The sequence below is a fragment of the Schistocerca cancellata genome, chromosome 1, assembly GCF_023864275.1.
Source record: "Schistocerca cancellata isolate TAMUIC-IGC-003103 chromosome 1, iqSchCanc2.1, whole genome shotgun sequence".
NCBI lineage: Eukaryota > Metazoa > Arthropoda > Insecta > Orthoptera > Acrididae > Schistocerca > Schistocerca cancellata.
This window is the reverse complement of record NC_064626.1, coordinates 409,688,577-409,933,926: the sequence shown is the minus strand read 5'-3', so window position 1 is coordinate 409,933,926 and position 245,350 is coordinate 409,688,577. Positions and strand designations below refer to the sequence as shown.

Here is a 245,350-nt window from a genome sequence, read left to right as displayed (position 1 = left end):
TATGGGGAAGAGTGCTTCCGTCGGAATCCGAATTGGAAATCCGGCAAAAGTCGCTTGTTGGTGATGTGGCCTCGTATGGGAATAAGTGGTCTCATATGGGAATAAGCAGTAGGTGCTCATAGATCTCTCTGAGAGTTGGCAAGAGGCTAATCGGCCTGTAATGCTGTGGGAATGAAGGGACTTTCCTTGGTTTGTGTATCGCGACCAATTCCGCGTGTTTCCACTATGCTGGGAACTCACGAGTATGAGTAATCTCATTGAAGACATTCGCGAGGTGTTCGATAGCCAAGGGCGGGAGGTTTTTAACTGGCTGGTGGGTGACACTGTAATGTCCTGGCGCCTTTTTTGTAGGGAGGGACCTAATTACTTTTGCCACATCTTTGGGGGCGAAAAGTGGGGGTTCGTCTTCTGGGTCCTCCTCAGCATTGAGGAAGACAGCCAGTTGACGACAGACTACCACTTCATGTTCTTCCTCCTGGGGTTTTGCCGCTTGAAACTGCTTCTCGAAAGTGTCGGCGAGGGCGTTGGCCTTTTCAGCATGGCTGTAGGCCAGACCCCCCCCCTCATCATGCAGTGACGGCAACCTAGCACATCTTTTGGTAAATTGTTTGGTTGCTTGCCATAGTGTGTGATCGTCTACTTTGAGGGCTGTGAGGCGGTTTTGCCATTGCTGGTTTCTGTGCTCATTGAGCGCTACATTCAGCTCTTTCTGTAGACGACTCATCAGCCTCCTCGTGACCTGATTCCTGGTGATCTTCCACTCTTTTGCCACTCTGTTCCTGTGACGGTTTTGGGCTAGTAAATGTTCCGGGAGTTGTACTTGCAGGGGCAGGCCATCCCTTTGTGGGGGAGTGGCATCTTCCACTGCCTACAAGATTGTTCCTGTTAGGTCTTATAGCGATTGTTCTACTGTTTCGGCAGTAGGTGGCGGAGCGCGAGCGATATCGGAGGCGACAGTTTCTTGGTATCGCTCCCAGTCTGTACGTTTGTAGGACATCTGGTACTGTGGGAGTGCTACCCATCCTCCCACATCGACCTCTAGAATCACTGGGTTGTGATCAGAGGACATTCATTTGACTGTCCTTGCGGCCACAAACCCCGTGATCCTCCTAGTGAGAGCTATGTCTAAAAAGTCAGGCCTACCTCAATTTTTTGGAAAATGTGTGGGGTCAACCAGACCCATGTTTCGAAGTGGTGGTCGCGCGCTAGTCGTTGCAGTTTGGCGTCTGCTCTGGAGGTTACTCTAGAGTTCCAATCGGGGTGTTTGGCATTGAAGTCGCCCCCCATTATGAGTTTGCCTTCAATTTGCTCCCAGGCTGTGCTGAGATGGTAGCCACTGTCATGGTTGATTAGATTGTCGTGTAATTGTATTTCTATGGACTCTTTAATTACTGAGTCCCAAAATCCGTTAGTACTGCATTTATCACAGATTGTAAAACCCTTGGTGGGTTATGGTCCACACCATGTGAAAAACCCGGCTGAGTTTGTGAAGGTACTACAGGGCATGCAGCTGGAAAATGAAGACCTATTAGTCAGCTTCAATATGACATGCTTATTCACACGAGTACCAATAGAGACTCCCTGCCTTTGCTTGAGGAGGATATCATCAAGCTCTTTCGCCATGTGCTAATCATCACCTATTTCAAATGTGGTGGGACGTTCTACGAAGAGATAGATGGTGTAGCTATGGACTCCCCCTTAGCACCAGGCATAGCCGACTTATAAATGGAGCACTTCGAAAAGCTAGGTACTGGACACTGCTAAACATAAGCCAAAAGCCTTCTACAGGTACATTGATGATACTTTTGTAGTTTGGCCACATGGCAGAGACAAACTGCTAGATTTCCATCAATACCTCAATGATATTCATGGAAATGTCAAATTTACCATGAAGATAGAAGAGAACAGAAGCTTATCCTTTCTGGATAACCTGATCACAAGAAACATGGACGGCACGTTGTGACACACAGTGTACGGAAAGAAAACACACACAGACCTCTATCTTAATGCCAACAGCTGCCACCATCCTGCACAACTCAATTCTGTACTCAACACCATAGTGCACTGGGCCAGGTTCATCTGCGATAAGGCAAGTTTGCCAGGAGAATTGCAGCACCTCAAGGACACCTTCAAGAAAAATGGATACAGTGAGACACAAATAAGGAGAGCTCTGAAGAGCGACCACAAGAAGAGAGAAGAGAGACTGGATGAAGTCGAAGCAATGGACTGTGCGTTCTTGCCATATGCGGGTCCTCCAACAGCCAAGATCGCGAGAATTCTCAAGAAACACAAAGTGAAGACCACTTTCCGTGCAGCGGGAAAAATCAAAGACCTTTTCAGTTCAACCAAGGATCCACTAGACCTGATGTCACCTGGTGTGTACAAGATCAGATGCGAATGTGGGATGAACACTATAGGACAGACATAGCATTGCATCTTATTGCACCACAATGAACACATCAGGCATGTACGCTTGGGTCAGTCCAACAAATCTGCTGTGGCAGACCATAGTATTGACGAGAAGTATACTTTCGATTTTAAGGGCACAAAGAAAACATGCAGTACAAACGGATTTTTGGACTCAGTAATCAAAGAGTCCATAGAAATACGGTTACACGACAACCTAATCAACCGTGACAGTGGCTACCATCTCAGCACAGCCTGGGAGCAAATTGAAGGCAAATTCATAATGGGGGGCCACGGACACAGTAGACAGAGATGGATGCCAGGACACGAACTCCGCACGAACTCCCACTACCGGCCGCTCCAGGTGCATCGGGCGATTCCACGGGCGCGTGATTGGCCAGCGACGGGAAGCAGAGAGCGGGCCAGCAGAGATATCAGCCTGTGACCGACAATATCCCGACACTTCGCCTAAAGATGATGGAGATGCATTCCATTGAAACGTTGCTATGAGACGACGACGCTGCTTGGCTGACAACCCATGAAGACTTCACATATACGATAACTCACATTTATATGTAGTTTTATAATCAGTTTTAAATATTATTGTCATACACAGATAACTACAATACGAAAAAGTAAGAATATCATCTCAAATATGCAGATTCTTAGATAGACGCATAACCAGTCAACTAGAATGTCAAGGACCTCTTTCAACAACTTTCAGTCTGTGTGGTATAGGCCTTTTCCTCAGCTGGTCTTTACTTCTCGTGTCATAAGAATGGTCTTCTGAATTTTTATGTATTGTGTTTCATAAGTGAAGATATTGTTCTGCATGTGTACAGAGATGAAAAAGATAATACTTTTAGAATTTGGAAGGTAGTTTTGTATGGATCACTTTGTTTTTTATTCAGAATAGTCCTAATGGCGCTTATTAAATACAAAAGTTCTTTTTGCATGCATACTGCTGGAGTTTACTCACATAGTAATTCCATTCTGTAAGTATCATTCAAATAGAAAACAATACATTGTACATAAAAGTTGTTTGTTAGCACCAAATGCAATTTGTTTCGTAATAGATGTTACAGTGCTTCATTTACAGCACACATTGTCTGTATGTTGTCAGCGTTGGGGTGGACTATCAAATTCTGAAAAATGTTATGCATATAATTTTTTACTGTGGATATGTATATATATATTCAGCTCTTTATTCAGAAAGTAAGTAATTTCGAAGTGCTTTTCTATGTTTGCTTGCAAGTTTATGCATTTATTGTAGGCCTGGTTAGTATCTTGCGGACAACCCATTTTATTTTCATGTGCAGCAGCACCTCTTCCTTATATTTTGATACACAGAAATAATTAAACAGGCCATATTCTCTTATTGTTAGAGTGCAAATTTCGTTTATCCTATGTTCTCTAATATATAATACTATTTGCCTCTGTTTCACTCAGGAGAACTTCTGCTTCTGATAGTTTTTTAACTATCTATTGCTTCTTTATTGCAAGAATTTAATGTTATTTTCCTGTTTATTATTGCTCAGTTGTTGAAACTCTGTTGTAGTTGGAGACTGACATGGTCACAAGTTGTTTTCATTATTTATTTCGCTTGATTATTTTCTGTAAAATGAAACAAAGTCTATTTTGTCGTTTTACAAGCAGTTTAATGTATTTTTAATATTCTACATCTTTTTCAATTTTAAGTGACTTGCTGTAATTGGGGACTGAGGTGGACAAAAATTGTCTTCCAGAAAACAAAGCAATACATTGACTATTTTTTTGTGGATTTATATACAGTTTGCTACTTTTTTAAATATTCTGTACCTTTTCACATTTTAACTGAATTCCTGTGATTGTTACTCAAGAAAATATTCATTTTGCATATGAATGTTTTATTATCATTTTGTTTCACAACTAAAACTTGTGACATCAGGCAAATAACTTATACATACACAGAATATTAGATCTTCATCATGTATAATCATCACATTCTGTGTTGAGAAATCGTTCAAGCTACAGTTTTTCAAAGCATCTGATAGGATATTATAGGAAACGAAAAAAATACCCTTTAACTGCAAATCATTTCATATAACTTCAGTTCCTTTTATGAAAAGGCTTAAACAAAAGCTCTGTATCTCCTTTTGTAAAGTGTGCAACTGATTTTGGTGCCAAATGTAACAGAGAGGTTGATACAATAGTCCTAGTTAACAAAGTAGCTATTTTCAAGTCCCAGGAGAAAGATCCGATGAAAAAGTTTGATGTCGCTTCCTAATAGGATATGTTGAAGCTTTATTCAGAGTATGAGTATTCCTTATGCATACATCATAATGGTCTTACCAACATTTATGACCATAGCACTGAGTGTAGCAGCTGCAAATACAATTTCATTAAATTAAAAATGATAGAAAACTAATTAGACTTGATTATTGATGAAAGCATACTGTCATAAATAGAGCACCTCAGAACAACAAACAATGAGTTTAGTAACAAAATTAATGATCTTCGCTCAGACAAGGACAGGGACAGTAAAATGATAATTTAAACACAGTTACTAGAATAGAATACTCTTCCCTTAAAGCTGTGATAAATTACATGTACTTTTCAGACAAATGTATCAAATTTAACATTATTATATTTTAATTGTTAAAGGACTACACCATTTAACAATACTGTAATTTGAATTCAGTTTATATTATTAATTATAGTTGCATTTTCATTTTGTTTCAAAGTAATAACAAATGTATGACATGTAGTGTGCAGCTGATGAAACCTATTCTGTACTTCACACAAAACCAATAAACAATAGGCATAAATTTTGCTTGCATTACAGTTTTACTGGAAATATGTTCATTTTGGAATTTACTTTTGCAGTGATACGATTAATGTGCTCTGTGCACTTTTCATCACTATAGTTGAAGAAAGTTTTTTTTTTCAAGAATACACCGTTTTTATTCCATTTAGTTACAAGATTATAAAATCTGTTATATTTCTGTATAAAAAATGTGACAAGAAGTTACTTTTATAGAGAAAAAAATCATAGAGGGATGAAAAATATAAGTTATGAGGGAGGGTAGTTGTAACTTTGGCTATTTTTCCATAGGTGCAGGGTCACATTGGTGCTGTCCTGGTTCACAGCATGTATGTACTTGGTTGCAGCCAGCTTCTCTTCCTACACTTTTCTAAATCTGCGGTTCTTGCCTAACCCCACACTCTGAAATCACCAAACGTTCATAAATAAAAAGCCAAATATTTGTGACAAGGAAGGATACAAATGTTAATGCTCCTCATTTCGCTCGCAGCAATTTGAGCTGTCTCCTTATGTTCCTCTCTAACCCCACACTCGAAAAGCGGCTGATATTCGTAAATAAAGAGTAAAATGTTTGTGGGAAGGAATAATATGAATTTTATTGCTGATCGTCTCAGTTGTACACAGGTTCCTGCCTAACCACACACTTGGAGACAGTCACAGATTCGTAAATAAACAATGAAATATTTTTGACAAGAAAAATATGAATGTTAATACTCCTCTTCTCACTCACATTAATTTAAACTGTCCTCTCACGTTCCTGTCTAACCACTCACATGGAAATAGCTAAATATTTTTTTCATCCTTTGCTCTCGTATCAGACAATGTAGATAAGTTCGAATATAGCAGAACATACTTGTATTACTTTCAGAAGAGAGTCTCAGAACATGTTAACAAAACTAACACGAGAAAAATATTTGCTTGTGACAGGATACAAACCCACAACTTTCGCCTCTACACACCACGAAGTTATCTATTACTCTAGCACTTAATCACGTGATATTTATCTACTGTCTTGGTTATCATTTTCTCTTTGAAGACTTATATCGTTGATGTGTTATTAAGTGACATTTGATGATAATGTTTTAACCTGTTTCAAATCTGATTTCACCTTTATGAAATATTCCCTGCTCCCTTGGCTGTTGAAGTTATACGCTGTTACCAAATATTATAACAAGGTCTCCTGACCAATGCGGGGACTTTTTACATTGCTTAATACTGTATATTCCATATACTGCCTTGAATCCCCTAAATTGTTTAAATAAACAATATTCCACAATTTGTCTAAATTGTTTAAACAATATTCCATACATAGAAATCGATTTCTGGACAAGTTCTTTAACAAAAAAAGCTATATTTCATACACTGCCATAAATAATTAAACAATAGTTCATGTATTGTCTAAACTGTTTAAACAATATTCGAAACACTGCAATTGAATTCCCTCCAAATGACTGATCAACTGAGTCTTTTTCCCACCAATATCCGGAAAGGAGGGTGGGAGGGGAGGGTTCTTACCAGAGAGGGAGAGGTTAATTAACTGATCAATTTAATGAATTAGTCAATCAAATTGATAAGAATGAGAGGGGCTATTCCAATAATTCTGACCTGAAAGGGTACCTGTAGAAGCGAGTGGGAGGGGTAATCAGTTGGAGGTTTCCTCAGGGGGGAGGGGAGTGGGAGAGGGCGGGGGAACAATAGGTTAAGGACCAGTCAATCAAAGGAGAACATTAGGTCAATGACCTGTCAATCAAAGGAGAACAATAGGTTTGCCCATGATTGCATATCTGCCCCTGATGTAGGCAACCCGCACTAAAAAAACGCACCAGAATGAACTTTGTCCTACTACTTATGTCTAGTCGTCAGGAAGGATAGATTTGACGTGGTGAACTGTAATTTCAATGCTCTGAGGAGTATATCCAAACGTATTGGATGATAGATTAATTTTGTAAACAGCTGAACTACATAGCAATACAAGAGTTCAACTGGACCTGGTACAGTGAACAAACAGGATGGACAATATGGCTGTAACAAAAGTACCGCCATCAGCAGCCCTAAGTGTATACTAACATGTCCCTTGTTGTACTATTGACAGTGATGTTGATTACAGTACAGCAACCCGTATCGGTAGTGTCTTTCCAACCCTTTCGCCTGTGGGAGCATTATTGATTACCACATAGTACCGCATGCCTGTGCTTTGTAACACTGGTTTGAGAGAGTCTTGGCAGGGTGGATCACCTTCCGGAACTGCTGACATGAAAACTTAAATATCAGATAATTTTAGAGAACTGAAGGGAATCGTGTCACATAGCTGTTGTGAGTTAAGACGTACCATAATATTTTCGGATGTTGTACACATGTAAACGATAACTGCACTGCTTGTCTGAAATGTGTATACATGTAGAAATTGACTGTGCATCCTGTCGTGAGGGAGGTAAGAATTTGACATCGAAAACTGCGATAGCCATAAGCGGAATGAAGGATTTTTTTGTGTGGAAAGTTATCTGAGCTATGGATGTTGAGATCGCCCCAGAACCTCTGCCATCAAGGGGAGACATTTCCACTACATTGCTCGGTGTCAGACTGCAGCAGCAATCCTATTTAATTGTAGTTACACTGATAAATATGTTCCTAGTTCCCAATATTCTAGTGAGTCTGGAGACTTTTTTTTAAAGCAATCTTTATTCATCAAAACCAATATTATACATAATGACCCACCACCTAAAACATTAGTGGGTCCTAGTTACATACAAAGTACTGATTACCAAGCAACATTTACTATTCTTTTATCTTCTTAATATTAGTACTAACTACAGGATGGAAAGTTAGCTACTCTATGGGCAAGCCTACTATTTAACCTACTATACTATCTACTCTGCTAAGCTACATCCTGCAGCGTTACAAGTGTGCCAGCAGAATACAAACCTACTATCTCTTGGCCGTGCCCACTGAGCTAATCCCAGTGGACATGCCCATGGCACTGGGCTGGCCTTAACTGGAAATCGCTGCAGGTCTTTCAAGAGTATCCTAAGAGCTATATTCTACTAATGAATTCTAACTACTGGGTAATAATTAGTGTGTGGTGTCTAAGTTGGGTAAGTTCACACCCTCCCTCTAATCCAGGACGTGGTGGATCCCAATCGTCACAGCAGTCAGCCAGTTCATGCCCCAGCGGAATGGGATAGATGTGTAATGTCGTTTTATTGGAAGTCATTTATCTCCCTTTGGTATTCTCACAGGACCTTGACAGATACCTCGCTGGCAAGTCTGCCGATGATGATAAAGGTAACCGGATTCCTGATCAAGTGAAAAGTGTCTGTGTTTGGTAGTTGGTTCCTTAAATCCGTGGCAACATCATCAAACATGGAGTAATCGTAGACCACGTGGTCCGGTGTACCTATCCTGGCATCACAGTCACACGAGGGAGTCGCCCTTTTCCTGAACCGGCAAAGATATGACGGATATGGACCATGCTCAGTGAGGAAGTGCAGCAGTCCCTTACTAGGTTGCAAATATTTCATTTGTAGACGTTCCTGGATGTTTGGAAGTAACTGGTAGGTTTTACTGCCTGTCTCGTCCCGATCCCAGAACTCTTACCATAATTCCTTCCCCCTTCTTCTAATCGATGGTTTATCCCCTACTGACACCCCAAAGTTGCCCTGAGGTTTTTTCAATCTGTCCCCTTTTTGCCCAATACCATGCAGCCTGCTCCCTGACTTTTTCATCTAGGGGGCACAGCCCCATGAGAGTCAGCAGTGCTCCCCCTATGGATGTGCGGTAGGCTCCAATCGAATGCAATAGCACGTTGCGCTGCACCCTCCTCAAAGCCACAGCAGGAACGATCCTCGTGAGCCTGTGAGCCCAGACTCCGGACCCGTAGCCCACGATGGAAGCGAGGATGGTGTTATGGTACAATTTAATAAGTTGTGGAGGAAGATGGAATCGCCTATGCCCAATCATAATGCGATTGTTCAGGACCTCTAACGACCTGTGTGTTGCCACTTCAATATGCCGGGCGAAGCTCAATTTCTCATCCAGAGTAACTCCCAGGTATCATGCCTCTCGATGGCATGTGACCAGTGTACCCTCTATCCTAATGGTTGGGTTTCTTGCCAATTGGCCTTTTAAGAGCAAATAAGTTGACTTATTTGGTGCAACTTTAAGTTTGGTCCTGTGGTACCATTGTGATAATATGGTCATAGTTCTTTCGATTTTAGGTTCAAGTTCCTCTCGACCACGGCCGCCAATCGACAGGAGGATGTCGTAGGCGTAGGCTATCACCTCTAGCACATCAGCACTGTTCTCCAAGTTGTCGAGGAGAGGCTCCATATTAATACCCCAAAAGAGTGGCCCCAGGACAGAGCCCTGTGTACACCCATTCATTATCCTCTTGCCCACTCTCGCGGTAGGGGATGATGGCCAGACCTCTCTATCCATGCAATAGCTTCTAAGACATCCATATAGTGGCCCTGGACACTCTTTCTCCTGCGAGTGGGAGAAGAGCTCAGACCACCACAGGTTGTTGAAGGCACCAATGATATCTACCATGATGCCAACTATGTACTTGTGTGGGGATGACCCGCAGACCTCAGCCACGATTGCGTCAGACACAGATCGCCCTGGCTTGAAGCCGAATTGCCTACTGCTCATCCCACAGAGCACCCGGTGTGCCAGCAGCCTGTCAGCTAGCAACTGCTCCAACAATTCCCCAAGCAGATCCAATAGACATATCAGTCTGTAGGACTTGACTTCTTTAGGATCTTTATCCTGCCCTTTCTTGATAATTACTACGTTGGTTTATTTCCAGATGGAGGGAAACGTTCTGAGGCTCAGGGCCTCATTGTATATTCTTGCTAGAGGTGTTACCAGTTGAGAAGCGAGGTATCGCACCACCTCCGCTATGATGCCATCTGGTCCTGGGGCTTTACGTCTTAATGTACATCGCCACCTCGTTCTCAGAGAATGGGTACACGACATTGTTATTTTGATATTCTTCCCGAAAAGCCTGCCTAATTAGGCCTTGTTCTTCAGTATCCTCCTCTTCCTTGTCGTTCGAGAGTAGGGACCGGAGGAGCACCTCGGCAGTTTCCTGCCAAGACCCTGTCATCCGGTTCCCATCCCTAACAGTTGAAAGTACCATTGGCGACCATATCTTTCCCCTAACTATTTTGTAGGGTATGCCCCAGGAGTCAATAGCCAGTTGGCTTTGGACATATTTTTCGGAGCTTTGGAGTCTGATGTTTTTGAGTTCTCTTTGGAGTTCTTCCTTAGCGTCCCTGTAAATTTGCAGCCATCGCTGTTTCTCTTCCCAGACGACACTTCGCTGGTAGTACCTCCTTGCCTTCCTGACAGACTGACGCATCTGCCCTAGTTCAGCGGACCATGCTGACGGAGAGGCCGCCGCGGCCCCCCTCCTGGTTGGTACTGCTGCCTTCACTGCTCTAGTGATCGCTCCGACTAGCTCTTCGGCATGCTTATCGTCGTCTTCATCACCATCTGGCCATGTCGGGATGACAAACTCTCTTGCTAGGCGCTCCCAGTTAGTTTTGTTGTAGATGAACTGAACTTCCCACCCTATGTCCCAGTGACACTCTCTGTCAGTAAGTGTGAAGGTGATTAGTTTATGATCACTGTTAGTGACTTGGTCTCTTACTATCCAGTTTTGCAGGTGGCAGGCAATATTTGGTGACACTAACGTTATGTCTATGTTTGTGCCTTCGCCTCCCCCACCAATATAGGTAGGGGGATTTCCAGCTGCCAGCCGGAGTGGCCGAGCAGTTCTAGGCGCTACAGTCTGGAACCGAGCGACCGCTACGGTCGCAGGTTCGAATCCTGCCTCGGGCATGGATGTGTGTGATGTCCTTAGGTTAGCTAGGTTTAAATAGTTCTAAGTTCTAGGGGACTGATAACCTCAGAAGTTAAGTCCCATAGCGCTCACAGCCATTTGAACCATTTCCAGCTCTGTTGGCAACAAGGTACTGCAGAGACGTGATCGTTTCCTTCATTTTCTCCCCTCTTCCATCCCGAGTGCCACTGTGCCACAGGGGGAATTTGGCATTTACGTCTGCCACCACCACTATCCTTCGACCTCGCAGCGCCATGGTTATTTGTACAAGTTGGTTGAGGTACACTTCTGTATCATCACCATACTGGAAGTACATGTTCACCAGGTGTATGACTCCCACGGGCGTCTGGACTACAGCAACAGTACAATGACCGTCTGAGAGATGTGCAAGCACCATGTCTCTTAAGGGTTTCTTTGTTATGATGATGGTGGCCTTTAGATCATTGCCAAAGCTTACTATTTGCCAGTTTACTGCAGTGAAAGCTATATTTCCCGCAAGAGAGTATGGCTCCTGTAGACAGAGTACGTCAAGACTCATCTTCTCCACCACCCTCCGGAGCTCCTGCATGACCAGTCTACTGTTATGTGCGTTCAGTTGCCCCAGCTGAATCGTAGCAGTTATGGAAAATACGTATGAACGTATGAATCTGGGAAGGTCTTCCTCCAGTCATATGCGTTAGCTAGGACAGCCTGATTGTAGAGTTCATCAAGGTCAAATTTTTCGTTCCTTCTTTGAAATACCTTTTCGACGAGATTACGCAGGGTGCCAAAGTCGGTGGGGAGATTCATGGTCTTTAATTGTATTCTATCAACAGCCACCATGGCCGAGAAGGTGACCTTACGTCCGTACTGATGCCCTACCCGCACTATGTGCCTTAGTGCTGTGGTCAGGACAGCCAGCTCCTCCAGATGAGATGATTATAAAGCATATTCTAAATTGGGATAAATTCTTATGGGGTCAACCTCCAGACGTTTGACCAAGGGCTGATTTGGGATAGCTGTGGCATTTGTGCTACTAACTGCATTCACTTGCACTGGTTCTTCAGGTGTGGAGCTACTTTTCACAGATATTAGTTTGCCAAACACAGCAGGACACCTAGCTTGCAGTGCCCGATCTTCTAGCAGTCTCAGGTTCTAGGGGGAGGTAGAGGGGAGGCCACCTGTTCCCAGGGATCTGTCTGGACGCACACGTCCGCCATTACCTTTCTCCGCGTTTTACCTTCTGCAACAAAAGTTAAGAATTGTTTGAATTTAACAGCTCTTGCCGCATCCCTGCGCCTCTTATCCGGGGACTTTCTTTTTGGCATCCTGCACATTAATGTGGCTTCAGCCATAATCGGTTCTTGAAATCAATCTTTGCTCCATCATCCTGTAAGTTGGACAATTTCTCCCAGTGGCGTTGCATGTCTTCTAGCCTCTTTTAACGCAAGGAATGCAAATTCCGGATCTCATGCAGTTTTTCTTGACATGGTCCTCTGCTCCACATCTGGAGCAAGCCGGCTTCCAATCACAGTATTTGTGAATATGATCCAGGTCTCCACAGTTATGACAGCGAGGCACCACCAACTAATCCCGCACGTTAACGGCTTGGAATCTGACATATATCCTGCCCATGGATGTGAGCTTTTTCCACATAGATCCCGATACCTCTGAAACATGATTTACAACACTTCTCTCTCTCGGACCTGTCCTAAATCTTAGTCTAAATTCGCTTTTGAATTCCTCATCAGCCATATAATCAAAATTTTGCCTTTTTATTGTTTCGCAGAGTTCGTTGCTATCCATTGTGACAGGTAAATCGTACATAATCACAAGTGGGTTCCTCTTTCTGGAAGTTTCGCACTTAACTGCTTTGCATAAGATCTGGTTGTTCAAAATTTTATTCCTACCTTCTTCTCCGATAACAAGGTTCCTAGTTGTCTTTACCTTGTTTACCTTTATTTTCTCCTTAATTGGATTGACCATTGTAGTGAAAATTTCCTGCACTTTCTTCCTGTCCTGACCGGGCAGAGGTCTTAGGAAGACCACTGTGTCCGGTTTCTGTGACACTTTCGCGATGGTCTCTCTCGTGGTTTGAGTCTTGGGTGCAGCCTCAGCTACACCTGCCCATGTCTTGATCAGTTGTCTTCGTAGTCTAAAATTCTCTCTTTGAAGTTCTACAACTCGCCCCTCAAGCCTCGCGTGAGCAATAGCCCAGGAGGCAAGTTCGTTTTTCAGTGCTAATATCGCAGTTTGGCTAATCTTGCCATTTTTGACGTTGGACCACAATAACTGTGTGATTCTAGTATGCCTATCGCTAACGCTCTCCTTGATCTGCTCCATGTCCCCCGATGGGTCGGGAGCAGGAGGCATTGAAGCCCTCGCAGACACACACGAGTCGCTTGTCTCTACATCAGCGATGATTAGACTAGCGAAAAAAGGGGACTGTGAGCCCGTCTCTAACCTCGGACCGGCTCCTCTGGCATGGGGGGGACTAACTGCAGCTCACCCACCAACCTCGTCCCTAGGTCAAGGGCACCCCTGAGCTACTGGGTTCAGCACACCGTTGCCAATGTACTGGTACCCTTCAGTGGCCCCGTCATCGACGATTTCACTCAATGTTCACCGGCAAGTGCACCCTGCACTCTGGAAAAGCGGATGCACTCCTCGTCCTTCGCCGCCTACTTGCCCGAGCTTCCACCTAACGGCCAAGGACCCGCTCCTGCTCAGGTGGCGGGCCGGACCCAATCGTTCGACGATCTGGACGCAGCTAACCTGGCCCAGGCGATATCACCGCCTCCTGGGTTTGACAGAACACGCCCCAGTTACCCACGGGCGCGACGAAGCACCCTTGCAGACTCGCGCCGAGGTCCCACGCCGACAAATGAGGTCCCCGGCATGCAGAGCACCTGCTGGTCTGTGCTCTGCACGAAGAGAGGGAGGGAAGAGGCAACAGTCCAGCGCAGAGGGGTCGCGCACGAAGTGAGTCATTTCCCTGCAACCAAACAGCCCCACCCAACCCTCCCCCCAGGGACAGATCTTCTGTCCCAGGACACATCTCCCCCTGTGCCATGCACCCTTCGCTTTCACCTTGGGTTGGGGGCGTTTAACGTCGTACCTTGACGGGAGTTTAACGTCCTTCCTTGACAAATGACAATCCTCACCGTTCCACACGCCGACAAATGAGGTCCCCGGCATGCAGAGCACCTGCTGGTCTGTGCTCTGCACGAAGAGAGGGAGGGAAGAGGCAACAGTCCAGCGCAGAGGGGTCGCGCACGAAGTGAGTCATGTCCCCTGCAACCAAACAGCCCCACCCAACCCTCCCCCCAGGGACAGTTCTTCTGTCCCAGGACACATCTCCCCCTGTGCCATGCACCCTTCGCTTTCACCTTGGGTTGGGGGCGTTTAACGTCGTACCTTGACGGGAGTTTAACGTCCTTCCTTGACAAATGACAATCCTCACCGTTCCACAGCCCGGAGATGTTATGAAATTGTGATGATGTGATGATTGTGATGTTATGGCCCAGGTCTTATGTTGCGGAATTTGACATCATCGAGATGGTGCGGCACTCAGGGCCTCCACACATACTGGGGGATCATGGCCGACCATGTCTCACCCACTGCTTTTGATAATTCACGGTGAACCAGTGTGATTAAGTGAGGATTGCACCCAGTTAAGGGATAGCCTTTTAACGTTATGCATGGATGGCCCTTCCCGTGTTAGCTTCACCTCATCTGAGGGGGTTATATAGCGCCGGGGCCTCGTCAAGGCCATGGGATAGGACATTACGGTCCCTACCCCACTCAGGTTCCTTTGAGCCTCAAGAGCGCTTCAGAGCAATCTGAAGATTTCCGGGTATCAGAGCGTCTCCTGGCGGTTTTAACCCAGTTACAGAAGGCAAAACACCTGCCCCAGGTGGCGTCATGCAGACCGCTTTCCCGTGCGTGAGTCTGAAGATTGTGATAGAAAACGTAGCATCGCCCACCGTTTGTACACCATTTCAGATAGTCTGAGGAACCTTCTCTCTTATGACAATTTGGCTCGCGGCTTTCTGTGGAGGGGTGAATAGTGAACTGATACCCAGTTTACGTTGAATTGACTTCAGGACGACATGTGTCCCGTGTATACTCTGCATTTGAGAAGATTCAATACTACGAGTGTTTGCGTTGGGAATATTGATAGCATTCGAACTGCTACCACTCTGGTACTCCTGGGATGGGAGGTTGTTCACAGCCGGCTGGCCTCTCTGGCTGTCACACGCTTCCAGGGCTGTGGTCATGAGTCGCGTTTATGGCGGCAGTTTCCTCTGTCGGTGCTGCACTGTGGCATGGTGAGTACGTGACATGTATTGACGACCTGTGGACCACTTTTGCAGGTTAGTGGACCACTGTTAGTTCAATATGGCAATCTGTACAAAACATTTTTGCCACTGAAAGTCTCATCTGCAGGAAAAAATTGCGGGCAGTGCACCCACACTGGAAGCAGTAGCACTTTGGCGGGTAAATTCCATAAGAGCCAATCAGAATGCTCCATTCATTCACAAGACATCCTTTGTGCTGGGACATAAGAGCCTCTACAGACTGGTTCGAACAAGATGGGGGCAAGGTAACTACGGAAACTCTTCCTTGTTGAAGTGTTCAAAGACAAGTTGAAGCAGACCATCCATCTCTGGCGTGATGCTGTCCCTCATCTGCCATTGTTGCATTAGGACATCTCCAGACCATCAGCTATAGACAACGAAAATTCCAGCCATTTTTCTCTTCTGTAGGACATTGCTTCGAATTCTGTGTACGTAATTGTTCTGATTTTCCCGTCTGTGCTCAGACAGTGCTCTCTTTCCACACAACAAGAATACTTTCATGATTAATGGTGTTTTTGCAAGCATACACAGTCCTGATGAAGGCTTTTAGCTGTAAGAACATCTGCTAACGTTAACCGAGATCTATGTTGAATGCAGGAAGTTACGATTTCTGAGAAGGGACTGATATGTAATAAAAGGGTTGTTCCGTTATGATCGCTAGGAAGAATGCAAACTATGTTATTCTGGGATATTTTCGTAAACACTTTCTGAAAGCATTGCAACAGATTTCTATATTGAATTCACAGGAAGACTTGGTTGTTATTTACATATATATGAGACATTAGTATAAGACTGACAACCTTTTAGCTACAGCTGTGTGGGTGAGCCGCTCTGCAAACATCTCGCTTGGCTCTGGAGCCGCAGGTATGAAGGCTATGCATCAGCTGTGGGATTTTCTCAGGTGTCAAGTATGAAAGGGATCCAGCCCACTCAAGCTCACAGGCTCTGATGAACACCTGCACATGGCTTGGCAGCTAACTGTCACATTGTCGCTTTGTGGGGTCCACCAGCTGGTGCCCCCCAATTCATGGCAGTGTGTGTGGTGGTGTTCTGTGCGGCATGCTTCGTGATCGAACGATTTTTAACTGTAAATTATGTCTGAGAGGTGTTTCGTGACAGTATTCCTTGTGCGATCTGAATGAAAAAAAGGCGTTCGACTTATTTACTTCTTAAAAGACCTGCCCTTTAGAAACAGCAGACAATGATTTTTTTTTAGAAATAAACAATATACCCTTGAATTTCCCTTCATGAGAACCTTACTCTCCGCCATGGAGCCACCAATTTCCTGGTATGGGTGGGTAGGGAGAGGGGTGGGTGAGGGATGGGGGGTATACCAGAGAAGGAGGGGTTGACTAACTGATCAATATAATTAATTAGTCAATTAAATTTATAAGGGTGGGAAGGGGCTATTCGAGTAAATCAGACCTAAAAGTATACCTGTATCTGCGATGGGGAGGCTTTGGGTTGGACATTTCCTGAGGGAATAGGGAGGAGGAGGAGGAGGAGGGTGGAGTAGGGGAGCAATAGGTTAAGAACCTGTCAATCAAAGGAGAACAACAGGTTTGCGCTGAGTGCATACCTGCCCCTGATGTAGGTTTAGCGGTTCATGTCACGCGAGAATAAAAGATTCGTGGTCGAACAAAATATTATGCGTACTTGCGCCCAACTGACTGTGAGAAAGCAGTATAATCGCTGACACTCTCTCTATTCCTTGAACTAAGGGAGTTTTGGTTCAATGTTAACTATTGTGAAAAGATATACTCTAGCTTCCGTTCTTAATGAGAAAGGACGAATGTATTACGGCTTAGAGAGAAGGCATTGTTGTGAGGCCGCCATCTTTAATTGAACGTCCTTTTCTGATTTTGTGCGAGAATAATAAGACAATAAACCAATTTCTTAGCAGCATAAACAAGGTGTGTATTGCATAAATTGTTCTCCGTCTTATGGTTTCACATTTTCAAATATTTGTGCATGTTTACGAGACATTTCTTTGGGCTGTGGAAGCTCGAACGTGCAAACTCTATACAGTCATTAATTTAAAGACTTTTAAACCAATCCATTTCAATGGGCAGTCTTCCATAGAAAGGACAATTGGACCATAGTAAATGTAGACTAAGATTCCTGCAGATTCAGCACACAGTTTGATGACTGGCAAAATCATTGAGTGCAGCATACAGTCTACATGCAGCAGCAGATCTCTGGTCTACCATCTGCAATCCCCTGAACATAAATGTTGTCTAGTGAGATCTGTTTAGTTATTTGTTCACTTCCAAGACCTTAACTGTTTTCATAGAGAGACCAAGTACTAAAAAAATAAATCCTTGAGTCAGTAATAGTAATAATTAAATCAAAGTAGTAATTAATTTAATAATAATAATAATAGGCCTCCAGTATGTTCTGCCAGTCGTAAAAGTCGACGAAAAGAACAAACCACTAATAGGGTTAACCCCCCTTTTAGTGTGATTAGTTGGTTCAGGACAGAACTAATGAAGCCTCGGACAAGTGCTGTCATGGTCGGGGGCGACGCTTGAACCCTATGGTAACGACACTGCTAGCCACACGGAAAATGATTTAAATCCAAATAGAGGTGTTTTGCAGGATATGCTTCCTGCAACCACTCTAGAAGAAAAACAAAGACAGAGGATGAGATTGTCAGATGAAGTTAACTGACACCTCATGTTCTGTTATTACGAAGCAACAAACTTAGGAACCAACACAACTGGATACAGATCACAAGTATACACAACATTTATTACCAGATACCCAGAATTAAAATTTTTAACAGAACAACGACTAGCTGATCAGATTCGTGTAATAATAAAAAATAACAGGATACCCCAGTCAGAATTAGAAAACATCAAACAACAAGTACAACAAATACTGGAACAAAATAATGTGCAATCAGAAGAAGAAGAAAATACAGTAATGGACTCAAACATCCCAGAGCAAACAAACAAAGAACAACATGCGTCAATTAAACAATCAGAGGAAAACGAAATCTTAAGACAGCCACCAGAACTAACACAAACAGAACATGAGGTGATACACATGTTAGATATAGAAGAAAAATTTCAGTTGACATATATAGAATACAAAGACACAAATATAGACATTAGACCATTCTTGCATAGACCACCAAATAACCCACAAGTTGAAACAACAATAACAACTATCAACACAATCATACACAACAAAATAAATGAAAATACAACTGTGGAAGAGTTACAACTACTGGTTTATGTAGGAGCACTCACTACACTAAATATACACACTAGGCAGAGATCAGAACCAACCAACACACAGAAGAAACCAACAAAACCAGCATGGTAACACAAGCTACAGATCAGAATAGAAAAACTGAGAAAAGACATTGGACAGCTAACACAATTTATAAGAAATGAAATATCAGACAAAAAACGAAAAAGGTTAGGTAAAATCTCACAACAATAAGCAATAGAGCAATTAGATGAAAAGAAGCAGAAATTACAAGCATTGGCCAAACGACTTAGAAGATACAAAAAAAGTGAAAATAGAAGGAAACAAAACCAAACATTCAACACAAACCAAAATAAATTTAACCAGACAATAGATAACACACACATTAAAATGGACGATCCACCAAACATAACAGACATGGAACACTTCTGGAGCAACATATGGTCAAACCCGGTACAACATGACAGACATGCACGGTGGATACAAGCAGAAACAGACTCATACAAGATGATACCACAAATGCCTGAAGTGATAATTTTGCAACATGAAGTCACCCGAGCAATTAATTCTACGCACACTTGGAAAGCCCCCGGAAATGATAAAATAGCAAATTTCTGGCTAAAGGAGTTCACCTCAACACATTCACATCTAGCTAAACTATTTAACAATTACATTGCAGACCCATACACAGTCCCTGATACACTTACACAAGGAATAACTTATCTGAAACCTAAAGATCAAGCAGACACAGCAAATCCAGCAAAATATCGCCCCATAACATGCCTACCAACAATCTACAAAATATTAACTTCAGTCATTACACAGAAATTAATGACACATACAACACCGAACAAAATTATAAACGAAGAACAAAAAGGCTGTTGCAAAGGAGCACGAGGATGTAAAGAGCAACTGATAATAGATACAGAGGTGACTTATCAAGCTAAAACTAAACAAAGGTCGCTGCACTATGCATACATTGACTAGCAAAAAGCTGTTGCTGTGTACCCTACTCATGGTTACTACAGATACTGGAAATATACAAAGTAGATCCTAAATTAATACAGTTCCTAAACATAGTAATGAAAAATTGGAAAACCACACTTAATATCCAAACAAATTCAGATAATATCACATCACGGCCAATACAGATTAAGCGTGGAATATACCAAGGAGACTCATTAAGTCCTTTCTGGTTCTGCCTTGTTCTGAACCCACTATCCAACATGCTAAATAATACAAATTATGGATATAATATTACTGGAACATACCCACACAAAATCACACATTTGCTATACATGGATGATCTAAAACTACTGGCAGCAACAAATCAACAACTCAACCAATTACTAAAGATAACAGAAGTATTCAGCAATGATATAAATATGGCTTTTGGAACAGACAAATGTAAGAAAAATAGCGTAGTCAAGGGAAAACACACTAAACAAGAAGATTACATATTGGATAACCACAGCGACTGCATAGAAGCGATAGAAAAAACAGATGCCTATAAATATCTAGGATACAGACAAAAAATAGGAATAGATAATACAAATACTAAAGAAGAACTAAAAGAAAAATATAGAGAAAGACTAACAAAAATACTGAAAACAGAATTGACAGCAAGAAACAAGACAAAGGTTATAAATACTTATGCTATACCATTATTGACCTACTCATTTGGAGTAGTGAAATGGAGTAACACAGACCTAGAAGCACTCAATACACTTACACGATCACAATGCCACAAATATAGAATACATCACATACATTCAGCAACAGAAAGATTCACATTAAGCAGAAAGGAAGGAGGAAGGGGATTTATCGACATAAGAAAACCTACATTATGGACAGGTAGACAATTTAAGAAAATCCTTTATAGAATGAGCAGAAACTAGCAAAATACACAAAGCAATCACTCATATAAATACATCGGCTACACCATTGCAATTTCATAACCACTTCTACATCCCTTTAGATCACATAACATCAACAGATACGAAGAAAGTAAAATGGAAAAAGAAAACGCTACATGGTAAGCAACCGTATCATCTAACACAGCCACACATCGATCAAGAGGCATCCAATGCATGGCTAAGAAACGGGAATATATACAGTGAGACAGAAGGATTCATGATTGCAATACAGATCAAACAATAAACACCAGACATTACAACAAACATATTATTAAAGATCCCAATACCACAACAGATAAATGCAGACTTTGCAAACAACAAATAGAAATAGTAGACCACATCACAAGCGGATGTACAATACTAGCAAATACAGAATACCCAGAAGACATGACAATGTAGCAAAAATAATACATCAACAGCTTGCCATACAACATAAACTAATAAAACAACACGTTCCCACATACAAGTATGCACCACAAAATGTACTGGAGAATGATGAATACAAATTATACTGGAACAGAACGATTATAACAGATAAAACAACACCACATAACAAACCATTACATCATACTCACCAATAAAAAGAAGAAATTAACACAACTAATCGAAATATCCATACCCAATACAACAAATATACAGAAGAAAACAGGAGAAAAAATTGAAAAATACATCCAACTGGCTGAGGAAGTCAAGGACATGTGGCATCAGGATAAAGTTGACATTATACCAATTATACTATCAACTACAGGAGTCATACCACACAATATCCACCAGTACATCAACGCAATACAGCTACATCCAAATGTATGTATACAACTACAGACATCTGTAATTATTGATACATGCTCAATTACCCGAAAGTTCCTAAATGCAATGTAACATATACCGTACAGTTAAAAGGAAGTCACGCTTGATCAAGGTCTGCGTCACTTTCCATTTTTAACCAGATGTAACGTCTGAGAAAGGAAATAATAATAATAATGGTAAATGCATTTTATTGAAGTTACGTTTTGTCTCTGAAAGGAAATTTTGAACACAGGTCTCCACACAATAACTGGGCTCACGGTGAAATAATGACTCCTCTCATGAATCATTACAACTTATTAAATTTATAACAATTTAACTTTCATATTAGAAGGAGTTACAATGGCCCCCTTTGTGACAGGACGTCTAGAAGTGGTGTGAGAACTGAAAAATTACTGAATTTTGACTTGTGGTAACTTTCTTTTTCTGAGTGACAAGAAGTAATCATGACAAAGATAAACTTGAAAGCTAATCAGATTAAATGACAAAAGTATTAATATATGTGTCTTAGGTTAAGTTTCTTTCATTTGTGCATACATTACTATTATAATAGACTAATGAATGTGTGATTTGTTTCATGTCCTCCCACTACCAATATTTTTGGTTGGAGCAGGCAATACTCTTTGACTTTTCCCATCATCACTTCTCATCGAAAGGCAAGATCAAAAAAAGACTTTGGCAGTTCTCTTTCTGTGCGTTATCATAACAATTTTTAACTGACAGAATTTGTAGAACTGTAGAGTTTCATTGGTTGAGGACAATAATTTCCTAGTAGTTTGAAGTAGAATAGTATTTATTTATTTGAGATGTACATGTGAGTTTCTATGAACATATTTTCAAAGTGAATAATTTGTTTGTTAGAGATTATTGCATTGCATGTGTCTAAAGTTTACCTAAGGTGTCCAGTGCTTCTGTGCAAATATATGGTGTATTCTTTTTAATATTTGTGTGTATGTGTAATCGTGAAAGCCCATAGCAGTACAAAATGGAACAACAAAAGGATTAAGACAATTTCGAGACAGAATCGACTCAGAATGTGGTAGCTATACATGGAGATGCAAGCCCTGCATTATCGGATCAGTCAGATATGTCCATCATGGACAGACTTCCGACTGAAGTGAAGACTTCAATCGAAACAGAAAATGTACCGATGAGGGCAGTAGAAAACACTATCGCCTGAATGCTAATAGATTTTCAAAAATTAATGGTGTAAGGTATGAAGAAGATGGAAGAAAATAACAGAAAAGAATTTAAAGAAGTATTGTCACAAATAAAGAATTTGGAAGAAGCTAATAGAAGAGAACTGAAAGAGGTATTTTCACATCTGTAGAGTTTGAAGGAAGAAATAAAGGAAGAATTAAAGATTGTATCAAATGAAGTTCAAATCTTAAAGACTCAACAAGAAGATTTTGTCACACAAACGCAATCTTTATCAATAAATAATGAAACTATTACGAAAGAAGTCCAAGACTTGTACAAAACCGTTGCTGAAGCGAAACAGGAGCAAGAACAGCTACCTGTGAAGGATATACATCAGATGAGAAAAGAAATTAATGATATCACAGAAAAACAACAATAAGTACATGAAAAATTAGATACTTTGTCAACAGTAGTAACCGAAATTGCTTCAGGGTGTGAGAAATTAATTGCACACAAAATCAATGATAAACATACTGCTTATGAATAAAAATTAGGACAGTGGATACAAGACAAAAAAGTTTCAGTAGGCACTGTAGTTGAAAAGAAAATAGAGGAAGGAATTAATTCTGGTATGGTCTATATCCCTCAGATCCAAAGAATAGCAACTAAAGGAATGGAAACAACGCAAAACAAATTTTTGGGTGAGCTTAACACTGTGAAAAACGACTTTTCGCACATGTCAGATGAGTTGAAGGAGATGGTCACGTGGAAAAACGACTTTTCGTACATGTCAGATGAGTTGAAGGAGATGGTCACGTGTCATCTATGAATAATAGGCAAGAAGATGTATCGAAAATCCTTGGACAAATGTCACCACCAGCCCAGAAAGTAACAACAAATCCGCTTGCATTCAGGAAGTCAGCAGAAAACGAGCACTTAATTTTGGACAAACTGCAACATATGATGAAGAGAGTAGGCCTACATGTAGTGAAGAAAAGCTACTAAAATACCATCAATTCCAAACATTATGTCCAGAAGAGAAGAGAATACATCTGGTGGTGTTCATTAGGACTTTTACTGACTTGTTAAGAAGAGGTTGGAGCGAGTACCGAAAGACGCAGCATGTAGCAGGATATATGCACAGAGAAAGCAAAATGTGGGTTCTTGATGCCATAAAAACATGCACTATGTATGAACAGTTCGAGCGAGCATTCCTGTCGAAGTATTGGTCGTGGTGCACAAGAGAGGCTAATGAAAGAAGTACTAAACCCAGAACCATTTACAGCGACGTCTGGAGGATTGTGTAAATATTTCGAAAAATATCTGAACAAAGCAAAGTACTGGGATAATCCGATGAGGAACGAAGATATCACCAAGATATTAAAATCAAAATTACCCACCACCACCAGAGAAAAGCTCATGACAATCCCAGAATATGACACTGAAGAATTTTTGGCAACATTGGACACATATGACATAATCCAAGAGGACGACAAAAAGCGTGCAGAGAATAATGGACAGACGACACGGAAGTATGTCAACGGCTTTAGACAAATGATCGGCGCGCAGTCTGTGGGAACAAATGAGGTGCGAGTGCAGCCACAGATGATAATGAATGGAAATAACCAAATACAATATGCCAGGGGGGCGCAGAAAGCTATGCGCAGAAAGCAACGTGTTTTCTCAACTGTGCGCATGACGTCACGGTGGAAGCAGCTTTGCCAAACAGTACACAGTTCGAATTGTGTGTGATTGTTTTTCTTGTGTTGTTTTGTGTTTGAAGGGGTATTTTGATTGAGTTCTTTCTTCTGAGGTACTCAGTCAACAGCGGAAACATTCGGAATTGGGGAGTGTTAACGGTTTTTGCTGTAATTGATATTTGATTCGGAACTGAAATAGTTAGCGATAGTGGACAGCGGGATCAACATTGTGTTCGCCAGCTCTATAAGCTCTATAATTTATGGTTCCTCCTGTGAAATTCTTATTGGAGAATCTACAAGTGAGTGAGAAAATTAAGTTTTACAATGCCAGGCTGTGCTGTTACGAGCTGTTTTTCCTACAACCGGAGCACAAAGGGAACTGACGTAATGTATCACAGTTTCCCGCGTAATGAAACATTACAAAAACTATGGTTGTAGAAATGTTGTAGGAAAGACAGTGTAAATGTTGTGCGTGCACGAATATGTTCTCGCCATTTCGCAGAAACAGATTACTTAAGGGATTTACAGTCTGAATTGCTTAATTTGTCCCGAAAAAGAATGCTCAAGCCAGATGCAGTTCCTTCGTGCAATTTGCCGTGCAGTAGTGCGACTGTCAATGTATCACCCACAACAGAAGACAGAACCAAACGGTATAAGAAACGAGAACTACATAAGAGATCTCTGGAAACTCTGGAAAAGCTGTCACCAAATAAGAAACATCATAATAAGAGCACATTTACAGATGACAGTTTTTTTTCAGACACAGATAAAGTTACTTTGATGAATACTATAGCGGATTTAGAAAGAAGGAATGCTATTCTTACAAACAAGTGTGTGCAACTTCGAGCTCTTAAGTAAATTAATTTCAATATGATTAAATGAACAGTTTCTGATTTATTTGAGCCGATGTTTCGAATTTCAAGTGTGTGTCAGTGTGGTTGTGATCTGATATTTTACCGATGTGTGAGGCATAAGCTGCGAAAGAATATAATTCATCAGTTTTAACTGTAATATTTTAGCAGCAGAAAAGCAGTTTAGACATCTCAATTCTGGTATAAACAAAATCTTCCGCCAAGAACTTGACATAAACGCGCGTGCCGTGTCGTCTGCTTGTGAGCGCTTGCTTCCACGCTGACGTCACTAGGCCAGCCAATGGTAGAGCAGAGCGCTTACTGCCCAACCTTATTATTTAGTAACCTTGCAATATGGTTACAAGCCAAATTATAGGCAGAACCGAGGTAGAAACGGAAGACCTGACATGAGATATGGGCCATGTTATGTATGGTACAGTGGAAATCAAACCTGGAACAATAACCAAGTAAACGTACAGGAACCAAGTACCAGAATGCGAATTCGACAGACTGGCGTCAGAATACGCCTGTAATAACAGAAACGCGCGAAGATATAAACAGTAATACCAACAAAAATCAGGAAAACGCCTAAGATCCTACACCAGCCCCAGTGTTGGGGTCAGAAAGAATTGGAGGGGCAGTGGTAGCAACTTGGGCTCTGCTACGGCACAACGGCGGGCATTTATTAAGAGATGAGTTACCCTCAGACCAGACAAGGTGTGAAGTTGAGGAGAGGCTGTCTCTAGTATAAGCAGTTATGGGCAGAATTGAAAATTGTGAAGTAAAGATCAGTAAATGCAGTTTCAGCCAGTTTGTTTGACAAACTGAGCCAGGAAGCAAAGTTTCCGGTATATACAGTTAGTAATTGCAAGCTCATAGGTGCTTTTGGACCCAAGTCCAATCTCATTAGGAGGCAGGCGCCTGTAATTGTTTATCTGGGGAACTGAGCCTATAAGGGCGCATTTCTAATTGCTGAGGGATTAATTGTGCACTGCATCCTACGCTGAATTGTTTTAGGAAACACTCGCAAACATAGATTTTGCACCTGGTATTTTGAGAATGGAGAGTATAGCATGAGATACTGAGGTACCGCTTTTGCAGACAGGAAATATACATGGAAATATTGTGAGGGAGCTCAAATACAGCTGGTAACAAGCTACAGATCCAAGCATGTCCAGAAGAAGAAAAAGTAACAGATGTGAATGAGTTATTTAACCACTTACAACAAAAAATTAATGAATCGCCCCAGATGAGTCCTGAACAGATACACCAACTGAACAGATTATTGTCTAGATCTATCAATGTTTTTAAGGAAAGACCCAGCGGAGTAAGTGGCTATGGAAGTAAATTAGATGTCAAACTGCACAACACATGCTGCCAAAGTTATTACCCTGTCCCATGGAGGCTACAAGGAGCTGTATCTCAAAGGTCAAGAGATACAAACAATGTTAAAGTGGGATATGATTGAACATTCCACAAGTCCATATTGTAGCCCTCTTTTGATAGTTCCCAAATTGGGAGCAAAAGTTTGTCTTCCACTGGGTGCACGTGTAATCAGTACTACAGTAGCACCAGTGTGAATGCATCTGGAGAGTAACGACAAATTAATTCAACAGTTCAAAGTGGTAACTTATTTTATCAACATTAACTTACAGGCCTCATACTGGCAAATAAAACTTCATGAAAGCTTGAGGAAGTACACTGCATCCATTTATGCCAGATGAAGTTATCAATTTAAAGTTTTGCCCATTGGACTCAATGTAAGTGCAGGAGTCTTTATTGGAGCTTTTGATTATGTCCTAGGACCTGAACTGAGAAGCAACCTAACTTTGTTTGTTGATGACATTTTAACTGCTATAAGATCATGGGATGAGCATATAAAAACTTTGGAAAGATTACTCATAAAATTCGAAGAATCAGGAATCCTCTAGAACATCGCCCTTGTATAGACCCTCTATATACTCCTTCCACCTTTCTGCTTTCCCTTCTTTGCTTAGAACTGGGTTTCCATCTGAGTTCTTGATGTTCATACAAGTGGTTCTCCAAAGGTCTCTTTAATTTTCCTGTAGGCAGTATCTATCTTACCCCTAGTGAGATAAGCCGCTATATCCTTACATTTGTCCTCTATCCATCCCTGCTTAGCCATTTTGCGCTTCCTGTCGATCTCATTTTCAGGGCGTTTGTATTCTTTTTGCCTGCTTCATTTACTGCATTTTTATATTTTCTCCTTTCATCAATTAAATTCAATATTTCTTCTGTTACCCAAGGATTTCTACTAGCCCTCATCTTTTTACCTACTTGATCCTCTGCTGCCTTCCCAACATCATCCCTCAAACTACCCATTCTTCTTCTACTGTATTTCTTTCCCTCATTCCTGTCAATTGTTCCCTTATGCTGTCCCTGAAACTCTGTACAAACTCTGGTTCTTTCAGTTTATCCGGGTCCCATCTCCTTAAATTCCCACCTTTTTGCAGTTTCTTCAGTTTTAATCTGCAGGACATAACCAATAGATTGTGGTCAGAGTCCACATCTACCCCCTGGAAATTTCTTACAATTTAAAACCTGGTTCCTAAATCTCTGTCTTACCATTATACACTCCTCGAAATTGAAATAAGAACACCGTGAATTCATTGTCCCAGGAAGGGGAAACTTTATTGACACATTCCTGGGGTCAGATACATCACATGATCACACTGACAGAACCACAGGCACATAGACACAGGCAACAGAGCATGCACAATGTCGGCACTAGTACAGTGTATATCCACCTTTCGCAGCAATGCAGGCTGCTATTCTCCCATGGAGACGATCGTAGAGATGCTGGATGTAGTCCTGTGGAACGGCTTGCCATACCATTTCCACCTGGCGCCTCAGTTGGACCAGCGTTCGTGCTGGACGTGCAGACCGCGTGAGACGACACTTCATCCAGTCCCAAACATGCTCAATGGGGGACAGATCCGGAGATCTTGCTGGCCAGGGTAGTTGACTTACACCTTCTAGAGCACGTTGGGTGGCACGGGATACATGCGGACGTGCATTGTCCTGTTGGAACAGCAAGTTTCCTTGCCGGTCTAGGAATGGTAGAACGATGGGTTCGATGACGGTTTGGATGTACCGTGCACTATTCAGCGTCCCCTCGACGATCACCAGTGGTGTACGGCCAGTGTAGGAGATCGCTCCCCACACCATGATGCCGGGTGTTGGCCCTGTGTGCCTCGGTTGTATGCAGTCCAGATTGTGGCGCTCACCTGCACGGCGCCAAACACGCATACGACCATCATTGGCACCAAGGCAGAAGCGACTCTCATCGCTGAAGACGACACGTCTCCACTCGTCCCTCCATTCACGCCTGTCGCGACACCACTGGAGGCGGGCTGCACGATGTTGGGGCGTGAGCGGAAGACGGCCTAACGGTGTGCGGGACCGTAGCCCAGCTTCATGGAGACGGTTGCGAATGGTCCTCGCCGATACCCCAGGAGCAACAGTGTCCCTAATTTGCTGGGAAGTGGCAGTGCGGTCCCCTACGGCACTGCATAGGATCCTACGGTCTTGGCGTGCATCCGTGCGTCGCTGCGGTCCGGTCCCAGGTCGACGGGCACGTGCACCTTCCGCCGACCACTGGCGACAACATCGATGTACTGTGGAGACCTCACGCCCCACGTGTTGAGCAATTCGGCGGTACGTCCACCTGGCCTCCCGCATGCCCACTATACGCCCTCGCTCAAAGTCCGTCAACTGCACATACGGTTCACGTCCACGCTGTCGCGGCATGCTACCAGTGTTAAAGACTGCGATGGAGCTCCGTATGCCCGGCAAACTGGCTGACACTGACGGCGGCGGTGCACAAATGCTGCGCAGCTAGCGCCATTCGACGGCCAACACCGCGGTTCCTGGTGTGTCCGCTGTGCCGTGCGTGTGATCATTGCTTGTACAGCCCTCTCGCAGTGTCCGGAGCAAGTATGGTGGGTCTGACACACCGGTGTCAATGTGTTCTTTTTTCCATTTCCAGGAGTGTATAATCTATCTGAAAGCTGTCTGTATCTCCAGGCTTCTTCCATGTATACAACCTTCTTTTAAGATTCTTGAACCAAGTGTTAGCTATGATTAAGTTGTGCTCTGTGCAAAATTCTACCAGGCGGCTTCCTCTTTCATTTCTTAGCCCCAACCCATATTCACCTGCTACGTTTCCTTCTCTCCCTTTTCCTACTACCGACTTCCCGTCACCCATGACTATTAAATTTTCGTCACCCTTCACTATCTGAATAATTTCTTTTATTTCATCATACATTTTTTTCAATTTCTTCGTCATCTGCAGAGCTAGTTGGCATATAAACTTGTACTACTGTAGTAGGTGTGGGCTTCGTATCTATTTTGGCCACAATAATGCGTTCACTATGCTGTTTGTAGTAGCTCACCCGCTTTCCTATTTTCCTATTCATTATTAAACCTACTCCTGCATTACCCCTATCTGATTTTGTGTTTATAACCCTGTAGTCACCTGACCAAAAGTCTTGTTCCTCCTGCCACCGAACTTCACTAATTCCCACTTTATCTAACTTTAACCTATCCATTTCTCTTTTTAAATTTTCTAACCTACCTGCTCGATTAAGGGATCTGACATTCCACACTCCAATCCGTAGAACGCCAGTTTTCTTTCTCCTGATAACAATGTCCTCCTGAGTAGTTCCCTCCCAGAGATCCGAATGGGGGACTATTTTACCTCCGGAATATTTTACCCAAGAGGACGTCATCATCATTTAACCATACAGTAAAGCTGCATGCCCTCAGGAAAAATTACGGCCGTAGTTTCCCCTTGCTTTCAGCCGTTCGCAGTACCAGCACAGCAAGGCCGTTTTGGTTAGTGTTACAAGGCCAGATCAGTCAATCATCCAGACTGTTGCCAACAGATACCCCTCCATTGTGGTTGCACCTACGGTACGGCTATCTGTATCGCTGAGGCTAGCAAGCCTCCCCACCAACGGCAAGGTCCATGGTTCATGGAGGGGAAAAATAAGGTACAGATTGAGATTGCTCAAGCTTTCTCTTGAGAATTAGGACCTGTAACGTATTCTGTATAATTACAATTTTTAGAAGGGTAGAGAGGAGAGGAGTAATGTGGAATAATGTGAGTTGGCAAGGGTATAGTACACTGGATATTATGAATTAATGAAGAACAAAAGTTTGTAAGTGAACATTAAACTGGAGACAATGTACGAGACAGTGACCATGTGAGTAAACACGAGTGACTCTATGTGGAGCCTTAGTATGAAAATATAAATCCATTCAAGTGACGGCAAGAAACTTCAATTTGAAGTATTGTGCATTCTTGGTGGATGAAACCGTGATGGTAGTGAACATAGTAGATGGAATTATACAAGGAACTTCAGATGGAAGTCTTGTTAGTGCTCTCAGAATAACAGAACCTCACTGGTGAAGGAAAGAATTACTGGAACTACAAAAGAATGACAGTGATTATTTTCTTTTCCAATAAAATCATCATGGATGACAGTTGTTGGCAAGGTGTATTATTTCATTCAATTCTGAGGAAGATGCGAATCTGTGAAACGATATCATGAATAGCAATTGATCAAACAACACATGAAAAAAAAGAGGACTCAGATGAAAATATCAGTGTGAAATTTTGGCAAGGAGTATTATTGTGTTCAGTTCTGATGAAAATGCGAATAATCAATAACATCATCATGGATGACAGTTGTTGACATGGTGAATTATTGAGTTACTGTGAACTGAAATGTGACCTTTTGGTAGCAGCAATAACAACATCATGGACAACAATAGTTGACTTGGTGTATTATGGTTCACATATAAATCCGAAAGTGATGCTGTAATCTTTCTAATTGGAAGCATTCTACATGTAAACTATACCATATCAAAAGTGCTGCATCGTTGCTAATGATGTGATTAATCTGTTCTTTTTAGCGAGTATAGCTTTGGTAAAACATTCATGACCATTGACTTACGTTTCATGTAATCGTGATGAGGGCAGTACTTGAGGTCGACATAATGGTTTCGAGAGAAGTCTACTGTTACCCACACATTCCATTCTCCTGCTGAGGGTTGTACATCTTCCTGCCTCTCCAACCACCTTCTGCTCCTGTAACCTCACAGCTCCACCACAAAGAACCTCCTCTCCAACCATCTCTTCTCTAACAAGATTGTGCAAAAAAAAATTGTTTCTCGTTTGTGCATTCACAAAATGAACATTCAGTTTTCAATAGTAACATTCAGATATTAAGTTAATTTCAATGAGTTACTTGTAAATTCAAAACACATGTCAATTTTTGTACAACTGATGTATGTAAATTTTGTGAAGTTCTGTGAGATTTTTGTGAAATGTAGAAATGTAGGCAAGCTTAACTAAACACCGCGCCCTGCGTTTTCCCAGGTTTTCGTGGGGCCAGGAGCGTGAACGAGGCGGCGAAAATTGCGAATGTCCCAGGCTACATGAACTGATTCAACATACAGAGGCAATTTATTATAGCCTAACCTTGTTCCCCAGTAGCATGCCAGCTAAGCTACTTGTCTTAAGATCATATAGTAACTGCAGTGTCCCTTCCAAAATTAAGAAACTTTTTTGACCAGGAGCATTCCAGCAGTTTGTGTCATGTGTGAGTAAAAGATAGAAGGCCAAACAAGATATTATTTGAAGTGTAGTCTCGCTCAATTGACTGTGAGAAAGCAGCATTATCGGTAATGCTCCCTCTATTCCTTGAACTGAGAGGGCTTTGGTTCAATGTTAATTATTGTGAAAAGATATAGTCTAGCTTCTGATCTTAGTGAGTATGGACGAATGTGTTACGGCTTAAGAGAGAAGGCATTGTTGTGAGAACGCCATCTTTAATTGAAAGGTCATTTCTGATTTTGTGTGAGAATAGTAAGCCAATAAACCAATTTCTTAGCAGCATAAACAAAATGTGTATTGCATAAATTGTTCTCCATCTTATGGTTTCACATTTTCAAATAATTGTGCATGCCTACGAGACATTTCTTTGGACTGTGGAAGCTCGAACCTGCAAACTCTATATGGTCATTAATTTAAAGACATTTAAACAAACCCACTTCGATGGACAATCTTCCACAGAAAGGAGAATTGGACCATAGTTAACATAGACTAAGATTCCTACTGATTCAACACACAGTTCGACACCCGGCGGAGACTTCGAGTACAGCTTACAGTCAGTGTGCAGCAGCAGATCTCTAGTCTACCATGGACAGTCCCCTGAACATAAACGTTGTCTAGTGAGATCTGTTTGCTTATTTGTTCATTTCAAAGACTTAAACTCTTTTCTTAGAGAGACCAAATACTAGAGAACTAATTCCTTGATCAGACACCATTTCCCTTACCAGCAGACAATAACGTCCTTATATGCTGATCTTCTGTTTCCTGGACTGTGGAGACATCAGACTACGTTACTTAAAGTAGCGAATTCTTTTGTCTAGGTAAATGACTTGATTAATGATGGGAACAATGGGAAACTATGGACCAGTAACAAGCAGACAACAGTAACTTGTCCAGTTCCTAGAGAGAGTGGTAAATGGAAAAACAGATTAATTCTGAGAACTGAGAACGAGTGCAGTTAGCCATGAGGAGTCACATAATATGAGCACACAGACAGGTGCAGCATGATAAAGCTTGCCACTCCAACATCAGTGGGGGGACAGTAATTGTGGACCAAATTGCCATGGATATCCTACCACACAACGTCTTGACTAAAGCTAACTGAATTTACACACAGTTGCTTACAAGATGATGGAAGCCAAAATATATCAAAAATGGCGAAAACTACAGCGCTAATGCTAGTCACGAAATGGGCTGACTAAGAGCTGCAATGAAATGAGACAGAGACAGCGTCTCTCAATAGTTTTGCAATTTCCGTCTCCTCTGATAGAAAAAGGTCTCTTTAGTCAACTTGACTGGGGGAGGCACTGCGTTTTCCAAGGGTGCCACTCAGTCATCTGACTCTCAGGTTGGTGACCCTGAGGTGGCGCCAGTTTTCTCACTGTGTGGCAGGGTCAGTATTCCTACACGCCGACATTTTTGTGGCTTGAATTTCAAAGTAATGGCCCTGGAACTTCTGCCGATTTTCTCCACCTTGTTTATTTTAGGAATTAAGTGATTGGTTATCTTGAAAACTGACCAACTCCCACCATTCAACAGTCTTCTACCCACAGAAGCTATGGGTGGTTTCAGTTGGCTGTGGAAAATTTATTTTGATTCACAAATAGACATGCTAATTTCTTTAATTGATTTATAGGCCCATGCCCATTGCCAATGAACTCATAAGGGGACTGGACTGGACACATACTGGAATTTCTCATCATTCTCTATATGTCTCAGAAAGGTTTCACAATTACACCGTATTAGTCTTATTTTGTATATGTCCCACACACCTGAGCAATATTCTAAGATGTTGAAAAATGATTGTGAATCGTCTCCTTTGTAGACTGATTGCATTTCCCTAGTATTTTGCCACTAAACAGAAGTCTGCCACCTGTTTTACATATTGGTAATCCTATGTTATCGTTCCATTTCATATCCCTACAAAGTGCTACAATCAAAAACACTTGGAATGTAGGAAAACAGAAAATATTAGTAAAGCATGTATCCAGTTTCCCACTGTGTCATTGTTACAGCTAACATACCAATTGGATGAATCATGGATGAGGGTGCAAAAGTTAAATACATTGAGAAAGAATGCCAGTGCCATGATGATTTGATTGACTAGGAGACTGAAAGAACACTAATAAATTTTGGTTTGAAAAGTAATTATGAAGGGTTATCAGGAACTGAGCACCATCACTGGTAGGGACTGGATGATAGCCTGACCAAGACCTATACAGGAAGAGAGAAAAGTGACACAACTGAAGAATTTACAAGTTCTACTTCAGATGCTACGCAGCTACAATTTGTGGGTGAAATGTTTATACATTCCATTCACTTTGATTTTTTAAAATTGTTTAATTTCCTTTCATTTCACTGTAAAATAAAAGTTTTATACTGATTTGGACACCAACAAAATGTCTTATGCCTGTAGCACTGTAGTATAGAGTGTTCTGTCAGTGCTCATTCTCTCATGCACCCACACGTTTCAATAACCAGATATCAACATGCTCACATATAAATCGTAATGAGTCACATAATGAATAGCATATTATAGCCTAATTGCCTAAACGACTGTCAATGGCACTTTGGGAGTCTCGTTCAGCAAATGTTTGAATCACAGCATCAAGGTTGAATTGTCTCACCAAATTGGATTCAACTGCCAAAACTGTGAGACACTGTTGATGCAAAGTTAATCTGAGACAATTTTTGACTTGAGCCACAACGCTGAATCAACTCTCTGCAGTCTCTAGGTCACTGGAAGATTGTAAAAGATGTGCATAGTTACGTGTACATCTGGAAATAAGCTTGAAACTTTAAGCTTGTACATCTTATTCAAAATTCTATGGTTCCAAAGTAATGTATTCGAGTCAGAAGTTAGAACTATTTTCTAATATTTAACTTCTTCTAAATCTATTATGACGTGATTATGAAATTTCCTCGTAAATAACCTGCATGCTTCAGCGACCTGGTTATCAGACATCTTTGATTATTTCCATAAAACCCCAAATATTTTGCCTAAAATCTTCAGTGTTCCATATCGCTTTTCCAAGTTAGACATTAGATTGACAATAATGATGTAAAAAATTAATCTTGAATAATTCTTATGTTTTCACATTTGTCACTTCATTTCTGGTTTCATCATGAAATGGTTTCCTCTCCTTAGAGCGCACCTTTATAAATTCAGGGCTAATATTACTTACACTGGCAACAACTTTGGATTCAGGGAGAATGATGTCCGAATTTTAACCCAAATGTTTTAAGTCGTTTAATAAGCTGTCAAAGTGTCTTAAGCTGGGTTCACACAAGCGACAAAAGTATCGCCACAACTAGTGGCATACTGCAGTTCCTTGTGTGAACTCCGAGTTTTCAGTGGCGCAACTTAAGAGACGCAACTTTCTTCATACCACAAAAAGTTCAGTTTGGTTGTACTTCGTTGCGTCACTTTCCTTCCTCCACTGCTCCCTCGTGATAGTATTTCGAAACACGAGCATATTGTGGCAGTTATTGTGGGGTTGTTGCTGCTGTATTGCATTCAGTTTCAGTGTGTTATCATTTTATTATTAAAAAAATGAAAACAGTGGTCGCCAAATACACGTGCGCAGCTTCTGGAACTGCAAGAACAGCAACCTATGATTTATTTTGTGCATCAGTCATTAAGTGAGTGAGTGGGTCTGTGTGTGTGTGTGTGTGTGTGTGTGTGTGTGTGTGTGCAATATTTTCAAATCAATGACGTATCCCATAATATTAAAAGATTTTTAAATGATTAAAATTAATACATGTAACCAAAAAAGCGAGTTGAATAACCTTTGTGACTTGTGGGGTGAAACATTGAACAAATTGCGGATTTATACCCCAGAAATAGCTCCCGAGTGTGATGTGACAGCTGTTATACTAAAAATTAGTTATTCGAAATGCCTATATCAACGAATACAATAAAATTCTAATATCTTGAATGGATGGCATGTCTGTAGGTAATATTTACATGCCATCGGCTAGTTAGTTTGCACTGAAGACAGTAGTTTCACCTCAGAGTGTTATTTCTTTCATCATTGTGTTTGTGTCCCATGATTTATCCCTGTGCGAAATTATTTTCAGATCCAACATCTCGGTTTTGTCTTCCGTCACTCAGTAAACAGGGGGAGTCACTAACTATTGCCACCAAAAATAACTCTGAAGTATGACAGAAGCTGAAAATTTTGTGGGACAAAAGTTGCATGGAACAATGGGAGCCATAATACGATGTTGGTTTTTTGTTGCTAGGTGGGGTCGCATCAGAAATATGAAGGTCAACTTTGTTTTTTTTTTTTTTAATGGGATGCTGTAGTTTGGTTCTTATTTTCTGACAGCGGCTATCGAGACGAATCCAGTGGTGTGTAACAGTAAGGTCTTTGAAGGTCAACGAAGGTCACAAAGGTGGCATGAACGTCCATTTACAGAAAGTGTTCGTAGTGATGACCATTGGTATCTATGTAGTGCTGCAATCTTGTTATCATAGATTGAGTGGTATCCTTCATCATTTCGGCACTCATCAAAGCACATGCTCTGACAGTTCTCTCTCGTATAGCGTGCAAGTAGTAAATATTCATATCTTTGATGCGACCCCACCTAGCAAGAAAAAATCAACGTCATATTATGGCCCCTGTTGTCCCATGCAACTTTTGTTGAACAAAGTTTTCAGCTACTATCATTCTTTCGGAGCTATTCTCGATGGCAATAGTTAGCGACTCACCTTGTATATTCAAATGTCATACATTGGCAAATGTAATCAGCTTCCTCATTCACTGCCTCATGCTAGTGCTTTTACTGTATATCTCTTTAATCTAAATTGAAAGTTCACAGTAGCAATATGTCACATTAACTGTGACTCTTGCATGTCTTCAGAGTCATGCGTTTGCGATTTTCCAAATACATTGGATGGTTGATCAAAGAAACAACAAACAGAATTACTAAGCTGTTCATAAAAATGGTTTGAGTTTAAAGTAAATCTAACTACAGCAAAACGGAAATATTTTTCTGTATGCTGCACTATTTTAGACACTGCTACAGATGGGTGAAGCAGACCACCTCTATACACCTTCATAGTAAAGGCCACTGGGTTTGTCACAGGAGTCTTGCAGTAAGTGTGATCATTTGAGTACATGTAAGGAATGGTAATAATTTGTTTACACTCAGCACAACTTAACACTTTCATAATCTTTCGACACTACATGCCCTGATATATAATAAATAATATTCTCCTGGTATTCACTGAGTAGTTTAATAAAGTAACCAGTATCTCCACTATCATCAGTGGATTTCCGCTTTGCTTCTTATGGCATATGAATTCATGAACTCTGAGAGAGTTCATTTTCTCACTGTCCTCTACATTACTCTTGTTACTCGCAGCAACATTGTTCTTGAGCAACATTGTTCTCAGAGCAAACAGGAACTGTAATGTGATGGGATTATTGTTCCAACCAAACCTAGATCTGATGCAACAAAAAGGAGTTCTAGACAATCCTGTGAGAGTTTGTATGTTAAAAATACTTTACAGTTTCAGTATCCCAAAACAGAAACTCCTGGGAGAGGCTTCTTACACAATGTATGCACATTAAAAGTCCCAGCACATAAGTTTTTCGTGGATGTACTAATGCACACACATCATCAATTCTTAATATTTGAAGGATGTTTTCTGTGCGACAAATAAATTCAGTAAAATAATTTACATTTTCGGTTCTCAGTGCAGTGGTTGTTTAAAGCCCTTAGCATGAATATTCCTAGAGTTGTACATATCAAACAGTTAATCAATAACTCTGACGAATTCTACAGTGGCAGAGGTATCCTGAAAATCTGGTTGCTGGGAACGCCCTAGGAATTCAATGATGTCAGCAACACTGGAGCTCATTTCCTGGGCTGCTGAAGAGGTATTCATTTTCTCATTATAGAAATTCACATGTGAACCAGAGAGTGAATTGGCAAATTTTAAAGATTCATGTTCTTGCAGATAATGTAACGTCAATATTAAGTCACACTTCACATCTCCACAGTTAACTATTTTTTCTTCAGATAAAGTATTATAAACTAATTTCAGCATATGGCATGGACCAAAAATTTCCTGAACATTACTGTCATTGGTAGGATGCTTGAAGTAAGGAGAAAAATTTTCCAGATTCAATGAGCACCCAAGATTTTTCAGTGACTGAATGTTGACAGCAACACCATCACATGTCACTGACCTCACAAGAAGACCTACAGAAAACAGTTTCAGTGTACAAAATCTCACAATTTCAGTAATTAGATGTGATGACAGTTTTATTCACAAAGAAATATGCAACTGGACATTTAAACTTTTCAGTATATAACATTATCTGAAAAACTAAAGCATCTATATTCACAATGTTGCCCAAACCAACAAAGCCTGTATACACTTTCTTGTCGTTGTTCCATACAAGCTGCTTCCTAATTGACGTACAATCAAAAATAAGTACATACTCTTTAAGATATTGTTTGCCACAGGTATTACGTTTTAGACTGCAAAACTAAAATTAAAAAAAAACTCTTAAAGTTTCGCCTTTCTATTCTGTAGAAGAATATCTGTCACTGTAATGCATAAAAGATGGTGGTTAGGAATTACTAACTCACATCTGTATACTTTTTCTTATTTTTGTACAAAAGATACAAACTTAGAAATTTTCAGAATGTGACTAAATGTGCAAATTAATTTGCGATGTTAATGCAAAATCACTTGTTCCTCATAATTACGATCTATCGTGAAAAATGATCCATGGAACGTGTAACTTACTAACTAACATCGACTGAGAAAGCTAATTTTCAGGGAAATAACGGTCAGTGGCCAATTTTGATCAGAAAACATACATATAAAAGATTTGGTCTTATCACCTCTAAGTAAGTGAGAATTCATCTCCCACACAAATTTTTACTAAATGGTGAGCAAAACTTGTCCTTTTCTTTCAGTTTCAGGATTTATAATTGACAGGTTTGTGGCGAAGGTGGGTGATCGGCATATATGATAAAGTTTCTTGCATCCAGTCAGGTGCGGAAGTACTTTACAGCAGCATACATGGCTAATAACTTGCGATCATATGTACTCCATCTTTGCTGCGCTGCCGTCATTTTACGTGTAAAGAACGCAAAAGGCTGCCATGTGTCGCCGACAAATTGTTGAAGTGCTGCTCCGACTGTTGTTTAACTGATATCTACAGCCAATGCCATGGGCACGTCTGTGGTAGGGTGTGCCAGGTGCGCAGCATTGGCAAGAGTCTTCTTGGGTGCCTCTAATATATAGCTCACTGTTGGTGTCCAATTGCAATAATGCTTTGCGCTTCGCCTTGGGATCGAACAGTGCAGTCGTGAGTGGTTCCTTCACTTCAGCAGCATGTGGTAGTTGGCACCAGTAAAAACTGAGCACGGCAAGAAATCTGAACAACTGGTTTGCTGTAGCCAGTAATGGCATGTTTGCTAAAGCCTCGACTTTATCTGGTAATGGGCAAGAGCCTTCTGATGAAATATGATGTCCCAAGAAAGTCATCTCTGGTTTACCAAACACACACTATTACTCCTTTAGGACGATACCATAAATAGCGAGATGTTGTTGGTTGGTTGTAATCTTTCAAGTGTGACACTGGGTAATGATGTGGTATAGTCCTAGTGTTCAAAGCGTGGTTGTCCGCGCATGACCACCATGCATCGTTCTTTTTGGGGACCGGGTGCAGTGAACTTGACCTTGCACTGCTGGATGAACAATTATCCCTTCTACCAGCATAGTGTCATACTCAGCCTTCACTCTGGCATATCTGTCTGGGACCAATCGCCTGGACTTACACAAAATGGCATTCGTGCTGCGGGCCCCTGGAGGCCTGGTCGATATCAGGAACTGGTCAAGTAGCTTGGCGAACTCACCTGCCATCGATGGACGACTTGACACCACCGTTGTCCACGCGACGTCGATATCCGATCGCTGACAACCTGGTGACTGCATTCTGTGGCCAGGCATTGGCAATGTCAGGCAGCAGGTGGTAGTGAGCTAGAAGATCCGCCTCGATGATCGGTTCCACACGTCGATGACGACGAAAATTTTCATGTTGTTGCACGACACAGTCCCAGGTGTAACTGTACATACTGTGTGCCGTATGTTCAAATATCGGAATCGTTGGCCGCTGTCAGCGTGAAGGTGGTGATCAGGCGATACATATGTGCCTTGTCGTGTGGCAGAAAATTAAATCTCAGTCTGTATCTATAAAAAATCTGCGTCCCAACTTTTTGTCGGTGAGATACAGGAGGGTAGAGGGACAGAGAGGCGCGTCGACTTCTGCTTAGTGTTTAACATTTCCGTGTTTACATGGCGCATTAGACATATGGGCTTGATCCCGGAATCTCTGATGGTACCAGTAATTTAGCCAGCTGGAATATGTAATGCAGTTCTCGACCGACAGTGGGTCTGCTCTTCCATAGCATGAAAATGAAGCAAGATTATACAGCACATGTTTGTGCCCACTGACAATGTTCTGAAGGTCACTGAGAGATTCACCCACATCCACATGGACATAGTGAGACCCTTGCCACCATTAGAAGCACAGCGATACCTGTTAACACTTATCGACAGATTCACGCTTTGGCCTGAAGAAATCATGGTGGTCAGTACCTCTGCTAAGACACTGGCAGCATCATTTATGGCACAATGGGCCACGCCATTTGGTTGTCCTCTACATATAACACAGATGGAGGCCGCCAGTTTGAAACTGAACTTTTCACGCAGATAGGAAAATTACGTGGCGCAACACACCATCTGACCACAAACTACCACCCAGCTTGCAATGGGATAATGGAGCACTGGCGCCACTCCTTGAAAGCAGCACTCATGTGCCACGATATGAATTGTAACATGGCCTTACTCCTCCCATGTGATGCGTCGCCAGCCGAGCTCTTGTATGGAGAGACACTTCGTCTACCAGAGGAAATTATGCAGTCAAGAGCGGCTTTGGGAGACCTTTCACCTCAACCACAATTAATAACTCGACTCAGAGAATACATCGCTCAAATGTGACCTCAACCAGCGTCACTACATGGTCCACGTCCTTCATTAGTGCATAAAGAATTAACAAACAGCACTCATGTCATGCTTCGACGAGATGGAGTTAAAGCACCTCTCACACTGTCTTATACCGGACCTCATAGTGTCCTCACCTGCATGGATAAAACAATGGACATTCTGCTAAGAGCAAACGCAGCACCGTCTCCATCTATTGTGTCAAGCCCGCGTTTGTGTTTGATGACTCGTTTGAAGCAACCCCGCCTTCTTCGACCAACCAATCGTATTCCCCGCCTTCTTCGATCTAACCGCCGTCTGATGAACCGCCGGTGCCTGAGCTGCCGCGCCAAACGCGGTCGGGCCTGCACGTGCATTTTCCGTCACGATTTCTCAACGGCGTCAGGGCTTATGGAAACAGACGACGCTAAGCTTCTCCGCGAGGAGCTGTGTGGAGACAGCGGAGATTGCGAGTCCCGCAGCGCAATTGCCGAGTTACGTCAACGAAGTTCGCAATCTCGCCACTTGGGGCGCTTATGTGCACGCTTATTCCATGCCTCAGAACAGACGCTATTGAACTCTTTAGTTTTTAATATAATTATTCCGTAGTTATCTATCACAGCGAAAAGTTTACTTTTCCGATAAATGCTCCTGTTTTCAACGTACATGACTTTCCTTTACGTAGTTGAGAGTGGAGAGTCTTTTTAAATACGGAAGAAAGAATAATGCTCACATTTGACGCGAGCTGTACGCCCACATATAACATGCAATTTAGTGACCGTCTTACAGCTCTATAAAATTAGCTTCATGGTTACAAAATTGTTCCCATGATTTGGTTGAAAGCACTATATAGTTATATAACGAATAATCGATATCATGAGCTCGATCCCTCAATCTATCGATTCCGGTTCGTAAATTCGAATCGTAGCAGCAATGTTGTAAATGTAAATTAAATTGTGTATTTTGTTTGAAAAGTGAGGATATTGATATTAGTGATGCAGCCCGAAACTGAAAACGAAGAATGTGTTATATTTCAGCAATTGGACCTATTTTCTCAAGGGTTTCCTGTTATGGAAGAAATTCGGCGGCAGGGTAAATTATGCGACGTGACGTTAAAGGTAGCGTAATTGTTTTGATGAGTAAACGGATGACAACTAGTGGGAAAAATTGCTGCCGAAAAGCCATGGAAGTAGATAGATCCTAATAGTTATATTCTACAAATACAGGCGCACTTCACCCTTGCTGCTTTCGCATAAAAGGATCCACATTGTTTGATGACTTCAATGGTTAAGGGGAAAATATGTCAACAAATCAGTCTTTAATGAACCATTACAACTGACTTTACATATGTAAGCATCAGTACACTGTTTTTATGCCATGCATTTCCCAATTTCTATACTTGATTTTTTTCTGTTGAGGGAAAGACAGGAAAATCATAACTTTTCTTGCAGTGAGATTTTCATAATTGTAGCCTCTGCACGCACACTGCATAAAAACCTGGTAACTGATGGCGTGGTTATTTGTCACCCTTTCTGTTCTCAATTTCCTGTGTTCTGAAACCTGTCAAAATTTAGCACAGATTTTCATGACAACTGCTTTAATATTCATGAAACCTCAGAAGCTGCTGATTCGTGTGGTTTCTATTATTTTACCTTGTATTCATATTAATAGAAAATAATGTGTTTTATATTAAGCTAATAATAATCTGACACCACCACTACCACTCATCGTATACAAATCAACAAATTTTCACTGCAGGTGAAAAGTGTAAGCTTTATGCCTGCTTTATCAAATGTTTAAAATACCTACTATGGAATGATGTACATTTTTTTTCTTACTGTGTCGAATCCTAAATTGCATCTATTGACTAGAATTACGTGTCTTTCAGATATTCTTTTGTTTTTAAGTGCTGGTTTGCTGTGTCAGACTTTTAATGCTATTTGATAAATGACAAAAGAAGAACAGCCTTTAATAAGGAAAATGTCACAGAATTTCTTGACAGTTATCAATTAGCTTAGTGAGACAATATACAATCTGCATATTTTTGGGTTCTTTACTTGCTGCAGTGAATGGCACAGCTGAATGTGAACCAAGAAAACCAGAAAAAAATCAAACTGTTTTCAACTGTCATGAGACGTCTGCACCAGAAAAGCAAGCACAAGTGAAGGAAGCTTCACACTTGAAGATGTCTGCCTTAAAAAACTGGGATAATAAAAAAGGTAGAAATCATCAACGTTTACTAGGACACAGGGAAAGAAACTGAGTTGAACAGGAAACTTTCAAATGTTGGAGCAAAGTGGGCAAGTTTACAGAAAGTGCAATCTGAGAGAACTTATGTGAATTAAGTGTGAGGCTGGAAGAAAAGTTATATTTGATGAATCTTCTGGCTGATGTTATTTTAGATGATGAGTCTGATTGTGAGAAGAAATGTTATGGTACATTTTTTTTGCTGTAATATAATGTTTGCTATACTGACAGGTGTGACATTAGGGTGGAATTCCAGAGCCAACAAATCTGTTGGAACTTCTCTAGCCATATTCACAACTACAGCCTTAGGCCTATATATAAAATTTCATTCAGTTACAGAGGGGAAAATGTAAAATTAAACCAGAACATAGATCATTACTTCTAAGACAGTATTCTTTGGCTTTTGGTGTACATGCTAAATTGATTAAAGAAATTCTGTTTACATTGTTTTGAATTTTACATCACTAATTTTTCTACATGTATCCACACACATATTGTATGGGCATATTATACCAATTTTATATGGTTGCTGACTTTTTTTAGTAGTGGATATTCTTTTGAAAAACTCCGCACACTAAGGGTATGCCTCAACAGAAGCATGTGCCAACTGTAACATGTTTCATAGGAATAAATTATTATAGTCTGAAATTTTTTAAAATCTGCCCCCGGATATCAGCTGAGTGACAATGTTTTCTAGCAGAGAGATCCCATGGTGACTCGTGTTACATTTTGAAATCTGTGTTTTATTATGTTGACTTTTTATGAATCTATAAACCCATATTTTCTTTTGTAAATCATCATCATCATATATTGTGCTATTGAGGCAAAGGTCTTAAGCAGAGAAGAGCATTAAAATTACAGAAAAAGAATGTAATTTATGTTGTGACTTATGTTACAAATTTGATAAAATCTATTCCTAATTTAAATTTTAGGTCAAAGGTGCCCTCAAACATTAGGAGTATGTATCTGGTTTTTATCACAGAAAATGCATATTAGGTTGGCATTCAAATGACACAGTTACAGATTTCTAAAAGTATTTATATCACTTTGAAATATTGTAATACATTGAGGGGGGGGGGGGGGGGGGGGGGGGGGGAAGCATGTGATCAATGTTACATGCATGAGTCATGTTAATTGCTACTTATTGTTGGAAAAACTTTTTTCCTGCAAGCAGAGAAAAGAAAATATGACATTATGTACCAAGTAAGAGGAACTTAAAATCAACATTTCACTTTTTAAACACAACAAAAAATTATAGGAATGACATCTGGAAAATAAACTGTAAATTCAGGTAAAAGTCAGAGAATTGAAAATACCCTCTTGCATTGACAACATTAGGTGAATTAATTTTCTGTATAATTTTGTCCTCTGTGTACAGTACTTCATCACATTTTGCAGGTCATTTCCAGTAGTAACCAGCAAGCTCCATTGCACTGATTAGGTAAGAATTTTCAAAAAGTGCATTTACATCCCCAGCATTGAATTTAGAGTCATATTGTACATTGTACCAGTCTCCAATTTTCACACTTTTTATAGTTTCTTGAGTATAATGATCTGCAGCAGAGAAATTCTTTGGAGACAGCAAATATGTACTCCTTCCTTGTAATGAAAGCATTGAGTGCTTTTTATATTTGCTACTGAATATGCTGAAGAAAATTTTTGAACCAGATTAAGTTTCACATTGATTCCTTGATTTTTTTTCATTTATTTACTGCATTCCACACTTGCCGTTCTGCAACTGCACGAATTCCATCTAGGACTCCGTTACCATGGAACATGGCAAATAACTTCCAGTAGATTTCCACGTTATGCAATGATTGAAACTGAGATACAGCAGCAGTAATATATTTGTTTTAAAATTGTGAGGAGGGTCTATCTGATCAGATTGTGAAACTACCTTCACATTTTCAGGTATAGCTGACAGTACTTTGCTAATGAATGCAATAGCAGTATCCTTGGAATGGGTTAAGTTGTCTGAAAGAAAACAGTTGGATGGTGAGAACATGAATGTTACATTGACACTGTGAAAATACTAACTTCTGTCCAATGTGCACTTTGCACCTCATCTTGATAAAACACAGGTGTAATTTTCAACAAAATGAATGTGTAGCAGTGCAGAGCCCTTGGAACCTTGGCTCAGAACCATTTCTTTTTATAATGCAGATTTAGCTGTCTTTGTATAACAATGAAGAGGAAACTGAGGAATTGTAGAAACTATGTATTTCACTTATCAGCTGTGGAGCCTTCTTCTTGGTTTTTAATAATTTTAGAACCATTTTCTTCTATCTTCCAAACATACCATAATAAATTCACAATTTCTTGCGCATCAATTTGTAGGCTTTGTTGAAACCTCTTACATTCTGACGTGTTACATTCATTCTGCCAACAAAAGCGCACTTCGTGGCTGACATATGATGGTTGATACAAATGTGATGCCATAAGCTGGAATGTTATCATGTGTCTTTGAAGGCTGCTGATGGCATGTATGAAATTTTAATGATATTTCACATACATACGTTATGAGATAGTTAGCTGCTTAATCGAACATGTGGTGGGCGTACTTGTGCTAGCTTAGATTGGAGCTTCAGGGTGTTCCTTTTTTAAAGACTCACATGTTTCCATGATGGACATGACTAACTGATGAATATGAACTGTCTTTTTCTCAATATTTTCTCTAATTACTATTGTGTCCTTCCTGCTCGATGACTGTTGGCTTAACATTGTGACGACAATAGGAACCAACTATCAAGTCTCTAGTTTCAGAACTAAGATCTCAGTTTTGTGGATTACTCCCATGACTGGGTCTTTTGGACTTTCCACTTGATGAATTTCCACATAAGTTACTGAACAATTTACAGACAACTACGACTTTACGTCGTGGTGAAGATGAAGATGGCAAGAATTGATTGGTTTGCACCATAGCTTTATCCAGAGAAGGTTGCTGATCTTGCATCTTATGTTGCCCATGTTTTCTAACTCTCTCCCAAGTTTGAGCTCTTCTTTCTTCAAATAACAGTCGTTGCTTATGTTGACTCAATAGTAGGAACTTTTCTTTCTGCTCCTTTTTCTAGCTTTGTCCAGATACTGCTTCTTAGTTTCTTAATATTTGCCTTCACTGTTTAACATTTCCCTCCTTCTGCTCTGTCTTTGCTGCTATTAAGGGCATCCTCTTCTTCTAACCTTAAAATAATACATCTGTGACTCAGATGATGTAACACATTTAACTTTCTGTTTTTACAATATTGGTTGAGATTGGGAAATCTTTAGTAGTGATATTAGTTACACATTCACACAAAGAAGTAAATTATTGAACAAGATAAAGTTAACTGTAACATCCCTCTTGATGTAAAAACTTAATTACATGAAAGTGTTTCATGCTACATGAAAGTTCATGATGTTGTATTATATTATTTATCCTAACCGTTAATTTACCAGATTCATTATTGTACTCTTTATGCAATACATTTGGGTATGTAACTTTAATATAAATACTGATATGCTAATTCTTACCTGCCAATTAATTGATGTGAATGAACAAAATCTCCAATAATTCACACTCTCATCACGTGAAAAACATATGGCCTTATAAAAATGGCTACAAGTTATGGAGGGAAAGCAGTAATGGGCCATAACCCATTGTTGCCATACAGTAAAAAGTCCAGCCTTTTCAAACAATGTATAAAAGTACCAAATTTTAAACTTTTAAAAATCCTAAGTGTGTACTACTTTACATGGAATATCCAAGCAATGTTTAGAGTTTCCTACTCATCCTAACTGAGAAATTGCTTTGTGGGAATGCTGTTCTCAGCAAATTTCGTTCGTAAAATCTTCTCAGGATCAGTCGCAGGGCAGCAGTGTATTCTGACAATGTTCCAATAAAATAATAATTTTGGTCACTCTCCTAGAGCTTCTGCTGAAGGACCTTTTCAGGAGTGTGGAATAGGTCCAGGAGTAATTAGGTATAGGCTACACATACTTCCTACCTGCTGCTTCTACCAGATTATTTCATGAGCACTGTGTGTTTAGTTTTTTTGTCTTTTTATTTATATGTTTTTATTCCCCCCCCCCCCCCCCCCCCCCCCAGTATTGTAAAATGCATTTTATTAAGCTAATAAGAAGAAACTGAATGATGAACATTACATTACATTACCTTGCAGGTCATCCTTTCTCTTGTTCTTGTCAGTGTTTTCTGTATGTTCCTTTCTTTGTCAGTTCTGCAGAGAACCTCCTCATTACTTATAATCTTATCAGTACATCTGATTTCCAACATTCTTCTGTAGCACCACATCTCAGACACTTCAATTCTTTTCCATTCTGGTTTTCCCATTGCCCACGATTCACTACTATATATTCTGTGCTCCAAAACTACAGCCTGAGAAATTTCTTCCTCAAATTAAGGGATATGTTTGATACCAGTAGACTTCTCTTGGCCAGGAAAGCCCCTTTTTCCAGTTGGCTAGTATGCTTCTTATGTCCTCCATAATGTGTTATTTTTCTTCCAAAGTAGAAGAAGTCATTTACTTCATCTACTTTGTGAACACCAGTTCTAATTTCTGTGGCTTCATGTTACTTGTGTCTTTTCCCAGTTTACTCTCAGTCCATATTCTGTACTCAGTTCGTTTAACACATCCAGTAGTTCTTCTTCACTTCCACTCTGGATAGCAATGTCTTCAGCAAATCTTGTCATTGATATCCTTTCACCTTGAATTTTAATCTCACTTTTGATCCTCTTTTTTATTTCCACTATTGCTTCTGCGAGGTATGTGTTAAACATAAGGGGTGAAAGACTACAACCCTATCTTATACCCTATGGAACAGTCATTAGTGGGCAACCTCAGGGGGAAACTGCTGTATGTCAATCATGCAAGTGGGACTCTGTTAGAGTGGACTGCTCATGGGTTCAAGATGGAACCTCAAAATTTTCTCTTCCACCTCCCAGCGGAATGAGGGCTGCTGGTAGGTACCAACACCCCATTGCTCAAGAGGCATTTTGTGATGAGGCCTCCAGATCCTGGACTTGTTCAGAGTAGTTCCATTTTTAGTAACAATGCATGCTGCAAGTCAGAACGCGTTTTTAAAGAAGAGAAGAAAGCTTTGTGAAAGTTTCCCCTTTCTACATTTAAAAGGGGTTAGAGGGTATAGCAAGACCATTAAAATATTAAAATTTGTTATCAGATACGCAGTGGGACACTATTCATAGAAACCTCTCTTTCTCAACAAGCAACAGACCTGCAGAAAGTGAAAAGCCTTGGAGAACATTAAAACTGAGCTCCACACCATCGTGAACTGCAACAAAAATGTCGTAATATATGGGAATCTGGTGGACATTTCCAAAGATGAGCTGAAAATTGAATGGACTCAAGGAGGTACTGTTGATGTGCAGAATATCATGAAAAGGGTAGAAGGTGATCTGATCAAATATAATCAGACAATGGAAAATCCAGGATGGAATGTAACAATATTATGAAAAGGAAAGTAGCGACTCACCATATAGCGGAGATGCTGAGTTGCAGATAGGCACAACAAAAAGACTGTCACACACTTTCACACAAATGCAACTCACACACACATGACTGCAGTCTCAAGAGTGTGGCTACAGTTGCCTGAGACTGCAGTCGTGTATGTGTGTGAGTTGCGTTTGCGTGTGTGTGTGTGTGTGTGTGTGTGTGTGTGTGTGTGTGTGTGTGTGCGTGTGCTATATGGTGAGTGGCAGTTTTCCTTTTCATAATATTGTTACTGATCAAATATAAGCCACTCATCCTCACTTTCAATAGCACAAAGCTCTCAGAAGTATGTCAGGGCAGGATTTCTTCATTTTAACGTTCAGTCTTATGTCCCCAACCCAATGTACTGTTTGAAACACCAGCACTTTGGACACACTAGTTTTGGATGTAAGGGGGAAGCCACTTGGGGTAAATGTGGTAAGGCCACCCACAAAGGAGTCGTTTGTTCTCCTCCTTCAAAGTGTGTAAATTTCTCTGGGGATCACCTCATTTGGAGTAGGGACTGAAGCATATATTTTGAAGAATGAGAGATAAAAGAGGTTAAACTTATGAAGTACATATTGTATGATGTGGCCAAAAAGATTTACAAGGCCATGCTGCCCACAATCCCCATGCCACGTTTGCTGCCTCCAAGGGGTAATTACTGTGTTTGTCAATAATGCCCATTACTCATCTGCACCCCCCCCCCCCCACCCCTTCGGCTACTGACATTCAAAATGTTGCAGTTGAAATTCATGTGTGTCAGAGGACCACTGTTTGCTCACTGTATTCACCTCCATCTCTCGCAGATCATGTAGAACAACTCCCCCAACCGTTTCTCCTGCTGGGAGACCTCAGTGCCTATCATGTATTGTGGGACTTGACCTCTTCTTGCCCTCAGGGTCGGGTTTTGTAGCCTGAACACAGCACTTCCACACATTTATGTGCTGCGGCTGGGTCATCCTCAGCCAACAAGCCCTCTTTCTGCTCTCCAGCCCTGGTGAACTCTGTTTAGTGGGAAGTCGCTGATGACCTTCATTCTGGTGACCTACATCCCACTCTGGATTCACCTACTGGATGGAACTCTCCCAGAAAGGACACAGCCACAATGGATGCTCAGCAGAGAAAGCTGGATGCTGTTCAGCCAGCTGACTGTGTTTGACAGCATGCAGCTTTCTCTGCTGAGCATCCATTGTGGCTGTGTCCTTTCTGGGAGAGTTCCATCCAGTTGTCAGAGTGGGATGTAGGTCACCAGAATGAAGGTCATCAGCTGTTCAGCCAGCTAGCTGTGTTTGACAGCATCCAGGAGAGGGTGGACCACATCACACGAGTTAATCCACCATCACACTGACTTCATGAGGTCATCTTCAGAGGCATTCTGTCCCTTGGTGGACTGATTGAGTGATGTTGACTAATCCAGATCGAATGTACGGCTCTGCAAAGGTTTAAAGGATTGCCACAGGTTCTAGAAATCAGGAAATTTCAAACATGTCAGGGAAATTTGAAAAAAAAAAAAAAAAAACACTGGAAAAATCTTGATTTTTGTCTCATTAGATGAAATGATTTGTTTACTGATGTGTCATGCATGGTCACTGGCTGGATCAAACTGTACATGCACAGCTTCTGTACTCCTTCATTACTACTACTTCTCCCCTTCCTACCACTCCCATCAGCTTGCTGTCAGTGCTGCCACCACGTCTTGCCTCTAGCCTAGCAGCTGCGAACGAGAGGCTGGGAGGTGTGAGGAGTCATTTGTTTGGATCTGATTCTCAGAGACTGTAGACAGAGCAGCTGGAGACAGCAGTTGTGTGTGTGAGATGTGTCTGAGTGATAGTGTGAATGTGTGTATGCTCTTGCTTTCTGATAAAAGCTATGGGTAAAAATTTAGTTGTAAGAATGATTGTTTTTTCTGCGTGCCGGTCTGTGGGTCAGTGGTCATCTTTACAGTGAGTTGCTACCTATCTTCATTATTATTGATTCTCAGAGTATTTGAAGAAGTTATCCGTTGTTGAATGGTTTGATCAACATGGTGTCGTTTCAACAACATGCTGTCTGTGACTCATGAATAGCTGGCCACACAAGTGGATTTCTGCGATGGGCCAAAACCGCAGGCAGTTTCTGCGGGTACCTCTAATGAATCGGGCCTGCGAGTCTGAAGCCCTTCTGTTCCCACTAATGTGCAAGTCCTGCCCATTAATCTAGTCTCACCGATCTGCCCACAGGCTGGATCTGTTTGTGTGTGGTGTAATTCAGCAGATTCTTGTGGGTCATCCATGGACCCAGAACGCGTTGCTCCTCAATGGGACAGAGGCCATGAACAATGGATTTCATCACAATACCTGTGAAATGATAGGTATAACACAGTGGGTAATAACCGAGAATAACAAACATAGTAGAACCAACATTTTATTGGTGGTCACCTACGGTGTCTGGTTACACAATTCTTTCGTGCCTTATACACTTCTTTCAGGAGGCCTACATTTTTCTGAGGTTTATTTCTGAAATCAGTGAAGGTACTTTAAATCTGTCCTGCGACTCCAGGGTAATGCGTATACCAAATGTGTTTTGTTTTATTGAAATAAAATAACATCAGTGGTCTTAATGAAACACATACACCATTTGGCTTGCTTTCTCCATCTAAAAACAGTTCATTACAAAAGGTGTTGATGTTAATACTTCAAACTTTTGCGCACATCAGGAAATGCCGTCTGCATGCAAGGTTTTTTTAGGTATTTCTTTGTTTGCACTATTGTTTTTTTTGTACCATAGCTGCAAAGATGGATTGTCAACTTACGTCTTACCTTATCCTGGAGACCTCAAAATTTGTCAGGGAAAAATGCTAAAACTTACCTGGAAATCAGAGAAATATAAGGGAATTTCACTTGGGGAAACTAGTGGCAATCCTGTTTAAGTGCTGTCCAATGATAGGAAACCTTGCAGCTTTTCCGTTGGCAAGGCCAAGGCTACAACACATCATCAAGAAGATCAGAAACGGTCGTGACAAGCATTCCTGGCCTCTGTCAGTCGTTCCGCTTGTTCAACAACAGTGTGGGAAGATGTCAAGAGGATTTCCGGTAAAGGCAGTCGATTACCTATGGTGGCATCGTTGAAACAGGTGTGTCTCCAAACACCTGGAGACATTGCAAGGACAATGGCAGAGCATTTTGAATTGACTGCCACCACTGCCAGCCAAGTATCTAGTGGTTGGTTGTTACTGTACCACCATGGAGGGGATCAAGTTGGACTTCCAGTCCATGAGTTTTGAGCCGTATAGCTACCCCTTCTCCATGTGGACCTGTATTGGCACTGTCTGATGTTCATGTTACAGCATCCAATCTCGGTCAAATCCAGTACAGCATGGTGCAGCACTTGCAACCAGTGTCAAAGGAAACCCTTTTACAGTGTTTTAATTCAATATAGCTAATAGACCAGTTTTCCGACTCTTGGTGACTTAGTAAGCATCTCACTTTTTTTATTGATTGTTGTTATTATTATTATTATTATTGTTACTATTACTGTTACTATTAAATCCTTCTGAAAAATATGCATGTGCTGAAATGGTGTGTTGTCTGCTTGAATTTCAGGTTGATTCACAGTCCTACAGTGCCCACCGAATTGTTCTTGCGGCTACAATTCCCTATTTCAATGCGATGTTTACACATGATATGGTGGAAAGCAAGCAAAGAGAAATAACTATTCAAGGAATTGACTCATCGTAAGGCAACATTAAACTACAAAATTTTTGAAGTTTTTTACAGCATATGTTATGTATTTTTGTAATGTTGTTGTAAGATTACTGATTCATCATATGCAATATCTCGCCTAGCTTATAACCATGTACAAGGTTTTTGTGTTGGTCTGAGTTCATACTGATTTCAAGTGCCCTTCTTTAGCTGCAGAAGTTCCCTTAACTTAAGCACAAAAATAAAGATGGGCCATTATTCAAAAGTTTGGTGATGAGTAGTATGTACAGAGTGCGTTCCATAAGTAATTCGATCAGTTTTTTTCTGACACAATGGTCCACCACAGTGTGTTGTAACCAGCTGGGCTAAGTGGAGGGGGAGTTAGCTTCAAAACACTCTTTGGCTTATTCGGCTGTGAGCTGCTGGAGAGTCAGGACATGCGTTTCTGTCAACCCCCTTTTGAGTTTATGTAACACGGCACAATGGATCATTCTGTAGAGCAATGGTACGCTATCAAATTTTGAGTTAAACTTGGGAATTCCACCACCGAAACATTTCCATTACTTCAGCATGCCTTTGGGAATGATTGCTTGTCCAAATTACAAGTTTTACGATGGCACAAGTCATTCATGGAGGGCCGAGAGGATATCACCAACGAACCTCGCAGTGGACGGCCATCAACCGCACGAGTCGACGAAAATGTGACGCATGTGCGCGATTGTTTGAACTCTGACAGACGGCTGATCCTTCAATTGATAGCACAAACTCTAAACATGTCGAAAACAACCATTTTCCGCATTGTGACCAAAGATTTGAACATGAGAAAAGTGTGTGCCAAAATCATCCCAAAAGTGTTGACCGGCGAACACAAGCACATACGAGTGCTTCGGTGTCGAGAAATGCTATGCTGGAATGCCTCCCTCCCTCCCTCCCTCCCTGGGATTGTCCTGTGTATCTAGAAGAGTGGGCTGTCCGAGAGATTCGGGTAAAGGAAAAAGTGCCTTACCCAGTAGCTCGCAAGTTACTGGCTAGTCACAAACCCTGTGTTCTCCCTTCTGGTACCTAGAGGTCTGGTCTTGTTATCCCTCGCTCCATGAAGGACATGGCTACGCAGACACACAACCTAAAATTCACCTCTGAGGTTGTCAAATTGCCCAGTGTCAATGTAGCATCACCATTCTCGCATCCAGCTGTGCAACAAGCTATCAAACTCCCACTTCAAGGGGCGCAGCCACCAGGTACACAACTGGTAGACCGGAAAGGACAGAAGGAGTACTCCCATGAAGACTTCCCCCATCCCTCAAGCCAAACACCACCCGAGTCTTCCTCTAACTGGTTGGCCTCAAAAAAGCCCACCAAAGGCAAACAGTCTTGTCCTTTGCCAACACAGAGATCCTCATCGTCAGCGTCACCACGTGGTACCCTAACCTGGCCGGCCTCTGTATAGTCGGTGCGCACCACCAACCGTTTTTCAGTGTTGGACTCCACAGACTGACCGTACAAGCATGCCGATGCTTCTGTGGACCCCATGGAGCAGGATCCTCCTGCTCCTGTGCCCTGTAGTAGCATCTCTACACCGGCTGTCACTCGGCGGCCGCCGAGTTGACACCTTTACATTTCTTCCTCATCATTACTGTCCTCCAATGGAACATTGACGGCTTTCGGTCCCACAAAGAGGATTTACAGCTCCTTTTAGCATCACAGCATCCCTTTGTACTCTGCCTTCAGGAAACAAAATTGGACCTTCATGATTGCTTTGAGCTTTTACATTACTTCCCAATTCGTTTTGACCTTCACCCTGAGGTCGGCATTCCATCTCATGGGGGCATCGTGCTGCTCACACAGGATGACATCCAAAGTCAGCCCATCACCCTGACTACCAATCTTCAAGCTGTTGCAGCTCACCTTTCCCTTCCCCACCTGACTTTTTCCCTCTGTACCATTTATGTCCCTCGATCATTCATTGTCACCCGGGCAGACTTCTTTCAGCTTATAGGGCAGCTGCCTTCCCCATTTTTGCTACTAGGTGACTTTAAAGTGCATAATCCCATTTGGGGTTCTCACAGGACCTGTCAGAGAGGTGCCCTCTTGGCTGACCTTCTTAACCAGTTTAACCTCTCCTGCCTTAAGACTGGAGCACCCACTTTCCTTTCTGATTCCTCGCACACTTAGTCCCATGTGGACCCATTCTTTTGCACCGTCCAGCTTGCCCATCATCTTGAGTGGTCCGTTCTTTCTGACACCTACTTGTGCGGCCATTTCCTGTGTTCTATCCATTTGCTGGCTCCTACCCCTTACCTGTTCATGCCCAAATGGCAGCTTACTAAGGCTGATCGGCAGCTTTACTCCTCCCTGGAGACCTTCGAAGAACAAGATTTCCTCAGTTGTGATGACCAGGTGGACTATCTCACCAATGTTATCCTTACTGCTGCAGAATATTCCATTCCTTGCACTTCCACTTTACCACGTCGTTTCCCCATCCCTTGGTGGACTGAGGCATGCCGCAATGCCATTCGCGCAAGGAGACGTGCTCTCCGCATTTTTAACAGTCATCCTACGGTGGCAAACTGCATTCATTATAAACAGATGCGAGCAAAGCATCGCCGTGTTCTTTGGGATAGCAAACAAGCTTTCAGGATTTCATTCACAAGTTCTTTTAACAGTTCTACCCCTTCCTCTGACGTGTGGGCCAACCTCCGATGGCTGTCTGGTACCAAGATCCATTCCCCCGTTTCCGGCCTCAGTAGCTGACGATGTTATCGTGGACCCTGTTGCTATCTCCAACACCTTGGGCCACCATTATGCGGAAATTTCGAGCTCTTCCCACTATCACCCTACTTTCCTCCATCGGAAACGAGTGGAGGAGGCTCGGGCGATACCTTTCTCTTCTCAGAATCGTGAGTGCTACAATGCCGCTTTTACTATGAGGGAGCTCGATCATGCTCTCAGTTCATCCCGATCCTCCACCCCAGGGCTTGACACCATCCACATTCAGATGTTCCAGCACCTTTCTCTTGCGGGCAAGCACTTTCTGCTTGACATGTACAACCGCATCTGGGCATAGGGCACATTTCCCCGGATGCTGGCGTGAAGCCCCCTTTATACCTATATATAGGCCCGGTAAGGACAAAAATCTTCCTTCTAGCTACTGCTCCATCTGTCTTACCAGCTACATTTGCAAGTTGATGGCATGCATGATTCATGCCCGGCTGGTATGGTGGCTCAAGTCTCGAGAATTTAATGACGAATGCACAGTGAGGATTTTGAGCGGTGTTCTGCAGTTGACCATCTCATTTCTTTGTTGACCCATGTCATGAATGGTTTTTTGCGGCTTTATGTTTCGATTTGGGGAAGGCCTGTGACACCCACTGGAGAACTGGTACCCTCCGTACTCTTTACACATGGGTCTTCCGTGGCCGTTTGCCCTTTTTCCTTCAGGCATTTTTACAAGATCGAGTTTTCAAGGTATTTGGGGTTCTGCCTTGCCGGACATCTTTATCCAGGAAAACGGGGTGCCTCAGGGTTCCGTCCTGAGTGCCGTCCTCTTTGCTATCACCATTAACCCTATCATGGCCTGTCTCCCACCAGGCTTCATTTTTGTTGATGATTTTGCCATCTATTGCAGTTCTCCATGGACCTGTCTCACTGCGCAGCGTCTTCAGCAGTGTCTTGATCGTCTTTACTCCTGAGCATCGACAATGGATTTTGGTTTTCCACTGACAAAACTGCCTGTGTGAATTTCTGGTGACACAAGTGGTTTCTTCCACCATCTTTACATCTTGGGCTTGTTGCCCTTCTGTTCATTGAAACTATGAAATTCCTGGGACTCATGCTTGATAGGAAACACTCTTGCTCTTCCCATGTGTCTTACCTGGCAGCCTGTTGTACATGGTTCTTCAGTGTCCTACGTATCCTCAATGGTACTTTCCAGATTGCTGATCAAACCACCCCCCTTCATTTGTGCTGGTCCATTGTCTGTTTGAAACTAAACTATGGGTGCTTTGTTTATGTATCTGCACACCCATCCCTCTTATGCCGTCTCAACACTAATCCACCATCATGGCATTTGTTTGCCCATGGGCGCCTTTTACATCAGCCTAAGTGAGAGTCTGTATGCTGAAGCTGCTGAACTACCACTGTCCTACTACTGTGACTTTCTCCTCAGCAGGAATGCACACCGTTTGTCTGCCATGCGTGGCCACCGATTGTATGCCTTCTTCTTTGAAGATTCCTTTGATCATCAGTATGGGGCTCATCCTTCTTATCTGTTACCTCCTGGAGTCTGCTTTCAGCACTTGCTACAGCGGCTTAACTTTGCACTACCTGCATCTTTCCCTGTGGGTGTGAACTCTTTGCCACCTTGGCTTCGTGAAGTGGCCCATGCTAACCTTGGCCTTCATTCACTTCTTAAGGACACTACTTCAGCCTTGGTCTATCACCTTCAGTTTCACAACCTTCGCATGGAACTTCAAAATAATACCTTTGTATACATTGATGGCTCTTGTACTGACCTTGGGGTCGGGTTCTTTCATCATTGGCACCCATGTCTTTAGATATAGGTTTCCGGCACACTCCTCAGTATTTACATCTGAGCTCTTCACCCTGTATCAGGCCACAGAGTACATTCAGCGATGCAGCCTTTTCAGTCGTGTCCTCTGCTCAGACTCGGTGCCTTACACAGTCTATGTGCACTATACACTGCCCATCCCTTAGTGCAGCGGGTCCAGGAAAACTGTCAACTGCTCACTCTTGGTGGAGCAGTGTGATGTTTCTGTGGGTTCCTGGTCATGTCAGTCTGCCAAGAAACGAGGCTGCTGACACTGCTGTCAAAGCTGCAGTCTAGTACCTCAGCCCCCGAGTACCTATATTCCTTCGGATGATCTCTCTGTTGCCATCTGCCAAGAGATGGTGTTCCTTTAGCATCGCCAATGGTCCTCCCTTTATGGGAATAAGCTCTGGCTTATCAAGCCTCCGCCAGTGGCGTGCAAGACTTCCTCTTGGTCCCTCCCGCCGGGAGGAGGTTATTGTAACTCGGCTGCGTATTGGGTACTGCCTATTTAGCCATCGTCATTTGCTATGTGGTGCTACCACACCACTTTGTACACATTGCACCCAAGTATTAACTGTCTGCCACTTCCTGATGGAATCTCCATTTTTTGACCTTTTACGTTCCTGTTTGGCTTTACCGTCTGAGTTATTGGCCGTTTTAGCGAATGACACGTGGGCTGTTGACTGCGTTTTACTTTTTATCTGCCAAAGCAATGACTGGGGTTTACTTTTTATCTGCCAAAGCAATATGGCGAAGGCCATATAAGTTTTATTTTTGGACCTCCGTTTTTTATGGTGTCTTTTTTAGCCCATTTCCACATGCCTGTTTTTAGCTGTCTTCTGTTATGTCAGTTAGGATTGATGTATAGTCATTTTTTAATTCCTCTCTTTCTTAGAGTTCTATGGTTTTGACTTGGGCACGTATGACTGCAGTTGTTTTTGCACTCCAAAACAAAACAAACTAACACCATCCTCTCTGGGGCTCTTCTAAAACCAGACTTAGAGGTGTGCCCTCTTGGTTGACATTCTCAATCAACTCAACCTCATCTACCCTAACAGTGGAGCACCCATGTTCCTTTCAGACTCCACGCACACCTATTACCATTTAGACCTCCCGTTCGGCACTCCCCAGCTTGCTTGTCGTCTTCAGTGGTCTGTTGTCTCCGACACATACTTGAGTGACCCTTTTCCATGTACTGTCCATTTGTTGACTCCTATCCCACCTTCATGTAAAACCCAACTGGCAGCTTTCTAAGGCTGACTGGAGGCTTTAGTGCTCCCGGGTGACCTTTGCTGAACAACATTTGCCCAGTTGTGATGAACAGGTAGAATACCTTCCAAACATTATTCTTACCACTGCAGAACATTCCATTCCTCGCACTTCATTTTTAGTGCACCGTGTATCTGTCCCTTGGTGGGCTGAGGCATGCTGTGATGCAATTCATGAGTGGAGGCGTGCTCTCCGCAGTTTTAACCGTCATCCTACGATGGCGAACTGTATTTTTATGAACAGTCACGGCTCAGCTTCTCTGCTATATGGTGAGTAGCAACTTTCCTTCTCTGCTGTACATTTACATTTTTCACTGAATGCATTGCTACTGCACAAAAACTTGGAAGAGATAGTTCAAATCCCTGTCTGCCATTCATATTTATGTTTCTCTCTAGTCCCCTAAAATCACTCCAGATTTTGCTAATGCTTGGCTTCCGCCATTTCTGGTATCACATTTGAAGTTTCCCCACATCCTTTTCCTCATTTAACTTCTTCCTCCATTAGTCATTCAAATTTAGGTACAGTTGAACGTCGTAAGCAATGTGAAGGTGATTCTGCTGTGTTCAGTCACCTCATATTTATTCTTGTTCCCCCATTTTAGAAATTCCTTTAGTGCTGCTGAGAATAATGTTGGTGCTGTGGGATCTCTTGCCTGACCTCTCTTCCCTATCTTAATATTCCACTATCATCCTTTTAAGGCTCATAGAAGCTGTTGCATTCATGTATACATCATTAATGGAGTACTGCCCTGATGACTTATCTTAGAAAGGGCAAAGAAAGGCAAACCCCCAGCTACGGTATTAGTAGACTTAGAAGAAGTTTCTACAATGTTGACTGAAATATACTTCTTGGAATTATAAAGTTATTGGGGATAAAACACAAGAAGCAAAAGATCAGATAGAATGTGCACAAAAACCAGAATCCAATAGAGGCAAAACAATATGCGATACAACGTGTTGCAGTGGAGAGCACATGATGCAACTGTTAGCTGTGTAACACTTGTGTTCCTGCAGAAATGATACAATAAGGAGTGAGACACAGAAGACACCAGTAGCCATGCATGTGGTACGTTGCTGCCAGCCTCATTGTGGACAACTTCAAAATATGTCGAGTTAAAAGAGACTGGAAAGAAGTATGACTGTCCTTCCAGCGTTGAAAATGAATTCAATGTGTTAGCTCCGTTTTAATACACAGCATTGTTTGACCTAAAATGCACCAAATGTAAACAGGCCAGCGGCTGCATTCTTATTGCAGACTTTTCAAAATAGGCACCTTGTTTTATTTAATTTCGAAGTAGCACAAGAACCATGGACAATGGCAAAAAGAAAAGCAGTTCATTATCGAGCTGTGATATCAGATGATAAGATGCAAAAACAATTTTTTTTTTTAACTGAGTAATTTCTTCATAATCGAATTCCATAACAATAGTTGTTAATTTTTTTATATGAAAAATAAAAGTTTTTCTGAGAATCTAATTGCAAAGAAGGCAGTAACATTAATTTATCTACCTCTTTACTTATTTTTACCAATGTGAATTGGTTCAGTGTTGTATTGTTAGTTGTATAGCATATCATATCGCCTCAGTGTGATCTGGCCTAAGAAAGGGTGTCAGTAAATGAGAAGGGAGTGATAAGTTTGTAGCATATGCACCATGTTGTTCATTCTGTGCTCTGAGATACCAGTAACAGAAACAAAGGAGAAATTGAAAAAAAAAGGAGAATTACAGTCCAGGGAGAAGAAATAAAAACACAACGGTTTTCTGACGATGTAGTAATTGTGTCAGAGATGCAAAGGACTTGGTAAAGCAGTTTAATGAAGTGGGTAGTATCTTAGAAACAGGTTATAAGATGAATCTAAATTAAAATAAAGTAAATGTAATTGAGTGCAGTCAAATTAAATCAGATGATGATGAGAGAATAAGAATAGAAAATGATATGTTGAGAGTAGTAGAAAACTTAGACCACTTGAGTAGCAAAATAACTGATGACAGTTAAGCTAAGCAAGTAATCAGTTATAAACCCGTAAGAAAGAGAGAAGTAGAGTGACTGAGAAACAGAATGCTGTAGTGAAGCTGTAGACCTATTCCATGAAGTTAAGAAGAGCAGAAGAAGAAGAAATTGATTACAGCAGAAGTAAAAAGTACGTAATTGTAGACTCAGAATAACAATAAATTTTTCCATAAAAAATCTAAATATGTTAATGTCGAATAAAAATTTAAGTTTTAGGAAGTCTTTTCTGAAAGTATTTGTCGGGAATGAGGTCTTGTTCAGAAGTGAAACACGGACAATAAACAATACAGACAAGCCAATAATACATATTTTTGAAGTGCCACTGAACAATGCTGAAGATTAGATGGGTGAATAGAGTAACTGAAGAGGTATCTAATTGCATTGGACCAAGCAAGGTGGTACCCATATGTAGGGTTTCCGTGATGTGATTTCCCAAAACTGTTCCAGGCAAATACCAGGAAGGTTCCTTTGAAAGGGCACCATGATTTCTTTCCAATCCTTGAAATGATCCAAGGTTTTGCTCCGTCTCTAATGACCTTGATGTTGACATGTTGTTAAACTTGAATCTTCCTTCCTTCTTTCTTTAATCACTTGGGGGATAAAAGAGCTTTATGGCACAACTAGGCTATAAGAAATGAGGGATAAAATAAACAATGGAAAATCTGGGAGAAACGTAATGACTAGGGGCACAAAATGAAACTGTGGGGTATTCTGTGACGTGTCATATTGTTACTAGAAAAGGAAGACAGGTTGAAAAGACACATCACCAAGCTACAAAGGAATAGTTGATTTGATAGTTGAAAATAGGGGGAAAATTGTAAAGGGAGACAAAGTGTTGAATACAATAAGCAGGTTGAAATGGATGTAGGCTGGAGAGCTGCACCAAAGCCTTGTTCAGACTAATGACTGCAACAGTAACAAACTGAAGCACTGCTTCGTGTAGTGTCTTTATGAAATAATTACAAATTACATTATAATCAAAATGAAAACTGACAATTAGGGCTTATAGTGGTCAAATCAGAGGATCAGTGTTATATGATACATGAGAGAATGTTGTATCTGTGACTCTTTGAATTACAAGCACTAAGAGCTATTACAAATAAATGAAAAAGAGCATTCCTCTTACTCTTAATCATCAAAGAAATTGCAGGGAGAGACATCATGGCTAAGGATGCATCAAATGGAACAATGGGGTATTCTGTGGTACGTCCTATCCTAATGCTGTGACTGACAACAATGCCTCTGTATCTGAGGAGAATGTGGAATTTGAATCATATACAGTTTTGTGAATTAAACATCTCACTATCGTTTTGGCAGCCTTTCATGTAAATTGATTTGATGTAATGTGAGTAGATACTCAGAACTAAGGATAAGCAATGATGGCAATTCATAAATGCTGATTTACACTGAAGTGCCAAAGAAACTGGTATGGGCACGCATATTCAAATACAGAAACATGTAAACAGGCAGAATATGATGCAGCGGTTGGCAATGCCTATATAAGACAACAAGTGTCAGGCACAGTTATTAGATTGGTTACTGCTACTACAATGGTAGATTATCAAGATTTGAGCGAGTTTGAATGTGGTTTTATACTCAGCGCACAAGCAGTGGGACACATCATCTCTGAGGTAGTGATAAAGTGGGAATTTTCCCTTATGACCACTTCACAAGTATACCGTGAATGTCAAGAATCCAGTAAAACATAAAATCTCTGACATCGCTGCGGCTGGAAAAAGATCCTGCAAGAACGGAACCAATGACGATGGAAGAGAACCTTTCAACATAACGGAAATGCAACTCTTCCACAAATTGCTGCAGACTTCAATGTTAGACCATCAACAAGTGTCAGCATGTGAGCCATTCAACAAACCATCATCAATATGGGCTTTTGTAGCCAAAGGCCCACTCGTGTACTCTTGATGACTGCACGACACAAAGCTTTACACCCCGCCTGGGCCTGTCAACACCAACATTGGACTGTTGATGACTGGAAACGTGTTGCTTGGTCGGACAAGTCTCATTTCAAATTGTATCAAGAGGATGGACATGTATGGATATGGACCCTGTGTGTCAAGAGGGGACTGTTCGAGCTGGTGGAAGCTCTGTAATGGTGTGGGGCGTGTGCAGTTGGAGTGTTATGGGATCCCTGACAGGTGACACGTACGTAAGCATCCTGTCTGATCATCTGCATCCATTCATGTCCATTGTGCATTCCGATGCACTTGGGCAATTCCAGAAGGACAGTGTGACACCCCCCAAGTCCTGAACTGCTACAGAGTGGCTCCAGGAACACTCTTCTGAGTTTAAACATCTCCGCTGTCCTCTAGACACCCCAGATATGAACATTATTGAGCATATCTGGAATGCCTTGCAATGTGCTGTTCAGAAGAGTTCTCCACCTCCTCGTACTCTTGCAGATTTATGGGCAGCCCTGCAGGATTCATGCCTTCAGTTCCCTCCAATATTACTTCAGACGTTAGTCTTGTCCGTGTTTGCAGCACTTGTGCATGCTTGCAAGGTCCCTATATGATAGTAAGCAGTTGTACCAGTTTCTTTGGCTTTTCAGTGTAGATTTCATTATCAGCACTTAAACACTGATGGCCAGTAATAATCAAACACCAAACATTGACGCTTTTAATGCTGATGTTACATGATTAATTTATAGAGTGGCGTAAAAAGCAATATACAAATACATGTAATATTATATGTATTAATCGAATTGAACAATAATCAGTATTTCATATCCCACATCTTTTCATCTACGGACTATAAAAGTAACATTTTTGACTATAGTTTCCCCTTCAGTCGATTGTGTTGTGGACAGGGTGCTTATCCTGCTTTTGAAAACACTCAGAGAAGCTGACAGTGTGGCTGTACAGCTCTAATATTTATGTACAAGTTATTGTAGCTTTGCAAATTATTCTTTTCTTTTGCTATTTTATAATGTTCAGTCCATCAAGCAAAGTTGGTTTTTCGTTTTCCCGTAATATATCACCTTGTTGCCTACACTACTTAATGCCATGAAAATGTGGACTGAATGAACAATGAAAGGCATCAGCCAATGTTCCTGCCTAAGTTCATTCAAAAATGTCAAGCCCTTCCGCTTTTCCTCTGACCATGTTCTACAAGTTGCACTGTAAGCTTTTTCTAAAGATGCGTCCTTGCGCTTAGCTGGAAAATGTCTGATATGAGGTTTGACACAGGAAGAGGACTTGATGGGTGCAGATCGATGCATTTACCTACTGACTGCATCCAAATTGGACAAAGTTGAGTTTACAATGATTCTGCATCAGTTAATTGCATTTCTTATAACATTTGTTCCTCTTGTTTTTCATGAGGTTCCACTGGAGCTCTGCCATTTCTGCCTCCCAGTATAACACAGGGACAGGCATGTAGAAAATTGCTCATCTACTGCCTCTGAGCTGATCAGTTTTGATGAAACTTTTCATAATGTAAGGACACAATTGAAAGTCAAGAAACAATCATGTATTGTTCTGCAATAAGAAATAGTCTTGTTGTAATGCAAACATTCTAGTTTGTTTTATATCAAGGCATATATTAGGCCAGTGCTATAGTCACATCGCAGTTAGTTTTGTGACTTAATGCTTTGCCACACAGGACACGGTGTGTGTCTGCCTGCCGTGATACATTTGTACAATGCATCACTGCATTACCCCTGTCACACGTGGGGCGGTATGTCGCAGTGAAATGGCTTTGATTGCGGCGGTAGACGACATGTTTGTACAAAATCACAAAGTATCGTGCGGTCCAGGCAGTTTACATCAGCTCGACAAGGGGTTTTTTCAAGTGGGAGATGAAACAGAATGGTTCATAGAAAATGTGAGAAAGTACACATACTTGTACAACACACCAGTTCTACAAAAATGTAGTGAAAACAGCAGAAATATGGGCTGTGATTGCAGAGGAGCTGAATGTTACTAGTAAGTACGAATATGTTTTTATTTCACAAAATTATTTTATTGTGTAGTTATTATTTATTATTAGGTATCCCATACAAGTATTACAAATAATGTCTGTTGAAGTTATGTCCGACTGACAAAATAACCAGTAAAAGTTCCGCAGACGTGAATTGCAGCATGGGTTGACCTCGGATTGGTAGCATATGTTGGCAACAGCATTTGCATAGGCTGTATGACTTCTTCACTTTGATCATTAGCTGAATGTTCACTTTCGCTCTTCATTGTATTGAAGTTATGAAACAGCAAGCTGCTTTAACTCTGCAGTCTGCTACTGACTTATCTGTATCTATGGTTCTCAGAAATACATGCCATTTCATAGCTAATATACTGAATGCGTTTTCAACGACACGACATGCTCAAGAGAGCTGTGTACTGAATTTTTTTTTTTTTTCTGGGATCAGAGATAATTCTGGCTTTTGGATATGGTCTCGTTAGGTGTGTTTGAAGTGCAAAGCCTTCGTCACCAACGATAATATGAGGAATGGGGACGTGTGCCAAGCAGAGTGATTGGAGGTAGAACTGTTCTTCCAGCAATATATTGTTGGTAGAATGCTGAATTTTCAAAAATAGTACTGTCGCTATTTCGTCCATAACTTCACATGTCAACGACTGTAAACTTGTAGATTGGGTCCACCAATGCTAAATGAGTGAAAAATGGTTTTTATAATAATATTTCTGAGATCCATTATCCTTCGGACATTTTAATTTGATGTGTTTGCCATCTGTGCTTCGAAAAGAGTTTGGAAAAGCCCATCATGCTGATTCCGCATCTGTGACATGGGAGGAGACAAACAGATTGGCCATAAAATATTCCATATTTCTCTACAAACTTCACTCACTATCTTGGAAACAGTTGGAACGTCGCAAGTGGAAAGAAAAAGTGATGGTCTGGACACTGTTGCCTGTAACCAAATACCTGCAAAGATATTAAAACATTTTTAAAGTTAAATCTGTGAAATCTGGTTTTTGGCTTCATGTTTAGGAATAAAGAAATATGTGTTAGGGAATGAAAGATTGTATGGAAATATCACCACTTAACCTCACAGGCAGGGCGATGGATTGTAAAATCTGTGTATTAATTTCCATCCTTTTTTTTTTCAATCTTTATTATTGTAATTGTACATATCACTTGTTTCTGACCCATGCAATGGCTTAATAATAATAATCATATAATTTACATTCAGATTTGTTTTAGATGATGAAGCCAAATTGAAATGGAAAAATTTATGAGACAGTTATTTGAGACACAATAAAAGCTTAAAAGGTGTAACGGGACAGGTCAGAAAGTATCACAAGTGGCCAAGGACTGAACATATGCAATTTTTGAAAGATACGCTTTGATCCCATTCTACAATCAGCAATATACCAAATGTCGATATTGAAGATTCTCGATCACTTGATAATGAAATTCCTGGATCTGAAAGTGAAAGTGAGCTATGTAAAATGCAATTGGCTCCACCCTCCCCCCAAATTCCACCCCTGACTCCTGGGAAAAAAATGAAAGCTGGATCTACAGCCCCAGATGATCCATCCCAAAACTCTGCAGTTGACAAAGTCATAGTTTGATGGCATAGATCACTTGTTTCTCAGTTGTGCTGACATGTTCAGAAAATTCCAGCCAACAACACAAGCAATGCTGAAGATGGTGCTACCTACACTCTTCCCAAGGGCAGGAAGGAGAGAGCTTGACACACCAGTTCACTCACCTGGAGTATCCACACTCCACTCTCCCTTGCAGTTTGATAATTCTTCCTGTTCCTCAACGAACAATAACATGACATTTGGCTCAGTAGATACCTCACCAGTTAATCACAGTATGAATCCCATTGCCTCATCAACCAATGATTTGTTTGAAAATGTACATCACGTCTATGACAATTACAGGTCCCATTATCAGTCACATTAGGTAATAGTATTTGTAGATAAATAACTACACTTTGTAATGTATATTACTTATTATTAAGTTTGTAATGTTACTTGACATATTGAAATAGATTACTGTTCATACAGCATTGGTGAAAGTATATTTATGATTAACTTACCTCAAAGAAATGGCTAATCTTTCCCCAGTTTCAGTATGTCTTCGTCTGTTTGTGGTCATCTTCTCAATGTTCTGTTGCGGTAAGTCATGTAGTTTCTTGAAACTTTGTCTTGACAAACAGTAATATATTAAACTGATTAGCTCAGAGGCAGTAGATGAGCAATTTTCTACATGCCTGTCCCTGTGTTATACTGGGAGGCAGAAATGGCAGAGCTCCAGTGGAACCTCATGAAAAACAAGAGGAACAAATGTTATAAGAAATGCAATTAACTAATGCAGAATCATTGTAAACTCAACTTTGTCCAATTTGGATGCAGTCAGTAGGTAAATGCATCGATCTGCATCATCAAGTCCTCTTCCTGTGTGTCACACCTCATATCAGACATTTTCCAGCTAAGCGCAAGGACGCATCTTAAGAAAAAGCTTGCAGTGCAACTTATCGAACATGGTCAGGGGAAAAGCAGAAGGGCTTAATATTTTTGAATGAACTTAGGCAGGAACATTGGCTGATGCCTTTCACTGTTCATTCAGTCCACATTTTCATGGCATTAAGCAGTGTAGGCAACAAGGTGATATATTATGGGAAAACGGAAAACCAAATTTTTTTCTTTATGGATGGTGTGGCGGAGACTAGAGATGGGCAAACTTGTTCATCCTTGGGAACTAGTTCACTGGTGATCGCCCTTTTTTGGGAACTGTTCATTTTTACTTGTTCACCGTTCATTTGTGCATGGTATAAGGTTGTTATGAAAAATTGAAAATTAGTGACATAGGTGACTGAAGGATGGAATATGCCAAGAGGGGCACTTGCCTCCCACCTGGAGTACAGAGTTTTTATTCATTACAGAACTCTCACACACTTGTAGAAGCAATTTCTGTGATTCTGCAAAACCTCTCATTTAGCCAACTGTAGTGTTATGTGACTGATTGTAGTGAAATAATATAAGGTGGCGCACGAAAAACTGGCCCCGAGTACAGACTGCTTGCCCATTACGCATAATTTTTTGACCGCTATGAGCAGAATAGATAAACATGTAATAATTAGGCAGTGAAGAAATAAAAAATAAGCTAATGCAAACAACTACTTCAAAGCAATAGATGACTATTGGTGGGTGACAGTGTGTAGTCTAGTACTCATGCCGGTTTTTCGTGTGCCACCCTGTACCACTGAAATAATACTGTAGAAGTTATCATATTCTCTTTACAAAATTTGAGACCAGACACACGATTATCGAGTGGGGGCTTCATTTGGTTTTAAGTTGGTCTGCCTTCTATAACAATGAACATGCTGTTTTACCTTGGATCAAAAGGGATGGAAAATGGCCACTCATGTGTGGCGTGTCTACTTCCTTTCCAATTGTAATAACAAAAAAACTTGGCTTTTTATAACTATGTCTTCTGCTGTTTATCGAAGTAATGAAGTGAGCTGACATGCCATTTTGTTACCTGAAAAGATGGATGTATTACATACACCATAATATTTACATAATTTACATAATTATAAAATACATTTTAATTACCTGTCGTGGATGCTGAATACAATACAGAAATAACCAAAAGTCCAGAGTTCAAGAAAGTTTTGAAGCAGATCTAGAATGGGCATGCACAGTGAATGAAACAAACTACTCGATACTGAACTAATTAGGAGCAGTTGCCAGTGGAACTGCGACAAGTGGCCACACAAAGATGGACGAGTCCGGCCGAGGGAGACCGAGACTTAGACAGATGGGAACGGGACCGAGGCTGGAACGAGGCCAACCAACATGCCATTGAGGGAACAAGATCGACCGTTTCCCTTTCCTGGGTACTATAAGTAGAAACCCGTGACCAAAGTGAACTATGAAAGACGTTTCTTAGAATTCGTTCCTCGCTCCTTCCATTCATCTTGGTGAACCGTTCTTTTGGACCTGTTAGTTTGTGAATGACCCATCTCAAGCAGAGACACGTCGCTTTGTGATCGGCACCATGTCCATTTGTCACCACAAGTGGCGCTCCAAAGGGACACGTGACTCAAATGTCAAGTGGCCCACTGCTGTTTTCATTAATTTGTAGACATTTGATGTGCCTCTTAAAAAGTTGTTTTATATACACTCCTGGAAATTGAAATAAGAACACCGTGAATTCATTGTCCCAGGAAGGGGAAACTTTATTGACACATTCCTGGGGTCAGATACATCACATGATCACACTGACAAAACCACAGGCACATAGACACAGGCAACAGAGCATGCACAATGTCGGCACTAGTACAGTGTATATCCACCTTTCGCAGCTATGCAGGCTGCTATTCTCCCATGGAGACGATCGTAGAGATGCTGGATGTAGTCCTGTGGAACGGCTTGTCATGCCATTTCCACCTGGCGCCTCAGTTGGACCAGCGTTCGTGCTGGACGTGCAGATCGCGTGAGACGACGCTTCATCCAGTCCCAAACATGCTCAATGGGGGACAGATCCGGAGATCTTGCTGGCCAGGGTAGTTGACTTACACCTTCTAGAGCACGTTGGGTGGCACGGGATACATGCGGACGTGCATTGTCCTGTTGGAACAGCAAGTTCCCTTGTCGGTCTAGGAATGGTAGAACGATAGGTTCGATGACGGTTTGGATGTACCATGCACTATTCAGTGTCCCCTTGACGATCACCAGTGGTGTACGGCCAGTGTAGGAGATCGCTCCCCACACCATGATGCCGGGTGTTGGCCCTGTGTGCCTCGGTCGTATGCAGTCCTGATTGTGGCGCTCACCTGCACGGCGCCAAACACGCATACGACCATCATTGGCACCAAGGCAGAAGCGACTCTCATCGCTGAAGACGACACGTCTCCATTCGTCCCTCCATTCACGCCTGTCGCGACACCACTGGAGGCGGGCTGCACGATGTTGGGGCGTGAGCGGAAGACGGCCTAACGGTGTGCGGGACCGTAGCCCAGCTTCATGGAGAAGGTTGCGAATGGTCCTCGCCGATACCCCAGGAGCAACAGTGTCCCTAATTTGCTGGGAAGTGGCGGTGCGGTCCCCTACGGCACTGCGTAGGATCCTACGGTCTTGGCGTGCATCCGTGTGTCGCTGCGGTCCGGTCCCAGGTCGACGGGCACGTGCACCTTCCGCCGACCACTGGCGACAACATCGATGTACTGTGGAGACCTCACGCCCCACGTGTTGAGCAATTCGGCGGTACGTCAACCCGGCCTCCCGCATGCCCACTATACGCCCTCGCTCAAAGTCCGTCAACTGCACATACGGTTCACGTCCACGCTGTCGCGGCATGCTACCAGTGTTAAAGACTGCGATGGAGCTCCGTATGCCACGGCAAACTGGCTGACACTGACGGCGGCGGTGCACAAATGCTGCGCAGCTAGCGCCATTCGACGGCCAACACCGAGGTTCCTGGTGTGTCCGTTGTGCCGTGCGTGTGATCATTGCTTGTACAGCCCTCTCGCAGTGTCCGGAGCAAGTATGGTGGGTCTGACACACCGGTGTCAATGTGTTCTTTTTTCCATTTCCAGGAGTGTAGATGAAGCAAAGCTACATCCATCTCAAGCCACTATTTTGGGATTTGCTTGTGTTCTGCCGTATACAGTCGTTCTCCTTCAATTTTGAGGAACTTATTCAAGAAAAGAAATTGATTTTTCAATATTTTGTAGTCTGACATCACAGCTTGGTAGTAAACTGGTTTTATTTTCTTAATTGTCCACAGTTATTGTAATATTATGAAAAGTTTGCAGTGAAGTTGTTTATATGTACTTGTGGTGGGTATTAAGACGTGGTTGCCGCATACAAAATACAGCGAACATATTGAAATTGTTTTTAGTGGTGGAAGGAGAGCAATCTCTCTTCTCAGTCCTGAGTAAATAGGTGGTACACACCGTTTTGACATTTGGCCTCAGTGAACTATGACATGCAACAATCCTTGTTAGAGCTGCGCACTAAGCAGATTTGTGGTTCGTGTTTCTCTTTTGAGCATGGTTTATGAAGTCAGTTACCTAAGTTAATATTGCATTATGAGTTATTTTCATTTTAAAGCTAGAGGTAGACAATCACAGGTCCAGTGGCAGAGTTACTATAGACTGTATACATAAATTTATCTTGTTTACACTAACAGTTTCATTCATGAAACATTCAATAACTATTTTCTTTTGGATATTGTTGAACAAATGTTGTGTGTCCCAGCAAGCAATGAATGAGAAATGGGATTTTGCTGTTGATATAAGTAAAACATTGTGTTCTGGATGCTTTATGCTTACCCGTTTATCTATCTGTTTTTTTACTTACCCTTCCCCTCTTAATGCTGTCAGGTTATATGAAGTAAAACTCCATTTCACATATTTTTGCAATAATTATTACATAACTGTTTGTGTTATCTTTGAAAAAAACATATTTTTTTTTTTTTTTTTCCCTGGACAAACAATGTTGAAACTGTGCGGTTACAATTGTGTCTGCTGAAACCCACTGGTTTTTATGTGCAGAAATAGAAACCTTATATTGCAAAAATACAACAACACAAATCACTACATACAATGTTTACTGCAATACAAATCTGCACAACCAGCAGAAGATGTGGAAAACTTTTGACACCATTCCTCTCGCCATTATGCTAAACATGTACACTCAGCATTACATTTTCTGTCCTCATCAATGGGTTTTGCCAGACAGACGTGCATATTCAGTGTTCACTAGGTACTTGCTCATATAAACGCTGTTTTTCAGCTGGGATATACTGCCACATGTGAAGTACAGCTTTCTGCTTGGTACTTTTAACTGACAGAATTTTATCACACAAGTTAGGAAAACCTTTAATGTTATCTAGCAAAACATTTCTTTTCCCAGCATCTCTCAGCTTCTTTGCAATGATTTGACAAATCCCCAGTTGCTGGATGTTATGACTTTTCCTTGATATTAGTGTAGTAGTGTTGTCAGATGGAATATGTAGCCAGCTATGCTCAGTTATTTCGACTGAACTTCTGTGCAACTCAAGGTCTTTTGTGCTAAGATCCCTGAAATCCTTTGGGTCCACCTTGCACAGAAGGAGTCTGTTGTCCTTGGTATTGGCAATGATTTGAATCCAGTTTACTGGGTGAAAAGGTATTTTGTTCTTCTCTGTAAGGGCAAAATCTCTATTACAGTAGGAAACAATGCCCTATAATGAGTAATTTCTGCTTAACAGCAGCGAAATATTTATGGATAGTTAGATTTTGGAGAAGTCACAATATTTTGAACATCTCTCACAAAATCAGCAATGTTTAGACTTACATTCAAATGAAAATCATATGAAAAATGGAAACAAGACACAAAGGAATTACAGACATTGGCTGGGAGTATGATTTAACTCAGTGAGGAAAGTTGAAAATTTGCGCCAGACCTGGATTCAAACCCGGTCTCCTGCTCTCTAGGCAGATGCTCTGATCACCAAGTCATCCAGACACAGTGGTTATCACAACTCCACAGACCACCCTAGCATGTCTCCCGTCTGACCCAAATTTTCAGCTTATCCACACACTACAGATCTAGTGTCCCTTGCCCGTTATACTCATTACTCATGGCATTTCGCCAGTTTCCATAAGAGTTCAAGCCTGGTGTACATCTGCATTGAAGAGATCATTGGCTGTTCTCACTTTAATTATATACACTGATAAGTCCTGCTCAATGTGATGTTGGATGCCACCTGGTATTGTTGTGGGTATGTGATGCGTCAACAAAAGTATATGAGGGGAGCAGACACGGATGGGAATCACCCTAATGAAGATATGGGCTGCAGATGGGGAAATCCATTGAGATAAGCATCTTTGAGAAAGGACAGATTATTATCTGCAGATTATTAACTGCAAAAAGGTGGGAATTTAAGGAGATGGGACCTGGATAAACTGAAAGAACCGGAGGTTGTACAGAGTTTCAGGGAGAGCATAAGGGAACAATTGACAGGAATGGGGGAAAGAAATACAGTAGAAGAAGAATGGGTAGTTTGAGGGATGAAGTAATGAAGGCAGCAGAGGATCAAGTAGGTAAAACGACGAGGGCTAGTAGAAATCCTTGGGCAACAGAAGAAATATTGAATTTAATTGATGAAAGGAGAAAATATAAAAATGCAATAAATGAAGCAGGCAAAAAGGAATACAAATGTCTCAAAAATGAGATCGACAGGAAGTGCAAAATGGCTAAGCAGCGATGGCTAGAGGACAAATGTAAGGATGTAGAGGCTTATCTCACTAGGGGTAAGATAGATACTGCCTACAGGAAAATTAAAGAGACCTTTGGAGATTATAGAACCACTTGTATGAACATCAAGAGCTCAGATGGAAACCCAGTTCTAAGCAAAGAAGGGAAAGCAGAAAGGTGGAAGGAGTATATAGAGGGTCTATACAAGGGCGATGCACTTGAGGACAATAGTATGGAAATGGAAGAGGATGTAGATGAAGATGAAATTGGAGATATGATACTGCGTGAAGAGTTTGACAGAGCACTGAAAGACCTGAGTCGAAACAAGCCCCCCGGAGTAGACAACATTCCATTGGAACTACTGATGGCCTTGGGAGAGCCAGTCCTGACAAAACTCTACCATCTGGTGAGCAAGATGTATGAAACAGGCGAAATACCCTCAGACTTCAAGAAGAATATAATAATTCCAATCCCAAAGAAAGCAGGTGTTGACAGATGTGAAAATTACCGAACAATCAGTTTAATAAGCCACAGCTGCAAAATACTAACACGAATTCTTTACAGACGAATGGAAAAACTAGTAGAAGCCGACCTCGGGGAAGATCAGTTTGGATTCCATAGAAATACTGGAACACGTGAGGCAATACTGACCTTATGACTTATCTTAGAAGAAAGATTAAGGAAAGGCAAACCTACGTTTCTAGCATTTGTAGACTTAGAGAAAGCTTTTGACAATGTTGACTGGAATACTCTCTCTGTCAAATTCTAAAGGTGGCAGGGGTAAAATACAGGGAGCGAAAGGCTATTTACAATTTGTACAGAAACCAGATGGCAGTTATAAGAGTCAAGGGACATGAAAGGGAAGCAGTGGTTGGGAAGGGAGTAAGACAGGGTTGTAGCCTCTCCCCGATGTTATTCAATCGGTATATTGAGCAAGCAGTAAAGGAAACAAAAGAAAATTTCGGAGTAGGTATTAAAATCCATGGAGAAGAAATAAAAACGTTGAGGTTCGCCGATGACATTGTAATTCTGCCAGAGACAGCAAAGGACTTGGAAGAGCAGTTGAACGGAATGGATGGTGTCTTGAAGGGAGGATATAAGATGAACATCAACAAAAGCAAAACGAGGATAATGGAATGTAGTCGAATTGAGTCGGGTGATGTTGAGGGTATTAGATTAGGAAATGAGACACTTAAAGTAGTAAAGGAGTTTTGCTATTTGGGGAGCAAAATAACTGATGATGGTCGAAGTAGAGAGGGTATAAGATGTAGACTGGCAATGGCAAGGAAAGTGTTTCTGAAGAAGAGAAATTTGTTAACATCGAGTATAGATTTAAGTGTCAGGAAGTCTTTTCTGAAAGTATTTGTATGGAAGTGAAACATGGACGGTAAATAGTTTGGACAAGAAGAGAATAGAAGTGTTGTGGCGTAGCAAAACAGCCACGCCACTTTGAGGTAGCCGAAAGGCACGCGTACACACACGCCGGCTGGCGTGAGTTCTGGAACAGGATACTTGATGAATGCTATAGAGAAAAATATGCAGCTCCTTGAATACTTAACTTTAATTCATCCTTGTGGTACATCGCTATTGACGATACAAATGAGACTATCTCCAGATACGGTTAATTACAATCACTGTAAGGCTAATGGCGCCTTGCTAGGTCGTAGCCATGGACTTAGCTGAAGGCTATTCTAACTGTCTCTCGGCAAATGAGAGCAAGGCTTCGTCAGTGTAGTCGCTAGCAAAGTCGTCGTGCAACTGGGGCGAGTGCTAGTCCGTCTTTCTAGACCTGCCATGTGGTGGCGCTAGGTCTGCAAGTGCTGACAGTGGCGACACGCGGGTCCGACACGTACTAATGGACCGCGGCCGATTTAAGCTACCACCTAGCAAGTGTGGTGTCTGGCGGTGACACCACATTAAGCTTTCGAAATGTGGTGCTACAGAAGAATGCTGAAGATTAGATGGGTAGATCACATAACTAATGAGGATGTATTGAATAGGATTGGGGAGAAGAGAAGTTTGTGGCACAACTTGACTAGAAGAAGGGATCGGTTGGTAGGACATGTTCTGAGGCATCAAGGGATCACCAATTTAGCATTGGAGGGCAGCGTGGAGGGTAAAAATCGTAGGGGGAGACCAAGAGATGAATACACTAAGCAGATTCAGAAGGATGTATGTTGCAGTAAGTACTGGGAGATGAAGTAGCTTGCACAGGATAGAGTAGCATGGAGAGCTGCATCAAACCAGTCTCAGGACTGAAGACCACAACAACAACAACAAGAGATTATTATTATGCAGAGCTTGTGAATGAGTGTCTTGAGAATGGCGAAGTTGGTCAAATGTTAATGTGCTAACATCTTGAGCATGTATGGAAAGAGGTAGAAGGACAGTGAAACTACCACTGGGTACTAAATGGTTGGACGTCCTCAACTCTTCATAGAATGTGGGGTTGGGAGGTTTGTCTGCTCTGTAAAGTAGGATGGATGGTGATCTTTGGCAAGTAAGCTGAAAGAGAACAATGCCGGTGCACACGCAAGTGTTTCAGAGCACACCGTTCATTGTACATTGTTGAATGTAGTGCTCCACAATAGACCATCCCTACGTGTTCACATATTGACCTAATGACATCCCAATTATGATTGCAATGGGCACAGGATCATTGGGATTCGACTGTCGATCATTGGAAATGTGTCGGCTCTTCAGGTGATCACAGTTTTGCTGCATTAGGTCCCTGGTTGTCTCCACAAATGCCATCGTCAAGATGAACGGTGGCTTGAAACGTGCAGCGTGCCAAGGATGCCAGCTGGTGGGAGCAGGATTACGCTATGGGAGACATTCTGCTCTGGTTGTGTGGGACTTGTGGTGGTAATCGAAGACACGGTGACAGCTGTGAACCACATGCATCTCTTCATGGATGTTGTCTTCCTCAACGATTATTTTATCTTTCACCAGTATAATTGTCCATCTCTCGGAGCCAGAATCATGCTACAGTGTTTTGAGCAGCATTGTAGTGAACTCATGTTTATGTCTCGGCAACTAGATTAGCCTGATGTAAATCGTATGTAACCCATCTGGAGCGCTATCGGACACTATCACCACATACACACATCTTCGGCCTGTTATTTATGCGAACTACACAACTTGTGCCAGGATGAGATTTTCCCTCTGCAGCAGTGTGTGCGCTGATATGAAACTTACTGACAGATTAAAACTGTGTACCGGACCAAGACTCGAACTGGGGACCTTTACACAACTTGTGCAAAGACATCTAATGCCACATACCTCCACAAACCTACCAACAAACTGTCGTCTCTCTGATCTGCAGACTCGGTGATGTATTTAATTCCAAAGATGGACAAACAAGTTGTGAAGCAGGTGGTCATAATGTTTTGGCTCATCAGTGTCTATGTGGTGTTAGTTCTTTCGGACATCTCCAAAAGAAAAGACACGACATATATGTAAAAATGGGAATTATGGTCAAAACATTCAATTTCATTGCTTTTTTCTGCAAACTATCCTTCACTTTGTGTAACGCAATACTGAAACTCTTCTGAGACATTCTGTAAAAATGCTGGAAATGTTCGGGATACATGTTCTTTCATTATGTTGAATGTCACCTATTTCTTTTTGAAACGTAACAAATGTATCCAATATCTTCTTTGCTGCTCAACATCTAAGAGTTATAAAAGATCCATTGCATCTTTGCTTGATGAAAATGACATATTCTGACCCATTCATAGCATGACTGCCCCACGTCTCTCTGACAGTGCCATTTCAGTATGTGAATTTCTCATGTCCCATGTGTGCCACGTCCCTGACTTGACACTGCCAGTGTCTCCACCAGGCCATTTCCGTGTGTATTGGACATTAAGCATTCATGTTGTTTGCAGAACTGTAAATCTCTATTTCTTCCCTTCCTTTTCCAGTAGCTAGAATGTTATTACAATCTACGATGTGCCTGCTGTGTGGAGCAGTTTCAATGAAAGACACAGGTTGTAAGGGCTAACAGTTAGAGCTAACATTGACTACCAGCTGTCACTACAGGGAGTTGCAACAAAATAGTACCTTAAATGAGAGTGTTCCTAATCTGATAGAAAGTGATTTATTGACATAAGGTCCTGCATGATGATTTCTTCCCTTAACTACTATTACTACCTGTTGCTTATCTAGATAAGCCACTTGTGAAGACTCACATATTATAGAAATATCTTGGTGACTAAAAGTCATCATTGGCTGCATTGTACTTACACAGCCAGTGTTGACTTTTAGTCATAATGAAGTTGCTGAGATTCATGTGGGCTGCACTGCATGTATAAAACATTCAAATGTTTTTAACAAAGAAACTGAACAGAGAGTTCTTTTCATTGTAAATGGTATTGTGTTGTTCCTGTCCGATAATTTATATGAGCTTCTTACAATGTAATGATACAGTATGTTAAGTTAGTGTTCAAAATCTTTGACGTATGTGTGATGACATTATCACTGATCCTCTATTTTGACCAATATACATCCTTAATTGTCAGTTCCCATTTTGATTATAGTGTAATTTGTAATTACTTCCTAACACACATACAGTGTTTCAATCTGTTGTTGTTGCAGATATTAGTCTCAGATGGGTTTGGTGCAGCTCTCCACCCCCTGCCTACATTTGAACCTGCTTACTGTATTTTTTCACATTAAAGAGGGCTTTGACCTCTGATTTTTTACGTGGTGAAATGACCTTTCTTTTACCCATTTTTGAAGGTTACAATTAGTAAAATCTGTCTGTTAAACAATCCGTTGTGAAGTCGATATTACGAAATTGATAATCAAAGCTTACTCGCGAGAACGCCACTGAACAGGTCCTTTCCTGTATGCTGTACTCTGCACATTGATACCTACGATAAGTCAACAATCCAGTGTCACGTCACAACGATAGATACAAAATTCAACAACTTAATAAGTGACCTGAATAACTGTCAAAAATTTTCTGATTAATCGCATTAAATATAGTACTCAACATGTAGTTGTTACCATGAACCATGGACGTTGGTGGGGAGGCTTGCGTGCCTCAATGATACAGATAGCCGTACTGTAGGTGCAACCACAATGGAGGGGTATCTGTTCAGAGACCAGAAAAATGGGTGGTTCCTGAGACAGCAGCCTTTTCAGTAGTTGCATGGGCAACAGTCTGGATGATTGACTGATCTGGCCTTGTAACACTAACCAAAACGGCCTTGCTGTGCTGGTACTTTGAATGGCTGAAAGCAAAGGGAAACTACAGCCATAATTTTTCCCAAGGGTATGCAACTTTACTGTATGGTTAAATGACGATGACGTCCTCTTGGTTAAAATATTCCGGAGGTAAAATAGTCCCCCATTTGGATCTCTGGGTGGGGACTACTCAAGAGGACGTTGTTATCAGGAGAAAGAAAACTGCCATTCTAGGGGTCGGAGCATGGAATATCAGATTCCTTAATTGGGTAGGTGGGCTAGAAAATTTAAAAAGGCGAATACAGGGTTACAAATACAATATCAAATAGGGGTAATGCAGGAGTAGGTTTAATAATAATAATAATAAAAAGGGAATGCGGGTAAGCTACTATAAACAGCGTAGTGAACACATTATTGTGGCCAAGATAGATATGAAGCCCAGGCCTGCCACAGTAGTACAAGTTTATATGCCAACTAGCTCCCCAGATGATGAAAAGATTGATGAAATATATAATGAGATAAAAGAAATGATTCAGATAGTGAAGGGAGACAAAAATTTAATAGTCATGGGTCACTGGAATTCGATAGTAGGAAAAGAAAGAGAAGGAAACGTAGTAGGTGAATATGGAATGGGGATAAAGAATGAAAGAGGAAGCCTCCTGGTAGAATTCTGCACAGAGCATAACTTCATCATAGCTAAGACTTAGCTGAAGAATCATAAAAGAAGGTTGTATACATGGAAGAAGCCTGGAGATACTGAAAGGCTTCAGATAGATTATATAATGGTAAGACAGAGATTTAGGAACCTGGTTTTAAATTGAAAGACATTTCCAGGGGCAGATGTGGTCTCTGACAACAATCTATTGGTTATGAACTGTAGATTAAAACTAAAGAAACTGACAGAACCAGAGATTGTAGAGTGTTTCAGGGAGAGCATTAGGGAACGATTGACAAGAATGGGGGAAAGAAATACAGTAGAAGAAGATTGGGTAGCTTTGAGAGATGAAGTAGTGAAGGCAGCAGAGGATCAAGTAGGTAAAAAGATGATGGCTAATAGAAATCCTTGGGTAACAGAAGAGATACTGAATTTAATTGATGAAAGGAGAGAATACAAAAATGCAGTAAAGGAAGCAGGCAAAAAGGAATACAATTGTCTCAAAAATGAGATCAACAGGAAGTGCAAAATGGCTAAGCAGGGATGTCTAGAGGACAATGTAAGGATGTAGAGGCGTATATCACTAGGGGTAAGACAGATACTGCCTACAGGAAAATTAAAGAGATATTTGGAGAAAAGAGAACCACTTGCATGAATATCAAGAGCTCAGATGGAAACCCAGTTCAAAGCAAAGAAGGGAAAGCAGAAAGGTGGAAGGAGTATATAGAGGGTCTATACAAGGGCGATGTTCTAGAGGACAATATTATGGAAATAGAAGAGAATGTAGATGAAGATGAAATCGGAGATATGATACTACATGAAGAGTTTGACAGAGCACTGAAAGACCTAAGTCAAAACAAGACCTGGGAGTAGACAACAGTGCATTAGAACTGCTGACAGCCTTGGAAGAGCCATCCCTGACAAAACTCTACCATCTGGTGAGCAAGATGTATGAGACAGGTGAAATACCCTCTGACTTCAAGAAGAATATAATAATTTCAATCCCAAAGAAAGCAGGTGTTGACAGATGTGAAAATTACCGAACAATCAGTTTAATAAGCCACAGCTGCAAAATACTAACACGAATTCTTTACAGACGAATGGAAAAACTGGTAGAAGCCAACCTCGGGGAAGATCAGTTTGGATTTCGTAGAAATGTTGGAACATGTGATGCAGTACTGACCCTACAACTTATCTTAGAAAATAGATTAAGGAAAGGCGAACCTACGTTTCTAGCATTTATAGACTTAGAGAAAACTTTTGACAATGTTGACTGGAATACTCTCTTTCAAATTCTGAAGGTGGCAGGGGTAAAATACAGGGTGCAAAAGGCTATTTACAATTTGTACAGAAACCAGATGGTAGTTATAAGAGTCAAGGGGCATGAAAGGGAAGCAGTGGTTGGTAAGAGAGTGAGACAGTGTTGTCAGTGCTGTAGCCTCTCCCCGATGTTATTCAATCTGTATATTGAGCAAGCAGTAAAGGAAACAAAAGAAAAATTCGGAGTAGGAATTAAAATCCAGGGAGAAGAAATAATAACCTTGAGGTTTGCCGATGACATTGTAATTCTGTCAGATACAGCAAAGGACCTGGAAGAGAAGCTGAACGGAATGGACAGTGTCTTGAAAGGAGGATATAAGATGAACATCAACAAAAGCAAAACAAGGATAACGGAATGTAGTCAAATTAAATCGGGTGATGCTGAGGGTATTAGATTAGGAAATGAGACACTTAAAGTAGTAAAGGAGTTTTGCTATTTGGGGAGCAAAATAACTGATGACGGTTGAAGTAGAAAGGATATAAAATGTAGACTGGCAATGGCAAGGAAAGCGTTTCTGAAGAAGAGAAATTTGTTAATATGAGTATAGATTTAAGAGTCAGGAAGTCTTTTCTGAAAGTATTTGTATGGAATATAGCCATGTATGGAAGTGAAATGTGGACGATAAATAGTTTAGACAAAAAGAGAATAGAAGCTTTTGAAATGTGGTGCTACAGAAGAATGCTGAAGATTAGATGGGTAGATCACATAACTAATGAGGAAGTATTGAATAGGATTGTGGAGAAGAGAAGTTTGTGGCACAACTCGACCAGAAGAAGGGATCGGTTGGTAAGACATGTTCTGAGGCATCAGGGGATCACCAATTTAGTATTGGAGGGCAGCGCGGAGTGTAAAAATCGTAGAGGGAGACCAAGAGATGAATACACTAAACAGATTCAGAAGGATGTAGGTTGCCAAAGGTACTGGGAGATGATGAAGCTTGCACAGGTTAGAGTAGCATGGAGAGCTGCATTAAACCAGTCTCTGGACTGAAGACCACAACAACAACAACATTAAAAATGTGCAGTGCGTCTAATAATTTGGCCAGGGATTGTAGTAGCATTTTTCATTTGGTTAAAGACTACGATCTGGTGGATACATTTTATGCATAACCCCAAACATTGGTCTGCAATTTATCAACAATGTTTTTATGTCATACATTACCATACACTCAGCTCATAGAAGTATTTATTAACTGGAAACATTATGATGTCAAAAGGCATATTAAATTTACATTTACATGTACTGAATGTTGTACACTAAGGTTGTGAAATACTTGAAGTGAAGTGACACCTTTAAATGCTACTTGTATATGTACAAATAACAAATGAATCTCTGTTGTTGGTATCCTGTTAATGTGGACTAGCCGTTCTATGGCAAGAAAATGAATATAAGTTTGCAGAGGGTCTGATTGTATTACTGTCTGAATAGTCAGAATTCACTACGTAGCAGAAGTGTTGGAATGAAAGTGTTATAATCTGCTGGGGATGACAGTACTTCCATTTGACTATCAAGATATGTTCAAAGCAATTAACAAGTCTCATTTGATGGCATGACATAACAACTTTTCTGTGTACTATGGCATATATTTGAAAAAAAGGAAAATTGGTTACAAGTGTTACACCCCATCAGCTAGGAATTCATCATAGATGGAACGTTAACATGTCTTGGACAAGAATGAGGGAGTGGATTGGTTGTGACCGCAGCGAAGGAACTGCCAAAGGCCTTGCCACAGAAGTAACACTGGTTCCTTTCAGATCACCAAAGATAAGCGCTGTAAGGCTTGGCTGGTAGTTGGATGGGTCACCATTTGGGTCTGCCAAGTGCTGTTGGCAAGTGGGGTGCACTTGGCTCTTGCGAGGCCAATTGAGGAGCTACTCGATTGAGAAGTGTCACTCGTCACAAAAACTAACAACAGCTGGGAGAGTGGGTGCTGACCATATGCCACTCCATATCCTTATCAGATGATGCCTAAGGTCTGAGGATGACATGGCATATGATCGGTACCGTTGGGCCTTCAAAGTCTGCTGAGATGTTGTTTCTTTTGTTTTAATGAATTAAGTATCAGCGAACTTACGTGCAACGATTTATGAAAAATGATAGGGTGACACTATGGGAGTTAGAACCTACCTGCTCTTAAGTATGACTTAACTGCTGTAACATCAGGCCTGGTGATCCGTTGGTATAGAAGGTTCCTGGAAACCACGCACCACAGATTTTTTTCAGCCAGCCCTTAACCTAGCCTTCCCCTCACAGCTATGCGAAGATTCACTAGAAATAACAAGTGGATCAGATTTCATGTCACTCTGTATGTCTCTTTTCGCCAGGGGATGGCTGCAGTATGTCAGGGTCACAAAAGTTCTTCCCCCACCCCCTCTCCCTCCCCCCACCGCTCTCCCTCCCCCGCCCCTCTCCCTCCCCCTGCGCTCTCCCTCCCCCTGCACTCTCCCTCCCCCTGCACTCTCCCTCCCCCTGCGCTCTCCCTCCCCCTGCACTCTCCCTCCCCCTGCACTCTCCCTCCCCCTGCACTCTCCCTCCCCCTGCACTCTCCCTCCCCCTGCACTCTCCCTCCCTTGCCCCTCTCCCTTCTCCCTGCCCCTCCCCTTGGCCCTCTGCCTGGACCTCTCCCTCTCCCTCTGCTTCGCCCTCCCGCTCCCTCTCCCCTTCCCCCTCCCTGTCTATCCTCTCCCTATCCCCTCACCCTCTGCCTCTCCCCCTCCTACCTCCCTGTGCATACATGTGTTATCGATTTTTTCTTATGCTTGAAATGTGTTCTTCTATCAGCGTGATTGCTTATAAAAGAATTGACAGTATTTAACTATTAATAATAGTTCCCTCTTTCAGGGCACTCGAGGCACTGGTTAATTTTGCATATAGTGGAAGAGTTGTCATTGACAGCAACAATGTGCAGTCTTTAATGGTTGGTGCATCTTTCCTTGCCCTACACAAAGTCAGAGATGCATGTGCTGACTTCTTAAAACGGCGGTAAGTATTTATGTGAATGTTTGTTCATGTGGCGTACCTGTAGAAATAAGAAAATGGCAATACAGATATTATCAATTCTGAAAATTGCTTTACAGCTCATTTTTTTCTTTCTTCAAGTAAATTTGTATTGTATTCCATTAGAGCACCTATAAAGCAACATGTAGAATACTGGGTAAATAAGATGGCACCTGACCATTTCTCTGTGTTCTTGCGAATCTAATTCCTGTTTCATAACTTTTATAGAAAATCCATTCATACAAATCTATACTGGGAAGCTGTCCACCACTGTTCTTTGGTCTGGCACACACTTCCTGAAAACTTGAAAATTCAGTGTGAAATTTTGCACTGAATATTGAAACATAATATAGAAATGGCTTCAACCCTCCACAGATGTGTCAAGAAATCTCTGAATGACTTATAGAAAGAACGCACCCTTGACCATCAAAAGGTGCATCAAAGATCAAAAGGTGCAAACCTGACTTTGCCAGCAAATTACTCAATATGTTGTTTGTGATAAGTAGCTGGTAAGTTCAAATTTGTGATAACGTGATTAATAAAGAAGAAATCAAGATTGAATTCTTTCAAGGAGTACTAGGAAACAAAACAGTTGGAAGAGCATATGTAAATTTAGATATTAATGAATGTAGATGAGGAACTGCTGATTCTTTAGCTACAAGAAGTGTTTGAACAGGCACAGAAATAAAAGGGAATATATTTCATAACTTTGAACTGAAACTTTAGGTAATATATTGACTTCTTGAAAAGTTCAGGGGAATGCCTCTAGGTATAATTGTCAGTGACAGCTGATGTTTTACATACAAACTCTAACCATTCTAGAAGCACAATGATTATACCTTGTGAGTTTCTCAAACATACTTCATAAATTCCTTGCCTGACTTTCATTTTGGGTTGTGCACAGTATCACTTTTTATCTGTAAAAGAATGAAAAGGAAATTGTTGACAAGCATTTAAAAAAGAAACATTAGCTACAAAACCCCTTTTTGAGATATGCGTGTTGTCGGAAAAATATATGAAGGGAAACTACTCCATTTGTGCTGTTGTGTAAGGGAAATGGAAAAATCTTTTATTGTAAAGAAACTGATGTATTGCATGCAGTACAAAAATCTCTTTTGAGTGTGTGTAACTTTTTTACTGCACATTCCACGAAACAATTTCAATGGCTGTTACATCTAGAGAAGAGTATGTGGACAAGTTTAATCAGTAAGCATCAAAGAATGGGCTGTTACTGTCTCCTGGAAATGCTGTTGTTGTGAAATTGTTTGCTTTGCTTTGGCAGAAAAGTTTTACCTAGTCACCAAATCATGATTTCATTTCCAAATTACAGGAGATAAGTGTTGTTATTGTCAGTTGTAGTCTGTAAGAAAAGCTGTTGTCTGTTTAAATCTAATAGACTACTGGTTGCAGATAATTTCACCCTTCAGACAGATGTTTCAATAAGATAGACTTTTAAACGGTGGAACAGACATCAGTAACTAACATCCAAACTCTAACTACTCAAATACTAAACATTAAACTAAACATTAGCAATGCATTTTGTTTGGATTATTGAAGCCTGCTAAGCAGGTAAGGTGACAAGAATTTTTAACTTCAAGGAGAGGAAAAGCCAAAGGGTGTGGGAGATGTTAAAAGAGAGAGATAAATGTTACCTTGCATTAGTCTTCTTCCATCGATCCTGAGGAAAGGGATCTCTGGGCTGTGAAAAAGAAATCACATTAAGTGACATTAAACCTGGTCGGCAGCTGGCTGCCTCAGAGGGTAAGTCAGCACTGATTGTAACATGGAGCAAATAACATGGCCACTACTCTGTCTGGCTATCTGCAGAAAGTGCAACATTGTATACTGTGGTAGTTCCTGGAGAAATCCCTTTCCCCTTCTTGAGTTTTCGTGCTATGTCTATGCCCCTGTTCTAGTGGTAAACAGCGTATCATCCGAGTGGAATGTCTTGCGGTCAGAACAGCTAGGTACCGAATTTTTTAGAGCACCTTTTGTCTGAGTGCTGTGAAGCCCTGAGTGTAGTGGTTTGCATAGCTACAATATATTTCACTTTCTGTCACACCGGTAATAACAGCTTGGTCCTATAACATTTTTGCCACAGATTTCTTAGCAGATGATCCGCTTTGAATGGCACATGTCAGACCTCTCTGGGATCCAAGAGCTGGCACCCAGCAGCGGGTGAGGTAAGGGCACCGAGCGCCCCAGCCCTATATCCAAAGTGTCATCTACTACTCATCACTTTGGAAAGTATAAAATGCTGTACTGTTGTTAAGTGGTGCTCCACAAAGAATATACATGATCTGCGTTTCACTGTCAGTGGGAACAGAGGCAGACAGCCTGTTGTTATATGTTGAGTATTCTATTACATTAATACGCAAGACATGAGTAGGGCTAAAAACTAATTTTATAATTTGTGATCCAATCAGAATATCTGATTGTGTCGCTAATGTTATTATTAATGCTTCATATCTTGTTGCCTTTCAGTTTAGAAATGATTCTTCATGCAATTTTTCTTCAGGAATTCGTAAGTTTTTGTCAAGTCACGACGAGTAACTGCGATGTAATAGATTTTCCTGTCATTTGATTTCTTGTAGTAAATGTACATGATATATAGTGTGAATACTTTGCTGTGCATTTTCTATAGCAACACAAGCATGCTGCACATTTTGATGTCCACATATGGATTCGTGGAAGTTGCTAATGGCGATGTCCCCAAACGTCTACTACTATGGTGCCTAATTGCTGTTGCAGAGATTTAGCACAGAGGAACTACATCCACTTTGTAACTATTCCCCTGACATACGGATCCTATGTGATGAAAAAAACTCAAATTTGTGTCATTGGCGGTCGAGTCAAAGTTCTTTGGAGATGTTTGCATGGGAAGAAGCTTGGTATTCACATTGCAGACATCTATGACCATTAATTAACCCAGTTTATTGAATCGGGCTTGTGAGAAGAATTAATATGTAAAGGTTGTCTTCAAATTTCGTTAAAGGATTCCTTGTACTAATTTGCAGCTCCGTTAAATAAAATGGATAGCACGAACCTAGAGTGCACTGGTCTGCATTGTGACTGGAACTGAAAACTCACACCGCCCTTGCATCATAAAACACATGTAGTACCACTGAGCTGACGAGATGCTGCTGGGAGCTGGTCTGTCTCACCACAATAATGGTTGCTGAGCCTTGTAATGCAACGTAATAGATAAGGACAGTTGTTACTTTTGTGAAGCGTGGCATTCATGGATTGCAAAAATTAAATTGTCTCACATGAGGGTTATGCAGTGTAAATCATTGAAGTGGTAAGGGAACACCAAGTGATTTTAGCAGAACAATTCAGAACCCCATGCAAAGTAAATGCACTGTCACAGGGTTGCCAAATATTTGAAAGTGTGCTGCCAAGTCTTACCAGTGCTAGGGGCAGCTATGTAGCAAAATGCTTGTGCTCATCTTATACAGTCTCTCAGAGGGGAGATGCGAGTGTATTTGGTTACGCTGCATTATCTTCTGATACTTTCAGGTCCATCTGTATGTAAGGCATTCAATTATAGTTAATTTAGTGTTCTTCATTTTTCAAGCCATCCGTTATGGATGGGGGTTGTTAATGCCGGTGTTGTATAATTTCAGCACAGTGGTAGCAAAGCAAGTGGTATTAGGTTCTACTTGTGCAGTATATTGCATGTGGAATATTGAGGTGCATAATTTTCCTTCTTAATTACAATTTCCCGAAAATACAAACAAATACAACCCCACTTAGACAGCTTCCAACAAAAACTTATTTCAGTGGAATAAAAGGTAATTGGAAATCAACCTTCCCCCACATGCCATGAAACAGTAAGATCTAAAACACTTTGCACCTCAAAATTGATTGTGTCTACGTGCAGTTTTAATTTCACAACTAGCACAAGAAAGCAGAAGCTTGTTGGTGGAGATGGAAGAAAGAAGAAATGAAGTTAACTAATTATTCAATGCCATGCAGTAATGAATTCATTTGAGAATTTAGAAGATAAGAAACTGAGAATTATGTTTATTAATACTGAAACTAAACTGTAGATGTGGGCAATGTGAAATTCTGTGCTTTCCTATGTTTTTCACCTTGAGATCTATAAATATAATGCATTTAACTAGCCTATTCACTGTTTTGTAACATTCCTTTCTTGTCTGGTCTCTAAATGACTAAAAGAATTCAGACCCATGTCACTGAAGGTTCCTTTGTATCTTTCTAGTGGCATTTTTTTGTGTGTCGTTGTGTGGTACCCGCAAAACAGACCACTATGCCTGCTCCCACGAGTATTGGATTGAGGGTACCAGAAGGTTTACAAAGTGTATTCGAAATTGAATGTCAGAAGTGGGACACAGACTTGTAAACTCAGAATTTCCATGTTAGTTTACATAGCTGTGTAGATAAAAGCAAGAAGAAACTCTAATTTATCCATTAGTACAATTCATTAAAACAGTAGCAGAACAGTATTGTGAGACATAATCTTCCATTTACAGTTGTAACACTATAACCAGCAGCTGAGCAAATGTTAAACCATGATTGTGGTCACAAATTTCTAGCTATCTGTACCAGTGGCAGGGTCCATACTACATATTCAATTGTTGAGTATACTGTGACATAAATTTATCTGTCTTCACGGTGTTAAATCAACAGAAATTGTTGCAGGGTTCTGCCTGCATCACCGGCCTCCCATTGTCATTATTGGGCTTTTCCTGCTGCCCTGGAAATGAGATGCCATTGTAAATGAGCTTCTTCTGCATGATGAAACATCCAGCATTCCATTCCTCTTGACTGACTGGTCATGTGCATTGGTACCAAGTAGGGATAGGAATGCTTTTGTGAGTGAATAAATAACAGTAATAATATTAACAATAACAGTCTAATAATGAATGGAATTTATTGCATTACAGGAGGAGGCTGGAGATTAAAAATAAATAAAAATAGGCTGATTGTCCAGTTGGCACAAGGCAAAGGATTTTCCTCGCATTTTATTACTGAATTCCATTCTGGTTATTTGCAGAGAAAAAAGAAAAAAAAAATTGAAGCGATACACATTGGTAGCCCAACAAGATCTGAATCAGCAAACTACCCTTCTCTTAGGTCATGAGATCAGCATGACACCATGGAGGGGAAAGCGGGGAATGGAAAATGAGGGGAGCAATGAAGGGGAAAAGACCAGTTGGTGTGTTGGCAGAGTGTGACACACAATGATGGTTAGGGGACACAAAGTAAGAGGATGTGATAGGACAGAGGGGGCGGAAACTGTTTGACAGAGGGTGTAGGGACAGTAGGTTACTGTAGTTTGAGGCCAGAATGATTCAGGGAGCAAAAAATGTGTTGTAAGGATAACTCCCATCTATGCATTTCAGGAAAGGTGTGGATAGAGGAGAGAATCCAGATGGATGAGTTTTGAGGCAGCCGTTGAACTCAGGCATGTTGTGATCAGCTGCATGTCGTGTCACAGAATGATCCACTGTACCCTTGGCCACTGTTCGCCAGTGGCCACTCGTCCTGGTGCATTACTGGTTGGTGGCCATACCAGTACAAAAGCCTGTGAAATGACTTCAGCAGAACTGGTATGTGACATGGCTCCTTTCTCAGTTCGCTCAATCTCTTATAGGGAAGGATGAGTGTGTGGCAAGACTGGGAAAGGAAGTGCTGCATGGGTGGATTGGGCAGGTCTTACACCTGGGTCTTCAATGGGGAAACGATCCCTGTGGCAAGGGGCTGAGATTGGTAGTGGTGTGGGGATCGACCAGAATATCGTGTAGTCAGGTGGGCGACAGAACACCACTTTTGGAGGGGTGTGATGGATCTTTGGTAGGATGTCCCTAATTCCAGAGTTGATGATATATAATCAAAGTTCCTGAGTTCGAGTCTCGGTCCAGCACACAGTTTTATCCTGTCAGGAAGTTTCATAGATAATCAAAACCCTGACAAAAGATGTAGTTCAGTTATTCCAGTACAGGTTGGTATCAGGTGATGAAGGGGTGCTCATTTATAGCTGGTTCTTGGGGATGGTGGGAGGATTGGGGGTGTGTGGGGGATATGGCCCAGGAAATCTATTGGCAGACTAGATCTGGAGGATAGTGCTTGTCTGCGAAGGCCTTGTGAGACCTTCAGCATTCTGGACGAGGATGTGTCTGTCACTGCAGATATGCCATCCCTTGGTGTAAAGGCTGTATGTGAGGGGTTTTTGGTGTGGAAGTGATGGAAACTGTCAAAATGCAGGTACTGTTGTTGGTTGGTGCTCTTAATGGGGACAGAGGTGTGGATAGAGCATTCAGACAGGAGGTTGGATTGAGGAGGACCAGCTGAACCAGAGGGGAGAGAAGGCATTGAGGTTGTGAAGGAAAGAGGATAGGGCATCTTGGTCCTGAGTCCAGGTTACGAATGTACACTATGTGATCAAAAGTATCCGAACACTGCCAAAAACATACGTTTTTCATATTAGGTGCGTTGTGCTGCCACCTACTGCCAGGTAATCTATATCAGCGACCTCAGTAGTCATTAGACATTGTGAGAGAGCAGAATGGGACTAAACTAAACTAAACTCCGTGGGACTCACAGACTTCGAATGTGGTCAGGTGATCAGGTGTCACTTGTTTCATACGTCTGTACATGAGATTTCCACATTCCTAACATCCCTAGGTCCACTGTTTCCGATGTGATAGTGAAGTGGGAATGTGAAGGGACCCGTACAGCACAAAAGCGTACAGGCCAACTTCATCTGTTGATTGACACGAGACAGCCGACAGTTGAAGAGGGTCGTAATGTGTAATAGGCACACAGCTATCCAGACCTTTACACAGGAATTCCAAACTGCACCAGGATCCAAGTCCTATGACAATTAGGCAGGAGGTAAGAAAACTTGGATTTCATGGTCGAGCGGCTACTCATAAGCTACACATCACGCCGGTAAATGCCAAATGATTCCTTGGTTGGTGTAAGCAGTGTAAACATTGGACGATTGAACAGTGGAAAAACGTTGTGTGGAGTGATGAAACACGGTACCCAATGGGGCTATCCGATGGTAGGATGTGGGTGTGGCGAACGCCCGGTGAACGTCATCTGCCAGTGTGTGCAGTGCCAACAGTAAAATTAAGAGGCAATGGTGGTATGGTGTGGTTGTGTTTTTCATGGAGGGGGCTTGCAGCCCTTGTTCTTCCGCGTGACACTATCACAGCACGGCCCTACATTGATGTTTTAAGCACCTTTTTGTTTCCCCACTGTTGAAGAGCAATTCGGGGATGGCAGTTGCATCTTTCGACGCAATTAAGCTCCTGTTAGTAATGCACGGCCTGTAGCGAAGTGGTTACATGACAATAACATCCTTGTAATGGACTGGCCCGCACAGATTTCTGACCTGAATCCTGTAGAACACCTGTGGGATGTTTTGGAATGCCGAATTCATTCCAGGCCTCACTGACCGACATCAGTACCTCTCCTCAGTGCAGCACTCGGTGAAGAATGTGCTACCATTCCCCAAAAAACTTTCCAGCACCTGATTTGAACGTATGCCTGCGAGATTGGAAGCTGTCATCAAGGCAAAGGGTGGGCCAACACCGTATTGAATTCCATCATTATTCATGGAGGGCGCCATGAACTAGTGAGTCATTTTCAGCCAGGTGTCCGGATACTTTTGATCATGTGGTGTATCTTAAGTGAACATGAACCAGACCAGGGGTTTGGGGTTTTGGAAGGCCAGGAAGATTTCCTCTATACAGATCATAAACAGTCATGTCATTTACCCACTCTATTGCAGTTATTGCACAGGTTTTTGTGTTGTTATCACCACCAACCAGCTCTCCACCATGATGAATGGTCACTGCCAAACGGTGGCTAAGAGCAAGGTGGACCAACCTGTGGCTCAACATGCAACTGAATATAATATTTGATTTCAGTGGCTGTTAAACAACCTGGGCTATCTGCAACCTCCTCTCCATCATCAGCTTTTCTAACTGCACAGCCAGGAGTTATCCTTATAACACATTCACCACTCCTGACATCATCCTGGCCTCAACTTTTGGTACACCCTCACCCAACAGGTTCACCCTCTGTGTCCTGTCATCTCCCTCATTGTGTGCTGCTCTCTGCCATTGCCTTCACCAGTCTGTTCCCCTTCCATGCTCATCTCCTTTTCTGCTCCCTGTTCCTCCCTCCCCACTCCCTCCCCCACAGTCTCATGACTCTGCACCTGCCAGCCATGTTCTGCCAGCCATGTTCTGCCAGACTGTGCTAACTGCTCCCCCCCCCCCCCCCCACACACCTATACCCTAGCTGCCCTTCCCCCTTTGCCATCCCCTTCCAGATTTCTGCTTCCATACAATGTGACGCAGTTGCTTTCTGGCAGAGTGGCCAGAGATAGCAGTTAAGTGTTCCCGTGGTGTGTTTGCTTTTAGAAATATGTGTTTTTCTGAAAAAGTCTTTGGCTGAAAGCTCAATGTGTAACAGTCTTTTCATTGTGCCCGTCTACAACTCAATGTGTCATGTTTACGGTGAGTAGTAATCTTATTCATAATATTGTTTATATTCTATCCTGGATTTCCATTATTTAGACTAATAAATTAAGGATGCTTATTGCATTAGAAAAGAAGGTAGACAAATAAAAATGAATCAGCTGATTGTCCAGCTGGCACATTGCAAAGGTTTTCTTAGCTTTTTGTCACTTAATTCCATTCTGGCTATTTGCAGAGAAAAATAGAAAAAATCTGAAGTGATGAACATTGGCAGCCCAATGATATATAAACCGACAACTTCCCTTGCTTTACATTACGGACAAGCATGGGCTATTAAGCAAACGGGACACTGTTTTGTTTACCTCTCGCCATTGAACAGGTGGTAGTTAACACAGTTCACAATATGAAATACAAACCAGCTGAAATTTAAGTGTAGAATTATCTCTGTAAGGCCGAAGAATTAAATTTATGAACTGAACGACTATTCAGATTATTTCATCAGTATGAAAAGAGAACATTACAAAAATTTTGCAGGATCACTCAGTACTAGTCCAAAAGTGAGTGAATGATCACAAGGTGCCAAACATTGTCAGCAAAACTGCCAAGTGTCAGCTACACTAGCAATACGAAAAACTTCATGGACAGCTCACAGTGCCCTAACTGCAATCCACAACCTACTCCAAACAGCCCTGTGTGGGCTGATCTAAGGGATGGCTTCAGACAGACAGTACATTATGCCACTGAAAAAATACAAAGGAGTTGCACAGTTATCCTGTTTGGCTTGTGATGAAAGCTTTTTTGAACAAAACAAAAAAAACCTGCAAAATGATATTTTCAGGAAGCTGTAAGGTACTGCGCACTATTGACCTCAAACTATCTATCTCTATGTACAGTCTTGTGTCACGCACAACTGAGATACCAGGAATACAGCCAAAATTAGGAGATACTATGGATAAAAGACTAATACATCAGTTACACAGAGTAATAAATCAAATTGTGGGTTCACGAGGAAATAATTAAATGCATGATAATTGAAGCAGAAACAAAACGGAAGAAACAGGCAAATCTGCAGTGGTGCACATTCATACACTTTTCATTTCTGGATCTGCTTAATGCAGTGCATAGTCACAGGCCTGTTCATTGCTTCTGTGATTTATCCTGTATTGTTTCATATTGATATAATGAAAAAAATGGATTCTTGTCACTGACAGTTGCTTCGAATTTGTTAAGAGACTTGCTCATGTTTTGTTGGTGATGTAAGTTTGTATTCGTGAAGCAAATGACTACGGCTGATCCTGTGAGGTTGCCATTAGATATACAACATGGAGGGTCAAGATTCGTCACTTACTTATGGCAGTTAGCAGCTCCGTTTAAGTAGTAGTGAAAGGAGGTGATAAGATACAGCTTTTGTAGCAAAAATGAAACTGATTTCGAAATCAGCAACTGTTTTAGAAAGTGTGCACTTTACAACTACGTAGACAAGGCACTGCTGCAGTAAATACTCTGTCATTACCAACATAGTTGAGGTAGCTAGCTCGCTACATGAAAGGTGAGGGTGGAGGTATCTCATATATGAAACATCCTTTTGGAATCAAGAAAGTTTATTATACTAACCCAACGTGTTTCCTTAACTGGGAATTACTGAGAATATTCTATCGAGTTGATGAGAAAAAGTCAAGAGAATGAGCAGTATCAATCAGTCCCACACTCACAAATCACTCTTATGAAAACAGAATCAGCAAGCAATGTGTATGATGTTGCAAAGTCTTGACTATGCTGGAGGCAAGAAGAATGCATTTTCATAGATGGAATCATACATGATCAGATCTGGTGGGGTGTATTTTTCCCTCTTCTCCTGCTGATGTATATTTTATAGGGTTTGTGGTGGGTCTTATACCAGCACTAGCGGGAAGTTACATCCCTGGCCGATATAACTGGGCAATATTTTGCCGACTCTAATACACCACCAGATGAAATTAGTATTAACTTTATCCTCTCTTCTCAGATTAGTTTGTTGGTGGTCTGGATCCTTCCGTGCCACCTCTCTGTTAATCCATTTGCGGTGAAGATTCCTGAAATGCTTCCGCAAGTTGTCTTTATTGTGCTACTAAATAAATAGCCACACTTCTCACAAACAGGGATATATTTGCCCAACATTTTCACTATTTCTTTTAACAACACAACAAACAATTGCTACAGTAATACCACTCTCTTGAGTACGTTCAAAAACATCCATACATGCGTTCTTTAGGACTTGAGAGAGCAAACAAAACACATATAAAAAAACTACTGCTGTTCAAATGTTCATTACGCCCTTGCTGGTGCGTTGTTTACTCCATGGCTCTCATATTCAGGCACATGCTGCACCATGGCCCAAATGACTCCCGGATGACCAGTGGTTGCAATACCTTTTTTACTGGTCCCCTTCTCACTGGATCCACCACTGCTCCACATTAACTGCATACAAGAAAGAAAAACACACAGTTTTCCTTTCCCACTATGTTTATCCTTATTCAACTTACTCACGAGCATCTCTTGTCGACGGGTTTCCAATGGTGTGTTGGAATGTTAACAAATATCTTGAAACACTACATATCCTGCCACTCAGACAAGAGATCTTGTGTTAAAGTCTCTAGCTACACAAACAATTTTTTTTAACAATTCTATTATTATTTTTATTATTATCCTATTCTTACATCTTAAAGCTGCCTTTATATAATCTCTCCAATGTAACTTTTTATAATCGATAATGATCACTCGTGACTACGTCCACTTAATTACTTAACTACTCTGTACCTGTTTGGCAGATTCATTCATTTTTTTCACACTTGTAATATTATTTCTCATGTCTTATTATTTTCTTTAATACTATGGCTAGCTTTTCGAGATCACCCGAAGTATCTGAGGAACGAGCATGGCAATACAAACATGTTACTTGTCACTATTGTTGTTCTTAAGTTCCTTTTAATTTGTGATCCTCTTGACCTCATAATCAATTAACCATTTTCGTTTTTGATTTAAGACAATTTTACGTTCTATCTACTGAAGACTTGTGAGACATTTATTCTGATACTTAGACATCATAGCAAAGCAATATTAACCTTCTTTACACAGATAGCTCATCTTTCATTATTATACTGATTATAAACTTTCTGAGTTTCCATTATATTAATATCTAACTCTTCTCTTTTTAGATAACTTAACTCCTCTAATATCCCACCTTCTAAGAGTACGGGCTCGTATTGCAAAGCCTTTGCGTGCAATAATGTGGAGGTATAAATTGTCTCCACCACTGCACTGAAATCCTTTCACCTCTCTACTATAAACCATTCGGAAAAACCTCTTGTTATTTATTACCAATTTTAAGAATAATCTATGAATTATCCTTTGAACAAAACTTATTCCCCCTTCCACCAAAGACCACTTCTGCGTCTCAGTACAGTAAAATATATGTGCTTCATTCAGTGTGGTAGTGCCCCATATTAATTCCTATTCTACTATGGTACAGGTTAATCCCCTTCTTGGTGCCCCTGCCCGCACTGTATAGGTTAGTCTTTCTTAGGTCCGACTATCTGCCTTTTATTTATCATTCCTAATTAGAGAGTACGATGCACGTTTCAGATATACTTACATCTTCCATTACTGTTTCTTCTACTTTCTTCCATAATACTTTGAGGTTCTCTTTTGATTTCCATGTCTGCACTCTATTTCAGTTGTTAGGTCTTTTGATCACTACCTTCTCCATATCTTAACTCATTTATTGACAACACTGCATGTCTAAGTATTCTTAATTGCACTGTATTCTTTCTTTTGTTCTCTCTTTTCTTAAAACTCGAGCTCCAGCTAGATTACCACTTCAAAAACTTACTGTTTCTACTGCCATCTTCTATTAATCCATTTTCTGTACCTGTACCCTATCTTTCTATTTGTCATCCTGTTATTATAGTCATGTCAAATACTATTTAGTACTTGGTTGCTTGTCCTCTCTCCTCTCCTAATTTATGACGTGACTAAATAGATAGATATATAAAACCTTTCTCGTGACCAGTATGTGGGTCACTTAAATAGTATGCTTTCAGGTGTGGACTATCCACGATCTTAAATGGTCCTGCATATTTTGGAAAAAATTTCTGCTTTTCCATTTTAGATTTGAACTATGATGTTCTTCTTTTACCAACACAAGATCATTTATTTCAAATGTTGGGTTTATTGTTGACGTATTATAATTTTGTAATCTTTTATTATCTTATCTACACAATTGATTTTGTACTACTTTGTCTAAGTTAGCACATTCTTCCTGTTCTACCTCTGGCCATTTGAAGAATTTTAATAGTGGTTCCCCTATAAATTTTCTTCGTAGTATTTTTATGGTAGACAATCCTGTAGACATATGGGGTAGTTAATTCAAAACCATTTGAAATTCTGGCACTAATTTTGTCCAAGTTGTATGTCTCAGTGAACAGTAAGTTCTGCATAAACGTTCTATCTCCTTCATAACTCTTTCACACAGGTTTGATTTTGGATTATATTTTGATATTGTGACATGCCTTACATTCTCCTAAGCTAGAAACTCTTTAAATGATTGACTCACAAACTGTGAACAATTATCTGTTAATAATCTCTTAGGTTTTCCTACCTTTACAAAATATTTATGCATACAGTTTATAACTATCTCTGTGTTAGCTTGTTTAATTAGATATAATGTAATATATTTAGACCAACACTCTAATAGAATGTAAATATATCTGACACCTCCGTGACTTGATGGTAATGGTCAATAAAAATCTGAAGCTGTTAAATCATGTAAAGCTCTAGGTATTTTAGGATACATTGTGTAATGTGTTCCTTTATTATTTTCCTTCACCTTTTGACAGACTTGATGTGTATGTAGTAATCTGACAACTTTCTTACCTAGGTGTTTAAAATGGTAAAACTTTTATCATATGTTTCATACACTTCCTTATACCAAAATGCCCATAACCAGAACTGTGTGGTGGTTGTAGAACAGCCAAATCTGGCGCTGAAGTTGAAGTCTACGTCTGCTCTCGTGCTGTGCGCTGCCGCTGACTGGAAAATACAGCACTCTGTACGCGCACAACTGCTTGCCACTCTGCGTTGATAACTCTCGCTGGATCAACGTCTGCCATATGTGTCATCCCATCGAAACCATTTTTTCAAGTTTTGAACTAATTCTGTGCACTCACTGCTTGTAGTATGGGTGCACTTTCTGCTGCCACTGCCTTCTTCTTCTGTTTCAGATATCCAACAGTAAATTATAGTTTCCATTCATTGTGTGTTTACTAATATTTCTCAGACAATTCATTCAAAAAAAGCTCTGAATTATTTCTGATTTCTTGTTACGTGCATTATAAGGCACTGTTGTTGATTGCTGGTTGTCAGGGGCAACTTCTTTGTCTTCTATTCTTTGGAGTTGTAATTCTGACTCAAATCAATTTTCTACACTTACTTGCTGCTGCAGTCTCTGTTCATGTTTTCCAAGGTCGCCACATGGGGTGTATTTTTCCCTCTTCTCCTGCTGATGTATATTTTGTAGGGTTTGTGGTATATTTTGTAGGGTTTGTGGTGACTCTTATACCAGCACTAGCGGGAAGTTGCATCCCTGGCCGATATAACTTGGCAGTATTTTGCCAACCCTAATACACTGCCAGATAAAAGTAGTATTACCTTTATCTTCTCTTCTCAGAGGAGTTTTTTTGGTGGTCCAGATCTTTCCTTGCCACCTCTCTGTCAATCCAACTGCGGTGAAGATTCCTGGAATGCTTCCGTAAGTTCGCTCTACTGCGCTACTAAGTAAATAGCCACACTTCTCACATACAGGGGTATATTTCTTTTAACAACACAACAAACAATTGCTACGGTAATACTACTCTCTTGAGTACATTCAAAAACATCCGTACATGCGTACTTTAGGACCTGAGAGGACAGGTAAAAAAAACTAGTGCTGTTCAAATGTTCATTACGCCTTACTGGAGTGTTGTTTACTCCATGGCTCTCGTATTCAGGCACATGCTGCACCATGACCCAAATGACTCCCACAATCAGTGGTTGCAATACCGTTTTTACTGGTCCCCTTCTCCCCATCTCCATCACTGCTCCACATTCACTGCATACAAGAAAGGAAAACACACAGTTTTCCTTTCCACTACATTTATCCTTATTCAACTTACTCACGAGCATCTCTTGTTGACAGCTTTCCAATGGTGTGTTGGGATGTTTACAAATATCCCGAAAGACTACACTGGACATCCACTGTAGCACAATGTCTTGCACTATATTGGATGTTCGAATCCAATCACGCTCGATTGCATCTATGCAAATCAATTCTTCTAGCACTGAAGTAGCCAAGACTTTGCCGTGTCATAGGCATTGTTTGCCAACTCCGTTGTCATAACAGTGATTTGAGGGTGTGGGAGTGATTGATCCTACTAAATTCGCTTGGCTTCTCCTTGTAAGCTCAATAAAATTTTCTCAATAATTCCCACCAAAGCTATCACACTGTGTTAGTAAAGTAAACTTTTATAATTCTAAAAAGGTCATATTGGGCATAAACTACACCTACTCTCACCTTTCACATTGCAAGCTATTTACCTCAGATACAATTTTTATGGCAATCTGAGAGTATTTGCTGCAGAATTGCCTTGTCCAGATAGTTGTAGAGTGCTTACTTTCTAAAATGGTAGCTGATTTCTAAACCAGTTCCAACTTTGTTACAAAAGCTGTACCTTATCACTTCCTGTCGCTAGTACTTTAAGTGAGCTGGTAGCTGTCAAAGTAAGCAGTGAATCTTAAACCTCCTTGTCATATGTCTCCTGCCAACCTTGCAGAAATAGCCATAGTCACCTGCTTCACCAAATACCAAACTACATCATCAGCAAAACAAGAGAAAGTCTCTGATCAGACTCAAAGCAGCTGTCAGTGAGAGGAATCTATATTTTCTATTTTTTGTTTATCATCTCCGTATCAAACAAGACATGATGATGAATCGTGGAAGCAATGAATGAGCAAGTTACTGTGTATTGCATATGGTAGAAGGCACATCATTTTAGAAGACAAAAATAAAATTTGATGATTTTTGTGAGTGAGGTGGTCCAAAAATGTGCCTTTTGATGTGTAATATCCTAATTTATAAGGTTTTTCTTAATTGATAAACATTTAGCTTGGTAAATTTGCACTTGATTATAATGCATATTTAAATTTTCAAGATAAGGGCTTAATTTAATATAAACTAAAGCAAAATTCGCTAAAAAATGGTAACAAACTCAAACAATTTTCCTTATCTTCTGTCTTTATTGTCAAACACATTGTAAAAATGTAAAAAGCTTCAGTCAACAATATTCATCAAATCTTGCTTCAATTCATTCCTAGAAATCATTCTTCTGTGTGCTTCCTGGCTTTTAATATATCCTTCTCATTTCTCAGGAGTACACACTTAGCTGGTAGCCTTTGTTCCTTGTTGCACACACCTCTTTATGGACTGTCCATGAAGTGGCTGCTTTTGAATGGGGTACTGACTCTTGAACTAACCTTTTTTTTTTAACAAGAAAGTGAAGGTTCTTATACTTTCTCTGACCAGTCTAGTCAATAAGTTCCAAAAGTGAAGTTTTGTATGGTTTTACTATAGGTATCTTCCTAAGGTGAACATATAGGTCTTCTGATGTATCATTATCTTCATTCCTCAATTCAGTTATCCTCTGGATCCTAGGGTCTCTTTCTTCTTGGTCTTCTGTGCATAAAAGTGTCTGAAGCACCATTTCACTACATGCGAACCATTATGAATGTTGGGTTGTTTGCAAAACTATATCTGCTACTGCCTTCTGGGATTTCAGGAGCTTCAGTTGATACAGAATGCTTTGAGTTCCTTCCCTTCAACAGAAGTTCGATATGATCATAAACCGTCAGGGATAGTAAACAGCAACAGTGTATTCCACAAGCAGTTGTAATGTCATGAAGTTGTTGCCTTTAAGGTCATGTTTTCAAAGCCGTGTGTGACAAGTCCTATTTGCAGTTGTTAACCACTGAGAGCAGCTTACAGAACCAATCTCTAATACTGTCATTTAGTTGGAAGTGCACCTTTCCTTGGGGCCTGAGTTGTCACCTAACCATAAGCCTGATATGTAGAGAGGTCCTTGAAAACAGTGTCGCTTATTGGAACCAGAAGCTCTGGAAAGGAAATTCTGAGAAACGAGAGATTGATTTCAAATTCTGCTGCACTATCAAGCACATTGCCAAACTTACCACTCCACTTGCTGTGAGACAAAGTTTTCCATCTAGCAGTTTGATTAAGTAGCTCGAAAAAGAGCACGAACCAACCAGATGAGTTTATGATTCAGTTTGTCTCAACCCAATGCATGACTACTCCTTTGCAACCAGTGTCTAAATTCATTCAGTCGCCACCAATATTCTGCAAACTTTTACCAACACTGTTTTTTCTTTAAAAATTCCACAAGATGGTTATCAGTAACTTCAGCAGGTTTCCTTTCTTTTAAATCGTTCTCTGAAGTAAAATTGCAAAGACACCCCTCGAGTAAAATAGTGAAGATACCTTCCACCTGGCTGACTGTAAACTGTGTAATGTTCTTGTTTCACAGTACTTGGAAACTGATAACTTGTAACAGAACTTCAGTGGAATCTTGGCGTCCATCAAAGAAGATACATTCAATCTTAGCTATCCTGCATTGGTCGTGAAATTATTCATCAAGTAATTATGATACTCTCTTGGGCCCATTTTACTTTATTGTGACCAACTACAAGCCTCCTGTCACCTTCAGTAATTAATCCAGCATCCAGTATGTAGCTGTTGTAATGGCAGCTGTAGCACATAGAATGAAATCATAACTAATACTTCGCAATGCATTGTTGCACAGTTATAATGTGTTATACTAACTTATACTTCAAACAGAGGGTACATCAGAATCATCACGATATCTGCCAAGGGTCTTCAGAATCTTCATTTTTAACATCAGCTGCCTCTTCACCTTTTTTTGGAGAAAAGAATTTCATCTAACTTTAATGTTAAGCATACCTTCATTTTCTGCTTATATTAAAAAATTCTTCTTAATTCATTTTGTTGCCTCTTCTGCTTTTTAATTTGTCTTCTGTGCTGGGGTAGATCTGGTAACCCCATGCGATGCCGTCCAACAGACCCATCTTTCTCTCTTTGACCTATAATAAACACCAGTTCTTTGACAGGGATCGTCATGTCCTTAGAACAATAGCAAGAGATGTGCACCCCATGTTTAAAGTTAGCATCGCCTGGACATTGACCCTCAAGTTCTGAACATAGCTTAATCTCACACTTGCAAATAAGGATGTCAAGGTGCTTGTGTAAATTGCTGTGAAAGTCTCTTTCACTTACACATTTCCTCTGCCCAAGTGATTTGTTTTGGCCTTTTCCAAGTTTTCTTCTCCCCTCTTCAGGACTGTGACTCTAGAATTTAAACTGGGCACCACAAAAACAATCTGCCAGCCGCCACTTTTCAAGCATGTGTGGTTAAATATACTTTACAAGAGAGGCTGCTGGGTGATTTCTGACATTTGGTCCACTCTGCTCTCTTAGCGGAAGCGCATATCTTAGAGCATCATGCAGAGTTGGGAGCTCAGAAAGCAACATTTCTTGACCAGTTCCAATGAAGCTACTCATATGGATGGTAGTTGCCAGCCTTGTCTTCTTTCTACTAACCATGGCTACGAATTTTCAGATTTGAAAGTGGAAGAAACTATTTGTGCTTGTAAAGAAAAAACAAGAAATATCATGATTTGTGTGATTTTAAGAAAAAGGTGCTCTGCTGCAAATGAGGATATTACAGATTTTTTTTAGTGAATTCTTATCCTTAGAGCAGAATTACAGACAGAAATAATGATAAAAAGGCACTTTGGAAAGAAGACAGTTTGACTGAATTTTACATGAAATGTCAAAATGTCACAAAATTGAAGTAATTATTTACCAAGCAAAACAAGTAACTCACATTTCCTTTAAATATAATTGGGAATTGCTAAACAAAACACAACTTTATGACCCCTCTCATTTTTTGAAAAACGAAGTAAAAATATTTGACATGCCCTAGTATGGTAGATCTGGAAGTGAAAAATGTATGGAAGTAAACAAGTGCATGTTTGCCTATTTCTTCTGTTTTGTTTCTGATTCAGTAGTGACACATTTAATTTTTCCCTGTGTTTGATTTATTACTCTGTGTCGTTGATACATTAGTCTATTATCTGTAAGATCTCCACATTTTGGTGGTATTCTAGTTGTGTATGACACAATACAGGACATAGATACAATCTGGTTGAGGTCAATGATGCATAGTATCTTAGTGATTCTTGTCATGTTGGACAGTGTCATTTTGCACAGATTTTTACTTTTGTTAAAATAATCATCTGATGCAAATCAGACAGCATAAATGTGCTACTCACTTGTATTATGGGATTGAAGCCATCCCTAAGACTGGCATGTGGTACTGACCTCTGCTTATACGTTCAGTGAAATGAAATGCTCTGAAAAATTCTCACTGTAGGTGTCACACTGTGTTAGTAAAGTAAATTTTCTTCTTTCAAAAAAGGTCTTTTGTGCATGAACTACATCTACCGGTGGCTGGTTGTGGAGCAGGCAGTGGATAGCAGTGAGAAAATTCTTTGAGTTGTCCATGAAATTCTTCACATTGCTAGTGCAGTTGAGACTTCACAGTACTTCTAACAATGTTTTACATCTCTTGAATATTCACTTACTTTTATGGTTGGTGCTGAGTGATCATGCTACATTCTCATAATGTTCTGTTTTCATGTTGATGTATGAATCTGAGTAGTCATAGAGTTTATATGACAACAAGATTTTAAGTTTTTCTTTTTAATACTAGGAAGGTAATTGTGATCTTAAATTTCAACTGGTTTTGTGTTCCATATTGTGAACTGTCTGCATTAACTAACATCAGAGCAATGTTATAGGGCTAAACGAAACAATATTTGCTCCTTGGTGCCACACTAATCTCGTGATCTAAGGTAAGGGTAGTCGCTGGTTCAGATCTCATTGGGCTATTGATGTGTATCGCTTCAGTTTCTCTCTCTCTCTCTCTCTCTCTCTCTCTCTGTCTCTCTCCCCCCCCCCCCCTCTCTCTCTTTCTTTCTCTCTCTCTCTCTTCAAGTAATCAGAATGGAATTCAGTAACAAAATGCTAAGAAAACTTTTGCATTGTGCCAACTGAACGATCAGCCTATTTTTATTTATTTTTAATCTTCAGCCTCCTTCTGTAATGCAATAAATTTCATTAATTATTAGTTTCTTATTGTTAATATTATTATTGTTACCGATTCACTTGCATAAACTTTCCTTTCCCTATTTGGTTCCGGTGCACGTGTCCAGTCCATCTGGAAGAATGTAATGTTGGATATTTTGCCAAGCAGGATACACACATTTACCTTGGTATGTCGTTTCCAGGGCAGCAGGAAAAGCCCAATTACAAAAGAAGACAATGGGAGAGCTGTGGAACAGTTTCTGTTGATTTATCACCAGAAGGACTGGTAAATTTGTGTCACGGTATATTAGACAACAATCAAATATGTAGTATGGACCTTGTCACTGGTACAGAACAATTTGAATTTCTGACCACAACCATGGTCTACCATTTGCTCACCTGCCAGTACAGTATTATAACTTTAAATGGAAGATTATGTCTGACAATTTTGTTCTGCTGCTGTTTGAACGAGTTATACCAACAGATAAATTAGAGTTTCTTCTTGCTGTTATTCACATGGCTACGGAAACTGACATGGAAATTCCAGGTCTACAAGTCTATGTTCCACTTGTGACAATCAATTTCGAATACAATTTGTCTGCTCATGGGAGCAGACATAGTGGTCTGTTTTGCGAAGACCAAACGACGACATACAAGAAAAGTCACTGGAAAGATTAAAAGGGACATTCAGTGACATTTATCTGAATTCTTTTAATCACATAGGGACAAAACAAAAAGGGAACATTACAAATGCAGTGAACAGACTAATTAATACGCATTATATTTATGGATCTCATAGTAAAAAAACATATGAAGGCACAGAATTGCACATGGCCCGCATTTACAGTTAAGTTTCAGTGTTAATGAAGATAATTCTCAGTTTCTTCTCTTCTGAATCCTCAAATGAATTCACTGCTGTGTGGTATCAAATAAGCAGTGAACTGTGGTACTTCCTGCTTTCATCCCCACCACCATACTTATGCAGTCTCGTGCTGGTCATGAAATTTTTTGTATGTGCACAAGACATTACTGAGACACAGTTGATTTTGAGGTGCTGTAACACACCCCATAAAAAGAGTGAGAAGCTAATATGTTTTAGAATTTTTAAGAATTGAAAAAAATTGCTTAGCTAGCATTTTTCTGAAAACTAATTGTTTGGACATTGGGAAGTATCACAGTGAAAACCACAGAAATTAAATATGAAAAGCACAATTGAGTATAGTAATAACAGTGCACTACAACTTCTATTGCAAATTGTCTGATATAATCAAATGGATTACTTCTATCTTACTGATTCAGTTATCGGCGAGAGCGGCAACCAGGTGCACCTTGGAAATATTGTGTGCAGATGACAGTTTGATCCAGCTGAAGACCCGACAAGAACTTCATGCCTAAATTGCTGCAGGCAAATTCTGGGATGATTCCTTTGAAAAGCATGACCACTTTCCTTCCCCATCCTTGACACTATCCGAACTTGTGCTCCGTCTTTAATTACCTTTATGTCGATGGAACATTAAACGCAATCTTCCTTCCTTCCTTTTCATAGGCATTTGCTGGTACCAGTGTTAGCAGCTTCCTTCCATTCTGTGTGGCTTCAGAAATGGGCAATTTTGTTGGTTTAATTTTAATTCAGTACCTTTAATTTCACTTTCAGTCAAAGTTAAGTTCTTTATGAATCCATATGTGGACCTCAAAATGTGGAGCGACAGTAAAACTCATTGCACCGCAGTTACTTACAGTTACTTGACAAAAACATATGAATTCCCGAAGAAAGATTGCGTGAAGAATAGTTTTAAAATGAAGAGAAAGAAGGTGTAAAGTATTATTAACAACACTAAATTGTGTAATGAGATATTTGGATTGTATCACAAACTTTAATTTTGTGCCATACTTGTGTCTTGCATATTAGTGTAATAGAACGCTCGACATATAAAAACGGGTTGTCTGCCTCCATGCTGTTGAGTGTGAAATGCAAATCATAGGTATTCTTTGTGTAGGGTCACAAAACAACAGTAAACCATTTTATAGTCTCCAAAGCATGTGGTATTCAAAGACAGGCAGACTACCTAGAAATTTATTGCAAAAATGTTGTAGGAGCGAACTATTATTATCGGTGTGCTAGAAAGTGAAATATATTGTAGATGCGCAACCATTACAGTCAGGGCTTCAGCATTCAGAGGAAAGGCATTGTAAAAAATGAGTAATGGGCGATTTCGACAGCGAGACGTTGCATTCAGGTAACATGCTGTTTACTGTAAGAGCATGGGCATAGAGGTAGCATGACAGTTCAAAAGTAAGACTAGGCTTCTACTAGGAACTGCTGTGGCCTAGAATATTGCCGGTTTGTGCAGATAGCTGGACTTACAGTTTTGTCAGCATGGCCACATTATTTGTCCCATGTCACAGTCAATGCGGTTTTGGACTCCGAGGTAGCCGACCGCTTACTAAGTTTTATGTCAAAGAGTGTACATGGTATTGTTTTAAAAATTATGATAACACTTAATATCCTGGAAATAACCTAAAGGTAAAACTAAAAATGTTCTGTGGTGCTCAGCTACAGTAATGACTTTGGAACCATTTGCCACTCAAAATTATTCCCAGTGTCTTTGGTAAACTTCATGGTACAAGGTGGTTATATTTAATATTGCCCTGAAACTTTCATGGCAGATAAGTTTCAAAAATTTCTTCAAAACTTGTGAATTGAAAGCAGAATTTTATTTTTATTGTGCCTTTCACATGAATTTGAAAGTTGGACTCTTTAAATTTTCACTAAACAGTATTTGTGTTACTTCGCAGCTGAATATTGCCAGTTATAATTATACACACAAGAAAACACTATCAAAATGCAGGAGGCATGATTTTTGCCAGTGATATACTGACCTCCTCTTGCAAGACCTCGAAGAAAAGGCTGCTTTTATTTTCTGTACGACTTTTTACTTTCTATCATTTGTCTTGTGTATGTATATGGTGATTTTTCTTGAGTTCCTAAATTCACCATTGTGGTTTTTAGAAAAAATAAAATAAATTTTTACTGTTCATTTTTTGTAATACATATGTTCCTTCTGATTGAATCCACCTATTTTTAAATAGTTTTACAGTGTGAACAGACTGGTTTATACTATATCTGATCAGGCTGAAAACCTTTATGATCTGTAGATATGTTACACACTCTTGTGATTCTATCTTGGCAGATTTTGCTGTATTAATTCTACCTTATAGTCTGCAAACTCTTGGGAATGATGATGATCAGCACAGGAAGCTTCCTTTCAGAAAATTAAAGATTTAAGTGCAGCAATATCACAATGGGCAAGCAGTGAACATTGTGGAATAAATTTGAAGGGGGCGTGAGGGGTATGTGTGCAACTGCTGACCTGGAAGTACAACTTTGAGAAGATGTGCTTTAGATAATGATCATCAGATTGTATTCAATAACACTTGTATTCTCACATGAACAAACAAATTATGTGCTATCTTGATTCAAAATCTAATAACTACACTGTGTAACAATTACAGGATTACTTTTTCAAAGCCCTATAAATGCCTCCAATTCCAAATTTGCCTCAAAGACGCCTACAATCTTGCACTGTAATGGTGCAAAAGCACGGTGCTCTGCATCACCCTCGGGCTTGACAAGTCTTCAAACAGCAAAGTGTTGTTACATGTGAAAAAAGGCCAGAGCTCAGAAGTTCGTGTAATGTGTAATGCGGGTTGATGATGTCACATTGCCACTAAATTTCACCACACTTCTGCCCAGTGCCACTGTGAACGTGTCACATGATGGGAAGATCATCACAGATCCACCTTTCCCATATTTCACCACTTCGTTTGGTGCATGTGTGATGGAGGTCAAAACTGTGACATTGTGGGGCTGCATTCCCATTGAAAATTATCACACCTCATTGGAGTGCTGTCATGTACTGGTTGGAATCACTAGTGCCATTCAAAACCATTTGATGAAATTTGAATGTGATCCAAGGCAGCAGGGGGTCCTTATGGTTTTTCATAGCTCCGCTTCATGCTCTCATGTGGCGTGATAATGGAGGGGTGCGACATTGACACATGCAAAAATAAAATAGCAAAGGATACCTCTAAGATTCCAAGCTTCAGCAAAACCCTTGGTGGCACCTGCCTACATTTCTTTAGAATTTTAAAAATATGTCTTTACAGAGAGAACCTGTTAAGTTGCCCTAAATGCCTCCCAGTGGGCAACCACTTGACACACCTCTGAGGCCATCTGCCTGCTTGCAAGCGCCTAGGATATTTCACAGGCTTTCACATGAAAGTCACATTTTTAAGAGACTCATTAAATGTGAACGGGTGCCACCATGGATCTTAGAGGGAACCTTCGGTGTTTCATTCAAGGATGTGTTGATGTCGCACCCCTCCATGATCATGCCACAAGAGAGAATGAAACAGAAGCACTGAAACAGCATAAGGACCCTTTGCTGCTTCAGATCATGTTTGAATTTCATGAAATGGTCTTGAATGGTCCCTAGTGGTTCCATCCTGTACACCAGAGCAAAAATTTTGGTTACACTGCACTCCAAAGGGTCTCGATAGCATTCACTGTGGTTGCAACCGCATGATGTCCATCAAGAAGGTATGAATTGCCCAGGAGGTGTCAACAGTGGCAAAAGTTGTCAAGGACATTGTCCTTTTGCTCATCACATTGCGAACTGTCGTTTTCGGCTGTGGAATGTGTGGGAATCAACATCCCAAGGTAATGAGATGGTTTCATTGGCACCATTTATACCACTCCCCGAGGCCTTTTCATTTTGATTCTGAGTGGCAGTGTACCTGAAATGATTTCCATGACCACCCATAAGAAAACCACATTCTTTTAATACTTTGCATCACAATTCTCATCTCCATCAGACAGGCATTAAAAGAAGGAATGAGAGATGGGTAAGAGGGTCTGTAAAGATATTCCTAATGTGTGACAAGTCCACAGTTGCATTGGGCAGAATTGTGGTGACATTTGGTCCCAATGTGACGTCATGAACCTGCTTTACACACCTAACTTCTGAAATCTAGCCTTTTTTCTGCATGTGTCAACACCTTGTTGTTTGAAGCATCATCGAGCCCGACAGTGATTTCACAGGGTTCCATGCTTTTGCACCATTACAGAGGACAGTTGTAGGCACCTTTGAGCCAAATTTTAAACTTATGCTTCGGAATGGGAGACAATTGTGGGGTTTCAAAAAAGTGATCCTTTGATTATTTGTAGATCTGTGTAGCATGTCTTATCCTCTCACTATTCTTTCCCTCCCCCTATCCCCCCCCTCCTCCCCTCCCTGGGGAACATGTCTGGGGTCTTTTTGGGAATGTTCTGCATTCTCTGTAGCTGAAATAAGAACAGTATCACCAGTGTTATTCATTCCTTCTTCCTTTCTTCTTCCTTCTTGTGCACTCCTGAAGGCCAGCCCACCCGTCTGATGCATAACAGATGACTGGGTAATGCGTAATTCTCAGCCGTGGGTTGACAGGTAGGGTTTGCATGTGCCCACTGGTATAGGCCAGGTCCAGGGAGGGGTGAGTGCCCGAGCTGCTACCTTCCCAAATTGCCGATTGGTCCCTCTGTCAGGTGCTCGGGAGGTGTGACCTGAGGTGTGAACAGTCACCTAAGGCTAGTGCGCCTCCTTGTGAAGGGAGCTCTTAGTTGAAAGGAGCGCACCATCGGAGATGCTGGAAATCATGGGGGATTTTCTCACAAAGAGCCAATCATCGTTTTCACAGTCCACGTCTAACAAACCTAAATGGAATGAAGCTCCCAACTCAGAGACCCTCCCAGCTGCATCACAGTTCTTCGTGCTTCTGACCAAGATCAAAGCAGGCTATGAAGTTATCACATTCCGACCGTACATTCTGAACCTAATGCACTGCTACCAGTGGCATCATTTCAACCATGCTTAAATGTCATGTTGACACTCGGCAAAATGTGTAATCTGTGGTAGGAATGCATACGAGGGTGATTGTCCGCCTCCTTCTCCCCGCTGTATCAACTGCAATGGCAGCCATGCCGCCTACTCTGAAGATTGTCGCATGTATCTCGATGAGCGGGCTATACAGGAGAGCTGGGTAAAGGAAAAGCACCTTACCCAGCCACTCGCAAGTTATTGGCTAATCATAAACTCTGTGTTCTACCATCTGGCACTTACTGTAATGTCCTTGCTACATCCCTCTCCATGAAGGACTTGGCCACGCAGACATACCACCTCAAATTCAGCTCTGCGGTTGTGAAATCGCCCAGTGTCATGGTAGCATCATTCAGCTGTCCAACAAACCATCAGACTCTTGCCTCACAGGGCGATGTCATCAGCTACACAACTGGCAGGCTGGAAAGGACAAAAGGAATACTCCCAAGAAGACTTTCTACGTCCCTCCAGCCAACCGACACCTGAGTCTGCTAACCAGAAAGGCTCGAAGAAGTCAAAGGCAAACAGTCTTCTCCTTTGCTAACTCGAAGATCCTCTTCGACTGTGTCGCCACGTGATACCTTCTCCCAGCTGGCCTCTGTGTCGCCGGAGCGCTCCACAAACCATTTTTCTGCATTGGACTCCGCAGGCCGACAGCAAAAGAAAGTGGACATTTCTGTGGACCTCAAGGAGCAGGATTGTGCTGCCTCTGTGCCCTACAGCAGTGTGTCTTTGCAGGCTGGCACTCAGCAGCTGCCGAGGTGATACTCCTTCATTTTTTCCACATCATGACCCCCATCCAATGGAATATTCATAGCCTCCGATCCAACAAAGAGGATTTATGGCTGCTTTTATAATCACAGCATCCAGTTGTTCTCTGCCTTCAAGAAACAAAATTGTGTCCTCGTGACTACTTTGAGCTTTCATGTTTCTTCCTGTTCCATTTTGACATTCCCCCTCGAGGTCGGCTTTCCGTCTCACTCCTACCCCACCTACTTTCACATCCAAATGGCCCTTACTAAGGCCAACTGGAGGCCTTACTCCTCCCTGGCGACCTTCGACAAACAAGATTTCTGCAGTTGTGATGACCACGTGGAATATCTTACAAATGTTATCTTTACCACTGCTGAATGTTCCATTCCTTGCACTTCCTCTTTACCAATCCGTGTCCCGGTCCCTTGGTGGATTGAGGCATGCCACAATGCAGTTCACGTGTGGAGACGTGCTCGCTGCATTTTTAACCATCATGCTACAATGGCAAACTGCATTCATTATAAGCAGGTGCGTGCACAGTGTCGTCACTTTCTTTGTAATAGCAGAAATGCTATCTGGATTTCATTTACTAGTTCTTTTAAGAGTTCCATTCCCTCTTCCGTCGTTTGGGCCAACCTCTGATGGCTCTCTGGGACCGAGCTCCATTCCCCCATTTTCCAGCCGGACAGTAGCATACAGTTTCATCATGGACCCTATTGCTATCTCCAACATCTTGGGCTGCCATTTTGTGGAGATTTCAAGCTCCTCCCACTGTCACCCTGCCTTCCTCTATCGGAAATGAGCGGAGGAGGTTCGCGCGACACCCTTCTCTTTTCAGAATCATGAGTGCTATGATGCTGCCTTTACCATGAGGGAACTAGATCATGCTCTCACTTCATCCCAATCCTCCACCCCAGGGCCAGACGCTGTTCGTTCGGATGTTGCAGCACCTTTCTCTTGTGGGCAAGCACTTCCTGCTTAATAAATACAACTGCATCTGGGCAGAGGACACATTTCGCAAACGCTGACATGAAGCCATTGTCATACCCATACCTAAGCCCGGTAAGGATAAACATCTTCCTTGTAGCTAACGCCCCATTTCTCTCACCAGCTGTGTTTGCAAGATTACGGAACGTATGATTCATGCCCCGATGGTATGGTGGCTCGAGTCTCACCATTTACTAACCACAGCATAATGTGGATATCAAGCACACCATTCTGCAGTTGACCATCTCATCACTTTGTCCACCCATGTCATGAGTGGTTTCCTTTGGAAATCTCAGACTGTTTCCAGGTTTCTCAATTTGGAGAAAGCCTATGACACCTGCTGGAGGACTGGTATTGTCCATACTCTCTACACGTGGGGCTTCCATGGTCGCCTGCCCCTTTTCCTTCAGGAATTTTTAAAAGACTGAGTTTTCGGGGTGCGTGTGCGTTCTGCTTTGTCGGACACCTTTATCCAGGAAAATGGTGTGCCTCAGGGTTCTTTTCTGAGCGTCGTTCTCTTTTCTATCACCATTAATCCTATAATGGCCCGTCTTCCGCCATGCATCTCCAACTCCCTTTCTGTTGACGATTTTGCCATCTGTTGTAAGTCTCCACCGACTTGTCTCTTTGAGTAGCATCTTCAGCAGTGTCTTTACTCAAAGAGCATCAACAATGGCTTTCGTCTTTCTTCTGGCAAAAGTTTTTATATGAATTTCTGCTGGCACAATTCGTTTCTTCCACAGTCTTTACATCTTGGGCCTGTTGCTCTTCCATTTGTCGAAACTACGAATTTCCTGGGGCTCATGCTCAATAGGAAACTTTCTTGGTTCTCCCACATGTCTTTCGTGGCTTACTGTTTATGCAGTCCCTCAGTGTTCCATATGCCCTCAATGGTACTTCCTGGAGTGCAGATCGAACCATCTTTCTCCGTTTGTACCAGTCCCTTACTTGCTTGAAACTAGACTATAGGTGTTTCGTTTTTGCATCTGCAAATCTCTCTCTCTTATGCTGTCTCAGTACTGTCCACCATCATGGCATCCGTTTGGCCTCTGGTGCCTTTTACACTAGCCCGGTTGAGAGTCTGTGTGCAGAAGCTGCTGAACTACTGCTGTGACTTTCTCCTCAGCAGGTGGCCACCCATCCTGTGCCTCCTTCTTTGATGACTCCTTTGATTGCCATACGGGCGCATCCCTCTTCTGTGTTACTTCATGGAGTTCACTTTCGGCTCCTGTACCAGCAGCTTAACTTCATAATCCCTGCAACTTTCCAACTGGGTGTGAACCCTTCAACGCCTCAGCTTCATGCAGCAGTCTTTGTCCACCTTGGCCTTCATTCGCTTCCTAAGGACACTACTCCAGCCTCGTTCTCTTCAGTTTCAGGCTCTTCACATAGGGCTTCGCAGTAGTATCTTTGTATACACTGATGCTTCTCGGACTGACCATGGTGTCACATGTGCCTTCATCATTGGCACCAATGTTTTTCGATATTGGCTTTGGAACACTGCTCAGTATTTACAATAGAGCTCTTCATCCTGTATCAGACCATGCAGTACATCCGGCTACACATGCTTTTCAATTGCATCATCTGCTCCGACTCTCTCAGCGTGCTTCATTGTCTCTGTGTGCTATCACAATCCATCCCCTAGTGCAATGGGTCCTGGGAAGCTGTCACTTGCTCACTCTTGATGGAACCAATATGATGTTTATGTGGGTTCCTGGTCACATCAGTCTGACATGAAATGAGGCTGATGACACTGCTGCCAAGGCTGCAGTCATTGTACCTCAGCCTGCTAGTTATTACATTCCCTCTGATGATCTCAGTGTTGCTGTTTGTCAGCAGATGGTGTCACTTTGGCATCACCACTGGTCCTCCCTTTATGGGAACAAGCTCCAGTTTATTAAGCCTCTCCCAGCAGCTTGGACGACCTCCACTCGGCCCTCTTGCCGCAAGGAGGTCATTTTAACTAGGTTGTGTATTGGGCACTGCCTTTTTAGCCATTACCATTTGTTAAGTGGTGTTTCCCCATCACTTTGTGCACATTGCACCCAACTTTTAACTGTCCACCATTATCCGACAGAATGCCCCCCCCCCCCCTTTTTTTTTTTTTTTTTTGCAAGTTGTCGACCGTGTTTTACTTTTTATCCGTCATAGAAAAATGGCGAAGGCCATTTAATTTTTAGTTCAGGATCTCTGTTTCTCTATGACCTATTTTACAGACCTTTCTCCACGTCCCTGTTTTTAGCTGTCTTATCTTCTGTCAGTTGGGATTAAGGTTTAGTCATTTTTAACTCCTCTCTTTGTCTTCATGTTTCTACAGTTTTGACAAGGGCGCATAACCAGTTGGTATTATAATCCCTATCCACTCCGCCAGACAGCACTCCTCTCTTTCCCCATCCATACACTGCTATCTGCTATCCCTTCTTCACCCCTCCCCCTCATCCCACCCCTCTCTCCAATTGCTACTTCAACCCACGTGATGGTGGCATTCTGGCCTGAGCTGCCATAATTGGCATTCAAGTGTGCATGAAGTGTACTTACTTGTGTGAATGAATGGTCTGGTTTCTCTTTTTCTGATGAAGGCTGTGCTCGAAAACTTACATGTAAGTGTCTTTTTGTTGTGCCTGTATGCAACTTAATGTGTCTTCTAGACAGTAAGTAACAATCTGACGTTTCCTGCATTGTTGATATTCCTAACTGGAGTTTACATTTTTTGATTATAGCTATAATTACTTTACTCCATTGAAGTGTACCTTCACAGGTAGCTTTTTAATTTTCCAGGCTGTAGCAGATTCATATTACTGTATTGTGTTTCTTGGTTTTAAATCATTGTATTGTATTCCATGTTAAATAAAAATTTACAGATTTGGACTCCTTTTCACATCTTAAAGAATCTTCTCTGTTGGATGCAAAAAATAAAATCCCTTTAATGTTAGAGTTGCAGCAACTGTATGCAGTGGCTGTAACATTGGACGGTGGTATACAGAATCCAACAGAATACTTGCCAGTGTTGTAACTGCCTGTTTCACTGTTGTTAATTTGTGCTTTATGTGACTCCATTCACAAAACTTCAGATTTTGTTTTAAAGCTGTGCCTCTAAGTTAGGATTGAATGTACTATCTCTAAACTTTTTTTATTAAACATTCAACTACTTGGTTCTGTATCAGTGGAAGTCTGAAAACTTTCTGTCATTATTTAGTTTCCAGCTATTGCCAACTTATGCAGACTGTAGTTGTCTAATAGAATTCTAATAGTCATTAAGAAGTCAAGCCAGAGCAACCTATCCCAGTTAGGTGACAAAATTATTATCCTGTCTTTGGTTAAAATTATAAAGAAAAACAAATTTGTATTAAAGGAATTAAAACTAGCTGCTACTACATATTTCATTAATTTTGAATACAGCTCAAATTTTGTACTGTATTGGCTGGGTAATAAAGTAATGGGAACATTGACCTGTACTTCCCGTGGTGTGAGAGCAACAGTATTTATTTTGTTGTTCTTATTTTAAATTACAGTTTATTTGATTTCTTCACAGAGAAACCACACCCAGAGAGACAAATAATATTTTTTGAAGACACACGTAAATGTGTGTACTTTGCTTGCATGAAATAACTTTTTTAAAATTTATCAGTGTTGTTGTTCTAAATAATTTAGAAATAAAGTTGACCACTCACAAATAGCAGAAGTGTTGAGTTGTCAACAAGGACACACACAAAAAAAGAAAGAAAACTTGCTAGATCTGTGTGTGTGTGTGTGTGTGTGTTTGGGCACGCGCATGCGCACGTTTATGTACATGTGTGTAGTCCAACTTGGCGAAGGATTTATTTCAAAAGCTAGCAGGTTTTCTTCCTCTTCTGTGTGTGTCTGTCAATGACTCCACACATCTGCTACATGGTGAGTGGTCTCCTTTACCCCTAAAATATTTGTATTCCACCAGAACTTTCGTACTATGTTGTTGATTTATAATTGTTTCATTAAATGCATCTGCAGCTCAATAAGTTCCACCTGTAACTTCTCTGCCACATGAACTTCATCAGCATCCACCAAACAAGCAAATATAGAGAATGTGAAAGGAATAAGTCTGCATCAATTGAAGCAGCCTTGGGTGTTCTTGAATTTAGCATGTTAATATTCAGTCCAAAGTATTGTCCAAAAATATTCCTGGCCTGAGAAACAAGAGTACCAAAGTGGCACCTTGATTAACATTTTTTAGTTGAAAACTTTGTACAACTCTGTAATGGTTGCTTTTATGTAATTTCAAAGATGGTAATTTTCTTATAAATTCTATCATTTGGAAATATGTGCCCCAAATCCTTTTGCTGAAGTTGTCACATTTTTTGAATTGAAACTTTGTGTTTGGAAATGTGTGCCCCAAATCCTGTTACTGTAGCTATTTCATTCAATTAAATTGAGAAGACAATTTGAATAGTCAAGGTGGATACACCTTTCTGCAAGAATCCTTGCTATATCTATTTCACTCACTGTTTTTAGTCATAAAATCTGTGTAATATAAACAGTGGCTGGAGTAAATATAGATTGTTCTCCCACAGTTCAGTTGTGTTGCTGGAGCTCCTTGTTCGTCACCTCAGCTGCCCTATTTGTCTCCCCAACAATCAGCATGGAGTGAGAACAAGTGAACAGAACCTAGTTTCTTGTTGTACAACAAAGTGATCTATGGAATATATGAAAATTCTAATAAACAGTATCAGAGCTTTATAAGGGTGGAGTCCCAGTATGAGTTTTCTTAAGACCATCTCTCACAAAGGACTGCTAGATTAGTTGTTGTAACAGTATGCATTAAAGTGGAACAGTAATCTATTTGTAGATGCAAAAATACCACATTTATCAAACAGATGTAATTGATTAGATAAAAAATAAATTACTCACCAAGCGACAACAGCAAAACACACATATAAAGAAGGATTTCGCTTATGCAGGCTTTTGGAGCCAGTGGCTCCATCTTCTGGTAGAAGGGTTGAAGGGGAATGAAGAGGGGTGAAGAGAAAGGAACTGGAGAGGTTTAGGAAAAGGAGTAGAGTTTGGAAAAGTCATCCTGAACCTTGGATCATGGGAGACTTACCCGAAAGGATGAGATGGAAAGACTGACTGTTGGGAGTTTAAAGATTAAAGACAGGGTAATATGCAAGACAGAGATTACTGCTAAAACATTATGCATGAGTTAATAAGAGTGAGAAGCTAAGTGCATGGTACAGCACGGATGTTGGAGGGGGACGGTGAAAAATAGACATGTCAGAAAATGAAAGATGTAGAAAACTAAAATTGAGTGAGTTATGAGAGACTGGTGTCAATGGGAAGAATTCAGATGGTGCGGATGGTAAAACAGGCACTGGGCTCCCGACTATCATGTTGTAGAGCATGCTCTACAATAGGATATTGTGTGTTGTGTATACACTCACTTTCTACACCTATTCATCCTAACTGATAATTTAGTGTGGGTCATGCCAATGTAAAAGGCTCAACAGTGTTTACATAATAGCTGTTATATTACTTGTCATTGCCCATGTGGCTCCCTTTGATAGTATATGTGTTGCTAGTTACAGGGCTGGTGTAGGTGGTGGTAGGAGGATGCATAAGGTAAGTTTTGCAGCACAGACAATAACGGGTAGGCGTCATAGGTTAGCGAGATAGATGCAGAAGGAGCATAGCATCTTGACAAGAATATTGCGAAGATTTGGATGTGATTTTAGGAAATCATGGCCTTGTCGAAGTAGCTGATTAATACATTCAAGACCAGGATAATACTGAATGACAAGTGGTGTGCTCTGAAGTTGTTTTTTGAAGAGATTGGCAGTACCAGGATTGTATGTGATGGCCCAGGATATCTGCTTTTGAACTAGGCTGGTGAGGTAATTACGTCCAGTGAAAGCTGTGGTGAGAATGGTGGTGTGTTGCTGTAAAGTGTCTTCATCTGAACAAATATGTTTGCCTTGAATGACAAGGCTGCATGGGAGGGAATGTTTGACGTGGAAAGAATGACAACTGTTAAAATGTAGGTCCTGTTCTTTGCACGTAGATGTAATGTGCCCAGAAATTTGTAGCTGGTTTTCTGTGAGGAAGAGATCGACATCGAGGAACACTTTCCTTGATGTTGATCTCATCCTCATAGAAAACCAGGATTAGGAATAGGACCATGTGAAATTTAATTAGGACAAGGAACTTAGAAATCCCAGGAATTTTAATAGGTCAGCCTCTCCATGAGTCCATATGGTAAAGATGTCATCAATGTATCAAAACTAGACTAGGGTCTGAAAGCTTACGGATCCCCAGAAAGCCCCCTCCAAGTGATCCCTGAAAAGATTATCATAGGAAGGAGGCATCCTGGTTCCCATGGCTGTACCCCTGATCTGTTTGTATGTCTGCCCCTCGAAGGTGAAGTAGTTGTTGGTTGGATTAAAGGTGATTAAGGTGAGAAGGAAGGATGTCATAGGTTTGGAATCACATGGGTACTTGCTGAGGAGGAAATATTCAGCAGCAGAAAGAGCATGTATATGGCGGGTTGTTGGTATGGAGCACTGGTTCCCAATCCTTCTTTGACCATTACCCCTGAGTGCAATCAGACATTACTGAATACTCCGCCCCCCCTCCCCCCACCCCCTCTCCCATCGTCTGTTACCCCCTCCCCAACGTTATCACCAACTTTAGCTCTTAAACAAACTGTAGAATGGAAGACTTTTCTTGAAACATGGTATTTAGTTTGTGTGTTGTGTGTGGGGAGGAGGGGGGTGTTGAATGACGAAGGAATTCGTGGTGCATTGCACGTAATATCTATGACTCTATCTCAGATAAGAAAGATAACAATCAACATTGATTGTCGGCACTTGTTATAAAACATACTTCCCCTGCATTACTCTCCTCCATTGTGGCACTTGCAACTTCATTTAAAATCAACCAGGTTAAAATGTGTACTATTCATAAATTACTTGATTGCTGCACTCTGTACTTCTGAATTGGCAGAAATTGGAAGACTTCAGGATGTTAATGCTTTGTATCTGACCACAGCCACTAATAGTAGTAGTAGTAGTAATAATAATAATAATACTGTGAACAGTCTTATGTAGTTACTGCTGTATTGTGCTGTCAATTAATTCATTTATCTGCCTCAAAGCAAGTAGTGGAACAATTTCTGGAATACTACAAGTACCATCTACAACTTGTAGAAGACATTTTCTTGAGGTATTTAGCATTTTTTACATGTATTATGTCTCATGTTTATCATCAGCAAAGTACAGGACAAAGTACAACTTATGTGTAGTGGGTGGACTATGTGAGGGACCTTTAACCTCTGTCACATTGTAATTGTAGTAATTGAGAAAAAGTAATTATTGATAACTTACATTATCAATATTAGAGTCTTGAAAAATTGTGATAATAGTAATGGATCTTTTGAAAATAATTTTGTTTTGTGACTGAAACAGAATCAGATCATTTAGTTTGGTTTTTACCCCTCAGAAAATTTCATTTTACCCCTCAGCAGAAAATTTCATTTTACCCCTCATGGGTAAATACACCCAGGTTGGAAACCACTGGCATAAAGGGAGAGGGCATCAATAGTGACAAGCAAGGTGTGTGGTGAAAGTGTTACATACAGTGCACTTGGCTTTTCACTCTTATTAACTCATCCACAATGTTTTAGTAGTAATCTCTGGCTTAAATATTACCCTGACTTCCACATTTAAGCTCTCAGGTTTTTAAATGTCATGTGGTGCAATCCCCAGCAATCAGTCTTTCCTTCTCATCCTGTCCGGTAAGTCTTCCCTGGCCCAGGGTTCTTTTTGAGTTTTCCGTTTTCCGAACTCTACCCCTTTTCCTAAACCTCTCCAGTTCCTTTCCCTTCACACCTCTTCCTTCCCCTTCAACCTTTCTGCTGGAAGAAGGAGCCATTGGCTCTGAAAGCTTGCATAAGTAAAACCTGTTTTTATTTGTGTGTTTCCTTGCTGCCATGGTGAGTAGATTTTCTATCTATCCAATTACATTACATTGTCAAAAATTGGTTATTTTCATTGTCACACATTTATCAACCATAAGGATAAAGAACATGCAGTCCTTTGGTAATACTTTATTGTACTAAACAGATGTTCAGTATTTGTCTATATGACAAAATGATCCATGATAAGTTTGAAAATGAGTTTTAGACTCTAGAAACTGCTCATGGGAAAAATATCCAAGTGGTGGTTGTGGAAAAATGATTATATTTCTTACAGAATTATTTCTGCCATTGTACCCTCATAAGCATTATTATGGTAAACTAAACCTTGCGTCTGTAGTTTTGTTGATCTTTCATGAACCATTCATATAGATTTCCTCCATGAACCAACCACTGCAGTGATTTCTATTTACATGCTTCTGTAGGGAGATTAGTGCGTCTTCAACAAGTAGGGCTGAGGATTTTTTCTGAGTGAGTTAAGCTTTTCTTCCTAATCCTATAGCTTCTGCTTCACAGATAGTTACTATAAAGCACTCCACGCAGATGTGTTGTAGAGGAAACATGGTGTACTGATATAAATTCTCCCACTGTACTATTCTGATTGCAGATGGTTCATAGGAGGAATAATCTGTTTACCCCTCTAAATGTTAGTGCAATATTCATTATGCACAATGTTGATTGAGGCAAGTACATGGAGTGTTCAGTAATTAATGGAACACACTTTTTTCTCAGCCGGTTTCACTTGGAAAAATGTGGAACTTGTTGTGGGACATTGTGGAATATTCTCTCTTCAGCCCCAATAGTTTCATGAAGTTCTGATAGGTGGGAATGCTAAATGTAGTCCCAAAAATGGTATCTGTAATGGAGGTACATTCCATGCAGAGTGCTATCATTCAACTTCTTTTGGCGTAAAACCAGAGCAATGCAGATACTCATAGCTGCTTGCAGAATGTCTGTGGAGACCTGGCAATTGGTAAAAAAAAAACAATGAGCCGTTGGGGAGGCGTCTGCATCATTGCAACGAATTGTGCAAACCCATCCAGTCTCCTGTATGCCGATTGGCTGCACACAGCTATGATTCCTGAAATGTTAGAACATTCAGACACTCTTATTCGAGGTGATCAACAGTTCACAATCTCAAATATTCTGACTTCCACCTGTTCCGCCCAGTGAATGATGCTCTCCATGTGAAGCAGGACGTGGATGATGGGGAGGTTACTGATACAGCAGGACATTGGCTCTGATGTCAACCAGTAGAGTGATACCATGCAGGTATACAGGCTGTCCAAGTAAAGTAGCATAAGGCTGTCACAGTGAATAGAGACCGTTGTAAAATAGGGTTTTGTAGCCAAAAGAGGGGATAGTAGTATGGTGTATTGGGATCCTGAATAAAACCAACCTGTTCTCAGAAAAAAAGGGTCGTATTACTTATTGAATGCTGGGTAACTTATTTCTTGTAACGTCTCCTACCGCAATTTTTTGAGCATTTCTGTGTTGCTCTCACACTGACTGAATGGATTTCTGATTAATTGTGTAGCTTCCCTTTCAATCTTTTTCATCCATTCTGTTAATCCAATGTGATACGTATCCAAGATTGATATACTGTACTCAAGAATTGCACGAGTGAGGGTTCTATAAGCATATTCTCTAATGCGGAAGTAGGAGTCTTCCAGTAAACCTGAGCCTGTGATCGTCCTCCCTTACATAGATTAATGTGGTTGTTCCGCCTTAAACAGCTCCAGACAGAAACTCCCAGATACTTGAAGGTTATGATTAATTTCAGTGACTGAAACTTCCTGGCAGATTAAAACTGTCTGTTGGATTGAGACTTGAACTCGGGACCTTTGCCTTTCGTGGGCATGTGCTCTACTGACTGATCTGCCCAAGCATGACTCATGACCCATACTCACAGCTTCACTTCTGCCAGTACCTCTTCACCTACCTTCCAAACTTCACAGAAACTCTCATGTGAACTTTGTAAGACTAGCACTCCAGGAAAAAAGGGTATTGTGGAGACATGGCTTAGCCACAGCCTGGGGATGTTTCCAGAATGAAATTTTACTCTACAGTGGAGTGAGAACTAAGTATGGGTCATGAGTCAGTAGAACACTTACCTGCGAAAGGCAAAAGTACCTAATTCGATTCTCAGTCCGGCACACAGTTTTAATCTGCCAGGAAGTTTCATTTAGCACACACTCAACTGCAGAGTGGAAATATTCTGGAAACATCCCCCAGGATGTCGCTAAGCCATGTTTCTGCAATATCCTTTCTTCCAGGAGTTCTAGACTTGCAAGGTTCACAGCAGAACTTCTGGGGTACTGGTGGAAGTAAAGCGTCAAGAATGGGTCGTGAGTCGTGCTTGGGTAGCATAGTCAATAGAGCACTTGCCCGCAAAAGGCAAAGGTCCTGATTTCGAGTATCGGTCTGGCACACAGTTTTAATCAGCCAGAAAGTTTAATATCAGCACACGCTCAACCCCAGAGTGAAAATTTCATTCTATAATGACTGTTTGTCAGTAATGTAATCAAGCATTAAACACTCATATGGGTTCTGTCATCTTTGGGCACTAAAGCTTTAGCATCCAGAGATGGCACTGGTCGTCTCAGTTTGCTAAAGCCTTAGTGCCTGAGACAACAGTGCCAATATGAAATGTGTGTGTTTTGTCCATATCTGATGAAGGATTTAGTTTGATAGTTAAATGATGTTTAACACTCAATAGTCAGTGTGCCCATCTGCTGTACAGTACCTCCTCCATGTGCTGAATAGTGCTCCATCCTTTTCATGTTGTTATACCATCCTGGCTTTTCCATTGTTTGCTTGTTCTCACTTTTCAAACCTGTGGTTTATCAGCATTGATCAGTTATACTGTAATATCCATGTAGTTGCTGATTTCAGTTTCTAAATTAATTGAATCAAAACATTTCTGCCTGCTTGTTGTCAACAGAACCAACATGCTTTCCTTTTTGCAGACTGCTTCACTAACTGCACAAAACAATTATCGGAAATGCATGCTGTTACTGTTAATGAGTGACAGCAACTCTGGAATCTGAACCGTTGGTTACTCCACTTCGTAATAGCTACAGATGACCTGCATATTGCTGCTACTATGCATGAGGAAAAGCATTCTCTCTTTGCAACATCCCTCTCCCCATTACTGTGTTGTTTGCCTAGTTTATTTCCTCCAATTTCCACATTCCTGTCTGTATTGACAATTAAGAGGAAAATTAAAAGTAATACACGTACTTTAGCAAATAAAACAAAAAATTAAATTGAGTGGGTATATTTTCATTTGCTAAGCTGCAGTAAATATATGCATGAACCAAAATATTTACTTTCAAGTAACTTTCTATCAAACTACCTGAAAGATTAAAACTGTGTCCCGAACCGAGACTCGAACTCGGGACCTTTGCCTTTCACTGGCAAGTGCTCTACTAACTGAGCTACCCAAGCACGACTCACGACCCATCCTCACAGCCTCAATTCTGACAGTACCTCGTCTCCTGCCTTCCAAACTTCACAGAAGCTCTTCTGCAAACCTTGCAGAACTAGCATTCCTGGAAGAAAGGATATTGCATAGACGTGGCTTAGCCACAGCCTAGGGTATGTTTCCAGAACGAGATTTTCACTGTGCAGCGGAGTGTGCTCTGATATGAAACTTCCTGATAGATTAAAACTGTGTGCCGGACCGAGACTTGAACTTTCTATAGTAGCTAATCGGACGTATAAGGAATCTCTTTCTCTAATTCTCTTTCTAAACTCATCTAAGGTTCTTCTCACTGTACACTCAATCCTGACTAAAGGGATATGAAAGAGACTGTCTTAACAACTGCCTAGGACCATTCCATAATGAGTGGCTGTGTCCTAATCTGGCACATAGTTTGTAATCTCTCAGAAAAATTCCTTATTTTGCAACAATGTACGAAGTGATTATAATTAAAGTTAAACTTTCAAACCACTGTAGAAATAACACCACTGGTCATAATGATGTCAAATTGCAACAGAATATTATCAGGGAAGGGGGAAAATGTGCGGCAGAAGAAAAATAAATAGTTACAAAATGTAGCAATAGATGGCACTGTAAGCATCATAATTTAATAGTGGTCAAATACAAATGACAAATGAATCATACAACAGTGCCTAAGGTGTAAATTTGATGTTAAACAATATGTACTACTCAGTATGCATGGGTGAACAGGTGTGATACTGGTAGTTATGTAAGCTCATCAACCATGGCAAGGTCATATCACGTCGGATGGGCAAAATCGGTTTTTAATTGTCCTGAGGCAAAAAACCTCATAAAAAGCATCAATCATCAGTTGTTAATTGTCCTGAGGCCAGAAACTGCATAAAAATCATAAATAAAAATCAAATCGGATTATTAATTTGCATGCGACTGGCACAAAACGTGTTCAGTATGCTGTCCACTGTTTTCTGCAACAGGTTGAAATCAAGGAACAGCATCTTCCACAACTGATCGAAGTGTTTCTGGGGTCATGTTCAGAATGGGTTGTGCAATACGTGCCTTCAATGCAGCTAAGTTTGCAATCAGAACTCTGAACACAGCACCTTTCAGATAATCCCACTGCCAGAAGTCACACGGATTAAGATCAGGTGATCGGGACGGCTAGGCTGTAGAGAAATGGCTGCTGATAATTCTAGCATTTCTGGAATGCCGCTTCATCAGCTGCATAGCTGGATTTGCAATGTGTGGAGGTGCGCCATCTTGTGGAAGAATGATCCCATCCACACTGTTGGAGAGCTGGAATGACTTGGTTGCGCAAAAGACACTCACAGCACTTAACCGGTGAAGGTACAGGTAACAGGACCGGAAGCACCTTTCTCTTCAAAAAAGTATGGCCCTATAGTAAATGAAGCTGTTAACCCGCAACACACAGTGACCTTTTCAGGATGAAGTGGTGCTGGTTGATTTGCATGTGGATTTTCCGTTGTCCATACTTGACAGTTTTGTGTATTAACCTATCCTGTCAGATGGAAGTGGGCTTCATCTGTCCACAAAATCTTCCACGGCCAATTGTTGTCCACTTCCATGTGAGCAAGAAATTCTAAAGCAAAGGTCTCTCTTGCTGGCAGGTCAACAGGAAGGAACTCGTGCACATGGGTAATTTTGAATGGATAGCAAAGAAGGATGCTTCGTAGGATTTTACGGACCATGCTCATGGGTATGTCCAATGTTCAGGAAATTCTCCATGCACTACACGCTTGCACACCACCACTTGTCTCCTCCTGCATTGCTGTGGCCACTGCCTCCACTGATGTCGAATTAATTCTTTACCTCACTCTACCGGGTTGCACACCCAAAGAACCCATCTTTTCAAATTTGAATCATTTTCTCCAGACCCATGGCAGTTATTGGACCATCCAACACCTTTTTTCAAGCCCTTTGGTGCCCGGAACTTCTGCAGAGCGATGTGTGCAGAGTCTTCTTTCTTGTAATACAGATTTACATGCAAAGCGCAATCCTGCATTGAAACAGTCATGGCAAATGTCACTGACACAGGAGGAGGAAAAGCCGTTGTTTATAAATATACCTGTTGATGAGACAGGAGACACCATCCAAAATGGCGAATGTGAGGGAAAAAAAATGTGAAAATTAATTCTCACCCATAATAATCTAACATTTAAAAAGAAAATTTAGTAACTGAGAGAGAACGTATGTTTTTGTAACACTGTTTCAGCATACTGATAAATGAACTGTGTTGGTCTGAATATAAACCACACTTTTCCCTATATTTTGCCATGGACAAATAGGATGTAACTTATTTGCCTGACCAAAAAAATACTGAATTTTTTTTTCCTGCATAGTAGAAACTTCAGTTTTAGTGCTCATTCATTAATTCAGACTAGAGCTACAGTGTGATTAGAGTTTTGAAATTGCTTTGTATTGAGGAACAGAGTAACCGTCTTAAGTTGTTGTTTAATTTAGGTAGTGACCATTATCATGCTTACAGCTCCAGTATTTCACAAAACAAGATGGGTACAGTATTCCTCCAACTAAAGAGTAAAATTAGTCTTTACCAGTGAATAATAATGATGAAAGGAAACTACAACAAACTTCAGAATTCAGCACAGTTATAATGCAGATTTCAAACCCCTCAGCTATTCATTATGTGAGGAGCACATGTAATACAGGAGCTTGCAGAAGCTATGAATTGGATTGTCTAATGTGTCTGTGCGGCACTGGATTGCTTTGCAGAATAAGCTGCAAACTGTTGTTTTATCAAGAAAATCCTGCATATGGCCAAAACCTGGGAAGTATCCTGAACTTGAAACTAAGGTTCTTTCCTTTGTTCAAGATAAAACAAAAGATTGAATACTAGTGCCAATAATAATTTTGGTCATTGGAATTGTGAATGCATTAAAATACAACAACAATATAAGGAAAAGATAGTGTGCTACTTACTTTAAAGATGACACGTCAAGTTGCAGTCAAGCACAATATAAAGACATTTACACATTAGCTTTCACCTAAAGCCTTAATCAGAAAAGCAAAACACACACACACACACACACACACACACACACACACACGCGCGCGCGATAGCCATTTCTGGCAGCTCGTATCAGAATGGGCATTCCGGTCCGAACTGCTGGATATGGTGGTCATGTGTGCAGAAAGTGTACTTGCTTGTATGAATAAATATGAATGTGTGTGTGTGTTTCCTTTTCTGACGAAGGCTTTTGCCAAAAGCTTATGTGTGTCTTTTCATTGTGCCTGTTTGCAACTTCATGTGCCACCTTAACAGCATAGCAATCTACCTTTTCCTTATATTGTTGATATTCCAACTTGAAGATTCCATTGTTAAACATACTAGAGACAGAATTCCATGGAAATATTGGTTTGTGCTGCAGGTTTATATGCAGAAGTGCCACCTCTATCTGACTATGTACTTCACTACCCGGAGGTTTTACTGAGAAACTCCAGAGGCACACAGTCCATATGCGGCAGTGACACTCTTACCCTCTTATACCAATTTGGTATTGCTGATGAAATGCCTGCCTTTCGGGACATGCCGAGTAACAAACAGTAGGCCATAAAGGGGCAAAAAGTAACATTAAGAACAACTGGAAACAAAAAAATAAAGAATTACTCTGCTCTTAGCAGTTACAATTGAGGGAGAAAAGTTTCCTCTCCCTTCTCCCTTCACCCATATTTTTCTGGAATGTGAAACTTTTCTCAAAGAAAATTTCACTGAGTGGTCCGTGATTGTTACAAAGCAAAAGGTTAGATGAGAACAGCTACTAAGTGTTGCTTGGAATCAGACCTGGTGCCCCCCCCCCCCCCCCCCCCCTCATTAAGAGAGCAGTTCTAGTCCATCTGAAGTGAAGAGTACAGTTGCTACATTGAAGTTATCCTAGTCGTTATGCCTGAAGGCATGGCTTCAGGGGCTTTTTGTTGTGGTAAACAAGCCATTTAAAGACCATCTTCGAAAACACTATTCTGGTGGGTTTTTAGAAAGGGCATGCAATCACTCCATTTGGCAAGATTAGCACTTTAACATAAAGTTTTGAGTTAACTAGTTCTTATTATTTTGACGGAAACTTAAAACCCTAAGTATACTCAGGAAACTGAAGAACAGACGTTGCAAAAGTAAAACCTTGTTTAAATTTGTTTCAGCATGGATAGTTAAATTTTCAATCACTAGAGAGCATCCAGTTGTACATTTGCTGTCGCATTTTGGTTGAGGCAGTTGCCTGTAGTTTTTGCCTTTACTGCGTTCAGCTGCAGATACGCAGTAGTAAAATGTGCACTTTCTGCCTCTGTCCTACATTACGGTCTAGGTAATGTTTCTGGGAATGGATGACTGTCCTGATCCTAATTTTGACATTGAATTTAGTGGCTGAGAAAGTGAAGAAGAATTTGATGATGTTACTTTATCATAGACTGGAAAGTGACGACAACTCATCATGTGACTGACAAGTGCTGTGTTCCAGCCAGCTTCAAGTTTTCCATTCACAGGAAACCATTGTGAAATACATGGTTCAACTTCAAATCTACACAAAAACTAAAAAATTAATTTTTGGGAAACTTAAGTCAAAGTCCAGGCATGAATATAGTTAGGCTTTAGAAGGTATGTGTCATTAATATATATAGATGCGCGCGCACACACACACACACACACACACACACACACACACACACACACTAAGGAGATAGGTAAGTGCCTGTGTTAGGAGATAGGTAAGTGCCAGTGTTAGGAGATATGTAAGTGCCTGTGTTATTTGGACTGTGGTGACTACAACCATTATGATTTCAAAATATATTTGCAGTTGCAAATATGGACAACCGTCAGCTGTATAATGGAGTGATGACAATGAAATTTTGTGCTGGGTAAGGACTTGAACCCAGATTTCCCACTTATCAAGAGTTTGGCTATCCAAGCATGACTCACGGACTCAAATTTCCGTATGTCATCAATCATGTGTATACATCCTGTACTTGTGCATCAGTTATGTATATTCCTGTATGGGGGTGGCATTTTACTTGAAAGTCACTTGCCCGGTGTCAGAGCATAAATATGATACTGCAGTTCCTGTGTTATTCGGAATTACATGCAGTGTACCTTCGGACAGACATGTGGTCTGGCACAAATTTTCGTTCTCGTCATTCAGTTGTACAGCTGATGATTGTCCATATTCACAACTGCAAATAAGTTTCACAGCGGCTGCAGTCGTCGCAGTGCCTGTTCCTTTGGACATGCATATCCGAAGATACATTGCATTGTAATTCCGAATAACACAGGCACTACAATGTTGTACTTAACTGCCAACACCGGGTGAGCAACTTTCAAGTAAAATGTCTTCCTTGTACCGGAATATACATAATGGATGTATTAGTACAGGTTGTATACACATAGTTGATGACATTTGGAAGTTTGGGTCTGGCTAATGAGTTGTGCTTGGCGAGCCAAATGGTAAAGTGGCCACTTGCAGTAAGTAGGAAATCTGGGTTGCAATCCTGGTCTGGCACAAATTCTCATTTTCATCATTCCATTATACAGTTGCAAATACATTTCAGTATGTTACGGGGTTAAAAGCCATTAGTTAGCCTCGTGTGAGTGGATTCTTACCAGGTGCACAATATCACCAGATTCTGTCATCAGAGGATTCAAGAAGTGCCGAATGTCCAATCCCCTGTGGTGACAGTTTAGTTTGCCAGGAGAGTGGCAGTGATGAGAGAAATTCAGTAACCTCTTCTAAAACAGTGACTACAGTGCAAGTATCTCTTTGTAATTTATCTGCGTTACCACATTAAAAAAATAAAATAAAAAAATAAAAAAAACTGATTAAGAGTGACCATATTGTGTACAATTTTTGTAAATGAGTGATGGGACAAATTATTCTCCACTGAGTTTCTTTCTACCTCATCCTCAAAATTAAGGGTGCAGCTCATATTTGGGCCAATACAGTAGACCTAGATATTAAGGGGTGATTCTTTTTCAGTATAAAAGTGGACTTGCTGAAAAGATACACATTTAGAAGATATGTGACTATGTTTTGTTGTTATTGTTCTTAGCAGAAATGCTGTAAATTGGAGAAACTAATCAAAACATTTCACTCTCTCCTCAAAGAACTTAAGTTTACTATGGAACATGAAGAACTTACTGTGGCTACATTGTTTACAGTATGCTACACTGACCTAACACATAAAACATGTTACATTTTGGACCATGCTGTAGAGAGTGCATGCATTACCATTAACAGACCACTTGTCGATAAGAAGTAAATGTTGTCAAAGACTAATTGTTACACAACATAAATTGCTAATCTATTGAAATCAACTCAGAAAAATGTCAGATACGGCTTAGTAATCCGCATTCACACCATTTTCAGATGTTATTCCTCAAAAAGTTTCTAATTCTCTCTGAATATGAAAAGTGCATTTTTTTCCTCCATCAGCAATCGACTACATATGATTTTTGAAGTTTTCTTTGCATGGCTGACCTTACAGTATGTTTCTGGGTTTCCAGTTTTGTCAACAGTTTCATTCTTGTGCACATTATTTAAATGTTCGACTTAAGTTATACTACTGCTTGGAGCATCTGTAGAAGATGATATAAGAGAGTCAGCATTATCTTATTGGGGGGGGGGGGGGGGGGGGGGGGGGGGGGGAAGGTAACTGCCACGTTAGCTGAAAATTCAGAAACATACCATTGACGCATTATCTTGAAGAACGCACGTTTGAATTGCACACTTGTAACTGACCATAACAACATGTACTTGGTAAACTGCAGGTAGTGTTGTAAATACTCCATCAGTCAAACTAGAACTTTAGGCTTAAAGATAAAGAAACTTCTGCCACAGCTTAACATACAAATACTTGAGTCATGCTTCAAATAGAAAAAGAATGGGAAATTTGAATTCTTAGTTCTTAATTCTTAGTTATTAGGTGAAGGAGTAAAAAATTACAGTTCCTCTTATTAATTAAAACTACCTTCAGTGTACAATAGAATACATGATTCCAACAACTGAAAAACAATGATCCAGTGATCACTACTGAAAAAATAGAGGAAAATGAAAATGTAAACACAGCTGAACATATATTTGATTACTAGTCATGTTGATCAAGGCATGAATAAAAGACAGGAAACAGAGATGAAGTGCAAGGGAATCATCGCAACAGGATTTCAGCTAGTACATATTGCACAGCAGAGAAAAATTATTAAAGACACATAATAGCTACAGAAGAGAGAACAATAGGTATAGTTTTAATTGATAAACTATTATATGGCTCCATCTCATGAAAGAACACGGTATACCAGTTTTCAGGAACGGTCTCGATGAAGACATTGACAGTCATTTGTGGGTGGAGAGTAAAGGCTTACCGACAGCTTACAATTGACCATTGTAGAATTTTAGTCACTTATAGATAAAAATCAAATGAGAGTGATATGGGTTCTCCAGTTACATGTTTACATTTCAAAACTATGGAAAAAATTAATTATGCTGAAAATGAACACAGTTCTGATGTAGAAATATTTTCAAATTATTGAGTTCGTGAAATACATCCTTTCTTTCACACGATGCACAATATTGCACAACGGTGGATCCTGGCTTGTGCTTTTTTTAAGAAGGGTATAGAATCAATATATTTTGTGGTTTCAGTACTATATTCGAGGCCAGCAACATGTTCAAAATATCATATATCATGTTCTTTCCAATATTTTTGGCAAACAAACGGGTAGTTGATACTCAGCATATAGCGGAAATGCTGAGTCGCAGATAGACACAACAAAAAGACAAAAAGACTGTCAGAAAGTGAGCCTTCGGCCAACAAGGCCTCTTTTTTTTTTTTTAAAAAAAAAAAAAAGGGCCACCACGCACGCACGCGCGCGCGCGCGCGCACACACACACACACACACACACACACACACACACACACACACACACACACACACGGGCACACAGCTATTTCTGAAGCAAGCCTCATTGGCTGAATCTCACTTTCTGACAGTCATTTTGGTGTGCCTATTTACGACTCAGCATCTCTACTTTATGGTGAGTAGCAACTATCCTTTTCATAACATTGTTACATTCCATCCTGGATTTTCCATTGTTTGGCAATCAAAAGCTATAAAAACAATTCCATTAACAATATCAAAGCAATTTTTGACTAAGATAATCAGTTAAAAGGCTCTCATGTCAAAATCCACTTTTCTTCTTCTCCATCTCTACTACTTTAGAATTTACACAAGATAAAAGTTGCCTGGAAATGTTCTCCCATAAAAAGAGTATTTGATTTTTGTTGTGTGCTGATTTTTCTTTCTGATCCTGAATAAATCAGTATTATCATTTTCTTTTTATAATATTACTGGTGTTTCTCTTCTCATTGGTGGTAAGTGCATGTTTGTGTTCTGGTAGTTATAAGGGGCAATCAAAATGTTTCTGTTCCGGGGCCGTACAGTCCAGAATTGGTACACCAATCAGGCAAAATTGCTGTGAGTGTTGAGGCAATCATTAAGCCGACACACTAGGTTGAAGATACTCGTTTGGTAAAACACCGTGTCCTGTGGCGTGAAGAAGTTCGTAACTGCCTGCTGCACATTCTCGTCCGACAAGAATTGTCAACCCTTCAAGGCCTATTTTAAGAGACCGAAGGTGTGATAACCACATGGGGAGAGATCAGGACTATAGGGTGGTTGTTCAAGTGTTCCCACTTGAGATGACGTAACTTCTGTGTTGAGACGTTAGCGATATGGGGTCATGCATTATCGTGAAGCTGCAGCACACAGAACTTGGTACACCATTCCACCATGGTGGTTTTCAACAGGCATGTTGCATGATGCAGATTCTTAATTCTCTGATGGAGGTCTACCTGTGTCTGTCTTCTGTTAGCGAACAAAAGAATGACAGCACGTTGGTCTTGTTTGGATGTGTTTGGTAATTATGTCGCCATAGTTCACTTTTCCGCATTTATCGCACACATTTTGGAAAGGCACAAATGGCACACTAATCCCTTGTTTACATGTCGGGGCTTATATACCTGAATTGGACTTGGATTAAGTTGCATATACACTTCAGCAACACTCTCAAACAGAAAATTTTTGTTTGACCCTGATATGTGACATTACAAATGCTACTCAGTGCAGTAATTAATTTAAGACTTAATAATACCAAGTTTTTTACTTTGTGTAAGAGACATGCATTGTCTGATTGAAAGTTTCCAAAAAGGTGTTAATGATAGTTGTATCCACATTTTGCCTTTATGATGGCTTTAACTCTGCTGGGGTCTCTTTCAATAAAGCGTGTGGATGTCTGGAGTAATTACAGCCTGTTCTTTCTTAAGAGTCGAAACCAGAGAAAGTACTGATGTTGGATGCCAGGGTCTGGAGCAAAATCTTCATTCTAACTCATCCCAAAGGTGTTCCATTGAGTTCAGGTCAGGAGTCTGGGCTGGCCAATCCATTTCAGGAATGTTATTGTCCACAACCATTGCCTCACAGATGCTTCTTTATGGCTGGATGTAGTCATGCTGATACGAACAATTATCATCTCTGAACTGTTCGTCTGCTGTATGCATTGCGCAAGGTTGTAAAATGTATTCAAATCCTTCCGCATTGAAAAGTGTATTTGTAAGCAAAATAAAGGACCACAACCTGATAACAAAAAACACCTCCATATCGCAACACAGCATCCTCCGTACATCATTAATTGCACTACACATGATGGCAGGTAATGTTCTCCAGACTCTTGTCAAATCCTTCGATTGGTTTGCCACAGGTTATAGCATGATTCATCACTTGTTTCCAGTCACTCAGAGTCTAGTGGTGTTACTCTTTATGCTATCCTAAGTGTTGCTTTGCACTGACTATAAAAATGTGTGGCTTTTGAGGAGCCGCTTGACCATTGAATCCCCCCCCCCCCCTCGTCCCACAGTCAAAGTACCAACTGAACTGCGGCTATCTCTTTGGAACTTGCATGTTATTATTCCATCCACTAATTTCTCGCAATTTTTTGCAACCACTCTCTGCAATGCTCAATTGTACCTTGTCCGTTAGAACGTAAGGTCTCTCTGGGCTTGGTTTAGCTGTAATTGTTCCTTCATATTTCCACTTCACAATCACGTTGCCAAAACTTGAATAGGGCAGCATTGGAAGGGTTGAACTGTCCCTGTTGGATTTGTTACTCAGGTGACATCCAATGAATAGTACACATTATGCACCACCACCCTTTATACTGGCATTCTATCTTGTGTGACATGTCCTCCTCAATTCCTTTTTTCCCAGGGTTGATTGAATACTTTGGATGAGAAAGTTTGCTTTTCCATACTGAATTTGTTTAGTTATAACAGCAACAATAAATCACATTGTGTTAATTTTGATGTAGCCTGTCTTGTCAGATCCTCAGAATTTATATGCTAAAAAAATAAATGCACAGTTTAAAGTGGGCAAACTTTCTGTTATGTGTAAAATCAAAATAATGCATTAGTCTGATCATGAGAAGTTAATGCCTATTGGTCCCAAATATAATATTGGGAAACCATGCAATTTTAGAGGAATTTTTTTGATGATATGGATGAGGCTACAAGATTGTAAAAATAGTATTCACTGAACAATGATTGTACAAATGATAGAAATGAAGAGTTAAGAGCTATTTTCTCAAATAACTATAATTTATATTTATCAGTAATGTGATCATTGATTTGTATTTCGACAGGTTTCATCCAAATAATGTTCTGGGTATAAGATCATTTGCAGACACATTATGCTGCTCGCCACTTGTTGAAGCTGCAGACAAGTATGTGCAACAGTATTTCAATGATGTTTCTTTGTGTGATGAATTTCTATCGTTATCACAGAATGAACTGATTGATATTGTTAGAAGAGATGAACTACATGTTATTTCAGAGGAACAGGTAAATCATTTTTGCCACGTCTCCTTGTAGTTACGCTTCAATCTTTGTTGTAATTCATGTTTCTGAATTTGTGCTGTTCATGCAACACTTATTATTTTGTTTGTTGTTTCACTCAATATTGTGTGTATGTATAAAGCAGAATCCCAGATTAAAATGTCAGTTTGCACCAACCTGTTTCCACAGGTCTTTGAGGCTGTTATGAGGTGGGTTAAGAGAGATCCTGAAGGCCGCAAGAAAAATTTGCCACAACTTCTTGCCAAAGTTCGTTTACCTCTTTTGCCTCCACACTACTTGGCTGACCGGGTGGCCACAGAAGAATTAATCAGATCGTCTCATGAATGTCGGTATGTGACAGTTTGTTTTAGACTACTCGTTAATGGGGACATTGTATATCCTATGCCACCAATGTTAAATTATCGAATTTTGTGACCCATTATCTTGGAAACTTTCTACGACACTAACTTACAATTTTCCATAATTATTGAATGCACCTTTGTAGATACACTGAACTAGAATTATTACTAACATTGTATTGTGGGGCATGTTATCTTTTTTTTTCCAACACTCAATTTTTTGACAGAATTTTGTAAATAATTGAACATAAAAACAAAACAACTCAGGATATTTTGATTATTCTAGTTCCATATGCATTGAATCTCACACTTGGCAGGCGGTGAAAATTTCATGTCTCTACCATCAGTACTTGTTTAGAAAACGGGTCATTTATTGCAAAAAATGTAGTTCAGAGATATTGAGGTTCAAAACTTTTTTATTACAAATTCTTGTACAGACCTACATTTCTGTGTCTTTTATGCACTAGAATTGCCCTGGCCCATAGTCTGTCTCCTTCAGTGTCACAACAGCCCAGTGCTTGCCTCCTCCTTTTCTTTCTTGCTTCTTTTATCACTTGCTGAGCAGCTAACTCTGCTTCACGTACACAAAGCTAATTCAGTTTCCGCAGTCCCTAAACTGTGTTCTGTCCAAATCTTACCCCTAACTTCTCCAGAACCTTAAATCTTTCATAGTTCCCACCATTAAAAGTTATTACAACATCAGACACTGCTAACTTTAGAGTCATAAGGTGAACAAATACATTTTTAGGCACAAGGCACCACACAACATTATTGAAGGACTCATTCACATTCTGAGTCTTCCTATGTAAACACTTCTTTAGTAGCTCAGGAACTGCCAAATCCCTGTAAATAGGTTTGATTGCTTCCATTACTGCCAAAGGAAGAGAATGTTTATGAGTAAATTGATGCAGGGTGCCACAAAATCCAGTTTGCCTATATTTACACCAAGTGTTTGTTGGAGGTGGACACAAAACATGACATGGCTTTTCATCAGCTGGTATTTGATGAAAGAAAGTGCTCCACACAGCTCTTTTAATCTTCTCTAAATTCTCAGTTATTTTTATGCTTAGTCATTTTATTTACATATAAAAAGCAATAGAAGTTAACTTACTACAAAAATAGGTGATAAGCATACTGCTTTCAGCTAAAACCAGTATCAGAAACAAATGACTGATTTGTTTATTTGTAATGCCAACTTCTGAGATGTAGCAGTAGGCACAAAACAAAGCAGTTCACAGCTTTCTGGAGTGTGTAGTTCCTAAGATATGACTGCTCAACTTTGGCAGTATATGTATAGCCACGAAATTTGACAGTCACACATCAACATTCGAAATATTATTTGAAGGTCTCACAATTGACTGATTTTAATGTATTATATACCGAAATCTTCAGGAAAGTCCAAAGTACATTGTGGAGTAGAAAACAGAAAATGTCAGATTTCAACGAATTTCATGTACAATGTCCCTTAATACTTAAAATTAGGACACTCAAATGGTGAAAATTTTTGTAGGCCTACCTTTGATATTATAGTGCAGTATTGTGAGTGAAATAAAGAGAATGGAGTCCGGAAATGTAACCACTAACTGTTGTGGGGTTTTAAGCAGAAGATAGTTAACTAAACAATAAATGTGACGTGGTTGCTCAGCTTGTGAAATTGGATTCTTCTTCAGAGCACATATATGTACACAATTACAATGCGATTAGTATGATAATGTAGCTGTACATGTCTCTCTCCTTGGTCTACTGCTTATACTGTTACTTGGATCAGGCTTGTAGTTAATCATCATTACCTTCATATAACAATTCTGTCCTAGATTTTCCATTGTGTGATTATGTTCATATGCAATCAATGTGATATGCTGCCTACTCAATTTTTATGCCATTGTGTATTTTAGGAGTAGTTTTTGCTATTACAGTTACTATTAAACTTAATGATGACCAAAAATATACAGACTGGGTGTTGAACAAGTGTTCACTGATGTATATGCACATGGTGTTTGCAGTTGTTGGCCAACATTGTATCAAATAATTATTTTTGCAGAATCTTTGAATTACTGGTAAAGCATGTCTAGTATTTTAGAATGATTCCTGAGGAAAGAGCTGCAGTGATTTATAATAAATTTAGTTATTGTGCTGGAAACTTGAATTCTTAATGTGGATATCTGCTTCATTACTACTTTATCCGTGCAGATATGTTTTATGTAAAGTTAGCTTAACACTCACTGCTTCACTTGCATAGACTGTATGGTCTGCACGGATTGTTCACAAATTGCAAAACCCTCTAAACGTTTCACGCTATTAATGCCATAGAACCATGGTCTTTCCTTAATGTACTTCTGACCATAAAGCAATTCTGGTAGCTGGAGTCCAATGTTTCTGTTAATCATGTCTTTTGGGTACATATGGAGACATTTCTATAGTAAATTTCATGTCCTAACACTCATTTCTTTATATCTAACTCAGGAGTGAAATACCTATTTTCATAGATTTAGATTTAAAATTTTTTAGTATAACAAAATATTTTCGTAAAATTTTTCATCCCCCCATTTCACCACATTAGGGGTTGAATTTCCAAAAACTTCTAACAGAGAAGCGAAATACAGATCTTTGTGGGTGGAGCATTGAAGGTGCTTTTATAATGAAATAATTTCTTAAAACTTTTCATCCCCTGTTTCGTCCCCTTTAGAGGGTGAATTTTCAAAAATACTGTAACACATATTTTTGTTTTTTATTTCCAACCAAGATGTTAAATACCAATTTCCAAATATATAGCTATAAAATGTGTTAGTATTTCTTTAATAATTGTTTATTTTCAAAAAAATTTTGACCCATTAATTTACCCCCTTAATGGCTGAATTTCCATAAATTCTTGAAACACACGTTTTTTATTTCTCACTGGAAGGCCAAGTACCAGTTTTCGTAGTTCTGGCTCCAAAATTGCTTTAATAGCGACATATTTTCGAAAAGTCTTTCATTCCCTATTTCACCCCCCTAGGAGTGGGATTATGAACAGTCCCTTCGTAAATGATAAGATCGACGCCCTTTCTGAATTTCATGTTTCTCCCCATTGAGGTTTGACCAGGCTGATGATGAGTCATTGAATCACTTTGACCATATTCCACCCCCTTTAGGCCTTGAATTTCCAAAAACTGTGAAACCTGTGTTTTTTCATTTCTAACCGAGAAACCAAACACCAGCTTTCAAAGATTTAGCTTTGAAAATGCTTTCACAAAGAAATGTTTTCATAAAACATTTAACTCTCTATTTCACCATGTCAAGGGTTGAATTTCCAAAAAGAGTGAAATAAGTTTTTTTTGTTGTTTCCAACTGAGAAGCCAACTTCCAATTTTCATGGATTTAGATTTAGACATGCTTTCAAATGAAATATTTTTATAAAACATTTCATCCCCTACTTTACCCTCTTAAAGGTTGAATTTCCAAAAATACTGAAACGTATTTTTTTTTTTTTTTATTTGTAACAGAGAAGTCAAATACCAATTTTGCTAGATGTAGTTTTTAAAATATATTATTACTTCTTCCATAATAATTTATTTCCAATAATAACTTTCACCTCTCTTTAACCTCGTAGGCTGAAACACACATTTCTTTATTTATGACCGAGAAGCCAATTACCAATTTTCATAGGTCTAGCTACAAAATTGCTTTAATGATGACGGAATTTCGAAAACTCCCTTATGCAGTAACGCTTACATTATAAGATCAACACCCTCCCTAGATATCAAGTTTCTATACTTAGCAGTTTGGGCTGGGTAGTGATGAGTCAGTCAGTCAGTCAGTCAGTCGGTCAGGTCACTGACTTGTATACACATTATATAGATTTGAGCATCTTTCTATAATTTCTTCATTGTTGAGAACATAAACTCCATTTCAGTTCAGCAAGGAGTATTTAAAGTCGGAAAAGATGTAAAAATGCTATCACGTAATATGGTCTCTTTGCATTCTTATTGATTGTCCATATATCATATGGACTGTTATGACAAGCATGATAAAATATTAACATTCTTTAAGGATGAAGAGCCTTTGCTGCCTCCTGTACTTTCTTAATTATATCACTGCTGGTGCCAAAGATTTTTTGCATCAAGTACAATGTTTCAGGAAGTTGGCCTTATTGTGTACTGTTTTCAACAATGAGAATTACTTATTATAGAGATCTACTTACCAGGAACTAGCAAACCTTGGGAGGAGACTGACTGACTTCCCTGTCTCCCTCCCCCTTCTTTCTTTCATTTGTAAGATAAAGGAACCTTTGATTGGGAAATCTTGAATTTTTTTCACTTTTCATTTTTTAGTATAGCTGGTACTTTGTGGAAAATATTTATTTTTTTCTTTCTTTGTGAAACTGTACTTTTGTTATCATGATAATTTTCTTTATGTATGTAATTAATTACTACTTCATTTGATAGATACTTCTCAAAATGACCTGGGTCAATTGATCTCATTTCATTATTGATAATTATATGCATAATTTAAGTGTACTAACTAGAGTCAAGAAAATTCATAGCGTTTTTTATGTCTGTGTCTATTCTCACTCTTACAGTGATCTTCTGGATGAAGCAAGAGATTATCATCTTATGCCTGAGAGGAGATCTCTTCTGCAAAGTTTTAGAATAAAGCCACGTTGCTGCAACTATGTTATGGGCCACATATTTGCTGTTGGTGGTTTAACAAAAACAGGTAGGTTGACAGGAATGTATAGGGTTTTTGAAAAGTCATCATATCATTGATGTGAAACCTGTGCAGTTGAAAAGCTTACTAAACTGACTTTGAATGCACTAGCTCAAAGTATTGGCAGCTCACAGATTTGAGAGGAGGACCAGAACTTAACAGTAAATGATCCAGTTTAGGAAATGTGTGCGACCTTTGAGTCCCTGTTTTGATTGCCATTAGTATTACAGTTTAAATACTGTGCCTTATCAACATTATCATAGCATTGAAAGTCTCTTCGGGTTTGCTGTCAGATCCTAAAATCAACTTGAGTCAAGTTGATTTTAGGATCCGACAGCAAACCCGAAGAGACTTTCAAGACTTATTACGCCGGGAAAGCCTACATAATCATTATCATAGCATTGTCTGTGCGTGTACAGTATTTTATGTGTAGCTGTACAATCTAGAATTAAGTAACAAATGCATTCTGTTGTAGGGGATTCTCTAAGCACTGTTGAAGTATTTGATCCAATTGTTGGCCGTTGGCAGCTAGCTGAAGCCATGAGTATGTTGCGTAGTAGAGTGGGTGTTGCTGTGATGCGCAACAGGCTTTATGCGTTTGGTGGGTACAATGGCAGTGAACGATTATCCACTGTTGAAGTATTTGATCCGCAGAAACGTGTCTGGAATAAAGTTTCACCAATGCACTGCAGACGAAGGTAAGAGACCATAAACTATTATTTTATGAACCTTCACAGTATGAAAATTGGTTAAAATTTGTTTCTCTGGAAACGCAATTTAAGCAACATAACAATTTATTGCTGGATGCTGTCGAGTTCAATAATGTCGGAGTGATGACTGTAGATAACATGCATGCTCTTGAAATGCAATAAAATCCAGGTTTTTCACTCTCGCATAGGTTACTGTGGCTCCTATACTGCAAGATGTCCAAGATGCTGTTTGTGTTACTACGTTTCACGTGCCCTGATGTTGCATAAAATCCGACACATTTTGTCATGTAGCACAAACTCTAACCAATAGACAGCCCAAGTTGTTCTTTATGTATAACAAAAGGCTACGTGCTTAGACATATGTGAGTGATCATGTGTCCTCCTCTTATGGTTTCTGCTTGAGTGAAGATGGTAAGCATAAGGAATATGACAGTCATATAGCAAAGTTGAAGTACAGAGTGGTCCTTCAGTGGATATAAAACCACACTCCTAAAACAAGCACACAGGTGACTAAACAAATTTAAAATCAGATAGTATGAGGTGACTATATTATTGCAGATAGTTATATTACTGGCAGTCATTTTGGAAGTTGCCGTCTTGGATGGAACTCATAATTTCCTATGGAAAGGGAACCACGTTATGTATCAAAGAAATAAATACTTGAGGTAAACATTGGTGTCTCTTCTTTCATTTTCAGATAATTACACATTTTGTACCGAACAAGGCAAATGCTAGTAATTGCACATAAAGGCTACAGTATGTACTCGATGTGTTGTCCAGTATGTTGTACGGCTATTTATAATTGATTCACTCACTCCTAATAGATTTTCACAAACACATGTAGTGGAATGGGACCATAAGCATCAACAATCTGTAGGTGTCGATGTACAGCTGACAACAATTTTCTGTGCGATGCAGTGAGTACTGGACTCTGGATCGTACTGAATGATGCTATAACACTTGATGATGTTGGTTCATCTGTGGCTGTTTCTGATCGTCCAGCTTTCACTTTGCCTGAAACAGAGCCAGCTTCAGAAACTTTTGAGAGAAGATTGTCTGTCTGTAGCATTGACTGAATTCCTTATGATAAAATGAGTGTTCCTCTCTCCAAATGTCAGGATGATCTCAGTGTGTTAAGCTTGTGTTAATGCTGTCAGCCTTACATCACATGTAAGAAAGAAACATCAGTCATAACTTGAAAAAGAATAAAGCTATGCTCAAACAAAAGACTGTTGTTTTCCTCGTGTAATTCTCTATCTGGTGTACCAAGTCACCCATCTAAAATCGCAGCTTCCGAAATTGCTGCTACTTTGATAATAGAACCTCACATGCTTTGCTGCCTCTCCCATCTTATACTACTTGACTTTAAATTTGTTTATATACCTTTTCCTGTTTTAGAAAGATGGTGTCACACCTACTGACCACCCTGTAGAGCGTAATGGTGAGAGATTAGAAAGCATCTCTTCCTTTATGCAATGATATATCTCTCAAGGAATCTGAAATTAATAGTGAGAGTGAGAAAGTATCTCTTCTTTAAGCAGTTACATGCAGCTGAAAAGTTTATCAAGATGGAGATGGTGATCTTAATTAAGGTCTTATACTCTTTCTATGATTACAAGGATTCATATTTCTTCATAGTTCTCAGCCAACCACGTAACTTGAATATTTTGATCTTTTGTCTGTGGATGACTTCGTTCGTAAAACTATGACTGCATCAAATGTGTACATAGCAGAGATGATGACTGAAATGACAAAACAGTCATGGAAAGATGTTTCACTAAAGAAATGAAGCCATTTCTTGGTGTAATGCTGTATATGGCCCTGAATTTAAAGGTGAATTTGCACCAAAGACTGGCTAGACCAAACTCAGTTCTTCAAAAATGTTTTCTTTTTCTTTGAATTTCCCAGGTGTTTTTGGATGCTGGGTTGGTGATTATAACTAAAGTGTAGCTACTCACAGAATTCCAGCATGGGATGTAGTTATCATATGGTAGCAAAACGTTTTAGATATGCTAATACATTAATGCGGAATACCTTTATGGTGAAAAAAATTAGTTCCAATTTTTACCACCAGATACAAACCTGACACTGTACAGCATCTTATCAATGCCTCAGGTGCTCGTATGAAACCAACTGTGTGTAAGTGGTGGTTAATAATAAAAACAACATTACGCCTTTCTCACTTGTTTGACCTTTTCTGCCCCTGTCCCATTTCTAATCCAGTACATATGGAAAGATTTTTATATGTCTGTCTTGCATTTGCATTGCCAAATTTGCACCTGGTGACCAAAATTGGAATTAATTTTTTTCCAACATAAATCGGGTCCACATTAATGCATTAGAATATCTACCAAGTTTTGCTGTCACACAGTAATTACAGCCCTCACTGGACCTCTGTGGGTAGTTGCACATCAATTATAATCACTTGATACTTTCACCTGTTGCCTATCAAAGTAATATGAGTACCAAAAGCACCAAAGTGGAGTTTGTTAGTAAATGTATTGATAACAAATGGGAAGAACTCCACACACTATGTAGAAATGTCAATGTAAACGAGAGTACAGTGGGTTTCAAAGTGGAATTCACTTTATGTGCAACAACCCAAAAGTATCTATGAAGTGAAATATATATATATAAAAAAAAAATCTCTCTGATTCACAAAACGGTTACTTTTTATCTGACATTCCATATTATGACAAAAGGACAATGGAAAGTTTTATATTTCCTAATTTGCCATTTACATCTAAAATACTGTTTCATTTAGCACAAGCCCTGCAAGCACACACTGTTGATTCAGGCTGTCACATGTACCATGACTGACTCTGTATGAACTTTCTCAGAAATTGTGTAAAATGGAAATGCTTACACCAGGGACAGTTATGGCACATCAAAAGGGTTTTCTAACTGATTTGAAAGAGAAGAAACTTCAACAGCATAAATTAAGTGGCTGTCAAGATTTGCAAATAATGTGTTTATTTTTCCATAACAAGAGCTCAGTGACAATGCCGAGTACATTCTTTGGTTCTCAATCACAGCTGATTTCTGGTTATAGAAACAAACAGCCTGTTCAGTGTGAAAAAATGAACAGTTGTTCTCAAAGTACACGTAGTTTGTAGGAGGAGTGGCCAGAGCTGATCAGTACTGTTGCTATGGATTCGCAAGGTGGTCATATAAATTGTTGGAAAAGCTATGCCTGTAGCTTATAACTGTTACAGTTGTGAACAACTGCCTCCTTTACTTGTTTGGTGAGGAGAGTGGTGAAAAATAATGGCCATGTCTTTTTTATAAGAGAAATCTCATCACTCTACTTGGGGATAATGTTAGGAACAGAAGTTCAAGAATGAGTGGAAGATCGTCATCTTCTGATCCTAAGGAAATTCTGAATGGGAAGATACATTTTGTATTTCCAAATCAAAAGAAATCATTGAAGGATTGTGTGATTTGTTGCAGAAGAAATGTGGGTGTATAAGATTAAGCGAGCACTTCATTTTGGAAATTGCTTCAAGAAGTCCCATGCAGAAAAAAATTAAAAAGAAAAGAACAAACAGTTATTATTACATAAAATTTCATGCGGTTAGCAGAAAAATAGAAGTGGAAAAGATTTTCTTTTACTCATTTCTATAGCCCCCGAAAAGTAATTTGAAAATTATTGTTGGTATCATGGAGGAGAAGTAGTTTTAGCATTGTCTTCATTGATTAGATCTTGCAGGTCTGTATTTTTAATAGATTTTACAAACTATTTAGTTTAATGCTTCTCATGTAGGTTTATGCTTAGAGTCATTGCAAACTGTGATTTTGAACCCCCCCCCCCCCCCCCTCCCTTCTTTTACTGCTGCGCTTTTTTATATCACAAAACTGAAATAAAAATAAACACTTGGTTAAAATGTTTTTACTCATTAATACCCAGATGTTTTCTATGATGTCATTTGCTTCAAAGACTAATAACGACTGTACTTAACAGTATAGCCAGTTCTTCATAGTCCGTGTTCTTGGATGACACCCTGGTACCCAAAAAGAAGATTAGGATCATTTGAGACAGAACACAAGTGTGGATTGGAGGGTAGTGGGTAAGAAATTGGCTACGTCCTTTACAGAGAAACCACCCTGACATTCATCTTAACTGCTCTATGGAAACCATAAAAATTTGATCCTTGGTGAACATAATGGATCATTTGGTAACTGTCTGAAATAAGAGTACCAGTGGCTTAACAATTGTGCCACCTCACTTGGTTGAACATTCTGTACCATGTATCTACTTGTGGTTAAATTATATTCATCCACTTTTGTTAGATGCTGATGGTGGCAGCAAACAAACAGATGATGAATATGACCATTATCGTTTTTGTGATACCCATGTCCAGTTCTGGACAATCATAAACTGTTATTTGTCACTCATTTCACATGTAGTTGACTGAAGAATTCTTTCATATTTTGGCATTTGGGACATATAATTTGTATCATGTCTAACAGCATCCACATCACGTAGACATCGTAATTCTCATGTTAGTTATATTGCCCTTGAAGAACCATATATTTAAATTCATCTTTTATATTTAAGCTTATCTTTCTTTTAGTTTTTTGTAAACAATATATTTTATAATGTGTGAATAGAAATTTAAAAATTACTACTCCTTGTTTTACATACAGTGCTGTTGGTGCAGCTGCATTGAATGACTGCTTATATGTTTGTGGAGGCTATGATGGTGTTACTTCACTGAATACTGTGGAGTGTTATTCCCCAGACAAAGATGAGTGGACGATGGTGCCAAATATGATCAGACATCGCAGCGCTGGCGGTGTAGTTGCATTTGAGGGCTATATATATGCTCTTGGTGGTCATGATGGTCTCTCAATATTTGATTCGGTAAGCTATTATGAATCTGTATCTTTCCCTTTTCCGTTTCAAATTTGGTGTCTCCCTCATCATTCCTGCAGGCTTCTGTTGAGGTATTTCTGTTTATCTCGCATTTTCAGTTGTCGTTATATAAAATACGTATGGAACAATGGCCAGTTTTTATCTTCAGAAAATGCAGTTCATAGTACAGCAAAGAGAAGAACTGAAAGTAAAAAGTAATAATCCTGTCTTTCAGAACAATACATTTCTTACTGAATACAACTGAAATTTATTTGATATAATTAAAAGAAATATGAAACAGTGGAAACTTTAAGATGGAATAACAATAATATGGAATATATAGATTGAAACTTCCTGGCAGATTAAAACTGTGTGCCGGACCGAGACTTGAACTCGGGACCTTTGCCTTTCGCAGGCAAGTGCTCTACCAACTGAGCTACCCAAGCACGACTCACGCCCCGTCCTCACAGCTTTACTTCTGCCAGTACATCGTCTCCTACCTTCCAAACTTTACAGAAGCTCTCCTGCGAACCTTGCAGAAGTAGCACTCCTGAAAGAAAGGATATAGCGGAGACATGGCTTAGCCACAGCCTGGGGGATGTTTCCAGAATGAGATTTTCACTCTGCAGTGGAGTGTGCGCTGATATGAAAGTTTGGAATGTAGAAGATGATGTACTGGCAGAAGTAGAGCTGAGAGGAAGGGTCGTGACTCATGCTTGGGTAGCTCAGTTGGTAGAGCACTTGCCCGCGAAAGGCAAAGGTCCCGAGTTCGAGTCTCGGTCCGGCACACAATTTCAATTTGCCAGGAAGTTTCATATCAGCGCACACTCCGCTGCAGAGTGAAAATCTCATTCTGGAATATATAGATTGCTACTAAGTTCTTCTCCAGAAGCAGAACTTTCACAAATCCATACAACAAAAACTTGCATGCAAATGGCCTTTGTCACCTCGCAGTCAGGCCCAGTCATAGTTAGGCCTCAGCATACAGTGACAGTGGCAATGAATAAAGAAGAATGTTGTCCAAAAGCTGAAAATATTTCTTGTCAGTCTCTCTCTCTCTCTCTCTCTCTCTCTCTCTCTCTCTCTCTCTCTCTCTCTCTCTCTCTTTTATTTTTCTTTTCATTGTGCCTGCTTGTGACTAAGTGCCTCATCTACATGATGAGTAGTATATTGTTGTTAAAAGAAGTATGAGTATTACAATATCACTTCATTTACTCACCAAGTGGCAGCAGAACACACACAAAATTGGCAAGCTTTCGGAGCCAGTGGCTCCTCCTCCATTCAGAAGAGTGGAAGGGGGAGGAAAGAGGGCTGAAGGAAAATGATTGGAGTGGTCTAGAAAAAGGGGTAGATTTCGGGAAAGTTACCCAGAACCGCAGGTCAGGGAAGACTTATCGCATGGGAGGAGAAGGAAAGACTGATTGTCGGGGACTGCATCAGACAGATTTGAAAACCTGAGAGCTTAAAGATGGAAGACAGGGTAATATGCAGACAGAGAGTACTGCTTAATCATCATGCATGAGTTAATAAGAGTGAAAAGCTAACAGCATTGTACGTAACAGAGGTGGGAGGGGGTGGTGAAAAATAGACAGGTACGGCAACAAAAGATATAGAAAACTAAAATGGAGTGAAGCAAAGAGTAGTTACTGTGAAGAAATGCTGAGATGGAGAAATTTACATAAATTAAGGCCAGGTGTGTGGCGAGAACCAAAGACATGTTATAGTGCTAGTTCTTACCTGTGGAGTTGTGAGAAACTGGTGTCTGGGGGGAAGAATCCAGATGGCACATATGACAAAACAGGCACCGAGGCCACAATTATCATGTTGTAAAGCATGCTCTGCAACATGATATTGCGAGTTGCCCGTATACACTGTCTGCCTATGCCCATTAATCCTAATTGATAATCTGGTGATAGTCACGTTAGGCCTTCTGAATCAGCATGACTACCATGTTTAAGCAGTAATCTCTGTTTGCATATTACTCTGTCTTCCACCTTTAAGCTCTCAGGGTTTTGAAGTCTCGTCCGATGTAGTCCCCAACAATCAGTTATTCGTTCTCATCCTGTGTGGTAAGTCTCCGCTGATATGCAGTTCTGGGTGACTTTCCTGAAATCTACCCCTTTTCCTATACCTCTCCAGTCCTTTTCCTTAACCCCTCTTCCTTCCCCTTCAACCCTTCTGCCGGGAGGAAGAGCCACTGACTCTGAAAGCTTGCCAATTGCAATTGTCTTTTACGTATGTGTTCTGCTGCTGCTTGGTGAGTAGAATTTTATCTATCTATTTAAATTATTTTGTCAATAAGTGATTGTTTTTATTGTAATGTCACTTTATTGTATGTTATGAACTTCCACTTCAATTAAATTCTGGCTTGAACACTAATAATGAAATAGTTTATTATCCTGCTTTGAAAGTATGTAATACATATTCATTGCCTTTTAGAATATTCTAAGTATGTAAACTAAAAGAAGCATTTGTGAAGTTTCATTTTTCCTTGTGTGTTTTACATATATCTGTTTCTTAATTACTAGTTTAAATGCTTAATTATGTGCTTTGGAATATGAAATTGAGTGAAATTGGTTCATCATTGTCAGTATGGACACATTTCATCATCATCAGCCATTTGACATTCCTCCTGCAATCCTTTTGATGCCTCGTGGTTTTCATCTGTATCCACATTACTCCTACATTTTCCTCTTAATATGATCTACCCATCTATCATTTGGTGATTATCTCAGTTCTCTCTTATCCATGGGAATGCAGCGAAGATCCTTCTTCGTCTGTCTACCACCTGTTTGTATGGCTGGATGACCTGCCATCTCCATTATGATTCTGAATTACATCTTCTTCTCAAGTCTATCCTTTGATTTGTTTGTCTGTTTTCTTGTCTCTGCTACTAATTCTTGATCACCTTCTCTCTGTTCCTCACTGAAAAACCCTCAGTCTTGCAATGGTTTTGGCATTGAAAATTAGTGTGTTATGGCGGTATGTCAAAAGTGGCAATATTTACTCTTTTGAAAACTCTATTTAGTTTCTCAAAAGCCCTCCAGGTTATTTTTACTCTCCTGTTTATTTTATATCATCATGAAAATAAATAGAAACATTGGGCCTATTCATACATTAGTATTGGTCAATTCAAAATAAGTTATCCCAAATTCTGAATCAGCTGAAAACAAGAAATCTTTGAAAACTAACTATAGGCATTGAATGTGTAAATTTGGAAACTTCAGTTAATAACTATTCAGAAACAACTGTGTTCCATCATTTTTGTGGATATGGACCTGGGGCACCACTATATCTTCATCCAGTATTTTGGCTGAGAACCTTTCATTCATGTCAAGGTGGTTTGTCTAAAGGTCCCTACAGACAGCACAGTTTATGAAAACTGATATTATTGTGCTGACATCAGATTGATTGCCCAGAAGTTATTTTTTCATCATTAGTGTATTGTTTCTTAGCCTCAAATCAAACAATGGAAAATCCGGGCTGGACTGTTACAACATTATGAGAAGGAAGGTTGCTACTCACCGTATAGCGGAGATGCTGTGTTGCAGATAGGCACAACAAAAAGATTTCACAATTAAAGCTTTCAGCCATTGGCCTTGGTAAACAAAACACACACACACACACACACACACACACACACACACACACACACACACACACACACTCACTCTCTCTCTCTCTCTCTCTCTCTCTCTCTCTCTCTCTCTCTCTCTCTCTCACGCATATGCAACTCGCACACACGACTGCAGTCTCAGGTAACTGACACCGTGTGTGTGTGTGTGTGTGTGTGTGTGTGTGTGTATCTTTTTTTATTGTTGATGAAGGCCAATGGCCAAAAGCTTTAATTCTGAAAGCTGTTTTGTTGTGCCTATCTGCGACTCAGCATCTCCACTGTATGGCAACTTTCCTTCTCATAATATTGTTCCTTAGTCTTACATGCTTGAATTAAAACAGGTTACGATAATACGCTTTAGTTTTTGTTAGCTACATTGATGATGAGATATATCATCTTTGTCATTAGGCTGAACATGTCAGAAATTTATTAAAAGTGTTAAATTCTTTCATTGCACCAGTGTGAACTAATTTCATATGATACCTGTGTTATTTCACATACAAATTTTTCTTGCGTTTATGCCTTGAAGTGAGTTTTAGGTAGATTGGGAAGTAAGTTCTCACTTTTTTATGATTCTTTTTGTATGAAGGTGCAATGTTTCCTCCCCCTCTCCTCCCCCTTCTTCCCTCCAGTGTCTCTAAACTTGCTGTAAGATCCATTTTTCAGTCAATATTCTACAGAGTTTTTAGCTTCATTTTGTGCCTGTTATGATACAGAGGATTGACCTGTTCCCAAAGGCTATTCCTGTTCATTGACTTATTTAAGCAAAATGAGAGGAACTATAAAAGTTTGCAAAATATCCACGTGACAAGAACGTGTCAACTAGTGGCTCATGCAGTAGTGGGTAGGAGGAAGCAAAAGGCAAAGCTGTTTACCTGCCCTTGCCTCACTGCACATAGGCATTCTTTTGAGGCACTGGCACTATGTGTGCAAAGACCAACAGAGAGAAGTGGCGAGAAGTTGGGCCAATAGACTTTGTCAAGAGGTCCAACCATCCTGACCATCTGCTATCAGAACCCCCAATTATTTTGTCAGTTGACAAGTTTATGCATGGCACAGCAATGGGACCTGACACCTTTGTATATCGTCTGGGCTCCGAGTTCATACGTGGATCATTCCAGCAACTGGCAGAGAATGGTGAGAATACCAGCCTTGTTCATGGAGTTTCATTGAGGCTCACAAACTGTGTTATAGTCCCCAGGGAAGATCGTAGTCCCCTTATAGAGAACTGAGTGGAGGGCTTGAATCAGAAACTGCGAAGGTTCTCTGACAAGCCAGGCAGCGACTTACTGGACTTGCACCATAGGGTTGCGAATTGTAGTGCCTCGGTAAATGGGTCAGATGTGCACTGAACATCAGAGGCTGCTACACAGGTAGCTGACTATAAATGGGGTGCCCACCAGGATTTTTTAGATTAGGTGACTCTCCATGCTGTCCAGATAATGGTAGCTGTAGGAGACTGGAAGTATCAGTGTAAGTCCCATAGAAAAGCCCCCTATGGGCGAGGGTATTAAAATCCTAGTGGTTATCTGTTGAGACATTCGCAACAAAGTGCCAGAGTTTGAAGTGCTCCTAAAAAGCAGTGAAACTCGCATAATATTACATACAGAAAGCTGGTTAAAAACCAAAGTTAACAGCAGTGAGTTTTTCGGGAAAATTTATCTGTGTATTGAAAGGATAAACAAGTGGGAAATGGAGGTGGTATATTTGTCACAGTAAACAAGACATTCAGATACACTGGGATAGAAATTGAAGCTGCGTAGAAGATTGGTTCGGACAAGATTTATAGAAACCTCCAGTTCACTAGTACGTAAGTTTCCCAGTCATACTATATTCATAAGAGGAGACTTTAATAGTCCAGCAGTCAATCAGGATAGTTACCAGTTTTGTTGATGGTGGACACGACAAGGCAACCTTATGAAACATTACTAAATGCCTTCTCTGAAAACTACGTATAATAGTTAGTTCAGAACTCCACTCACGATGGGAATATATTAGATCTAATTGCAGCAAATTGGTGTGACCTCTATGAGGATGTTGACATCAAAACTGGTTTTAGTGACCATTAGGCAATTGTAGCAACAATATTTACCAGAGGGCAAGTGGCATCTAAAACAAGTAGAGAGATTTATATGTTCAGTAAACAAGATAAAAGAAGCAGTAATGTTACATTTCAGCGACGAACAAAGAAACAGACTACTACATAATAAGTGTAAAACACAGCAAAGGGGTACAGATAAAGAAATGTTGAATGAAATGCATTTGACAGTCAAAAGAGCAATGCGTGAAGCCTTCAGTGACTACTGTAGCAGAATATTGTTGAAAGATCTTTCACAAAACCCAGTTCTTATTGTATGTAAAGACTGCCAGTTAAAAAGTTAGTTTTCAGTGACTCTTGGATGAGACATGAACTGGAATTTAGGGTAGGAAAACAAAAAAAAATAAGTGCTTAACTCCTTTTTCAAATATCCCTTTACAAAGGAAAACGTAGAAGTGTTATGACAATTTGAATCTTGTACCACGGAAAAAAATTTGTTGAATAGATATTAATGTCAGTACCATTGAGAGACAGCTGAGATCATTAAAATTGAACACAGCTTCAGGGCCCGATGGAATCCCTATCAGATTCTATACTGAATGTGTAGCTTAATTAACCCCTCTTTTAACTATAAGGGGCAGTCAAATGAAAATGAGGCAGACAGGAAAAATAAATAAATAAGTATATTGTTTATTATTTCAAAAGTAATCACCGTAACTGTCAATACATATATCCCACTTGAGACAAGTCAGTGCCTTCGGGGAAAACTGGTTGTGCTTACCTGCGCAACAATGATTGTATCCAGGTGTGTGCCTCTTCATCCGAAGCAGATTGATGGCCAGTAATGACTTTCTTCATGGCTCCAGAAACATGGAAGTCACATGGGGAGAGATTGGAGTTTTAGGAAATATGTGTAAGGGCTTGCCAATGAAACTTCTGCAGTGTAGTCCAAAAAACCTTCCCCTCAGGGACTCATAATTCATTTGCTGATGACAGACTTGGTGACCCTAGGGTTCCTGAGCTGGGGACTGGTAAGTGCCATCAGCTCGCTCTCTCCATAATCTCTGGGCATGATTTAGTGATCACCGTGCGGCGCCGCAGTGGAATGCTGTGTATTTTAGAGAATGGGGGTCTTGGCTTTACCACCTGGACCGTGAGGAAGGTGCAAACCTCTATTTAAAAAAAAAAAAAAAAAAAAAAAAAACTCAAAATGTGCTACGTGCTGATGGGGTGAACGGCTGTTGAGGTAAAACAGTCTCTAGTGGGCAACCTCTGGGGCACCTGTCGTCTCTCAGGTTTGCTCAGGCATGCAGGGCTCTGACTGGGTCAGTGGTTGTTTCCCTAGCATCTCGTGGGATCCCTCTGTAACGGTTTCATTGAACTACTACTGATGGGTCAGGTGTACCGTCAGGTCGTAACTACACCCACTCATCAAAGAGAGCTTGTTTGGCCAGTCCTCCTGAAAAGAAATCTTAGAATAATAGTAACAGCATTAGTGTGCCATGACACTTTCATTGTAATCAAGCAAACAGAGGGAACATTTGAGAAGATACTCCTTTCTTTATTCACAAGGCATTGGAAGATATTTCTGGGCCTCTGAATAAAAAGTGTCAGATGACTTCATAATGAGCCATATCTAATTGAAACTGCTAATTCAGTCAAAATAGCTAAGGTCTTGGGATATAAAGCCTTACCCGACTATCCAGTCAAGTCTGAGTTGCATAACACCCTTAACTTTAGTAAGGGTGTGGTTACCTGCTCCAATCTAATGGAGATGGACCCCGCGGAGTCCATAAAGAATGAATGGGTGTTACGGAAAAGCAGAACTATATGAGGAGAGTCAATGGTAAATTGGAAAAGTCGGCAGCATTTATTCTAATGTTTAGTACCCTGGAATTACCTGAACATATCTTTGCAGGTTATATCTGTCTTAAGGTTCACCTGTTTGTCCATAACTCAGTGTGATGCTACAGATGTCAAAGATTTGGCCATACCACTATGGGATTTAATGGTAGGGCTACGTGTGGCAATTGTGGAGGCTCAGCTCCTGAATCAGGAAATCCTTGTAAACTTCCTCCGGAATGTGTAAACCACTCTGGGGATAACCCAGTGTGGAGCAGAAAGTGTGAGGTGTACACTGAGGAAAGGAAAATTCAGGAGTTGAAAGTCAAGAGATGCATACCCTAAGTTGAAGCTAAAAAAGCTTTCAAAGCTATGCAACTGCCGGTTTTTGCAACTTCTCTTGCAACAGCCCTCAAGACATCAATTGCTAAGTGTGAGCCTCCACACAAACTCCCAGATCACAGATTCAAGTACGAGCACATGCACTTGTCAGTGTATCTGTGGGGGAACACTACGCTTAAAGCTGAAGCCATTCAGAAGCTGTCAGCAGTGGGCTTACCACCTAAGCCACATGCTACTACTCACCATCTGAAGTCAACTAAGCTGTCCCCGCAACCCAGACAACCACCTCCTCCCATCAGTAAAGAGAAACGTCATTCGAACAGTAGTTCCAAGTCCAAGAAAGCGGTAGTTAATCCTTCGGATTGGATAGCTCTCTTACTCTCTGATGGGGACTATGCTCTTGAGGGTATAGTCTTACAATCGGAGGAATCGAAGAGAAGGGAACCGGCTAATGTTCCCACTGACGTCCCCGGTAAATCACCACCTCCAAGGGTAGAAATAAAAGAGCAAGCATTGCTAAACAATGGCTTCCACAGGGTATTCTGTGTTACAGTGGAATTTGAATGGACATCGCTCACATTTGGAAGGAGAAACCATTCTGCATCTGCTTACAAGAAACACATTTTAAAGTCACCGACACATATGCATTATGAGGTTACCACCCATACAGGAAGGACGAAACTACTGGAGACAAGGCTAAAGATGGAGTGGCTGTTTTCGTTGATGACAGATGCCACTCTCCTCCTGTCCCTCTTACCATGACCATGCAAGCAATTGGCATGAAAGTTCTCATGCCATTTAATATCACAGTGTATTCTTTGTACATTCCCCCTAATGATGCTTTGGATGCAGACACACTGGCAAAAGTCTTCTGCGTACTCCCACTCCCATTCCTCCTTGTGGGGGACTTCAATGCACACAATGTGCTGTGGGGCTCAGCGACCATTTGCTCCAAGGGTCAGCTGATTGAGTGACTCGACCATTCTGAGAATATCTACCTTCTGAACGCAGGTCAGCTGATGCACTTCTCCACAGCTACGGGGTCTTTTTCAGCCATTGACCTTTGTTTTTGTTCTCCAGCTATTGCAGACTCAGTACAGTGGGAAGTAGCTAGAGATTTACCTTCTAGTGATCACTTCCCAGTGCGAATCCGTCTGCCAACTAGGAAGGTGGCAGACAGGAGACCACGCTGATGGATGGTACAAATGGGAAATTGGTTACAGTACAATTGACAGGCCATTTTTAAACAAAAGGATTGTGCACAGGAGACGGTGGCCCATATCACTTGTCACATCCAATGGGCTGCCACAGAGTCCATCTGCCAGTCTAGTAAACACCTTGGTGCACAAGCCCTCAGGGACTCAGCATTGATTTGCTGGATATGGGCTTGGTGACCCCAGGGTTCCTGAGCTGGGGACTGGTAAGCACTGCCAATCCCCTCTCAGCATGAGCTCTGGGTATGCTTCAGCGACCACCACACAGCGTGGTGGTGGAATGTGTGTCTCAGGGTGTGGGTATCTTGGCTTGATCACCTGGATCGCAAGGACAAGATAAACCTCTATAAAAAAAACCTCAATCTCAAGGTGTGCTGCACGTTGATGGGATGCATGGCTGTGAGGTGGAACAGTTGTTAGCGAGCAACCTCTGGGGAACCTGCCGTACCTCAGTTGTATATGGCTTACTCAGGCATGTGGGGCTCTGAGTGGACCCTTACTTTGCTAGCTGCTTGTGAGACTGAGATGGAACCCTCGAAATCATCATCTTCTCCTTCCAGCGGGAAGGGTGTACCACCTTGGAGTACTCACAGCCATTCATCCAAAAGAATGAGAGAGGCTAGTCCTCTTCATAATAAGAATACTTTGGACTGCAGTAACAGGGTTCATAGAGTTGTAAATAACTGTGTGTTTCTGGTGATGAAGAGGAAAGAGGGGACATTTGAAAAAGTGTCCCCCTTTTATATCCATAAGGGTTTGGAAACCTTGCTGGAACATTAAAATATGTAAAACAATTGCATAATGGCTCATTGTTGGTCAAAACTAACAGGTCAAAGCAGGTAGATCATCTTAAGAAATTGCAGAAACTGGGTGTTTTGATTTGATTTTGACAGGGAACCTAAAACATCTTAGGTCTAATCCGCCACTGCCCGCACAAAAACCGAGTTTATTGAGCAGCATCACTCCCTGTATATCTAGTAAAACCAACCAATGTCCATAAATAGTGCAAGGAGTCCCTTTACCAGTTTTTTGTTAGACACAATTTCTTCAGGTCCTTGTCTCGAAGATTCTGTATCTTTTGCTCTCCAATGCCATGTGTCCGAATATTTGGTGTGATGCACTTTCTTCACCCTCATCACAATTCCTACATTGAGGGTCATATTCCATTATACTCATTGTGTGTAGGTATTCTTTGAAAGTCCCATGGCTGGTCATCAGATCAGTCATGAGTTTGATCTCTTTCCTGTTCAATCCCAGGATTACAGAGCTTCTTTTCAAGCATGTCTTGGGCATCATTACCTTACCATGTTTTTGTTATGGTCCTTGGTCCAATATTCTACATGCTGTTTCCTGAGCCAGTTCCGTACTTCTGGTTTGATAATAGCCTTGGTGATTGTCAGGACAAGCTCCGGTCCAGTAAATGGAGTCGTTGCCCCCATCCTGGCAAATCTGTCGGCTTGTTCATTGTCACAGATCCCCGAGTGGCCAGGGACCCACACTAGGTTTGCCCTAGTGCTTCCCCCTAGCTCCACCAGAGCCCTGTGGCATTCTGCAACATTCTTAGATCTCTTTGCAGGAGCTGCCAGTGATTTCAGGGCTGCCTGGCTGTCTCAATAGGTTCAGATGTTATGGTCCTTGTAGCACCTACACATATTCTCCTCCACACATGCTCTGTTTGTGGTAATTTCAGTTTGGAATACCGAGCCTTGGTCTGATTTCGAGCCATTGGTGAACCAAACAGTGTCCCCCATACGGTGTCGAACTGTTTTTCCCACTGCTCCCTGCTTCCAATTATTATATATTGTAAGGCTTGTTGAAGCAGTTGGGAGTTATTATATAATTGGCCGGCATTTCCCCAGCCATTCCTATATTTACCTCACTCACTGTCTTTGTGTGTGATTCTGGATATCCCGAAGAGATCCAGTTTTAATTCTGTATGACCCAGCTGCTGCCTTCATCTTGACCCAGAGGTGTAGTGGAGGCACGTCCAGCATAGCATCAATCCCAGCGTTTGGTGTGCTGCTAATTCCACCTGTTATGGCTAAGGAGGCCAGTCTCTGCACCTTAGCAAGCTCCTTAGCTGCAACCCGCTGTTCTACCTTCGTCCAACACACTACAGCCCCATAGGAAATCCTACGTGTAACCACTGTGGTGTATATCCAGTGCGTATCCTCCTTGTGCCATATTTCTAACTGTGTCTGACAAGGTCATGTGCGTATCCTTTTCAGAAGCATTGTCTGGAATTTAGTTCCTCAATAAGTTCGTTCACCACTAGATTCACAATAAAGGCGACAGAACTACTCCTTGTAGGCAACCTTTAGTGGTGTTAATGGTAGCCTCTACCTTCCTTCCACTAAGTATGCCCTGGTCCACCTACATATAGTGGTCCCTATCATGTACCTCTGCTGCCCTTACCATGGAATTGAAAGTCGTGTTACTGAAGGCCTGCTCGGTATTCAGGAAGATGCAGAGGGCTATTTCTTGGAAATGAAGTGCTTTCTCCACCCTCCCAATAAGTTGACGGAGAGCTGCCTCACATGATTTACCTGGTTGATATGCATGTTAGTTTGAATGTAGAGGGGCCCTAATTAGCCTCCTCTCCCCAACGTATACATTAACCAGTTTGTCCAATGTTTTTAGAATGGAGGAGGACAGACTGATTGGTCTCATATCCTTGGCCTTGGTATGATCAATTCTCCCTGGCTTTGGAATGAAGACAACCTTCACTGCCCTCCAAGCATTGGGAATGATTCCTACTGCTAGGATAACCTTGAATAACCTGCATTAGACTCTTATGAGATTCTCTCCTGCCTGTTGCAGGAGAGCTGGATAGAGTCCATCTGGGCCAGTTGATTTGAACGGTTGGAATGTTCCCACCATCCATTGGCTTTTATTGAAGTCCACACACTCCTTGACCGACTCCCAATTCTCTCTTCAAGTGCCTGAGAACCATTCTGTCTCCAGGATCACATTCTGGTCTGTGTTGTCTGGTAGAGAGTATTGGTAAAAGTGAGTTTTGAGGAGCAGTTCCAGCATCTCATGTGCTGTCTTTGTATTTATCCCATCCTTCTTCCTCAACGTGCCTCCTAGATTGGTTGATACTCCAGTGAGGATTGTGTGAAATCTGGCTTGAGCAGCACTTCCTCACAGAATGCCTTCCAGGATGCCTCTTTTGCGTGTGTGATTGCAAGGTTGTAGTTGACAAGGGCCTCACAATATTTTGCCCATTGTCCTTTATGTCTCGTGAGGTTAAACAGTCTTCATACCTGTTTTCTTTGTGTTTTCAAGTTATTATTCCTCCTGTTTGTGCACTTCTTGGTGATTGTGCAGTTGTCCTGATATAAGGTCTCTATGGCAGAGATAACAGCCTCTGCTACTTTCTCAAACTCTACTGGATTCCTTATCGAGGTTTTAATTTCCGATAAGCCCAAGTCAAGGCCCCTCCTATATGTCTCCCAGTTTGTTTTCCTGGGATTCCTATAGGTCATGGTCTGTCTTATTCCTATTTCAACCTTGAATTTGATGTACATGTGGTCTAATGAGAATGGCTCTAATGCCACGTGCCATTGTTTGACATAGCTGCCCATTGTCATTGAACCAAAGGTTATGTCAGTTACAACTTCCCTTCTGCTATTCCTGAATGTAAGTTCATTGCCCCTATTCAGGACTTCCAAGTTGTTAGCTAAAAGAAATTGAAGAACATACTCACCTCTACTGTTGATGTCCTTGCTGCTCCACACTGGGTTGTGTGCATTGGCGTCACATCCCATCAACAGTTGGTCACCTTGCCGATGGCAAGCTTCTACCAGTCTCCTTACCTCCAAGGAGGAGGAAAGCTGTCTTCGTAAGGAAGTTATGCTGAGGTCAAATCAATTTCCCTCACGATATCTTCCTCACATTGCTGAATTCTAATGTTCACTAGGTCTCTGGAGCAGAAATCCATCATTGGCATAAAAGAAATTCCATTTCTTACATAGATGCGTGTTCTGAAGTTTCTAGATTTCTAGTGTAAATCAGCTTACCTCTAGTGCCACAGAGGCCCAATACTCCCAATTATATAATTAGGGTTCTTGTATCAGGGCCACGTCCACTTCCTGCCTCCCCAGGCAGTGTCTCAGGGCAGCAGAGGCCCCTTTACTGTGCTGCAGATTAATCTGCAGCACCTCCAGTCTCCGTCTTTCTGTCATCATTGCCTTTGAGGTCTTTGATAACCCTGACAGTGACTGCGACAACTGTAGAAACAATATCAGGTCTTGCTCTTGCATCGCTTTCAGTGACTTCTCTCTGACCTCCACCACCAGGGTTTGTCCTACTGGTACAACCTTCTGGTTGATCACTCTCCAGTCTTCTGTTGAGATGTTTGGGTTCTGGGCCCCTATTTTCTCAAACAGAGTCTGAGGGGAGACATAATTAAGGATCCATATTGGTACCTTTGTGTCTTAAGAAGCTCCGCTGCCATCTTGACCAGCAGCTTCACATCTTTCCACGAGGATATCATCGGCACCTTGTCCTTAAGCCATTCCACCGTGTGCACCCCTCCCCGTCACAGACAAAAATGAGGGCACCACAATCTGGATAGACCCTCCTGAAGTTGGGTCCTGGACCAGTGTCCCCCCTCAATCTTTCCAGAGGGCCATCTGTACATGTTCCTCCTGCTGCGAGATGATGGCTACTAGTGGACAGCCTTCCTGGATAACTGCCATCTTAAAAACTGAGACTGCAGTACTATAGGTCTGTTTCCCTATTTCTTGCCATGGTTTTTCCTGGGCTCGCTTATTCAGGGAGGAGGGAGTCTTAGATTCCTACCTTATCCTCTTGCTGCCTGTCTTCGACACGTTGTGGGGGGTCTGCATATTGCCTTCAACCTGAGACAGTTTTTTCTTGGCGGTCTTAGGTTCAAGCCCCCTTTAATTCCCTCCACTTGTCTTTAGGTAGCCATTCTTTGCCTTCCATTTTTCTCTGTTCCCTGAGTAGTTTCCTCCTCTGGGCCCCAGACAAGGCTTTAATCTTGATCTGGTCCAACTTCTCAGTTACAGTTCCCACTTCTGGCTGAGGTGCAGACCCTGATTCAGTAGTGGGAATGCTTTCCATCGGCCCTGACCCCAATGTTTAGGTGTCTGAGGTCTCAGTTTGCCCCTCAGTTTGTTTTAATTTATTTTCTTTAGTTGTGTCCATATTGGTCCCACAAGATTTGGGGATCTACACAGTCCACACCACAAATACTGCGCACGTTGTAAGGCTACTTACTCAGGGAGGTAGCCCGGTATCCCTGAGGCTCAGTTTGTGAGACATCTTCCCATGTGCCACGCACCCCTCAGCATGGATCGTACCACACCTTGGGTTGGGAAACGGTATTGGGTAAGGTCAGAGTTGGTAGGGAAGATGGCATGTTGTGGGACACTCTTAGTCTGATCCATCAGCTGTGGCCTTTCTGGCAGTTGGTCCTCTACCTTCGGTATAGCCCTCAGCTTCACGCAGATACGCAAGCCTCTCCACCCGCACAGACAGTGCTTCGTCAAGGTGATGTCCCCTCAGAGAGGAGAAACTGGGTGACAATGACATCATCGTTGAGATGCACACCTCTCTCAATTCCAGTAAGGGTGTTGTCACATGCTGAGATATCATGGACATGGACATAGCAGAACTGAAGCAAGAATGGGCATCCCAGGGAATAGCCAATGTGGAGCAACGAACGTTCAGAAATAATGGAGCAACTGAAAGACTGTCACTTTCATTGTCACATTCAATTCTCTGACACTGCCTGAAGATCTTATTGCGGGATCCCTTCGACTTAATTTTCGGCCTTACATTCCAAACCCTATATGGAGCTATAAATGCCAGCATTTCGGCCATACAACCATGAGTTGTGGAGGTGAAGCCATCTGCGGGAACTGCGGAAAAGCCACTCATGACACTGGGACTGACTGCCTGTCTCCGGCGGTCTGCAACAACTGCTCTGGGAACCATCCAATCTGGAACCGAGACTGCCTTGGTTTTGCTGAAGAACGCAAAATACACGAAATAAAAGTTACCAAGCAGATCCCCTATTCCAAAGCCAAAAAAGAATCTAAGGAGACAAAATCCTGTCTTTGCCACCTCATATTCTTCTGTGGTGCAAAAACCTATTCCCAAGGCAGACACTGTGACACAGACAGTGCCTAGTGTGCTTGTATCCACCACAAGCACCTGCACTTGCACGTGTACATGTAAGGGAAAAAGAGTAAGGACAAAGCAATCCAGGCAGCTGCACCAGGAAAGACTAACAACAGTTCCGTAGTGAGCATTCAGAAGGTACAAGAAAAGCAGAGTGCCTCTCAATGCCCCCTTTCCCTTCCATCCTCAAAGGTACTGGGTGCAGGAAAAGGCTCACGACATTCGGGTCAAAGCTCTACCGAGTACCGTCAGACATCATTCTTTACCTTGTGATTGATGAGGAGGATATCATGGAGTTAGATGCCTTGGATACAGGCAGTCCCTCCCATCCCCCTTGCTCATCAAGTGCTTCACCTCCCCAGTGCAAAGAAGGAGTAAATTAAAACTGCACCAATGACATGGCTTCCATACTACAGTGGAACATAAATAGATTCAGGACTCATGTGGAGGAACTGAAACTCCTAGCACAAGCATACCCTTTGTGCTTTTGCTTGCAAGAAACACATTTTAAAGATACAGGTGTCCCTGTGCTGCAGGGATATATGCTATACTGCAAGGATGACCTATCGGGAAAGGGCCAAAGGAGCTGTCACAGTGTTTGTCACTAATGCACACCAATTCTCTGTTCTCCTCTTGGCTATTGACCTGCAAGCAGTTGCAGTTCAAATTCATAAGTGTCAAAGAATCACTGTTTGCTCACTGTATTTACCTCCACAAGATGCAGTAGACTCTGAGGCTCTCATGGATCTTATCGCACAACTCCCGTGACCATTCCTCCTCCAGGGAGACTTCAATGCCCATCATGTCCTGTGGTGCTCGGCTCGACCAACACTTGCCCTTGGGGTTAGGTTTTGGAGGGCCTCATGATGTCTCACAAGCTGTACATCCTCAACACGGGTATTCACACACATTTCTCCACTGCTACTGGGTCATTCTTAGCCATCGACCTCTCTTTTTGTTCTCCCACCTTCACTGACTGTTCAGTGGGAGGTCATTGATGACCTTCATTCCAGTGATCATTTCCCAATCTGCCTTCATCTACTAAATGGCTCACCACCTGAAGTTAAGCCACCAAAATGGATGGATGGTCAGCAGGGCTAACTGGATGCGTTTCAGCCAGCTGGCTGTGTTCAAACACTGCGACAGCATCCAAGGGTGGCTGAACCACATCACATGAGTGATCTGTCGTGCCGCTGACCTCTCCATCCCACAGTCCTCAGATCATCTTAGGAGGCAACCAGTACCTTGGTGGACAGATGAGTGCCGTTCCACGACCCGGGGAGAGGTGTGTGGCTCTTCAAGGCTTTAAATATCAACTGACAGCAGTCAATCTTAGGGCCTTTCAAGTCACGAGGGCCAAGGCTTGACGCATCATTAGGGAGAGTAAGAAAGGTCATGGCAAGCGTTCCTGGACTCCGTCAATCGTTCCTCTTCTTCTATAATAGTATGGGAAGCCATCCGGAGGATTTGCAGTAAATGCAGCTGTTTACTGATAGTAGCAGTGCTGAAACGCAGGTGCCACGAAACAACACCTAGGGACATTGCTCAGACATTGGCCGAATATTTTGCACAAATTACTGCCAATGGAAGCCAGGCTCCGGTGTTTCGTCGCTATTGTACGACTGTAGAGAGGAAAAAGTTGGACTTCAGGTCCAACAGTTCTGAGGCCTACAACTCCCCCTTTCTCCATGTGGGAGCTTGAATCAGCACTGAATGAGATTCGTGACACTGCACCCAGTCATGACTAAATCCGGTAGTGCATGCTTCGACATTTGCCAGCATGCATCAAAGGAAATCCTCCTCGAATGTTTTAATCTAATATGGCAGACAGGCAACTTCCCCAACTCACAAAGGGAGGCAGTTCTGATCCCTCTCCTCAAATCTGGGAAGAACTGCACCTGTCCCAGTAGTTATCAGAGTATTGCCTTATAAGCTGTGTAGGAAAGACCCTGGAGCGAATGGTTAACCATCGTTTGGTCTGGTTGTTAGAGACCAGGCAACTCCTTAGCCACTGTCACTGTGGATTCCGAAGATTTCGGTCTACTGTCAACAATCTGATCCTCCTAGAGGCTTTCCTCCACAGGCGTCACTGTATCAGCATATTCTTTGATAAAAGTACGGCATACAATACTACTTGGAGACACTATATTCTGGCACAACTGCATCAATTTGGCTTTCGTGGCCACCTCCCCTTCTTCATACAGTCTTTCCTGTCTCAGTGGTTTTTAGGTCCCTAGTTGGTGACATGCTGTCTGATCGATTTGAGCAGGAGAATGGTGTTCCTCAGGGCAGTGTTTTAAGTGTTACCCTCTTTACCATAGCCATCAATAATATCACGTCTACAATAAGGAGTCCTGTACAGTGCTCCTTATTTGTAGACGCTTTTGCTGTTTTCTATTCCTCCTCCAGTGTTGCAATAGCAAGTTGTCAGTTGCAACTTCCAGTGTGGGCTGTGAAGATAGGTTTCAAGCTGTGTGTAGATAAGTGGATGGGTGTTCATTTTAATCATTCTTGTCATCTTTTTAATTTGCCTGCCTTGAATATGGGTTACACATCCTACATTTTAGAGACACAGTGTGCTTTCTGGGCCTCATTTTTGACTCCCGATTGTCGTGGTTACCACACCTGCGAGACCTGTAAGCCAGAACCCTGAAGGCAATGAACATCATCAAGTGCGTTAGCCACAGGTTTTTGGGAGTAGACATGACACATCTTCAGTTTTATCAGGCTTTATGCATTCATGGGGTTGCATGATGTATGGGTCAGTTAGGCTCTCATACTTGCGGATCATTGATGCTGTCCATCATGAGGGGATTCAGCTGGCCACAGGGGCTTATTGGACCAGTCCCATACCTAGCATCCGTGCTGAGGCAGGAGAACTGCCACTTACCATCCAGCGCGAGCTCCTCATTGGTCATGTGTGGAAGTTTCTTGCAGCTCCAACTTCACCCGCACACCATACTGTTGTTCGCCCACCTCTGGAACGTTTTTTTCCCAACTGTCCACGAGCCACAATGTCATTTGTGATCCGTGTGCAGTGTGTGCTAGAGCCACTCGGTGTGAAGCCTTTACGACCCCAAATCTGTTGTTTTAACCGTCTGCCACTCTGGTTCCTGGAAAGGCCCAGAGTGATTTTATATTTGGTGCGGCACAGGAGAGAGAGCACTCCTGCTTCTGTTTTCAATGCGATATGCTCTGATATTTTGTCTGAGTACCATGACAATGTAGCTGTTTTTATGGATAGGTCTAAGCAGGGTCTCTCTGTTGCTTGCTCTGTCATATACCCAGATCGTGTCCTCAAGGTCACACTGCCTCCAGAATTTACCGTCTTCAACACAGAATTATATGTGATCTTGCAAACACTGGAGCAGATGGGACATTCTCCAGGTGTTAGATTTCTCACCTGCTGAGATTCCCTGAGTGCCCTTTACTCTCTCCAATGTTTGTATGTTTGTACCGAGCAGATATAGTAACCTAGAATATGCAGGATGCCCTCCTACAACTACAACGACTGCTGGGTACCTGGACAAATTGGAATTGTGGGAATGAAAGGGCGGATCGAGCAGCCAAGGAGGCGTGCTGTGATCCTCTGGTATTTCGGTGTGATATCCCCCTTCATGCTATCACCTTGCTGTCGAGATACAAAGTCATGTGTCGATGGGAAGACAAGTGGCTGGCAGTGACCAATAACAAGCTCTGTGTCATCAGGCCCACAACTCGACCGTGGAGTACTTTCTTCCAGCCACGTCGGCAGGATGCGGTCCTTCGTACTCATCTTCGCATATGTCACAGCCCTGTGACCCAGGGATTCTTATACCAGTGAGAGGACCCTCCAACGTGTGGTGCTTATGGCGTACAGATGAAGGTGTGCCATATTTTATTGGACTGCATTTTATTTGCCAACCAGCAGACTGTGGCAGATTTGCCAGCAGATCTGCCGTCTATTTTATGTAATGATCAAACAAATGTGTTTAGGATTTTAAAGTTTTGCGAATTGTCCAACAATTTTAACAAGATTTTAGGGAGATGGTCTTAATGTGTCAAAGAGTGGTTGGCTCACCCTAGTTTTTTGTAAGAGGTCAGCCAGCACATTTCCCTGCGCTTTTCTTTTAGTTCTCCTGTGTTTTGTTTTCTCTTTGTTTTAATTTTTTGATTAGCTCTCTTCCCTGGTAATTGGTTTTAGTGCATGTGATACAGAGTGACCGTGTGGTCATTTCGAGGTCATGCTTGTACAACACCTTTAGTTCATCTCCACATTTGTTTGCTTTCATAAGTGTAAGGGTGCTGATGACCCGCCGTGAGGTGCCCATTAGATCAAAATACACACACACACACTGCACTGCGCAAGTTTGGGAATCGATAAGATGGATTTCTGACAAGGGTAGTACATGTCCCCTTACAGCCTTACCAAGTAATGGGGTCTTAGTGGACACACCAGGAGACATGGCTCAGCTTCTAGTGGAACACTTCTTTACTTTTACTACGTCATTGAGACAAGCCCCTGCTTTTAAGGTGTCCGTAGGTCTACAGAAATGAGAAAGCTCAATTTCTTCTTGCATAATGAGGAAGTCTCAAACATTCTGTTCACCATGTCAGCTTTGTCTGAAGCCAGAGACGCTGCTCCAGGAGCTGATGAGTGAGATCCATTATGCCATGCTTGACCATCTTTGCCCCGCAGCGAAAGGACAGCTCCTCTCATGTTTCAATCAAATCTTGTTTGATGGACAGTACCCCTTGATTTGGAAGGAGACAATATGAATTCCATTCTGGAAAGCAGACAAGGACACCCCTAACAGTTACCAGAGTGTAGCCCTTACCTGTTGTATGAATAAGACCCTTAAAAACATAGTCAACCACCATCTCATCCGCTTGCTCGAATCCCAAGTTCACCTGAGCCGCTCCCAGTGCGGTTTTAGGTGCTACAGTTCCACCCTTGACAACTTAACTGTACTGGAGATAGCGATACGGGAGTCCTTCTTATGCCGAAACCATTTGGATTGTGTGTTTTTGGCCCTCAAAAAAGCGTGTGATTTCTTGGAGATACAACATCCTTCTTCAACTTCATGAATGAGGACTACATGGATACTTGTCATTTCTTATCCAATCCTTTCTTGAGGACCAGTGTTTTCGATATCGTGTTGGCAATGCCATGTCTGACCTATTTTCAAGAGAATGGGGTCCCTCAAGGCAGTGTCCTCAGTGTCACATTGTTTGCCATAGCTATCAGTGGCATTTCCTCTGCAGTCAGGAGCCCTGTCAAATGCTCTTTGTTTGTGGATGACTTCGCAATTTTCTACTCTTCCTCTGATTTTATGATGATGGCAAGGCAGCTACAGCTGACCATTAGGAGGCTGGAAACCTGGGCCAGGACAACTGGTTTTCAGTTCTCACCCGAGAAGACTACATGTGCCAATTCTAACCATGCTTGTTGAAGTTTTAACCGAACAGCACTCACAATGGGGGACAATATTTTACATTTTCAAGATACTGTGTGCTTTTGGGTTTATTATTTGACTCAAAATTAAATTGGCTCCCACATGAAAGATCTACGAACAAAGGGCTTCCAGTCATTGAATATTTTGAAATGCCTTCGTGAAAACACATGAGGAGCTGACAGGTCCCACCTCTTGCAGTTTTATAGGGCATTTGTTCAGTCATGTTTAGATTATGGCAGCATGGTTCATGGATCAGCTCGTCCTTCCTACTTCAAGGTGATAGATGCTGTCCACCATGAGGGCATTCGGATATCGACTGGAATCTTCGGACCAGCCCATTTCAGAGCCTGTGGGCAGAGGCTGGTAAACCACCACTCTGGATTCGGTGATATACCGTATTTACTCGAATCTAAGCCGCACTTTTTTTCCGGTTTTCGTAATCCAAAAAACCGCCTGCAGCTTAGAATCGAGTGCAAAGCAAGCGGAAGTTATGAAAAATGTTGGTACGTGCCGCCACAACTAACTTCTGCCGTCGAATATATGTAGCGCGACACAGACATGCTTTGTAAGCACAAAGATAAATACTGGCGCCAAAACCTCTGCGTCAGTAAGTAAATTTTTAAAAAAAGTGGAAGACGAGTTTTTTTTTCCGCCGCGAGTTTCGACCACTGCATTTTCATACATTATCCAATGAAGTAAATACAAATTCTGTATTGTTCATCTTCGAATGTAGCACAATTTCAGTGTACTACGAAAATCTGACTGGCAAGACTGTTTGGGATGTTTGTCAATATGGCCAACTCCACGTTCTGAATTTTTTCCTATCTGTGAGAAGAGATGGTTGCTAATAGGAACCTGATGAAATTTGAATCACATACAGTATTCTCTTCACCATAAGAATAATACGAATATAAACATTTTGCCATGTATTCTTTCGTGGTTGCTGCTATCTCATTTAAATCCTGTCTGCCTAATAAACTACAAAACTAGAGTGAGACAACAGCAAACGCGGAAGAATATACGTATCATGTCATGTTTATATTCGTATTATTCTTATGCCTAATAATGATACAGTCTGAAATGAAGCACGGCAAGTGACTAGATTTTTAAATCTAAGATGACTCTAATTTCTGTGCAGAATTTGATGTAATAAAGAAGCGACCGCAAAGATTTTCAAACGGAGAAAAATTTTCGCCTAACTCTCGTTCAGAACATGTTCTATCATACGCAGTCTATTATTTGATTATTGTTGATCATTATCAAAGAAAGCAGCAGTGTAAGTAACAACAAATAGCAGTCTCTTGCCATTGTTTCGCTATTGAGACGATTCCTCTCTTTTTTGTTTTAATTGTACGCGGCGGTAGCGCGCACAAAAGCAAGCCATGCCGCGAGCCGCGACAGGCCGTAAACACGCACTATCAGAATGCGACAAACAATGCATGACACAGTGCAGTAATGCATTTTCAGCTGAGTGATGCAAACACCTATAACAAAGAAAACGGCACTTATCAGATCAAAGCAAAATAGGCAATCGATTCAAACCAGACGAAGCACGTTAAAAAGGAAGAGTACCCGTATAAATACGGACGGAGTGCCTGACGCATAGCAATGGCTACGTGATAAAGCTTAACTGCTAAGCTTACGACTCGAACCAAACTACTGTAGCTGTATTGTCATTCATTCGACCTAAATTGTGTCTCATATTACAATGGACCAACTTTGTTTCGATTTGGAGGTGTGGCCTAAAACTTTTCTCTCCCCTTGAATTTCGAGTCTCAAATTTCAGGTGCGGCTTAGATTCGGGAAATTTTTTTTTCCTTGATTTCGAGTCTCATTTTTCAGGTGCGGCTTAGATTCGAGTGCGGCTTAGATTCGAGTAAATACGGTATCCTGTTGGCTTGATACGTGCTGAAAATCTCTCTGTCGGCTCAGTCATTGACATTTAGTTCAATAGCCCAACCCACCGTTGAACGGCAGTTCAGGAATCGGCCCCTTGCAACCAAGCCATTTGGAATACATGCTACAGACTGTCTCAAGCTTCTGGATCAATCAGGCATCAAAATACACAACCAGGGATGGAACATGTTGCTGCCATGGTGTCTTCAGAGGACCAAAGCACTTTCAAGCTTGTACTCCAGAAAACTTGTACTCCAGATTTTGTTTTTACAACTTCATTTTTGTCCATTTTAAGGATGTACCACAGTTTTATCTTTGTTTATACAACTGGGTCCCAGCAAGAAAATGTCCTCGGTTGTTCTGCTGTTTTCCCTGATAGGATTTTTAAAGTGTGTCTTCCACAACACAATGATGTGAAATTATATGGCATTCTGATGGCACTGGAGAGGGTTCACAGATATGACCGTACAAGGTTTCGTGTCTTGTCCCGCTTAGTGCACTGCAAGCACTTCACCAAATGTATCCAGTAGACTCACTGATTCAGCTCATACACAATTCCTTACAGCAGCTCCAACATTGGCAAGAGGTGGTCTTTTGCTGGGTACCTGGCCACATTGGGATACAGGGCAACAATACGGCCGACAAAACCGGCAAGGAAGCATGTTGGGATGGTGCTGTCCATCAGTGTCCCATCCTGTTGCACGCCATCATCTCATTTTCTGACATACACATTATGGGTCAGTGTGAGAATGAATGGCTGCAGGTGACAGAAAAGAAACTGCAGTCGCTCAAATTGACCACTGAGGCTTGGCAGACTTCATGAAAGCCTCACTGCTGACAGGAAGTTCCACTTACCAGACTGTACATCAGGCGTAGCCCTTTAACACATGGCTTCCTCCTACAGTGGGAGAATCCACGACTCTGTGAAATTTGTGATGTGCCACTTTCAGTTCAGCATATTGTGACTACGTGTGTCCTATACACTGATATTAGGGCAACCCTCAATCTCGATAGACATCTGCCCACCATCCCTGCACATGCTGATTCCAGTGCTACAAGACTGGTGAAATATTGTGACCTGTAAGGCCTCATCCCTAACTTGGTGGAGCAGGGAGGCTGACTTTAATGCATTATAAACTGCGCTCCATGTGGGGATGTCCTTCATCCCCAGCTATGAGATTAGCATGCTGACTTTTCGTCAGAGTGCTGATGATCATGATGTCGAGTGTCCCTCACCTGAAATCATCATCATCATCATCCAAACAACCTTGGCAACATGTGGGTGGGCATTATCCTGCAACAGAGCTGTCCCAGAGCTGTCAAAAGCAGCTTTGGATTTTTTCGCTAGGGGTGAATCCTTGTGCTTCCATTTTTGGTGCTGATGCTTCCTTTTTAGATCACAATGATGACAACATGTTTCATCTCCAATGACAATGCGGGACAGAAAATGATAGTCTTCATCATGATACCTCTCCAGGTGCTGCAGTGATGTCGACATTCTGTTCAGTGTCTGCTCCTCCATCAATTTGTGGGGAACCTACTATGCACAGATTTTCTGGAACTTCAGATTCTCTGTCATGATGACATGAGCAGCATGAGACTGGTGCCTAATATGAGCCAAATGTCTTCCACTAAAGACCAGTTCTGATCGCAGCATCCATTACAATAATTACAGAAGGGGTAATGACAACAAGGCATATTATGTTCACCATATAAAGCAGATATTCAGGCGAGAATTTCAACCCCTGACATGTCTTCCACAGTTAAAAACTACACTTCGCTTCACTGTTCCTCTTTCCCAACCTCCAGAGTCTAGTTGAACGCACACATGACTCGCTGACCTCTCGTCGAGCAAATCTAACAGACAAATGGTGTAGCGGTGAACGTTCACACTTTCCTTCCTGACTCCCAATTGAGGGCATTTCTATACAAACACTACCTGTTTTATCAATGTCCACACCATGTTTATTACACACTGAAGAACCAATGAAACTATACAACTGCCTAAAATTGTGCAGAGCCCCTGCGAGCACTCAGAAGTGCCGCAACAATACTTAGCACAGACTCAACTAATGTCTGAAGTAGTGCTGGAGGGAATTGACACCATGAATCCTGCAGAACTGTAAGTCCATAAGAGTACGAGGGGGTGGAGATCTCTTCTGAACAGCACGTTTCGAGGCATCCCAGATCTGCTCAATAATGTTCATGTCTGGGGAGTTTGGTGACCAGCAGAAGCGTTTAAACTCAGAAGAGTGTTCCTGGAGCCACTCTGTAGCAATTCTGGAAATGTGGGGTGTCACATTGTCCTGCTGGAATTGCACAAGTCTGTCAGAATGCACAATGGACATAAATGGATGCAGGTGATCAGTCAGGATGCTTACGTACATATCACCTGTCAGAGTTGTTTCTAGATATGTCAGGAGTCCCATATCACTCCAACTGCACATGCCCCACACCATTACAGAGCCTTCACCAGCTTGAATAGTCCCCTGCTGACATTGCAGGGTCTGCGGATCCATGAGGTTGTCTCCATATCTTTACACGCCCATCCACGCGATACAATTTGAAGCGAGACTTGTCCAACAAGGCAATATGTTTCCAGTCATCAACAATCCAGTGTCGGTGTTGAAGGGCCCAGGCGAGGCGTAAAGCTTTGTGTCATGCAGTCATCAAGGAACATGAGTGGGCCTTCAGCTCCAAAAGCCCTTATCAAAGATGTTTTGTCGAATGGTTCGCACACTGGCACTTGTTAATGGCCCAGCTTTGTAATTTGGAATTGCCCTTCTGTCACGTTGAACAATTCTCTTCAGTTGTTGTTGGTCCTGTTCTTACAGGATCTTTTTCTGGCTGCAGCAATGTTGGAGAATTGATGTTTTATTGGATTCCTGATATTCATGGAACACTTGTGAAATGGTTGTATGGGAAATCTCCACTTCATCACTACCTCGGAGATGCAGTGTCCCATCGCTCGCACGGCAACTATAACACCATGTGCAAACTGATTTAAATCTTGACAACCTGCCATTGTAGCAGCAGTAACCAATCTTAATAACTGCACCAGACCTTGTCGTCTTATATAGGCATTGTTGACCACAGCACCATATTCTGCCTGTTTACAAATAACTGTATTTGAAAATGCATGCCTGTATCAGTTTCTTTGGCGCTTCAGTGTATATCTCTCTTTGAACAAAAAACTGTGTCCGGTAGTTGGAAGAAGTGCAGTTCATACCTTTCTACAAGAAGTGATCCACAAAACTACCATCCAATATCTTTGACGTCCATGTATTGCAGTGTCTTGGAACATATTCTGAGCTCAAACATAATGGGGTGTTTCAAACAGAATGACCTCCTCCAAGCTAATCAGCACGACTTCTGAAAACATCGACCATGTGAACCACAACTCTCACTTTTCTTGCATGATATACTGATAGCTGAGTATTGAGGCAGTCATATAGATGCAATATGTCTTGGTTTCTGAAAAGCATACAAACAATACAACACCTAAGCTTAATATTTGGGGGTGTGGGGGGGGGGGTTATCAAGCGAAATTCGTGAGTAAATTGAGGATTGTTTTGGTAGGGAGGATTCTGCAATTTACTGTGGAGGCAGAATCATCAACAGTGTGGAAGCAACTTTGGGTATGCTACAGGGAAGTGTGTTGGGACCTGCTATTCATGTTGTATACTAAAGATCTTGCAGGCAATATTTATGGTAACCAAAGACTTCTCACAGATGGAGTTATCTATACTGAAGTACTGTCTGAAAAAATCTGCACAGATATTTAATCAGATCTTGATAAGATTTCAAAGTGGTGCAAAGATTGATAACTTGCTTTAAGTGTTCAGAAATGCACTTCACTAAATGAGAAAATGTAATATCCCATGATTGCAATGTCAGTGAGTCACAGTTGGAATCGGTCAACTCGTACAAATATCTAGTAGTATTAATTGATATGGATATGAAATTGAATGGTCACATGATCTCAGTTGGAGGTAAATCAGGTGGCAGACTGCGGTTTGTTGGTAGAATATTAGGGAAATGCAATCAGTCTACAAAGGAGACCGCATAAAAGACACTTGTGTGACCCATTCAAGAATATTGCGCAAGTGTGTGGGTACCATACCAAATACAACTAACAGGGGATATTGAATGGATACAAAGGATTGGTATCTCAAATGTCCCAGGTTTGTTTAACACATGGGAGAGTTTCACAAAGTTTCTGAAAGAGCTGAAGAACTTGCAGACATATGAAGAAAGATGCAAACTATCCCAAGAAAACCCATTTAGAAAGTTTGCAGAACCAACTTTAAGGGATGAATCTAGGAATGTGTTACAATTTCCTATGTAATGCTCGCATAGAGATCTTGAAGACATGATTAGACTAATTACAGCTCACACAGATGCAGTGCACTTATCGTTCTTCCTGTGCTCCTTACTTGAGTGGAATGGGAAGAAACCCTGACAATTGGTATAACTGGATGTACGCTCTTTCATGCAGTTCACAGTAGTTTACAGAACAGGGATGTAGCTGTAGATTGGTCTATATATTGGGTCTGAGAAATAGTACAGGCTGTAGATGCCATAATCATCTGGAAGGTTCTCAGACAAATACGTAAAGAGGAAATGGTGATGTCTAAGACTCATATCTGCTGGAATCATCTGTCCTCTGTGGATTTTTCATGAATCACATGAAACAACTGAGTTATGGGCTTCAGACAGTAACACATTTCGAGATATGTGACAGACAGAAATTCCTTGGCATTGTTTGTACATGTAAATTTTAGCTATAGCAGTAGCACTGCACAGATGCAAAATTCAGTTTCATATAAATTGCAGATGAACTAATACTCCATACTTTGGCAATGGATGCAAAGTACCAGACTTGTTCTGGTGTGTAAATCACATTTTTTCGGTAACAATCTATGTCATAATTTTGTCTGTAACACGATTACAGCTATCCTCTTCTACGGAAATCCAGAGTTTGAAAACTGCCTTGTACAATTTGTTCTTTTTCAGCTTACTAGAAGGCACCAAGAATTCTTCGTCTTGTTTTAGAGAGTACTGTTATGCTCTAATATTGAGAAAAAGGCACTGGATTGCTTTTGATGACCCATGGTGCTGGAGAGAGAGAGAGAGAGAGAGAGAGAGAGAGAGAGAGAGAATTATACATCTATGTATATACTTCTTAATCCACTGTGCAGCACATAGTGGAAGGTACCTTGTACCATTTCCAGGCATTCCATTACCTGAACCTCTCGCGAATGGTGCAAGGGAAATTTTATTGCATGTGTACCTCTGTCTGAGCCTTAATCTCCCTTATTTTGTCCTTGCAATTCTTATGTGAGGTGAATGTTGGAGGCAGTAGAATTGCTCTGTAGTCTTTTGCAAATGCTGGTTATCTACACTAATTCAGCAGCGTTTCATGAAAAGGTCTTTCCTCCAAGGATTCCCATATAAGCTCATGAGTCAGTTCAGGAACACTCTCTTAGTGATAGACCTAACCAAGTGGGTCTGTGAATTGATTTGATGCTTTCCTTCAGTCCTACTTGATGGGGATCCCACATTCGATATTCAAGAGTTGGCTGCACAAGCATTATGTAAGTAGTGTCCTTTACAGGTGCACTTACTTTACAAAAGCACTCCTAATAAGCCATAACTAGCCATTAATCCTCCCAGCACTGACCTGATGTGTGTGTTTCTTTTTATTATTTGCCAATATTTCATGTAGGTAATTAATTGAAGTGATGAGTCAAACAGCATAACTTTTATGCTGTATTTGAACAATACAGGAATGTTTTCTTTACACATCTACATCAACTTACATTTACTGTCAGTTAAAGCAAACTGCCATTCATTGCACCAAATAGAAATAATGTTGAAGTCATCTTGAAATCCTTTAGAGCCACTCAACAACAATGCTTTCCTGTTCACAACAGTGCTGATAGTAAACAGTCTGAGACTGTTGCCCATCTTGTCCAAGAGATCATTTATGTATATAGAGAACAGGAGCAATCATATCACACTTACTTAAAGGCACTTCTGACTACATTTGTGTCTTATGAACATTTACAGTCTACAACAACATTCTGTGATTTAACACTCAGAAAGTCACTGAGCCAACCACAGTTTTGAGATTTCTTGATTTGTAGGAGACTGCCCAACATTGAGGAGTCGTCTGAATTTTTCAGTGCTCAAATAAGGAGAGGAAGGGTAGTCAGGGAGATGAAACTGCCCAGATACTTCAAAAGTTACATTTATAAAAAGAAAACTTGAGGCTTTATTCTCATTGAAGAAAGTGAGCTGCCAAACAGATCACCTCTGCAGACACTCCTGAACTACATCATAGACTAAAAAGAGCAATAATTAGATCTACTCACTTACTGACTTTCTTTATTTGTCAATAATTTGTCAATAAATTTAATTGCAATATGCTATCAGTATAAGCAGCCGTATTCAGTTCTCTCCTATCCATGTAAAAATCATGTCACCATTGTATCAGTTTTTTTGTAGTATTTGCTCTGTTTATTTAGATTCTCTGCTAGTATAATTTTATCCATTTCAGTCTTCGTTTAGTAGATTACTTTGAAACTATAATGGTTTGAAAAAAAGTTGTACTACTTTTTCGACAGAGCTTTTTAACCCTTTCTATATTTTCAGCAGAGTCTTAAGGTTAAGAATATGACAGTGATGTTTTAACTACTTTCTCATAAGATGCATTACAATGAGTTTCACGTATGAGTAAGCCACTTGCAAAATCTGCTATTTGACAGAAAATTTGATTTCAGGATTTTCATCCTGCATCCTCCTTTACTTTATGAACACAGAGTTCATTATAATCTGAGTTTCCCAACACACTACAAGTGTTCTACATAAAGCAAATAAAAATGCACTGGGTTGCAAAGTGTGCTTTGTTCATCAGCCGTGCACTTGCAAAGCCAGCTATAGTCCTGTGGTGGTGCAAAAGCTGTTATATCCAATGCAGCTGGTATGGCCGCCATCATTGAGTTTACAGATGCAAAATTAGTTAAATTTTCCAACCTCTGTGTTGATTTTTTTCTCTCGGAATAAAAATTAATGTTTATGCTGCAGTCAGGAAGGAAAGTAAGCAATGACTGAAGATGATATTTTTCTTTATACTGTGAAAGAAACTGCTTTGCTGCTTCTTATTAGTTTTCTGCTGAACCTGCCAATACAACCATTCTACTCTGCTATTTATATTATTTTATTTGCTTAAGATATGTTGAGTGATAGAATGGAAAGCAACTTGCTGGAAGCAGAAGAACTTAAAAGAAGAAGAAAACCAGTATTCGAAAGGGTGCAGTCAGATTGCTTCAGGAATATATCACAGACTATGCAACTAGGTTTTAGAGGATCTTTCAACGGTACTTTTATTTTCTGATGTTTATGGTTTGTGGTGGTCAGAGGAAGAATAAAGGAGTGTTGGGAATGTTGTCTCACTGGATGCTTTTTGAAGCTCTTCAAAATGTTATTAAAACTGTTGAGATGTAGTTCCCCATTGTTGGACACTCATTCATTCCACCTGACAGCATTTATGGTAAACCAGAGAGAGATTGCCTGCATCTCGTGGTCGTGCGGTAGCGTTCTCGCTTCCCACGCCCGGGTTCCCGGGTTCGATTCCCGGCGGGGTCAGGGATTTTCTCTGCCTCGTGATGGCTGGGTGTTGTGTGATGTCCTTAGGTTAGTTAGGTTTAAGTAGTTCTAAGTTCTAGGGGACTGATGACCATAGATGTTAAGTCCCATAGTGCTCGGAGCCATTTGAACCAGAGAGAGAGTTCTGACATGGGATGTGATTGAGAGCCCAGAAGAGTGCACAAATCTGATAGGAAGATATGCTTTGGTAATCCACTTGGGACAAAGCTTTGCAGTTGAGAACTGGAATCCCATTCTGATGGTATCCTCAAACAGCCAGGCCAAGAGCATTTCATATTCCAGAAGTCAAAAAACATTACAGCCGGGTGTAGCAAGAACAATGTGATTTTACTTCATGGTGATCCATTTTACAACATTAACATAAGTGAACCTAAGAGGTGTGCAAGAAGGCATAAAACTTAAGCCAGAGCAGCTACATTGAAGAAATTAAAAAAGGGGTTCAAATGAAGGCACTAAAACCGAAGGACATCAGGTAACTTTTATGTCTCCACTTTGGTTAGCAATATTTTGATGTAATAGTATTGTTTGATTTTTCAACTAGTACTTATGAACTGCTGGTAGTTTACCTATATAAGAATGTTAAACCAATGGGAACATTTCATTAAAATAATAATAATTTTTAAAGAGGTTAGTATCTTTATTAACTCACTTCTGTCCTTTCCAAATTCTTTTCATAAAAACAGCAGATTTTACAAACTCACAGAAAAACAGAGAGGCTATCTATTGTCTTGCAAAACTCACCAAACACATTACGCAGTTGCAAAACCCGCACTGTGTTCAAGAAGTATTTAAATAGCTGATTACCAGGGTACATATGATTAAGGTCTACTGTATACATTTGTTAAGCTATTTTTTCTGAATTTTTTTTATAAAAAGGAATCAACTATGTCATGTTTCTGATAGTTTGTGCAGATTTTTGATCAATACCCACAATTTTCTTTTAGTTCATGTACGGTGGAATTTTGATTTTATGTTCTCCAATATTACATTTTTCACAATTGTACACCATAAATTTGTAGCTCCTGTGAAAATCCCGTAAGATCAATGCTAAAATTTCACAATTTTACATTCCTTCCTAGTAAGGCTGACCTTGTGTCCTCGTAGTCTTTTGCGACAGCATACATGAATAAAACGTTCTCGGTTTTCCAGCCGCGTCAATTCAAATAAAATGCTCGAGCTTTTGATGGCCATCTCCGCCATCATCATCAGGAGTCCACTGACTGAACTCCTGATGACGATGGCGGAGATGGCCCTCGAAAGCTCGAGCATTTTATTTGAATTGACGTGGCTGGAAAACCGAGAACGTTTTATTCAAGGCTGACCTTGGTTCTACTTCTTATTTGATGTCTCAATTTCTATTGATATTTGATGTGACTGAACGAGTTATAAGTGGCACAAAGGGTAGACAGTTTGCACAATGGGTGTAGGCATAGTTAAAGGAATATTTTAGGCCTTTGGGGAGAGAGGAGTTTGAGAGAGGAAGTACTTATATAATCCACGATCGTAGTTGCGATCACAACTTGTAGCGTTTAGCGTCACCATGCAATTATGATTCAACTACTGCTAGGTTGCAGCAGCAATGGAAAAACAGGACGTTTGAGGATAAGTGTTCCAGATTGAGCCAGTATGTGACAGAGGGGGCCCAGCTGCCATCTTTTCTTGTACCACTTATAACTCAGTCTCATCTTTTTACATGTATTCCCGATGTATTGAATTCAGCAACAGTATTGATTGCCAATATTTTAAATTGAAACACTGAATCTTTAGGAATATGCTCATTCAGAATGAAGAAAACGTTGGCCGTTTCCGGCTAGTTGGCTGTTATTGATTGGTGACTTATATCACGCAACGACCAGTGCAGCCATCACACCACACTAAAACACATAACAAGTTTACAGGCCTTATCCTACAAAAAATTCGAAATTCCTGAAGTACTCAAAATGAGCACAGAAGCTATAAATAGAAGTTGGTGCTAGAATTTCATTCTTTTCCTCGTAAGTAGTGATTTTACCACCACTCATAACGTCAACTGACATAACCAGATCACAAATCCATAAACAAACACGGAAGAAATTTCAAGATTTTACATCACATAATAGACCCATCAGGAAAAAATTTTGGGTTTTGCTATTAGTAATACTGTAGTGTATGTAATTAAAAAGACTATCACTTTTACTAATGATGTATGAGGTAACTGAGCCATTTCGCAATGCACTACTGCCACAAATTACACCTTAAAACACACAACTTTGAGGGCTCTTTCATTTCATGTTCGCCTAAAAAATAGCTAAAATTTATAGCCTTTGTGAAAAACAGTGAAAACTGCCAGATTACATCATCTAAGATGTTTGTTTTCCACCTGCAGCCAATATCTGCATAGCATGGTGAAGCCATGCTAATGCAGTGGCTTCTAGCATACAGAGTGATAAACAGAACCTTATTTGGTAGCTTGTTCCAAAGTACGGCTGATGTAATTGGTGTATAGCAAATTGAGTGACCGCAGCTTCCACGTAGGTTTAATTTATACCTTGTACACCCTTCACTACTGTGTGTTAATTTTACTTACAGCAGTTCTGCTCAGAGCCTGTCAATAGAATTTGGAACATATCATGCCTCTTGATGTGTCGACAGAAGTGCCGACACAGTGTTATTCTGAGGGGGCCGATATGCACGCTATAAGCTCACCCAGAATATCGTGAAGTCTGAAACAGGACGCTCAATGAATGCTAATAAGAAAAGAACGTAATGTCTGTTTACTTAACTTTAATCCATCCTTTTGGTATACATCGTTCTTGTTGAGACATGCTTTAGACGATAATTATCAATTGCTACGTAAGGCTAATGGCGCCTTGCTAGGCCGTAGTCATGGACTTAGCTGAAGGCTATTCTAACTGTCTCTCGGCAAATGAGAGTAAGGCTTCGTCAGTGTAGTCGCTAGCAAAGTCGTCGTACAACTGGGGCGAGTGCTAGTCCGTCTTTCTAGACCTGCCATGTGGTGGCGCTAGGTCTGCAAGTACTGACAGTGGCGACACGCGGGTCCGACATGTACTAATGGACCGCGGCCGATTTAAGCTACCACCTAGCAAGTGTGGTGTCTGGCGGTGACACCACACCTCTACTGAATGCAGCCAAAGTAGGCTGCTCCATTTGCTATGTGCTCCACCACAATTAACAGGATGTTTTCAGTGAACAGTTGTGTGATTGCTTGTTCATCTTTGTTGCAGTCCTCAATGGTGTTTAATGCATTTTGATGGCAGACAGAGTGTTAGAAATGTAACACTGAAGTCACAAGAGGCTCAACTTTATTTTGTATTCATCGGTATAAATAAGTACCTCATGTGAAGGATAACTTGCACATGTATACACGCTTTCATGAAACCTGCTGTGTTTACATTACAGCAAGCAACAAGTTCAAAGTGCAAATGGCACACATTGGCAATACTGCAGGAGGCTCAACTTTGACTACTCAGCACAATGAACAAGGAAAAATTGACAAGCAATACATAATAGGTCACTGTGCTCGCATCACCAGAGAGTATGGTGTACTGCCATTGGCTACAGAAAGACAACCCTGCCCCACCACACACACACACACACACACACACACACACACACACACACACACACACACACGTTAAACCCTGTTTCTGTTGGAAACATTGCTTCCTGCAGGGTTTCACATCTGTTTCAGATTATCTCTGTTTGTGTGTCTACAGGGGCAGCAAACATTTCTCAGTGTATTTGCATCATCTGCAACGCTACTTGTTGAATTGTTTTCAGATTGTCTGCCACATCATGTCTAGAGATGAGGAAACTGTAATATGTGCTGCATTATTAATACTTGAAGGTTCACACAAACAAAATGAAAGATGTCATTGTTCTTTCATTTTTTTTTATTTATTGTGACTTGTGGCCTGAAGACCATAAGTATCTCTCAGAGTTTTGTAGTTGTACAGAATAAGGTTGCGTTTTTCAAAGAGTTTATTTAAAACTACTGAATTATTTTGATGGAGAGTTTGTATAGCAGTTGGTAATGGTTGATAACATCAGATTAGTTACATGAAATCGATTTGTCGGTTTGCATAGTCATTATCTTTGATGATGAGCAAAAACAAACTCTAGAGAAACTTGCTACATATGGGAACTGAATATGGGAGACAGCTCTAGTTTCTGTAATTTCACTCAGATATCATCTAACAATTGTGAATTTCTGGCAAATATGGTATCACCATTTCTTAAAAAAACCTAGAAATTTCAGGAAAGCAGTTACAACCAGACTTGCTATTTGTTGTAGTTTTTTTGCAGTGGAGGATTTATTCCAGAGCCTTGAGTATTTACTTCACATTTTGAAGCATGCTACGACAAATTACCCTATTTTCTTTTCTACGTCTTTTTCAGTATTCTGCCAAACATAGCAGCAGTTTTCTGCAGAGCATTTTGTGTTTTATTACTATTCTTGTTCTGCTTGCTTCATATATTCCATAAGCAGCCGTCAGCCTGGTACAAAAATTACAACTCGACAGTCTGCTGCCTTTTCCACTGCCTTCCCTCCCCCCAACCCCACAGAGAAACTTAATACAACAGGGGAAAACAAAACACCCAACAACTCTATACAATAGATGTCACAGTGTGTCATATAAACATACACTTGCGCCATGCAGTGGTGATATGCGGTAGCTGGTCTGAAACATTGCTTCCTTTGATCTATACTGACACTGCTGTGAATAGATGTTTCCATGTATCAGAACATATTTTGAAAGATCTTTCCAAATGGTGTCCACATAAAATAGCCAGAAACATGTTTCGAGCTTGGTGCTTATGCAGCTTTAGATTCTGACAATTTTCACTATATTTCGTAGTTTTTGATTTAAATCACCATTTTCATCAATTTTTACTTTTTTCCTAGGTGAGCGCAAAATAAAGATCTGACGTTTAACTTGTGGTCGTATCATCTTGGGAAAAACATGATTACCTTGTACCCACATACCAATCTCAATTTTTTTGACAACTTTTTGCTTTCTGTTATACATCTTCGATTTTTTAAGAACTGATGAAATTCATTACTCACAGTAGACTCTCTAAAAGCAATATTTAACAATGCAAACTCCTGATTCAAGTATCAACAATATAAGAAAAAGATAGATTGCTACTAATCATAAAGGTGATATGTTGAGTTTCTGACAAGCACAATGAAAAACCAGTTACATGTTTAGCTTTCAGCCAAAGACTTCTTTCAGAAGAGGAAGCACAAAACACGCGCACAGCCACACACACACACACACACACACACACACACACACACACACACACACTCATTCATTCACAGAAGCAAGCACACCTCAGACACATGTGTTTGTCCAGTGGTCATGTATGCATGTGCTCGCTTGAGTGAATGAATGAATGAATATATGTGTGTGTGTGTGTGTGTGTGTGTGTGTGTGTGTGTGTTATAATACTTTGCTGTACTTTATTCCATTCTTATAGAGAAAATAATGCAAATTCTCTGATCTATTTTTAAACCAAATAAATAATCACTGATATTGCCAAAACATATGCAGCCTTTTTGACAGCTGACAACAGACTAAATATTCATTGTGGCTTACACTGTACAGATACTTTTCAGACATCTTTATCAATACAAAAATGATAAAAATGTATGGAAATGATAGATTGTTACTCATCATACAATGGAGATGTTGAGTTGCAGACATGTCACACACACGTGTTTGTATGTTGTCTTTCAGAAGGCCTTTTGGCCAAAAGCTTACTGTTTAGCAGTCTTTTTGTTCTGCCAGTGTGCAACTCAGTTCTCCACTGTATGGTGAGTCTATCTGTTTCATAATATATTTATTATTCCATCCTGTATTTTCCATTATTTGATAAAAAATGTATGATTCCCACTAATACAAGATTCAAAATTACAGAATTCCCATCACTTTTTGAACACACCTCATATGTGCAATATCATGAGAAGCCTCAAACTTCTGTGCCAGGAGATATCTGTTGTATCAAGTAGAAAAAATCTGTTAGTTAAAGCCACTCAGAAATTTCTTAGTTATTACTATTATTTTGTAACATCCCAGTATCAACAATATAAATTTGAGCAGTGATCAAGCATTAGGACTAACACTCACAACACTAAAATTGTGAAATGTAGCCAGGTGGCAATCAACAGGAATATTAGAACCAATGCTGTTTCATAAAAGTTCTTCAAACTTGTCCAATTGCTGTGAAACTAAAATTCTTACGGTGTTGATCATAGCCTTTCAGCATAATGGCATCAGGTGATAAAGGCTTCTGTTGAAGACACTGTTAAGCAGATCTCTTCTTGGCTATGTAGCCATTACTCAAAATTTTTATTTCTTCATTTATATCTACATACATACTTCCCAAGCCACCATATAGTGTATTGACAGATTAGCCTACCCTGTACCATGAACTAGTCATTCCTTTTCCTGTTCCACTCACAAATGGAGGGAGAGAAAAATGACTGGCTATATGCTGCCGTATGAGTCCTAATTTCTCTTATATCGTCATTGTGGTCCTTATGTGAAATGTACACTGATGGCAGCCACAAATACTGGTTCTGTAAGTCTTCTCAGTATTGCACTAGTCATGTGCTGGGCGAACCTACAGGTAACAAATCTAACAGCATGCCTCTTGAACTGTTTACATGTCTTCCTTTAATCCAACCTAGGGGGCTGAGCAAGTGATTGGCAGTAAACCCAAGCTAAGTACAGGACCAGTGCTGACAAGTAATCTCTGTAAAACCAAATTGGGATTCCATCCAGACCCGGCATTGTATTTGTTTTTAATCTTTTCAGTTCCTTCTCAAAGCCATGAATGCCTGCTACTGTGTCCTCATACAGGAATCTGTGTGACTACCAAACAGTTGTATGTCCTTACGATTCTTCTGTGTGTGTGTGTGTGTGTGTGTGTGTGTGTGTGTGTGGTTTTTTTAAATGTGAAGTTTAAAACTTAAAACTTTAATTTTCCTCTTGCTCTCTTCTTTCAATTTTCCCCTTGTTTTCTTCTTTTGCTGTAGCAGTCTCATTGATGAGTGACTGAATAGAAGCTTTTGACCCACTTGGTGATTTTACATAGAACCAGACTTTTCTCAGACTGTTGACAAGGTCTTTCACTAAGATATGGTGGAAGTTGTTACATGCTTCACACACCCATTGTTCTATAGATGCCTGAATCTCTAATAAGTTTTGCCAGTCAACATATCCACTTTTTTTCTTTTTCTTTTTATAACCGAGAGTGAAACAATCTGCTCCCTCTGTGTTTTCTGAATCTTGTTATTAAACCATGGTGGGTTTTTCCCATCCTTAGTCCCCTTACTTCTCAAGTACCTCTCCAAAGTGTGGTTTATATTCAGTTTAAACTTATCCCATAATTCCTCTGTATCTGTTGTATTGGAACTAAATGATGTCCATTCATGGTCTTAGTAGGAGGCTTATCTTCTTTTAGCAACATAAAAACTCTCCAAGCCCCCATGATGGATTTATTAACTGTGGTAACCATTGGTGCTGTATCATCATGATATTGTATTTGAACATAAATTTCATTGTTGTTGTCTCAGATTAATAATTGATAATATACTTGCTGGCTGGATTTGAGTTTAATGTAAGCTGATTTCTCTGGTTGATCTGGCTCATTTATGGAAAACTGAGATGGGCAGTTTGGAATTCCTCAACCAACACATTTTATTTTTGGGTTTGCTTGGTAGTTATTTAATAATTTAACATAGTGTGATGGTTAACATAGTGTGTATATTTTGTGGTGGGTTAATTAGTCGGCAACATTGTATTTAGACAACATTAAAAGTCAAAATGGCAGTTATCATCAGTTGGCAGTAGTGGTCTTCTTGTTTGTAGCAAAACTTTTAGTTGAACTGTTCTCTGTATTCTTGAGGCAGTGCTTGCAAACAAGTTTATTGCTGCACAGTAAACTAGTTTTATGTGTACTGGCACTATGACATTTTTATATCTTTGTAGATGTTTGTTTTGTTATACAGTCCAGTATTCTTCATTTACTTAAGTGCCAGTAACAGAATAAATTTTTTGACACTGTAGGTTTTGCACCTTTTCACTTGAAGACTCCATCTTACTGTATCTGGACTGGAAAGTTCAAGTAGGTAGGTCGGTCAGCCTTCTGTTTCCATTAGAAGTTTGTGATACATTTAGATACAAAAATAGTCAGTAGTTATATTGTTAGTGTGCGTCAGAAGGATAAGAAATTCAGAGAAGAAGAAAATTGTTTAAAATCTGCTATCGTATGACAGCACATGAATAAAGAATATAAATTTTTAATAGTGAAGAATGTATGAAATTGGCTTTAGACTGATATGACAAAAATCATGGTATAGCAATACGCACATATACAGATGGTGGCAATATTGTGTACAGAAGGTATAAAAGGGCAGTGCATTGGCGGAGCTGTCAGCTATACTTGGTGATTCATGTGGAAAGATTTCTATTGTGATTATGGCCGCATGATGGAAATTAACAGACTTTGAATGCAGAATGGTAGTTGGAGATAGATGCATGGGATATTCCATTTTGGAAATCGTTAAGGAATTCAATATTCTGAGATGCATAGTGTCAAGAGTGTGCCAAGAATACCAAATTTTAGGCATTGCTTCTCACCACAGATGACACAGTGGCTGACGGCCTTCACTTAATGAACGAGAGCAGCAGCATTTGTGTAGAGTTGTCAGTGCTAACAGATAAGCAACACTTTGTGAAATAACTGCAGAAATCAATGTGGCACTAACAATGAATGTATTTGTTAGGACAGTGTGGCAAAATTCTGCAATAATGGGCTATGGCAGCAGATAACCAACATGAGTGTCTTTGCTAACAGCAAGACATTGTGCGCAGTGCCACTCCTGAGCTCGTGACAATATCGTTTGGCACATAATGACTCTAAAACGTGGCCTGGTCAGATGAATCCCAATTTCAGTTGGTAAGAGCTGGTAGTAGGGTTAAAGTGTGGCACAGACCCTTCAAAGCCATGGACCCAAGTTATCAACAAGGCACTGTGCAACCTGGTGGTGGCTCCATAATGGTGTGGGCTGTGTTCACATGGAATGGACTGAGATCTCTGATCCAGCTGAACCAATTATTGACTGAAAATGGTTATGTTTGGCTACTTGGAGACCATTTTCAGCCACTCATGGAAATGCACCATGTTAGCAGTCCACAGTTGGTCGCTATTAGTTGGAAGAACATTCTGAACGGTTCGAGCAAATGATTTGGATACCTAGATTGCCTGAAACGAACCCCATCGAACATTTATGGTATGTAATCTTGAGTGCAGTCCGTGAACAAAATCCTGCACTGCCAGCACTTTTGCAATTACGGACGTCTATAGAGGAAACATGGCTCAGTATTTTTGCAGAGGACCTCCAACAACTTGGTGAGTCGGTGCCATGTTAAGTTGCTGCACTACGCTGGGTGAACGAGGTCCAACACAATATTAGGAGGTATCCCGTGACTTTTGTCATCTCAGTGTATATTTAGCAAGATGTAAATAGATTTTATTTTATGGGAGACTGCTGAAACTGTTAGAAGGGTACGGAAAGGTATGAAAGATAGCAATTGAATTTAAAGTAACAGGAATATTGTTAGCTTTTACAAGGAAAGCAGGAAACATAAATTATGAGTGATGGCTACTGCTAAATCTACAGAGCAACAACCAACTGATTTTGCCAACTTAGTTATTATGGAAACTACAATAAACCACCAACACTAACACACTCTTCAAAACAATAGGGATACCTCCTGCAGAGCAAGCAAATAATTACTCGATTCCTACAATCAGAGTGCCCTTCGACTCTGTACCTGTACAAATGTCCCACGTCGAAGTCGGCTGCTAGCAGCTGGTAGATAGCATACCATGCCGGAAGCAACGTAGCGCAATTGTTGTGGAAGAGAGGATGGTCAAGGTGGCACACTGCTGGACCAGCCAATCTTCTCCATACTCGGCAAGTCAAGACCTGCCTGTTGAATGGCTGGGCGCTGGCTTATCTAGCCCTGGGTGGTAAGATATTTCTGGGACTACTTGCATACGCATGATCACCAGCAAATAGTTTTTTGATTGTCACGCCCCCTTCCTCTGCTGCTGGTTGCTGCCCTCTGAAGGATGTTGACTCCACCTACATGTTCAGTGTCAACTGTGGTACTTGCTTGTAAACATTTTTGCATTTGCCAGACTTCGCACCGAAGTCGGCAACCCACATCGCTGGTCTGTCTGCTGTGTTGCCGCTGCAGTAGGTGTCTGTGGTGACTGCAGCAGATACACTCTTTTCTGTGTAACAAGGGGGAAAAGTTTGACCCTGACCTGTTATATTATGGGAGAACATTTTACTGAACTTGTGGTGCAATAATTGTCATTTCCTTTGGGTGAGGTGTAAGGGGATCTTTTTAAAAACAACTGCTACACAACTGAAGGTAAAGCTGTTCTTTTGCTGAAACTTGATTTGAACGGGACAGTACTTTATTATGTATAGTCCTGTTGCCTCTGAGATACTTGTGCCTTCTTCTGACTTTGCAACAGTTTATCATGCATTCCATACCACAGTGAAATTTTGCCATTTTCATATTAGCTATTCGTAGCCAAAGATGAAAGAAGAAATAAGTATAAAAAAAAAATCCCAGGACTGGCATGGATTCAAACCCTGGACCTTCAGTTTTGAAGTGTAGATCTTATCACATTGACTTGTGAGCCACACCTCTTGCTTTTATATGAACATATTTTGTCATCACAAGTGCTGTAGTATACTCAGAGAAAGAGCTTCTTTAAGTAGAACATAGAGTACACCACAACAAATAGTGTAAAGTCTTCTGAAATTTTCCCGGCATATTTCTTCTTCTAGTAATTTCCAGGTATGCAGCCGGGTCCCGTCGACATTCTGCCACGATATTTCGGCCCAGAGACGTCCGGCCATCATCAGGTGAGTACACAACTACTGAAGAGCCCAGGTGCAGTCGCGGTATTTATGCCGAATCTCGCGCTTGCGAAATGTACTGGCATCCTACAGCGCATGTGTCAGGTGTTGACATGCGTGGCATAGCCGAGTTGTACGTGCTGCCCTCGGTGGTGAAAATAAAAGATCATTTAGTCATTGAGTATCGAATGACACTGTCGATTCCGCTGTGCCTGTATAATTTTAATAACAGGATTCCAATTTTTATCCAGCTGAAAGCCGTTGTCACGATTTATAAGATTATTGGCAAGACGTATTTCCACTGATTCCTTGATTACGGAATCCCAAAATCCGGAAACCGGAGCTAAAATTTTTGTTCCATTGTATTCCATTGAATGTCCCAATGAAATACAGTGCTCTGCTACTGCCGATTTTGACGGTTGCTGCAGACGGGTGTATCTTTCATGTTCTGTACATCGTTCATGTACAGTTCTTGTCATGTGGCCAATATATGCTGAGCCACATTCACAGGGAATTTTGTAGACACCTGCTTTCTTCAGTTGTAAATCGTCTTTAACGGATCCAACCAGGACCCGGTTCTTTGCTAGTGGACGGACGATAACCTCGATTTTATTTTTTCTTCAGTAATCTGCCTGTTTTCGATGACACATTCCCGGAGTTTGGAAGGAACGCAGTTGATTTAAAGTCGTCAGCGTCCTCAGTGCATTGCTTCTTGTTATGCCAGTTGCGCATGGCCTTCCTTATTTGGCGTGAAGTGTAGCCATTCTCTTTAAAAACCTTCCCCAAGTGTTCTAATTCTGCGTGGACGTTTTCATCATCCGATATTACATGCGCTCGATGTATTAAGGTACTGAGAACACCGGCTGTTTGTGCTGGGTGATGGCAGCTTGACGCCTGGAGATACAGATCTGTGTGAGTCGGTTTCCTGTACACAGAATGTCCTAATGACCCATCATTTTTACAGCGTACTAGCACATCTAGAAATGGTAAAGTGCCATCTTTTTCAATCTCCATCGTGAATTTGATGTTCTCATGTAATGAGTTTAAGTGATGAAGCAATTTCTCCAGTTCCTGTCTGCCATGAGGCCATACAACAAAAGTATCATCTACGTACCGCCAGAAGACCGTAGGCTTTAAAACAGCAGACTCAAGTGCTTTCTCCTCAAACTCCTCCATAAAGAGATTAACTACCACAGGGGACAAAGGGCTCCCCATGGCAATGCCGTCTGTTTGTTCAAAGAATTCGTCATTGAATAAAAAGTACGTTGAGGAGAGTATATGTTCAAACAAGGCCGTCATTTCTGCACTGAATAATTTACCAATAAGCTGTAACGATTCCATTAAAGGGACTTTGGTAAAAAGTGAGACCACATCAAAGCTGACTAATAAATCCGAGCTGCTAAGCTTAACTTCCTTTAAGCGACTGACAAAATCCTCGGAATTACGTATATGGTGGCAATACTTACCCACATACGGCTTTAGTAGTGAGGCCAGATATTTTGCTGTAGAATAGGTTGCAGCACCAACTCTTTTTTTTTTTTTTCAGGGAGACAAGAGCACCAATATTACTCACTATTAATCGTAGTGGGGCACCATCCTTGTATATCTTAGGAAGACCATAGAGTCTTGGTGGTACTGCATTGTGTGATCTCAATCTCTTGATAACTTGTTCAGGTAGAGAACAGTCGTTCAAAATGGTAGCAGTTTTCCTTGATATTCGGCTTGTTGGGTCCTTTTCAATTCTGCGGTACATAGAATCATTTAGCTGACAATATATCTTCTCGTTGTAGGCTTCTCTTGTCAGAAGAACTGTGGCGTTACCCTTATCCGCAGGCAGTACGTCTGTGCTAGTATCTTCTCTGAGGCTGCGGAGAGCAGCTCTTTCAGCTGGCGAGATGTTACCCCGTTGTGGCGCACATTTCAGCAACGTTCGGCAAGATTCACGTCGAATTTCGTCTGCTGAATCCACAGGGAGACGTCTAATGGAACTCATGAAATCCGTTAAAGGCAGTGAAGCAGGTGTAGGAGCGAAGTTTAAACCTTTCGCAAGCACTGACATCGTCGCATCGTCAAAAAATTTCTCCGGCTCTGGAGCTAAAATCCCATGGTGAACCTCACGTATCGCAGAACTGAAAAGCACATGTAATATCAGATGATGAAAATGTCCTCGCAGAATTAGAACACTTGGGGAAGGTTTTTAAAGAGAATGGCTACACTTCACGCCAAATAAGGAAGGCCATGCACAACTGGCATAACAAGAAGCAACGCACTGAGGACGCTGATGATGACTTTAAATCAACTGCATTCCTTCCAAACTCCGGGAATGTGTCGTCGAAAATAGGCAGATTACTGAACAAAAATAAAATCGAGGTTATCGTCCGTCCACCAGCAAAGAACCGGGTCCTGGTTGGATCCGTTAAAGACGATTTACAACTGAAGAAAGCAGGTGTCTACAAAATTCCCTGTGAATGTGGCTCTGCATATATTGGCCAGACGACAAGAACTGTCCATGAACGATGTACAGAACATGAATGATACACCCGTCTGCAGCAACCGTCAAAATCGGCAGTAGCAGAGCACTGTATTTCATTGGGACATTCAATGGAATACAATGGAACAAAAATTTTAGCTCCGGTTTCCAGATTTTGGGATTCCGTAATCAAGGAATCAGTGGAAATGCGTCTTGCCGATAATCTTATAAATCGTGACAACGGCTTTCAGCTGGATAAAAATTGGAATCCTGTTATTAAAATTATACAGGCACAGCGGAATCGACAGTGTCATTCGATACTCAATGACTAAATGATCTTTTATTTTCACCACCGAGGGCAGCACGTACAACTCGGCTATGCCACGCATGTCAACACCTGACACATGCGCTGTAGGATGCCAGTACATTTCGCAAGCGCGAGATTCGGCATAAATACCGCGACTGCACCTGGGCTCTTCAGTAGTTGTGTACTCACCTGATGATGGCCGGACGTCTCTGGGCCGAAATATCGTGGCAAAATGTCGATGGGATCCGGCTGCATACCCGGAAATTATTAGAAGAGTGTAAAGTCTGTTCACCCATTTCTCTCAGATGAACATGAATATTTCTACTTTTATTCAATGATACATATTTAAGCACATTTTGCATTAATTGGCCAACTCTCCTCTGGTCAAATGACCACCTGTTCCATTTGCTGGCTCCAATCTCTAACTCATCCCTTTCTAAGTTAATTGCAGTGATAACCAGAGAGGGCATACTATGTGGGAAGTCCAACTTACTCACTGAATAACAGATCTGCTGACCAACTGTAATACAGTTAAATGTGGCAGCTCTACATCCTATAAAAATATTTTCACTTTTTGCATATCAAACCATTTTCCCTTAATGACTCCCACATGTACTTTTGTTTTGTTCTCTAGTTTCCAGGTATCCTTATTCCTCTTCCTTGAAACTGTCACTTCTGATTGGGCAGTGTCATGTCATTCACTGATCACAATGAAAAATTGATCTGCGCATGATGTGAGCCTGTGAAGTCTGAATTGTTTTAACATGACACATCTGGAGAGTGAAGTAATTCTCAGTTTCAGGTGTTTAAAATGGTAATTCTTTTATTACTTCAGTGATCCCATAGATGAACAGTAACTACTGTTGTCATCTGGCTGCTATTGAGCATTTCTATATGAACACAGGTGGAGAGGTACGATCCACGAACTGGGCAGTGGACTTCTGTTTTACCAATGCTTACCAGGCGTTGTCGGCTTGGAGTAGCAACACTAAATGGAAAGCTTTATGTGTGCGGTGGCTATGATGGCTCAACATTTCTGCAGTCAGTGGAAATGTATGATCCCATTTTGAATCAGTAAGTGAACTAAACATATTTCTTTAAATATATCATACATAATGTGTTAAATGGCTGCAATATATTTAATATGAGGTATTATAGAAATATATGTAGTGTTTAGAAGTTAAATGAATAGTAGTTTGCTTTATTTGTAGTCACTATTGAAAAAGCAGTAGTTTTGGCTGCTATCGTAAGTCACTGTTTTACCTTTGCTTATCAGTCTCTTTCACTGTTGGACTTCATATTTATTTATTTATTTACTAGCTTTTTACCTGCAGTTTTTCTCACCTTTATAAATATAAATTGCACTATCATATGCCTGATCTCTCCCCTAATCTAAATTCCTCCTCCTATTTATCTCTCCCCTCTTCCATCTGATTCAACATTCTCTGTCCCTCTTCCACCTGCCTCCTCACACACTCTTCCTTTTTCACCTGCCCTCTACCAGCCTCCTACACCTCCTCATCCCCCCCCCTTTCACAGTCTATCTTCTCTCTCTCTCTCTCTCTCTCTCTCTCTCTCTCTCTCTCTCTGTGTGTGTGTTTTCTCCTCCCATTTCCCTCTATCTCTCTCTGTTTTCTCCTCCCATTTCCCTCTATCTCTCTCTGTTTTCTCCTCCCATTTCCCTCTATCTCCTCCACCCACTCTCTGACCATCTCCTCCCCCCGCTCTCTGACCACCTCCTCTCCCCGCTCTCTGACCATCTCCTCCCCCCGCTCTCTGACCACCTCCTCTCCCCGCTCTCTCTCACCATCCCACCACCTCTCCCTGTACATCTCCTCGTCTAACCTCTCCCCATCCATCTTGTCCTCCTCCTCTCTGTCCATCCTATTCTTCCTCCTCCCTGTCCATGTTCTCCCCCTCCCCTCCCCTCTCTCTGTTCATCCCCCATCTCATCCTCTTTCTTTGTGTTCATCCCCTCTATTCTCTTTGTCCACCTTCTGCCCTCTCTGTTCCATCACCTCCTCCTCTCCCCGTACTCTGTCCATCTCATCCTCCATCATTTACTGTTCGTCTCCTAACCCTTCTCTATGCTCATCCATCCTTGTCCACAATTATAGCCACTAGAATACATTCTGATTTTACCTGCATAACACCAGAGTTGTTCAGGGTAGCCTCCCAAGTTGTGCAGGGCAGCCTAGATGTCATGCATTACCAACCCTTCTCACACCTATCCCCCACCCCCATGGGAGCTAGGTGGTTATTACCGTCACAGTGCTTTTTTTCAGATAATAAGCATTACATGTACCAAGTTTAATTGAAAATGATAAAGTGGTTCAGGAGTAGGGGTTGAATGTACCCACACCCATACATATATCCATTGTTGTGTATAAAACTAGCCTTTTAGTGTGTCTTTGCCAGCATATGAACACATCACATGTATTGCACACATCCTTCTTCTTCTGCCCCATCTCTCTTTCAGTCTCCTTCTTCCCACATTTCCCTGTCCATTTCCTTTCTCTCTATGCCTGTCCATCTTCTCTCTGTTCATCTTCTTCATCTTCCTGTTTTTGTCCATCTCCTCCTCCCCTTCTCTCTGTCCGTCTCCTCCATTCCATTCCATCTTTCTGTCCACCACCTCCACCTCCTCTTACCCCTCTCTCTACCCATCTGCTCACATTGCCTCTGTCCATCTCCTTTGCCTCTATCTACGTCCATGTCCTCCTTCCCTATTTCTATGTCCATCTCCCTCTTTCTGACCAATTCCTCCTCTCCTATTCCTTGCACATGTCCTCCTCCCCTCTCTCTGGCCTCCTCCTTCTCCCCACTCTCATGATCTCTTCTCCCCTTTCCATCATTCCCCCCTCCCTCTCATTATCTCTTCCCCATCTCCTCTCCTTTTCCATCTCCTCTCCCCCTCCCCCTCCCACCCCCATCCACCTCCTCTCACTCTCCCTCTCCATCTCCTCCCCCTTTCCCTGTCCATTTCCTTCTCCTCTCCTTCTCCTCTCCATCTCCTCCCCCTTTCCCTGTCCATTTCCTTCTCCTCTCCTTCTTCGTTTTCCTCCTGTGTACTAATCATTTCCATGTTCCACTGCTGCCTGCACCTCTTCCCCCTCTATCTGGTTCTCCCCCTCTTTCTGACCATTCTCCTCCTCCCCATCCCCTCTGTCCACCTGCTCCTCCTCACTCTCTCTGTCCATTTCCTCCTCCTCAACTGTGTCTGTCCATATCCACCTCCTGCTCCCCCTCTTAGTCCATGTCCTCCTCCCAATTTCTCTGTCCATTTCCTATGTTACCCAGTTTTCACTCCCACCCCCACCCCAATATATCAGCAATAAATGAATAGTGGAAAAGGAAAAGATTCTAATTGCCAAATCTCATATTTGTCAGGAGAATAAAAAATCAGTGCATCTCTTTGTACATAATATATTTGTATCCAATAAATGGAAAAGGTATTATGAAACCACGGAATTATGCTGTCCACCTCATCGCTGCAGAAATAATGAAGCAAATGAGAAAATAAATAATTGATTAAGAATGTTGCAAATGCCATGTCAGGAAACTGACTGGTTGTAAGTGCAAACAAATAAAGTATTCTTTTTCCCCCAGTGCCTCTAACACAGATGCAAGATGTTTTGTTTGTGATAATACAAGTACAGAAATACAGCAACAATATTTTAACAAGTAGAACTATAGCCAACAAAAAACCATTTCACATTTCTTTTAAATTTGTGACAAGAAAATAACTTACTCAAACAATGGAAAATCTATGGTGGAATGTAACAATATTATGAAAAGGATAATTGCTACTCACTAGCAGTCTGTGGCAACTGAAGCCACACGTTATCTGTCTGTAGTCGTGTGCGTGAGAGTTGCGTTTGCATGTCTGCGTGTCTGTCTGTTTGTGTGTGTGTGTGTGTGTGTGTGTGTGTGTGTTTGTTTGACAAAGGCCTTGTGGGCTGAAAGATTATTTTGTGACAGTCTTTTTGTTGTGCCTATCTGCGGCTCAGCATCTCCACTATTTGGTGAGTAACAAGTATCCTTTTCATAATATTGTTGAAAATAACTTATTTAAATTCAAGAATAAGTCTCTCAGTATCGATTTTCCTTTCTTACACAACTCCATTCCTGAGATGCTGCAAAATTTACTGTTTAACTGCTCCTGCTTCTGAGGAAGAAATGGCAACATTGTAAGTGGGTTTTTCTGTTTTGCAACTTATAAGTGTGGCTGGTCTTTCAGATGAAGTGCAGCATGACATACATCTGCCACGAATATGTTCACATTTTTCTGTTGTTATCTTTCAGAATAAGAATTTTTATGTAGCTATTTAAAGTGACAAGTATGAGACACTTTGGTCATACTGCGTTTGGAGCTCTTATACACCTGCTTTGACAACAGTCTTTTACAGGATCTTTATTATCAAATATGCCAGCTGTATACATTGGAATTGCATGAAAGAGGTTGATAGATTTAATGGACTCAATAGTCTTGTGCAAATCTTGTGTGGAACAAAGACCTTGCTTACTATTTTCAGTTCTCTATAATATCAAAATTTTCCGTAGCCGCTCGAAAAGCTGTGCCCACTTACCAAAAACTTGTATGTTATCTCTTAAAACCATCCAAGGTGAAATAGAGGAAAACTTGCTGCATGGGACTTGAAACTACATTGGAAACCACTGCTTAGTACAAAAAGCATGCACCGGTAGTAATGAACATTTGAAAACTGTTCTCCATGATTTGTCATTTGGAACAAGTCCATAGATGTAACAGAGTACCCAGAACACAATAGCAATGAAAACACACTTTACAAGAAAAATGGCACTTAGATCATTTTCCATTTTCGCTCTTCAGATGCTTGAAGAGAGTACAGATGATTATTATAAATATTTGCTCATATAGAATAATGATAAGTCATATGTAGAATACTTTATAAAAGTACTATTTTTGCAAACACTTTTCCATTGTTGTAATTTTTGGATGAATAAAGACATAATACTTAAATTCGAAACATGTATAATAAAAATTACAGTCATAGAAATATATAGTGGTCCTTCATAATGAGTGAATAACACATGTATAATAAAAATTACAGCCATAGAAATACGTAGTGGTCTTTCTTAATGAATGAATAACTGATATAAATACAGCGTCCATTGTGCACTTAGTTATTTAAGTTCTCTGACAATCTTTCATGATTTTTCTAACTGTGCATCAATATGATGATGGAAAATTATTGCTAGACTACAAACAGTGATGACTAACAATTTCTGTTGCTTGAGTTTAGGCACGCAATAGTGCAGTTAATGGTGACCAGAAACAGACAGCCATTCAGCAGATGGAAGAGGTGTGTGAGTAGGTACATAAACTGTGAGTGTTCATTTGGAAAGGGTGAGGGAGAAGCTTCACAGTAAGGTTTTATTCTACCGCTTATGGCTTGTTATGTCTTGCATCAAACTGACAACAGAAATAATGGATTTTGCAGTCCATGTGTAAATTAGCATTATTTTAAGGAAGAATTTCTGACTGAAATTGTAGTCTCACTGTAATATGTGTGTTTCTAGTTCTGCTGCCTCCCTAGTAAGTAAGTGATGCCCATTTTAATAGCTACAGTAGCAAGGACAACACACAAAACATTGCCTTCAAAAATACCATTGTCCAATGAATATCTGTGTGAGTGGAGACTGCTATCTCTAAATCTGAGATATCAATCACTTTAGAACAATACAGTATAAAGAGTAGAAAACTGTGGAAATCTCATTCATATAACTTACAGAGCAAGAGGCTGTTGCAGCATCAATAGATTACAATTTAAAAAATGTTACTGTAAAATGCTGACTAGAACAATTCTCCTGAACCATCATTGGCACAAGAAGTTGTAGAGTGTAAAATGACATCTTCTGAATTCATATTGATAGTAACTAAAAAAACTTTCTAGATCCCAGAGTACCCTACAAACAGAGGATCAGGGTTTAACATCCCGTTGAGAATGAGGTCATTAGGATAGATTACAAGCTCAGATTGTTTCAAGGATGGGGAAGGAAATCGGTTGAGTCCTTTCAAATGCACCATCCCAGCCTTTGCCTGGAGCAACTTAGGGAAATTATGAAAAACCTAAATCAGAGTGTTTGGACCTGGATTTGAACCATCATCTTCTTCGACTAGAATGTACTGTGCTAACCTTTGCACCACCTCGCTCGGTACCCTACAGATAGTGTGGATCATGATCTCTATGGATTTGCCTATTCATCTGGCGAGGTTCACTTACAAAAGAGCAAGATTAGGGTTAAATGTTCTGGTAATGAAGTCATTAGAGATTGAGCACAAGCTGGGATTGGGGAAGGAAATCACAATGTCCGCTGAAAGAAAACGTCTCAACATTTGCCTTACTTGATTTTGGGACATCATGGAAAAACTAAATCTGGATGACTGGACATTGGATTAAACATAGTTCACCACGTCTTTGAGACACTGCATTTGAGTAAGATCATGATGATCTCCTTCCAGTAGTCATAATTTATCTGTCAAACTATATTCTGTTCAAATTTGGAAAGATGTCTTTCTCAGAACCAGGATTTAGGTGTTCTAACATACTATACTGCAATCTGATCCATTGCTATTCTATGAATTACCGGTAATACCAATAAAGTTGTGCAAGGTGTATATGACCCGGGACAACTGGGAGATCTGGGAAAAACCCAGGAATTATTTCATGCGGGAAAAAACATGTGAATTTTTTAGAATTACAGGAATTTTGCATTGTTTTAGTTTTCATTTAAATTTTTGTAATTTTGACTGGTAAGAACCAATACTCTAACAAAGGATATTACTGTATCTCGCTACTGCAGAATAATACTGCAGCAATAAAACTTGAAGAAGAGAGGGAGGGGAAAAACCTCAAGTTACAATGCGCTGTATACAACAACAAAACACAGTGCTCATACAAGTGCCTGCCAACAACAAAATGTGACTCTGATGAGCATGACGTCACTACAGTTTACATTAGATTTGTATGAGCAGTTGCGAGCGAGCTCATCCATATGTGCAGTTGAGTCGCATATGAGTAGTACCTTGTTCCACATCTGGCTATAGAAGTGGGGCTGTTCGCTGTATAAGCAGTAACAGCAACCAACCAGATGCTACCTGGAAAAAGTTTACTGGCATATCTGCCAGATTCACACCTCGCGACAGGCCTGGGTCTAGGCGGGGGAGGGGGGGGGGGGGGGGGGATTCATGAGTAAAAAAAGCCTTGTTTCACAAAGTGCCAAGCACACAGCGCACGTTACTCTATTGATGATTCATATGGTTTTGAAATGCATCCATATTGGTATTTGAACATTTTTGATCACATTCTAAGTTGGTTTCTAAATGAATCATTAGTTGATTGTTGAATCCGTGCCTTCTAGAAATCTAGCTAGAAATAAACTTTCCTGCAGACAAAAGGAGACGTGGCTATATAAGCTGAGCGGAATAAAGCTGAATGGGTGAATGCCAATCACTGTTTGTTTTATGTGGTTAACTGGGTTTTTGAATCATCACCATTGTTATAATTACCAATGAAATACATAGATTCAGACTACCAGAGTGGAAATAAGTGATCAAAAGAAACAACAGGTAAGAAAGATTACGTATTATCTTCTCGGTGTATCCAAGAAAATGAAATTTTGACAGATAATTTTTGGCCAGACCGCTACACTAGTAAGGATCAGTTGTTCAGTCCCCAGCTAGCAGCCGCTGAAGTTCTATTCTGGGAGTAGTGTGGAAAATATGTTGTATGAACACATAATAACGCCTAACCGGAGAATAAACACGGGATAACTAAGCCGGTGATTGTGGCAGGGTTGCTGGAATTAACCGAAGAATAAGTTTTGATACTGGCAAGAATAGTTACAGAATTAGTGATGACAAGATTGTTTATTAGGATGAGGAAGGAGAAGAAACGGGGTCATCACACAAATTATGTAAGAATATGATGATTCCAAATTTATAAAATAATTTCGTACTACTACTTTTTGACCTCATGCTTGAGAAGCTGGAGCGTATGAATGAAATGTGAAACTATTTCCTAACATAAAGCTTTTTGCTTGTAATAGGCCTAATATCCATTTGATATTGGTACTTCATGAATTATATTCTGTCATGTTATAAAAATGATCATTTGTGTCAAAATAGTCTCATTTATGTGGTGTGTGTTAAAGTGCTGCAATATTAGCCAGGCCTATTTCATTTATCTAGCAGACAGTGGCAAAATACACCTAATCAGATCGAGAAATCACACCAGTCTTGGGTACTATTTGTATTAACAGACTTTTCAGTATTTGAAGAAGACATTTTGTTTTTTCATGTAGCAGAACGTTTGACGAACTTTAATGAGGTAATGCAGAAAGGAAGGCACGCCATGTAAAGCTGTAGCAAGTTTAGAGAGAAAACAATGCTAGGACATGAGTATTGAAGAATTATGTACTATTTTGTCGTTACTGGTTTTATGTATCCTGTATGTAATTTTATGTCACACGAAACAGCAACTTATTATCTAATAGGCAGTAAAGAGTCCAAATTTCCTGAAGAGTTCTTGTTCTTTCGGTTACAAATAATCCCATCCAGTATTAATCATGAGATTTTTTTGAAGAGGAGCAGTCCTGCCAACTGGGAGCAGGAGAGGTACCACAGGACATTTTAATTTCCACTGTCCTGAATATAGTTTGATGGCATCCATTACAAAATATATACTTAGAATTCCACAGAGTGAAATAGTGACGTGCAATAGAAGAAGGCTGTGTGAAGAGGCATGGCAGTGCACCATTGCATGCTGAAGACCAAGTAACATGCCTTAAATTTTCTTGAACACATATGTGTTATGTATAAAACTCTTCAGAAAGATGTTTACTACAAAATAAACATATTTTTGAAATTTTTTACATCCTACTTCAAATGCTCACGGGAGTGTGTGTGTGTGTGTGTGTGTGTAGGGGGGGGGGGGGGTCGACTATCTAGTATTACCCTGGTTCGGAAATATCGTCGATCCAGGGCTGATGCACATGGCAGTCTCAGTTGTAGTGGGGAAGTGGGTAGTCTCCATGTGACACGTGTTTATGTTTAGTGATTTTGCTGGTTCCTCTTCGTTTACAGTTCTCACATCAAATGAAACAAAAAAGGTTTCTGTGCCTCGGAGCTATCAAGTGAATTAAAATATGTTATTAGTTTCAGATTTTATTTCCACCCCTCTGACAGTTAAGCATTAATTGCCTTGCAGAACAATGAAGTTATTTTTGTCAGTTTGGTAAAGAAATTGGGCTATTATTAATCTTTTCCACTGAGGCAGACAATTTATCTGAAACGGAGTGTTTAATTCCACACGGTTGGCTAGTTTCAACTGTGCGCTGCATTTCAAGTGCACATTTTCATCTTCTAACATGTGTGGCATCATGCCATAATAAAGAACCAAACATGAGATAATACAGTACTGGTACTCCAAAAAATTTACATCCGAATCTGGACATACAAATGTGCACTTTAAGCCAAATTATGCATTTTGGTATGGTTCACGAAATTCCGATGCTCTTGGGGTTTCCTCTAATGCCTTTTTTTCTTTTATGACTTAATGTAATATCTTTTAATGTTTAACACGTGCGGACATATGGACTTCCTGCGTCGTCATATCGGTGCGAGCGTGACGATGCCTGTTATCTACCGCTCTCTGGCAACTACTGAAACGAACCTATTTCTAATAGGTCGCGGAAAAGTATTGCGAATGGTGGTTTGAAAAGTATTACTTTCAAAGTAAATTTCCTTTCATACAAGATGAACTATGTGCAAGAATGTACGATGAATTTCTTAAATCACAGTGTCTGACTCTCATTTAAAAATCAACTCCTTGAGGATGGCCATTTAGGAGAATTTCGAGCCCATAAGATCAGACATTTATGTCGTTATTAAAAATTTTACCGACACATTTGTATGATGTATCTTAAAGTGTAACATGTGCAAAAAAGATCGACATTATATGTGAAAGCTTAGCTTCTCCTGCAGCTTATTAATCTTAGAGACCAATATTACATGTTAAAGCTTTGCTTTCCTTGTAGCAACACTGTGTTTTTGTATTTATGTGTTCGTGCTACTTAACAGTAATGTTGCTATTGGCTGACCACATCACACGTCATAGGCTCTAAATATCTGCTGTCATTGTCTGATGAGATCACATGACATAAGGTATGACTGGCGTACAAAAGAGCAGCGCAATCTTGATTTCAATACTTCGGAAAGTAACATGCCGTGTTTCGCAGAATTCAAATTTATACTTTCATAATATGAAAATATGCTGCATACGTGGGTGTTTTTTTAATAAAGTGCAGGGAAATTCTACGCCGGTGTATAAAACCATAACCATTCAAAGGATTGATAAGTTTTACAATTCCGAGGAAAAGTACACTGTCACTTAACATGGAAAAAGTGTATTTTCACCCAGGGGAAAGTTTATTTTTAACCAGGAAATCCAGGATTTTTTTTTCCTTTGTCTGCTTGTACACCTTGTTGTGCCACACACACACACACACTTATGAGCCTTTGAACTAAAGACATGTACCAAGTGGTGTGCAGCAACCCACTTTTGCCCTGAAGATGGCAGCAGTGTATGGTGGGATGTGACACTAAAACCACTGTGGAGCAATCTTCATCCATGACCACTGACTGTTGTTTGTAATTCGAGAACATTGGTAAGACCGGTGCTTAGGTGTGCATATATCACTCTGTCTAGTGTCAGATGTGCTCAGCAGGCTAGAGATTTTCCTCAAACCGTTCTGACATTAGAATTGAGATGGTGGTGTACCGTGTGCAGGACACCGGTGGCAAACAGATGTACTTGACTGAACAGTAGGTCTTTGTTTCATCCACCAATGGGAGATGATGGCAGTTGTAGCAGGAGCCCCACTTCATGTGGTGTTAATAAATTGCGAATGGAATACCGTTACTGTCTGTCTTCGATGCCATGTTATCAAGCTGTAAGAGTCATTTTATGTGGTTTTCAGTGTCATAGGCCTCCATCATCAGTATGTGCACAAAATGTACCACAATTCATATGGCAGTCTTATGTATTTTCAGTCGTTTGACTATTTGGTGTTTCAGCAGCAGTGCTAATCTCATTGTCCTATAAAAGCCACTGACAGAAGTAACAAGGTTGCTGGCTTCTGTACAGCATATTGAGGAAGTGGCTCTTAATGATATGGCTAATCACTAGATATTGTTGTCATGGTCTAAATTGGCAAATAATTTGCTTCAGTATGGCTCACCTGCCCACTGTTACAATGTTTAATAGTTGTCAGATACTACGGACATCAACATGTGGCCCTTGGCAGCTGGCTCCAATGGCAGTAGTTACCCTCTAAGTGAGGTACTCATTGTACACCACTGACACAATGGGAATGAGTGTCCACGTTGACCACCCAATGTGCAGAATGAAATGCACCAATATTGCATGTTCTTCACATCCTATAATTGATTACTGTTCTAGTGACCACTTACAAAGTCTGATGCCATTAGAGTTGTCTAACACACTGAACTGTTACATTTGTCTTGATGACATTACAGCAGTGTCCCTCACACAACAGCTAAATCTAATTCAGTTGCATCTATCACACACTATTCTTAGCTCAAATGGAATAAACTGTTATAAAAGAAAAAAAAGTTGACAGTTGTAGTAAAAAAAGATAATATTCTGAATGATCACAGCAAGTTTTTAGCAAACCAGCACCAACATACACAATCTTGAGAGAGAGAGAGAGAGAGAGAGAGCAATATTCTAAGAGGTTAAATACCAAACATAAAATCATTATTGGAAAACTGAGGGCTCTGTAAAAAATAAACTAAAAGATGAGGTAGTACTAATGTAAATGTGAGCTCAAATTTTCAGAACATAATCGCAATCTTTTTAACATGCAACTCGCCGCTCACTCCAAGAAGCTCCCTTAACTGTAACTCTCTCCGTTGCTGTGATTCGCTCATACCTACCCAGCCACTCCCACTTGCCCATCCTCACTCACTCATTCAACCCAACTCATTGTCATTTTCTCTTTGTGTGTGTCTGTCACTGTCTTATGTCTCTCAGTCACAATCTCCTTCATTCTGACCTACTACTACTAGTACTACTGCTACTGTCTCTTCTCACTGTCGCCCCTGTCTCCCCTTGCTTTCTCATACTGCTACTATCTCATTCACTCCTTCCCATGCTGCATTATCTTCTCATTGTCACTAACTCTCTCTTCCTTATTGTCATTGTCATAGACTCAGTCTCTCATTATCGCTGGGTTTCACCCACTTCCACTTTCTCCTTCTATTTATTTCTCTCTCATTGTTATTGTCTTCTTTGCTCTTTTCCTAGCACTGTTCAGTCACTGTCAGCTATGTTCCACTGCCACTGTGTCCCTCTCCTCCTATCATACTGCCCATGTCTCTTTCACTCTTTCTATATCATAACCACTGTTCTACTAACTTCCATGCTGGAATATCAGCTGTGTAAGGAAAACATAGATTGCCACTTACAGTAAAGATGATAAGTTAAAATGGAGACTGGCACAACTAAAAGACACACACACACACACACACACATTAGCTTTCAGTCACAACCTTCGTCAGAAAAAGTCTCTCTCTCTCTCTCTCTCTCTCTCTCTCTCTCTCTCTCTCTCGCTTTCTCTTCACAAGCAAGCACGCCACATGTGAACACATGACTGCCATTGGCATTCTGATCCAAGCTGCCAGAGATGGCAGTAATGTGTGCGTGAGGTGTGCTTGCTTGTGCGAGTACATGTGTGTGGGTGTCTTTTTCTGATGAGGGCTATGGACGAAAGATGACATGTAAGTGTCCTCTAGTTGTGCCTTTCTCAACGTAACATGTCATATTTATGGTAAGAGTAATTTATCTTTGCCTTACATTGTTGATCTTCCAGTACTTATTACTTGACTATCTCTTCCCCACTGCCACTGTCTCCTCTCTGAGCACAAAAATGTCTCCTCCTCTCTGAGCAGAAAAAAAAGCATGAATATGTTTGCATGCTAAATTTTTGGAAATATTTTTAAAGATGCTAAAAATGGTAGAATATGCAGTACCCCACTTTCCAGTCAGTCTTTTTAAACAAGAGCATATTAGTCTTTTTTGTGCTCCAATAGGAGCATTTTTCTGTTGGTTCCCTTCTTTTCCCTGCCATAGCAGGGCATGTCATTCATATGGATAGAACTTCAAGGATTATTAAATTTTTGATAGTTTACTTATATAAATTGAAATAACGCAAAACTACTTTTACACCTCAGTCTGGATTTTACAGGCACAAAAATTTTGCTTGTGTTTCAGTACTACAGTAAGTCCTTCTCAGAATCCTTTGGATGGCAGTGGAGACATTTTACAGAATATTTCTCCGTGCTATGTCACCTCATAAACTTTATTTTCACCTCACATCAGAGTTTACATGTACAAGCAGAATAACTTTAAACCTCTGTAGCTTGGAAACGGATAAAGATATCAAGAAAATATTAAAGGTTGTTCGAAATCAGAGATCTTGGGAATGTATTGGAAAAGTTTCAGCCATTTGCTGCACATAGCCATCTTGAAATCCACAACTTGGTGTGGGTATGAAAAAATGGTAGAAAAAGGTTTTTTGGGTTTCCAAGGAACTGCACATGAACCAATAACGATTTTTGAAAAATGGGAAGATGGAACTTCTACTTAAATGCCCAGAGAACATACTGTTCAAATCTGAGCAGTTTGCTCTCGTTATTTATTGTTTCAATTTCGCCTCTCACTGGATTTTATGTGCGTATTTTAGATGTACATGTAAGGTAGCTTTGAACCTCTGTATCTTGGAACTGGATAAAGATATCAAGAAAATTTTCAAGGATGTTCGAGATTGGGATCTTGGGAATATATCACAAAAATTTCAGCCATTTGCTGTGCATAGGTATCAAGGAATCTGCAGTTTGATTTTGGTAGATTTCTTTCCCCCCAGAGGGTTGGGGGGGTGGGGAGGGTTGAGGAAAACCACCCATGAACTACTGGTACCTCCATAAGCCACTTAAGGCCCACCGTAGGTCACATCGAATGCAAAAATAACCAACTGATTTCCTTCATTTGCCTAAGCAGAAGGAAATGTATAATATTCATACTTTTATCCTGTACTGTAGGACAGTGACCTAAAATGAGCCTTCTGTTGGATATACAAATGACCCCTAGCCCAAGGACCATCCAAAACACTTGACCCTAACTTTCTGTCATCGGCAGAACCGGAGGTATGAGTCCCAAAAGAATCCTCTTTTTATGGGCAGCATTTTGGAATAAATTAGTTAGCGCTAGCTGTTGTGTGCATAGCAATAAGAAGTTTACAATACTCGAAAATAAAAGATGGAAACTAACAAAAATGAGGAAAGGCAACACACACACACACACACACACACACACACACACACAACTTACACTCCATTTCCATTGCACCCACCAGCAGCACGTAATGACATTGATGTATGTGTTCTTTTTGTCAAGTGGATATGCTTCAAGTAGAAAAAGAGCAGTAACTGAAAAGCAAGTGAAGTGTATGGTGTTTCATATGATCTATATGCCACACATTAATCGTGTGTGTGATAAGTGATTACTGTTATAACTTCAAGTTGAACAAATATATTTCAAGCAAGACACAATACATGAAAGTCACAGATCAAGTTAACAGAGTAAGACGTGTGTACACTTTAACAGTCAAATCATAACTGAGTCCGAGTCTAGCGGCCGCTGCTGGCTCACCGCTTAGGTGGCGCTGCTGCTGCTGCATGGCTGGCTGACAGCGTCGCATGTAGAGGACACGCGTAACTGCGCGGCGGCACTTTGAAAGATCAGCAAGTCACAACCCTTTTCCCCCCTTTGAAGTTTTTGCACAGATCTTGATGGAGGTGGCCTGTAGATTGCTAACGTCCATAGGTGTTGTTTGACTGGCCGTAAAGTGTCGAGGAGGAGGCTTCTCGTATGGACTAGAAACTGCTGGGAAGCAGCGTCGAGAGAAAGTTGATGATATGCTTCTGACAGGTCAAGTTTAGAAAAATACTGGCCTCCAGCAAGTTTAGTGAACAATTCTTCAAGTTGAGGCATAGGGTAAGTGTCGATAAGGCATTGAGCATTTACAGTGGCTTTGAAATCGCCACAGAGACCAATATCACCATTTGGCTTAGCAACGACGACGACGACACGAGAGGACCACTCACTGGAAGTGACAGGAAGCAAGATCCCTGAAGCAGTGAGACGATCCAGCTCCCATTTGACCTGGTCACGAAGGGCCACAGGAATGGGTCAAGCCCGAAAAAACTTAGGCTGAGCAGTGGGTTTGAGTGTGATATGAGCTTCAAAGTCGTTTGCATGGCCTAACCCAGGAAAAAAAGGGACGAAAATGTCATTGACAAGGAATCCAATTGAGCATAAGGAATAGCATCAGAGACGATATTGACAGATTCATCTATGGAGAACCCAAAAACGCGAAAGGCATCGAAACCAAAAAGATTCTCCATGTTACTATGGTCGACCACAAATATGGGAACAGTGCGAACGACAGATTTGTAAGATACCCCAGCATCAAATTGTCCCAACTGAGAAATCTTCTGTTTATTGTAAGTCTGTAATTGCCTAGTGACGGGTGACAAGATTGGAGAACTCAACTGAAGATACATCTGAGAATTGATGATAGTGGAAGCAGAACCAGTATCCACCTGCATGTGATCATCTCAACCAAGTATTTGGACAGTGAGGAATAACTTCCCTGAAAGGGAAGAAGTATAATTGACAGAAAACACAGACTCAGAATCAGTGTCATGTTCATGAAGATCATGTATGCGGTCGGATTTGCAAATGGATGACACATGACCCTTCTCCCCCCCCCTCCCCCATTTGTGACACACGGCCCAACATTGTGGACAATCTACTCGTGAATGTTTTGTAAAACACCGCGGACATGAAGGAAGTCGCTGTGGGTTTTGCTGCAGTTTCTTAGAGGTTTGCTTATGGTTAGGAGTGTACTGCGGTCACATTGGCCGGCGGGGACACGCCACACGCTTTGTCAACATCGCACACAGGTTGTATTTCCCGACGTCGCCCCATGCCTCTGTTTGCGCTCCAGCGGCGCGAGAAATTTCAAAAGGCTGAGCGATGGAGAGGACTTCATCTAGAGTCGGATTTGCCAACTGAAGGGCACATTGCCTAACTTCTTTGTTGGGCGCCGATCGGATAATAGCATCCCGTACCATGGAATCGGTGTAGGATTCTTTGTGAACTTCAGTAACAAATTGACACTTTCTACTGAGGCCGTGAAGTTCAGAAGCCCAAGCACAATAGGATTGATTTGGTTGTTTTTGACAACGATAAAAAGGCAACACCAGAGGCTACCACATGCATTTGCTTTTGAAAATAGACAGACAGAAGTGAGCACATTTCAGCAAAGGACAAAGACGCATGATCTTTCAAAGGAGCTAATTGCGACAACAACCGATACATTTGAGGTGAAATCCATGAAGGGAACAGAGACTTACATGTTTGTTCGTCCACAACATGAAATGCCAGACAGTGCTGTCAAAGATGTTTTTTGTACTCAGACAAGTCTTCCGCCATCTCGTCGTAAGGAGGAAAAGGAGGTAGAGAGAACGACAAGAGACGCCCCGCATTTGATGCCGCGACGAAATCACAAATACCATTTGTGAGAAGCGTTTGCTGTTCTATGAGACCTTGCAATAGTTGCTCTAAAGTAGCCATGGAAACATGTGGGTCAACGATGGAAAAGAAAAATCACTACCTCGTTGATAATTGTTATAACTTCAAGTTGAACAAATATATTTCAAGGAAGACGCAATACATGAAATTCACAGATCAAGTAAACAGAGTAAGACGTGTGTACACTTTAACAGTCAAATTATAACTGAGTCCGAGTCTAGCGGCCACTGCATGGCTGGCCGCTTAGGTGGCGCTGCTGTTGCAGATGGCTGGCAGACAGCGCCACATGTAGAGGACGCGCGTAACTGCACGGCGGCACTTTGAAAGATCGGCAAGTCACAACAATTACATTTACTCTGTTACTGAAAAAGCGTCTGCAGAATGCTACCTTTAGAAAGTATTAAGTCTACCGAAAAGTAGCATTCCAGAACATCAGATGAGAAAGGAGAGGTGAAAGAAATACCAATTAAAAATCTTGAAACTTGTTTGTCAATGAGACTTTTAAACGCATAATAAATGGCAAAATCACAGAAATGTTTTTCAGAGATGTTATTTCCTATTCTTCCTATAAAAATCATTTAAAAAGACTTAGAAAGGGTAATTTCCATGGTGTTAACTAATGCAGTGTAAACAACTAATGTAGTTTCTTATCTTCTCATAGCAGTACCTATTTGTGTATCGATAATGAGTTGTTATATTTTCAAGAATCAACAAAATTTACAATAGTAAAGAGTTTGTAGCCTTCCCCTGATACTTCATTTGCTGTCTTTGCAAAGTGTGCTAGTAATATGGGATTGTTTCTGTTAATGGTGCATGGAATTATGGATTTTTGTGCTAAGTTCCTATGTAACCAAACTTCTGGGGTCATTGGTCCCTAGGCTTACACACTACTTAATCTAACTTAAACTAAGGACAACAAACACACCCATGCCCAAGGGGAGACTCGAACCTCCAACAGAGAGGAGGAGGGAGGGGGGGAGAGGGAGCTGCACAAACCGTGCAGTTTCCCCGCACAGCTGTTAATGGTGCAATTTTAGTGTAGTGTGGTATGCTTTTGTTGTTGAAAGGAATATTTACTTACTGAATTTGATCTGCGTTGCTGGAGAGAAAGTCACATAATAAAACTACATGTATGTAGACATGAAATGTGTTCATCATTGATTACATTATTGATTTCATTTTAATACAGTAATCTCTTGTCTGCCATGTTATTTTGATGTCATGGAGACTGATTTGCTTTGAAGAAACCATTCTTGTGTTATGTTGAAACATGCTTTTTTTTTGTAGGTGGAAGTTTGTTGCACCAATGAATGTAATGCGTAGTCGAGTTGCGTTGGTTGCGAACATGGGTAAGCTGTGGGCAATTGGAGGATACGACGGTGTTTCAAATTTATCTACAGTTGAAGTCTATGACCCAAATACAGATTCATGGTCATTTGTAGCATCAATGTGTGCCCATGAAGGAGGAGTCGGTGTGGGTGTCATACCTATATGTAAAGACTGACAACTGAGTGTCAAAATTATACAGTTAATTTGTTGAAATGTTTATTGTGGATGGTGATTGTGGCTTGGCTGACTTTTATTTCTTCACACACGTTTCATAACTGTTTTTTTGTAAATAATTTATGTTCTTGTTGCGTTTTATTTTTTGTTCTATATTTAAAGAAATGTCATTCTTGATCTGATATGGATATTTGCTTTCACAGCGAACGATCTCAGATTTCAAAACTGTTAAGAAATATATCTGAAATAATAGTCCAGCGATAAAATGAATATGATTATTGTCATATTTAATTGGTTGCAAATTCTACGTGTGGATTAAAAGAGTGTGATTATATTGCACGTTTGATATGCCAAGAGAATGAATGTGAAACAATTAAAAATTGAGATTATTTTTAAATGTTTGTTGTTATTCTTATTGCCATGCAAAGTTTGCATTTTTAATGATCATATTATTATCTACTTAATATTTTCTTCTTTTAAGTGGTACTGTGATAAAACTGTAAAAACCACTCTAATAGTAAATTTTAGCAGTTTTTTTAACTGCTACACTAATAGTACTAAAGGAGGTCTTGATTATGGGATTATAGTTTGCAGAATTAAATTCATTAAAATGATTTAATTTCTTTGTAATGGTAAGCTATAGGGTAATGTTGTAAATTATGCTACTATTCACTGCTAATATGGAACTCAGACTTTCCTAACTTAGTTTTCTGGAAGAGTATGCTGTTGCGTGGCATCATTTCCCATGTATTGACATAAGACCTGCAGATTCAAGCTGTGGCCAGAAGAAAATTTTGGCTCTTGTTCTTTACTAAAATTGATTACCTTCTGCTGTTTGCAGTTCCACCATTTACAAGCAAACATACAAACAATTATGAAAAATAAAATTATGCCATTATCTGTTGTTTGTAATTTTCGTTAATGGGATTAAGCCAAACTAACTATACAAGCAGTGTGATACAGCTGTCTTATAACAGTCAGTCTGTCTGGTAGTAACAGAAGCACTGTGTTGATAATAAGCTGTGGTTCTGAGATAAACTGTTCTCTCTCATGAATTTAGTCATCATCAACACTAATACTGGCCATTTATGAACCTCTCAAATTCAGAATTTCCTCAGCTATCTCATTACGCTTACAATCACAGAAATTTCACTACCCCAATTACATTCACTTACCACAGCACATCTTAAGGAGTATGTTAAGAGAAATCTGTCACAATTATTGATAACATTAATTAATACCCTCCTCCAACCTCTCCCTCTCAGTGGGAGTGTCTGTGTGCAACTGTATATGCCCAAATTTCTCTCTTTTTACTGCTTTTTGTATTATGATTTGTTTTATTCTTCCTTTGGAGTTTATTGAACATTTCTGTAATATTTTTGTACCCTTACATTAAATTGACCACCAGTTGTACAGGCTCATCGTTGAACTTTTAGTTTTTGTACTCATCTTGTTCATTACGGCTGGTAAGTGATGCTAAAGTAGAGGCTTCTCAATTTTCTTTAAAGCTTCGTACATACAAAAGCTTCTTCTCCTTAGTACACACCAAATGAAACAATCCTTTTAACTACTTCTCTACTGCTGGGTTCACATGGCCAGGGTTTTTCAATCGTCATGCACATAAATTTGAAGAATTGTGGCTCAACTTTGATGCCCTGCATAAGCAATGAAGAAATATTTTATTACCTTCCAGTAATATTAAGAATGAATTGCCAGTTAGTGCTCCAAGAACTAATTTTTCACAAATAATTCTGAGTATCACAACAGTTTCCGTAAGTGACCACTTCTTAATTATAACCTTGTTTCATGAATGATGGCGGTTCACATAGGTCAAGGCACAGATGAGTATTCCAGTGTTGTCAGTTCCAAATAGCATTTGCAGTACTCGCATACACGTGCTTTGTACTTGAAGAAAGCATGAATCTTGCAAATTACGTCTCTCACTTGCTCATGCAGACTTTCTCACTTATGCAGACTTTCTCACTTATGCAGACTTTCTCACTTATGCAGACTTTCTCACTTATGCAGACTTTCTCACTTATGCAGACTTTCTCACTTATGCAGACTTTCTCACCTATGCAGACTTTCTCACTTATGCAGACTTTCTCACTTATGCAGACTTTCTCACTTATGCAGACTTTCTCACTTATGCAGACTTTCTCACTTATGCAGACTTTCTCACTTGTCGCCAACATCTGCAATGACAGCTCGCAACAAATGGAATAAAAATTCACTAAACAATACACTACGATAACATTTGATGCTTGCATTGCTTAGACATTCACAGCAGAGTGCTCAGAACAACGCTGTATGTTCATTGGCTGTTGGAGAATACATGAATGAGATGTGCAGAAATAGCCTAAACTCGACTGCCATCATTTGTAATGCCATCTGTAGTTTCATCATTTGCAAACAGTGTTGAAAAACTAAATAAAAGTGGTTCTGCAAACACACCAGAGGTGTGTTGAATTTCTGATGTTGATTCCATAATAATGGGCTATATCTGAGAAAAGTAATCTTTTCAGTTGCATATTCCTCTGAATATTTTTGAGCACGTAATTATATTAAATATTAAAGTTTCAAGGTCAGAAGAAATCTGGATGTCAAGGGGTACAGCACCTATAATACTGCTCTTATCTGTAACCTTTCACATGTTGTGTTTTTATTATGCAACATGGAGCCATTTGGATTGAAGTGTATAGTGTGTTCACAAGGAGATGAATGAATTATGAGGGGGAGGGGTGGTGAGAGAGGGGTCATGGGAAGCAAGCCCCACCCACCAACTCCCAGCAATTGGCTGACAAGGGAGAGGGGTTGGTTGGCGGGAACAAGCTGCACTTACATTTCAAAGTGCTAACACTACACTTCTGCTCATGTGTCAGTTTATGCTCCAAGCGGTTGGACAGAAGCTCTTTATTTTTGCTCTTCTGTCCCTTCCCCTTTTCAGAGGAGTGGAAAGAGTATCTGGTGCTGCTCATGATGGGCCAGGAACCACTAATCACTCATTAAAAAATCTATTAATTTGTATGTAATACAACACAGCACAACAATCACTTTGCAAGGTTCTGTATTAGATTGCTGTGGCTGGACACGAAACATGAGCGGGCCAAACTCAACCGATTTCTGCCAATTCAGAAGTGGGTAGTCCTCGTTCATCTCTTTGTGAGCAAACTGTATCATTAAACTATGCCCAGCTCTGAATTCTGCAAGTCATTTTGAAATGTATGACTGAGAAATAACTCCACTGTTCCTGTGTTTAGAGTCATGTGTCAATTCCTGTTGTAATGCTTGTATGATTGAACTATAATTTAACTATCCCCTTGTGTTCATTATTTGCATGTATGGTGTGATGGCAGTTGGCAGCTGAGTAGCCTTACGTTACTTATAAATTATTGATTGTTAGAATTTTTAAGGTAACATAATGTGATATTTAATTTTAATTTTCTGGTTCGCGTATTGTCATGATTTTGAAGCGTTTGCACTTATTGCAGTTTTCTCTGTACACCATCTCTGATATACTGCAGTAACTGCACTCCTTTGTTTTTTTTTTTTTTTACTGACTTTTATCTTGAACTCCAGACACTGGAAGGGATAAGAAGATCACATTTTGTTGCTCTTTCCTTCCGTTCCCTTCCTTAACATACCTGAAATTTTTGAAAATATTGTGCCTCTTCTTGAGTCACTGACTGTCACAGTCATAAAGCATCATTTTATGTAACTTGCTATAGATACCCATAAGTGCAGAGCACTGAGCCTGTATTCTCTCACTTTGGGCTGGAATTACTGAGGCATAAATGGAAAACTGGTAAGTGCTTGATTCTATCACTCGATACAGCACGTGTTGGGCAACCTTTTGCTGGCAGTTTATTGCTCCATCTTCAAGAGAAACTGTGCTCTCCATTTCTTGTTATGGCAATTAGAGCATTCTGCATCTGCTCTTTTCTTTAACCAGTGACATTTCTTGACTAGCATTGTAGTGCTTCCTTTATAACATGGTTAATATGTAAAGGAACTGGCAGTGATTCAGGCCTTAAAAAATTGGAGGAGTTGGTATGAGATAGAGCTGATGTGATGTCATTATAATTTTTTCATTTGTCTTACCTAGAATTATTGGTAGGAAGAGGATTTGTTATTTCTAAGAATGTCCACTATTGTGATTCAGGAGGGTAGTTTAGCAATGTAATGTTGAGACTCTTTGTATGATTTCCTGTAATGTTAAGAACATGGCTGTGAGTAGCTGCTTCAGTAATTTTTAGTTAGTGCACATTATTTACCCTGTACATGAAGCAGATGTGAACTAAAAGATCATTTCTTTGAAAGGATGCAAGTGTTTCAATACTGTATTATATGAATGGTTCTTAAAAAGTGCAATCTGTTTTTACCACTTTTGATGTTAAATATTGGAGTACAAATTTGTTTTATCCTGTTCATCAAGAAGCATACTAAATATTGTAAGAAAATTATTTACCTTAGAACTGAAAAAAATGCTTTCTGTTGTAAAAACAAGAACAACAAGAAAGAATATGAAAGAGGAAACATTGAAAGACAAATCAAATGTATTGTAAGCTGTCAGAATTGTAAATATATTTATGTAAATAAAAATATTAAATGAATTTTATTTTCTCCTGTTAATAATTGCTTTCATATGAAAGTTACACTGTTTGCCACCTTGAAGCACTCACATCTAGTAGTAGTAGTTGTAGTTGTAGCTCACTCATATTTCGTTTTTACACATTTCAGTGGTTGTAGAAAATAAATTCAGTATGATTTGTTGATATAGGCAAGTTGATGACATGGAAGATATCAGTTGGGGGGCTGGCAGTGGGGGAAGGATTTATGATGCTCTGGGAAGCAGTTGTCTTGGCTGTAAGATGGGATGCTCCAGGAGATAAGTTGGAGGTGTTAGTATAACACAACAGAGGTGGATGTGGTTGGTACTTCAAAGACTACCACAATGGGACCATCAGGATGATTGTCTTTTCTGTATTTTAGACAACCGCTAGAACATATGTGTAGGGTTCTGTAGATCAAGTAGTTCTGTTGAAGCAGAAGTGAAACCTTGTGAGAGGGCTTAGGGTATTTTGCAATTCATTCTTAATTTAAAGAATTTGAATTATGAGGATCAGTTTTGTATAATATATCATAGTGGTCAAGGATCGATGTAGTTCCTCTGTCATGTACTCCTTTCCTAAGGAGGAGAAGAACACTGATGGTGATGATGATGATGATGATGATGATGATAGAGCTGTCTGTATCCATATCATGGCTATACTTGACTCTGCAAGGTTAAGGACTGAGGTTTCAGATATGACTCGGAGGAAGGTTTGGGAGATCATGCTGTAAGGTGCAAGAGTTCTTGGAATATCTAACAAGAATGTCTTTAGGAGAAAGGAGAAGTTTCTTCATGTGGTTGACCTGGAACTTTTCATTTGTAGGTTTAAAATAGATTATGAAGGTAATCTCCATTTGAGAAACTGGATCCATGAAATGATATCTCTAAGTAGGATAATGTGGTTTGTAATGTATGGGGGGAAGAGGGGGGTTAACTAGTAGTTACATGGCTAGACAGTGAAGTGAGAGGTATTGTGAATGATGGTTGCAGGAAAGGAAGAAGATCCCTGTGGCGGTTGCACCAGTATGGTGAATAGCTTCCGCAAATGATGTTTGGCTTTTTATTCAGTTTGGTTGGTTTAAAAGAGGGGGGGAAGGGAACAAACTGGTAGGTCATCGGCCCTTGTTTTGAATAAAACAATGCCACATGGGTGAGAATAAAAAAATTAGACTTACAAAACAAAATGGAATAAAGAAAAAACCACAAGAATGACGGAAGGGCATCAAACACTTAAATGGACAAAAGAGGACAAGAGAAAGAAATGCAAGAAACAGGTAGAAGATATTAAATGACAAAGCAGATTACCATGGCTGGCTGAACATGAGAATAAAATGGAGAAGCCAGCCACTCTGCACCACATTAAAACCTCCACCCTAAAAGAACTAGGGTGGAGGACACAGAGGGACAAAGGACATGTTTTAAAACTTAGATCAAATGATAAAATCCACCCTCACGAATAAAACATAAAACTAAATCAGCCAATGAGGCGTTGTCAGATAAAATTAGCAGCAACGAGTCTGGCAACCCAAGATTTCGTCACAGGGGACTCAAAGTGGGACAGTGCACCAGAATATGGGCCACTGTCAACCGGGCGCACCGACACTGAGGCGGGTCTTAACGGCACAGGAGGTAGCCATGGGTTGCCCAAGTGTGGCCAATGCGGAGCCAGCAGAGAAACACAGAACCCCTGCGAGAGGCCCGCATGGAGGACTTTCACACTTTTGGAGTCTCCTTAATGGCACGCAGATTGTTGTACATACAGAGACTATGCCATTCTGTCTCCCAAAGCCAAAAAACCTTGCGGCGTAAAAACGAACGCAGGTCAGTTATTGGAATGCCGATCTCCATAAATGGTTTCTGTGTAGCCTGTTTGGCCAGCCTGTCAGCAAGTTTGTTGCCTGGGATTCCAACACGACCTCAGATCCAGACAAACATCACTGGACCATTCCAGGGCGTAGATGGACTCCTGGATGGTCGCTACCAAAGGATGACGAGGGTAGCACTGGTTGATAGCTTATGTGCTGCTCAAGGAGTCAGTAGACAGAGCATGAATGGATGTGCTCAAGAGTGCGAGATATAGCCACCAGCTCTGCAGTGAAAACATTGCAGCCATTGGGCAAGGAATGTAGTTCAATATGTCCTCCATCGACATACGCGAAGTCAACGTGACCATCAGCCATCGAGCCGTCGGTGTAAACCACTTCATGGCCTCGGTAGATGTCAAGAATCGAGAGGAATTGGCAGCGGAGAGCTGCGGGGTTAACTGAGTCCTTAGGGCCATGTGGAAGGTCCAGGCAAAGCCACAGCCTAGGTGTACACCATGGAGGTGTCCTTGAATGGACCTCTAGTATAGGTGGTAAAGGCAAGGACTCCAGTTCGGATAGAAGGGATCAGATGTGAACTGCAATTGTAAGCCATGACACAGGCCGTTGATGCAGGAGATGAACCGCCGTGGGTGGAAAAAGGAGACGGTAATTCAGATGTGCAATGTAACTGGCGAGTAGTTGTGCATGCTTAACCTTCAATGGAGCGATTCCAGCCTCCACCAGGACGCTTGTCACTGGACTCATCCTAAAAGCTCCTGTCACTAGCCGAACGCCACGGTGGTCCACTGGGTCCAGTAAACGCAGTACTGAGGGCGCCGCCGAACCATAAACCACAAGTAAAGCTGCAGCAGCTTAGAGTGATCTGCACCTCAGTTGGTGTTGCTCATGCAGCAGAGGGCATTGAGATGCTGCCAGCACTTCTGCATAAGCTGACGAAGGTGAGGAAGCCAAGTCAATCGGGTATCAAAAACCAGTCCTAAGAATTGAAATGTCTCAGTGGCTCTGGTTCCAGATGAGCAGTACAATGCCGACAGAAGTGCATAACACACAACTTTGCAACCGAAAACTGGAAACCGTGGGCTAGAGCCCATGATTGCGCCTTTTGGTTGGCTCCCTGTAGGCGCCGCTCAGCAACACCAGTACTTGTGGAGCAGAACGAAATGCAGAAGTCATCTGCATGTAGAGAAGGTGAGACAGATGGCTCTACAGCTGCTGCTAGACTGTTAATGGCCACTAAAATTAGAGATACACGATGTCCCGCAGTCAATTCAGACAAGTTTTGTCAGTTTTACATTTTTCCGACAACAATAATAAACCGGATAATGCCACCTGGCTTTTCAAAGTTCAATTCGTAATTGATTATTTTTCCAAAAGTTTAAAGAAACTTTGATTAAAAGTTAAAACATCTCATTTGATGAAGGAATGAAACTGTGACGTGGATGATTAAATTTTAAGGTTTACAATCCATTGAAAATTATGAAATATGGCATACTCATTCGGATGCTGTGTGATTTGAGCACGGGATACATTTTCGCTCACAAGATACATTCCGGCCCGGACAGCCTTTAGCAAACAGTGATGGAACTATTGACATCTTCTTATCACCTCTACATGGATACTTATTATAACAGTGTGAACTTGCATAAAAGTTACTTGAAAAGAAAATGCAAGTTTGTGGGATGATACAATAAAATAGAGGATTTCTGGAAAAATTAAAGTGCGCAAAAGTCAATGTGTTTGAAGCTTGTCATCAACGGAAAGGTGAAGTATTCGTACAGGTATGGAGAGCTTCAAAAACTAAAATGATATGAATGATCTCTACAATACATAATGCCACTTTGACTGACACTCAAAGAAAACTTAGAAAAACCAATTACACAATAAAAAAAACCTGAATGTGTATTAGACTACAACAAATACATGAAAGGAGTGGATCGGGCAGACCAATATTTGAGTTGTTATCCTATATACAGAAAAACTACAAAATGGCCAAAAAAGGTTTGCATGTACCTCTTTAATTGTGCATTATTTAATGCATTCCATACAAGTCAGTATTTCAATACAGAACATAAGAGTCTCCGATTTCATGATTTTTTATTGAAAGTCTTATTCGTGGATAAAATACCACGTATTGAGCAAAACTTGGAGGTTGCCACTACATCACGTACATCTTATCACAGACTTTCCAGTCACATGAGGCAACATCAACTAACACTTATTTCCAAAACAAATAAATGGGAAAAAAAAACAAATGTGCAAGTCTTGTGGAGTTGCTTTACATCTTGGAGACTATTTTTCTGCGTATCATATGAAGGAGAAATACTAAGTACCAAAGACAATGCAAATAAGCAAATACATGAAACAAACAAATTTTGTATTTATTTACGTATGTGTATATATGAAATTTCATGAAAGTAGGGGAACAAGGTTCAGAACTGATGAGAACTAATGATGAGATTAGTGGAACTTCACAATTTATTATTTCCCGATACTGTCAAGAACGGCTGGTGACAAGGCAAGTAATCCGACTTACCACTGCCAGTGCCAAGCGAATGGATTTGTACAAGACATGCGGATGACAATGTCTTAAGTACCATACATGCACAAAGAAAAGGTTGATTTCTAGTTTAGCTTTCGGACAAAGATCGAATTCAAAGAGGACTATCCAGTAAAGAAGGGGGCAAAGAGAGATAAGCTCTCACATTTAATACTGTATCTGGATGCCTCTTTGCAAAACAGCAGTCAATCAAGGCAGATTGGACAAATGCATAACCCAAAAATACGGTAGCTCATTTATGTCAACTTAGGGGTAGGTCACATATGCTTACACATGTACCCTACAACTGTTCTAGCTGCAATAACAGGCTTTATTCATGATTGTGCAGTTATACTGGTCGTAACTCAGGATCATTTGCATATTAAATAACAGTTAAATGTCTGTGAATTAGGAGGCTCAGTGATGGTTGGCAACACAAAAATCTATGGATAAATTAAAATCCATTATTTATTCTTATTCATTCAAATACTACTTGAAATGGTGGCCCCTCAGTGATTCAAAGAGTGCATAAGTACTGTGTGCTATCTAAGTACATGAAATATTTCACGTGGAATAAACCTCTATTTAAATAAATAAATAAATAAGCAAGATATGCTACATGCTCATGGATTTGGGTGGCTGTTTAAGTGAAACAGCAGTTATTACCTGGAAATCATTGGGTCATTTGCTGTACCCTAGGGAAGCAGGGCTCTGAATATATTTTTACATCCCTAGGTGCTTAGGTAAACACTATGACATCTTTTAATTCTCAAAAAAGTCACCCCCATTGGTCCAGGTGGTTCATTAAGCAACAAAAACACTCAGTCAACAGATAGAGTACTGGAGGTTTGTCCTCCTAGTAGGCATCCAGAAAAATGAATAGGAGTGTATCATAACAGGGCATGCCCAGCATGTCAAAAAGTTTTTGTGATCTTAAGAAGGTACTTTTGAGAAGATGTCACTCTTGTATATTCAAAAATGACTCATAAAGGCTTGAAGGGTTCCCTAAAATATTTTAAGAGACTGTGTAATTTTTCTTAACTAATTTCACAACCATTCCTACTTGGAGATTTCAGTGCACATGATGTGCCATGGGGATTAACAGCAACACGCCATGGAGATCAAGTCCTTCAAAACCTCATTGTGTCAGAAGACCTACCTCTTCTAGATATTGGTACTAACATGTGTTTTAGACTGTGACAGGATCATTCTGCACCATATACTTCACTTTCTGCTCCCCTGCTCTCGCAGGTGCTACTCAGTGGGAAGTGGCTGGCGACTTGCATTCAGGTGGATCCACCTCTCAGGCAGAGCAATCCCTGAAAGAAAGCTCAATGATAGATTCTCAGCAAACTAAACTGGATTCTGTACAACTGACTGACTGTTTTTGAGCACCAAGACTGGGTGGATTACATTACAAGTGTGACCCACCTTGCTGCTGATGAATGTGTTCCAGAGCCCTCTGACCAGCTTCAGAGGCAACATTTCCCATCGTGGAAGACAAATGTTACTTCACAGTTAGGTTCAGATGTATGGTTTTGTCACAGTTCATAGGTCAATCACCTGTGGAGAACCTTGGAGCAATTCAGGTTGTGAGGCCAAATGCATGGGTAATAATCAAAGAGAACAAGAAAAGTTCATGGCCAAGTATTTCTGAATTCAATAAACTGTACCACTAGCTCTTCAGAGACATTAAAAACTGTATGGAGGATATTTGGTAAAGATGTCATGGCACCAGTACCTAGTGTGCTTCAGGGGATTTCCAGTCTGCACCTAGACACATCGAACAGGCAATAGCAGAGTGCTTCAGTTCAGACACTGTCACTGAAAAATGTTGCAATCTACTGTTGGCCTCTCAATCAGCAGCATTCCATACCATTGCTCATCATTCAACAAAATGAATGTTTGAAAATATACCATGAGCAATTGGGTCATTTGGAAGTCACATTAAGCAGGACTTGCTGCACCTCAACTAAACCAATTAACAATTCTTAATCGAGGATGATGTAATTCACCACTCGGTTAATGAGAAGATGTAGAATTACTTTAGATTTATCAGGATACATTGAGATCTACATTTTGAAATCCATGTTTTACAGGGTACATTGAGAATTGTTGGTTGAACTACACTTTTAAGTCCATGTTATCCAGAATTTTATCCAAGGGCTGCAATTATGTTGTAGTTTACACTCAAGGGCTTAAGCAGGGAGACTCCATCGGCTGCATGGTGATACCTCCTGAATATAATTGCACTAATTCCTTACCTATTGATTTCACAGTGTTCTGTGTTGAACTATGAGGGTAGGCTGAAAAGTAATGCACACATGCTTGTAAAATGGAAACATATTCTATTGCTATGTCAACATGAGTTAAACAGCATACTGGGATTGACTTTTTAACTGCTGAAAAAGTGACTCCTAGTGAGATTCATAGTCGTTTAAAGCCTGTTTGTGGTGATGATGCCTTTTATAGGTCAACTGTAAATCAAGGGGTAATAAAATTTTGTGGTTGCGAGCCTAGAAAAGCCAAACACAGTGAAAATTTGATTGCTGCCACAGATGATAAACATCATGAATTCATTGACAATTTGATTCAAAATGAAAGGTGAATCACTCAGAAGCATATCACAGATCATATTGAAATATTCAAGGAACGTGCCCAATTCATTATTGAACAATAATCTTGCAATGTGACAATACTTATCCATACATCTTGCGCACAACTAAAAAGCCTCTGCAAAACCTGAAGTCTGAAGCCATTCTGCACCCTCCTTACTCCCCCAGCCTCTCATCTTACCATTTTCATTTTTCCTCTGCTGCAAGTGACCTCAGGGTAATCACTACACCTTAGATGATGAGATGAAGGCACCTGTCACATCCTGGATTGGAGAAAAGTTGGAAGAATTTTTCAGTGATGGAATAAAAAAAAAACTTGATACACGTTGGGAGAAATGTGTTACTTTTAATAGTAATAAATGATCTTGCTACCAAATTCCTCGTATGCTCTTGACTTCCTAATTGCCCTTCAGGCCATCCATTGCATGTACCCAGCAGACAAATAAGTTCAGATGATCCACAGCTCCCTTTTCCTTCTGCACGGGTAGGGAATGGTGGTATTCTGCTATGTCCCAGGGCACATAGGAAATCAAGGCAATGAAACAGCTACAGGCAACTGCATAGCTATTGCAGTTTCTCTATGTGATGATGTCCCTATACATGCAGTTACATCCCAGTTGAGATACAGGGTCATGTGTCAGTTGGAGGAGGACTGACTAGGGTTAAGTAATACCAACTGCTGTTGGTAAAAACAAATAATATAGTCATGGCATTTCTGCTTCCTCCTGCTGAGGTGCTAAGAAGTAATTTTAATCTGCCTCCAGAGAGACCACTGTCATATTAAAAGAAAGTATTTTATATCAAGACATGAAGGTTACATGCACCTGGCATACCAACTGAATTGCTGTCTATTTTAGGAGACATGTGGTACAGGTTTTAAGGTCATGTGCATTGTCTGACCACCAACATTGGCCAATAGGTAGAAGATATTAATTTCTTTTTAACGTGTCTACATCTAAATTTGTCTCAGTGATTTGACAGACACAGTTCCCTAGTACACTATTGTAGCTACTGTATAGTTCCAGGATGCGTATTGTAACAATATGTTTTGCAAAATAGCCGTAGACTGAGAGCTATGTATTTTGTGCTCCTCTGTGATATGCGAGAGCAAGTGAGTGAGAAGAGATGAGAGTGGATAAGTCCCAACAGTTGTTCAGAGTCGTATCGCATGTAGAAAGTTTATGTATTGGCTCATGGCCAAATTCTGTCAGTGAAACAACAGCAAACTATTCCAAGTCCTGAGCCGATCAAAAAATCTTAAAAGTATGATTTTTGTTACTGTCAACAAGGGTTTACAAGAAACTGTGCCAGTCACTTATCTTTCACAATGCAACTGGGAAATTTCAGGGTCTAAACACTATGGCTATGCTCACCAACCTGTACCTCACCTTACACAAAATGATGACTGCAATGACCACACCCTCCACATTTACAATTCTCAGCTACTACCAGTTGAGCTAAGCAGTGGGCATTGCCTTAAAAGACCCCCAATTCGTACTGTTCTTACATTGCTAACTGCAGTAGAACTGGTTATCAAGTTTTGATATGACACATCTTAACTTCTACCTGTGCCAAATCTGTGTATATATTTGTGGCAAATGAACTGGCATATATTCTAAACATGCAATATACATAAAAATAATCTTACTCTCACTCATCATAAAGAGCAAACAAATTATAATGTAAATAAATAAATATAGTGCACAAAATTTCATTAGTGTGTGTAAAAATTTTTTAAAAGTGAAATTATTATTTATGCCTGTAGCTCCATTTTAAGTGGTCTTTGACCTTAAACTAAACAATATTTTTATCATAAATTAGAACTTGAGATTAAACATAACAAACATACAATCACATTATAAATAGGGTGGCTCAGGAGGAATGGTCAATATTCAGGGATTTGACAGGAATGATCATTCAAAGCAGTAACAGTCTAGTAAACATGGGCTAACCTTAAGAGCTGTGAGCATTCTTCACCTTCAATACTGTCTTATCCGTGAATACTGACCATTCCTCCTGGGATACCCTGTATAATGTATCATCCGTGAATACTGACCATTCCTCCTGGGATACCCTGTATAATGTATCATGGATATGTGCACAAAGTAAAAATAGCAGTAATGATTTACCATTCAGTGGCATCTAGAGGAGATTTGTAGCCTGCATTCTAGAGTTGGTTGCTCGTGCTGTTCGATCACCAGGTGATCTTTTTGGATTATGGCCAAAGAAATCAAGTAAACATACAGAATGAGGCAGCAAAGGCAGGCCATTGCAAATATATCTATCAAGATGCAGTCATCACAAATTTGTAGTGGATAACAGGGCCGGCTTCTGAGGTAGCGCTGCTGTGCCTTGGCACCACTTGTATGAAAAAGAAAGAAAGAGAAATCTATGCAAATTGCATATAAAATATTGTTTTGGTGTATGTATTCTCTGAGTTGAAGAGGCATGTTTTGCCATGCACATGCACGAGGTAGTTTTCTGAAGCTTGGAGCCAACTGCTGACTGGCACCGTCTACCCTCACAAGCACTGTGTGAAAGGCTCGGCCATTGGTTTCTACATGCTTCTTAAGATGGAGGTGGAGTCACAGCTGCTCTGACTCAGAGCTTTACGTTCCTTCCGCCAGAAGCAGTAAATTTCAGAACCTGTCGAAGCACAATCTGCCATCTAACCATGTTAGAATACATCGGGGCTCAAATGTTTTGCAATCCAGTGTTACACCTTTCTGCAAGTTAATGCTAATACTTAATTAAATCGAATACAGAAATGATATGCTTAAATAGAGCTATAAACAGCTATGTGTAGTTTGAATATAATTATGCCCTTAGATTTTGAAACTAACAAGCATTATTTTAATATTTGCATATTTCGCAAAAGCAGGGCTATTGGTACAGAACAAAAATAACTAACGTATTCACCACCTCTTGGGTATCTGTTTTCCAAACAACAGTGTAGTATTTCTGTTTATACTCGTTATGTTCGTGTAATACAGTTCTGTACAAATACATTGTAGTAATTGTATGGTCAGACAACTGACTGTATGTCGCTGCGTGCACAGTGTTACCTGTGAGAGAAAGTTCAGTTGACTGTGAAAGTAGCAGACATGAACAAAATAAGAGAGATATTGAAAACGCCATTTAGTGACAGGACTCTCACTGAAAATGTTCAAGATAAAAACCCTAGGTAGGCCATTCACGAATCAGAATGTGCAGCAGCACACAAAAAGTCGATACTGTAAGTTCAATCTGAAAATTTATCAAAAGAAAAAATGAATTTGTGGCTGTGAAGAAAAAAATGCAGTTTTTTTTGTTTTCCTTGTGTGTTATTTGGAGGAGATGTTCATTGGTGTCAGACCTGAATAACTGATATTAGGCATATATGGACTAAACTGAAGGTACATGAAATGTCAAAGCAACACATGAATAATGTATCGAATCTTTCATTTCTAGGCAAAGCCAACATTCAGCAGAAATTAGATTCACAATATAGACAAACAATTGACAGCCACAACAGACATATAGAAAAAAGTAGATATTCAGTTAATTTAATTGTAAACTGTATTCGGTTCTGTGGTGCTTTGGAACTGGTTCTCAGGGGCGACGATGAAACTGATGCCTCTCAAAATAAGGCAGTTTTTCATGAGCTACCTCAGTTCAGTGCAGCACTGGATAAAGATCTTAAAGTTCATCTCAGTCAAACATCAGTGTTCAAAGGCATTTCTAAGACTGTTCAGTACGAAGTACCGCAAAGCATGTTGGAAGTGTACCATGATGAAGCTCATAAAAAAATAAAATGTGCCAATAAGTTGCAATAATCATGGATGAAACGACAGATGTATCCTGCAAATTTCTGTTCGTTATTGTATTTGCATTATGTTGTTGATGGAAAACACATTGAAAGATTTTGGAACTTCATCAATCCAGAAATTCAGAATGCTTATACTATATATGAGCGTATTCTGAAAGAAATTGAACCATTAATTGGCAGTGTCCAAGCAGCAAAGCTGATAGCTCAGATTTACAACAGTGCAAATGTTATGAGTGGCAAGTTGAATGGCGTTCAGAAATTAATTAAAGACAAACACCCAAATGTAAAACTACATCCATTGTTATTTGCATCAGTTCAACCTTACTATGTCTACGCCAGCCTCTGTTAATAGCAAAGCTCGCATCCTCTTTGCACAGCTTTCAGGTATTTCTTCTTTCTTTTCTAAATCACCACAGAGATCAGAACTGGTGTACAGCATTACTAATAAAAAGTGGTGTACAGCATTATTCAAAAAGCTTGCCCCATGTGTGTGTGTGTCACAAGAAGGAATTACCATTTGTGAATAGTAAAGGATGTACATGAAAACAGGGAAAATCCTATTTCTGTTATGGAAGTCACTGAAACATGTTAGAGCATAAAACCATCTTCTACTATTGAGAAAGCTGGTTCATACAAAGGCTGCAAAATAATGGATTAATTTTCTGACTACTACTTTCCTATAAGATAATGCCTCATGCAGACGTACTTTTGACTCAGCTTCAGAAGAAGATAACAGAACTGACCAAAGCAAAACAAGACATACAGAACTTTGAAGTGGTAATTCCATCGTGAATGAGATTAGTTTCGAAAATGAAACAATGCCCACCAAGAAGCCACGAATTATTGATGAGTCACTGGACACCTCATTGCAGCCAACTTATTTGATATAAATCAATTTGACAAATACATCCCAAATTTTCCAGACAAATACCTTGTAATTACGGAGACATATACATTTCTGGAAAAAAGAAAGTTGAAGGGTGAGTTTCAAGTCTTCTCTGCTAGGCCAGAGTTGTGAACAATTTCTGGCACAGTTCATTTCTTTCACTGATTCTAGAGGATGAGCTTTGTGACACATTCAAAGAGTCTGTTAAAGTTTTGAAACTGCTAATCACGAGGCCTATCTCGACATGAGAAGCTGAGCGGTGCTTTTTGATGCTCAAGAGAATTAAAACGTTTCTATGAAACACCATGAAAGAAGAACAACTGAGTGTCTTAGGGATGCTATCCTATGAAAAGTCATTTGGATATAAAATTGAAGCTTTCAATTCAAGCGTGATAGATTTATTTGCCACTCATACGCAACCATACTTCAAAACACCCCCTACTTACGACTGCCACGTAAAAGTGTCCGCACATATCCTGTAAGCAGTGAAGAATTCTGCTGTCAATATGTGTTTGCGTGCTTACATTTGTATGTGCGAGAGAGATTTTGAGAGTTTGTGTTACGATTTATATCTCATGCAGACTTGCAAAAAAGGTAGCTAAAGCAACCACTTTCTCTCTCTCTCTCTCTCTCTCTCTCTCTCTCTCTCTCTTTCTTTCTAAATATTAAACACTTATTATCATGTTCTCCAGGAATATATCAAACTCTTACTGTGCGTAAGAAGGGTGCTATTGTAATAATTAGTTTGCTTCTGTTTCCCTATTTGTTTTGTTTGAAATAATATGTTATGAAATATATGAATTATTGACAAAATTTTGTAATATGTTTGATGGTTCAAAACTTTTTTCCACTGCCAATGGAATCTCTTAGCGGCCACCACTGGTGGACAGTGTGCTGAATCTTTTGACAAATGCAAGTAATTTTTGATATTTATAGCTGTAAATTGTTCCACTGTTTTTTTAGTGTAACTGTATAATTTTTAAACTGAATAATTTTTTAAAGAGGTCTTCAGTGACGTAACATGTGGAACTTTATGAAATAGTAATCACTGGCCCACTATCAAGATAGGAGATCCCACATCATCTGTCCTTCTGTACCGAACTTCAAACTAACTTTAAGGTTGATGGTTACCGAACTGCATAATCTTATAAAAAGTGTGATAATGAACTTCAGTCTGTCACTTTAATTTTAATATTTAATAAGCCAGTTGTTGCTTTAGCACTGGTTATATTTACTTCAGCATGTAACCTTAAATTCAAAATACAATGCCAAGATTTCAGTTGCTAAGTATTTGGTCATACCATCACAGATGGTAAAGGCAATTTAATCTCTGGAAAATGTTAGCAATGTGCTCACAAGCCAGAAACCTAATGCTTGTCCTCACAGTTGTGTATTAATTATTTAGGAAGTCATGCTCTTTAGAGTGATGTCTGTGTGGTATTCACTAAAGGAAAAGGGGAAGATGAAGGTAAAAAGACATACGCTATACTATACCCAAAATCCAAAAGAGGGTAAAAAGCACTGCAGCCAATAAAGTAAATGACGTCTTTTGGCCACTAAGAAAAAGGAGCTGTTGCCAAGGGCCTATATGTGTAGAGACATCTATGGAAGCAAAGAAAACATTTGGTGCAAGTGCACCCGCAGAACGTATTTCAGATAACCTGCAGTTTTTAAATAATCAGTGTTTCAGAATTTCAGGTGTTTCACAACAAACACAATAGTATTAATAATTTTTTCATAATGTGGGACCACAGTCATAATATATTTCTTTAAAGTCAGTACCGCCATTAGACTGTTGTTTATTTACAGTGTTGCATTTGCACTTACACAATCATGATTTTGGCTTCAAAGTGCCATTATCAAGTGTTTTAAGTGTTATGAATTGCCTAAGATGGAATACTGCCGTATTAAAATACACTATTATCAAATGTTTTAAGTGTTATAAATTGCATAAGATGGCATATTACCATAGTGTATTTTAATACGGCAGTATTCCATCTTAGGCAATTTATAACACTTAAAACACTTTATAATGGCACTTAGAAGCCGAAATCATGATTGTGTAAGTGTAAATGTAACACTGTAAATAAACAACAGTCTAATCGCAGTACTGACTTTAAAGAAAACAATAGTATTAGAAGCACTGCCAGACACAGGAATCTCTTCCACATTTACCAAAGAAAAAGAAAAAATTATAAAACAAATTTAGGGGGGGAGAAATATATGGTCAAACAGCCAACCCTCTATCGCCAATGGTTAATACATGTGAAAAGGGCCAGATACTGTTGATTACCTTTATGTAGTGATCAGTTTCTGTTCTACAAATGCTATTGATTACTTTCCCTAGAGATATTCTGTTCTATGGTCATCTCCCAGAATGGTACACAATAGGAAACTAAAACTAGCTACTCACAAAGACTTACTGAATTTTTATTTATTTATTTCCTACTTATTTAGTCTGTTATCTAGATGTAAGAAGAGACCAAATGTTGCACATGAATTGGTGTGAATATAGCATGTAATATTTTAGCATAATTTCAAGTGTGTTAGTATAACAAAGCATTTTGCCGTTTAAGGGGAAAACAATCTACATAAAATATCTAATTAAAAAAATAATTTTCAAAAGAAATAAAAAACAATTCTATGTACTACCCTTTTGCTCATCTTGTGCACAGGTATATATTCATCCGGAATCCAGAAGGCACATGCTACTGTTCTACTGTATTGTACTGCATTGGTGAATCACAAATTTTGTAATTATGATTTGTAATTATGATTTTGGTATACACTACTATACAACATAACACTACATTACTGTACTTGGAATCAGAACCGAGCTAGATTTCTCATTTGTCCGGATAGTTAGCCCCTGGAATGCTGAGGTACAACTCAGGATTCATAGAGGCCATGCTTCTGCACCACTCAGTGTGTAGAGACTTGGAGATGGCTGTCAGGGTCTCCAGAAATCTCCCAGGACTCATCTCATCACTGCTTCCAGAAGGTTGTCATAGGTAGATGTTCTGCTGTGTCGTGCCTCTCTTTGTCACGATGTATGGCCATTTCTTGGTTGTTTCTCAGCCATGTAGGCTTGCTGTTCATAAGCTGATATTTTAGCTGCCAGCGAGTTCAGCTTATGCCACAGTTCCTCATTCTTTATTGTGTTATAGACTGCTGTATTACCAAAGATGTCTGTGTCCTGGTCTGTAATATCTTGTCTAATGCCACACTTCCAGACAAGTGGTCCAGGCTGCCATTTGCTCCACATTCACAAGTGTCTGTGGTGTGTGTTATTTTCAGTAAGTAGCTGGGATATGGACCATACCCTGCATGTATGGTATATCTCCCCTGGTTGAAAGAAAGTATGTTATTCTTGATTTTTCCTTTATGTTAGGAAGGAACTTGTAATCTTACCCTCCCATACATCACTAGTAAAGTTCTCTGTCTATAAAAGTTTCAAAAGCTTCAAGAGACATGAGATATACAAAAGAAAAACTTTTTACTTATTTTCATTTTCTCTTCTTGTTGGCTCCAATTATTGTGTCTAAGGGGACATTCTTGCAGCTGAAACTTTGATTTAATGTTGTGGGTTCCTGAAGATGAAATAACTGATGAAGATTTATTTATTGCTATGACTTTCTTTTATTTTATCCCATTCTTCTAAATCACACTGATTTTACAATTTTCACTTCTATCACACCACAAATTACATTATTGGTGACACAATCAAAAACACATCTGATTCCATCAGAGGGATGCTCACTGCTCTCAATATTCTGCGGTACTCACAATATTCCAAAGAATTTACAAAGCAAAAGAATGTACAAACTTTCTTGACCAAAGAAGAATCTTTGCTAAAATATATGATTATTTTGTAAATGAATCTAGAAATAAATTTAATAATTAGTGTTAGATTGTGCAATTAATAATATGAATTTTATGTATGCCAGAAATTTCTTATTTCAATTATTTTTAAAATAAGAGTAATTTGAACCATACATACAGAGTGTAACCAATTAATTTCTTTTTATACATTTTATGCTGAAATATGGTGCATCATATGCAAAATCAAATGAAATTCATTCAGTGAAACAGCTGACATAATGTTCACTAATATATATAAAAAGAGGTAATACTAATTAGAGGAGGGTGTCCCATTACAATATCCCCCTCACAAAATTTGGAAACAGGTGTTTACAATATTTTGTGACAAACTGTAAGGTTTGCCAAACAGTGAACAAAATGATGCCCACAATTGCATATAGATGTATAGAAGCACCAGCTACATAACATATTACAGAAAATATAAGAAAAATAACTACTATACAAATCATAATCTATACAGTACATATATCAGGATATGCCATTCAGATTTTCAGATCTGTGAAACATACTGTCACAAGACAAATAATACAAGGTCAAAACTACAACATTACACCACTAAACTATGCAAATAAATACAGTGACAGTGTAAATTACTAGTATTACAATTTTAAAGTTAATATCCATACAATCGAACCTTCAAAATGGAAGAGAAACATTTCAGAGCCCAAGTGTACGACGAGTGGACCAACTCGAAAAACTCATGACAACAGGTACAGACGAGAAGAGTATACTCAATCATGAGCAGGAATCAATCGGCCACATAAACCAGAGTATTCAAGGATATGTTGACTCATGAAGGAACAAAATAATGGAAAAAATATTAGGGCTTAAGCTTATGATGTGAGGATCGGCCCATGAATCCAAACCACACCGGGTACAAACCAGCAAAAAAGTTTCGATACAACAAAATGAATAAAGATAATAATCATATCACTAAGTTCAATTATATGCAAAGAGTAACTGTTAGAAGCAGCTAGCCTTAGTCAATGGTTATACGCTCTCCTTGAGTACACACGCAGTTCCGATGACCAGGGATACAAAAAAAAAAAAAAAAAAAAAAAAAAAAGAGACCGAGCGAGGTGGCGCACTGGTTAGCACACTGGACTCGCATTCGGGAGGACGACGGTTCAATCCCGTCTCCAACCATCCTGATTTAGGTTTTCCGTGATTTCCCTAAATCGTTTCAGGCAAATGCCGGGATGGTTCCTTTGAAAGGGCACGGCCGATTTCCTTCCCTAACCCGAGCTTGGGCTCCGTCTCTAATGACCTTGTTGTCGATGGGACGTTAAACACTAACCACCACCACCACCAAAAAAAGAGCTAAGCATGAGTCTGTCCATGACTCAAGATCCAATCAAATACAATATTGCAATACTCAGGATAGATTCAAGTAAACATAGCCATAAATAACTTTGAATCAGGACATAATCCATTAACTTGAGAACCAAAATCAGAGTATGAAAGCAGATTAGAAAATGTCTTCCACACTATTTGTTAATTGTCCATACAAACTAACCTACATGTATAAAGACCTAGAAGATTCACTTACAAGTGATAAAAAAAAAATACATACTGACTTAAAGTTACATAATGTATTGTACTTGAAAAAATATGCATTTATGCTGAATAACACTGTCTTTAGCAGTCTTGGCTAACAATTCACAAATATCTGTCATAACACTGATTTAGTTGACAGATGCTTAAGTGCGTCACCCAGCACCCATGATCTCTTGCAAGTTGACTGGTTCAGCAGGGTACAGCAGTGTGGGGAGTGGATCCGCCTACAACTTTCAGTTTTCTCCTTAGAGTTCTCATCACACGCTCCAATGGATAGGTAACTTCCTGTCTAGCATTCACATCAAATCATGAAACATTGTTTTGTGCACTAAACATGCTGTGCAGCACCTTCTTCAAATTACATGAAATATGTTCTTCTTAGTAATGTTTCAAAGACAATTATATGGGATTTATGTCAGGTGAAATTAAAAAGTCTTCGCATAAAAAACATTAATAAACAGAGTTAAATGCAATAAAAAATGGACTATTAAGGTACTCTAATGGTTTGGATGACTTAAAGTGTTGAAGTATGTATGCAAACATCCACTTCTTTTATGAGACGACTTACTTGAGATGTCCAGCCAAACTTCCCAGCTGGCTGGCCTGCTGCTGCAAACGCTCTTTCACTTCTCTGAAGTATGCTGCTAAGTACAAGAATTTCTTAAGACTCTTTCTACTTATAAAAATAAGTAGACATACCAAGTTTCATTTGCTTCAATTAACAATGTATATTTTAACTTCTGACTTTTTACAAATTCCGCACTTCACATAAATAAATACTGTTTCGTAAGCCTCTTATGTCTCCAAGCATCAGAAACAAAATAAGTTACATATGAGAGAAAGTTGGCTAAAAAGTACAAGTACTTCTCGGTGCAGTTTGACCACCACGTCTACATTCTGCTCATTGTCTAAGACAAAAGTTTTTAATGGTTTTTTTCAACTGTTCATGTTACTATAACAATGGTCAAAATACAATTAGAACAGAGTAGCATAAATACTCCAAGGTTCTTCTGTCCATTTTCACTAAACTTCCATGGATCGACCAACAAGTACTTGTTGGTGCAGTTTGACCGCCGCGTCTACATTCTGCTCGTGACTCATTTCCAACTATATATATATCAAATTCTAAAGTACAAATCTATTACAGAACACAACTCTATAGTATATCATAGATTTTAACTGAGTCAATAGATAAATCAAAACTTAAGAGATCACATCATCTGACATACTAAATTCCTGACAAACAAAACACAATTATATAATTTTATGAATCTACAAATGGATTTAAACTCAGTCAATGGATAAGATAGAACTCTAGAAATCACATCATCTTCCATACTAAATTCATGATAATGGAAAAACAAACAAACAAAAATTAGATATTTGTGGATCATGTCTGTATGCTTTCAATTCAGTGATACTGCGTAATCCAAACAACTTCTTAGATTTTGGATACACAAGTCTGTATGCATTAGGATGTGGATTTTCATGAATTTCACGTGGTCCAATATAAATATTGAAAAATTTCTTTGTCTCAGATGTCAACACTTTAGATTTCTCTTTGGCTTTCACCAACACAAGATCTCCTACTTCAAACTTACTTTACCATCATGTTTCTGCTTTCTCATGTCCCCCTATTTCTTCATCATCTCCCTAACACTCTCTTCCCTCTCTTGTGGAGACAGACTTTTACATGGTGGAAACTCAACATTTTCAGAAATAAAACATTATTTCAAATGGTGAAAAACCTTTTGAAGAATGTTGTAAGTTTTCATAATATTCTCAAAATCACTGACATAATGTATCCAACTGGTATGATTCTTTCTACAATGTAACAATATTAGAGAAGGGAAGTTGCTACTCACCATACAGTGGAGGTGCTGAGTCGCGATGGGCACAACAAAAAGACTCACACAATTATAGCTTTCAGCCATTAAAGCCTTTGTCAGCAACAGACACACACACACACACACACACACACACACACACACACACACACACACTCATGCAAGCGCAACTTGCACACGTCTGCAGACTGAAACCCTCAGTTGACTGAGACTGCAGGCATGTGTGCAAGTTGCATTTGTGTGAGTGTGTGTGTGCATGTGTGTATGTGTGTCTATTGCTGACAAAGGCCTTAATAGCCGAAAGCTATAATTGTGTGAATCTTTCTGTTGTGCCTAACGCGACTCAACATCTCCGCTATATGGTGAGTAGCAACTTTCCTTCTCTAATATTGTTACATTCCATCCTGGATTTTCCCATGTTTGATCTTTCTACAATATGTTTTAACAGTCTTCCAATCTCTCTCATGTCTCTTTCTGCAGGGTCACTTAATTATTCTTAAACTCCACAAATGCCTGATACTCATCATCATCATCATCATCATCATCATCATCATATTCTTCCAAAATTACTTCAACATCATCATTAACAACACAAGTCTCATTACCATCAAAGTCACACACTTCACCTACAATCATTTACAGTAAGCTACTAGTCTCAGACTTACCAACATCAGTCATTTCACAGCTCTAATTCACACCTACATAAAAAATACCACCTAATTCAGATCCAATACAGTCATCACCTGTTTTGCATACATCAATAACACTGTTATCAGACCAAGAGAAGAAACCATTAGTACACACTACACCAAAATTCCAATTACCCTTACATTCTGGTTTGTGATTAGTATCTACATCATCATAATTAAACATAGTATTCCAAAACACTGTGATACCATTGCGATCTCTTATCATTTCGATTGTTATGGTACATGCTTCTTTCTACTGCCCTATCCAGCCTGTCAAAATATTATAAAGATTGTTGAAGGCAACTATAAGGTCCATGTACTAAATCCCACTGCAACCTTTCTGGTAATCTCCTTTTCAATATGTCAATCAATGTCATTTTGTCAAATGGTTTGTCAAGGTGTGTTAATTTCTTAAGTTGATTCTTACAAAACTCTTTCAGTGTACCGTCCATATTCCTATAATTTGGACCATTCAGAAATTTACTTTTAATTATCCCTTGTTTGGATTCTGACTCAAATTTATTTTAAATACTTTTTTCGAAACTTTGATATGTTATAAATTTAGATTTGCCAATGACAGAGCTTTGCCTTCAAGATGTCTTTTAAAAATTTAATTTTTTGATCGTCACTCATGCCTGACACTATCCCTACAATGGTGTAGAAAATCCGCTGAATGTAAATTGTCAGACGGAAAACTTTTGATTGGAATGTTGGACCACACAATACCACTATTTGAATACAGATTTTTGTGAATACAATTTTTCTGAGCAACTAAAATTTTTTGATCTAAAACATTGACATTAGTTAGCATACTGTTTCGAACATTTAAATTTTTTTCATCTAAACTACTAAAGTTCTGTTCCATTGTTTCCTCTATGACCTTCTGTTGACAGGGTCAATCATTAACATTCTTCTCCTGTTGTGAAAACTTTCCAAAACAATAAATTTACTTTAAGACATCAACTTTTTCATTCACACTTTTTAATCCATCTGAGAACTCGTTTTTTTTTTTTAGTTCTGAAACCTGATTATTAAGTTGTTCTATTTGGTATTGTACCCTGTCCATTTTATTATTGTTTTCAGACTGTTCTGTTTTCATTTCCTCTAATTTTGCTACATCAACAGCAAAATATTGGTTTTCACTGTTTCTTTGCTGACTACACTTTCACTTGGTTTAAACATGTCTTGGCCGGATACTACAGCTTTCACATCTACATCAGTGCCCTTGTCTCTATTCATTTTCCTACCAATCACATGAGTCCACAAATAATATTAATTTCACAAATAGTCTGTACTTATCGTGCGGCGACAGGTGGGCCGGCGGTTTTTGGGTGGAACAGAGCAACGATGACGATGTCTCTGAAGGGCGTGGCGAACACAGGAAGCATGTCCAGGTCGACGTCGGGCGAGAGGTGAACACATGTCGGAGGTTGTCTCATGAGCACCGGATGAAGGGAAACACAGGACAAACAGTGTATCATCGCGTAGTATTATAGAGATGTTGTGGATTATGTCCGGGGGAACAGGCACAAACACCTCAAGCAAGGGCACGTTCAAGATAGAGAGGCGTGAGAAACCTCGACAGGGCGAGGCAGGCGACGGGGAAGAGGTCGAAGGGACCATCGAAGGGCCCGGCGGTGAGGGTGTGATCTTAGGTAAGCTCGACGTGGGGAGCATGTGGTCACTCGACGGAGTGCGTGAGACTGGAGTAGAGGGCGAGGTAGGAGTAGAGCTTGACGATTGGAGCTGGAAGTCACTCAACCCAGTGTGTAAGTGCGACATGGAGGGAGTGATCGGAGCGTCACGAGCCACGACAGTGAGTGGTGTGGTCGTGGCCTGAAGGGGGCTAGAAGTGGTCTCGACATGAGCAGGCTTGAGTCTGTTGAGAGAGGCTGAAACAGCTGAATCTTTTATCTGGATGTCATAGGTGCTGGCTGAGCGCCGTAGAACTCGGTACAGGCCGGTATTTGGAAGTTGGAGGGGAGCACGGACAGTGTCATCTCGGACCATGACATACTCGCAATTGTCCAGAGATTTCGGGATGTGAACCTTAGGGCGGGAATGGCTGGCGGGCGGAGGGATGTGGAGGTTGACGAAGTGGCATCTGATTCGGTCCACGAAGGAAGGTAAGTCAGACTGAGGGAGAGAAGCAGAAGGGCTCACAAGTTTGCCAGGGAGAACAATGTTCTAGCTGTATACGAACTCGGCTATTATGCCTTTGAGGTCTTCCTTGTAGATCGCACAAATGCCGAGTAGCACAAGGAGAAGGGCCTCCGTCCATAGAGAGTCGTGTCTGACATCGTTGGTGAACTGAGATATGAAGTCCATGTATCTGAAGCGGCGAGGAGGCGGGTCAGCTGGCTGGATTGTAATGGCCGCAGCCAAGGGTTTGTGGTCTGTTAAAACATAGAAAGGGTGTCCCTCAACGTCAGTCTTAAAATGCTTGATCGCTTCGTAGACCGCGAGCAACTCCCTGTCAAATGTGGAATATTTCCATTGTGCATTGGTGAGCTGGTGCGAGAAGAACTGCAGAGGCGAAATTTGGCTGTCGACTGTCTGGCTAAGGATAGCGCTGATGGCAGTATCACTCGCATCTGTGGTGACGAAAAACTGCACATTGGAATGAGGATGCGCGATGGTGCAGGCTTTGGCAAGAAGATTTTTGAGGGCAGTGAAAGAGTCAGTCACAGCAGGGGTGCCCCCTGCGGGTTCGGGGGTAAGAATAGGCCCGCGGTATTCCTGCCTGTCGTAAGAGTCAACTAAAAGGAGTCTCAACTGTTTTGGCCTTTAATATGATGGTCCCCTAAGCGGTTTGACCACTACATTTCAAAATTTTCCGTTAGTGCGTACCATTTGGGGAAGGATGCCTTACGTAGTGCATTTTACATCCATCTTGCCCTAAGATCTGGCACACCCAGTGTTGTCATGGAGTTGGATGTACATCAAGCTTCCGGCCCCTGTCCACTGAAGTGTGTTCCGGATAGCATACATTCCCTCCATTGTGCACTTCCATCTTTGCCCTCGTGATGTACATGGATATTTCGACACCCGACATCCAGCACGGAGGCCAGTCCGTTGTGGTGGGGTCGTCATGTACCCTTTTGGTGGTAGCCCCCTAACTACACAGGGATCGCACTGCTGATGCCTGAGCTGCTACCTCCCCACGTATGCCGAGGAGTAGATGCCTATCCCTCTGGGGCATCGGGACTCCCGGTAAAGGCCGTCCTGCCAGGTGGTCTTTGCTGTGGCTGGGTGGCACCCGTGGGGAGAGCCCCTGGTCAGAGTAGGTGGCATCAGGGGGGATGACCCGCAATGAAGCGTGGTACATCATCTCTCGCTGGTGGGCCTCCCCCAGCAGTCTCTAAGCAATCGAGGTCTAACCTCAACGGCAAGCAATTCAATCCACGATCATTTCCATCCCTGGCCACTCCATGGGAGGAACGCATGGCTAAAGACAGCAGTGGAGATTATTCACCCCGGTACCTTGTCTGTACGCGGGTCGATGGTGAATCTTTTATGCAAACCAAGCCTCAGTTTTTTGTGGAGCATTTAGAGGACAAGTTCGGGGAGGTGGAGGGCTTGTCCAAAATGCACTCTGGGTCGGTTCTCATCAAACCAGCATCCTCTGCCCAGTCATGGAGGTTGCTCACTTGTGACAAGTTGGGGGATGTTTCCGTCACCATCACTCCCCATAGAAGTTTAAACATGGTCCAGGGTATTATATTCCACAGGGATCTTCTACTGCAGTCCAATGATGAACTACGCGCCAATCTAGAATGACGGGGTGTTCACTTCGTCCGGCGCGTCCATCGGGGTCCGAGGGATAATCAGGTAGCCACCGGTGCCTTCATCTTGGCCTTCGAAGGTGATGTTTTACCCAAAAAGGTCAAGGTGATGGTTTACTGCTGTGATGTGATGCCATATATCCCTCCTCCGATGCGGTGTTTTAAATGCTGGAAGTTTGGGCACATGTCATCCCGCTGTACTTCCGTCATGACATGTCGAGATTGTGGACGTCCTTCGCATCCCGATACTCCATGTGCTCCACCTCCCATCTGTGTTAACTGTGGAGAACACCATTCCCCCTGCTCGCCGGACTGTAGGATCTTCCAGAAAGAACGGAAGATAATGGAATATAAAACCCTGGACCGCCGACCTGCTCTGACGCTAGGCGGAAATATGAGAGGCTCCATCCTGTGCCAATGACGTCAACGTACGCCGCTGCTGCAACGACGGTTCTTCCATATCCTGTGTCGTCCCGTACGGTTGGTTCTCTGATTGATCAGCATCCAACAGCCCCCTTGATTGTGGGGGGCAATTCACACCCTGTTGCTCCTGCTCCATCTTCTTCAGGAGCAACACCCTCCCAACCATCGGGGACATCAGCTCCCCCTTCCCAGCCGGAGAAGCGTAAGACTTCTTCGGCTACTCTTGCCAGGAAGGGATCCCTTGGGGACCTCCCTTCACAAGTTCCAATCAGTGGACGCCTGCAAGTGGTTGAAACAACCACCAGTCCCTGGTCGTAGGGCGTCACGGTCGTCGTCTGTCCCTGAGTCGGACCCAGTGAAGCCCATGAAGCCTGAACCACCGAAGGCACAGCGAGACAAGCAGGAAAAGTAGAAGGTCCCCAAGACCAACGATATTGCGGTGGCACCTGTCCCACCGCTTCCTACAAGCTCTGCCTCTGAGGACGAGGTGGAGATTCTGGCGTCCGCTGAGGACCTCGATCTTGCCGGTCCCTCAGACGCAATGGATAGCATTTGCATGGGTGCTCCATTGGAGGCAGCAGGTGACCCAGCGGCGTAATCTGCCTTCCCAGTCCTGTCACGCCTTTCACCGACATGGAAAATACCGTCCTCCAGTGGAACTGCAGCGGTTTCTTCCACCATCTAGCTGAGCTCCGCCAACTTATCAGCCTTCATCCTTTCCTCTGCATTGCTCTGCAGGAAACTTGGTTTCCAGCAATGCGCACCCCCGCCCTCCGTGGCTATCAGGGTTATTATAAGAACCGAGCAGCTTATGAAAGGGTGTCTGGTGGCGTCTGCATCTATGTCCTTAACTCTCTTCACAGTGAGTCTGTCCCTCTACAAACAGCTTTAGAGGCTGTCGCTGTTAGGGTGTGGACGCCGCAGGCTATTACCGTCTGCAGTCTTTACCTTCCACTGGATGGTGATGTCGCGCTGCATGTCCTGGCTGCACTGATAGCCCAATTGCCGTCACCTTTCTTGTTGCTGGGCGACTTCAATGCCCATAACCCTCTGTGGGGTGGGTCAGTGGCAACAGGTCGAGGCGCCACCATTGAGCATTTATTGGCACAGCTCGACCTTTCACTTCTAAATGATGGTTACTTCACACACTTCAGCGTGGCGCATGGCACGTACTCCACCATCGACCTTTCGATCTGTAGCCCTCGCCTCTTACTATCTGTCCAATGAAGTGTGCATGACGACTTGTGTGGCAGTGACCACTTTCCGATCCTTCTGTCACTGCCACCATGTCACTCTTCTGGGCGCCCCAGCAGATGGGCTATGAATAAGGCTGACTGGGACTTGTTTTCCTCCACTGCCGCTATTGAGCCTCTCTCTAGTGATGACATTGATGTGGTGGTTCAATCGGTCACCACCGGCATCGTTACTGCCGCCGAATCTGCCATTCCCCGTTCTTCTGGGTCCCCTCGGTGGAGGGCTGTGCCTTGGTGGTCGCCTGAGATTGCTGAAGCGATTAAAGATCGCCAGCGGGCGCTCCAGCGTCACAAGCGACATCCCTCCATAGACCACCTTATCGCCTTCAAACGGCTGCATGTGCCTCCTTATCCGCCAAGGCAAGAAGGAGTGCTGGGAGTGGTATGTGTCCACCATTGGCATCCATGTCACTCCATTGCAGGTCTGGGCCAAGATTTGACACGTCTACGGCTATCGGACCCCTGTCAGCATCCCTGCGCTCTCACTGAATGGAGCAGTTTGTACTGACTCCAACGTCATTGCAAACCGCTTAGCAGAGCATTTTGCTATGAGTTCTGCTTCTGCAAATTACCCCCAGGCCTTCCACTCCATTAAAGAGCGGATGGAACGTCGGAGCCTTTCTTTTCGCACCCACACTTCTGAATCCTACAATGCTCCATTCAGTAAGTGGGAATTTCACAGTGCCCTTGCCGCTTGCCCCGATACCGCTCTCGGGCCAGATCGCATCCACTGTCAGATGCTGAAACACCTTTCAGTGGACTGCAAGTGACGCCTCCTCGACCTTTACAACCGTCTCTGGGTCGAGGGTGAGTTTCCATCGCAATGGCGGGAAAGCATTGTTATCCCCGTTTTGAAACCGGGCAAGAGCCCTTTGGAGGTGGACAGCGACCGCCCCATTAGCCTCACCAATGTTCTTTGCAAGCTTCTCGAATGGATGGTGAGCCGGCGCTTGAATTGGGTACTGGAGTCTCGGGGCCTTCTGGCTCCATCTCAGGGTGGGTTCCGTAAAGGCCGCTCCGCCGCCGACAATCTGGTGAGCCTGGAGTCGGCCATCCGTACTGCCTTTGCCCGCCGTCAGCACCTGGTCGCTGTTTTTTTCAACATGCGGAAGGCGTATGATACGACATGGTGTCATCACATCCTTTCTACGCTTCATGGATGGGGTCTTCGGGGCCCTCTGCCGATCTTTATCAGAAATTTTCTGTCGTATCGTACCTTCCGCGTGCAAGTCGCGGCCTCATATAGTTCCTCCCACGTCCAGGAGACCGGTGTGCCACAGGGTTCTGTTTTAAGTGTCTGCCTGTTTTTAATAGCCATTAACAGGCTCGCTGCGGCTGTGGGAAATTCTGTCTCCGTTTACCTGTATGCTGACGACTTCTGCCTTTACCACAGCTCTACTGGCATTGCAGCTGTTGAATGTCAGCTACAGGGCGCTATCCGCAAGGCGCAGTCTTGGGCTGTAGCTCATGGGTTCCAGTTTTCGGCAGCCAAGACCTGCGTTATGCATTTCCGCCGGTGACGTACTGTCCACCCGGAGCTGCGGCTTTGTCTTGCCGGTGAACTTCTTTCAGTGGTGGAATCACACAGGTTTTTGGGGGTGGTTTTTGATGCCCGGTTGACTTGGCTGCCTCATATCAGGCAGCTTAAACAGGCGCGTTGGCGGCATCTAAACGCTCTGAGATGCTTGAGCCACACCAGCTGGGGCGCCGACCGATCTACCCTGTTGCGGCTCTACCAGGCATTAATCCAGTACCGTCTGGATTATGGGAGCCTGGCTTATGGCTCAGCATCCCCATCTGTGTTGCAGGTGCTGGACCCAATTCTCCACAGTGGGATATGCCTTGCCACTGGTGCTTTCCGCACCAGCCCTGTGGACAGCATACTAGTGGAGGCAGGTGTCCCTCCACTGCGGTTACGACGCCAACAATTACTGGCTGCTTATGCTGCCCATGTTTTTAGCTTGCCCGGGCATCCAGATTACCATGTCCTGTTCCCACAGTCAGTTGTCCATCTGCCAGACCATCGGCCCCGGTCGGGTTGTCCGATCGCCGTACGCGTCAAAGAGCTCCTCTCTGGGCTTGGGTTTTTCCCAGTTCCACCTCCTTTCCAGGCACCTCTGCGCACGCCCCATGGTGTGTGCCTCACCCTTGCCTTTGGCTCGATTTGGCACAGAGCCAGAAGGACTCAGTCCCTCCGGAGGCCTTCCGATGCCACTTTTATTCCATCCTGGCCATGTATCAGGGCTCCGGAGTTGTTTACACCGACGGCTCGATGGTTGCTGGTCGTGTTGGTTACGCTCTGACTCTAGGGGATCACTATGAACAACATTCATTGCCAGCTGGCTGCGGCGTTTTTACTGCTGAGCTGGTCGCCATCTTTCGTGCCCTAGAGTATATCCGCTCCTGCTCAGGTGAGTCCTTCATCATCTGTAGCGATTCCCTGAGCGGTTTACGAGCTCTCAACCAGTGTTTCCCTCATTCTCGTCTGGTGATGGCTATCCACGAGTCCGTGCATTCTCTTGCCTGTTGCAGCTGTTCTGTGGTCTTTGTGTGGACCCCCGGTCATGTCGGTATCCTGGGCAATGAACATGTTGACCGCCTGGCCAAACAGGCCACCAGTGAACCCACACTGGACATTGGCCTCCCAGAGACTGATTTGAGGGCAGTCTTCCGCCGCAAAGTTATCTCGCTTTGGCACGCTGAATGGCACGCTCTGACCACCCCTAACAAACTCTGTGCCATCAACGAGACGATGACTGTGTGGCACTCCTCCTTGCGAGTCTCTCGCAAGGAGTCTGTCGTCCTCTGCCGACTGCGTATTGGGCACACACGGATGACCCACGGCTACTTATTGCGCTGTGAGGTCCCTCCTCTCTGTCGCTGCGGCTCGGCATTGACAGTGGTCCACATTTTGTTCGACTGTCCACTTTTATCTGTGCTCAGGCATACGTTTGTGCTGCCTGACGTGCTCTCTGCACTTTTACTAGATGACTCTGCCATGGTGGACTTAGTTTTGCGTTTTATTCGGGCAGGGGGTTTTTATTGTTTAATCTGAGTGTTTACGTTTTTTAGTGTTGATTCTGGCTTTTAGCCTCTGATTTTAAACTGAATTTTTAATGTGTTCTTCGTGGTTGACTTTTCCTCTTTTTTTTCTCTATGGTCGGCCAACCACCGTCACACTGTGTGTGTTTTAATTTGTTTTGTCTGATCTCTGTTGGAGTCTTTCTTGTCCCATGTAGTCTGACGTCTTTCCTGCTGTTTGTTTTTATTCTCTTTGGGTGGTTTTAATTTTTTTGGAAAAAGGGACCGATGACCATCGCAGTCTGGTCCCTTTAATCCCACAAACCAACCAACCAACCACAGTAGGGGTCCATGGAATGGGCCGAGATCCAGAAGTCTTGGTGCCTGCCAAGGCATCTGTCAGTGGAGCCTGAATCTCCGCAGCTCGAGGTGGATGTCGGCGATAATAATTAACCATCCCCAGAAAGTGCCAGAGCTCTTTGAATGATGAAGGTCTGGGTAGGTTTAGTATTGTTTGTACTTTCTCAGGGGGCGGTGAAATGCCCTTGGCAGAGACCCGAAAACCAAGAAAAGTGACAGCAGGTTGATGTAGCTGCAATTTGTCCTGGTTGGTCTCGATGCCTGCTGCTGCGAGTGTGTTCATAACAGTTTGCACATGTCGAATGTTGTGTTCGACAGAGGAGCTGAACACAAGAATGTCATCAAGATATGCAAAGCAGAATTTTAGTTCGAATAGCACTTCGTTGATGAAGCATTGCCAGGTCTGGGTTGCGTTTTTCAGACCGAAGAGCATGAATCGAAACTGAAATAACCCAATTGGGGTGGTGATTGCTGTCTTCTCGATGTCTTCAGGAGTCATGGGGATCTGGTCGTAGGCCCATTTGGCCATAATTGTTCATGTGTTTAGTCGACAGTAGTCTCCGCACATGCCCCAGGACCCATCTTTCTTGGGTGTCATATGAATGGGCGTAGACCAGCTACTGGCATAGGGTTCAATGACGCTGGAGCTTAGAAGTTCAGAAATCTGCTTTTTAAGGTCGGAGAGGCGCTCAGGACAAAGTCGATGTGGTTTACTGGAGATCGGGGGGCCTGGCGTGAGGTGAAGCTTGTGAACCGTGCCATTGCTGACAACGGAAATGTTGCTGGCGGCACGGGAGGTGGTTTGTTTACAATGTGTGGTGGGCGGGGCAGGCGAGGTGTGGTCGTGGTGTTCGGAGCCACATGGCGGATCCAGCGGGAGCCGAGGCGGCAAAGTGTCCCAGGAGTTAACGTGACAAGATGGCCGCTGGACCAAAGCAGTGGCACCGTGGTTGGGTGAGCTCAGTAGAGCTCGTGAAGTGTTAGTGAGTCCATTGTCCAAGGGCGTGGCCTGTGGTAGCACGGTCATGGGCGGAACGCTTGGCGCGAGTGCACTGTTTGTGTTGTGAGTGGCGGTCGCACAGCGGCGCACAGGAGCTGAAGTTGCATTGTTTGAGGTGCTGTCTGCGAGGGGCGGGCTAGTAGCTGTCAGTTCGGGAACATGTGACACTCATCGCGCATGCACACTTGTCTCCGGCTGAGTGTCAAACACTGCCGTGTTAGGACGGTGCGGCCCTGTGGAACTGTCAGTACATGTTATGGCAGTCTTGATAGCACAATTGCAAGGGGTAGCATGAGGTAAACACACGGAAGCTCGATTGCTGCGATTGCGAGCAGATTCAACGCACTTATTGACCTTGCTTTGTCCTTGCTGTAGTGTCTGTAATTCCTTTGCTGCATCAGAGAGCTGGATCTGAGTTTCGTGGAGCCGGAGGGAGAGCTCGAAGTTTCTTTTGCGTAGGCGAGCAGTTTGTTCAAGCTCGACAAAGCACTTATGCATGGTTTCTTGTAACGTCGTCAACAGAGACAAGCATGTACGGATGAGATGAGCCCGGACCGATGTGTCACATGGTGGGTTGCTCGACAGAGCACAGGGGAAGTGAATCTTGGACGGATGGTGAAACACAGTATTTCGCACTAGGTCCGGTGAAAGTTTGTGGTGTCGCAAGAAGTCAATGCCAAGTATATGTTCGTCAATTTTGCACACTAAAAATGTCCACTCGAGTTTGCAGTTTGCGGAGAGTGAGATTACGTGTGAGGTTGAACCTGAGCATTGTAGTGTAGTGGAATTCACGGCTTGCAGTGAAGTATGACGATGGCAGATGTTCGATGACACTAAGGACGTGGGCAGCAGCGCCTGTGTCCACTAGGAAAAGGTAACCCGATGAAATGTCTTTAATGTAAAGTCGTCCACAGTTATCCGGTCGTTCCTGGACAGAATGGAGCACTGGTGGGTGGCTGTCATGTTGTGCGCAGGAAGCGGCACCCAAACCTACTTGCGATTGGTGTTTGGGAAGTAGCAGGGTGGTCTGCAGTTCCATGCCGCCTCACCAAACCGTGTGTGGAAGTAACATTACAGGTAGTGAGGTTGCATTTCTGTGGAAAGTTCGTTGCCAGTGGCGGTGGCCGAGGTTCAGTGGCCACAGCAGATTCAGTTGCAGGAGGGGGTGTGACCGCAGGAAGAGCCGGTGACGTCCCAGTTGCTTGTTTACTGCTTCCCGGGGCAAGCGGAACAGTCGGCACAGTACGGCCCCGGCCCCGGCCGTGTCCGGCCACAGGATGATGAGCCTGAACCTGAGACTTGTCAGGTACGCAGTGGCTGGCGAAATGGAGCAGTGATCCATTGTGTAGCTTTTCAGCAATCGACATTCATTGCTCGACAGGTTCAGCAGGCCTTTGTGCCAGAGCAAAGCGGATGTTAGGAGATAGTTTATCTGACCAGATGGCGAGGAGAGCTTGTAACGGAACATATTAAAGGCTTTACTGTACCGAAGTATGCGATACCCTCCAAATTCAACCAGTTTAATGAGTATTTATGATTATAGCAAAGGTATTGTGTATGTTAACAATGATTGCATAACATGTCTGCATAAACAGTCAACCCATTAAATTATACTGAGTAACTGACCCACACTAAAGTTTATATCACTTGATCACTGATACAGCAAATGTCATCATGTAAAAACACTAAGTTCATCTTGAATAATTAATATGAAGTACGAAAAATAGTGGCCAACTTAGGTATTTTAGATCTCCTTAAATAAAAATCACCCAGTGAAACCTATTTGTTCACTAGGAGCAGTTTCACTCAGTATTCACGAAATCAATCCTATTTTAGACGAAAACCAATGTAATTCTTAATAATTCATGTTATTTACTTATTTATGCAAATTAGAGAAGTCAATTGACAAACTTCTGAAAAACAGCCTTTTTGTAACAAAGAATTATTCTGTCAAGTCAACAAATCTGTCTGTCATTTCAATAACCTGTTAAATTATGTCACTCGATGCAAATTAATAACTTTTCTGCACAAATTATGATAACAGATGTACATGTGACTTGTAAACTATATCTCTTTTTAGTAGTTCTTTGACAATGTTATAAATACAAGCAGCAAGAACGGTCGGGAGGCAGTCAGAATGTCACTTTGGTACAGTGTGTTTGTGTGTTATTGTTTGAGGTGGATAAACAATGCAAAGAACATGTAAAGGAAGTTGTGTTGTGTCATGGTCTTTGGTGGACAGTGGAAGTAAGATGGCCACCAGAGTAATAAATATTTTAAGTTTACATATTTGTTGGTTTCGCTCATTCTTTATCATCAAACGCACATAAAAAACACAGGACCTCATGTTTTTAACCCTAGACAACCAGATGTAGAGCCAGCATCAGCATCGAGAGACAGCAGCGATCCAGCAAGTAGCAGCGATTACCACAACACAATGCATTTTAATGGCGCCAACCTAACATCAAGTGCTAACAAGCTCCGTAAATGGGAGTGAAATAGTGCAATTATAGCAATTAGCAATATCTACGACCAGGCAACCATTACAAGCTGTGTCAGAGAATATATCGGCGCTGACCAGGGCACGTAGCCGTCTCCAGAGCTGGGAAGGTTTGTCGTTGCCTAGTTGCTCGATGTGGAGCACTTGCCGTATTGCTGCCTCAGTTGAGCATGCAAGCCGACGTAGAACTGTCTCTTTGGCTAGAGTGTACTGGGTAGATGTGTCCCGGGCGTCGACCAGGTCAGCAATCAAGTCCTCCCGGTCATGCAGGTGGGTGATGAGACACAGAAACCTGGTTAACTCGTAGAGTTTGTAATGGTCGAACACTTCGTCCACAATTTTGAACCAGTTTGTTGCTCTGTCGGGATTAGACGGCGGCAGCATCGGTAAGCATTGTAGAATGTTCGGAAGAACAGGTTGAGTTGAGTTTGTCGGGGCACTGCCTGAATCGAGCTGTTGTTGCTGTAGTATTCCAGGAGAGTGTGCCTCGAGGGGATGTGGCAACGACAGCTGTTCAGGTGGCAGTGTGAAGGTGACACATTGTGGTTGAGTGCGATCCGTCGTGACACAGAAGTCCGACGCGGGTGAGACACCATAATGTGTCGATTACGGTTTCGGAAGCTCATCACATTGCGGTTGTGCTCAAATTGATGCATTGCGGAAGACCAACGCAGATGAGGCACCAAGATGTGCCGAGAATGGTAGCGGAAGCTCAACTGGAGCCAGCGCGTGGGCGACAGGTGAGAAAAACGTCAAATTTTTATTCCGTGGAAAGCTCGACGTTTGATCAGAGCCAGGGCCACCTGTGTTGCAGGGAGGCTGTGGAGGTGCGGGCTGTCCAGAAGCACAGTGTGGGAAATGATGTTGAACGTAGGATGGAATGTGTGAATGTTCCCTGTTCATAGTCACTCCACTCAAAACGGTGTGCGGATAAGGTGACTGTCGTGGCACAAAACACTGAGGTGTATCAGTGGGAGGGAGGTGGAGGTCAGGCACAGATAACAAGTTATTGTTCGTGTTGCAGTCCCAGGTGTCGAAGTAGGAAGGCATGTGCTGATGCTGAACCAAGGTGGGTGCGGGCATGGTCAGATGCTGAAGAGGTTGACCTGTGAATGAAGCAGTTCAGGCCACGTGGCAGGTATCTGCATGGTACAGCACAGATTGCGGCATAGCAAATCATTGTCCTGGTGGTGGTAGGTTGTCCAATGAAGCTTTTGCAGAAATCGGCATTGGTCCTGCACTGCACGGAGATCCGTAAGAGGTAACTGCACAGTCGATGAGGGAGGGCACATGCGGAGGGAACAAAGGCGTTTGATAGCCGGAGTCATGCCCACTCCTAACCTCACTTATTGTTGCAGGCTCGAAAACGTCCGGCGAAATCGGCGTAATCATTGAGTGAGAGGCATCTTGTTGCAGTCCTGGCGGGTGTACATCGCCCGCAACACGATGCATGTCGATCACAAAATCCAGCGTTTGGCATTGGGCCGAAGTCATTGTTCGAATGTTGTGTTGATGTAATACATGTGAAAATAACTGATGCGGAGGCTGCGGACACAATAAAACGGCGAAAACGGAAAACGTTACAACTCGGGGTCACCAGTGAGGAGGAAGTTCAGGTTGGTTTCACAAAACAACACTCCCATTTTTCAGTTGTTCATTTATTCACCTCTTTACACAAGCAAGGCTTACACAGAACTAACATGGCGGCACTGCACAAAGATAATGTTTAGCTTAGTTCAAAGACAATACTCAGATCGATTCTGGTGTCGACCTCATCGGCACCACAGGTTAAAGACAAATCTGATATAGGAATATTACAAGCAACACCAGTCAGTAACACAAGTTCCAGTATGAGAGTTACAAGTAAACAACTTAAGACCACGCCAACAGGAAACATGTTCATATCAAGGAATCCAGTAACTGGTGTGGCAAGGTGGTACAAAAGGCCAATATATCGAACCCAGCATTACCTAAATGCTTCAGAGCCAACTCCCTTTATCCACATGTCATGGCCTGTAAGAAAAGATGAGAGTAGTACTTGTGGTGGCAGTTAGAGATTCGCACTTGAAGTACACTTGGTGGTGTGAACATAGCTGCAAATTTCACATAGCTACCTGTCAGTGATTTTAACCTACCCTCTTATTGTAAGACAGTGGTTGCAGTGCACCATGAGATAATTATGTTCATCATTGTAACCCACAGAATTAAGCCTACAAGCCATGTAATTGTATATGGTGAACTTCCTCTTGCCATTTGATGGTTTCTTTGATACTGCAACGTACTTAAAAGATGCTCACCATTTCACAGGGTCCAGCATGTAGCAGTGTTATGTACATGGCCATCAAGTGTCTGCCACAACCAGTCAATAGGAACAAGATCATTTGGGAATTTCAAAAACAAATAGCTCGGAGACTTGAATGTAGAAACAGTGAAAGTTCTTCCACAAGGCAAGAACAAATTTTTGGCATGTTGTATGGTAAAGGGACAGTAGTATTAGATTTATATTAGGGCCCAAAATAGAGTATTATCAATACTCATAATTTTTAACACATTGCATGTGTGTAAAATAACTAAAATGTAACAGTTTCCAGATAATGTAGTTGGCTAAGCATTAAAAGAAATAAATGATGATCCTGCTACTCCGAAAACATAGCCACTGAGACCACACAATATATACATGAAATTAGTACTGTTAAGGCAGTAAAGTTAATATCAAAACAGTGGGTGATATTGAGACATAAAAGTAAATCATAGACAAGGTAGTACACAGTTAAAACTGAATTGAGTGTTAAATCTCTTAAGTTCAGCTTAAAAAATGACACCATTGTAGATCTAGCAAAAAATATCACACTGATTCTTTGAATTTTTTGAAAATGTTGTGAAAACTGAACAGGAGATTACCCAAGATAAGTAAACCCCTTAGGGTCTGATAAAAAATTTGAGAACTGCACAAAATTCTGAAATGTTTTGACAATGGATATGTTGTTGTTGTTGTGGTCTTCAGTCCTGAGACTGGTTTGATGCAGCTCTCCATGCTACTCTATCCTGAGCAAGCTTCTTCATCTCCCAGTACCTACTGCAACCTACATCCTTCTGAATCTGCTTAGTGTATTCATCTCTTGGTCTCCCCCTACGATTTTTACTCTCCACGCTGCCCTCCAATACTAAATTGGTGATCTCTTGATGCCTCAGAACATGTCCTATCAACCAATCCCTTCTTCTGGTCAAGTTGTGCCACAAACTTCTCTTCTCCCCAATCCTATTCAATACTTCCTCATTAGTTATGTGATCTACCCATCTAATCTTCAGCATTCTTCTGTAGCACCACATTTCAAAAGCTTCTATTCTCTTCTTGTCCAAACTATTTACCGTCCAGGTTTCACTTCCATACATGGCTACACTCCATACAAATACTTTCAGAAATGACTTCCTGACACTTAAATCTATACTCGATGTTAACAAATTTCTCTTCTTCAGAAACGCTTTCCTTGCCATTGCCAGTCTACATTTTATATCCTCTCTACTTCGACCATCATCAGTTATTTTGCTCCCCAAATAGCAAAACTCCTTTACTACTTTAAGTGTCTCATTTCCTAATCTAATGCCCTCAACATCACCCGACTTAATTCGACTACATTCCATTATCCCACATTGGATATAGAAGATATTTTATTATCACCAACAAACAAAAATTCCACAGGTTAGGGAGGATTACCCACAAATGTAGTCATCATTTATCAGAGTATAAAATAACAGGTAATCCACTTAGTTGCATTAATAAATCAGTCTTTTGAGCAAAGATATATACCAGCTTCAAGAAGAGTCCAGGAAAGCCGTGGAAAATTATAAACTTATCCCTCCTCTTCCTGTCCTGTCAAAAGTGTGTGAGAAAGTAAATGCTATTCAGATACAGAATCTGAAAATGTGACATTACTGTGAGCAACCAGTTTTTTTCTAGCACAGAAAAAAAATTATGCCATAAATAACTTTGTTGACAAGGTTAGTGTTTCACTAGAGAAGAATAATAAAAATGGCAGGAATCTTCTGTGACCTCAA

At 41.0% G+C, this 245,350-nt stretch overlaps 1 protein-coding gene and 1 long non-coding RNA gene across 3 annotated transcripts; one reads left to right on the top strand and one right to left on the bottom strand.

Annotated features, from left to right (window-relative positions):
• The first annotated feature begins 41,575 nt into the window (after positions 1-41,575).
• LOC126175724 (kelch-like protein 18) lies at positions 41,576-206,035 on the top strand. 2 transcript variants are annotated; one of them, XM_049922662.1, is made up of 10 exons: positions 41,576-41,786; positions 51,983-52,113; positions 82,095-82,235; positions 131,730-131,928; positions 132,112-132,272; positions 136,840-136,976; positions 137,443-137,665; positions 142,325-142,541; positions 187,375-187,544; positions 204,479-206,035. In XM_049922662.1, exons 1-10 carry the CDS (start codon positions 41,664-41,666, stop codon positions 204,693-204,695), a joined length of 1,719 nt encoding a protein of 572 aa, XP_049778619.1. In that variant the 5' UTR covers positions 41,576-41,663; the 3' UTR covers positions 204,696-206,035. The 2 variants fall into 2 exon arrangements, with proteins under 2 accessions (XP_049778619.1, XP_049778628.1); XM_049922671.1 differs by lacking the exon at positions 41,576-41,786 and adding an exon at positions 41,880-42,017.
• Positions 206,036-206,174: 139 nt separating this feature from the next.
• On the bottom strand, positions 206,175-208,512 carry LOC126175732 (uncharacterized). Its single transcript, XR_007535609.1, has 2 exons — positions 206,805-208,512; positions 206,175-206,768 (listed from the first exon to the last, which is right to left on the bottom strand). It is a non-coding gene; the product is annotated as an uncharacterized LOC126175732 (long non-coding RNA).
• Between the last annotated feature and the right edge of the window lie 36,838 nt (positions 208,513-245,350).

What these genes read in the sequence shown, in the direction of transcription:
- LOC126175724 (XM_049922662.1), top strand. Translation starts at nt 41,664, where the DNA reads ATGCAGCCCGAAACTGAAAACGAAGAATGTGTTATATTTCAGCAATTG. An exon ending in CCAATGCACTGCAGACGAAG is followed by an intron (nt 137,666 to 142,324) that starts GTAAGAGACCAT and finishes TTTTACATACAG; the next exon opens with TGCTGTTGGTGCAGCTGCAT. An exon ending in TATGATCCCATTTTGAATCA is followed by an intron (nt 187,545 to 204,478) that starts GTAAGTGAACTA and finishes TTTTTTTTGTAG; the next exon opens with GTGGAAGTTTGTTGCACCAA.